Raw genomic sequence first — 288,358 nt, 5'->3', positions numbered from 1 at the left:
AAGAGACCTCAGGAGGTCATCTAGTCCAACACCCTGCTCAAAGCAGGACCAACACCAACTAAATCATCCCAGCGAGGGCTTTGTCAAGCTGGGCCTTAAAAACCTCTAAGGATGGAGATTCCACCACTTCCCTAGGTAACCATTCCAGTGCTTCATAAGGTGAACAGATGTCCCGATTTTATAGGGACATTGCCGATTTTTGGTCTTTTTCTTATATAGGCTCCTATTACCCCCCACCCCCGTCTCGATTTTTCACAGATGCTGTCTGGTCACCTTAGTGCTTCACCACCCACCTTTATCCCTTCTGGCTGGTTTTTCTTGAGACACTCACTTCCACTCCTTGGGGGTGTAAATTATACCAGCTTACACTCCCCCATGCTAACTTACTGATGCAATACGTAACTTAGTGCCAGCCTAATGTCAATGGTGGTGTATGTCTGCCTTTCCTCAAGCAATGGTTGGAAAATCCAGAAATAGATTTTTGAAATTTTTATTTTGTGATATTTGAAACAGTACCAATATTGAAAACTTCTCTTTTCCAAAACCTCAGCAATACTTAGTGCCTCTAGCCCTGGGGAATTTCCATTTAGTTCTCATCCTAGCATCCATTTAGCTTCTCTCATTTCTTCTGAACATCTAAGGCAAACGTGTCAAAAATACAATTCTGCAAAAACAAAGGATTAGCATTGGGTTATGTTATTTAGCACAGGAGTAGAATTCAGAAGAATGAATCTCACCCTTTATCTTTGATCCATAATTATTTCATTGACATATACTTCTTTCCTCAATATAACTGTTTAACTAAACCATTAAAATTATGATATTTCTCTTATAATGAAAACTTAACAATTCATGTTATAGAATATAAAGGTCTGCGATTTAATAGCCTAGAAAATATGAATTATGTTTTCTTTCATAGAACTGATACTGTAGCCAAAATGTTGAAACTTGTATGCCTAAATTCAGCTTCCATATTTAGACACAAATATAAGTGACTTGATTTGAGAAATGCTAAGAACCCCTTCTCCTATAGCAATCAATTGAAGCAAAAGATGCTCAGCAGATTTGAAGATCAGACCACTTATATTTAAGTGCCTAAATATTCCAGCTGGATGAATTTTTTCTGACTGACCAGTTTTCGATTGGAAAACATTGATTTGTTGAAGTCGAAACCTTGTGTGAAAGTGTCAATTTTGTCAAAATTTGATGGGTTATTGTTGAAATGTTTCTTTTTGCTTTACTGTTTAGACTTTAATACCCTATAATAAAAATGGAAAAATAAAAATGAAATGTTTGATATGTTTATTTTGATGTTTTCAAAATAAAATATTTCAGAAATTACATTTTTGGTAAATTTCGAAATTTCCACATTTTGTTCTAATTCAGGACAAAAGTAATTTGAAATGTCAATATTTTCCACAGAACAGACAGACATTCTATTTTCTGACCAGCTCTACTAAATATGGATGGAGGAACCCAAATTTAGACACCCAAATTTAAATGTTTAGGCCATTCTTTTTATCCCTAAACCATATAGAGCAAATGTATGGAATAAGTTCTTTGCTTGGGAACAGTGCTAACTAATATGAGACATTCCCTATAATTTTTCAGAATGCAAAAATCATCAACATCCCAAGCAAAAGAGGCAAAGCACTGGGATATCTCATGAACAAACACTAACACTGCATTTTTGGCAAGGAACGAATCTTGAAGACAGGAAGTGAGAAAAACCGCTAGAAATATAAATGGTTGGTCATATTTTGAGCTCTTTGCAAGAGTTTTTGCTTTACACAAGTCATTAGTTACACATACAGAGTTTATTTGGTAAACAAGTTGCATACAATTGAATGCCTAATTTGTGAATACAATGTTGTGGCTGCATGCAGAAATCAGGTAATTGTGCATGTAAATAACCACAATTAACTGCCTGCACAACCAGTTTCTTAATGTAAATTAAAAATTGGGTCATCTGTAATTGTACAGTTTTCTTCCCAACTTGACGAAAAATTAGGTAAACAGAATTTCCTTTTACTTATGAAAACTTTTGCATTGACCTTTTGGGCAGATTTATTGTATTATGTCAGATTCTATTGCATATTAATGTACCAAACACTAATAGACTACAAAACATTAAATTACTTTGCAGATTGTTTACTTGAAATAAAGCTGCCTCAGTGTACTATATCGAGGATAACTAATCTCTCCAAACTTCTCGTGTCTGTTTTGACCTTCATGGCTAAGTGGGTTGAAAGATATTATATAAGAACAATCAAAACCCTAACATTTTCTAAGTGGCAGCTGAATCAGGTTGTACTCTAGTAATGCTGATCCATTTTAAATTTCAATATTTTTTACGAACAGGTATCTCAAGAACATGAAACAACTGGCCAAATTCTCCTCTCACACTGGTTTTGTGCTGGTGTAACTCCTGTCTTCACTTGTGTTACTCCTTATTACCTTGACAAAAATGACCTCAACTGGATGCCAGATGGCCAAGTTGCTTCCAGTGTCTAGTAGACAAATATCTCTATTCCACAATCTGATCTCGACCACCGTACTATCTCCAATTCCACATCTCCTTACAGCATTTAAACTATCATATAAATATTATGATTTCCAAATCCATCTCCATGAGTTTCATTGTGTATCTTCTCCTGACCTGCTTTTACGCAGCCATTGTTTTTCACTACTGTCTTTTTACCCTCGTAAATATTAAAAGCCAGTTATATCAGGATTGCTAGCACCTATATCATCTTATTCAGACCTGGTTCATTCCCTAAATAATCTGTAATGCTTTATATTACTCAACAGTAGCTGCGTAAGAACATAGTTCCATGGCATCTCCAATAACACATCTTTCTTTAGTCATTCTGTAATTCTTTTTTCCAGTCAGTGTCAGGCTAACTGATGTCTCCCAAGATCATTGTTCAAACCTTTTTACAAGTCTCTTTTATCAGTCTGATCTTTCTTTTCATCCTGCCCTGAAGATCGCTAACAATTTACAATTTAATCTCAGTTCAAACAGTCAGTCAATCTGTGTGAGCCATTTAGATTTCAGAATATATTTCTTTCATCACTATTTTCTGACATAGTCCATCTTATCCTGTGGAGCCTATTCTTCCGGTGGTCTTTAAATTCTGGAAACTTGATATCCAGATCAGTTGTCCCGATGCAGCCAAGTTTCAGTAACATTAATTACATCATATTTCTTTTTAATATGTTTCCTTTAGATTACACTACCCCATTGCCTATGTGCCAATTTTATTTTATACAGAAGAGCCAGAACTCTGTTTCCATTTACTTTATTTTCAGTATGATACCTTTAGCTTAGTTCTTAATTTCTGATTTAAAGAATGTGTTTGCCAGCTGTTTCCTTTGCCATTCTCATTTATATCTCTCTATAGTTTAAAAATACTTACTATTGGGACCAAATTTCTCCCTCAGATTTGTGCAGTGGGAAGTCACAGACGTATCCAAGGACTGGAATTGGCTCTTAATATTCACCCACAGCCTGTCTGATCCCTGCTCTGTTTGGAATACATCACCTCTATTTTTCTTACGTAATTTATCTGACAGCTCAAACATTTATCTTGAATCCTTTCGCTAAGTTACCATTTAATGCATACACAACTAATAGAGTCTTTATCCAACTTAAATGTAACCATTTATGGTGTTCTAAAGTTCAGCTTTGAGGAAAACAAATCACTGCTAGATTCCCTCCCCATACATTTTTTTTGGGGTGGGGGGGGAGTTTGTCAACAACTGGGTTGAAACAGGGCCTGATTCTGCTCTAATAGGAGTGTAACTGAAGGTAATTTTAGCGACATGAATAACATTGTTGTTAATGAGAAGGGAAACAGTCCGATAGTCTTCAAGAATAACATCAGTAATAAGGACTTTCAACATTTGCACCATAGAAATTCACTTTAGACATCACTATATCACTAGATCTCTCCTCTTTCTAGCTTTCTTGGCTTTCCCACTACCTCAAAACTGGCATAGAGGGATTATAGTCCAGTATAATTTGGATAAAATTATTTGCCTATAACTTTAGTAAGGTTTGTCAGCCATTATTTGGAAAAGTACTATATTAAAATATTTTCGATAACATGCCTGTTTACAATGGCAAAGGGAACAAGCTAAGAAGTTTGTTTAAAATCAGTTTTTAGCACCATCAGCTTATTGTATTTATTACCCTTCATGTTACAGACAGGCAGTAACTTATTCAGAAAAAAGAGGGAGGGCCCACTAATTTGTATTTCACCATACTGAACCATTTTTACTAGACTGAGAGCCAAAAGAAAAACTAGGATTTGAGTTCTGATCTGCATGTGACTAATTAAATTAAATCAAATTAAAAACCTGAAATCAGTCAAGTAGATATAGCCATAGGATTTGCCATAGTTTCTCAAATTATTCCATCAAGTTAGGTCCACTGCTTCTGGCACTGGCTAGCACCTGATCTGCTTACCTTTCTAAAACCCATCTTCACATTGTTAGCCATAAAGCTTCCAAATACTTCATAACACTAACACGTTGCCATTGTACTCTGTTATATCACTGAGTGTTTTAATAAAGGTGGGATGCAACCATCTGGTATGGAAGGTGTGCATTTTATAATTAATTGTCCTTTGTTTCTGCTGCTATTCTGAAAGTATTGCAGTAGTTCTTAAGTGGCATGTTCACAAAAACTCTGGGGATTTGTATTCCTACACACTATGAACTCTTTAATTCCCCATGCCTTCTATTTCATCTTAAAGAAAGCACAATACAATAGTTCTTTATTGGCCTGGAAACATCAGCACATTTAGCTACAAGGTATTGATCCCCAGGATTACAAACACAGTGGCAAACCCCAAAAGCAGATATATTTTTCTCTATTGGGTCTTACTTCTCTGTTTTTTCTAATTATTCAGAAAGTTTCAACCATCACATTGTGAACTACTTCAAAAGAACATCCAAAAGCACACTAGCTTGACTCTTAAGATCAAGGGGAAGTAGTGTAGACCCAAAGGAAACTGCACAGTGTGTATTATCTTTTATGAAGAGTTCTGTCATGAGATTTTATAAAGCCAATGCTACAGTAGTAAGCCATTCCATTGACCAGGACAAATAGCTACAAAATTAGCTTGTTAATAATTAAGTGCACAATGAAAGATAAATGAGGACATATTACACATGGTACATACAAAGTGTAACATTACTTTAAAGATTTATAAAAAGTCTAAATTAGGGTCAGTCAAAAATCTTTTATCAAAACTGTTTTTGATGGAAAATGGGGTTTAAATTAAACTTTTTTTTTCAGAAAAAAGTCTGCTTTCGACAGCAAATTTTGTCTTTGTCAAAAAAAAAAACAAAACAAAAAAAAAAAAAACCCCAGACCCCAAAACATTTTTGGCTGAAAACCAGAAAAAATAATTGATTCAGAAATACCACCATGGTGCCATGTAGTACAGGTGCCTCTTGCTTGTATTCTCCTCTATGGGCTGATTTTCTTAGCCAGACTACATCTCCCATGGTACACTGGTGATGCAGCAAAGGGGGATTCTGATATAGGAGAATGGAGACATGAGGCTTCCAAACGACCACTTCCACAAGCCACCATGGTGGCATTTCAGAATAGAAATTTTTGGTTTTCATCAAAAAGAAAAAAAAATCAAAACCAGATTATTTTTCTTAGGGAAACTTTTGACACAAATTAATAATTATTAATTATTATTATGTTTTCCCTCAACAATTTCCTCAGGGGAAAAAAAAACAATTTCCCTACAAACTCTAGTTTAGATTATTAGGAATTGTCCCAGTCCTGGATTAAGGAAGGATTTGTGAAATTGGGAAGGATTGCTCTTCGACATTCGGATCCAAACTGTACATCCTGCATATGACACATGACACTGGCGTATACCCCCTTATAACAGGTGAGCTTAAAGTTCTACTGGTGTGAAATATTCTGCCTGTTGCAGAGATATTTGCTATTTTTAAAACATGGGATTCAATGAGACCCAGTGGAATTATTCAAGATGTTGGAATTTTTATAGGGTACTCATTGTAACTTTATTATAGTGTCTCAGACAGTGAGAAGGCCACATGAGGTTTCACATAAGAAAAAGCCTACTCGCAACATACACAGACCATTTGGGGAGACATGTTAAACTGACACCTGGTCTACACTACGAGTTTAGGTCGAATTTAACAGAGTTAGATCGATTTAACCCTGCACCCGTCCACACGACGAAGCCATTTTTGTCGACTTAAAGAGCTCTTAAAATCGATTTCTGTACTCCTCCCCGACGAGGGGATTAGCGCTGAAATCGACCCTGCTGGGTCGAATTTGGGGTAGTGTGGACGCAATTTGACGGTATTGGCCTCCGGAAGCTATCCCAGAGTGCTCCATTGTGACTGCTCTGGACAGCACTCTCAACTCAGATGCACTGGCCAGGTAGACAGGAAAAGCCCCGCGAACTTTTGAATTTCATTTCCTGTTTGGCCAGCGTAGTGAGCTGATCAGCGCAGGTGATCATGCAGAGCTCATCAGCACAGGTGACCATGGAGTCCCAGAATCGCAAAAGAGCTCCAGCATGGACTGAACGGGAGGTACTGCATCTGATCTCTGTATGGGGAGACGAATCCATGGTAGCCAAAATCCGTTCCAAAAGATGAAATGCCGGAATATTTGAAAAAAATCTCCAAGGGCATGAAGGACAGAAGTTAAAACAGGGACCCACAGCAGTGCCACATGAAGCCTACCAAAGAACCAGAGAGGCAAAAATGACTTTATTGCCTCTGCGAGCGGAGATCAAATGGGGGAGGGGAGGGCGTTGGCTTACAGGGAAGTAGAGTGAACCCAGGGGGCGGGTTTTCATCAAGGAGAAACAAACACAACTATCACACCATAGCCTGGCCAGTCATGAAACTGGTTTTCAAAGCTTCTCTGATGCACAGTGTGCCCTGCTGTGCTCTTCTAACCACCCTGGTGTCTGGCTGTGCGTAATCAGCGGCCAGGCAATTTGTCTCAATCTCCCACCCCGCCATAAACGTCTTCCCCTTACTCTCACAGATATTGTGGAGCACACAGCAAGCAGTAATAACGATGGGAATATTCGTTTCGCTGAGGTCTAACCGAGTCAGTAAACTGCACCAGTGAGCTTTTAAACGTCCAAAGGCACATTCTACCACCATTATGCACTTGCTCAGCCTATAGTTGAACTGCTCCTTACTACTGTCCAGGCTTCATGAGCCATGGGAGCAAGGGGCAGGCTGGGGTAGGTGCGACCGCGTGGTGCTGCCGACTGGGAGAGCAGCCTGAGGCAGATGCTTCCAGCTGGTATGATATTCCAGGCAGGACTTAATCTCCATTAGACGAAACTTAAAGAAGAGAATGACCTGGAGTTATTCCCATTTTTGTACAGATGGCCCCGACCAACCTCACCGAGGCCGGCCAGGAGCAGCCATGTTTGCCCAGGCATCCCCGACCAACCTAACCGAGATCAGCCAGAAGCACCCACGGGATGACGATGACGGTTAGCAGTCGTATTGCACCGTCTGCCGTCCACAAGGCAAGGCAAGGGGATGCTGCTGTGTAGCACTGCAGTACCGCGTCTGCCAGCAGCACCCAGGAGACATACGGTGACAATGAGCTGAGCGGGCTCCATGCTTGCCGTGGTATGTCGTCTGCATGGCTAACCCAGGAAAAAAGGCAAGAAACAATTTTTTGCCATTGCTTTCACGGAGGGAGGGAGGGAGGGGAGCCTGACAACATGTATCCAGAACCACCCACGACAATGTTTTTGCCCCATCAGGTATTGGGAGCGCAACCCAGAATTCCAATGGGCGGCGGAGACTGTGGGAACTGTGGGATAGCTACCACAGTGCAACGCTCCGAAAGTCGACACTAACCTCGGTACTGTGGATGCACACCGCCGACTTAATGCGCTTAGTGGGGACACACACAATCGACTGTATCAAATCGATTTCTAAAAAATTGACTTCTATTAAATTGACCTAATTTTGTAGTGTAGACATACCCTGAGAGTCCTGCTTAAGTCACATCCCATTTCTATTCCAATGAGAAGACCATATGTGCCTAGAAGCCTCTTCTAATCAAGTAGCAATTCTAAGATCAATCAGGAAGGGGCTCTGGATGAGGAAGTACCCCTATAAGGAGATAGCCATTCTGAGAATTTCTTTACAAGTGACTGGTAAGTTTAATGTGTCTTTTCCAGTTATGAAGATTACTTGTAGCTGTTTATAGCTAAAATCCAAGCTGTGCTATTCCATAACAGCTCATGGCTAAGGGACACAATTATCAAAGAAGGATAGGAAAAAGTGGCCTATATTAAATTTAAAAGGCATCTAATCAATAACACTCAAGAATAAAGTTACCTTATATTTAAGTTTACCTTATGAGAAAACACATACACAAATGAAGGCTTGTTAAAAAGTAAAAAAATAAATATTTGAGTTCTTCTAGGCTTGTGCATTTACCTCGTTTTAGAAGCTGGATCTAGTGACAAAATCCCTTCCCTCCCCCTCAGGGCCACATTAAGACATAGGGTAAAATTTTCAAAAGTGATTTTTGTACTGCTTTTAAGTCTCATTGACTTTACCTCAGTCACTTTTACCTAAGGACCAGATTTACAGAGTTGTTCAGCTACCTAAAGGTGCAGATAGGAGCCTAGTAATATTTACAAAAATGCTCAGAACAGATTAGGTGTGAAATCAACAAGAGCTAGGCAGCCAGCCTGCTAATGTGATTATATCAAAATCTAAATCTATGCTGTTGTTTAAAAAAAAAAAAAAAGCAGTAAATTTCTAGCCCTCATGGTTGGGTTACTTATCCAGCCTTCAGGTGCTAGCCCTAGAGTTTGTGAGGGTGGTTTATGGAATCCCATCTATCACTGCATGATTCATGTGTATAAGGAGTCACATTCTGCCCCAGTTACAACTATGCAACCCTAGGATTACACAGATGCAGCCCAATTACTCTAGCATTACGCAAATTCTGTGAAATTTGGCAACAGGGTTTTATATGAAATAAAAACAGATAAATAAATGCATCTGAATGTTTTTTTTCCTAATGCCAGTAATACAACAGTACATGACTAAGTATTAAAACATTTGTTAAGTATGAAACTCTCAAAAGATTTTCACTTTTAGCTTAATTTACCCTGAAGATTTTATGAGTAGATTTATTAATCTAAATATGAACCCAAAGATAAATTGTACACAGGAGAATAGATGTTAACTGGAAACATTTTTTCCTCTCAGTCATCAAGCAAACAGTGTTGGAAGCTATTTTTTAAAAAAGCAGTAAATAACCAAGAGTAACAGGACATCTTTTGGATATCTGCGCTGTTTAAATTTGCAGCTAAGTCTTATCAGATTTTCACTGAGTCTCTGTGGAGCCACAGGAACTTGCAATTAACCTGAATGTAAAGACTATTGACCTACTCCTATTTAAATCAATTGCAGAACTTCTGTTGGTTTTAGTGGGAGCAACGTACCTCCAGAATTTTATTTCTTAAACCAGATCACTTTGAATCTTGTTTTAATACTTACTTTGTCAGTGATTTTAGAACTCAAGACATTTTAATAGCTGATAAATTTGATTCATTGTTTTAAACTTGGTCAATTTGCACCCAGTCCTGCCAGGAGCTCTGCACAGTCAGACCCCTGCATTTGTGTGGAGCTCCTCCTATGCTCATTGTCAACCCATGGCTCATAACAGATAATGAAAAGCAAATAACCCCTCCCTCTGTGAAGGCATTGTCACAGCATGGCTGGGCCCTCTCAGTGATATAGGTCCAGTGCCCCTGTGCCAGCCCAGGTGCTCCCATTTGGCCAATTAAGGGGGTGGGGCAGCACCAGGGGGTTGTATAGTATCAGGGAGAGACCCAGGGAGAGGGAGTGCTAGTGAGTTAGAGCAGACTAGTTCAGTCAGGAAGGGTAGGTGCTAGAGATCAGGGGAGCAGAGGTGTCCTGAAGGAAGCAGAAGATGATTCCTAGCAGAAGGTTGAAGTTAGGAGAGCAGAAAGAGGGGTTTGCTGGCTGGTGCCCATGCCAGAGACCCAGGGCTGAAGGCAGTTAGGCAGTAGAGGGAGTTGCCTGCTGGCTCCATGCTGCAGCTGGGGGCTGAAAGCAGGGAAGCAGTGAAGGAGGATACTAGCTGACATCTCCTGGTCTGGAGAACTGGACCTCAAGGAACTGTGAGAGGGCCTGGGGGAAGTGAGGGATGTTCCCCTGGCAGCTGAAAGGACTGGGATGGATGTCCTGGTACAAGAGCAAGGGAAGATTGGCAGAATCTAGGTGTGGTCAAAGGTATTGATGTGTGGTATGTGGAGCACTGAGAGACAAGATGTTCTGATGACTGCTTACACTGAATTACTCAATATGATATAATATGCAAAGGTTTTTCTAAGACAGTGAGAAATATGCTTTTCAAAATTAAAAATACACAGAAGCTTAATCCATTTCCACATAAATGGCCAAGTTCATGTCAAATGTAATTCCATTTACTTCAGTAGAGTTATATCCAACAAGAATTTGGCCACAAAGCTTTGTTTGGTTGCATCTTTAAATGTTCTCATTTGGAGTTTTGGATAACTGCCACCCAACCCATAAAAGTTCATCTGAGTTATTTGAACACATACCCAATTCAAATTTGCCACAGATTTTCAAATCCTGTTTCAACGATTTGTCTTATAACATCAAAATAATTATGGGGCTAAGACTTCAAAAACAAAAAAAACCCAAAAGGAGATGCTGCATTTGCATTACTCAGAAAAAGATTTTTGGTGAGATTCTTGTATGTCATCAGGGTACTGAACATTATAGATTCACCAAATTCCTCCTTGACTGACTTGAGACTATTGATCAACAATGTTCTACAGCAAAAGTGCTTGTCTGTACTAGAAATTATTTTCTGACTATTTCCATAAACTGCTAGTAAAGCAACTTTGGCACTGATAAACTACACTTTAGAGTGTTTCTACAAATTGAAAGTCATCTAGAAATAGACAACCACAATCTAACGAAAGGGTTCATATTTGGATGCAAGTTAAGAAGCTTATTTTTTCGCCATGGTGGTCTCAATGATTAAGTGTTGCATACCACCAGCAAACAGTAACAAAATAAATGATCACACTATCACACACAATCCAAGAATATACTGTGCTTTTGAATAAGAGGATCTTGGCTAAAGTTCTAACATTACTGTAAGATTTGTCCATTGTTCTTAAAGCTTTCAAGACCATTTGAACAAAAGCAATACAAATCTGTCAATTTTGTTATTTTAAAATTAGTTATGGCAGATGTTATGATTGTCCTTGATGGGAATGAAAGAAAAATGTAATAAATTAATAGGAATACACTTTGGACCAGATCCTTAGCTGGTGTAAATTAATATGGCCCCATTGACTTTGATAGTTACACCAGATTATACTAGCTGAAGATCTGACCCCTTCTTTAGTTTTAATAGAAAACTGAAGTGTTAAGGGTAAATTGTAGCTCCCTCTAAATGAATGGGGCTTGGACAAAGGGAGCTCTTCCCCCTTCATTAGCAGTAGGTGACTACATTGTATCTGCAAGTGCACTGAAACTCAAGAAATAGGCCTCTAGCAGGCCCATCTGTGCTTAATGCCATGTGTGGCTAGGGACCTGCAGCCTACGCCCATATCTCCTGCTACCACTAGCAAGGCAGGACTAGAGGGAATACAGGTTATGCCTGTTTTCAACACACTTCTTCTTACATCTCCCCACCCATTCCTACCCAATACCTGTGGAGGCATAGTGCTTGATTCTCATCTCACGCATGCCATTGATGTCAATGGAGATAGACTGCTCAGGAGGGAGAATCACAACCATAATGGTTTACACAAGGCATCGTGTCTTTGCCAAATATACTTAGCCTACTGAGCAGAGGTAACCTTTGTAATCACTCTACATTTACCTATTGAATGTAGAACTTTAACTTAAATTAGGATATAGCATACTGCTCCTGCTAGATGAACTGCATAAACTCAAGTGGAGTTTCAGGGGATTTTTAATAGCATTTAGCAGGGTCGCAATGGGCTCTAATGAATTTAAAAATATGCTCTACGCTTTATTGCAGAGACAGTTCAACCTCCACTATTTCTGAGATAACATCTCCTAGGGACGTTATGTTCCTAACTGACAAATAAAATATTTTAATTACAGCTAATACGAATCAGATTTTGCTTTTGAGTTCCATAATGTCAAATCTGGCATCCTGCACTAAGGAATCTGTACAGAGAGCACAATAGACTTTCCTATAACTCATTCACCCTGTTTTGTTCATGTCAGTTTGACCCTGTAAAGAACTTCTTGTCCTTACAGATTCTAAAAATCACAGTCTAATCAAAAGTGTTGGCCTAGAAAAACTTTTTCTTCAGTTTTAACCGGTATAATCTGTTACATTATGGGATTAAGAGAGGCAATAATATGTATTTTTATATTTCTGCTGTCCTGGTAAGTTTAAAATACACTTGTTCGAAATTGTAAAGCTCCATATTCACCAGCATTACCACATTTACAGTACCACCATCAAAATTTGGGATAGCAAGACTTGTAAACATCATCATTTTGCAGTAAAGGGAGATTATATTGCGATAAGAATATTAAGGGACTGATCTTGCAAATAGTCATACATCCAAGGATTGCATTTGCTTCTTAGCTACAGTGTCACATTAGGAGCTCATGTTCAACAACATGACTGCTAAGTCCTTTTCAGAATCACTGCTTTCTACCATGTTATAACTATGACCTGTATTCTTCAGATTTTAAAAGGCACAGCATTTAGGTGCCTAAAAGATGCAGATAGATGTTTTTGAAAATTTAAAAATTAAAAAAGGTGCTTAATTAATGCCAATTGATTTCAACTCAGCCAATTCTTTTCATAATGTTGGGTGCAAGATATGCTGTTTAACAACCTCTTTAGATATTGATGGAATTGAAAACATTTCATTATCTCTGTAAAATATGAATACTTCTGCCTTCTCTACATCATGATTTTTAATCTTACCATCCTTGTCTATGCTATTACTAGGATTTCATTTATTCCCAATACAGTTAAGAATTCCTTATTGTTTGTAACCTTACTGGCTGTAGATTTTTCATTGATACCTTTAGTTTCCCTTATCAACTGTCCTGCCTATCCTAAATGATGATTTGTACTCACTGCTATCAACTTCCTCATTTTTCTATGCTATATATACATGTGTGTGTGCTTTATTTTTATTCCTGCCTTCACCTTCACTCTTCACCAGGATTATTTTTTAACCAAGAAAGCTTTCTTTCATAAGCATGGATTTGTTGATTTCTTGTGCATCTACTTCTATGATGAGCATAGAATATAGGTTTAAGTTAGACTGCAAGTCTACTAACCACTCCAGATTTGCCAGCAATATAGCACAAAGAAGTCCAGTGCAAGGAGACTACTTTGTGCCATGTTGCTGGAATCTGTCCCTAAAGTGATGAACCTGGGCCTTGAGTGGATGAAGGATACTCTAGTACTAGAGCACCGGGATAAGGTTCCTATGCCAGCCCTCTTCCCTACTGCTGGTGTAGAGGTCATGGCCAAAGATTGCTATGCTGTGCTGGTACCCAACTGCAGTTTTGACTCCTTATGATTAAGAGGTTGGGAAAGTGTTTTCCCTCTACAAAACAAAAAACAACAACAACAAAAACCCTGGCAACAAAATTGAGAGATTTTGTTTTGGTTGAAATTCTTCAAAGTTTCAGGTTTTCCTCAAAAATTACATTTTTAGGTTGTCAAAAAAGGGGAAAAAAATAGCAACCCCCAAAATGTCATTTTTGAGGAAAATGTGTAAATTTGACAATTAGATATTTTACACCAAAAATAGTCTGGTTTGGCAAAAAAAAAAAAAAAAAAAAAAAAAAAAAAAAAGCCATTTTCCATCTAACTACTGGGATGGAAAATTTTCAGCCAGGTCTACTTAGAGCTGTTAACAACTGGCATAAGCTAAACTAGCCCTAAGGCCGATGAAATGTGTCCCTGGAGACCAGCCTTGCACACAGCAGCTGTAACACAATTCTAGTTTAATTGAGCCAAATCCTCCCCTTTTCTGCATGAAGATTGGGGGATGGGGGCGTACCCAGAGACTTTGAGTCTGTGAGAAGAAAGCTGATGATTCTTAACCCCATTAGCTCCACTTTCTGCTTCTCCTTCTTCTTGGACTTATTGCACAAGAGATCACCAGTTGCTCCCGTGGAACTCATCGGTTGACAGAGAATGCCGCACTCCTGGGTGAGCTCTCCAGATGCTCTAGCACACAGTAGACACCTATTGGTTCCACACAACCAGGGATCTCTGTGTCTATTGAGGAGGGAGCAGTAGCTGGGCTCATAATACTTAACATACTGTAGTGGGTCAACAAACAGCCATTGCTGGAATGACACTGAACTCTCAATTTTTTATGTTTTTTTTGGGGGGGAGGGGGCAGTTAGGGGTGGCAGACAATATAAGTTGTATGGAACCAGCTGTTTGGGACCTCAAACAACCTTCATTATTTTTTTTTTAAAAAGCAGACAGGCTTACTGAGACCCATTGAGGATGTGTCAAGACTAACAAAGCTGTTAGGTACATTTGCTGCATGCTCCAGCTATCTTAACTCCTAACACTCATTTAGGCATGTCCTCTCATTGCCTTTTGTACAGCTTTAACACAGTCTCATAATCAAGATTTATGGCCTCCCAAGCAGTTTTTGTGTCTGATCTTTCAAGGCTGAGACAATATGAGATCAAGATGTCGGGCAGCTAGGTTCACACAGCAAGACTCTCATTAAAAGTCTGGATGAATTAATTACCAGCATTAACAATTAGAGCTATGCACACTGTGAAGATTATATGTTTAATAAAACCCATGCCTCAGGCCACAGAGCTTTGGCAAAGAATTTTTTCCACACATGCCCTGCATTTCATAATTGAATGTATCATGGAGGATTTGGGCCTTCTGCTGAAGATCAGTCACTGCAAACACAGGATTGTGAAATATATGGAACAAAGGTCTGCTCCCACAGCAGGTGTCTAGGTGGGACTGAGACAGAGGTTCAATACTATGTGTTTCTGGCTGCTCATGTGTGGCTAATACTCAGACCCTAAAAAGTACTCAGGCAACCAGTTCCCACTGAAATCTGGTCAAAATCTGTATGCATCAATAGCACGTGAGATCTCACATCACCGGTCTTTGATTTTAATCATCTCCTGTTCTAGTCCCAGTTGTTCCTGATAAAGATGCATAAGCATAATCCACTTAATTTCCATGTTTGTAACAATAGCAACTTGGGTTTATTAGGAGAATTGTAGTTATTGTATATCAGATTTACACTATCATCCTGTTGTTTGTTTCATTTTGCTTCTCTATTGCAGTTTTTCAGTTTGGCTTCATATGTGTGCCTCCTATTATATTGTTTACTGATACATAGTGACAAAATGTAGTAACATCAAGACATCATTTAGAAACCCTGACACCTATTACATGCTATAGGGCTGAAGGGCCAAATTCATCCATATGCTCCAATTGCTTTGTGCCATTCTGATACAAATCGGCCAGGAACTGATTTAGCTGACCAGATAAACCAAATGTACAGCTGGTTTGCATCTCTAGCGTGGTACAAAGCAGTCAGAGCCTATTGGTGAGTCTAGGCCTAAATGTACATAGTGGACATATGAGAACAGCTGAAGGGCCACTCTTCCCTCATGGATATTTTCTTCCCTAGTTGGCTTGGCTGCCTCCTAGGCTTGTTCAGTATTTCTTTCCCATACGTTCTTTAGGATGAAATCTGAACCCCTTGTAGGTTCCATTTCCTTGTCCCTCTCCCCAGGGAAGCTCACAGGCCAGTCCCTAATCCCAGGCCTGGAGACCTTAACCAGTCCATGACTGTCCTTCTCCAGGATTCTGAAGTTGTCCCTCTATAGGAGTCTCTCTAAGCATCTCTTTGGCCCTTTTCCAGGATCCCTTCCACAGGACTCACTGCAGAGGTTGCTTATGCACTTCCCACTCTCACTGGGTATCCCTCACACTGAGGGAAAGGGAACCTTATATATTCCTGCTGTCCTCTGGCATTTACAGTTTGAAATTTGGGCATCTAGAAGGTGTCTCAAGTTGCAAGCTGGACACTAATACCCAATATCACTAGTCACTTTTAAACTCTTGGCTCTGTTTTATTTTTTTTAAATAAGTGACAAACTTGGCAGCTCTTCAAATTTTAATTGGATATAAAAGATTCTACAGGTTCTCAAATGTTCCTTGTCTTTAAAATGGTAAATTCCATTAGACCCAACAGAATATATTTAACCAATGAAACTTCTCAAGGGTGGATATAGTTTAATGAAATAGGATGGTATTGTTCATTTGATAATTAACTGAAGTCAAATTAGAGATGTTAGTAATATAATTTAAAAATAAACTTCATCTTATTTAGCTGTTTCAGAACACCAGGTGTAAAAAATATAAACATGAATAAATATAGACCTATACATGGGCATAATTATGGATTATATACTGTACTTGTCTGGGTTTGTACAGGAAAACTTGCCTATGTGTGAAAAGCATGCATACAACCAGGGCATGTCTTAGGAGCTGCGTTGATTCACTAAGCAAAGAAGCATCTTAGCAGCCCTGTGATATTTTCATGCCTTTTACCTAGTTCAACAGCTACTTCATTCCAAATGTGCCATCCTTTCAGGGGCAATTTAGTGAGCATTTGTACAATTTAAATACAAATCTCTGATCTACCCTTATGTATAAAACACCCTGGGTGAAAGCCTGGTTCTACTGCAGTCAATAGCTGCACTTCAATAGGGCCAGGAATTCAGCTCCTATTCTTACATTATCTCAAACAACAGGTATTGACCACGTAGATTTCCAGACTGAATAACTCTTAGTCTAAATCAAAGGCATCAGTGGCCTTTGACTTGTTGCAGAAAGGTGATCCACAGAAGGGTAAGAGATTAGTTATTTTCTGACACCTGCTGAAGTCTCATATGCATTGGTCAGATCATCTTGTAAGTATCTGATGATCCACCTCCGGCACTGAATAGTGAGTTATGGCAACACTGTTCTCCACCAGATCATCCCTCTCATTTTCCTGACAGAAATAAAAAGATGTGCTCCATATGAGAACACTTTGAAATGAGGGTGACCATCATGCTAGCCACAATGAAAGAGAGCACTTGTAAAAAGTACACTATGGGATTACAGAAAAACACTCTTGCTCCTTTTTTATGTCTCTAGTTCAAATAGACCAAGCCAGCCTCTCTCCCATGGGGCAAGGCTGACTTAGACCACAACAGACAGATTGTCACAGCTCAAGTTGGCCAAGAATGTGCCAAAGAAGGAACAAAATATAACTCTGAAAGAAGTAGGTAGAACATAAAGTGAAATAAATCAACCCTTTATCAGCATCTCCTTCATCTTTGACCTTTCATAATATTCAGAAACAGTTAATTAAAGGGGGGACCAACAAAAACCTCTTTTGTTACTAAATACTACAACTGGGTTTATGAAAATTATAGCTAGGGCCACTGGAAAATTGCTAGGGTGATAAAACTGTATGTATTATAAGCACCATTTTCATTCTGCTCTGTGGCTTTAGAAACTCATCTCACTCTGTAGTGTTTGTCTTGTCTGAAAAATGTTGCTACATGATCCTCAGTGGTTAAGACTGTGGCCGAATTACTCTGCCCTGCCACAGCTGACCATCGCTTTAGAAAGCCGGCTAACATGGCAGCATTTAAAGATGGATTGGAGCTGCTTTGCCTTTGATATGGCTAGCCCATGAAAGGAGAATTTGTATGTCAGCAGCTTGAAATCATGGAAGAAGTCCTTTAAAAATTAGGAACTAGAGGAAGAAATGCATGTTGGAGACACTCTTTCCTAAACACAAGAAGAGTGAGGGAAAAGTGGTTCACTACCTTTTCCATGCTGTGATCCCATGTCTGACAGGAAAAGGTTTTGGGACATGCACCCCATCTATTCATTAAGTAAGGTCTCAATCTTGGAGTTCTGACCTATAAGATCAGCAGAGTAATGGCCTGCAAGTGCAGAATATAGCAGAAAACAAAGATAAAGAAAGCAGGAGGAAGAAAGGTAACAAAAGGACAGGGTAGAGAAAGGAAAGATGTGCAAAGGAGAGGAGAAAAATGGGATTCCTCCAAGAAGTCTCACTGAAATCAAGATTTCCTTTCCCTCTCTTTCTGCGTCTGTTAACAATTGTGCTTTCCCCTTCCCCTCATGCAAAATTGCAGACCCTGGATTCTCTGAAACCACCATGCTCCCTTCATCACTTCACTTCTTATAGATGAATAAATTCTAAATATCACGGATACTGCAAATACATCTCGGAGCATTTGTCAGCTTTCACTACATACTGCTATGTGCTTATTAAGGCCTTGATCTGCAGTTTGTCTTCTCTGATGCAGGATTACGCCCAGTCCAACCCCCAAAAAGCTTTTAAAAGTCATGTAAGGTGTTAAACTTTGTCTTTTCCCTCTCTATGCAGCATCTGTCTCACTAACTGTTCAGCATCTGTTCGTTTACCATGAGTTGTTTCAGCAGATGCTGACTAGTTAGTGATGCACTGTTTGGGAAAATGAAACAGCTATGTCAAGAATAAATGTTTATTAAAATAATCCTATGATCAAACTTTTTCCTTGATTCTCACATACACATAGTAGGAGTAGCCCACTTTTGAAATGAAAGTTTAAAAGAGCATAACAGAACAAACAGTCAACACAAAAAAACCAACAGACTATGCTTTACTACTGTTCTGAAAAATATAATATCACTTGTAGCATACTTAACAAGGCCCCCAGGAGGACATATTTAAAGGATGCATTTTACTCTGTGCATTCTATATAACTATGGGGCTTGATTCTTTTCTCAAGCCAGTTTTCTTTCCACTGATTTAAATTTAGTTACCCCCAATTTACACTAGGGTTAGAGGACAATCAGACCCAATGCATGTAAAAAGAAAGAGAGCCAACCTGTACTAATTACCAGCTTACTATAATTGTGGGGCCAGAGCCTATGTTGTATTAGGGGATCTTTGTCATGTTCCCCTGCTGCAAAGCTGCTCTAAGGCAAGTAGATCTAGCCCTGGGAGGACACCCCCTTTAAAAGGGAATTCCCAGGTGCTGTAGTGAATGTGGTCAAGGGAAAGGGGCAATGGCCTGTGCTGCAGTAAGCCCCTGTGATCCCATGCTGATGGAATGATTCCTGAGGGTTAGAGGCCACCACAGCACAATTAAGAGCAAATTAGCTCTGGACCATCATCCCCATGATCAGAATGGTGCAAAAGTGACATACAAGCATCTTGTCTGCATGCCTCCAACTGAGCTGTGTGAGGGACAGAAAGCACTGACTCAAGTATCTGGCCCATAATGTTGACAAAGCTTTAAAATTCTGTCATCTCTGAATACACAATCACATCTTGATCAGTAGACACCGCTAAGGAACATATTGATAAAATGGTGACTGGAATATACAGTAGCAATCTATTACAAAGTCAACATCTGTCAACTGTTACCAACCATTTACCACAGGTATCTCCCTTTCTAAGTACAGGGGGAAACTGTGGTAATGTTAGACACTGCTTCGTGGCTAACCTAGGCAGGTACCATATATTGCACCAACAAGTTTTGAAGTGCTTTCGTGATATATTTCCCATGGTCCCTAATTAAAATGTATTCATCAAACCAAAACGATTTGTTGGCAAAGCAGATAGATAAATGATAACCCCAATTAAATGAATCACAAATTGTTAAAATTTCATATAGCTGAAATTTGGATATGCTTTCCATAACCAGAATTCCTACAGAAACAAATTTCATTCAGATTAACCAAACATTTTTGTTGTTGCCCAAGATGTTTGCATAATCAGAATTTACATATATATTGTGGACTATAGACGTATGCTCTGAGAGGAGAACAGAGTGTAACAACAGTAATAAAGTTAGTATAGGGTTATATAATTTAAAGATTATATGATAATGAAAATTCAAAGAGCTCATTTAAAGCTGAGCATGGAACCTTGATTGTCATTTCCTGACTTTTGAGTGCATAATCATGCAGATGTACATTCTCCTAGTGTAATGATTTTTTTTTTTAAATAAGATGAGAGGTCTCTAAACTTTGAAGAGTAATCACAATTTTTCATAAGTAGTACTTGCACCAGTTAAAGTTCATTGACAAATACTTACTCCTGAGTATTTTGCTTATGTAAGTTTTTTCCCAAATCTAAAGTCAAAATACTTTCTAAAATTTGTATTAAAGTATAAAAACAACCCCCCCCCCCCACTTATTTATTTTAGGAAAAGAAGGTTCTACAGTAGGAGGAGTACACATTGAAGAGGTAGCTTAAAGTAGCAAAAGACACTTATTCAGTAAAAGAAAAGTACACCAGAAGAAAGGAGTATTCTTGAAGGAAGTGAACATGTTTACCTTCCAAAGCTAGCCATGGTTTCTCTGCAGTGGTTTATATTTGAGCTTCATGTCACGTTAGCCATGTGGCATACAAGTATATAAAAATCTGATTTTCAGATAACTACAAAACAGGAGAAGCTAATGTTATTGTAGATATATTATTTTAGACCCAGAAAAAGATTACTTCAGAGGAAAGAATTATAGAATCTTTTCCTGACATGATACTAGTATAATACTGATAGGTAACTAACCCCTCAAATGCTGAAATATGTGTATACTCCAGGACCAATCAGTTCTAAGGCAGTGAACATTATCTGGAAAGAACGCAAGCCATACATCAGTGGATCATACAAATGGGGCTTTGACTAAAGTGCACTAGACCTCTGTAGGGCATTAGAGGACTTTACATATGTTATTTTGAACTTGACCATCAGTTCATATCTGGCCCAATATTTTGTCTTTATATAAATGAGCTTATTCAAACACTAAGGTCAATAGAAATAATCCAACCATATTTTATTTAAAAAGAGAAATGGAAACAGTGGAACTAGTCTTCAGGTCAGGCTGAGCTATGTTTGACACAAGACCCATCAGGAACAGTGGGGGAAAAGGGTGGCTTTAAGCCACCTTTACTCCTCCAAATGCTTAGGTCAGCCAGGGGTTGATTCAGTCTCTGAAGCAAGTTAGAGCAGCCCCAGGGTTGTTATAATTTATGCTGCCTGGTAATAACTTCTTAGGGGGCATTCCGGTAGCTAGAGATGGTCAGAACGCAACAGTGCACTGGCCATACTTTCACCTGCTTCCATATTAGAAGTGGGAACACCTAGGGTAGTGCAGAGGTAGCTATATTGGCACTACACCACCGAGAGAGTCTCCCATTCTGGGGAAATCCTCAGCTGCCCTGTTAGAGCAGTTTTATGGTTGCTTTTCACAGCGCAGGTGCTGTGTTGGAGCTGGGGATGTGGGTCAGTATTATTAACAAATAAAGTGTTTACCCCCCATGTTTGCAATCCCAGACTTTGCAGTATTGTCCTGCTATATGAGAACTTGAAAGTGAAAGTGATCAGAAAGAGGAGTCAGAACTACCCTGTTTTCATTACTCAACCCAACATGCAAAAAGCTATCAAACAGCACACATAATACATGGCAGGTTTTTAAATATTCACTTTTAATAATCCCAAATGTTGTTTTTAATAAAGCTAAGGAAATTTGTTTAAAATATGTCGGGCCTGATTCTGATCTCATTTACACCACTTTCACATTGATGTAACTCCATTGATATTCCTGGTTACACTTTTGTAATTGAGTTACTTCTGCAGTGGCTGAAATCAATGGACTTTGAGGAAGCTCAGCATCTCTCAGGATGTGCTCAGCACCTTTACAGGATCATATTCTGAGTGAGACCAAAATTGAGCTTATGATTTTTAACTTTAAAGTCTAGCTACTTTAGGTAACAGTATGGTTCCCAATTACAGTATTATTTAAGTGTCTCTTTAATACGTAGAAGTAAACCATCACCACAGTTTTTTAAAGAAAAAGGTCACAATATTATACAGTAGCTCAGAAAAAGTTACTTCATTGCAAATTGAAGGCAACACTGCCAAATATTAGGAGGGATCTCAAAGATATATGGAGTTGAAAGATGGAATCTTTACATTATTGGAACAGAGAAAGAAGCATCACTAAGCTAAGCTAAATCTTTTTCACCTAGTTTATTTAATTTACAGTGTGTTTGCTGAAGGTTAAGAACCATTTATTTATGATGTTTCCACTGTGTGTCTTCATTCCAGAAGATGGAACCGTTAATACATTAATTATTGTGAGTTTATTTAAGGGTAACTGGATCCTGTTTTGTGAACATTGGTTGTACAAATGTAAGATAAACTTGTAAAGAGGCACTTCTTACAGCATATTTTTTGAACTAGTAATGGAGAAAGCATTCTGAGTGCATATTTTTGGTGTATAGTTGAAGTCTAATATCACATTAACCAGAGAAGATTTAGAAAAATAACAGTGGCTTTCAATAAAAGCTTTATAATTCAGCTACATGAGCAAGATGAACGCTCTGTCTTATTCCAGAATATCACTTACAAAAGTTTCCCTTCTAGATATAAAGTGACAACACATTTAACCAATGAAATACAAGACAGAAGCATAACGTCATCAGAACAAGACCTCACAGGCTGATCATTGTCTTGGGAAGAACATGTCACCAGAAACTTTCAGAAGATGATAGCTGTCCAACAAAACAGCAGTTTGATCAATCTCAAACCTGCGGAAGTTCAGCAACTTTGGCTCTTAAGGGTAAATTACATTATTTTTGTAATAAAAAAGAATGAGTTTAATGGGGCTGTTAGGCCATAAACTACTGCTGAGTGGCCACTGTGTTTCTGGAAGCTCCATGATGCATCCAAGATGTGCAGCAATTACCTAGAACATAAGAACGGCCATACTAAATTGGACCAATGGTCCATCTAGCCCAGTATCCTGTCTTCCAACAGTGGCTAGTGCCAGATGTTTTAGAGGGAATGAATAGAACACAATAATTTAGCAAGTGATCCATCCACTGTTGTCCAGTCAGCTTCTCGCATTCAGAGGTTTAGGGCATGGAGTTGCGTCCTTGACCACGCTGGCTAATAGCCATTGATGGACCTATTCTCCTAACCTACTTATGTCACGTTGACTAATGTCAGTCTACACCTCAGCATGGCTTGTTGTTGCTTATGCTTGAACAATAGATCTAACATCCTCATCCCTAAATCACCTGCTTGCTAAACTGGAAACTACCATAAGCACACAGATTTTTGATTAATAATCCCAAGGATGTCAGTTGTCCCCGCTTAATCAGTCCCTAGATGCCATATATTGGTACATAACTCTGAGCTACATTGTCCCTGGCTGCACTTGCACCTAAAAAGTATATCTGAGATCCACTTCGTACACATACTACTCTCTGTGTCTATTTCAGTGATAGTTTTGCACAGCCACTGGTTGCCCAATTCTTAATGGATGAACAGCTCATTCAGCATGAGTCATTGACCTATTAGCCATATCCTCTTGGATGTTGGGTTTCTATAGATGCAGCAAAGAGCGCACCTTACATTTCAGTAGCAACATACTCAGAGTTTCCTCACTGTAAGTAAATAGGAATGTAGCTCATTTCTTCCATAATTTCCCTGGTTCTCTTCTCAAGGCTTTCATGCCCTGTTTAAAGTTTCACAAACCTTTCCATAAACTTGTTTTTGGCTGGATAGTTGGGGGCCAATGGCATTTCAGAAAAAATTGTGGAAAAGCCCTAGAGACAAGCTGGGGCTCATTGGTACTGACTAGCTCATTGCTGAGCTTGTACCTTGCTTAAGTAGCTCAAAAGGCGGTCAGCAATTTGTGTAATTGTGGATGTGGAAACGCCAATCATATCTGGCCACTGAGTACGCAATCAATATCACCAAGAACATGTGTCTGAGCAATAAGCACATAATCAATGGGTAATGGACTGTTCCCATGAACTGAGCAGAGCATTTGGGAGCACATTCTAGGTGTGCATGCAAACATAATTCCTCATTTCTTGTTCAAAGAAAGGTATGTTTAACAATGTTAGCAAAGTTGCCAAAACTTGTTGGAAACCAATTAAAATTGACAAGTGGATTGACAATAAATCAGTGGACTTGAGTCACATTACCCTGCAGGTGTCCTTGGAACTGCATGTTCTGTAGAACCCAAACCTCCAACATAGTCCTTATTCATCTGAGGGTAAATCCCTCACTGCAATCTCAGTCAGTTCCTCCCACGGAAGTTTGCTGTTATCAGAGTGTTCTACAGAACAGAGATGTTTGCATTGAGTTCAAATATTTTTCCATAAAAGGGAGGAAAAAAATGTGAAGATTTTGTTTCAGAGGGTCAGATTGTGCAACTTACACTCAAAATAGCATTTACTTAGGTATGTAGTCCCATTGTCTTTTATGGGAGTGCTCACATAAAGTAATTGCTACGTCAATGTCAATAAGGGTCGTAGAATCACTTCTCAAGTGAAAATTCTTCTTTATGGCTAAGCAAATAAAGAAAACAATTTCTCTGTAATAATTGATTGAAAAAAAATGCCATGAAACTCATATATATACAGATTGCAAATTATTAGAGTAAATGCATGTCAGCAAATAATGAAAATAGGGTTCAATATGTATTAAAATATTGTAAAAAGGGTGGAATAAATTGTACAACTAATATTGTTCAACCTGTACTAATAACTGCAATTGCAATTTGCACTGGAGTGCAGTCAAGTGATTTGGGCTTTCATTCTACTTTAATAAAAGTGGAGTTTCATCACATCTAAGTTTACCACAAGCAGGCTTGACTGTATTTGATTCCCCCTCTCCCCCCCCCCCCCCCCCCCCCCCGCATTTAGCAGAATGTTCCTCTAATAGATATAAAGTAATTGGAGAGGTAGACATTTCCATTTTGAGTAGTTACCAGTATTGGCTACCATTATTATCCTCATATTATGTGGCTACTGCATAGTTTGTCTTTTTATGATTCTCCATTTAATAATAATTTTAATCTTTCAATCTGTAACCATTTTCAGTGCTGATGTAAAACACATTTAGTATAAAAATATTGTTCTGATTTATAGCCCTGGGCTACTTCCGCATAATTCAATAACTTTAGGGAGGAAAGGAATCCATATATTACATTTAACTTCAATACATTGTTTAAGCACCGGGAATGTTTTAACATTTTTTCCTCTATCAGATTATATACATATTTCTGTACAGCCAGACTGCTTTAGTTTAAGTTCATAGAAATCTTGGCATTTTGTTCCATTGTGTAAGAACCCATGAAATGTATTTGTATTGATTAAAGTTTGCAGAGGAAACACATTTATTTTGATTGATTCTTGAACTTGGTCATAGTAATGGAATACAGTATTGGTTATTTCTGTATTACATCATGAAAATCCACTAGAGGACACTGAAAGAGCTATTATGCACTGGTTAATGAGGTTTCCACACCTCATTCTTAAATAGCTAGGAGCCCTAACAAAGAGGGAGAAAATATTACATGGCCAAGATGAGCCACACCTTGGTTTGAAACTGATTGTAACTTGATTTGCAGTATGTGAATTTAGCATCTTAAGAACTCAGTTCTGGTCATTCAGTGAATGTGATTTTACTGTAGGTTCAGTACGATGTCTGGATTTTACATTAGTGTAGCCTGAGTAAGCTTGAATAAACTTACATCACATTGGGTGGGGGGGGGGGAGGAACTCCCTGTGTTTACAACAGTTCCAAGTCAATCCTTGCTCCTTATAACCAGAGCTGAAACAAGCTGTTTGTCAGATTTTAGAACTCTGGCACCAGAGCACACACTAGGCATCTCTTAAATATTATAGGTTCTATCCTCCATTTACAAGTAGAGTCATGTATGGGGGAGAGGCAGGATGAGAATTAATGAGTCCAAGATTAGGATAGAAAAAAAAAATCCCATGTGAGGAGCTCAGTGAGCAAAAAAGGGAAAGTTTCTCATTGTGGACATGGTCATTCCTCACTGCAGAGAAACGGGCACAGGGCCACTGTGACTGAGGACTGAATGAGAGATGAATGTGAGGGAGGTATAGCTGAAGAGGAAAAATTACAATGAATAGGAGCAGAGAAGAGGTGAGAGAAAATAAATCTGTCAACAAATATTCAAAACTACTTCTACTGCTGAGGGCAGAATAGTGTCAGGACAAAAGCTGTTCCAAGCTGACCAGCTCCACAGAAAGCCACAGGCCATGAACAGTAATGCTTGAATATTTAAGGGCATATTGTTCCTTAGTAGAGCTGGTTAGGAAATGGAATTTCCATCCCACAGGAAATTCCAACATTTCAATATTTATTTCATCCTGAATCAGAATAAAAAGTCAAAATCAAACTATTTCTCGGAACAAAAATTCCAAAATATTTTGTTTCAGAAATCTCCCGATGACCTAATCGAAGCGTTTTGTATAAATAATATCAAAACAATGTACAAATTAATTAAAAGTTAAGAAATTTGATATGCCTGTCAATTCAAAACAATAACGTAGGAATGTAACAGACCAAGAAAGTCTAAGCAAACAAAATACTTTATATTTTAATTTAGAATTGTTTCAAAGTGTTTCCTCAAAAATGACATACATGTTCCCACAAAACCTTCCAATTGCGATGAAACATCATTTTCTGATGCAAAACTGTTCCATTGGAAATGTTTGGACCAGCTCTAGTCCTTGGCCGGTTTATTACTCCATAGAGGCCAGAATATCCTGACAGTGTGGATTCAGGCATTCCTCTGCAGTCACCTTTTGGGTGGAGGGTGGGGAGAAAGGGGGCATTTTCCCCATCCATCAAATCCCCAAATTGGCAATGAAGTTAGTGAGTGTTTGGTCTGGGTAAAAAGTATGACTTTCAGGAGCAGGCCCAATGAGAGCTTTGCCTGAGCATGAACTTCAGGATCTGGTTATATACTTATTTAAGTTTGTGTTGAAAGGACATTTCTAGGCAAGGTACCACAGCAGGGAGTATTAGAGTAGTGTCATTTTCAGCAGTCTATACATTGCTATATACATGTGCTGAACTTCTGTTGATCTCAGTGGAAGATGCATGTGGAATCTAAAGGACTTTACAAACAAAGGTCCTGACACTACAGAAGGGGCAGACTCCTGAGACCACCTGGAGTCCCCATGCGGTAAAAGGGCTCTGGGTGGGTACAAAGCTCAGGCTGTGTAGCTCTTTGCAGGATGTGTATAAGTGCTTTATTAGTTTGTACTTAGGCAAACTGCCAAAGAAGTCAACAGGAGTAAAAACAAAGTGAGGATTTGTTCCTATATACATTGTCTGCCACATGAGGTACCAACCACCAATTAGCACTTACATACCAAGATGGTAGGTATGTTATAAATCTTAGATTGATTAGAGAGAGGATTAGGCACTCACTGAATAACAAGGATTTGGGAAGAACAGAGGGTTTTCCCCCCTAAGATGGGGGACAAATATCTAATCTTATGAAAAGTTCTGTGGGATCTTCTTCAGTCTTCATGCAGAGGAGACAGAACTTTGTTGTTTAAAGGATAATATGAAAGACACACAGTAAATGGTATGGTACTTAGCTGATCTGCCTGATTGTAGTGAGTGACAGGTTGACGGATAGCCCTGCAAGGAATTGCATTTCTGGGCCCAGAGAATATGGTGTTTCAAAACAGGAGGTTTAGACCATTTTCATATCCTCTCCATTCTAAAACTCATACTATTGTGACAAAGTTCCTCCTCTATCTTGGTGGGTCCTGCGCTTATTGGCGGATTTTCTTGCCTCAGAGATTCACCATGTGGGTTGGGGAACAGCCCAGAGACCTTCCCCTCTGGAAGAACCCACAGTCCAGGTCAATTGGGAGGAACCTGGGCCCGCCCTCTACTCCGGGTTCCAGCCCAGGGCCCTGTGGACTGCAGCTGTCTATAGTGCCTCCTGTAACAGCTGCATGACAGCTACAACTCCCTGGGCTACTTCCCCATGGCCTCCTCCAAACACCTTCCTTATTCTCACAACAGGACCTTCCTCCTGGTGTCTGATAATGCTTGTGCTCCTCAGTCCTCCAGCCACTCACACTCTCACTCTCAGCTCCTTGCGCCTCTTGCTCCCAGCTCCTCACACTCGCACCACAAACTGAAGTGAGCTCCTTTTAAAACCCAGGTGCCCTGATTAGCCGGCCTTAATTGATTCTAGCAGCTGCTTCTTAATTGGCTCCAGGTGTCCTAATTAGCCTGCCTGCCTTAACTGGTTCTAGCAGGTTCCTGATTACTCTAGTGCAGCCCCCTGCTCTGGTCACTCAGGGAACAGAAAACTACTCATCCAGTGACCAGTATATTTGCCCTCTACCAGACTCCTGTACCCCACTGGTCTGGGTCTGTCACACTATGTTACACAAAATTCTTATAAAGTCAACATCAATTCTAATGCATAATATACAGTGGTCACAATTAACACACAAACAATTACCAGTGGTTACCACCCTGGTATCTGAGATACTATAGAAGTTCTCTGGAGTTTAGACCAGGAATTGACTGTGACCACCCAACTACACTTGCTGGGACATAATGGTTTTATGTATCACTCATTCTTGTCCAAATATGCTGTGTTTTGATTGGCCAGTGACTAAGCTGGGAAAACTAGTCAAGCTGTAATATAGGGAAGACTATTTAGCTAGCCAGTCAACATTTAGAATATGGAAATATAAAAAGCAGAACATTACACTATTACTGATGCTAGATTTTGGAGACTAACATGAATTCAGTCATTCTAACGAGCAAAGCTAAAATGAAAACAAATCAGCTGTAAGGTTTGATCTTGAACTTTCCCAACATTTGGGAGTGTTTGGATCAGGAGCTTAAGTTTTGACCCATCTCTAATTAGAACTGAAGTGCTGCATGTAATTTATACATTCTTATGGCAATAACCATAAGACTGAGAAAACATATAAACCCTTTACCATTATAATTTTCAGATGCCAATTTAGCAATTCACTTCAGATTTCATAACTAGGGCTGCTATATATTTACAACCCTTGCCAAGACCATTATATCCCTGAGGAATAGTATCTCTGCCATCTCATGTTTTTTTGATAAATGACTGGAGGGAAACTGTCTGGGGCAGTTCATGCCAGCTGGTAGCCTAAGCATATCCCTTAGAAAAAGCTCCTACCTGTACAAGCAGTCATAAGGGTCAGTGCCCTGGAGAGATAACAACTACTATAATAAGTATGTCCTTATCTGTAGCTTTCTAGTGGAAGGAAAAGACACAGAACTATAATCATGGTCTTGAATTTCTTGGGAAAATAAAGGAGTTTGAGTGTCTGCATCAGGCTATTCACTGTGGTGGGATCTAGAGGTGAGGCCTAGATCACAACTAAACTCTCCTGACTTTAGAACCTCTTGACCAACTGAAACCTAAATCCCCCAAAGACAAAATTCTGTGCTTTAGAATGAACCTCTAAATGCCCTATGGCTGCTTTGCTAAAGTAAATAAGACTATGCTCCTTGCAGTTGTGGTTTTATGGTAGGTTTGAGGTCAAAGAAAAAAAAATACAAAAACAAAACATGAGATGCCACAAGGCTTTGTGAAATGGAGACAAATTGAACTTCAAAATGTGCTGGTTAACCCCAGGGAGATCTAAGCACTTTGAAATATAGGCACACCAGTTAGTCATCTAGGTATTTCTGTTTGCTGTATCACTGTGCAGGTGACCAAGTGTCGTAGCTTTCCCCAGAAATATTGTTTTCAATAAATACGTCCTGAAAGGACACATTTAAGTTGAAGATTAAATTTTCCTATTTCTGCCAGACAACATGGATTTTATATATGGTGTAAGCTCTTTGGGGCAGGGACTCATTTCGTTGTTGTTATTGTGTATGTATCTAGTACAGTAGGGCGGGGACCTCTAGGCTTTACTGCAATACAAATAAGTACATAAATTATATTTATTGAGAGAGATTTTCATTATCTAAACATGCTCTTGGCAGAATTTACTATCTTCATAAAGAAATGTCACCATTTTCATTGTGAAAATAGTTCTTGGTAACTAAACAAAAAAATCCAACAACCCACAAATAATAAAAAAAACCCTATGTATTTACCAAATAAATGAATAAGGGCTAGATTCCAATATTCTTACTCATGATGAATAGTCCCTTACTCCAGTGGAACTATTCATGTGACTAACAATCACCAGGGTGATTAAAGACTCCTCTCTGGCCAATGGTCTAAGAAAATGCAGAGGAGGAGAAGAATAGATCTTGTCAGATCATGGTCTCTGTTAAATCAATGAGAGCAGGATGGGGACCACATATATTCTGCAAAACCTGTTTTTCCCCCCAGTTTTGCTGGTGGTAGTACACATCCACAGACAGTTCAGTAGCAGATTCTTTGGGGTGTCCTCTACCCACATATATTTGAGGTGATGATCTGGATGATGATAGCCTGAGCTGAGTTTGGTGTATGCCTGCATTAAATACATTTTCAGAAACGTTAAAAAATATCCTTGTGGAGCCTGAATGAAAAATAGTGTCATCTTATCTTTGTGACTAATGGAATAGTACAGCATGTACTGCTAAATATTATATTATGTTTTGAAGAAGTATGAAGAAAACAGCACTGTTTTAGATTTCATACAATAGAGATGAACTAAGGGAACCCAAATTTAAATGCCCTATTGACAATTTTTGGATTTATTCAAATCTGAACTAGGATTCCATTCCAAATTAAGCAAATGTCCTCTTTCTATATAATGGGCCAAAAACACAATTCTGCATTTAAAAGCCCTTTAAGCTTGAGGAGTCCTTGTGGCACCTTAGAGACAAACACATTTATTTGGGCATAATCTTTCGTAGGCTATAACCCATCTGATGAAGTGGGTTATAGCCCATGAAAGCTTATGCCCAAATAAATTTGTTAGTCTCTAAGATGCCACAAGGACTACTTGTTGTTTTTGCTGATACAAAAGACTAACACCGCTACCACTCTGAAACCTTTAAGTTTGAGGCATTTAATATCTGGATCCAAATTTTCTAGTGGTAGCTAATCTCAAAACAAACTTGACTTTGGCTAAGTAGGCCTCCACCCAGCAACACACTTTAAACACCTGAGTAATCCCACTGAAATCAATAGGATTATGAGCATAATTAAAATGAATCATGTGTTTAAGGAGTAGATTTCCCATAAAGCATATACCCAAAGTGCTGAGCTCTTGAAAATTAGGTCACTTATTATGGTGCTCAAATGGGTGCTAAGCTCTTTTGAAAATCTGGCGCTTAGTGCTCTGCACTACCAGGGACTGGTAAAACAATGTCATCATAGCCACAAGTAATTATTGGCTTAGTACCCAAAACCAGCACAATGTACTTTTAATCTAAAAGAAACATTTTAGCATTCCCATGGCTCCAATTATTAGCATTAATAGCTTGAGTATTGCTTTCCATATATAGTGTCCCTAAATGATGCTAGTGCTGATTGCTGGTATCATATCTATTAATGCCTCTCCATGTCAACTTTGCTTTTCTGTGGTACTTTATATTGTAAAAATGGGGGTTCAATTCTAGTCAGTCTTTTGGGACAATGATTGTTTAGATAAACTAGCATTTAATATAGTTTTCCCTAAAAAGTGAGCACATTACTTTTGTTTATCAATTCAATACTTTTGTTTATCAATTGTTTATTTGCCTTTTAATCCTATCCAGTAGCTGCAAGTTTCATATGGACTAAGTAAGAGTACAGCAAATACAAACCCCAGACTTTTCTGGGATATTAAATCCAGTTTCAACTTTTGTATTTGTTTGAAGAGCTCCAGGTCCTTTTCAGTACATCATGGGCTAGAGAAAATAAACTGAAATATAGCAGTTGAGGCATCTAAAGATAGAAAAAAAGATAATTCATCAACAACCCAGTAATACATCATATTACTGCTAAAATGAGTGCATTGTATACAGATTGATTAGAGTATAGCATGTTGAAAATTTTCGGATGGAACAGTTTTCTTGTTGGAAGATAGGATTTCCTGTTGGAAAATGCAGTTTTAATTAAAGCAAAATGTTTCATGTGAGAATACAGACTCTTGTTTTTTAATGGGAAATTGAAATGTTTAAACTTGTTATAATATACTCAACATTTGACTATATTATACATCAGAATATTAAAGTTAAAATGAAACATTTTGACCTTATTCAATCTTCTGACTCCTACAGTATTTTTGGAATATTTCATATTATGAAAAAAATTGAGATTTCATCTTTGTCTCATTTCAAGATTAAACCAAAGTTTCAAGGTCTCAGAATTTCCTGTGGGATAGAAATTCCATTTTTTGACCAGTTCTAATTAAAGAGATCTGGTAGCAAAATACTTTGAAGAAGCCACAGCCTGCATGTTAACTACACAGGTCAGGCTTTATCGAAGGGGGCAGCGTGAGAGGAAAATCAGGTGGTGCCACCTCTCAAGTGCTACTTCTTAATGGAGTCAAAATGAGATGCCATTTACAAAACCTTGTGATGATCTTCACACTTGGCCTGATCCAAAGTCTAGGAAAAAATCAAATGGGAAAGTTTACATTGATGTCTATTGGGCTGTTGAGCAAGACCATTAGAAACATCCTTCTTCTTCCTGACATGGTTTGATAGCAGTGAAACACTTAAATCATCACTGGGCACCTGAATTAATACCCTATTAAGATGAAGAGGGACAATTCATACTTCTCAGAGCTATTATTTCAGGATCTGTGCAAATTCAGGCAGACACCACTGAATAATTTAGAACTTGGTTCACAATTTGAAGTTTTCTTCATATCCGTAAAGGACTAGAGACTTGGCTGGATCCTCAGATGAAGCCTATAGAGCTTATACTGATTTACACCAGGTTCTCTTAGTGTTTGAGCTGCATATGACTTCAGCCTTAAAGTAGGAAGCACCTGCTCATTCAGCCATAATCCTTTCTGAGGCACAATGCATCTCAGAGCCCCTCAACATAAATCTAGTCAGTAATCTACGTCTCTACTCACAGAATAGGGTGCTATTCAACATGAGTAAGGAGGGACAGAGTTGGGCCTTGTTAAATATAGACAAGGCCGACAAAGATGACAAGCCAATATGTCACATAGCTGCTTAACTACCTTACCACAGCAGTTCTCAAACTTCATTGCACTGCGACCCCCATCTGACAATAAAAATTACTACACGACCCCAGGATGGGGAACCAAAGCTTGAGCCCGCCCAAGCCCCACCGCCCTGAGCAGGGAGGCCAAAGCCCAAGGGCTTCAGCCCTGGGCAGGGGGGCCTGTAACCTGAGCCCTACTCCCCAGGACTGAAACTGAAACCTGAGCCCCGCTGCTCAGGGCTGAAACCCTCCGGCTTCAGCTTTGGCCCTGGGCAGTGGGGCTCGGGCTTCAGCTCTGGGCCTACCAAGTCTAACACCAGCCTTGGCAACCCCACTAAAACAGGGTCATGACCCACTTTGGGGTCCCAACCCACAGTTTGAGAACCCCCTGCCTTACCAAATAGGGAATGGATGGATTATAGTATGCACTCTCTTAATAATACCTGTTTTTCTAATCCTCTCTGGCATTGGCATTAGAGCCAGTGGCATTTCATTTAAATTTTTTATTGTGCTGGGGGACTACTGGTGTCATTGTCTCACTCTTTTCTTGCAACATATCCTGCCAATTACCTTGATCTATAAAGGGGGTTAAAATATACGTTAGGAAGAGGAAATAAGCTTAAAAGTGATGTTTCAATCATGCAACTTTCTTGTTTAGCCCTTCCAAAAAAGGAAGACGATTTGGGAAGGGAAATGCCTAAATTTTGATCAACGAGGTGGTATGGAGCAGATGGAAATAGTTGAAGTTGGCTAAAATAAAAGAGGACTTTACTATAGAGCTCTTAAAACTCAACAACAGTATATTTCGTAGTTCCACTGCTCACCATTGGCACGTTTCTGCAACCCTCAGTCATGCTGGAGAGTCTTAGCCTCAATGAGTAATTACGTGAATAATGAGACTGTACCTGCATCAATGCCCAATGTCTCTCTCACTGTCATCACTGATCTTCAAACGTTTCCTCATGCATTTGGTGGTTATGTCAAGTACAACAGGAGACACAACACAATTCCCTTTTTAATGACTGGGAACAGGAGAATATCAGCTCTCTCTCTCTCCCTTCCCCACCCCCATTTCAAGGCTTCATAACATTTGGTTTTTAAAAGTTAAGTTTTCCCACTTTTCCCTTCCATAATGGATATGCTCTAAAATTAAAAAAAGTTTCCTAGGATAACTTTTCAAAACAATTTGAATTCCTCAGTCTCTGATTCAGTTTCATTACACTGTTGTACTCAGGATTCTATGGCCTTATTGCTCTCTTTGATTGAAGAATGCCTGAGATCTCAACTTCAGATGTTGAAATGTTTAGAGCATCCTCATATGAAATCTACAGGTGACTAAAATTCCCATTGAAATTCCTGGGAAAGGGTTGATTTATCAAGTGGGCGATTACAGCTATCAAGCACTCTGACTCCTAAAAGTCTCCAGTCTCACAGGTACGCTATAAGAACTGAGAAAGATGAAATATTTAAAGATTAAATGAAACCTCTACACATCAGATATTCACATGCATCTTCCACAAGCATCATAACCACATAGCCCGTGTGCTTCCTCCACATCATTGTAGAATTGAGTTCAAGGTCCTTTTAACTTTAAAAACTCTGTTCTCACTCCATATTATCAAATTGATCTTTTAATCTCCATATGCCAAACTGAATTCTTTCTTCTCAAACAGTGTATCTATCTGTAAAGCCTGTCTGGACTCTCAGGGACCGCTTACATTCTTTGTTGTGATTCCCACTGTAGTTCAAATAATTTACCCAGCTCACTCATGAATAGTCCAACCTTAATCATTTTAGGTTAGTGCTTGAAACAAACTTATTATGCTGGTGTTATTCCTTTATTCTGTTTTATACCTTAATTTTAATTATCTGATTCTTTTCAGAACAACATTTAATTGTTGTTATTCTTATATCATGTACTTTACATACCTCAAGATCTAGTTCTTCAGGAGTGCCATCATATTAGAGGGAACAAGGATCTTACAATACATGAAGACCTAACTAATATACTGAGATTCTGACTCAAATGCTGCAAGCCACAAAAGGTTTTCTGGATAAGAGATCCAAGATTCAGGGTCCCCCTGACTCCGAAGATTAGCAGTGCAATGTGGACGGATGCCACCACCCCAAATAAATACCTCATCAAGGACTCAACCAAAGAACTCATTCATCTTTCACTCCCATGAAAATATGGTCTACTTTGAATTGCATATATACATCATGTGGCAGATGTGCCTACCTTCCCCATAAATGACGACTGAGACACAATCTTTTTTGTGACTGAGGAAACAGACTTCAAACTATGGAACACCATGTCAGTGTCACACACAATCATGTCTCAGCTGTATTTCTGCTATCCATTCTGTGTCACCTGAAGCAATCAAGTGGATTGCCGACCTAAACTTGAACATTTAACATTTGTAGGTCTTCAAAATAGCAAAGATAGATCTAGTAGGCCTTGTGAGTAAGTTGCCCTCTGACCCTACTCCAGAACAGTCAGCACATGCTGTGTAAGTTCAAAACTAATTCCTCCTTGGAGTTTAGCTTTACTAACAAGTTATCAGAAAATAACCAACATTGCCGGTCACCCAAGACGATTCCTCAGAAGCTGACTGGGTTAGCTCTAGGCTTGGTTTCTTCCTTTAAGGCTACTCAGCCTCCACCCTAGAATCCTGTGAGCAGAGGGCCCACTCCCACTCTCCTTATATCCAGGATGGGTTAGTGAAGTGCACTTGTCACAGTGAGTCAGCAGGTTTCAACTGGCATCTCATTGCAGGGTTCCAACACCTGCTAACAGGGTGGGTCAACAATAGAGTTGCCATCTCTAAGGTGCAAAAAACCCCAAGACATCCGGTATGAGCCTGAGCGCATAACCCTGGAGAGCTAGCAGTGTGTACTGAGCACCCTTGCAGATTTCCTGGGCCAGCTACCTCAAAAGACGGATGGGAAAACCTAAACAGGTGGCAACCCTAAGTCAACAGAAGAACTTAGCCAAGCCTATTACGTTATGCTGCCCTCTCCATTTAACCCTGTGCTAGCAATCCAGACAGTTGGGTACTGAAACTACTGCTGATTATCCAAATGAGATATGTAAGATAGTCCTTGTTGCATATCAGGCTAGAGAGAAAATAGTTTTTACAGACATTTCTTTCTCAGTGCATCCCTCCTGCCCGGTGCTATTTGTCTTCCTGAAAAGGAGATTTCTACCCATCAGTGCCTTCCCTGTACATCACTTGTGATGGTTAAAATAGTCTATTCTATTTAGGCAGAGCCTAAGTTTCCATTATAGCCTTGCATAGTTTCCACATGTGGTACAGTATAAGTCCTTATTTAGTATGAGTGGAAAGGGATTAAGAATCAACCCTGTTGTTATTAACAAAGGAAAATAACTATCAGACTACTACCTTCAAGATTTCCTACTAGTTGCGCCTTAGGAATAGATGAGTTTGGCCTGAGACTAATCAAATGGGACTACTATATATTAGGAAATGCAATGAGACCATCAAATCATTCCAAAGAGGTTACTCAACATTCATCAGAAAGTGCCTGTAGCACTATTCTGGAATAATTCTCCAAGCACCTGAGCCATCCCGCCCCTTCCTCCCCCCGCTCAATAAACACTGTCTTAAATAAAAGATATCATATGGGTTCGTTCACTTTTAGAATAGCCATGCAGTATGTTCTGTTTCCACAACAGTGGGTTTTTACTTGTCATCCACTACACTCCATCTGCCTGCCACTTCCTCTTAGCCTCTTTCATGAGAAATTAAATGTGTCCAGAAGAATCCATTGGGAAAAAAAATCCTGCCAGTTGATTGAGTTTAACATTGCATTATTGTTTATTTTTGAGCTTTTGTTGAATATTTAAATCCAGGCATTTACAACATGAGTTTTCTCTAGTAGCTCTCATAAGCTCATACTGTTGTATCTACACAGAAAATATCAGTATTCCTGGATGCATCTCAGGTCTGCAAATTGTTCAAGTATTGGTGATGGGTGTATTTTTATTGTCACCCATCTCCTGAGGATTAACAGATTTCAGGGCCTTGCAATCAGTAACAAAATCTTGTTTGAGTTACACTATATACACACATACCAGTCCTTAAACAGAGGTCTGAGGTAATTCTTCTTTCAGAAATCTCAGCCAACACACCAATGCCTATTCTATAATCCTCATATCTGCATTAAGTGATGTGACTATCTGTGGTTTGTTCACTCTTCCATCCTCTCCCCAGTGGGCGAAACATGTGTGCAGTGGAGTGCTTCATTTTGGTAGGGGATTAAATCTAGAGCAAAGTGCACACTTATGTTAAAGAAGCCAAGTTCAAAGAAGTGCACCCTGCACTTACAATGGAAAGTGGTGAGGTTTTGATGTTCCTTAATTCCTAGGGAAGATGGGGCTGTTCCATCATTTCAGACGAAAGAAAGACGTCTCTTGCACATATTAACTTTACCTTTGTGATAAAAATTTCCATTGTGCCTCAGAGTTGTTTACCACAGTTTTCTTTTAGGGGCTTTAGGCTCCTTTTAGGTATGTTGGGCCTAGGTCATGGAACACCATGAAGATAAGGACTGAGACCTGGAACTTGACTTGATATTTTATCAAAAGCCAACATAGAGAGCAGATGACAAGTATGATGTATTTGCAGTAGCAAATGTTACTGAGGAGACTAGTTGGAATTTAAGGACCGATGTCTTCATGCCCAGGTATATATGGCTGGTTCTAAGAATCATCTCTACCTCAGGAATTCACTCTAGTTAAAGACAGAAGGCAATCTTACTTGCTGCTTGCCACGGGACCACTACAAAGAAACTACAACACAAGAGTAACAATACAGCATTTCTTCAGACTGTAAACTGCTCACATGCTAAAAATAAAGACTTGTAGACTAGGGCTATGTCTACACTTGGAGCGAGAGGTATGATTCCCAGCTCATATAAACATAGTCATGCTTGTGCTCATCTAAAACTAGTAGTGTATCTGCAGTGGCACAGGTTAGCTGCCCTGAGTACAAGCCCACCTGAATCCCATGGCTATGTACTTGGCGCAGCTAGTCCGTGCTGGCACTGCCTGTGCTACTGTGGCTACACAAGCTGTTTTACCATGCTAGCTTAGACGAGAGCTAGCATGAGTACATCCACACCGGCTGGGAATCACACCCCTAGCTCCAAGCATAGGCCTAGCCTAAGCGTTACATCTACGCTTGGAGCTGTAGGTGTGATTCCCAGCTTGAGAGCTAGCATAGTATAGAAATAGAAATAGTATAGCACAGCAATGGCATGGGCTCGTCGCTCCAATACAGATTTAGGGTGGTTAGACTGTCCCGCAGCTCGTGTGACCACAGCTAAATTCTATGTTTAGCGTCCTAGCATGATTCTGTCTTTTTGAGCTGGGAGTCACATCCACAGCTCAAAGTGTAGACAGACCTTATGGGCAATAGAGCCATCTGCTGACTCACACTTTAGCAATAGTATAAAACCTGTAGGAAGCTAGCAGTACTGACCTTTGAGCCAATTAGCATTCCCACAGCTAACTATTGCAGGCACAATCTAGCTCATGCTATTTCATTTTGCTTTTACATAGTTAGGTAATTCCCAAACGAGGTGTGTTACATATTCAAGTTTCCATATAACTACCATTTTCTTATACTCCACTTTAGAAATTTGGTTGCCTAAAGTTAGGCACCTACATACTCTCTTAGACACACAGTTAATATATTCACTATTAGAATTTGGCAAAATATCAGGATATATGGTCCAATGACTTATAGCCAGAATATCTACTGTTTTCCACATACCACACAACCACACTATTTAAAGAATGGCAATTTGCCTGGGTTGGAAAAAATGTGATATTTAGGAATCAGGAAAAGGAAAATAAGGCATTAGAAAAGAGGCAAATGCCACTGACTACAAAAAAACAGGAACGTTACAAAGAACGGGAGCCATTAAATTGAAAATTTATGAGGTATTAGAATTATAAAGTACACAACTCAATTAATATTCCAAAATACTGCCAAGGAACATACTAAAAAATTTACATATTGAAAACAAATTTGCAGCCTCTCTTTGTGGCAAAGAAAGAGTAAAAGACAGATTTAAATTAATCAAGTTATAACTGGTCCAAACAGAGGAGGGATGAAATTGTGAGGCTTAGGCTTGGTCTACACTTACCCCCCAAGTCGAAGTAAGGTACGCAAATTCAGCTACGTGAATAACGTAGCTGAATTCGACATACCTTACTTCGAACTTACCGCGGTTCAGACGCGGTCCACACGCGGCAGGCAGGCTCCCCCGTCGACTTCGCGGTACTCCTCTCGCTGAGCTGGAGTACCGCAGTCGACGGGGATCACTTCCTGGTTCGATTTATCGCGTCCACACCAGACGCGATAAATCGAACTCGGAACTTCGATCCGCAGCCGTCGAACTACCCGGTAAGTGTAGACTAGCCCTTAGATGGCATTTAATGTAACAGATATATTCTTTACATTTAGAAGATGGAACTTTAATGCTCTTGGAGAACATAGCATAAGGTATTACCTATGCCAGGGATTGTCCATTTCAATCAAGTAAAGATTATACACTCCATTAACTCACTTACAATCTATACATTGTAGCAAACACCCAGAGACAGGTATAAGGGGTAATTTCCTAAATGTTATTAAGCAATTCCAATAACTTGGTTAATATCTTGGTCTAAGCAGATACAAAATGAAATTATAAAGTTACCAGTTTTGTTTGATAAGAATCAACTTTGAAATGTTTTACATCTACATAAAAACAGGATAAAAAGATGAGCATTTGTGCATGAGACTAATAGATGCAAAAGGTTTTTGGGAAATAGCTCATGTCCCCAAATCAAGTACAGCTTAATGAGTTGTGGAATGATCAAGACACCTTCCTCACAAGGCTTGGAGGTCACTGTAGGCGAGGGCTGCTGTAGCAAATAAAGATGGTAATAGTTACAGTATTGTTATAGCCATGTACTAAACACACATGCAATCCACATCAGGGAACATCCTATTCCTAGCATAGAGCCCAAGTGAGCAGGCCATGTGGAGGGGGGCCTCCTTCCTAGTACATGGAGAGAGAGTACAGCTACTCCACTTCCATGGCTGCTGTCCACTGTGCCATATAGTCAGGAATTCACTGGACTCATTGTAAACCTGCCCTGCTGTAACAATCCCCCCACCATAATTATGACTTATTTTGCAGCAGGACTGATCAGTTCTACTGTAGGCAGACATGTTGGTGGTTGAAGACGAGCGAGCAGGGTTTACTCTTAATGCATAGTGATACAAACCCTGCTATGCAGGCAGGCTTTGTTCTTGTGTTTTCTAGAAGCAGAAATTGGTGGGATGCAATTAAGGAGTAAGAGGAGACTCAGAAGATCTCTGTAATGCAGGGATTGGCAACCTTTGCCATGCGGCTCGCCAGGGTAAGCCCCCTGGCAGGCCGGGCCAATTTGTTTACCTGCCGCGTCCGCAGGTTTGGCCGATTATGGCTCCCACTAGGCGCGGTTTGCCACTCCAGGCCAATGGGGGCTGTGGGAAACGGCGGCCAGCACATCCCTTGGCCCGCGCCGCTTCCTGCAGCCCCCATTGGCCTGGAGCGGTGGACTACGGCCAGTGGGAGCCGCGGTCAGCCGAACCTGCGGATGTGGCAGCTAAACAAACCGGCCCGGCCCGCCAGGGGGCTTACCCTGGCGAGCCGCGTGCCAAAGATTGCCGATCCCTGCTGTAATGGGTGCACTCATCTCTTTTTTTTTTTTTTTTGAATGCCTCCTACAGGCTGGGTGTGGTACTGCTGTCCTTTTTTCACACCGGAGTCCTCTTCAGGCTGCTGGCCACCCTGGGAAGACCACTGGGTCTTCAGCAGCTCAGCCCTCCAGCCTAGTCACAAAGTCCAAACGAACCCCTTCCGGGATAATAAAGAGTCCAATAACTAAAGTCTATTTCTCCTCACTAGGGACTTCAGCCCCAGCAGTGGACCATTTAAATTCAGCCTTTTGTTCAGGCTCCCAGATAAGGCTTCTTCTTACCTGGCCCCTTTTACCTTCACCCTAAGCTCAGGTCCTCTTTCTGCTGGTAAATCCAGCTTCAGCAAGTCCAGCCAGTTATCATTCAAGCTCCTTTAGCCAGAACAGCACACCCTTCCTTTCCCCTCTGGTCCCAGCTAGGAACTGACCTGTTAATGCCCTGCAGCTCCTTTTAGCTGAGCATGCTGGACTCTGATTGGCTACTTCCATGAGGCCTCTCTAGGCAGGTCTGGAGGACCCACCTTCCCTGCTCATTTTGTCACTTTGCTGCTGTTTCCCGGGGGAGGGTGTGGTAGGACTGCAGGGTTTCCTGTAGAGCACTGGAAAGGTGAGGTGCACCCAGTCATAATCTCCAGCTGAAATAATTGGGTTTGTTGTCTGGGCACCATCACTAATAGGCAAAGATTGGTTTCTAATTGAGGTACAGACGATTGAGGTCTTCAGTCTCACCAAAGAAAAATGGGACTTTGAGCTACATATTTAAGAAGTGAGAAATTACAAGGAAAAAATGAGCACAATAAAACCAGCATAGGTTGGCAGAAGTCCTAGGATGAATGGAAATACTGGAGCCTGGTCTCCCATGGTGGTAAGCTTGCTGTTGCCCTAGGAGGGCATCTAAGCTACTTATTATGGTGTAACAAATCATACCACTGATGAGAAAAAGTGGAATAAGATTTTTTTTTTTAAATCACATTAGGACTCTCTTGTGGCTTTGTTTGCCACCGATGCGAAGATGGGAAGGAAGATGAGCACTGTACCACGGTTAGTCCTGCAGAGGACAAAGGTAGTTAAACCTTCCAGGGAGACTGGGAAAGTGCATACCAGCCACTACAGTACACTTAAAAGGGATGCTGCACACACTCCTCCAGCACCAGCTCTGGAGTGCCAGTAGAGCAGGGCAATGGACAACCCTTCACTTTCTCCAGCCCTCTCTCCTTTGGGATGTCTAGCATAGATAGCACTACGACTCCGCAAGATATTTATATGGCCTTCATTACCCTAGTATATGAGCCCTACATAACACAACTGTGAAGCAGGCAATACTATAATTCCCAATTCACACATTGGCAACTGAGGCACAGAAGAGACTAAGTGGCAGATCAGGGAATTGAACCCAGGTCTTCTGAGTTCTGGGACTCTACTTCTCCCTGAACCTGTGCTCTGGAAGGATAAGAGCCAGGACTCCAGCTATTTCCGTTGAAGGAGTAAGAAAGGCTCTCTACACAATGTATCCACCTCCTTGAGCACCTGCACAAGAACAGCCAGAATCTGGTCCTTAACACTTTTTTAGAATAGATAGAAAGACACCTTGCACCAAATCCCCCAGACCACTTTTGCACTGAAATGCTGGCAGATTCTGGCCATCAATCTGCCATAACCAGCCCCAGGATGCTCACCCTAGTACACTGAAGAGCCTCAAAAAATGTGCAGACTTCTAAGTGACTTTCTTCCTGCCATCTATGTAGAAGCAAGGGAGCATGGCTAGCTAGTGTATATATTGCACCCGTTGCTAGCTGTCATTTCAGACCCTTGGGGCCATTAACTAGAGTAGACTAAAGGTGGCTGTTTACACTAAGGTGCTATCCCTGCATCTAGTGCATGTTCCAGTGAATGCAAAGGGAAGCTTTATACCCCTTGGACTGAGGTATGCTTTCACTGATGTAGTCAAAGATCTGGCTCCTTATATTTGGTTATTGCGATCGCTGGAGAATGGACAGCTGGGTTCCCTCCCCCTGAAACATTTTCTACATATTTTCCAATTGAGACTCTATCATTCCCATGTGTTTGGGACTGAGCACCTGGATTCCTACATCTCTAGTATTTACTCAAACTAAATTGGACAAAATTTGCACAACTCTGCTGAACCTGACGTGAACTCCAGATGGAGTTTGAATGTACACCAGGCTCTCTCAGCATTAGGCAAGTGAAGTTTGCTATCATAAGTTCAGATAGCAGGGCTCTGGCTCAGCAGACCTATGGGATTCATTCAGAATGACAACACTTCCCAGGACCATTTTGAGTGTCACATTCACTATGCCTTTATGATCCAAGAGATTTTAGGATTACTTTGCAAGCCGTCCTTAGCAAGCTGCACAGACACCTTTATGAGAATGTGATGGGCGAGGAAGAGAGCTGAATGAGAATAAAGTCTCTTAGGATGAGGATAATAATTTCTTTCAATGGTACCAATTATATTTTATGAATTCTTAATTTCCCCTTTCGGCCCTTACTCTATAGATTCCATATGAATATTATAACTGCTGAATTAGCATGTCTTTGCATTTTGCTATGTGATCTAGCTTGTGTGCGCGCTTGCTGAAGGTGGGGCAGATTAGGAAGATATTTTGCAGATTTATGATCTTGTCAGTATCACACGTCATTATTGGATTAAAGACCCACCAGAGGGCAGCATAAGAGCAGAGCAGAACAACTAGCATGTATAATTGAAAAAAAAATTACAAATAATAATAAAAAAAATAAAAGACTGTCCTGTCTTGTAACAAACGTTGACAGAGACTTTTGTTGAGCTGGTGTTCTGAAGAACTATTAAAATGGGTGCTGGCAACCTGTAAATTGTACAACTTGTAAGCATTCTCAGGGTATTTAATGTGCTTCACTAGTAATGCTTTTAAATATCAGGCTCATTCCAACCAGTGCTTGAGTCAGAGATGTTACAATTAATTAGTACCTGGGAAATCTGAGCAACTTTTGCATGACACATTTGTTGAAGACTAATGTGTGCCTTACAAGTGAAGCTTCATTCTAAAGTGTAGAGTTTGGTATTGCTGATAGTACCATTTTAATGTTTTGCTGTCAAAGGCATTTTTGTAATATACCAAAGTATTCAGAACTGATCCATAATAATCCCATGAAGAAAAAATTGGGTTCCCAATGATCGTTTATTTAAGTGGAAAGCCACAAATCCTGTCCCCGTGAAACTCTATAGGCACAGAGAGTTGCAGATATAGTGCAGTACTGGAGCAGATTTGGGGTAGCCCATGCAAGGGTGGAAAACAACAAGCATAATAGCAAGCTGATGGTCTTTACAGAACCCCACACTGTACAACACATCAAATCAGGATGTTTCCTTGCAGATTTACCTACTGATCACTGGGTGGCTGGCTCTTGTGGAGAGTATTCAGTGTTCTAATCACCAGGATCCAATCTTTTGTTTGAACCCAGTTTTCCAACCTTTGAATGCTTAAGAAAAAAAAAATCACTGTTATATATAATTATGGGTTAAAATATTTAGCTTTGTTCTATAGTTAGAGAGTTTTTAAAGTTTTACTTGTTTTAAATAAGTTATTTTTCATGGCTTTGATTTTCTAGAGAATGCCATCTATGTTCAGTTTTAATTACACTTTCAATATACCTGTTATTAACCTCAGACTGGTACAGATTGTGGCTGAAGCATTAATGTAAATTTAGTGTCAGTAAAACCCAGAATCATCTAGTAACTTTCTTAGTCTTTTAGTTTCCTAATTACCGTATATACTCATTCATAAGCCAATTTTTTTTAGTAAAAAAGGGAAGCACCAGAGAAGGGGGTCGGCTTATGAATGGGTGTAGGGAGGGAGAGGTGGGACACAGCCCCTCCCCCCAACAGAGGGAGCAAGGAGAGGCAGCACAGCCAGCAGAGCCAGAAGGGAAGAGGCGGGGCCAGAGTCTCTCCGCTTCTGGTCACTCTGCTCTGCCCACAGCCTCCGAAGCAGCTGCAGCTCCGGGGCTGGCAGGCTGCAGTCGTGCCGCTCGGCCCCGCCCCCCAGAGCAGGCTGTGGCCGCACCGCCCGGCCTGCCGGAGCTCGCTGCGGCCATGCCACTTGGCCCAGCCCGCTGGAACATGCTGCGGCCACACCGCCTGGTCTGGCCCGCTGGAGCAGGCTGTGGCCACGCTGCCCAGCCTGCCGGAGCAGCTCCAGCCAGGACAGAGACATCCTCCCCTGGCCCTCCCCAGATAAGGTGGGAAGGGATGGGATGGGGAGAGTGTGGGGATCCCGGACTAGGGTCATGTGGGGGTGGTCACAGGGGCAGGGCCGGCTCCAGCATTTCTGCCGCCCCAAGCAAAAAAAAAAAAAAAAAAAGCCGCGATCGCGATCAGCGGCGAGAATTGGAAAAAAAAAAGCCGCGATCGGCAGCGGCAGTTCAGCGGCAGGTCCCTCGCTCCTAGAGGGAGTGAGGGACCTGCCGCCCCCGAATTGCCGCAGGTGCCGCCCCTCTCCCTTGGCCGCCCCAAGCACCTGCTTGTTAAGCTGGTACCTGGAGCCAGCCCTGCACAGGGGTTACTCCCCTGACTCCCAGCTTCTCCCCCCAAAAAATTTCCCCGCCAGTTGCTGTCCCGGCCCATCAGGGTAAGCAGCTGGCTTGTCGGGACACTTCGTTTACTTAGGTTTACCTCCATGCCTGTGGACACTCGAAGTAAACAAACCATCTCGGCCCACCAGTGGCTTATCCTGATGGCCCGGGAGCCAAAGTTTGCTGACCCCGGAATTATAGGGTCGGCTTATGAACGGGTTATAAAAAATTTCCATTTTTACTTATCCATCGGGGGGGGGGGGGGTTGGCTTATAAACGAACCGGCTTATGATCGAGCATATACGGTACCTAGAATCCAGATAATTTGATTCTTGTTCAAAAGTTTTAACAAGTTAGCACATCATGAATTTAGTTTGCAAGCTGCTGGCACAGTAATATTTAACCATTCTAAAAGGCAGTGTAACAGCTCTCTTTAAACATGTGGGCCCTCTATAAACTATTCTTAAGAGAAACAAGAAAATTTCTGTTGTATGTCAGTGATTAGAATTATTATTTAACTAACAAGCAGTTCTGAATTTTTACCAAAATCTTTAAACTATATTCTGTCTCTGTTTTTGTACTATGTTGCAGTTGCTTCAAGGACAGTTGCCGGGATAAGAGGTGTGATGTAAACAAAACTATGTGACTAGCCCTATTTAGATAAATCTCTGAATAACGTTCACGTAGCTCAGAACATAGTTCTGATGGACTTTAATATACAGCCCAGTTGAAAGAAGTTCCACTAAGACACCCATTCTTACCATTCAGATATGCTATATTGCTTTTCCTTCAGTTCAGAAAGCTGGCAACCTGTCCTTAGTGAGAATAACCTGCAGTGCTCATGCACATGACTCTGCTTATCCTTTTGCTGGCTAAACCACACCATGGCTTGTTTTTTTTACCACCTGGCTACTTTTTACATCAACCACCTGATCCTGTGAGATGCTGAACACCCCACACTCCCCATGGAGTCAACTGGAGTTGAGGGTGCTTGTGAGAATGTGCCATCTCTTCAGAAGTAAGAGAAGGAATATAGGAGAGTAGTTACCAAGTGGACAGAGAAAGATTCCACAGGTCTCTTTACGGATGCACCTGCTTGCCTCTGCCAGGCCCAGAAAGGCATGCTGTGAAAAAGATCATACAAGATAGAAGCTGTACACTAAAAGTAGCTAACAGGGGACAGGGTTAGCTGGGCCCAGGAGATCTCCAATAAAGGAGTGCCCCTAAGGAATGGCCTGCTTTTGTGTTGTGTATATTGCAGTACTGCTGACCCCTCTCCGTTTTATCCAAAGTCTCATGGTGTTTGGTATTATTGTGGTCTTAGCTCCTAAAGTCATGAGAATCTCAGCTTTCATTACAAAAAGTTTCCAGCCTTCATGGTTGCAGAGAATCTTGAAAATACAACCTGACGTGAGTGTAGCCTAACAGTGGTGCTGGAACAATTTGTAGTGGGGATGCTGAGAGCCATTGAAGCAAACTGTAAACCCTGTATATGATGGAAACCACTTCAAGCCAGGGGGTGCTGCCATACCCTTAGCACCCCTAGTTCCAGCACCTAAAGCCCTAAAGGCTCAGAAACCTGAAGCCAAATACAAGAACTCTCAGTTTCTTTAATTTCAAGATTCTAAAGCCAATCATGATTTTTTGGGGGGACAGGGGGACCCCTGACTCAGGATTTTTGCCATTTGGGATTGGCAATACTGATATCACCTCTATATCACAGAGCTCAGTTCCTTTAAACATCAGGTGCTGCTCCCTTGTGTATGGAGTTCACAAGTGCAAATTATGACAGGCTTCTCCAGCTTGTGGCTTCATCTTTTAATTGGGTGCCTACTTTCTCATTGGCCAACTTCCTGCCCACTGCTCTCCTCTTGCTGCTATGTAACATAATCAATGAGAGCTATCACAAGTATAAATAGCAATGTAGGTGTGGTAGCACAGGCAGCCTCAGCAGCGGTGGCACAGTTGACCCATGCCAAGTAAGTACTGTGACAAAGTTCCTCCTCTGCCTTGGTGGGTCCTGTGCTTACTGGTGGATTTGCTCACCTAAGAGACTCTCAGCAGCTCTCAGTTTGGCCACTTTTGCTAGTGGCTCAAACCTGATGTTCACTCAGCTAACCTCATCACTGGCCAGCATGGGGAAAGGGAGGAGAACAATCCCCACAGTCTCTGCTGACCCACCTAGTGGGTCAGGGGGACAGGCCAGGGACCTTCCCCTCTGGTGGGACCCACAGAACAGGTCAACTCCTCTTGTATCAAATAGGGAGTTGGGGAGGGGACGGGGGAACTTGGGCCCACCCTCTACTCCGGGTTTCAGCCCAGGGCCGTGTGGATCACAGCTGTCTACAGCATTTCCTGTAACAGCTGCATGACAGCTACAACTCCCTGGGCTACTTCCCCATGGCCTCCTTCCAACACCTTCTTTATCCTCACCGCAGGACCTTCCTTCTGATGACACTTGTGCTCCTCAGCCCTCCAGCAGTACACCTTCTCACTCTCAGCTCCTTGCACACCTCACTAACTGAAGTGAGGACCTTTTTAAACCAGGTGCCCTGATTAGCTTGCCTGTCCTAATTGATTCTAGTAGCTTCTTAATTGGCTCCAGGTGTCCTAATTAGCCTGCCTGCCATAATTGGTTCCAGTAACTTCCTGATTATTCTGGAACAGCCCATTATCTTAGGCCTGGTCTACACTACGTGTTTAGGTCGACTTTAGCAGCGTTAAATCAAATTAAGCCTGGACACGTTCACACGACGAAGCCCTTTCTTTCGACTTAAAGGGCCCTTTAAACCGGTTTCTTTACTCCACCTCCGACGAGGGGATTAGCGATAAAATCGGCCTTAGGGGGTCGGAATTGGGGTAGTGTGGACGGAATTCGACGTTATTGGCCTCCGGGAGCTATCCCACAGTGCTTCATTGTGACCGCTCTGGACAGCATTCTCAACTCAGATGCACTGGCCAGGTAGACAGGAAAAGCCCCGCGAACGTTTGAATTTCATTTCCTGTTTGCTCAGCGTGGAGAGCACAGGTGACCACGCAGAGCTCATCAGCACAGGTAACCGTGATGGAGTCCCAGGATCGCAAAAGAGCTCCAGCATGGACAGAACGGGAGGTACGGGATCTGCTCACCATATGGGGAGATGAATCAGTGCTAGCTGAACTCCGTAGCAGTAAACGAAATGGCAAAATATTAGAAAAGGTCTCCAAGGCCATGAAGGACAGAGGCCATAACAGGGATGCACAGCAGTGCCGCGTGAAAATTAAGGAGCTAAGGCAAGCCTACCACAAAGCCAGAGAAGCAAACGGAAGGTCTGGGGCAGAGCCGCAAACATACCGCTTCTACACGGAGCTGCATGCCATTCTAGGGGGTGCAGCCACCACTACCCCAACCGTGTGCTGACTCCCTCACTGGAGAAACACACAGGGAAGCGGGTTCAGGGTACGAGGAAGATGAGGATGGAGATAATGTAGATAGCTCACAGCAGCAAGGAAGCGGAGAAACCTGTTTCCCCAACAGCCAGGATATATTTATCACCCTGGACCTGGAACCAGTAACCCCCGAACTCACCCAAGGCGTGCTCCCAGACCCTGAGGGCACACAGGGGACCTCTCGTGAGTGTACCTTTGTAAATATTACACATGGTTTAAAAGCAAGCGTGTTTAATGATTAATGATTAATTTGCCCTGGCAATCGCGGCCAGTACAGCTACTGGAAAAGTCTGTTAACGTGTATGGGGATGGAGCGGAAATCCTCCAGGGACATCTCCAGAAAACTCTCCTGGATGTACTCCCAAAGCCTTTGCAAAAGGTTTCTGGGGAGGGCTGCCTTATCCCGTCTGCCATGGTAGGACACTTTACCACGCCAGGCCAGTAGCACGTAGTCTGGAATCATTGCATAACAAAGCATGGCAGCGTATGGTCCCGGTGTTTGCTGGCATGCAGACAACATCCATTCCTTATCGCTCTTTGTTATCCTCAGGAGAGTGATATCATTCACGGTCACGTGGTTGAAATGGGGCGATTTTATTAAGGGGATATTCAGAGGTGCCCGTTCCTGCTCTGCTGAACAGAAATATTCCCCGCTGTTAGCCACGCGGTGGGGGGGAGGGGTGAAGTGATCATCCCAGAGAATTGGGTATGGGGGGGAGGGGAGTTAGTTGGGTTTGTGCTGCATGTTAACCCTGAAACCGCAGCCCCTCCTTTTACATTGCAAACCCATTTTAAATGGCCAACCCAATGGGTGCTTGGTATGGGAAATGAGAGCACTACTGTTTGAAACCATTCCCACATGTTAAGAAGGTTAAAAAAGCCAAAAGACTGTGTCTTACCATGGCTGCCTGCAAGCCGAAATCTGTGTCCTGGCACTGCGTGAGTGATCTTTCACACCAAACCGGCAGGCCCTCAATATAAGAGGAAAAATGCGACCTTGTAACGAAAGCACATGTGCTGTGTAATGTGAACAGCAAAATTTAACGTGAAAGAGTGTACCCATTGTTCTCTAAAATGTGTCTTTTTTAACCACCTCTCCCTTCTCCTCCACCAGCTGGAAATGTTTCTCCTTCACAGAGGCTAGTGAAGATTAGAAAGAGAAAACAGAGGACGCCGGATGACATGTTCACAGAGCTCCAGATGTCCTCCCACGCTGACAGAGCACAGCAGAATGCGTGGAGGCAGTGAATGACTGATTACAGAAAAGCACAATATGAACGAGAGGAGAGGTGGCGTGCTGAATCGCGGGATGAACAGAGCAAGTTGCGGGCTGAAGATAATAGGTGGCGTCAGCTTGCAGACAGAAGGCAAGAGTCGATGCTCCAGCTGCTGGAGCATCAAACTGATATTCTCCAGCGTATGGTTGAGCTGCAGGAAAGGCAGCAGGAGCAGAGACCGCCGCTACAGCCCCTGTGTAACCAACAGCCCGCCTCCCCAAGTTCCATAGCCTCCTCACCCAGACGCCCAAGAACACGGTGGGGGGCCTCCGGCCACCCAGTCACTCCACCCCAGATGATTGCCCTAGCATCAGAAGGCTGGCCTTCAATAAGAGTTAAAGTTTTAAACTGCAGTGTGTCCTTTTCCTTCCCTCCTCCCCCACCCATCCCGGGCTACCTTTGCAATTATCCCCCTAGTTGTGTGATGAATTAATAAAGAATGCATGAATGTGAAGTAACAATGACTTTATTGCCTCTGCAAGCGGTGCTCGAAGGGGGGCGGGGAGGGTGGGGTGGTTGGCTTACAGGGAAGTAGAGTGAACCGGGTGGGGAGGGGGCAGAGGGTTCATCAAGGAGAAACAAACAGAAGTTTCACACCGTAGCCTGGCCAGTCACAAAACTCGTTTTCAAAGCTTCTCTGATGCGCACCACGCCCTGCTGTGCTCCTCTAACCGCCCTGGTGTCTGGCTGCGCGTAATCAGCGACCAGGCGATTTGCCTCAACCTCCCACCCCGCCATAAGTGTCTCCCCCTTACTCTCACAGATATTGTGGAGCGCACAGCAAGCAGCAATAACAATGGGGATATTCTTTTCGCTAAGGTCTGAGCGAGTCAGTAAGCTGCGCCAGCGCGCTTTTAAACGTCCAAATGCACATTCCACCACCATTCGGCACTTGCTCAGCCTGTAGTTGAACAGGTCCTGACTCCTGTCCAGGCTGCCTGTGTACGGCTGTGACGTTATTGATATAATCTGGGACCATATAGATCATTGTTGCAACCAAGGTCCTGTAGTGGCACCCAAATCTTGTATAAAGGGGGTCAAATGGGGTGTCTAAGACAAGGTTATGGATTACTGGTTATAATTATGCTGTCTATATGTGTGTATCAGTGTTATAGTTGAAGTTATGAATATTGGCTCTATACTGTCTGTATTGCAAACTTTATGCAATCTGGGACCATATAGATCATTGTTGCAACCAAGGTCCTGTAGTGGCACCCAAATCTTGTATAAAGGGGGTCAAATGGGGTGTCTAAGACAAGGTTATGGATTACTGGTTATAATTATGCTGTCTATATGTGTGTATCAGTGTTATAGTTGAAGTTATGAATATTGGCTCTATACTGTCTGTATTGCAAACTTTATGCTATGCTTCTGGGTGACATCCCAGACAAGCTGGTGTTAGCTCTGCCTAGCCTGCTTGATGGCCCATTAAGAACCATCAGCTATACAATGGACTCATTGAGAAAAGGCAAATATGCCTTGAGACTCAGCAAAGTATGCAGGGACTGGCCCATGTGACTCCAGACTCCATTTTGCTGTAATTTTCCACAGTAAGAACAAAGAGGTGTTCTTACACCTGGAAAAGACTATATAAGGCTGATGCCTCATCTCCATTTTGTCTTCAATCCTGCTTCTTACCTCTGGAGGAACTTTGCTACAAGCTGAAGCTTTGAACAAAGGACTGAGGACCCATCCCAGCGGGGGATGTATTCCAGAGACTTGATTTGAAACTGAAGTTTATTCTATCGCTGCTGCAAGCCTGAACCAAGAACTTTGCCATTACTGTATGTAATTGATTCCATTTAACCAATTCTAACTCTCATCTCTATCTTTTTCCTTTTATGAATAAACCTTTAGATTTTAGATTCTAAAGGATTGGCAACAGCGTGATTTGTGGGTAAGATCTGATTTGTATATTGACCTGGGTCTGGGGCTTGGTCCTTTGGGATCAGGAGAACCTTTTTCTTTTACTGGGGTCTTGGTTTTCATAACCATTTGTCCCCATAACGAGTGGCATTGGTGGTAATACTGGGAAACTGGAGTGTCTAAGGAGATTGCTTGTGAGACTTGCGGTTAGCCAGTGGGGTGAGACCGAAGTCCTCTTAGTCTGGCTGGTTTGGTTTGCCTTAGAGGTGGAAAAAACCCCAGCCTTGGGCTGTAACTGCCCTGTTTGAGCAATTTGTCCTGAGTTGGCACTCTCAGTTGGGTTCCGCCAGAACCGCATCGTCACAACGGCTTCATGAGCCATGGCATTAAGGGGTAGGCTGGGTCCCCAAGGATCACGATAGGCATTTCAACATCCCCAACGGTTATTTTCTGGTCTGGGAAGAAAGTCCCTTCCTCCAGCTTTCGAAACAGAGCAGAGTGCCTGAAGACGCGAGCATCATGTACCTTTCCCGGCCATCCCACGTTGATGTTGGTGAAACTTCCCTTGTGATCCACCAGGGCTTGCAGCAGCATTGAAAAGTACCCCTTGCGGTTTATGTACTCGGTGGCTTGGTGCTCCGGTGACAAGATAGGGATATGGGTTCCGTCTATCGCCCCACCACAGTTTGGGAATCCCATTGCAGCAAAGCCATCCACTGTGGCCTGCACGTTTCCCAGAGTCACTACCCTTGATATCACCAGGTCTTTCATTGCCCTGGCAACTTGGATCACAGCAGCCCCCACAGTAGATTTGCCCACTCCAAATTGATTCCCGACTGACCGGTAGCTGTCTGGCGTTGCAAGCTTCCACAGGGCTATCGCCACTCGCTTCTCAACTGTGAGGGCTGCTCTCATCCTGGTATTCTGGCGCTTCAGGGCAGGGGAAAGCAAGTCACAAAGTTCCATGAAAGTGCCCTTACGCATGCGAAAGTTTCGCAGCCACTGGGAATCGTCCCACACCTGCAGCACGATGCGGTCCCACCAGTCTGTGCTTGTTTCCCGGGCCCAGAATCGGCGTTCCACGGCATGAACCTGCCCCAGTAACACCATGATTTCCACATTGCTGGGGCCTGTGCCTTGTGAGAGGTCTATGTCCATGTCAATTTCCTCATCACTCTCGTCGCCGCGCTGCAATCGCCTCCTTGGCTGGTCCTGGTTTTGCTTTGGCATGTCCTGGCTCTGCATATACTCCAGGACAATGCGAGTGGTGTTCATAGTGCTCATAATTGCTGTGGTGATCTGAGCGGGCTCCATGATCCCAGTGCTAGCTATGGCGCCTGGTCTGAAAAAAGGCGCGAAACTAGTATCTGACGGACCAGGGGAAGGAAGGAGGGACAGAGGGAGGGGCGAGTGACGACATGGCGTACAGGTACAGGGAATTAAAATCAACAAAGGTGGCTGTGCATCAGGGAGAAACACAAACAACTGTCACACAGAATGGCCCCCCCAAAGATTGAACTCAAAACCCTGGGTTTAGCAGGCCGTTGATTTCACGGAGGGAGGGGGAAGCTAATGAATACAGAACAAATCTATTTTTTACATCTTAAGCTGGCAGCCGACAGTGCAGCATGACTGATAGCCACTGCAGTATGATGACGACGGATACCAGTCGTAATATACTATCTTCTACCAAAAGGCAAGGGGCTGCTGCTGTGTAGCAATGCAGCCCCACATCTGCCAGCCCCACGTCTGCCAGCACCCAGATCGCCCTCGGCCTCTTCTGGGTGCTTAGCAGAAAATACTGGGCGCTTGGCAGAAAATAGCATACTACGACTGGTAGCCATCATCATCAAGACAGTTCAATAGGACTGAGCATGTCTGCCCAGGTGCCTCTGATCGAACCGCAATATGACGACGATGGATACCAGTCATAATATACCATCTATGCCAAAAGGCAAAAGGCAAGGGGCTGGTGCAATGCAGCCCTACGACTGCCAGCCCCACAGCTATCAGTCATGCTGCACCGTCTACCGCCAAAAGGCAGTTAGCTGCTGCTGCTGTGTAGCAATGCAGTCCCACGTCTGCCGGCACCCAGATGACATATGGTGATGGTGAGCTGAGCTGAGCGGGCTCCATGCTTGCCGTGGTATGTTGTCTGCACAGGTAACCCAGGTAAAAAGGCGCGAATATATTGTCTGCCGTTGCTCTGACGGAGGGGGAGGGGCCTGAAGACAGGTACCCAGAACCCCCCGCGACACTGTTTTGCATCATTCAGGCATTGGGATCTCAACCCAGAATTCCAATGGGCGGCGGAGACTGCGGGAACTGTGGGATAGCTACCCATAGTGCAATGCTCCGGAAGTCGACGCTAGCCTCGGTACTGTGGACGCGGTCCGCCGACTAGAGCACTTAGAGCATTTTATGTGGGGACACACACAATCGGCTGTATACAACCGATTTCTATAAAACCGGCTTCTATAAATTCGACCTAATTTCGTAGTGTAGACATACCCTTACTCAGGGAAAAGGGACCTGCTTAATCTGGGGCTCATGTATCTACCTTCGATCACTCTCCTGTAGCCATCTGGCCTGACCCTGTCACAGTATGCACAGGGTTCAGACGGGTTTGTACTCAGCACAGCTAAGCCAGGCCACCACTGCCTTTGCTACCACAGCAACACTACTATTTATACTCACACTAGCGCTCAGCAAGCTAGCATAAGTATATCTACGCAAACCGGGAATCACCTCTAGCTTGTAGTGTGGATGCAGCCTAAGTCATTGCTGTATGACATCCTGGCATCACGCGCCAGAGGGGGTAGAGATTGCCTTTTTGTGTTTTGTGTGTACAGTGCTTAGCACAATGGGGTTCTGATCATTAACTAGGGCTCCTAGGTGTTGTGGCAATACAAATTAATAATCATCATCAACTAGTAACCCAGCATGTTACTTCTAACAGCACAGATCTGCTTTACGGGTACAAGTCCGCTTTTAAACTTGATCCTCAGTAGCTTCTGAGTCTTAAAGTCATCTGAGAACATACTCAGTTAGCAGTGCTATCACCCCTGCAAGGAATACTATTGATTCAGTATTGATTTTTCACACTTAGATATATGCCTGTTCAAAGCAGCTATGAATGCTTCTGTCCTTGAAAACAGACTGCGTATTTTTAAGAAAATTCTTTGCTTCAGTAAGTATGGCAGAAAAATAAAAATCATCTGAAATAATACCTCCATAGTTAAGTGCTATCTTCTTCTCTCCCAAGACTTCCCTTTGATTTAATAATCACTGTCTGGGCTATCAAGACGGGAATAAATATATTTTTTTTATTATTATATTCTAAAATGATAGATGTTAATTTCATTAGTGATGCCTATAAGATTTCACTTCCTACAGTAGCAGATTCAGATGGTTTCCACGGTTCTTGTGTGGACCACACAGATGTGGTAGCTCCTCTCATTCTCACACGGCTCAGGATCTAGAGAGTGGGGCAAGGTTTGGATACTTTCTGCAGCAGTGTGCACAGAGTACCCCCACCTATATATTTATTTTACTGATCGAGGAAGAGTTTAGGAGATAGCAGCCAGAGGGGGCGCTCCTGCCAGAATGGCTCCATTGGAGCTGTGCAGCCACGGAGACCTGGAAAGGCCAGGATGATGGTCAGGCACAGTAGCAGGGGCACATGGCCTCAATTTTGATGGCCCTTGCCATTGGAGGGTTCTCTCATTGTCCATGTGGATCTCAGGGGGATGCATGGGTTGGGGATGGAGAGAGGATTGAATTCATTTTTCATTCCACCCCCTAAGGAACAATCTAGTGGAAACTATGCAAATGGGAACCTCCCAGAGATTCCTGCCCCCTATGTGTGTTTTTCCCCATTGATGAGATGATCTGGCCTGATTTCCTAGAATACTGTAAATCAGTCTCATTAAGCAGCTAAATATCTTCACAATTCTCATAGGGAAGCTAAAATGAAATATTGTGTGGAACATTAGATAGTGGCCAAAGTTCAGCATTGATATATATATATATATATATATATATATATATATATATATATATATATATATTACTTATTATAGCAACCTTTGGCTAATATGTATGCTTGTATGTATAAATAAAATAAGTAATCTCAGATGTCCTATAAAACCTGACTCTGTTATCCAACTATATATACCAAAGCTCCAGTAGTTACATAAGCCCTATGTTTTGAGATTTGTCTCACTGATGGAGTGAACAACCTTTACTTAGGAAAACTTTTACCTAGCAAATACATACATTGCAGAAGACATCTGTACCTTCTCCAGGGTATTCAGGGCTTTATCTTTCACTGACATGAATATGATTTTTTCTACTATTACTCCTGAATCTGCTTCCAGTGGAATCAGACTCCTTGGGCACCCACAATGTCCACTGATGGCAGTGTGAATTTTAGATGTGCAAGAATGTAGGATCTGCCCCTAAGAGGACAGTCAAAAAGCTCCCAATTGAGACTGTCTGACAAGAAGAACAACTATTTCTCAGATCTACATTATATAGGAATTTGATTGTTTTCCACGATGGTACACTCCCATGGGGTAGATTTAGCTGTTTATACTGTCACAGTCCAAAATACTAATTAGCTCTAATGATCTATTTTGGACTAAAATTTAGCTGGTCAAAATAAAAAAAAATCACAGTCATATCCTGTTTTTCAAACAGTCTTATTAGCACATTCTGAAAAATGTGCATAATGTTGCTTTGATACTTAGGGTGGATATTTTTATAGTTTTCTCCCCAAGGAAAAAAAAGTAACAAACATACGTCAATGAAAGTGCCACTAAATATTTTTCTAAATCCTAAATTTATGATTGATAAGTTTACCCACGTGTTCTCAGGCCACAATATCACTATCTGGTTATAAGTCATGAAAAGGGTTATTATGGGAGATTAGTGGGTCAATCTGATGACCAGCTTGCCTAGTGGTCAGGCAGTGGCCTTATAGTTTCTGCTGGTCTAGTCATCCTGATGGGTGCCCTGGCCAAGGTTGCATGCAGCAGGCCTCAATCCTCCCTGAATGCTCCTACCATTCCTGATGGGGTTCTGCCACTATAGAAGAGCAGGGGGCAAGGCAGGGGGACCCAAGCCCACCCATTCCACCAGCTCCCAACCCAGGGCCCTAAGGCAGTGGTTCCCAAACTTGTTCCGCTGCTTGAGCAGGGAAAGCCCCTGGCGGGCCGGGCCGGTTTGTTTACCTGCCGCATCCGCAGGTTCAGCTGATCGCGGCTCCCAGTGGCTGTGGTTCGCTGCTCCAGGCCAATGGGAGCTGCTGGAAGTGGCAGCCTGTACGTCCCTCGGCCCACGCTGCTTCCAGCAGCTCCCATTGACCTGGAGCAGCGAACCGCAGCCACTGGGAGCCGCAATCGGCCGAACCTGCGGACACGGCAGGTAAACAAACTGGCCCGGCCCGCCAGGGGCTTTCCCTGCACAAGCGGCAGAACAAGTTTGGGAACCACAGCCCTAAGGGATTTGTCAAAGTGCCCAGACCAGTTATTGATCCACCTCAAGTTTTAAGTTCTCACTTTCCTACCAGACAGGAGCTCCTCTGGTTTAGAATACTCCACTTGGTATGTTAATGTCCTGTTCAAAGCAGTCTGTTTTAGGGCTTTCAACGCTCCAAAGGAGAGCAGGGAGGGGTAATTCAGATCCCCACTGCTGCAGCAGCTTTACTGTAAACACTCCTACCACAGCTCCTAGTATCAATCTTGCTTCCTGGTGCAGCCTGAACCTCTTCTCTCCCATTCCTTTCCTGGGCTACCATTATCCTTTTAAATTATTCCTCCACCAGGAGCGTGCTCTGGACCTGTTGAGAAGTGGGAGTCTCCCTAGCCGAGTATTGCTCTACTCCTCACCCTGGTTCAATGTGAGGTCTGGAGAAAAATCAATCATGTTATATTAAATGTTCAGCCATAAAAGAACAATCCAAGCTTGAAAAGATCAGAAACAATATGTCTCAATAAGCATTTAATTGTTGATAACAAGGCAGCAAGTAGATAAACTGATAGGAAAGCATATTTAAAGCATTAATTGTACACACTTGTGCTTAATGCCACCCAAAAGGGTTTTTTTAAAGACTCCTGTACGTTAAAGTTCCATAGTTCACTGCAGAATTGCCTCAATCCACTGGAGACAGCAGGTGATAAATGTCACAACAAACTAATTTCTTTTACATTAATAAAATTACATTTTTTGAAATTACTGTCAGTCAGACTCTGCTCACACTTGGTGACCTTGCCCTCCTGAGCAGGCCCAATGATGGTAATGTACAGTCATTCATGCGCATATGGGTTTGCAGGATTGGGTCCAGAGAGACATAAGTAACTTTACACAGGTAGGATCAGGACCTCTAAATGGTGTAGCATAATACATAGAATGAGACTGCTGTTTAGTATATTATGCCTTTACCTCCCTCAATGTGAAATCACCCACCCCTCTGGAGAGTTGGCATTTCAGTACTCACTGTCCATCAGACAGCTTTGGGTACCCACAACTTCCATTGTCTTGAACAGCTTCTGATTAGAAGGGTGCTACTTTCACTCTGCCATACCCATACTGTACTTCCATCTTTGTGGTCTTGCATTTACTATTAGTTCATTAGTGTATCACAAGCCCATGACAGTGTTTTTCTCAAACTTTGAACAAACTCTGTAAAGCCTGTAGTGCAAACTTCACCTCTTGCTGCCTCATCAATACCTTCAAAAACCTATAAGGGCCAGATTTTAAAAGGTATTTAGGAACCTAGAACTGCCTATACCAGGGAAGCCCACTCCTCATTGCCCCCTTGTGGCTAGCAAGGCTCTGGACCCTCTTCTGGGTCCCTTAGAGCCCCCCACCATCTCTCTCATGGCTATCAGGTCTGGGGTTGGTTAAATAATAGAAACACTTTAAAACATGCCTCAAAATAAAGCCCATCACCACAGCCCAGAAGTTCATACTCAGCTCTGGCTCTTCTACTACACATGGAGCTCTTCTTCTATTCTAATCTGCTCTTCATCAAGCCACTACTCCTAGCCCATCCAAGCAGGAGCCCAGCCTTCTGACTCTGGCTTCCTTCTGCCAGCATCTTCCCTGTTCTGGCAGAGAAGAAAGTTTATATATACTGCCCTCCTTTCCCACACTCCTCCTGACTGGCTGGGAGAGAAGGGAGCCCCATCCGATCCTATACTACAGGGCTCCTGGTCTCAGGTCCTTACAGGAACAGTGTCCTGGATCCCATCCCCATTCAACTACTAATTCCCAAGGACCACATTCTCTCTTCTGGCTTCCACCATTTCCTGAGCCTTTGTTTGTTCCTGGAACAGGGTTTTCTATCCCCTCTAGGCTTAAAGGGCTAGCATACTGCTTCACAGTGTTTTGCTAACTCTCATTGAAATCAATTACAGTTAGGTACCTAGTGGGATTTTCAAAAGCGCCTACCTACATATTTAGGCATGTTAGCACCTTTACACATCTGGCCCTAGGTCCCTCCATACCAGCTCAGTCCTGGGCCTCTATGTAGAAACTCCTTATTTTTCTATATGAGGGCCCAACTGTGCAAGCTTTATGTTGGGGAGCACTTATCTGCGTAAATAGTCACTAGTGCTACTCACATGAGTAAGGGTTGGATGTCAGGCGGGTCCTTACTGGTCCTTCTCCTCAAGAGCTTAAAAGCCAAATAAAGAATAGATTTGGGCTCACTGTGGCAGAGATCACCAGATTAATTTTACCTATGTTTCCCTACCTTGGTCCAGCAGGCTATAGCCACAAAGGTACACAACCTCCCTAATTAAATAAATATGTATGTGTCGCGTCCTCTCTCTTAAGGCCGCTGCTTCTTTCTTCATTTTGTAGGTGTGCAGCAAAGTTACAAGCTGATGCCCCATTTCACATGAACAGCTTTCAAAAATATTGAACAAAGTAGCTGAATAACAATTATCCACAATGTAGTTAAAGGATCCAGCAAGTGGAAAGTTGAGGTAAGGAAATATTGGAGGCTGAGACCTATGACATTTCACATTTCATTTTTCTGTAAAATATGGGACACACAATGCTATTGAACCCTCATTAAAGCCTTGATTTACGTCTGACAATTTGAGTCAGCCGATGCAGGCCCATCCAGAGATAAATCAAATCTGTATAAAATATTCTCTGTCTAGAGTAAATCCAAAAGGGTGTTCTTCAAAGATAGCATAGCAGTAAATGCACCATTAATTATTCTTCCCTGTTGTATTATCTAGTGATCTTAACTTGAGATATTTGATGGACAGAGGACACCTTGTTAAAAGTAAAAATTCAAAGTCAGCAGTCTGATTTATTTTTAGCGTATCATGGAAACACTATGAAACTTTTCTAAGACACACCTTGAACAAAGAGAATATATACATTAGCTCTAATAAGATAGTCCATGACACCAGAAAATAATTAGCCTCTCTTTAAAGGACAATAATATATGCTTATAGTAAAGAAAGTTAGTATAAAATGTATACATATTCTTTCTTTCTTTCTCTCTCTCCTAGATAGGTAGATAGCTAGATGCTGAACACAGTTTACATAGCCAATTACTAGTCTTTTTGAAAAGGCACTATGAAAGAACTCACTAGTAAGAAATGACATTATCACAGCCAAAGCCTGGAGCTAGTATTTCATGTTCCTGAAGGTGATCATGCTCAAAATAGGATTGCGGTTTGAGATGTCAGAAATCAAATGCTTCAGAGGAAATACCTTGATACCATCACATAGCCATAGATGGTACAAGTCATTGGAGTCATTCTCAATTTTTAGACAATCACAGAATGAATTCAGGTTTGTTACTTGACCTCTGTGCACCTCTCTGCATCCACTGTCATCTCCACAAATATTGCATCAAAGATGAGCTTCCCAGGAGAACTAAATTGCCACATACATATAAATAATAACTTGTCTCAATAGGTTCATGACCCAGCCTGTACTGAAGGTCCAGTTTATTACCCACTTCAGTAATTATGGTCAAGCTACAGTGCACAGTAATTATCACAATGTAATGGTTGTCCCCTCAACATAGCCCCAAAAGTGAGCCAACGCAGCCCAAAAAGTGGGTTTTGCTGGCCAAAATGGCCTCCTCTAGCAGGACGCAAACTGTAACATAACATTCCCCACCACTAAACTGAAAATCCAGAGGTAGGGCATTGGCAATCCCAATGGCTGCTTTTCCTAGCTGACTCCTCCATGAGATGCAGGAGACCAGAGAAGTGTAATTTACCCCTTCATGTGTCAGCTTCAATGGATCTGGACCTTCAACTAAAATGTGTACCACTATGTGTTTTCTCTCTGGATTACTGCAATGCACTTTGCACAGAGCTATCCTCTCAAACCAGTCAGAAATGTTAGCTAATGCAGAATGCAGCTGAAGACAGGCAGTCTTGCAGAGAGCATGCTATACCACCTGGGATCTAGGATCTGCATTGGCAAGTTCTGGGTGAAGCTTAAAGTGTTGGTTTTGATCTTTAATATCTTAGGTGATTTGGATCGCAGCTATTTGAAAGACTGTCTCTCTTCATGGCAGTTCAGATCATCCCAGGTGTGTGAGCAGGTGGCCCCATCTGAGTATAATAGGAACTAGGCTGCAGGCAGAATGTTCTCAGAGAGGGGTCCTAGGCTTCTCCTACTTTTCCACCAGAGCCTAGATTTGAGGGCCTTCAGGACATGCTGCCAGATGTACCTTTATTCCCAGGCTTTTCCAGGATAAGAGGAGAGATGATTGGGGGAATGGACTAGGATGGGAGGGAAGAATTGTTTGACAGGCTGGGTTAAGAAGAGTTGGGCAGAGGTCAGGGGAGGTTAAGCACCATGACATTTTATATGGTCATAACAAGTTGCGGGAGTAACCTACTTGTGGCACTCTTGACCTTTTGAGTTGGTTTTTAGTTTTTGTACAGTGCCTACAGGATGGGAGGGTGCTTTAGAAATGTACATTAACTATATAAGTATATCCAAAATATTCCTCTGCTCTGCCCTGCTGAAGCCTTTTCCCTTCTCAGTAAACAATATGCTGTTATTACTCGAGTATGTTTAGGCAAGAGCCCTTGTATATTTGTGCTGTTCTGAAACCTCTTGACCTTAATGCCAATCTAGAATAGCAGCTGCACTTCTATACTTTTCCTCTAATAATTCAACATTTATCAGAGGAAGGCACAGTCTTGTGCAAAAGCGACATTACAGCCTGTTCATTAATCAGCTGGGACAAGGGTCTGAATGGACCTATGATAATGACACCCTTTCACAAATACATCATCTTTGCTAGTGGCTGCATGCTTCCATTTGTTCCAGGTTACTAGATCTATGTCTGGATGGACACAGTGGTAAATGAGTGCTGCTGTCCTTGCTGGTGCTCAGTGCTGTATCATTGAACAAGCGGATAGTGTTTAGTCAGTCGCATAGATTCAGCAGAGAATAATTCATCCAATAAACCTCTTATCCTGTATATACAGGGTGTCAGAGCACCATTAAGCTTCTGATGAGTTGGAAAAGAGAGACAGGGAGAAAACATTAACCTCCTTATGTAAATAATTGCAGCTCACACTGGCAGGAAGTGCCATGTTTTTGTTTCACAGAAATTGGGTGACAAAATTCAGCATATTGTGAGGGAGTCTAGAAAATTGGTTAGGTCCTGGAGACCTGGACTCTTTAAATACACACCATAGGTGCAAAGAGTTGTGTTTGAAATAATGGCACTAAAAACGTGGATGAGTTAGAAAAACAAATGCTTTTTGGGAAGAACTAAATTCCACTGAGCTTAATTGAAACTACAGAAACAAGCAGGAGAAGAAGACAGCAGGTTTGATTCTTCACTGCCTTGTACCCTGTATGATCATTTACACTCTTTCAAAATAGATGTAAAAATGCTACCAAATCATAATGGCAGCATGTAACACCCACTTTGCGGAGACAGTAATGGCTCTATAAGGTATAAGGCAATAGAGAATCTGGACCAGAGAAACCCAGATAAGAACTGTTAGTGAAAAACTGCAGACACACAAGTCTGTTAGTAGGATATTGATTGACAAAAAAGTATACCAATGAAACACCAGGCAGACTATTTGTCTGTTATTTATGTCAATGGATGGTCAGGGTTCCTAAAGTCAGGTCACTGATACCTAGCAATTTTTCCAGAGTAGATTAACCCTATGATGGCACACATAGTTTACAGCTATGCCCTGATGGAGGCTTTGCTGCTGTCTACTGACTAATAATTCAGTTGTGTCATGCTCTAGAAGTGATATCATGGTAACCCAAGGCCTAGATATCCAACCTTGCATTAATTGAAAGTTTGCCTCATTGTCTATGCTCACACATGCACTTTACAGAGGCTGCTTCAACGAGTCATAGTAAAGTTTGTGTTCAACACAAACTCTTGTTTAGAACTATTTCTGAACAATTTAATCTTCAACGGTTGAAGTTTTGGTGACATTCCCCACCCCTGACAAAGACCTGGCTACAAGGCCAAGACCACAGTATTATAAATTAGGAGTAAATGAGCTGTTCTTCCAAACCTCCAAGCCAAGAGCAGTCAGGCAAACCTACCTTTGTGTCCCCTTACTGGCCAAATTTGGGAAACAAGCTGTTATTTGGAGACTTGGTAAATAAAAGAACTTTACAACTAAACTAGAGCTGTGAGCGAAGAGTGAATCAAGAGTCCCAGTGAGACACAGGCAATATATCTAGAAAGCTAAACCAATGCCTAATAGTTCCAGACTAGCACAGCATGCTGCTAGGCGAAGAGAAACGCCCCTTAGGATTTTAAAGTTGGTTTAAAAACAAATAACTACAAGCATTTACTGCACCATTGCTTAAGAAATATTTCTTCAGTGGCTTCCTTTTATTAGTCCCTAAAATTTACCATTTACCTTCTAGATCACCTGATTCATTAGATGAAACTTAACAAAAATCACTTCTTATTTTCAGTCCTTTGCCAATAATCCTCCCACAAAAAGGGCACTTCACATATTCCATTAATGTCTTTAAAATAAAGAAAAGGCCCAGCATGCAGCAGTAACCAGTGGAGTGAATGGATACTGAGTTGTGTCATGACAGGAGTTATTTTAACCTGAGGCAGGTCAGTAAGCTAGGCTCAGGAAACAGGGTTCAGTCTCTTTGCAAGGACTGCTGTGTGTTACGTCTCTATCACAAGGTGTGGGCCTTGCTCCTCCCCCTCCCCCTTCTTGACAGAGGAGCAATGTTCTGCCATAAAACAGTTGGCCCATCTGACTGTGAGGCTCTCCCAGGAAAAGTCTAGTTCACAAAGATTTAACCCTGTGGATACATGATTAATTTATCTCTTCCCTTTGAATGTATTGATCCATTTGTCACAGGGTTTAAAAGTATATTTGGGGAAAGGAGAATTAAAATAAAATAAAAAATAAAAAAACTTAACTAAAAAGGCTGAGCCAGCTCCAATAGGGAGGATTCTCATTACCCAATCCTTTCATTGTTGTTATCAATTATTTGTATTATAGAGCCTTCAAATTCCATCCAAGACCAGGGCCTCCTGGCGCTAGGCACTTACAGACACGTAGTATGAGGTATGAAAAGAGGTTGCAATCTAAACAGACAATACACATAAGGAGTAGAAGAAATGAGATATTAGTGTCGAATTTTATAGCTGGGGAACTGAGATGCAAAGAAAGGGAGGTCCTAGTCCTGCAAAGACTAACTCACATGGTTAACTATAAGAATGTAAGAAGTGTCATTGTCTTCAAACTTAGGGTATATCGATTCTTCTATCTGGAGGTGTAATTTTTGCAGCTCAGGGAGATAGCCAAGTTATCTCTGAAAGAGCTCGTGCACTAAAAAGACATTGTAGCCATGGTGATCCAAGTGGTGGGAAGGGCTAGCTGCTCTTCGTACATAACCATCCGAGATCCTAGGTATATAGGGCGGCTAGCCCTTCCCTCCTCTTGTGTTGCCATGGCTACACTCTGTCTTTTTTAGGAGACACATTATAATCATTATTAATTTTTGTATCATATTTATTGGTGTAAAACTTAGTCAAATACGTTGCAGGATTTCGGTCAGTCTATCAAAGGGCCAACCAAGCTAATCCAAACATGAATCCCCATGTTGTTGATTCTAAATCCAGGGTCAGAGAAGTGTGGGAACAGTTTTCTTACCTTGATTTTCCTGCACATAGGCTGCCCCCTGCCACCTCCCATAAAGATGTATTGTGAAATCAGTGTAGAGCTGAGTTCACTGTTCCTGTGTCTTCTCCATGTGCTTTCAGATGGCAGCATGCACAGATAGCAGCAGGGAGTATACAGAGCATGGAAATGCAGAGCCCTGACTTTTAACTGGAGATAAGGGAATGGTTTAGAAAAAAGAGGATCTTCATCCAAACAAAACGTCTCAGAATTTTTGTTTAAAAAAATCAGACCTTTTGAAACCCTTTTAACATTATTATATGTCTCTGCATTATCTGGTTCAGGCTAGGACTGGAAAGAGAAATATCTGCATCCCAGGAGTGAGAATGAATTCATGGAAGTCTCAAGAGAAACATACTATCCTGCTGCAATTTGCAGACCAGTTTTGAGATTCTGAGAAGGTAATTGGACTGGGAGTCAAGAAATTTGGGCACTGCTCCCAGCTCTGCCATTGATGTACTGTGACCTGAGGCAAGTCAATTAAATTGTACCTGAATTTTCCCATCTATAAATGGATATAATTATAGTTAACTTATGTTATAAAGTACTTCAGAGTCTGTGCAAGAAACATACTTTATAAATGCTAAGTATAGTGTCGCTAAATATTATCATAGAAAAACAAACCTGTTGACAGTCCACCACTATTCCTGATTTCTGTGCACATCTTCACGTGGAAAGATAGCCTAGGAGCAGGAGAGGAAGTGGTGAAGGGAAAAAAGAAAAAATAAATGGGAGAGGAAGGGGATAGGGCAGAGAGAAATTGAGGGGGGAATAACAATTGTAATACACCTCTACCCCGATATAACGCGACCCGATATAACACAAATTTGGATATAACGTGGTAAAGCAGGGCTCCAGGGGGTGGGGCTGTGCACTCCGGTGGATCAAAGCAAGTTCAATATAACGCGGTTTCACCTATAACGCGGTAAGATTTTTTGGCTCCCGAGGACAGCGTTATATTGAGGTAGAGGTGTATATGAAATATACAGTGCAAATTTGGTCCCAAAGCACATTGGAAAAAAGAAAAGGAATCAGACAGAAAAGTAAATAGAGAAAGGGACAGGGAAATAAAAAAAAAATGCTCCACAAATGAAGAGAAGAATAAAACAACCAGTTGTCACAGAGAGAAAAATCTCAATTTAAATATGACAGGTATGTAAATTTGTTTTAAAAGGAAAGCTAGCCCATAAAAGAGATGTTTTTAGGTTTAAAAAGTAATTGCCAAATGTTTTCATCAGTGCCTTTGAGCAGTGTTTCTTTTCAGTTCTCTTTAGTTTTTGTAAATTTTATTTAGCTTCATGCTGTTTCATTGCCAACACTCTGTCAGCTATCACTGTAGTACTGAGTAATGTTGGCCCATCACTGCTTTATTGGCTATTCAATTTTTTGCCTTGCTGCGGGCAGGTTACTTATTATTAAGCAAGACAGACCATGTATGTCTGACTATGTGGCCACTTCGGTGACAGGATAAACTAACCCAGACTGATTTGCAACAGAGAGGTGGGCAGTTCTCTACCCAAGGTTATAGAGATCATTTTTAAAATGCAAAAGCTATGTAGCCACACAGGCAGCACCAAAGAGAACATCTTGTAGCATTTAAACAAACTTAAAATTCAACGTAGAAGTCCAGCCACTGCTTTTACTGGTCTAGTTTCCAGTTAATTTATTTTCAACCTCATTAGGTGAAAACAATGGCATACAAAAAAGAGTGCTTCTCTGAACTAGGAAAAGGGACACATATAAGTATATTCTACTGAGTAAAAAAAAGAAAGATAAGATTACTCAGGTGAGAAAAAATAAGGTACGCTGTTGCATTTTGGGTTAAATATTGCTCTTACCAGTTCTGTCCCTGACACAGGTGCCGAGGTCTCTAAATTAAGTAGAACAGGTGCAATTATGATGCAAAGGTTGGGGCAGGCTAGGAGAATTCCCACTCCCTTTATGGAAAAGTCCTATAGAACTGAATAGTAGATAGACATTATGAACCATCCTAAGGAAAGGAACAGAGAATGATTTCTTCTCTGTAGGATGATTCTAAAAACATATAGATTATCTTTTAAATTCTATACATTTTTAGAGTAATCTCTGTAGAAACCTATTGGTTTAATCTATGTTCAGTTCTGTAGGGCTTTTCGGCTAGGGCCCATGCAAGTACTATGCACCCTCTGCTGGGCGCAGTGGAGCTTAGGTCCAGAGGGGCTCACTGAACATCACTGTACAGAGGACACAGGGGTTACTTTGAGGTGGGCGAGAGCGGATATACTCCACTATATGGGCTCAGGTCATTGAGTCCACCCCCAAGAGCTGGGGTAGAGGGGATGGGGATGGGAGCAGAAAGGATAGAGTCCCACCATGGAATGAGCAGTTCCCAAATCCCGCAGAACCCCTGAGATCTCACTATTGCCAAACCCAAACATTCAAAAATCATGAATCAGGCTCACCAGGTATCATGAGATTGGCTTAAAAATTAAAAGAGTTTTAAAAATAATAAAAGTTGAATTATTTTTATTTGTTTACTGGTTTGGGAGCCTTTAGGTTCATGTTTTCAAGCTTTTCTTTGCAACCATGAGGTCTAGAACTCTTTTTTTTTTTTTTAATGCAATGGGAGATACAGTCAATCACAGAAGTGCAGGATCTGGAGCTTTAACAAAATATGGCAAGAATTGGCAATACTGGAAGACCAGGGTCATTCACACAGAGGCCATGTAGTTCTGGCCATGTAGTTCATGTAGACAAAGCCCTGGCTGGGATGATTTAGTTGGGAATTGGTCCTGCTTTGAGCAGGGGGTTGGACTAGATGACCTCTTGAGGTCCCTTCCAACCCTGATATTCTATGATTCTATGATTCTATGATTCTGTACCAGCTTTGGAGCACACAGGGCCTGCCATTCCCAACATCTTCATGGCATGGCTAACCTGCCCACTACAGTCACTGTGGAATTCCCCTGCAGAGGCTCTGTTTCACATTCAATAGAGCCTGAAGTTGACAACAGGCTGGGATCACTTGGGACTGCATTGACTTGTAAGCAGATTCCTTACACTGTTGATCGGAGCATGATGCATACTCGCCCTGCCTCACTTGTGGATTCTGCAGACCGTGGTAGTGCCATCAAGGTGACACTCCTCCTTCCACCCAGAAAGGGGGAGATCAGGAGATGAGGAATCTTTCCACTTGCAGATTCATAGGGTAAGTTCTGGCCCTTGGCTTGGAAGAATATAATGATCCCTCAAGTTGAGAATGAAACTAATGGCATTCATGCAACCAGGCTTAACCAGAGAGTATTAAAATGATCAAGTTATTGCTCCCTAATAAAACATGCAATAAAAAATTGCATCAGAATAAATATAAAAGCCCATGATTTCACTTTTCCTCAAGAGAGTGTTTAATGCAAATCCCTAATAAACAAGCAGTTTTAAAGTAGATACCAACAAACAGAAATAAAAGGCAGGATATTTTAAACTATTGCTTTTATTATAATTCCACTGGAGCACAAATAAATAAGCACTAAATTATTGTAAAATATTGTCAATGCACTAAAGAAAGCAGAATCTCCAAACAACATCTTATTACTTCAGAAGTATCAAAGTACAGTTAATTACATCTTACTTAAAAAAATCAAGTACAAAAATGAAAAGAAAATTATTATGTATTTATACTGTGTATATAGAAATGGTTAATAATATATGATTACACTTATCCTCTAGCTACTCCTTACTCCTACACAATTTCAGGCACATACCTGACATTTCTAACGAAATATGGAAAAAAAAGCAATATGACATTCAGTTTTAAGATATCGGTAAACATATTACATTGGAATGAACACAGAATGGTTTCTCCTTATTTAAAAACCCTGTAATTTAAAAACATAATGCCATCGTCCACTAAAGAAAAAATATCATTTTATACCATTTGCTTTAATTTGTTAAAAAGAGCGATAAAAGTAAGCATACATTTGCTAATATACGTAAACACATTTTTAGTGCAAGAATAACAAGACCTGTGACTTTACTGTGCTTTCTTGAAATCACAGTGCACTTTACACAAATTGCTACACTATAATGTTTAACTTTAGGAATTTAAAGCAAAGTAAGTGCATACCAAACAATTTCATATATACAGTCTTCATAAGTGTGTGTATATATGTGGCCTGTATGTATATACAGATTGCATATTTATATAACTGCAGCTTTAATGAGCGCATGTTGCCAAACACGATCATTCACCCTGTGATATAGAAACTGCTGAGACAATAGGGAATGTAGAAAATGTTTAGACAGCATTTTGATGGTATGTTCTCTGCAGTGAAGATGCACCTTTTACTCTTAGGCTGTGCACTCTGCCAAATGGTAGCGTTGCCAAATGGTCAGAGCACAAGACAGGCACCTACTCCTAGCTCTGGCTTTGATTGGCTTTGACAAGTCACTCAACATCTCTGCTCAGTCTCACCTTCTATAAAATAAAATGTATCCTTCCTCACATAGGCATGCAGTTTAATTCACGTTTTTAAAGTGCTTTGAAGATAAGTGCTAAGTTATATTTTAATTTTTCATGTGGCATCAAACAATAATAAATATAAGCTATTGTCTACATGGCATACAATGGTGGTCTGCAAGCATTTGGCTAATTAAGGGATGATGGCTATTGTGCTGAATTATATAAGCAAAACAATACGTGTTTTTTGTGGTAGTTTAAATGGTCACGCAAATCTGTTTACAACCAGAATGCTTCGGTACCATCATAATTATTCCTATATGTCAATATGAAAAGGATACTGTACAAACCTTGAACGGTTGTATATACAATTGTTTATACTTCCCCAAAGGTTTTGTAATTTTGCCTCTTTTGAAGGTTTTTCAAGATGTTCCCATTGGAGGCATGAATGTCAGTGATAAACAACTGCTCTTGGGGAATGTTTCGAAAAGGAATATTAACATTTTTTAAATGACTAATTGCTTAAGGAAGAGGCCAGTGTATACAAGAAGTATCATGATTGAACACATACATATGTATTGTCAATAGAGAGATTTCGTGCAGTTTGTGAAAGGGACCAAGTAAAAAAAAATTCTCACATTGATGATATGAAAGTCTTTTCTTGGCATATAATTACCTATAACAAGGAAGATAATGCATTTCACCATTCTAAACATTTTCTGAGTAATGAACCTGTTACTTCAACATATTCCGCACGACCAGCAAGTCATTCTCTTTCCAGCAGATTCTGGAACATTGCAAGATCTCTTGAGTTTTTCTTCTGCCATTTTCTTTCTTTTTTGAAAAAAATGAGTAGGCCGAATATACAATTGGTGCCTTTTGGGTACAACATTTATTTAAAGATTCCTTCACAATTTGTGGTTTTTATGTTTTCTATCATTTGGGTTGTGGGGGCTTCTTTAAATTTTCATCTACATTTTGTACCCATTTCAGCCACTGTATATCCAACAACACACACACATTTCATATATACAGCATATATATAAATGAGTGTGTCTATGTTTGCATATATGCACCTATACATATACACACACATATAGCATAATGCTAATATACATACAAACATATAAACACACACTTCTTTGTTTATCTTATACAGAAATCCTCAATTTGGACATCAAAATATACATTAGTTATAAAATATTTAAAAACTTTATTATTATTTCAGAGGCTGGAAAGAAACTACTACTGATAAAGCATTACTCAAACTTTAGTAATATAGGTTACAAAAAAACCTACTAAAATTGGTTATTTTTGGTTTTTTTGATCAGCAGTGATGCCCAGGGCATTGCTGCAATATAATTTCAAAAAAAAGCCAATATGACAATAAGTTCAAACAACACATTTTTTCTTCTCAGAGAATATAATTTTTAAAGGACTATTAAAGAGGAATTTTCATGCTGCCAAATTTCAGAAGCATAGATAGAACTTTACATATACAAAATATATGTGATAGCATTATTTTATCACTCCATGGCAATACGGATATTGTTCACCCTAAAGTGTTTCTTTTGGAAGCTATTTTAATGCACAGCTCTCATCCTCATATGTAGTATAAGCCATCTCTTTCTCCTGTTAAAACCAAGAGGTCATAATTCTTTGGTCATGACATAGCATTCTCTTAGGATGGGTGTGATGTCACAGAGGACTATGACCCAATTATCTGATCAGCCAGGAACAGGAAATGGGTTACTTGAGAGAAAGGTGCTTTGTGGGTCTGATCCAAAGCCAAGTGAAGCCAATGGGAGTCTTTCCATTGATGTCAATGGAGTTTGGGTCAGGCCTTTTTTAATAATGCTTTCCAATTTGATACAGACCCAACTAGGGATGTTTGGGGTACTTAAAAATAATGTAAACATATTTTGTTACCTTTACTTTCTGGACCAAAGACAAATGTGGACAGGAATCATGGGTGCATTGCCACTGTTTTAACCAGATAAACAATGGGTTAATTCATTATCATGTGATGTACAATTCTTAGTCACAGTGAACCATGGTCTCCTCTAGTCAGCTGAATAAAAGAAGGAAGAGCATCTATTTTAGACCTTTCTGCAGTGAATTTTGTTTACTTGGTTAGCCAAATGTAGCCTAGGAACTATCACTGGAGACTTTAATAACTGATTGACATAAAAAGAAGGGCAATTTATAATAGTAAATTTACCAAAAATCTGATGCAGAACAACTCTTTTTTAATGCAATTTGGACATCCAAATTAAGCATTTTTATTTGCATTGTTTACAGTTTTTACTACTTCCTGCCAAAACCTTTCCCAGAAGAACAAAAGCAACGGATGTCACTAATGAATATGACTCTAGTGAACTTCTACAGCCCTAGCACCAGGTTCATTTGTACATTGTACTTGTTAAAAAAAGTACAACCACATGCTTTTGTACAGAGGCCAAATTTAGGCAGGTAAGATCATTAAAAATGACAACAACAAAAAAAGAGCATTAGGATACCACATATAAAATAGTTAATAAAACAATATAACAGTTATATTATATAGTAAAATTCTTCATAAATTTTTGAATTATATATTTTAAACAGTGTATTAGTTCAGGTGTTTTCAACAGATTGGCAAAATATTTACATTTCAATATCTTCTGGATCCAAAAAAATCCTTAATAAATATACATGTCTTAATCAGCTGGAAATTTAGATTTTTCTTTAGATTGACAGGTGAGCACCACATTGGTATGTTTTTCACTAGGTAGTTCGTCACCTGCAGATTAAGTTTTATGTCACAGGCATTGCCTTATTAAGAAAGGAGGCTACTTGTGCATCTTGCAACATTGTAGTGATGGCATCAGCAACAGTCTGGTCATATCGCTGTGTCCCAGAAAACAGTTTGTTGTTTGGAATAAGGAGGGGGGCTGTATTTCTTGTTCCCAGTGTTCTTCTTCCAACTCGGCAAAATGGGCATGCTGTCCTGTTTGCAAAGTCCTTTCTCTGATTTCTGTCGAGCCTTTATTTCTTTGCACAAACAACGCTTTTTCTCAATCATTTCCAGCATTGTATGGTCCCCATGCAACCACTGCATACATGTCACCTATCAAAAAAATAACGCATACAAATAACTGCTTAGCCATAGATTACATTTAGAGTGTTGGCTCCTTGTGGTTACCATGATGTTTGTGAAACATTATCAATGGTTTTATGAACACAAAATCCTTATGCACTAAAAGGAATAAACACAAAAATCCACTTATATATACTAGACAAAGACATAAAAGAAAAAGAAAAATAATCCTTGTTAACATTGCAAGCCTAATGCAAGCTAATAAGGTAAATATTTTTGCCAAACAACAACTATTTATTTCTGGATTTTAAATAATATAGTAGATCTTTAAAAGGCACATAGATCTTACCAATATCCTGCAATGTTGAAGGTAAAAATTCTATCCACTCAAAACCATGTTTTATAATGCCTGCCAAATTCAATTTGTCATATTAGAACTGTGATGTTAACACTTCCAAATATAAAGCTAAATATGTTTGGGATTTTTTGTATGATTTAATTAATCCTATTCCAGTCAGATGGTTTAACCTATCCTGTTCTCTGAAGTGTTTCATTAACACAAAAGCAGAAAGTTGTTTTAAAACTGAACATCTTCATTCATTCACTCTATTGCAAACTATGGTCCTGATCCAGCAAAGCAGTTAAGCATTTGCTTAATTAAAAGCATATGGGGCATCCTGCTGACAGGGCCGGCTCTGGCTTTTTTGCCGCCCCAGGCAAAAAAGCCTCCGGCAGCCCCCCCTCCCCCCCCCGCACCGGGGGGGAGGGCGGCCGGAGCCCTGGGAGGAGGGCGGAGAGCCCAGTCGGGGCTCCGCTCTCCCCCCGGCGGCCGGAGCCGGAGCTCCGCGCCGCCCCCCTCCAGGTGCCGCCCCCAAGCACAAGCTTGGTGGGCTGGTGCCTGGAGCCGGCCCTGCCTGCTGAAGTCAGAGGAAATAGCTTCTTTTCAGTTCAGCGGGCCGACTCATATGATTAAACTTAAATATTGTGTGAAGTGCATCACTGGATTGGGGCCGAAACAGCTAACTTTCAAATGTGTCAGTAAATAGGTCAATGGATTTTGAGCATATCCTTGCTGTACATCTGTCTGTGTGCACAGATCAGGTAACTCTGCTCCTAGCAAACTTGATGTGCATGTAAAAGTGCTGGTTTGTGTGTCAAGACATGTATTTTGCCTGTGCCTTTAACCACACAGTAAACCTTGTATAACTGTGAGGCTAAATTTGGAGGCACAGTTTTTGTGGCTCTTCTGAACTTGTAGTGAAAATGTATATACTGTACACTAATATGGAGAATACATTTTAAGTTTCACAAAAAATGTTTGTTTACAATTAACTTTATACAGGTAACATAATCTATGGGCATTCTTTCACCTCCAGGTATGGCAAACAACAGTTTAGAAAAGCACTAAGGGCCTGGTCATCGTTGAAGTAAATGGAGAACCTTCCATTCAAATCAATGGGCAATTGTCAATTTGAAATCTACTCAGTAAAAAAAAGAGAGAGAGAGAGAGAGAGAGAAAGAATAAAAAAAACTCAGGTACTGCACCTGCCCCTGAGTTCACAAAACGGGGAAATGAGTAACCAAGCAGGCACACCTAGCAGAAATATTAATTATGCATACAGTGATCTCAGTCGCACAAAATAAACAAATTGAAAAAACAGAAACCCATATATTTTGCTTACAAATGACTTTCCATAAGAGTATTGTTACTTGCAATGCTGGTTTTCAGACAAAAGCATGTTCCTTTAAACTGACACAACAAATTCTTCACCTTGACTTTTGTCTAGGATAGGATTTTGTGCAGTACTGTTTTTGGAAGACCTGATGATAATGTAATCCTAAACCAGATTAGAGATGAGATGTGGTATTGAACATTTTTGCTAACCTAGAATAATGCAGGTAACATATGTACAGCATACCTTTCCTGAACTGACTGAAGTTAAAAGTCAACTAGGAGCCTGATCTGCTTTGCAATTTCTATTTGAGTGTTTGGCTCTCACTTTAGGTGTGTTGCATAATTTACGGCAGACTCTGTATGGCAGATGTCATGGTGAGTCAGCAGAGTTATTAGACTTGTTATGAGTGCTTTGAGCCTGGTCTAAAGCTTGTTGAAGTCAGTGGAGAGATTCCCATTGGCTTCAATGGACTTTGGATCAGAACCTGTGTGATTAAGAAGTTTCCTTGCCATTATGTCCAAGGGCAATATTTTATTACTTACACATCTGTGTCTTCTTTTTTGTTGAATCCCTCTATGTGGCAGGCCAGGCGCATAGTCTGCACACAATTCATCAAACAGAATATCCAAAATACATGACTGCATACCAGCATCTGGGCAGAGTTTGACCAAACAGACACTTGAGAGTGGATTTCACTTACAGGCATGCGGAAATACCCTTTTTTTACCCACCCAGTAAAGGAACAGTGCAAGTTTGAATATGAAATGTATGCCTTATACTGTACTCATCAGCTGTAGTGCACTGGAAAGCCATCATCTGCACATACTGTTGCTATCAAGAATAAATTGCATTCATGATTTCATCCGCACACTCTCCCCATTGTGCTGTATTCGAGTTTGCCTGGTTCTATATCTTCTATTGGATAAAGACTTTCACATGCTTCGAAGGAATTGAAGCTGAATCTTTACATCCTAAAAAGTAAAACACCAATTGCAAATCCCTAAAGGTGGAAGTGGTATTCCAGAATTTGTCTGCATATTAGCAGCTACAAAACAGCTCTGGAATTCCCTATATCACTGGAGCTAAAATAAACTCAAGTATAGAGAATGCAACATTCTTTTGTATTGGTTAGAGCTAGATGAATAGTTCATAAAGAGCAATTTACTTCAGGTCCAATCTGTGAGATATCTGAGTGCCCTTAACTCCCTGAGAGGAAATGTTCAGCTTTTCTGATGTTTAGCATGTGAAGGTTTCTTCTCCAGGATAAATGATATGTGTGTGGATGCCAAGAAAGAAAAGTTAGTGTCCTCTGTAATCAGCCATACATCATTATTTGACAAAAGAAACCTGCCTGCAATATAAGCTTTTCTAAAACAAATCTAAATCATACCGGTATCCTTTATTTAAGCAAGATCATTTACCACAAGTTGTATCATCCCTTAACCAACACATATTTGCATTCACAGCTTTTGTAAAGAAACACATTGTACAACTTGCATTACACAACCAAAAATAGATTACCAGTAATAAAATAATCATAATAATAATGTGTTTTTATATATACACACACACACATGTCGGAACATATATATTTTATATAAAAATATTATTTATATTTAAAATAAGTCACACAGATCTGAAACAACTGGGCGGGCATGGCATTTCAGTTTAGCTTGATTTAGGACCAAGTTGTCAAAATGAGGCCTCTAATTTTGTGCACGTAATCATTTCTATGAGGGCCTCCATTCATGGTAATTTGCATGCACACAATATTTGAGCATGCAAATGATATGAAATGATGCCTGAGTATGTGAATAGTAAAATGTATGGGAGAAATCATGTGCACAAATGATTGTCTGAACAACATTGTCAGAGCAAAATTGGAAAATACGGCCTTAGATGTAAACATTAGATTTTAAAAAGGTCAATCCATTTTTGAGGGCCTGATCCTGCACACATGGAAGTCAATGGGAATTTTGCCATTAATTTATACAGGAGTACGTTCAGCTCCTTAATATGACCATATGCCTTTTAGAATGCCCTGAAATAGTGAATTAAAAAAACCACATATGAAGCTTTTCGAAAACGGGAGAATGAGGATCACAGCTTGGGCACTTCAACTCCAAATACTTTTTCTGAAGGGAGCAAACTATCACGAAAGTTTTGAAAAATAAATCAGTCTAGTGGTTAAAAGGAAAGGCCTGAGAGCCAAGAGATGTGGGTTCTATTTTAGCTGTGTTATCAGATTTCTGGATGATCTTGGAAAATCAAGTAACCTTAGTGCCTCAGTTTCCCCATCTGTAAAAAATGTATTGGTATTTACCTCCCAAAGCTGTTGAGACTAATTTCATTAATGTTTGCAAAATGCTATAACAGGGAAATAATAATATATTTTTTTTCAGCTCGGAGAAAACATACTTCCCAATTTTAAACTCTAAATATATTCTTTTGTGGAATTAAATTATAAAACTACTGAGTTACATTAAAAGAAAAACTATTATTCATCAGAGAAGTTTAATGAAGAGAGGATTTATCCCTGTCTTACAAACGTCTTCCCTTCTTTCTTTTCCTGACAGAAACTAGCAATGTGGCAAAATTCTGCCTCACTGATATGGAATGCAGAGGAGACAATAATTCATTAATCTTCATAAAGAACTGCAGTAAACTGTCATAAAGTTTGGTTAATAAGCCCTGCAAAGCTTTGGGTGACATCCAGACTCCATTTAAGTCAATGGCAAAACTCCCATTAACTTCAATGAAGCCAGGATTTCTCCCTTTGTCACTAGGCAGGTTCTTCCTTATGAATCTGAATGCATTTGTTAAGGATATTGGGCCTGATCCAATGCTTTTGAAGTCAATGGGATGCTTTCCGCTGAGTCTAGTGTACTTTGGATCAGGCCCATGATGAAGAATGAGATTTAAAAATCCATGTTAATGCAGAAATCACATGTGGGAAAGCCAAACTCTATGCTGATACAGGAGGCAACTTTCAGGGTGCCTGGGGATCTCATTTTGAACAGAAATTTTATTGTTGTTTTATTTGGTGTCTGTATCTTAGTAGTGAGCTAAGGAGGTGATTACATCAAAGAGATTGAACTGGGGGAGGAAGTAAGAGAGGGAGAGATGTGGCTTCCCAAAACAACAGTACAGAAGGGATTTTTACTCCTCAAATACATCAGACAGTTGTAATTCAGAGACCCCTAAATAATTAGGCTTTATGTGGCCATTCTGGGTGGGGTGTGAAGAGGATTGGCTCCACCTCCCAAGCAAGGGAGAGGCCACAGGCCCAATACCGCATTCAGATTCATAATGAAGACCTGCGTAGTGACAAAGGAAGAAATCCTGGCTTCATTGAAGCCAATGGGAGTTTTGCCATTGAATTAAATGAAGCCTGTACAGTACTCAGCAGCTGCTACACCAGCTTATGGAAAGGAATAGCAGTCATAGCTCCTTTACATCTTCCTCTAGTATATGGGAATTCCTGGCCTCTACACCTAATATCATAGATCCTGCCCACCTAGATTTCAGGTTGGGTTATTGACTAGAAATAGCAGTGGTAGGACTGATGGATATCTTGCTATTAATGCATATAGGACAGATATTTATACTCTTGGACCTCTTTGCAGAGAATATTGCTATCCTACCTGTGAAAGGTAACAGTGTTCTAGGGGAGCATTGGGAAATGGCTTGAATCTTTCCTCAATGCTGTATCCAAAGGTCAGTGATGGGCAACTGTACCTCTGCCACCATTCTTTACCTGTGGAGCACCATTCTATTCTGTAGAACTCCTGCCTTATTCAGTATTCACGTGAAGCTATTAGGAGAAATTATGAGGCTTTCTTTGCGACTACATGTCAACAATATGGCAATGACACAACTCTGCTGTTCACGCCCCATGATAACACCACTGTACCCAGCCATCTCAGTGTTTAGCTAGAGTAGCACATGGAGGAGGAAGAGCTGGCAGAAATTTAATCCTATTGAGATGAAAGTAATGCTGACGAGGAGAAGAAACACTTCAACCAGCTTGCTAACACAGTGCTGCATCAGCAAGTGAAAGATGTGTGCCCACAAGGCCTCAACACAGACCAAAATTTGGGTTTTTTTCCCCAACTTCTCACTGCCATAGCTAATATTGGAGATGCCTACTTCTGGGAGAAATGCATACTACCCCCTTCAAGTGGTTAGGAGACTGCAGCTCAACCTTACTGTTGATACCTAGCTTTGATCATGCATGCTTCTGTTACCTCTTTGGATTATTGCAATGCAAGTTTTTAGCCATGAAAGCATCAGCCCTGAAAAAACTCTAACTGGTGCAGAATACATGTCCTCAGAATCATGGCATACTGAGAGCACATTTCCTTTGCACTCCACTGCTTCCCTTTAGATTGAATATCACATCAGAGAGTCTCATTCCTTATTTTAAAGGTTCTAAATGGTCAGGGGCTCAAGATGCCTAAAAGCTTGACTCACTATCCTGGACTTTGACCACTCTTGGCAATCCATTCCTCATAACAAAGCTGTTTCCATTAGGACAAACTCTAATGAGCAGGAGACAGGCCTTTCTAGAAGGTGGGTTTAAAACTGTGGAATTCACTCCCACAGGATCTAAGGATGACACAAACATCAACACTTTCCATTACAAATGCAAAACTCATAGTTTGACCTTGCTTTCTTGCAAAGCTACAAATCACATATATGTTTTTTTTTAATATAGTCTATTGAAAGAAAAAGGAAGGAAGGGAAGCAAAATGCTAACTGTTTATTCTTAACTCAAGGAAGTGCTCAGATAGCTGAGTGATGGGCATGGTATAAGAATCTAAGCAGAATAGAATTTTAAAGGAAAACATGGGGAATGTTCTCCTAGAAGCTTCTACTGCAGCAGATATAAACTTTGAATACTTACAGTCATGAGTCAGAAGGCAAAGCTACAAGGTCAGGAAAGAATTATGAGAATATTACCATGGCACTACAGACGCACTTAGAAATCATGAATTTCTTGACAGGGAGATGACTGAATTTAAGTACTTGGAGCAGAATTTCAGCCACCATAAATGGGCATAGCTCCATTGAGTCCTAAGGGGCTGCTTACACCCACATCAACTAAGGATCAGGGCCCTACAATCCAGATAGATAGACAAATGAGATAGATGGATAAGAAAGGCAGGTAAGGGTGTGTATGACATTAATTATAACAACAACAAAAAGATTTTTAAAGCAAGAAAAATAAGTACAATGAATGCAACAATTATTTTCCTTTGTTAAACTAAGCATGTTAATTTTGTTTTGATAGAGGGAGTAATAATTATGCATGGAATAAGGTCAGAAGAAAATATTTTTGACATTCCGGCTAGTAATATTAAGTAGTTACTGCTAGATACAGCCCTCATCACCCATTAGCTATAGCCATTAGGAACAGTTATTCCCCCATATCTTTTGTCAGTAAATGATACAAAGTCTTGTATTTTAATCTGAGATGCTTCTCTACTGACTTTCAAAAGTCTGGATACTCAACATCTAACACAAGACATAAATTGTGTTAACACACTAAACAAACACTTCTTCAGTAGTTAGTAAATATATACACATAACTGAAAAAATATGGAAACACCTTCAAGTTACGTACACACCAAGCCATATCCAACAAAAGCAAAAGCAAAAGCATGAAGGAAAGAGAGGGAGAGAGAGAGAGAAAGGAAGGTGGGACTGAACATATAAAATGAAAAACTCTCAGTATCAGGTCTGTAAACCTGTTTCTCTATTAGGTGTAGTAACTTTGCTCATGTAATATCTATTGGTGAATTTCACCCCTATAGGGAAGGCCTATGTGCCTCCTAAATCCTACATGAGTGCTGTTTCGGTGGATTAAATGATGCGTAAGGTAGGCTCATGCTAGTTCTCTGCACAGGGGCTAGCTTCATCCTACATATCATATTTTCAGAGCTGGTTGAAAAATGGGATATAATTTGCACAAAAAAGTTCATGAAAGTCTGGTTTAATTTTTGTTGTTGAACATTCATGAAAAAAATATTGAAATTTTACAACCAGCTCTACAGTGGGTCACAAACCAGGCCAAAAATGTTGACATTATTTTCATTATTTAAAATTTTGATGAAAAATTGCAAACATTGGTATATTTCATACTTTGGACCCTTTTTTTATCATGTGTGAACTTTTTCCATGATCCAAATAGAGCATCTCTTACTAATGCTCATATCAAGGCATTGTGAAGAACAGATTAGATTATGTAATGTTCCATTTTCTTATTTTCTCAACAGGGATGTCTTTGCTGGTGGGAGGCTTGCTTGTTTGTTTTTAATATGGTTGGATTATTAGGTGGTATTTGAAGCTCTAGCTAATAAGGCATGCCCATACTTCAACGGGTGTTTCCATAATTTTTTCCCCAGTACTGTATAATCACACTTACTTTGCTGTAACTGTACAGGTTATTAGGCTGAGGAAGAGGCTGTTCTCTTCTGGTCCTTGAGGTTTTCTTCCCTCTCCTATTGGATGGGCAGTGGGGCTGACTCTTCATTTACGGAAGTATGGGGAAAACCAAATAATGCTTATGTGATCATGAATGTCATGCACAGATATGCCCTTTTTCTTCATGATTACCATATACCATAGTAAAAATGACAGTCCAACATTTAATGTAAGGATATACAAAGCGATCTTAGAATGAGAGAAATTAAAAACCAGCCACAACATTGTTTTGAAGTGATTAGAAATGGCTTCAGCATCTGAAAACAAAGCAACAACGCTATGTAAAATGGTCTGTGAACCGTGCAACAAATGATTTCAATACAACGAAGCATGCTACTTGTTTCCATCAGGCTAATGATAGGTGAAAAAGAAAGGCTTACTGAAAGCCACTTACCATCCTCTATGAGGAAGTGAGAATGGGCTCAGCACTGCTCCCTCCCCACTTGCCTGTTCTGACATGGCAGTCTCCACACTCTCTTTCCCACTGAGAAGCTAGGTGGCACTTTCTCTCGTTTTCCAGCCATCTTGTCAACTGACGTATTTCCACTTGGAAGGGTGTGGAATCACATGACCTCTGATGTTGTCTGGGTCCCACTGGTGCATGTGGGATATGGCTATGCTATGGAGCAGTAATGTCACATTCTCTGAGCTGACACACTTGGCTTGACATAACACAGATTCCCTGACCTTATATTCACAGGCAGGATTCACTCACTGCAGTAACTCAGCAGCCATCCTGTTCAGAAAGACATAAGGTGACATCCTGATCCTTCTGGAGTCAATGAGAGTTTGGCCATTGACTTCAACTGGGCCAGAGTGTCACCCATGGTTTGCTAAAACAAATATTAATAAAAGCAAATGTTTCAGCAAAGTCTCTTGAAGACATTTTTGAACATTTATATTATGTTGTAAAGGTCTCATTTGGCTAGTCTACTAGAACCACTGCAGTGCACCTGTATCGGGTTACTTCCACTGGTTGTAAAGCCAGGACAGGGAGGATCAGATTCTACTCACACTTCTGCAGGTATAAAGCCAGAGTAGTACCATTGCCGTTGATGGAGTTACTCTGGATTTACACCGACATAAATGAGAGCAGAATTTGGGCCAGCATATGCACTCATCTACTTAGCTTTGCATTGGCTAATCAGTTATTCCACAGTTGTTAGATTCAAACATTCATTGGTTATTAGTACAATGTTACTCAATAGTGACAATATATGATATGCAGGGATGCACAAAGCATACCAAGTGAACAGGGAAAGCAGGTGCACTCCACACAATGGCTAGTGCATGTGATAAATTTCCCCCAGGAGCTGAAGGCACCTCTATTTGATCTTTTCTAGAAAGCATTCTGAGCGAGCCCTTGCTTACATCAGTGTTCATGCTACAGTGTTATCTATGCATTCACATGCTTATATAGCAGTCACAAATACAAAGGATTCAATATGCATAACCAGAGAAAAGTTTTTGGCTCCAGTATTCACAAATGCTCCCTTTCCATAAGCACAATGAATAACCTCTCCATTGATGTTTGACTTGTGTAGTCCAAACATGGAGGGATGTGGGGCCATAATAGCTGAAAAAGAGATGATGCCTGCTAAAAAGAACCAAATAAAGCTATAGGAATAGACTATATTAAGCAGTTGTTATATAGATTTTGATAGCAGCATATGTCTGATTAACATATGTGAATAATTACACATTGGAAGTTTAAAAAACATTTATTCTCCTTTTCTTAATGCTTTTATTCTTTGCTGTCTGTGTTTCCCATGGGATACAAGCCAGCATGACTCTACTTGGTGTTTTTGTTTATGAACCAAAATCTTTAATGTTGCTAGTGCAGATCTGCAAATAAAAATTTGCTAGTTAACCTGAGCTCCTTCTGCTATGGCAATGAAGCACAAACCTATGACAATGGTGTCTATTTGTTTCTAGTACCTAGGTAATAGACGGTATATATTTTTAAGCAGATTTGTACATTCTGGTACATTCTGGAGGTGATTCCTCCAGGCCACCAGCCATAATTTTAACATCATGATGGAAAAAATATTGTGAAGTTTTATTCCCCCCCCCCACACACACACTACAAAAAGTATGTATGTATGGCAAAGTTTATGCTACAGGGATATTTTACAGTAAAATTAAATGAATCATTCTTCAGGGCTTGTTCAGATCACGATGTGGGCCCTAATTCAGCAAGATACTTAAGCACATGTGTAACATTAAGCACATAAGTAATGTTATCAACTTCAGTGGGAATAATTATGTGATTAAAGTTATGAAATAAATATTAAATATTAAATAAAGCTTAAATATCTTGAATCAGGGCCATCATGATTAAAGGAATTTTAGCCAAAGTACAGCTTTGCACAACTGGCCATGTGCTTTGTTGTTCGCCTTCCTCTGAAGTATCAGGTTGCGGTCATTGATACAGGCAGGTAGTAAACAGACCAACAGTCTTTTCTGTTATAGTAAATCCTGTGGTCCTAAAACTCTGCAAACTGGTTTTTAATATAAATGATATTACCAGAAAAGATGTGCAATGTCCCTATAACAACTGCGGTAGCATTTGCTGCAAATCCTGACTTATAATTTGATAAACATGCTTTTTATAACATAAAAAGGAACCTTTTGATGTACTGTATTTTACCAAAAATATGGGTCTTACCAAAAATAGAGAAGGAGTAAGTTACATAGTCTTGTCTTTAAATGCTGGGTTAACACCAAGAGCAGACAAAAGTCCTTGGAACTTCAGGAATTCCAGTGGATTTGTCAGATACAAATAAACTTTATTCTCAAATTGAATTAACCAATGGTTAAACCATTTAGCATTTCTGATCTCAATCTTCCAGTTTCATGATTCAGATTTCCAATTACTAACCATCACAGTTACTTCATACTGAGCAAACATAGCACGTAATCCTCAACTAGCTCTCCTTTGGTCTTTAATGTCAAATTAACTAGTTACCCTCAGACTGTTACTGTATTTTTCAATAAAACAAACTTTTTGAATGATAAATTAACATTCCTTCATTTGATTCTCATGCTAATAAATATACTAAATACACTCTTGTGCCACAGATCTTTTTGACCTGGTATTAACTTATTTAGAAGCATGACTTTTCCTTATCAAAGCTAATCTTGCTACTAAACAAATGGCTTGAAATGTATTTAAAAATAAATAAAAAATAAAAAATATATATGGAGATATACTTATCTCATAGAGCTGGAAGGGACCTTGAAAGGTCATCAAGTCCAGTCCCCTGCCTTCATTAGCAGGACCAAATACTGTCCCTGACAGTTTTTTGTTGTTGTCCCAGATCCTTAAATGCCCCCCTCAAAGATTGAGCTCACAACTTTGGGTTTAGCACGCCAATGCTCAAACCACTGAGCTATCCTGACATATTGTTATTTAACCAGACTTTATTGAATTTGAATGAGATAGAGACTTTTTTATGCTCACACAGCATTTTACATTGTAGTGCCTAGAAACAAAACTATCTCAATATTTCAGATCTTGGAAGAGAAGCAGGATAGTATAAAGAAAACACATTTTTAATGTTTCTGAATCTAATTAATCTATTTCCTGGTAATTAAGAATAAGAAGTGCCTGAGCCTTTAGCTTTTACTCACGTGGGCAATCCTTACTCATGTATCTAGTCCCATTTGAATTAGTAGATTACATGTGTCAGTAAGGGTTGCCTAAGGCAGGATCCTTACATTCTTAGGACCCACCCCTCTGTGTTTAGGGAAAGCTCTGACATAGCAACGAGTCACTCAGCAAAAGGCAGCCTGACACATTCACTTAGTGAGGGACCCAGATCCCAATCTGCAGCATTGAAGTCAATGGGAGTTTTGTCATTGACTTACAAAGGAACAAGACCAAGCCATTGGGAGGAAGAAATGGATTGTGGTGCCCCTCGATCCTTCATGTCATGTTACCACATGACCCAACAGAAGGGAGAGAAGCTGGCAGTAGCTGAAAGTTCCAGAACTCTGATACAGGTGCTGTAAACTGTCCAGAGAAACTCCAGATTTTTAAGCAGGGGCCAAGTTTGTGGGTCTAGGCCCAGTTTAATCTTAACCCCTGAAAACCTTTAAGAGCCCCCACTCCTGCTCCTATTGATATCAGTGGCAAAATTTACATTGACTTCTGTGAGAGAAGGTTCAGTCCCAGGAGCAACAATTTTCTTTCTCAAGCACTGGAATTAGAACTGTAGTATGTCACTATCAAGCATGGGAATGAATTCATAATAATGATGCTCTTTATCACCAGCCTTTCTTAAAATGATGCATAACCTATTTGTGTTATTCCTTCAAACATACATGTGGATTTAGCTAATCTTGATTATTGCTCCAAATTGAGAGTAAAAGCCTCTTTTTCTTCTTTAAATGTTTATGTTTGTATAAAGTGTCCTCAACAAAATGGACACAAAAGACTTCCTCCTTGTCTAAAAACAAGCATTTAAAGATTGAAGATGAAAGTGAAAAAGTTAGCATATTTAGCCCATGGAGAAAATGCCTCCACAGATAAAGTCCTGGTAGTCAGAACTCCCTGGTAGTCTGCTCCTGTAGCATGATAAAGTCACAAACTCAATGGGACCATGCACCTGTACAAGTATTTGCAGGCCTGGGGTCTCACATTCTAAAGTTGTCTTACATATCTGCAATATAGCACTGTGTTCTGTTACATTTCTTCTTTTCTTATGGCCAAATCAAGTCAATGGCCATTTTTTAAAGTGAACATCATTTGTCAAGGGTGGTAACATTATACCCTGGGAAAAAACGAATGTAGGATAGTAAGGCATTTAAGTGAATCATTATGTGCAAGTGAAAGATAACATTGAGCTATTCAGAGATGGCAAAGTTTCAGCATGTGGGAATGAATATCATCCTTCTTTCTACATGCATAGAATTGTGCTTAAAAGGAAAAGGTATCCCATGTGTTATTAGTTACTAAGATATACTTTAATCATAAAAGTGCTAAATGGAAGATGTTACTATCCAACATTGCTATAGTATTTTTCATTCTGAAGGATCCCAAAGAACATTTCTAACTACAGCGTACAGGAGGCAGTTCACTGCCATCGTTAGCGTGGATTGTGGCTCAGGAAAATGTTATACAACCATTTACGTCAGGAACTGTTAAATAATGTAGTAGCCAAATACAATGCATGGGTGATTTATCTCAATCCATAAACACCAAGTACAGTTATGGAATGTGTCCTTTTTAAATGATTGGATTCTTTGTTGTTGAGAAAAAAACATTCCTTGATAGTCTCCTGAGACCCCTCAATTATAGCCTATGGGTGAAACGGGACTTTTGCTGTTGACTTCAAGGGGGTCAGGATGAACTTTAAAAATGAAAGATTTTCTTGCATTCATTTGGAATGAAGGCCTTTCACAATGATGCCTATGTCACTGCCAGTAAAACATTCTAAAAATTCCTCAGTATTTCCTCTATAAAGACTTGTCTTTTTTCTAACAGCTTTCTAAGTAGCTGCTGACACTATGCTGCAATAACTTATTATTCACTGAGGCCAATCCAGCTGGACAAAATCCCTGAAGAGAAATAATAAAACTAGCATTAAATGGAAACAAAGTTGCTACACTTAAAAATAAATATGGCTTATGTAAGCATATATAATTCTTCATAGAAGACTTTATCCCGTAAAGAACTTAAACACATGCTCCACTTTAAGTATGTTAGTACAGTGTTTCGCAAATGGTGGGTCCTGATCCACCAGTGGGTTGCGGGAAGCTTCTAGATGGGGCGCAGGCCCTAGGTAAACATATACTTCTCATGACTTGGTGTGGCAGGGAGGACCTGGTGTTGGTGGTGGGTGGGCGGGGTTGGAGAGTGAGCTCATCCCATACTCTCCCCACAGCAATGGTTTCTGGATTCCTCTCCCTGCTCTGAGCATTGTGATCTGGCAGATGGTTTGGAGCCAGGTCACAACGGTTTGAGTGACGCTGTGACCACATGCGCCGGATCATAACACCTGGAGGGGGGAGCCTATCCCAGCTCCGCAGGTCAGGAGCCACCACTATGGGTTGAGTGTGGGGTGGGCTCGCTCTCCACCCCCTCACCAGGCCCTCCCCTCTCCACTGGGCTAGGACTAGCAGTGCTGGGGCAGAGGGTGCATTTATGTAATAGTGCATCACAAAAAAAGACAGTTGTTTGGGTCGCCTTCGTAAAAAGTTTGGGAACCACTGGCTTATAACCATCTATAATACACTTTAGTCTGCAACATGCTTTTAACCTCTCATCAGCATTTATTAACCCTTTGTAAACTATTTATACATGTATTCTTACTGTAAAGTGTGACTGACATTTTCACCTGATCCTAAAACTCCATTGCACTGGAAAGGTGTTTCTTTCAAATGAAGAATACAAAATATTAATGAAAGCAATACCTTGTCACTTAGAAAAGCAGCGTAATTAACTGACCAAGGCCCTGATCCTATATACATTTATGCATGGGTGATTTATGCACATAAGTTGTTCTTTGAGTTCAATGGAACTCCTCACATGAGACAAGTTAGCATTTGCAGGATCGGCACCCAATTGTCTGAGAGCATTAGTTGAAACTGGAAACACTTGATGAACACAAGATGAAAAAAACCGAATGGACAAAATGCTGAATGTTTTCAAACACCTTTCAATCACAAATGACCATTGAAAGATGAGTCTAGGAGAAACGGAGTCAGCATTGCAAACTTAGGTTCAATAAAATACCTTTTAAAGAACAGTAACATGTAAAGCAATAGAAAAATAATCATTTTTAAAGTTCTCATTTAAAATACATGACATTTTTATTTTCATAGTTCAACAAGACAAAATGAGAGTAAAAGTAAGTTATCAAAAGAGGGTGCTGGCATTCATACTTCTTTGCAATCAACATACACTTAATGTATATGAATAGCCACATATTTCTAATGAAAGGACTATGAACAAACACACATACATATACATAGATATATAAACATACTATACATACATACATGGGTGAATATACATATTTATGTGCATACAGTATACAGACAAGATACTATACAACTACAGTAAGTGCAATATACTGTATAAGACTATACAAACATTGAGAGATTCTGATGAAATCATGACAACCATGAGAGCAAATTTGAGTGATTTATGATAGAAATTCCTGTCCTGTGGCGTGTTTTATGCATCACGCAATTAGAACAGAAAAACATGGTACAGAATATTCAGTTCATATACAAAAAGGCAAGACAACAGAGTGCATGAGGATAGCTGAAATGTGCATGATTAGACAAATAAGGTGGTTTTGTCTAGAATACAGGATCTTCATGTCCTTTACCGAGGGTGCCTATATATAAATCCATGCTTTCATGAATTCTCTTTTCATGCCATTGTTTGTAATTTCTATTTGTTTTCTTTATGAATACTATAAAATTCTTGCCCTGAGTTGAACATAAATACAGAAACGGAAAAAGGAAATTGCATGCTTTTTGTTTTGTTTTGTTTTTTGTTTAAAACCAAGGCACAGTGTCAATAGTGATCGAAACGGCATTTAAAATAAACACCACAATGGTTATTATCCTGGCACTCCTTCTTTTGTTAACATGATTAAAAAACTAATTGGTTGCATTCAAAAGTCTCAGAACAAGTTTTGGAATTAATTTATGGGGGTTTTAAGAGAGTAAGTAAATTATAAGAGGGTGCCTTAAAGAAATATTCCCTAAAGGAGTAAGGAGTTTTGCAAGATAAAATTCAATTATAGCTAATTTACTGATGTTTAGGCATAACATATTATTTTACTCTCTCATTAGCATAAATTACAGTATAATGAAATGAAATTTTGAATGTAAGTTACTTCCATTTTTAATAGAACCGCGTACAAAGCTCCAAGAGCAGTTAAATAGTAGATGAAGCACCTCTAGTTAAATTTTAATTTCTCTGTATGGCAGGACAGGAAAGTGATCTCATAAATACATTTCACAAGCCTCAAGAGGTTTAGCCTAACAATATCAGCCCAATGAAACAATAAAAATTTGAGGCTGCTTACCATCAATAATTGTATCTCATCCCATCTCAGCAATCTGGATGTCTCCTATTGGTGAGATTCTTTATTCTCACATTTGCTTTTATGTCCATTAAATTAACAAGGTGACTAAATAATCATAAACACAGTTATGTGAATGAATAAAAGTGAATCATGGATCTTTATATCATCTAAGATAGGTTGTGCATCTGAAAGCACAGGACCAGATCCTGAGCGGAGAAGCACTCAGAGGTGGGGCAGAGGTTGAGGGGTGTGCAAAGGTGGCTTTAAACCACCCCTGTGCTTCCCTGATCCTGGGTACGCCTTGCACTGGACTGGTCCCTCAAGCTATTCTGATTTGTGTTGGCTTTTATTGGCCCCAAGGGTCTTTGATGGAAGCCTGGAAAGAATACCTTGGCCTTGCCCCCTTTCTTCTGGTCACACTACTTACTTACCCATGACAGGGTGGCACATCAGGTGCTAGGGACATATTACACTATCTAAAGGATTCCCTGTGTAGGAAGATCTTCCTTCACTTGCATCCAGCAGTTCTGAGGCTGCTTTGCACAGCTGGAGCAGCATAAAACAGTCCCAATGCACCAACAGACTGTGACCACACTGTACGGAAGAGCTCAAAGAGCAAGCTGACCATACAGGGGGAGCAGGCTGCATTTTTTTAAAAGGCTCCCTGGACACTGGGCTGCTCAGAGAGGAATTGTGCCTCAATGAAGTATAATCTCTTCCAGAGCTTCCCAGGGCTGAAATTCCCACCTTTGCAAAGGACCCTGATCAGACTTATAGCTATCTATCTGCAGTAACCTGGGCCATAAGCACCTCAGTCTCTGAGCACCTCGCAATCTTTCAGGTAGTTATCCCAACAACAGTCAACGAGGTAGGGGAGTGCTATTATCCCCAGTCTACAGATTGGGAACTGAGAGGTTAAGTGACTTGCCCAAGGCCACACATGGAATCTGTGGTAAAGGCAGGACTTAAACCCAGGCCTCCCTGGTCCTAGGTTAGCACCCTGACCACTGGACCAGCCTTCCAGTTTGCTTTGGTGATTAAATGGGACTTCTGTTATACAGAGGTTTTGTGCTGGCCCTCTGCACTGGGGCCTCTTCCTACTCAAGTTATATGCTATAATGTGATTCTTTATACACTGTGATTTTCCGACAATCAACTGAAAATCCAGCCACTGGTATGTAGCATGCACAAAAACCCTACATAATAAACACAGCTGGAGAGCCCTTGGTATAGATCACTACTGCCACGTGCCACCTGGTGGCCGAACTCCTTACCTCCTGCTCGCCGCCTCCCCATCCCCCACACTTCTGCTGTTGTTTTAGCTCCCACCCAGCTCTTTCCTGATGGACACTAAGAGCATCACATGTGACTGCAATCAACAGAAGAGGCTGATTTGCTTATCAGATATTTCTGGTGAGGTCCTTGCCCATGCTTCTTGCAATGATGCTTTAATGTGGGCTGTGTGCTAGGAACTGGATTTGCCTGCCCTTTTGGTTGGAAATAAACCTAATTGGTAGATTTTGATTTGTCCTCTGATTTTTTAATCACTTCAGATTGGCTGTAGTGTCCTTGCCAGTTGTGGCACAACAGGCCAAACAGTGCTGCATCAGTGCTGACCGCACCTATCGTTGGTTAACCTCTACAAGGACCGATGCAGTCACACAGCTTTCTCTAGCTGTCAACTTTAGACTATTTTACCTGGGTCTCCCATGTATTGCAAAACACATCCCTGTCCCTATCAAAGAGAAATACAAGCTGCCTAAACCCTCATAGTCTGTGACAATTAATGAAATCCCACAGTTGGGTAATGCTACAGCAACCACCTCCTGGAGATCACTGAAAGACCTGCCCCTTCCCTTGTGAAAATACAATGGCTTATCCCCAGGCTTCATCACACAACTAGTAGAGCTGGTCGAAAGCAGGGATACATTTTTCATAAAAAAACTGCGAAAATGTGTCCCTTTCTTTGTCAAAATATAGTTACATTTGAAAAGTTTTAAGCAGCTCTACTCCTAGGGAACATTAATCCTGAAGGTAGCATGGCAGTGCTTGCTTTCAAGTTCTCAAACCTCAACTGAAAAACACAAGTGAGAATCTTAACAGAATAGATCAACCTTCCCCCGCCCCATCTTAATTCCCAAATATCCATTTTTCTTGACTGGCCAGTAGCCATGTTGAGCCTTGAGGGGGGTGGAGGGGGAGGAGAGGTGCCTCACATGGTCACTGAGGGATGCTAGGCAAAGGGACTGAGGAGCTCAAGATTTTATCTTTCTGTCCCCTTAACTAATTCCCTTTCCTAGAGCAATACCTTCTTAAAGCCTGCTTGGATGTTCAGTTCTCCCTTTCCACAGGCATCACCTGTTCCAAAACCTGTCCCAGAGACTTTGGGCCATATTTTCAAAGGCATCTCAATGTGATTCAGTCATTTGCACACACAAATAATAAAATATGCACAGAGAAATCAGGTAGTTGAATGTGAAAACACTCTATTTGTGCAAGCAAGGGTAAGGCCAGCTTTGAAAACATGTCCCTTTGTCTCTATAGACAGTAAACCGCTCACTCAAAATCCAAAAAAATAACAGGAGTACTTGTGGCACCTTAGAGACTAACAAATTTATTAGAGCATAAGCTTTCGTGGGCTACAACCCACTTAAATCCAAAGGTTATCATCTGGTATAGGCCTACTTCTCCACTCTGTTACACCAGGTTTATGCCTGAGATGGCATAAATAGACCCATAATCTATACACTTTGCTGTAGTGGCCCTGGAACCTACTTAGTCTGTATAGTACACCCAGAGCTTCCATAGGCCTGTGGTCTGATTTTGCATCTACTGAAAACAGTGGCAAGACTCACATTCACATCAATAACAGCGAGGGCCTCACAGAGCATGTGATCTCATGCTTTTAACCAGAGTCCTAGTAATGCAAAACACAGTGATGCAGCAACCTGCTTCTGCTTCATGACCGTAACCGTAGAACACTGAAGGAAAAATATTGGGACAGCAACAGCGGGGCTGTGTGCCAGCAGGAGATGACTTCTGCACTTTTGACAATGACTTCAGCCCATGAGGGGAAGGATGCTGGACTCTGGAGAGATTCGGTGATTGGATCTATTTCAATTTTTTAATAAATCCACTATGTTTACATTTGTGGGGGAGTTGTTTTTTGTAACGATTTGTATCATTTTGGACTAATTCTCTGATACGTAAGGCTGTATTTCAAGCTGAAACTCAGCATAATGCAATGTGGTGCCTTTCCTAGGGAAGGAAAATTTTCTCATTGTGCGCTTCCAAAATGTTGACAGCATATTTAGTTGGATTGCCCACTGTAGAATTTTTCCTTAGTGTGTGCAAAACAGTTGTCCTTGGGAAAAAAAGATTTTAAAATAGTCCAATTGCTCCCTCTTGTGATCAGAGCAAAGAAAGACAACCTAGATACAGAGAACATTGCACATCTCTAGAGCTCTGCACAACTCAGGCTATGGATCCCAAGATTTCATTAGAAATTCAAAGCTCATCCCAGATTTGTGAACCTTTGATTAGGAATGGGTCCAAGCCATTGCTCACATTTTGAGTGGAGACAGCTGATGTGCGGACTTGGGTCTGAATGCTGTTATTAGGGTCTGTCTACACTCGGCCAGACTGGAATCCCAATCCACACACTCCCCAAATTTAGAGGCTGCCTTAAAATCTGAATCCTGTGGCCCTGGTTGAGCTCTACTTTTGAGCATACACAGGCCCATCTCCTTCTCCCATATACCGCCAGCATATCCCCCTGTGCCCCCATCCTTCTTCCATGTTCCACCAGCAGCTCTCACTATGCCCCATCCTTCTCCCATACACCAGCACCGAACAAACCCAGTTTTCCAGCAGTCAGATCTTGTAGGTGAAGTTTAGGCTGGAAATCCTGTACACATTGGCTTGGATTCCCTCTGGGCTGGCTGCTTCAGTGGATCACTCTTCTCTCACTGACAGGATTCCATACCAGGCTCACTCCACTGGCTTCAGTGGGTTGTTTGCGACTCATTCCAGTGACAGTGAGAAGAGGCTTAGGCTCACTACCCTGACTACAGCTTAAATGGCAGCCTCCCAAAAGCATCGCCAGGCAAAAACAGCTCCAAGGAACCACTGCTGGTTTGTGAATGCAGCTCAAATGGCAAGACCGTTTGCATCTCATGCTCCTTTGCTCTGTATCCCTTCCAGGAGAACCTGGCAAGGACTCAGTCAGAACAACGTGACTTTCAAATGGGGCTCTAGCCTTTTTGGGCAAGGACTGTGTTTGTACAGTTTCTGGCACAATAGGGTCCTAGTCTATGACTGGAGCGCCTAAGTGCTACAGCAAACAAACTAATGATAATAGCTTCCCCCTCCCAAGATTTAGTTAAAATGGCTTTTATCCCTTTTTTATCTCAATTTCACTTGAGCTGGCAGTTAAAGTACAAGAAGTTAAAGTACCATGGCATTGCCTGTCGGAAGCAGCATTGCAGAGTGGAAAGTTCTCATGACACTGCACTGAGCAAACTCTCTGAAGATGCAGCCATCTGCTACTTAACCCACCCACACTGAATACTTCACATGAATTCTGAGGCTAGACAAATTCATTGAGAAATCCCTGGTTGCTAAGGACCAAACCCTACTCGGTAGGAGTTTTGACACTGACTTAAATTCACAATTGCTGTAGGCACCTCTGAAAGAGAGCAATCAAAATCTCCCCTTGTCTCTGGGTTATTTTGGGTTACATTTTTACTTGAGCTGTTTAGGGGTATGAGAGGAAATAAGAAACCCTTTTGGTAATCCTTGCATCCAAGTACATAGGAGTATGTGGGTGCTGTGTGTCATTTATCTATCTATCCTAGGTACTTGTATGTCCCCCCCCCCACTAGTTTCTGAGAACCTCACAAAACCCTTGTGAGATGGGGCAGTGCTATTAATCCCATTGTAAATATGGGGAACTGAGGCACAGAGAGCCCCAAAGTCACAGAGAAAAATCTGTGACAGTGCCAGGACTTGAAGCCAGCTCTCAAGTACTACACTACTGCCCTAACCACCGGACCAGCTTTCTCCTTCTAAGCCCCACAGTTCTGCCTGTGGAGCAGGTGGGCCAAGGAGGGGTCAGCAGAGGAAAATGGGCATAGCCAAGGCTTCCCAGTGCATCAGACCGCACAACCGCCAGCATGAGGGGTATTGACCAGCAGCAAATTATTAACATCCCTGGAGCAAAGGGGAAGCAGGAAAGGGATCTAGCCGTTCAGTTCATTCCCTAAACCACCCCAGACACAGGTCTTGAGGGAAAAGCCACAGACTTCTCCTCAAGATACATCCTGAAGAATTTCTTACTGTAGTAGTCCCCAGTGATTGTACAATCAGCCGTTTTAGTCTCAATTACATGCAAAAAGAAACTCCTGCCAAACCAAAGAAACTCACAATTAATCTACATTGTTTGTTCTCTTCTCCATAAATATTGAAGATGTCTCCGAACACTGAGCACAACAAGGACAGTTAAGGAATGACCCATAATACATAACAACATGCTTAGAGCACAGTACATGTGGGTTTGCATTTTCAGATATTTAGAACTTACAAAACTACAAAATATTTGCGTGTGATTGTGTTAGCAGAGTATAAAATATAATTGAAAAAAGTGGACAAGATGGAGGGTTAGCCTGCCCTCTGAATTTCTTTGTGTGTATTGTTTTAGGGCAGGATGTATAATACATCAAAGCTTTCACAGGGCCTGTGGCCTTGCAATCCTTACCCATCAAATCCCCTCTGTATCCACCTGTTGTCTCTTGTCTTGTACTTAAATTGTGAGGCCTTTGGGATTTTTGTTCTGTGTTTGTACAGCACCTAGCAGAATGGGGTCTTGGCCCACGAGTGGGGCTCCCAGGCACTAAGGTAATACAAATAATAAATAACATTATGTTGGAAGGTGTTAATGGTTGCCATTAAGTGGTCTTTGATGTAGACAGCCACAGATCTGATTAAAGCTGATGGCTGCGCTAATCATGCTTCTTTAAATTTAGGCTAAATGCAAGGAGCAATTAAGACTCTTTATGGAGTAAGATAGCTGGAAACAACAGAAGCCACTGCTAAAGTCAATAGGTGCATGGCAAAGCCTGATCAGAAGCTAAGCTGTGAGGGTTGAGCAGTTCCCTGTTTGCAGACACAGGGACTTTGGGTTTGTCTGGCAGCTGTGTGTGTATGTTAGAGAAAGAAAACAAGCAGACTCAACAGAAGCAGTCGCAAGCATGGCCCTGCAAGGGATCAGAGACTGGGCACTCTTTGGGGCACAGGACTGATTGGCAGAACAGACTTGAAACTAGTGAGCACGGAAACTGCCTGCTGTTGTTTGTTCCTACTGTGATCACGGCAACAGAACTTTGTGTACAGGATTGTACCAAAGAATACCCTGGACTTGTATCATCCATTTTTCCTCCTAACAGAAAGAAGCCTGGAAGGCCCCAAACATTGCCTAACTGCTTGGCCCAAAGGGGTAACAATAATAAATACCCCACTCCTCTGAAGTTTATGGACAAGCTTGACTTCAGTGGTGCAACTTGTGTGTAATTGATCACAAACATGAGAAAAGGGAGAGGTCACAGTCCAAAGTAGCTACCTGAGGAGTTAGATACTACTCAGCATGAGTAAGGATGGAGGAACCTGGCCCTTTTATTGTAGCCCCTTCACCCTGGTAGCACCCTGATAGCAACATGCTGATGTCAGTTTCTTCCGGATATCCTTCAGGAACCGTCTCCAGCTTGGATTTATGATATTGAATTATCAAAATGGCTTTTACTATGAAGTCTATATCAATTCTGTTATGAGCATCAGTTTTTACAGTTACCATTTCCCTCGTATTCAAGCAGGATGACAGAATTCTTCAGTTCAGAAGGTTCTCCGTCTATCTCTAACTACTCTATTTCTTTTATATTATGGAAGTTTAATAGGGCTGGTGTGATCTGTTATGGATCCTTGTGGTTCTTGTTTGATTTGTGTTCATTTTTCAACAACAGAATTCATTAAGTGTGAAAGTCAGGAAACCAGTCCCTCTGAAGAAGTCTGACAACTGTGGGTTATTTACTGACTCCTCTGGCACTTTCGTACAGTATTGCTGTGGGAATATAGAAGCTTTGGCCTGACAGAAATGTAAGCAAAAAAGCACTACTGCCCTGTTTATGTTCCAGGGGGCACAGGGAGCACATACTAACACTGCAAGCACAGATCCCAAATAAAGCATAGACATTTTAATTCATTAGAGAAATATTTGTCTAGGTGCTTTTAAAAAAATAATTATAACAACAATAATAATTTGTTCTTCTAAAGGAAATCAAAGCACATTGAAGAAAGTCATTAATTATAGTATAAGCACAACACTCCGAGGCATGTAAGTATTACTGTACCCATTTTACACATGGTTAAACTGAGGCACAAGGTCTAGACTTGTGGCTGAGGCAATATGGAAATACTCATGGGCTTAAAGTTAGGCACATGTTTAAATACCTTGTTGCACTGGGGCAGAGTGCTCAGGTGTCTCTGCATGATGCCGTCGCCCCACCCAGAGCGCTGGCTCCACAACTCCCATTGGCTGGGAACCGCGGCCAATGGGAGCTGCAGGGGTGGCGCCTGTGGGCGGAGGCAGAACGCAAAGCTGCTTAGCCACACCTCCGCCTAGGAGCAGCAGGGACAGGTCACCACTTGCAGGGAGCTGCCTCAGGTGAGCGCTGCCTGGATCTGGCACCCCAAAACCCCTTCTGGGCACCAACCCCCTGCCCCAAGCCCCCTCATGCACACAGAGCCCGTGCCCTGCACCCCTCCCATGCCCCAACCCCCTACCCTGCATCCACTCCTGCACTCTGAACCCATCGTGGCCGTTCCTCCACCTAGAACAGCAGGGACATGTTGCCGCTTCCAGGGAGCCACGCAGAGCCAGGTAGGAAGCCTACCGGCTCCATGCCAACTGGACTATAAACTGGACTTTCTATGAAGATTAGAAATGCTGGTTTGTAGAGCTTTCCAGTTGGTACAGGGCTGGATAACACAGCTTTTACTGTATACAGCATACCCAAATATACACCCAAAAATAGACAGCTAGAAGACACAGCAACTTCTATAGCTGCCACTAGGTGGAGCCATCAGTCCACCTGCAATTTTAAAGGCACCTAAATCTTTTCATTATTATGTAGAGCAGTGACTCTCAACCTTTCCATACTACTGTACCCCTTTCAAGAGTCTTGTGTACCCCCAAGTTTCACCTCACTTTAAAACTTACAAAATCGGACATAAAAATACAAAAGTGTCACAGCACACTATTACTGAACCAGTGCTTACTTTCTCATTGTTATCATATAATTATAAAATAAAACAATTGTAATATAGATAGGAGAAGTGCTAGGCAGAGAGGGGCTCCACCTAACGAAGAGAAGGAAGAGGATCTTCGCAAGCAGGCTGACTAACCTAGTGAGGAGGGCTTTAAACTAGGTTCACCGAGGGAAGGAGACCAAAGCCCTGAGGTAAGTGGGGAAGTGGGATACTGGGAGGAAGCACGAGCAGGAGAGCGCAAGAGTGGAGGACTGCTGCCTTATACTGAGAAAGCAGGACGATCAGCGAGTTATCTTAAGTGCCTATACACAAATGCAAGAAGCCTGGGAACAAGCAGGGAGAACTGGAAGTCCTGGCACAGTCAAGGAATTATGATGTGATTGGAATAACAGAGACTTGGTGGGATAACTCACGTGACATGGATGGATATAAACTGTTCAGGAAGGACAGGCCGGGCAGAAAAGGTGAGTTGCATTTTATGTAAGAGAGCAGTATGACTGCTCAGAGCTCCGGTATGAAACTGCAGAAAAACCTGAGAGTCTCCGGATTAAGTTTAGAAGTGTGAGCAACAAGAGGGATGTCATGGTGGGAGTCTGCTATAGACCACCAGACCAGGGGGATGAGGTGGACGAGGCTTTCTTCCAGCAACTAACAGAAGTTACTAGGTCACAGGCCCTGGTTCTCATGGGAGACTTCAATCACCCCGATATCTGCTGGGAGAGCAATACAGCGGTGCACAGACAATTCAGGAAGTTTTTGGAAAGTGTAGGGGACAATTTCCTGGTGCAAGTGCTAGAGGAACCAACTAGGGGCAGAGCTCTTCTTGACTTGCTGCTCACAAACAGGGAAGAATTAGTAGGGGAAGCAAAAGTGGATGGGTACCTGGGAGGCAGTGACCATGAGATGGTCAAGTTCAGGATCCTAACACAAGGAAGAAAGAAGAGCAGCAGAATACGGACCTTGGACTTCAGAAAAGCAGACTTTGACTTCCTCAGGGAACTGATGGGCAGGATCCTCTGGGAGAATAACATGAGGGGGAAAGGAGTCCAGGAGAGCTGGCTGTATTTTAAAGAATCCTTATTGCGGTTGCAGGAACAAACCATCCCGATGTGTAGAAAGAATAGTAAATATGGCAGACGACCAGCTTGGCTTAACAGTGAAATCCTTGCTGATCTTAAAAACAAAATAGAAGCTTACAAGAAGTGGAAGATTGGACAAATGACCAGGGAGGAGTATAGAAATATTGATCAGGCATGCAGGAGTGAAATCAGGAAGGCCAAATCACACTTGGAGTTGCAGCTAGCAAGAGATGTTAAGAGTAACAAGAAGGGTTTCTTCAGGTATGTTAGCAACAAGAAGAAAGTCAAGGAAAGCCTTAGCCCCTTACTGAATGAGGGAGGCAACCTAGTGACAGAAGATGTGGAAAAAGCTAATGTACTCAATGCTTTTTTTGCCTCTGTCTTCACGAACAAGGTCAGCTCCTTGACTGCTGCACTGGGCAGCACAGCATGGGGAGAAGGTGGCCAGCCCTCTGTGGAGAAAGAAGTGGTTCAGGACTATTTAGAAAAGCTGGATGAGCACAAGTCCATGGGGCCGGAGGCACTGCATCCGAGGGTGCTAAAGGAGTTGGCGGATGTGATTGCAGAGCCATTGGCCATTATCTTCGAAAACTCATGGTAATCGGGGGAGGTCCCGGATGACTGGAAAAAAGGCTAATGTAGTGCCCATCTTTAAAAAAGGAAAGAAGGAGGATCCGGGGAACTACAGTCAGCCTCACCTCAGTCCCTGGAAAAATCATGGAGCAGGTCCTCAAGGAATCGATTCTGAAGCACTTAGAGGAAAGGAAAGTGATCAGAAATAGTCAGCATGGATTCACCAAGGGCAAGTCATGCCTGACTAACCTAATTGCCTTCTATGACGAGATAACTGGCTCTGTGGATGAAGAGAAAACAGTGGACGTGTTATTCCTTGACTTTAGCAAAGCTTTTGATACGGTCTCCTACAGTATTCTTGCCAGCAAGTTAAAGAAGTATGGGCTGGATGGATGGACTATTAGGTGGATAGAAAGCTGGCTAGATCGTCGGGCTCAATGGGTAGTGATCAATGGCTCCATGTCTAGTTGGCAGCCGGTATCAAGCGGAGTGCCCCAAGGGTTGGTCCTGGGGCCGGTTTTGTTCCATATCTTCATTAATGATCTGGAGGATGGCGTGGACTGCACCCTCAGCAAGTTTGCAGATGACACTAAACTGGGAGAAGTGGTAGATACGCTGGAGGGTAGGGATAGGATGCAGAGGGACCTAGACAAATTAGAGGATTGGGCCAAAAGAAATTTGATGAGGTTCAACAAGGACAAGTGCAGAGTCCTGCACTTAGGACGGAAGAATCCCATGCACTCCTACAGACTAGGGACCGAGTGGCTAGGCAGCAGTTCTGCAGAAAAGGACCTAGGAGTTACAGTGGATGAGAGGCTAGATATGAGTCAATAATGTGCTCTTGTTGCCAAGAAGGTTAACGGCATTTTGGGCTGTATAAGTAGGGGCATTGCCAGCAGATCGAGGGACAGGATCATTCCCCTCTATTTGACATTGGTGAGGCCTCATCTGGAGTACTGTGTCCAGTTTTGGGCCCCACACTACAAGAAGGATGTGGAAAAATTGGAAAGAGTCCAGTGGAGGGCAACAAAAATGATTAGGGGGCTGGAGCACATGACTTATGAGGAGAGGCTGAGGGAACTGGGATTGTTTAGTCTGCAGAAGAGAAGAACGAGGGGGGATTTGATAGCTGCTTTCAACTACCTGAAAGGGGGTTCCAAAGAGGATGGATCTAGTCTTTTCTCAGTGGTAGCAGATGCCAGAACAAGGAGTAATGGTCTCAAGTTGCAGTGGGGGAGGTTTAGGTTGGATATTAGAAAAAACGTTTTCACTAGGAGGGTGGTGAAGCACTGGAATGGGTTACCTAGAGAGGTGGTGGAATCTCCTTCCTTAGAGGTTTTTAAGGTCAGGCTTGACAAGGCCCTCGCTGGGATGATTTAGTCGGGGATTGGTCCTGCTTTGAGCAGGGGGTTGGACTAGATGACCTCCTGAGGTCCCTTACAACCCCGATATTCTATGATTCTATGATAGTGTACTTACATTTCAGTGTATAGTATACAAAACAGTATAAACAAATAATTTGTCTGTATGAAATTTTAGTTTGCACTGATTTCGCTAGTGCTTTTTATGTAACCTGTTGTAAAATTAGGCAAATATCTAGACGAGTTCATGTACCCCCTGGAAGAACTCTGCGTACCCCCAGGGGTTAAATGTACCCCTGGTTGAGAACCACTGATGTAGAGAGACAAGATGGGTGAGGTAATATGTTTTATTGGACCAACTTCTGTTAGTGAAAGAGGCAAGCTTTGGAGCTACACAGAGCTCTTCTTCAGGTTGTTTTTATCATGTATCAGGGCTTTCTGCTCCTTTGATTAGTACCATTCACAGGGGTGGTATAGTAAGATTTGGAGTTGACAGTTATGGGGAGGAATTTTTGGCTTTTGGTTTTCAAATACAGTTCAAAGATACATTTGGGGGGAAATATTTTCAGCTCAACCATACCTCCATTTCTGCAGCTGTAACTTTGCAAGGGCAAATAACCCTGGGACTAGAATGGAGGCGAGGATTTGAAAATCTGGCCCTATGATGTATAATTCATCATAAAGCTTCCATATATTATAATGCAAATAAAGTTATGTAAATAAATTAGCACCACTAACTTGGACTAGATTATGCAGTAAAAACCTGATTTGTGACATTCTGAAGTCAAAGGTGGATTATGCAGCCAATTCCTTCACTGTGGGATTGCATAGTACAGGGAGCAAGATTTTCACAAACAGGAGCCAAAAGGGTAGGCTCCTAAGTAAATATTTAGGCACCTAAATAAGTAACCTGATTTTCCAAAGAGTTCCAATTTACTTCAAGAGGAGCTACAGGATGCCTGCCACTTTTGAAAATGAGGTCACTCAGGAGCCTAACCCTGGTTTTGAAAAATTTGGCCATGAGCCCTAGGAAAAGCTATATTACAGGTGAAGTGTACATTGTATTTTCTTACCAGACACCCTAGCGAGAGAACAGACTCCATGGAAACATCTTCCCCAAAATGTCTTTGGATCAGGAAGGGCCCCTACAACCTTCAGATAATCTAATGTTCTTCCAGCTCATTAGCCCTATCCATTCAGTCTGGGTAGACTGGATCTGAGTAGGAAAAAAAATTATGCAACCAAAGAATGAGGACATGAAGGTCTGTTCTCTTTAGCTGTAAACCCCAGAGCCTATCTTTTCTACACAGAGTGTAGCATGCTCAGCAGTTCTGGAAACCAGATCACTTATTTAGGGAAACTCTTCCCCTGCATGGGATATTGGGAGGTTGGGGTTATTCTCTCACCCAGGACTCTGAGATATATGAACTCTGCATTGTGCGCTGTTGGGAGAAGCCATAAGGGCCACATGATGGGAGCTTTAAGCGGAAGATGTCTAGATTCGTAGGCCACATAACCGGGGGCCCATGGCCTGACCACTTTTTATTCAGAAGCTACTCAAGACAATCTGACACCCTAGGCAAAACCTCCTCATATGCCAACCGTGACGAGGGGCATCCAGGCCATACGGGAGTGAGAGGCTTTGTGACCTGCCTCATGGGTCCATTGCGATGGGGCAGCTGGGCCAAATCTGTCTTGTGAGGCAGCTGCCCAGAAATCTGCTGCCCTAAGCAGCTGCCTACTTTGCCTATAGCTAGAGCATGCCCTGCTTTTATGGTGGAAGTAGAGATACGAAGGTGAGCAGTGCCCAGATCAGCAGCAGGATGAGCATGCTGGATCCACAGCATGGCCAGCCCTGCCACAGTGAGTGTACTGTATGGAGTACCCCCTCCCCACCGCTTCAAATGGTGCTCTACAGCCCCTCTCTACGGTGCAATCAGAGACATGACCACAGCACATGTAGACATACTCGAGCTTGAGTAACAAAGTAGTGAAGCTGTGGCAGCATAAGATAGCTGCTCAAGTACATCACCAGGGTCCCACTCAGGGTTGCACAGTTTGTGCTGCCACCTGTGCCACTCTGGCTTCACTGTTATTGTTATTCGAGTTACCTAGATCAAAGCTAGCTCTGGTATGTCTACATGTGCTGCAGTCACACCTCTGATTGCAGTGTAGACAGACCCCAAGATATCTAAATATGGATTTAGGCACCAGTTTCAAAACTTTAAGGCACCGATTTTAAAATTCTTGTCCATAGAAATCTGATTTTACTTTGGGGGAGTATGGTGTGTATATCTTTACAGTTCTGGTCTCCCATGTTTAAGAAGGATGAATTCAAACTGGAACAGGTACAGAGAAGGGCTACTAGGATGATCTGAGGAATGGAAAACCTGTCTTATGAAAGGAGACTCAAAGAGCTTGGCTTGTTTAGCCTAACCAAAAGAAGGCTGAGGAGAGATATGATTGCTCTCTATAAATATATCAGAGGGATAAATACCAGGGAGGGAGAAGAATTATTTAAGCTCAGTACCAATGTGGACACAAGAACAAATGAATATAAACTGGCCATCAAGAAGTTTAGACTTGAAATTAGATGAAGGTTTCTAACCATCAGAGGAGTGAAGTTCTGGAACAGCCTTCCAAGGGGAGCAGTGGGGGCAAAAGATATGTCTGGCTTCAAGACTAAGCTTGATAAGTTTATAGAGGGGATGGTATGATGGGATAGCCTAATTTTGGCAATTAATTGATCTTTGACTATTAGCGGTAAATATGCCCAATGGCCTGTGATGGGATGTTAGATGGGGTGGGATCTGAGTTACTACAGAGAATTCTTTCCTGGGTGTCTGGCTGGTGGGTCTTGCCCACGTGCTCAGGGTTTAGCTGATTGCCATATTTGGGGTCGGGAAGGAATTTTCCTCCAGGGCAGATTGGCAGAGGCCCTGGGGGGTTTTCGCCTTCCTCTGCAGCGTGGGGCACGGGTCACTTGCTGGAGGATTCTCTGCACCTTGAAGTCTTTAAACCATGATTTGAGGACTTCAATAGCTCAGACATAGGCTAGGGGTTTGATACAGGAGTGGGTGGGTGAGATTCTGTGGCCTGCGTTGTGCAGGAGGTCAGACTAGACGATCATAATGGTCCCTTCTGACCTTAAAGTCTATGATTCTATGATTCATTATGGGAGCTTTAAGCAGAAGAAAACAAGGGATTATCTGAAGGTCACTCAACCTGTTGTAGCAACTAGCAACCTGTTGTAGACATCATCTTCATGGCAGGAAGACTGCTTATTTGCACCACAGCCACTATATCTGCTTAACTATTTACCATGTTTACTAAGCTGAGCTGAGAGAAGAGCCATTAAAAGTTCAGAGCAAGACTGCTTCCTGCAGCACTGTATAATTTTCTAGTGCTTTTTCCATTCTCATTTTAAATGAAAGTTGAGGCTCCTGTAGACAAAGCTGTCCTGTGCCTCTTGTGGATGAGTTATTATTCCTAATCCTGGCACTGCTTTTGAATTCTACTATGATCAATACTGGAAAGTTTAAACCTTCTTACTTCACTTACATTGAATATACCTGTCACCAACCCCATTCATGGAGGGACCAGAATTTAGAAGGTCTATGCACCAACCAGAGATTGGAGACAATAGTATGGGAGCTACACTGCTGTCTTCCAACTGAAGAAAAAAACCAAAACAAAACAAACAGCTAACTGGCAGCATGAAGGATGCCTACATGTTTGCAGATAAGGTACAAGGTTCACAAAAATAGGCCTGCAACAAGGCTCTGCATTGCAAAAGCGATGAAATACAGGCATCAGAACTACAAAAAGATTTTTTCCTCAATGGTTTCTGTTCCTTCAGACAATGGGCTTTCTTTATTAATTTGTGCTAACAGAACTGCCATAATCATGCAACTCAGTACAAGGAATTTTGTTGTAATAGTCCTAATCTAACAACACAAGAACAACACTAACAAAAATCCGTTTGCAAAATCCATTTGCAGCAACAAATTGGCAATAGATGCATTTGCTATTTTTTAAACTGGTATCTGAAATTCTTTCCTAGGCTAGGTCTACACTACCCGCCTGAATCGGCGGGTAGAAATTGATCTCTTGGGGATCGACTTATCGCGTCTCGTCAGGACGCGACAATCGATCCCCGAATCGACGCGCTTACTCCACCAGCGGAGGTGGGAGTAAGCGCCGTCGACTGGGAGCCGCGGCAGTCGATTTTGCCGCCGTCCTCACAACAGGGTAAGTCGGATCTGATACGTCGAATTCAGCTACGCTATTCGCGTAGCTGAATTTGCGTATCTTAAATCGACCCCCCCCGTAGTGTAGATGTAGCCCTAGTTAACAAACAAGACTGCACACATTAATTTTTTAACTAAACTGTGTCTATAACGACCTAGAGGTGATGTTTTATCTAAATTTAAAATACGATTTGAAAAAAAATCCCTTCATACACAGCAATCTAACATCTGCAATGCAGTTAACTTTAAGTTCATGCTTTTGTACCTAAAATAACACATTATGTGTGTATGTGTATGACACATAAGATGGGTATTGTGAAGCCATTCATCCTTCACTATCCTGAGACAAACGTGAGACATGGGTTTTTATATTCCCTTAAAATGAGGACGAGTGAGATGAGGCTGGGGAGCATCATTACACTGAAACCCCCCTCATCTAATTTTTTCCCTTTAAATCTGAATCCTGCTGGCTATACACATACTAGGAGCCCCATTCATTTACAGTGGGTCTACTGACACCAGCAGAATTTGGCCAAGAACTTGAGAAAAAGATTTGAGAGGCAGTGAAGTGGAAGAGGTAGTACACTCGATAGGGAGTCAGGACACGTGGGTTCTATTCCCAGCAATACCACTGACCTGCCACTAAGGATTTGTGCTCCATGGCACTTTTGAAAACCCCACCCTCTGTCTATTGGAAGCTTGACTTCTCTGGTAAGACTGTCAGCTGGTACCAATGTGGTGGTGATGCACTTTGTGATGTAGACAAGGAACTGAAGCCACTAACAGTCAACATAGTAGGCCACACACTACATGTTGATTTGACTACTTCCAATCTGGACTGGATTTCAAATGGCAACTTAATGGTGAAAGATTCAGAATCCCTTGAACTACCCAGCTACTCACCAGCATCTATCTTTCTTTATTGCATTTATAATTATAAAATGATCAAGGGCACACCTGGTTTACCTATCTGAGAGCTAGGGCTTGCCTTTACATGTCTCTTGCTTTGGGTCTTTCTCTTTGAGAATTCTGGCCACTGGCCTTCCATCCCCTATTCCAACCCCCTGCTTCTTTAACTGCTGTTCCCTACTGCACTAGATAATTTATATATGTTCTCCATCGGAGGCCAGTCTCTTACTTTGTCTCTGCCTGTTGAAGAAATATTTTTGTTTTATTCATACAGTGAGATCACAATAGTGCTTAGCGCCTTATATAGCACTTTCAATCTTCAAAGTGCTTGACACACATTGACTAGTCAATCATCACAACACCCCTCTGAAATATGTTAACAACCATTATTACCCCCAGTATACAGATGAGGAAAGTGAGGCAGACGGTTTAGGAGCTCAAGATTACACGAATAGTCAATATCTGAGCTGGATTAGAATTTAAGAGTTCCTAGTTTTCCATCCTATGCTCTAGCCACTACACCTGTCCTCCCCACCTTGTGTAAAAAAGACCATCTTATAATGTAGGTAGGGTTTTGTGAAATGTTCAACTGCAAACGTGAACCTACCTGAAATCAGTTAATGGGTTTAGGATCTATTCCTACTCAAGAGCATCACCCAAGACCATGAACATATGGGATAATTGGGCTAATGCAGTAATCTGTCCCTTTTCCATTCTTCTTTCTTGGGGCCTTGTCTGCAAAGAGCACTGGGTGGTGTTATCCCCACCTCACACATTTAGGGGTGGATACCATGCAAAGCTCCTTGCTTCTTAATCCTGAATGATCTTTGGGAAAGCCTGTTGCTGCCAATGTTATGGTGCAGTTAAGAAAAATCAGTCTCAGTACTCTAAGACGACCATAGCATAGGACTATAATACCCTCTAGCCCACAACTGATCTGACTCCTGTGGGCTGACAGCCCCTAGCCTTCTTCACATACATTTCACCTGACCCAGGGTGTCGCATACCATGGTAATATGGGAATATGACTCTAGATATGGATTGAGTTGTGCCAGGGTTTACACAAAAAATCGTAGTGATGTCTGTCTACATCTTATAACTACTATCCTTCATCCTCTCCTCCTGCTTCTCACTGGAGAAGCACAGTGTGATTTTCCCCCCACCCCCACTTAGGGCCTGATTCTACACCATTCATGTCAGTGAGAATTTGGCTATTGGCTTCCCTGGGAACTCAATTAGGCTAAGGCTCCTCATATCTCCACTACTTTCTTTTGGCTTGGCTTTTAATTTAATTCATGCAGTGGCAAGGTATTTCAATGCTGATGAGACAACACTAACCAGTGATTTTGGAGTTCTGTTTGGGTATTTGTCAAACACAACTTTTTAAGTTACCATGCCAATAAGGTTACTCACCCTCTAGGGCTACCATGTTCGCTGTTCTCACAGGTACCCAAACAAACACACCCATACCTGACCATCTTCCCATACAGCATTACAAACTAGCAGTGTTCAGCATGATTTTCTACTGCCCCAGGGCCCTGCTTTATCCTACATCTTCTTACACCCTCCTGTCAATTGCACTTCCTGATGCAATCCTGCCTTCCTACTCCATCAATGTATAAGGTATACTAGTTAACAGCAGCTGATGCCTGCTTACACTCTTTCCTCCCACTGTTTGTCTCCTCTGAATTTGGCTCATAGTCTCTAAAATCTCCCTCTAATTACAAGATATTTTTACTATGTCATTTTTAAAAAAAGGTTGACTGAAGTTTCTAACATATAAAGAGTTTCATATGGAACACACCAACGGACCGAAAAGAGATGGACTATAACTCTATAAGGCCTGATCCAAAAACCAACAGAACTGAATGGAATAATACTTTAACAAGCTTTGTATCAGAGCCACAGAAAGCAATGGAACCATCTAACACTTTCCCTTTCATAAGTGAGGGAATGCTTGGTAATATCAGATGACAATATCTGCAACAAAGTTGCAAAGTTCATTTCCCCACTTGCGGGGTGTGATGCACTATGCAGTTAACTGCTCTTAGGAACTCTGGGCCTGATCCTGTTCCCCTTGATGTCCATGGGAGTTTTGCCATTCAATGAGAGCAGGACCCAGCCCTCTCATTTATAATTATACCATCATAATAGAGTATTGTGGCACACCAGTGCTTCTCCCCCCACCCCCCCGCCCCCTGCCAAATGGTCAGTTTAAAGGGAAGATTAATATGGAGTGAAGGCTATTACTAGGGTAGCGAGGGGGGGGGGAGGTTCGGGGAGAGCCATAATACACACTATATACTACACTGTTAGCAAAAACTTCTTCTTTTAGTTACTTGAAATTTTTTCCTGTCATCTTTATTCCTTTCGTCTCTCTAGAGTGAAGTGAATCCTTTCTCCACAGTTCTGATCAACCCTGGCTGCAGCTTCTGGAAGTCTCCTTATCTCTATCATCACACCACACACACTGCTTTCAGGGCTTATTGTTTTTTTTAATCCGAACTGAGATACTAAAAATCCTTTATAACATTCAAGGTGCCTTTGTGACTGAGTAACCAGCAACATGTCTCATTGGCTTTGCACCCTGATCAATCATAAATCATGTATTACATGTACATCGGGCCATGCAAAAATATTCAAAAGTGCAATTGCTCTGATTTTTTCCCATAGAAGAAAGAACTCTCAACATGCTATTTAATTAGCTTGTCATTGTGAATCAACGTTAAGGGTTTAAATTGCTTATCTAAAATACCTTTTGGTAATGTGTACGATTTTTTTAGGCATCATGTCCAACAGGACACAAAAGTATAGTAGAACCTCAGAGTTACAAACATGTTGGGAATGGAGGTTGTTTGTAACTTTGAAATGTTTGTAACAAAACATTATGGTTGTTCTTTCAAAAGTTTACAACTAAACATTGATGTAATACAGCTTGAAACTTTACTATGCAGAAGAAAAATGCTGCTTTTAACCATCTGAATTTAAATGATACAAGCACAGAAAGTTTCCTTACCTTGTCAAATCTTTTTTTTTTTAATTTTCCTTTCTATTTTAACAGTTGACATTTAACACAGTACTGCACTGTAATTGCTTTGTTTTTTGTTTTTGTTTTGTTGTCTCTGCTGCTGCCTGATTGCAGACTTCCGGTTCCAAATGATGTGTGTGGTTGACCGGTCAATCCATAACTCTGGGGTTCGTAACTCTGAGGTTCTACTGTAATAGAACAGCTCTTGCTTCATTTAAGCAAAGTTAGAGAAGTTCAACCAATATGGACTCAGTTGTCCAAATAGAATGTTACTGGAAAATAGGTTGAGTAAATTGGCATTGCTCCATTAGCTGTGCCAATTTACACCAGCGTTACAGGCGTTAGAGCAGAGCTTCTTGCAGAAACTCATGAAGCTGCAATGCAATTAAGTATGGGAATAGCAAAGGGGCCCTAAAGGGAGTTAGGCCCCTAAATCTCATTGAAATTCGATGAGATTTAGGGGCCTTATTCCTTTCTGATCATTTGAAAAATCACAACTAAGTAAACAGAAATAAAATATATAAGTATAAAAGAAAACCATTCAGTACCAAAATGCTTCATGTTTGATGGAAGTCATAAATACAATATTTAAATGTAGTCATTGCCCCTATTACTAATATTTGTAGTTAGTTCTGAAAATTAGTAAAACACCACATCACTTGTGTGCACCGAAGTGAACAGGATCTCCACATTAGCAGACAAAACAAAGTTGTATGTGAATTTGGCCATGTCTTTATTTCTCATCTCTTTTCTCCAGGTGCTAATATAGGTCTTATTTGCTGTGTTCAGACACTTAGATTTCTTTGTCAAGTGTCCGTTGGGTATTTTTGGTATTGTTGAGAAAAGTAGCTCCATTTAAAGCAAGCAGGGTTTTTTCTTAGTTTGGTTTTGAATTTTTTGCATTTTTTTTTTATAATTTACAATAAACATAACTACAGCAGACTATTTAATAGTCTCATTAGCACTATATGGCCTTAGGTTGAAGAGAGGCTGGCTGCCATATTTAAACAAAATAACTCGCCGTGTGAGCAATTTTAAGGACAATGATAATTCACAGTGTAATACAATCATGCACCAAGCTCAAAACAAATGTAAGACTGGCACAAATATTACAGTACAACAAGGCAGAAGTTAAAAGGTATGTACAAGTCTTTTGACAAACATTGGTGCAAGTGCTTTAGACGAGACATTTAAAAGAAACACACTAAAACAACACAGATTAAATTTATCAAATTTTGATAAATTTTAGACAGTAAAAAGTACACAAAACATGGGGAAAAAAAACCCAACCAATACATATATAGTTTTACTACATCTATATTACAGAATGAAGGAAATCAGAGACAAAAAAGATTTAAGAATTCACAGCAAAGAAAGTTCTACCAGCCTTGAAAGATAGAATTTCATTGCCAGTGAGAGACACACACACGCACGCACACGCACAAAAGTAAAAACAAACACAAAAAATCATTTACTGTAACAAATGACAGACACAGAGGTGAGAAACATTTGGCATGTTGCATCACATGAAGTCATTCACGATTGGCTAACGATGGTACCTGGCTGGGTTGGAGATCGCTGGCTTGCCTGAGAGGAGTAACTGATGGAGGAGGCACACCTGATGTGGATGCAGATCGACCTAATCTACAGCTTGCTTTAGGCTCTAGGAAGGGAAAGAAAAGAAGACATATGCCCAATTAATGGGATTGTGGATGTTGGTGCAGTAAATTGAAACTTGAGGTGACATAGAAAACAATAGGTCCTGTAAGTGCCATTTGACCTGCCTGCCAACCTCCCCAGGACTTTCCCACAGTATGGAATCCAGGCACACATTCCTGGACAATGTCTTGGGCAGTTGGCTGAGTCATAAATAAAAGTTATCTTCTAGGCACTAGCCACCAGTATGGCAAGAGAGAGGCCTGGAACTGACTTCTCCCCGCACCTTGCTATCTTAACCTCTTTAATTTCCAGTAGCATTTCTGAGGCTGAAGAGCGGAGCAATGAGCAGCAGAGATAGGAAACATGTCCAATTTTCCTTCTGCCCTCCACCCACACACTGTGGCAGTCTCAGTGCCCAACTCTCTCACCTGCATAATGTGGCAGTGATTGGTGAGGGGCGACTGAGAGCGGTAACTTGTGGCCCAATACCCTCATTCAGCGGCTGAGTGGGATAGATAGTGGAAGAGGACAAAAAGGTGGTGGGGCTGAGAGAAGCTGAGGGAAATCACAAAGAAGACATGGTTCTTGGGGAAGTGGACAAAAGTGGGAGAGAGTGATGGGGTAGGTTGGGAAAACAGGAAGTTAGAGATTTTCCAGAATCATGACATCACGATTTGTGATGTCATGAAGGCCACAGTGAAATCTGAAAGTAGCTGACAGTGAGTCAAGGTTAGCCGCAAAACACAGAGTAGAGGGAAGAAACTTCAAGTTTTAATAGCATGACACAGGCCTCAGCAATGGAGTCTGTGAAGTTGGTTGCATTGTGTTATCTCCAGTTTGTGTGTTCCCCAAGTAGGAGTGATTAACAGAAGTGTAAGATACCATGAAATGGGATAGAGATCTCAGGCGCCTGAAAAGAATTTTGATGCAGAAGTATTTGATTTCCCTATCCTGGTTTTACCCAGCGACATTTCCTCGAAGATTTCCCACTGAGTTACAATGCAATTTACTGTAATGATCCCAGGATAAATGACCAAGCTAGGAGAAATGTACTACCTAATGGCACTAGTCTGTCCACAGTTGGTTTAGAAGAACATATTTTCCTGGGAATCTGGTCTGCTCATCTCTGGTTGAGAGAAATGTTGCTCCCTGAAAGAACTGCAGTGCCCATGTCTTCTCCAGGCATTGGTCTGCCTTCGTCTAGCTCAGAGGAATATGTTTATTCTGCTCGTATGTTATATCCCTTTCAACAACCCTTTATCTGTCTTGTCTATTTAAACTGTAAACACCTCAAGGCAGTGACTGTCTCTTACTCTGTGTTTGTACAGTGCACAGCACAATGGTGCCGTGATTTTATTTGGGATCCCTATGCTCTGCTGTAATACAAACAATAATAATGAGTCTCCTTACATCTGGCTGAAAATAAGTGTCTTCTCACAGCTTATATCTGCCCAAGTTTAGCTGAAGGCACACAGCTCCTCATGATGATGGTCTATCATGTCTAGCTTTGATGTATATCTTCTCACATATCTTATCTGCCTATGTCTGTCTAAGAGAAATGTGTCTTTTCATGTCTGGGTAATAACATCTTCCCCCAGTGCCATTCTATGTATGCCTGGATGACAAGAGCACACCTCTCCATAGCATTGGCCTTTAGGGATATGCAGTGGTTGCTGGTTGGGTTGCTTTCTCCATTTCATTTTTTGAGCAGGTCAGCAGGCCACCCTCCTTCCATTGCCACCACCCACTTTTACCCACACAACTCCTTCTGGAGTCTCCAGGAGAGCTGGCAGCCTGCACCAGTACATAATCTGATGTTTTGCCTTTCTGGATGAGGACAGTACACTGTTTCGTTGATTAGATCTGTTCTGAAATTATTTGTTGTTATTGATTTCCATGGGAGAAAAATCGGGGCTTATTTTTGTTTTGTTTATCTGTTAAGGACAGATGCTACACTGTCTCTATGCTAAGCAAAATCAGATTCCCATCCAGCATTATCTTGGTTAGCATTGTTGATGTCAAAAACTCCAAGGTATTGTCTGCCATTGCTTCTGAATTGTTTTCTTTGCTTTGAGAAAACTGTCACAATTTCCAATTTGGATATACGTGCTGCAATGAGAGCCCATTGTTTCCTTGACATAGACAATCCTTTCATCTGGCATCAAAGAAATAAAATCCATCCAACTCAGATGAAATATTAATTTCTTCTTTTATCTCCCTGGCAATATATTCAAGTGTCAGAAACTATTGCAAATTCCAGCATGGTTCTTACTATGGGAAGTTTCCAATCAATGCCTATCTAGTTTTTTCACATCCAGAAGTTTAGGTGAATTTCTTTTTTAAGGGGCAGTTCCATTGATATCACTGGGATTATTTTTACACTGAATGAATTGGGAACATTCCACAGAAATTTTTGCTATGACTAACCTCTTCATGCTGTGGCATAGAATGCAATTTCCCCCCCTAAATGATCTGTCAGATATGGTCTGTACAGCTGACAACACCATATCCAGTGCTATGTCTTGTTTGTCCCTTGTGCACTCCTTATTCCCTGTACTCAGCTAACCAGACTTTGAGTACAATGAACATTTTTCTTGAGTAAGAAGTTCTGAATAGGGTCCCCTAACAGCTGCAGAAGGGCTCTGTGTATAATGATGTCCAGCAGCCTTTCCCCTTCAGTGAATTCAGTTTCTGAGTTGTGTGTTTCAAATGACAAATTTGAACTTGTCTACAGTGCTCTGTGGCTTCATGCAGATTCTGATTCTGGGAGCAAACAGGCAGAGTTAGTTTGAAAACTCCCTGCTGCTGTCCCCAAGGGGGTCCCAAACTGTTTGTCAGCAAAGCAGAGGGCTGGCTTCCAGGGAAAGCAGGCGAACCTGAAGTGGATACAGACCAATGTCAAGTGCTAACATAACCTTGCTGAGCCCCAGGTGTGCCCCTAATGCATTAGGCAACAAAGCAGGAGTCAGTTTTGGCCATGACTAGAGCAATGTGTGCTTTGACATAGCTCACGGGGGTGGTAAGAACTTGGGGGACTCTCTGGTTCTAAACAATTCTGTCTCAAAGACCGCGCCCCATTCCAAATGCAAAATTCCTTTCAGAGCACAGAGGCAGTGGCCATGCGACATTGCTGCTAGCCACTCAACTGCTGACAGTTGATCCTGAGGATCCTGAGGATCTCCTGCTATGCTAGGGAAGTCCCAAGCATACGGGTAAGTGCTTTGCTGGATTGGAGCCGAATAAGATGCCTGTTGTAATCAATGGGCATCACGTGACTTGAACTCAGCAGGTCATGTTGAAAATCTAGTGGGTTGTTTTCAAGACTTTATTTATATCAAAGACAAATATTTAAAAAAGATTTAGTTGCTATATTTACTGATGAAATGTTTGTTTTGATAGTTTTCTCAGCTTCAAAAGCCAGTTCTTTCACATTGTGTCATGTGAAATGAAGCACACACGAAGGGCCAGACTCATTCTCAGTGAAGTCAGCAGAAAGACTCTCATATTTCAATGGTGTTAATCAGGCCCTGATCCTGTAATGGGATCCATACACACAGACACTTAAGTTTGAGCAGGGTCCCAGTGGAACTCCACATGGACATAAGGGATCATGTTGTGGGATCAGTGTCTAAGAAGCAAACACTGATTTCCCATAAAAATATAGGGCATAAATTTACAAATGTGGGCACCTAAAATTAGGCACCTAAATCTACATTTATGCTCATGTATAAGTGGCCTGATCTTCAAAGATGCTAAGCACCTGCATAGCCCATTGTCCTCCAGTAAGGGTGTATTTTTTGCTAACATAGCAGACATCTCTGTGCTAAGGCCAGAATTTTCTGAAATAATTTAGATTTGTTTTATAACAAGAGATGATTTCCTGCATTCATTCGTTACATAACTGTTCTGCAGGATGTTTATTTCTGGGTTTGATCAGAAGAGATCTCTTTTATGCATCCCAAGGAATCATCATTCTGCCTATCCTAATCTTAATTTAAAAAAAATTCTCTGGCTGTCACTTACACTAGAGACGCTTCCTATCCTGCCACAGTCTCTCCTTTGCACATGAAAATAGAAGTTGCTTATGCATTATTGCTGCCAAGAAGCACATCTTGAATTAAACAATAAGACATGACGGGATGTATATCCTATGCAAAAAAATTGAACATGCACATTTTAAAATGAATTGCATCTATTATTGTTATACTGACGTAACCTCACTGGTTTCCTAATGAATATAAATTATCTGTAATATAACTGGAAATGACCTAATACTGTAGAGGAAGAAATCATTCGATATGTTTCTTTCTTAAAAATATTTGACATGAGACTGCCGTCAGGAGACATTCAGTGTTGAAACTAAGAGCAGTGCATTTAAAAAGAAATGTTTGTACTCCATACATGATAAACCTCTGGAACTCAGTGTTACTCGATAGCACTGAGGGCAATATCTTAGTAGAATTCAGAAACAGGATTAGACATTTCTACAGAGCTAAAAAGAACACCCGCAGTTACATAGATTTTTTTTTTTAATTAGATGGGGGTATAAACCCTCACATTTTGGGGCATATACCAACCACTAACTGCTGGGGACTAGGAAGAAACATCCCATATTGGCAGGTTATTCTATAATAGTCCACTACAGGTTTCTTGCAGCCTCCTGTGAAGCAGCGGCACTGGCCAAAGTCAGATACTGGACTAGATGGATGATTAGTCTGATATGATTTGGCAATTCCTATGTTCTGAATATGCATATATGCCATAAAACGGTGAAGTGTTTATGTGTAAAGGGTCACAGTCTGAAGATTTTTTCATATGCACGTATTTTCTACACAGCTTACTGGATGCACTGTCTCCTTTATATTCTATCCAAAAATATACTTTCTTCTATAGGGGTAAGCAGGGGCGTATACACTGTCATGTAGGAAGGAGTGATAGAACTGTGTATTATGAACACAGATTTGTTTGCACAAGCAAACTTTTATTTTCAACTGCATATGCATCTCCGCATCCCTGGGTGATCTTTCAGCAGGAGTCTAATGGAGCACAGACCGCCAGTTTAAAGCTGCCCTCACTTGGAGAATCCCTGGGATAGCTGGCAGTGCAATGCTACTGCCTGCCATTCCCTTGGGGGTGAATCTCCCTTGGATGAAGCAGGCATAGGTTGGGGCAGTTTGCCTCCCACGCCATGATAGCAGGGGTGAATTGGGCCCTATATCTCTTAGGCCTCCCAAGGGACCTTTTTTTTTTTTTGGTCAATGTTTCTCCCATAGCGCTTGAGGTTAACAGTTTGAAATCCTACTTTGACAAACTCTGATTAAGTACAGTATACTCATTCCTTTCCCGATCATCTGCAGAGTATTCAGCCTGAATGCTAAATGTGTTGGTTGAGTGTCTAATAGATGGCGATTATAAAACAATGCCCCTCCGCCCAACAACCAGTTCTATAAACTATTTAAAATGCAATGCAGTGCTTCTCTCTCGCAGCAGGTGGCAATGCAAAATGCTACCTAGTAGCAATAAGAGAGCAACATTCCAGAAAATGCTCTTTAAAGCTCCTGGAGTTAAATTATATGTGCCTCCCATTTTGTAAACCTCCTGTGGTTCTGCACTGAAATCGCAAGGACATGTTTTGAATGCTGGTGTGCATAAAAGATCATTGACAGTTCTTTCCAAATGGAGCTCTCTGATAGAAACAGTATCATGCAGATAGGGTGCAAATGTCCCTGCAAAATTATCTGATAGATGAGAGAATGATCCAGTGCTGTGAAAATTGTTACTCAGGTGGAATTAGTGACCTAAGGTCATTTAAACTTTGTGTGCCCACCAAAAGGGTCCATGATCTTTTCTGGAGAGGCCTGAGCTCTGATTCCAACCTTACTAGCACCAGTGTAGATCAGGAGTAACCCACCAAAATAGTCAGTGGTGTTACGCTGTGTAAACTTGTTATAAACAAGATTGGAATCAGGCCCCAGAACCTAGTTAATCTGTGTCCCAGATTCCCAGCACAGTTCTAACGGGACATACAATAAATCACATTGACTTAAGAAACGTACCTGTACCTATCCAGATACATCTAAACCATCATTTTTGTTTTTCATTGCAGTGTAATTCTAGTTTGTTTGCAACCGTTACAATCCACAAGAACAGTACGCAGCACTGGGAATGAAATGCCACAATGAGGAAAAGTTAATTATTTATTGGTGCAAGAGCTATGGATCCCATCCAGGGAAAAATGTACATGGCTGGCCGGGGTGTGCAACTCAAAGGAATTGTAGTAAATAATACATTTGAAAAAACACAAAGATTCTCTTTGGGGGGAAGAAAGAGGCTTAATTCAGCCAATAAAATATGTGTATAATACTAACAATTGCACTTGCCATCTGATGCTTTGATGGTCTTTGTAGTAAAAGACAAGACACAGCCACAGATAACGACTCTAAGGCCTGGTCTGACACCCATTGAAGTCTTGAGAGCTATGCTGATTTAGGACTGGGGCCAGTGAGTGTTTTGCATGATTTAACTGTGAGATGAATGAAGTCCCTACACAGCAGCCTCTGCATAAGGGCTGGATGGAAGTGAAATATTTTGTTTATGCTTTATTCATATTGAGGGATGGACAGAGACTGGGTCCCTCTGTTTAATTTTCCCTTTTCTTTGTTCTGATCAATATTATTGTCTAGCATGACTAGTTTGGTATGTACCTTGGGTTTGAGTCTGTGCTGTCCTGGCATTCTGATCTGGTAGCATTTTGCACTGGTGAAAATGATACCATAATGTGCAGGACAAAGTCCCTTGAGTTTATCTAAAACATTCACAGGTTCTAGCCCTATACAGGTAAACCTTTCTCTTACCTACCCCTAAGGTATAATCCTGCAAACCCTTACTCACCAGAGTACTGGATAGGTACATTTTAAAAAATCCTAATAAATTTTAAAAAATAGCTACAAACTTTGCGAAGTATTTACACTGACGAGGGGTATGCAGGATTGGATCTATAAAGAAGACATTTTTTTCCCCACCAGAAGAAATATTCTGCAGAATGTAGTGCAGAGTAACTACAGAAATCTATAATGGAAAAAGTGGGTAAAAGATTGCTGCAAACCTTTTGTCATCTTGGCAAAGTTTGTTACAGTTCTACACTGAGTTCTTGTTGTCAGAGCAACAAGCAAGACTTCTCTTCTCTGGGAAGTAAGACTTCTCTTATCACACGTTGAAGTAGTGGTTTAAGTGAGAAGAGATATCATACTTCTATTGTTATGACAGTATGTAGACACCAATGTCTGCTACCATTCACTCAAAAATATCTCTTCTGCAGAAATGGCTTATTGTTTTATCAGTTTCGGTATGAGACACCATCCACAGTCTTTACTCTCGTAGAAGATTGTTACTGAGATTACTGAACTATTGATGTCAATTGTTATGAAAGTGGATATTTTTGGCAAACAGGCCACGAAACTTCTTTTTTAGTGATCTGTCAAATTTTTAAAAAGTAACACTGCATTGATTATTCATAGTGTTATACATGTGCCAGCTATATTCAGCTTAGATAGACATTTTACAAAATATAGGCTGTTTTTTTTTATTTCAATGGATTACTAGTGAAAGTCACTATTTTATATATATATATATATATATATATATATATATATATATATATATATATATATATATATATAAATAAAAGATTTCAGAAGTCAATATTAATATTCATCAATGTTATTAATTACATTAACTATTATATATATATATATATAATAGTTAATGTAATTAATAACATTGATGAATATTAATATTGACTTCTGAAATCTTTAGTGAGTTTTGGACTAATTTACATGTATGCAGAAAACAAGAGGTCCACTGTTTTAATCTGTTGTGTATATCAATATGGCAGTTTTGTTTACGCTGCAGCATGTTGTACTCATTATCTTATGTGACATTTGAATTTATTACGGTCCCTCTATGAAGTGAAATCTGGGGGATTATTAGCCAGAGTGACCCTCAGAATTATGTGTAATTTACAATTTTTGTTCAAATATTTGAATGGTACAATTTTATTCTTGATCATTAGCTACTAAGGACCTAATCCTGCCTAAATAGAGAAAACAGCTATAAGGAATATAAAGCCTGAAACTGCAAGGTGATAATGGACAGATTTTTAAAGATTTTTGGGTGCCTAAAGATGCAGATAAGTGCCTAATGGGATTTCCCAAAGCATCTAGGTACCTAATTCCCATTTATTTCAATAACAGTTCGGCACAATAGATGATGTCAGTGGAAGTTAGGCACCTATATGCATCTTTTGGCAACTAAATACCTTTAAAAAGCTGATGCTAAGTGCCCTCAACTTCCAATTTCTTTAGCTCAGCTCCTTGCAGGATTGGGCCCTATATTAGTAATGGTATCATGAGATTTCTTTCTTTGCTCTGCTTGTGAAACAAACTCCCACATACCTGAGCTGTTGTTTCCTGCCAACATCGTTGGACTAACAGAGGATCTTCCCAGTCTGCTGGACACAACTGGTGGTCCTGGCGTTCCATCCCATTCCTGAGCTTTTATTGACTCCCTGGAGGAAGCTGTCCCATGGTGACCTCCTCTCTCTTTGTTTTCCAACTTTGGTAGTGGTTCAGTACTGTGGCTCCTGATCTTCAACTCGTCTAATGGTTCTACAAAATATACAAAGTTCACATTCCATTATCTAGTGCAGTTTAATTAAATTCATACCATGGTATTCTCTCCCAGACAGTATTCCATTTTCACTAATCATCCAGTACTGTAAATATATATAAACAACAGAGTAACATAAAGCAGGATTTTAGACTTAACAGACTAGTATAAAAAGCGATCATCCTTAATTATCCCTCTGGTTGAGTGATGACCACCACAATAAGAGAGATGGGTAAAAATGGCAGTTTTTAATTCACTTGTTTTCGTTGAACTACAATATTTTATGAAAATACGTATTGTGCAAAAAATATGCCCCAATCAAAGCTCTTTAAATTATATTTTAAAAATTAACATTTAGGAAATGACCTGAATTCTTTATGGCTGTCTCATCCCTGCTAACTGGTCCTTCTAGAACTTTCTCTTTCTATGCAAGTTATTTCCTAAGGTTTATATTGTTCAGTAGATGGGCTTGTGATTCCCAAGAGCATTAATGGAAGCTACACACAATCTACCGTGCCTGACTAATTTAAGTATTTCTAGTATGCCCAGTAGTATAATCTATGGGCTAAATTCTGCTTATTCAACTCACTTGAATAATCCCTCTGACGTCAAATGAGTGGCTGCTCTATTTGCAACCACAAGAGCTGGTGCGGAGTGGAGAAGGCAGACAAATGGGAGAGCAGGTTTCCCTTGTGATGCCAGGGTTTTAGCAGCTTTTTCCATCCCTGGTGACTATCTATTCTGTCCAGAGCCCCTTCTTGCTCCTCCCCCATCTCTTCTATGACAGGCCCATCAACAGGGCATTGTATTTCAAAACTAACTCACCTCCAATGGAATTAACAGATCGTTTCCATTTCTATTTTCTATGGTCTATGAATGAAATGTATCAAAAACATGCACAGGGGAAGCATTTAAAAGACACTTAAAATCACAACAGTTAATTACTATTCTGTTCACTTATTCAAAACCTGCTGATCTATTTTTTTCTTATTTGATAAAAATTCCCTCTGGAATTTTATGCTTCAGATTTATGCCCAAAGGTATTCTTATGTCATATTCCTGATTTATAAACATTCGGGATTATAATAGAAATGCTGGCCTTCTGAACTTAAGCATCGCTGTGTGGAGCACTATAAGGTAAATACAGGTTTAACTAGCTATATAATTTGGAGGAGAAGAGAGAGAGAGATTTACACTATGTCTACACACAATGGTACACAAAATTGTTTATTGTACCTTGAACAAAGATACCCAGTTAGATTTTGTGTCCCTTAATATTTTAGTCTGTTGATTAACTTGTTTATGAGAAAAATAACATTTTCTTTGTAAAATCCCTCAAGAAAACATTAATGAGAAGACAAATTTATCATTTCTAATGAGCAGGTATGCTGTACCTTATGGAATCATTAAGATACTGTATGAATTACTGTCAGTTTACAAGATTGCTACTGAAAAGAGAAGGGAGTATAAGGATTTTAACAATGTTTCTGACAGGGACATTTTTTCATCCCCAAGCTTTAAGATTTTCTCAGGTCACAGTAAAAAAAAAGTAATAGAATATCACAAAACAATTCCAGGCTGACGATTCACATAAAGAATATTTAGAGTAATCTCAAAAGCACCATAATCTCAAAATCTAACAACTATTTACTGCCCTTCCTTGAATTTTTAGACTGCCTACTTTAATAGAGAAATATCATAAGGGGGAAGGCCCCTGCTTTGTAACCCAAAAGGCTACATAGGGAGAGCACTGAAGAATAGTTTGCATCCATATTACATGACACAGGCTTTTCAGGGACTTTCAGCATGGAATGTCTGCCACCAAGACTCGTTTATGCATTCTTAGAGAGGCAGGGTAATGCAAGGAGCTATGTAGAGAAATATAATGACACGGGGCTTTATTAATTTAACATTGACACATAATTATAGCAGAAATATATCTCTAAACTGATAACATGTGCTTCCTGTAAATGCCATGTTACTGAGAAAGTGGAAGAGGAGAACAAATATCAGAAATTCGATGGAAATATAAACCAAAGACACTGAATAAGGGTCCAGTCCTGGGAGGAGCTAACCACCTTCTTCAAAATTCTGAGTGTCTATTTTCCAATAAAACCAATAGAAATTGAGAGGGGCACATGTAATCTCATAGATTCAGGTCCTAACTAATAGAAAATGTGCACATTGAAGTTATGGAAAGAACGTATGTAACTTTACCAAAACTCCATCATCTTATTGCAGCATTCAAAAGAACTAATTCACCATATCTTTCAGTTGCTACTGTAAATGCTTTGATTATTTTAGTGAGAGCCTTTTATATTTGTGACTTCTTATTGCTGATTGAATACAACCACTTGAAATTTCACACACTGACAAAGTCATCCCTTAGTTACAGAAGAAGCACTCCAGTTGCATGTGGAACATAGGGGATCAAAAACACTTCAGTTCACTTTACAGAGCAGCATTTGTACTTATTACTTAATGCAAATGATTCTTCTGAATGTCACCTCTTATTTCTATTATCAGCTGAATCAAATGGCAGCAATTTTCTGCAAACAAACTGAGCTGTGGAAATACTCAACGGCAATTTAAAACAGATTGATTAAGCAATGAGACCCAACAGGCAATCAATTTTGCATGATGTTATAAGGTAATCTGACAAAAGAGTGAAAAGAGGTGCAATGCAATGCTCTGATCCTGCAAACTTGCTACTGTGCATAATACTAATTACCATGAACAGCCTTAGTGAAATCACTTGCTTCAGTGGCCCCACCTCTGGTCATAAACATTATAGATAGCAGTGTTTTCAGAGTCAGGCTCTTCCTGTTAATTTGGAGAGACAGCGTAAACTGTCATTCACTTCAGTAGAAGCTATAGTAGTTTACACCAGCTAAAATCTGCCCTGGAATGTCTTAGGGCTGAGCAGCCCTAAAGTTGATCTGCATTAGTTAGTCTTTGTTGGTCAGCACTACAGAAAAGTGTTTTATATACAGTATTTGGAATACTACAAGTAGAAAAATAGAACCGTATCCTCAGCCGGTATTAATCAGTGTAGCTGCTGTGGAATTGGTGGAGCTATGTCAATTTACCCCAGTTGAAGATCTGGTCTCAGTTTATTTCTTAAGATTTTGTAGAAAATCAGTTTTCACTTGTCAGCCTAGATTTCATATATTTCCACTCCCCTATCCTTTCCTGGGGAGCTTCAGCTCGGAGGTTATCTAAAAACTAATAAATCCTAAAAATGAAAAGCAGAGTGGATCAGACTATAATCTCATGCAGCCCATTATAGGGCCCAAAACATTGTTATTGGATGATACTTATCAGTAACACTGACGCACTGTCAGAAAAACAATATGCTGATATTTTCCATGGCCTTCTGGAATATTTGATTTCACCTGATTTTGTAATATGTCAAGAACCATAAAGTATATGGCAAAATTAATCTTCAGTCACCTCATCTTGAAGATGGTCCTACTTTACTTAAATGACAAGAGGGGATAATTTCAGCTTCAAAATTTTACTAATATATTATTAATATATATATTTACTTCAAATTCAAGACCAAAGGCATTCTTATGTCATATTCTGATTTATAAACATACAGGATTATAATGGATATATATATTATTCCCTGAAATCCCATGTTTTTGTAAATTCACCATAATACTTCCTGTTGCATCTGAAGAATAACTTATTTTCGCTGGCCCAATGAAGACTTGAGAGGGGCAGAATGCTCCCCTCCCAGGCCATAGAACATAACTGGAACCATTCTGTGGTCACTATGACAAGCTCTACAGTTATCTGGGCTGTCTCATGCCATCTACCATTCTACACTACTCTAAGCTACTGCAAATGGAACTCCATGGACCACAGCTCAGTGGCCCTTACACTAGTTAAAAACGTTTTATATAAATGCCTCAGGCACTGATCCTGCAATGTATACTGTGTGAGCAGAAAGCTGCACGCATGTGGAGTCATGGTGCACCCATATTGAGATCACCTTATTATTTTATCTAAGGCGAAACACATGTTTTTATGGGTGTTTGATAATTGTAGTTGGGACATGCCAAGACTTAAAGAAATAGTTGTGTAATCCTGCACAAAAGCTGTGGAAGGATTTCAGTGCTTGATAGTAGGTAACGTAGTAGAGGGCTCATCACCTATTATTTAAAAGACACAATAATGCAAATTGGATTTAAGATATACTATGCTGTTATTATCTCATTCAGATGGCTGGAGTTAGCAAGAGCCATAAAAGCTCTGTGTTAATGAGTTCTTTGAATCACATATGTCTGAAGCTAAATCTTTTCACAGTCAAACGCTGAATTTTGAAAACTGAACATCATTATGGAAAATGTCTTTATTGGTCTATAATTTTTAACCCAAAATAGCACATAAAATGTAAATGTCAAGAAATCATTTGTTGCTTTAAGAGTCCCATAAAGGAGTTCAAATGCTTGAAGCACTTTCACATATCACTGTATTTCAGTATTAAGAGAGGTGCACTTTCCACATTTATTTCACCTAAATCCCAGGCCTTCTCATTTGATGAGAAAGATGGCAGCTAAAATCTCTTAGGCAGTACACACTTTCTAAATAATTGACATGTATGGTTTGAACATTATAAAAGATCTCTTAATGGGTGCATGGTTTTGATGTGATTTGTGGTTCTGAAGGACTTGTAAGCTCTAAACAACCTGAGAAACCCAGCTAATCAGCCATAGTTTAGACCAAACTAATTTGACAATCGGAGCTAGGGAAAACGTTTTGCAACAAATATACTCTATGTGGCCAGCCTGCCACAAGCTGCTTAAGCACATATTAATTCTAGGTCATGATGGCTTCTTATTGTAATGCTAACTGACAAACAGCAGAATCATTTTTAAGGAGGCAAACAAGCAATAGTGTGAAGGAACTGCAAATGAGGGCTTCTCTGCTAACCTTCTCTCTGTAATCTGTAATGTATAAAGTAATAATCCATGTTTTATTCATTCTTTTTTCTGTCTTTTATAAATCTAAAATTTAAAAAAATCATTTAAAGCATAGAATTCTGTTAATCTGGGGAATAAATTTTTCTACTCACGGTACCTAAAGAAACATATGTGCATAAGTCTTTGCAAGATTGGGATGTTGATGTGGAAACCTGGTAAATCACTTGGAGATTAATTTTAAAAGCACTTAACATTGGCTTTACTTTCCTCCCACTGAAGTCAAGGGGAGCTTTACTACTGACTCCAGAGCAAGTAGCGTTAGGCCAATGTCAAGCCCTTTTGAAAATCCTACCTCTAACCTTTGTGCCTCAATTTATTTATCTGTAAATTGGGGATAAAATTTTACTCATCTTTATAAGGTACTTTAAAATCTTGGAATGAATGCTTCTTCATAATGTCAAAGTATTATACATACTTCTTGATGCGCACTTATTTGTCTGATCTTTGCAGACCATCGTGTACAAATATGTATTCAAAAACACCGCAAAGAAAATAAACAGGGTATAAATACTGCAAAAGGAAAGATTCAATGCTTTAAAAAATTATATTTATAACAAACAATTATGAATATATTACACTGCCAATGAAAGCCTTTTTTCTGATCTTTATTAAGCTTGTGGCTTGTCTAGTCTGTCTTTATCTGGTTGCTAATTAAGCAGAAGTTTGCTTTTCATATCAATTTTTAATACTCATTTCTTACAGTTAAGTGAGAATTGGAGCAGCTCAATTCAAAGCAGTTCTGACCTAGTTCCATGCAAAATCAATAGAGTGCCTGAAAAAGAGTCTCAGAAACAAGGAGACAAGACTGAAATGCATCTAAATATTAATTCAACACATGCGTCCATGGAATGGAGCGTAGCAGAGCTAATAGGGAGGCACCCCCCACCGTCACCCCAGCAGCCTTTAGGTGTATGTATGGTGCTTTTTTAAGCCAATAAATATAACTGACGGTGGTACCACCTGTGACCCATGGACACCCCTGACTCTGCCACTGTTCAAATTCTGGCTCCGCTTCTGGAATGTGAGTTTTTACTCACATCTAAATACAGTGGATATGTACTCTGCCTGCTAGCAAATGGAATAGGGAAGGGGCAGAGAGACCTTGGAAGCTTAGAATTGGAGGCTACCTGTTGTTTGGCTGATTTTCTGTAGCTAGGTCTCAAGGCCACAAGTGGGGAATTCTGGGGGGGATGTAGGAGAGTAAAGGAGGGCACTGGGGTGGGGTGAGTCGTTCAGAGCTCCAGGCAGGGGCGAATTTATACAAATCAAAATCAGAAGGTAATTCAAAAATAGAAATTAGGGAAGAATTAAAGCTGAAACATAAAAATAGAAAACAGAGAAGGACAATAATAGAAATAGTCAGAAAATAGATAGGTAACATTTTTCAAAAGTAGAAAAATAGATACACCTCTACCCCAATATAACGCGACCCGATGTAACACAAATTCTGATATAACGCGGTAAAGCAGTGCTCGGGGGGGGGGGGGGGGCTGCGCACTCCGGCGGATCAAAGCAAGTTAGATATAATGCTGTTTCACCTATAACGCGGTAAGTTTTTTGGGCTCCCGAGAACAGCATTATATCGGGGTAGAGGTGTACATTTAAAAAAATAGGTAATGGCTTTCAAAATAGAAAAATAGGGCCAGATTCTGACAGCTTGGCTCCTATTGGGTAAGCACCTTATTTCATAACTGCAATAACTTCAAAGTAGTGCCAATGACTTTAGTGGGACTATTTGTGGAGTAAGATACACTTCGGTGGAAATAAGTGTATCAGATCTGGCCCACAGAAATTTAAAAAGACATGAGTTACAATAAATAATAGCAGAGACAAGGTTTAAAATTTAACATAAACTAAAACTAGCAAATGTAAAGACCTAACAAGTAAGACATGCAGCTAACCTCATTAAACATTTTTCTTGTTTATTGTCTGTCTATTTTTATCATCATTTCTCTGGCTTATCTTTTTTGGATCCCATCCTGCATGTGTTAAACTTTGCTAGCATGAATAGTCCTACTGAAATCAAGTTGAGCACATGTGTCTTTTCAGGACTGGGGTGTTAGCATGTAAACACTTTGGGGCAGGTACAGTGTCTTCTTCTGTCTATAGATGATCTGGTCGTCTCTTCTGGCCTTAAACGGTACGACTCTTATAGTAACCTAGCATAAGAAAGTAGAGATTGGTCTCTTGACACTGTAACAATATAAATAATAAGAGTTGTGAACTCAACAATGGGTGGTGCTGTTGGGGCTAAACATAATGCATATTCTACTGTGAGAAAGAACTGCTGGAAATTACTGTGAATATATTGTGGTTTATACTGTTCTGAAAATGAATGATTGGTTGTGAGATGTTACCATAGATACATATATTATTCTGAGGCTCAGAGAATGTTTTGCCACTTAGGAATATCAAACCACATACTTCAGGACTTAAGTCAGCCTCTAACTATTTGAGACCTAATGTGGAGGGCAGATGATTCTTCCACTGCCTATTGCAAGGTTTCCTTCCTCTGAAGCATCTCGTAATGGCCCCAGTCATAGAGAGGATACTGGACCACAGGTACAATCCAGTCTGGTAATAACTGTTTTCCTACATCCTCAGAGTGGAGGATTTCTTCCATCAACTTGCTGTTTGAATGAACAATTGGTATTAACATTCACTTTGAATAAAAGAACTTGGTTAGTGTCTACACTAATTCAACTATTCCTTTTGCTCCAAACACTGTTCATCACCGTTGGACTGATTCCTGGTAAGCACAGGGTCCATTCCAATCAATGAAATAATAAGTCTTGAACAAACATTTTCTACGTTAATTTTAAAAAAATCTCCCCTCAAAAACAGCTGAAAATGTTTTGACTGATGGAGTGAAAAAGCAGGACGTTTCAGATATCCTGGGACACTGGGACAGCACAAGAGAAAGTGGTGCTGACTTGGTCAAGATGAATTATAGGGTCACTTTAACAAAAAGGTGAGTGCACAGACTTCATGGGTACAAGTTTATAGCCTCACTTGCAAATGTAGTCTCTTTCAATGGAAAGTAATGGAGCTGTTGAACATTTTTAGTTGAATAGTTTTTCAACAAAATAGAACTTTTTGAACTATACCAACATTTTACATGAATATTTTACTGTTGAAATTTTCCTTTTTTTTGTCAAAACAACATTTTTATTTTCATTTAGTTATTAATTAAACATTTTGTGTATGCTGAAATTGAAACAAACTCATGTTTCTGTATATTTTTTCCCTTTTTTCTCTTTCTTTTCCCTCCTCTTCCCCCACTTTACTGGTGGAAAGAGAAGAGGTGAATAAATATCAAATATATGAAAAAAAGAAATTTTAAATTTTGATTTCAATCAAATAAAATCTGAACACTTTTTAAAAATTTCATTTAGATGATCAATGAAAAAGTCTATGAAAATTTTCAACCGAAACTAACATTGTTTGATTTTATTCAAAATTTTTCCCGGAAAATAATTGCCATTTTTCTAACAGCTCTGAGTATAACATGTTTATTAATGCTAATTTTTGTTTGATGGTTTAATTTTTCAACAAATGAGAGTGCCTCCTTTTCATTACTAACAGAAATATTCTGTTTGTATTTTGTTCCTTATACCACAGTTCAGTGGTTGAAGCACATGACTAAGGAGTAAGGAAATCTGGGACTTATTCTTGACTCTGCCATCAATTTGCGTCCTGATTCTTCCAGGCCAAACATATGTGCTTAATTTTAGGCAATGTGTAAATGTTTGTGGGGTCATGTCCAAGTCAATTGCAGACCAAAGAATAACACCCATATTTACTGACTCCCGGTCACAAACTAACACCTACACCATGCTGCCTTTCTTATGTCCCTTTATCTTGGGTTAATACATTTCAGTGCTACAGTAGATTCACATTTCCAAAACAAGTTGTTTTTTTAAAATTATGGATGTAAATCACACATCAGAATAAGGTTTACCCATGTCTGTCTCATTCAAACAATGAGGCTTTTTTTTCTTTTAGCTGAGGTTAGATGATCAATAACTCTCCTATTCCCACTTAATGCATGATTAGATGTTAATTGCATATTAATTTTTGTACCAAATAATTATTACGGATGGATGAATCCACTCATTACTAAAAGAAACTTGGCCCTTTGTACAAAATTAAAGCCCAGTTGAACTCGACCCTTTCTTGTTTATTATAGTAATAATAATTATTATTATTTCTGTGTGTTCCTGTATTTCTATTTCCAGCCTCAGCTGAACCCAGGAAGTTCTGGAAATCCCACAAGTTTTCCAGCTCAATATCCAGATCAAGGTGAGCTGGATAAACCAAATAAAATATCTCTGAACATTTGAGGTTTGCCCATCCATGATTGGCCCATGTCATTGGTTGTGTTGAGATAAGATGTTCCTGGCAGGTTTTTTTATGGAGAGATTGTGGGTAGGTAAGGGAACACAATGGGCCAAAAGTTATGTGGAATGTTCCAGCTAGTCACATTTACTAATTCTCCCTATCCCCCATATTAGTATCTATAGTCTGAGTATACAAGTATGCTGAGTCAGAGAGGCTTTTTGTATGGAACAAATGTTTCACACAAGAAGTAAAGCCCTTTTACTCCATTGCCAAAATGTAGGCCTAATCCAAAACCCACTGAAGTGGGAGTCTTTCCTCTGACTTCACTGGCCTTTGGCGCAATCCTTTAATGACTGCACTTAAGGACTGAGCTCACCCTGCTGGGACTCAAACCAGAAGTTCTAGAAAGTCAAGATACTTCAAAGCTGATGTATAAGCAACTTAGTCAACCCAAGAAATTGGTATTCTTTATTTTGTAAATCAGTATGGAAAAGACATTTTAAGAAATATTAAGAAGGGAAATAGTAGCTACAAGTGTTGCAAGGATTTCAGAACTTAAGGAAGGAACTTATTCTTTTCTTTGTTCTTTTCACTGCCATACACAGCTCCCACCATCTTCTCTCATACAATAACACAGATTCTACAGCTAACTTGTTTTACTGTAAGAAGTCCAGATAATGCATTTAATTAACCTCTGTCTCTTGTCAAGAAGCAGTGACAGTGGCTCAGGAGATCCTGGGAGTAGCATTCAGATCATGAGCAAGGGTTGGAAAGGTCTTCTTTTAACGATAACCTTCTGCAGCTCTGATGTACACATTCTAATTTTGAAAATGGAAAGCAGACTTTTGCTAGCAAAATTAATTTTTGCTTATGGTAAAATTGGGGAAATTGTTTCAGCTCGGTTGCCTTTGGAAATACAAAAATGATCATTCTACTTTCTATAATGTACAATTGCTACATTTTTTGACCTCTCTTCACTACAATTTGTTTTAAACAAGCTAATTTTGAGTGTATTCTGAATACACACACACACACACACACACACACACACACACATATATACTAGTCCCTACAATGGATTGTATCAGATCTGTGAAAATCTGTGTTATAAACATACTGGTCCTAAAGAACATTTTCTATTATATAGAAAATACGGAGGGTCTGTACTTTGAATTTTTGGGGTCTTGAAACCACAGAAGCACTTGAGTTCTATCCCAGCTTACAAGTATGAAACTCAAAGTACCCACAGTTTTGTGTACAGGCACAGTTGTGAAGTCCTAAAAGAAACACATTACTCTCAGAGGGGAAGATTCCCTGATTAGCTGATGGCTGCCAGAGGAACTGCCCGTACTGTCACATACCCAGAGGAAGGTACAAAGGAAGGTCAGACTCTGAAAGAGACAGGCTGCATCTACACTATGAGCTAGGGGCATGATTCTCCTGCTCTAGTACCCATACTCACGCTGAGAACTGGCATGAGTATAAATAGTAGCATAGCCGTGGTAGCACAGGGAGTGACAGAAGAGGCACCGCTGAGCTGTGCCAAATACAAACCCTCCTCAAAATGGTGGGTATGGACTGAGCATGGCTCATCTGTGCCTCTGCCGTCACAACCCTGTTATCATGGCTACACTACTACTTATACTTGTACTAACTTGATGAGAGCTAGCGTGCACATGTGTATGTAAGCATGGTCTGAATGAGCTCTCCCTTGACATCTAATCATGCACTGGGGGAAAAGACTTCAGGAGCAGACCCTATTTGCATAGACACACCTACTCTGCCTAGGTGTTCAGCAGACAGACCTGCTTTGCCAAAGTGATCAATTTTGGCTAGTTTTGGTTAGTTTTGGTTTAAAATGCTAGTTATTACTTCATTATTATTTTCACTGACGAATATATGGGTACCATACATTTATATCTCCTGTCTAAAGGACTCACAGATAAATTTCAACAGATTGTATTTATGCAATTTGACTGAAAGTAATGCATGTTTGGATTTCTGGAAAACAGCACAAGGTTAAATGTTTTTACTTCTATTTTGATTATTTCTAGGCGCACACCAATCTGTTGTGCATTCTGCAGTTTATATATTTAGAAAAGGCAGCAATAAACTCTCAATTTATAATGTATTGCCAGTTTTGCTAGATGACTGTACAATTTTGAATATGGGCTTTTGTAATTACAAATGTCAGATTTGTGTCTAATAGCCAGATGCACAGCTGGTGTAAATTGACACTGCTCCCTTGATTTCAACTGAGATATGCTAGATTACAATTGAGGATTTGGCCCTAGAGGTCTAATTTTCACAGACATAATTTTTTGTGGCTTAGAAAGTTCTGTGCTGATAAATGAGTGGCACTCAAAACTTGGAGCAAATAATTAAACTTCAGGTCTTCAAATGAAGCAAGTGTTGATTTGCTTATCAGTGGCATCTATTGAATACAGGGCAGAATAGGTGCCTGTAATTTAGTTTATTTTTAAAAGATCTATTTCTTTAAACTTGTTTAACATGGCCAAGAAAACCCATATCCTACCTGTACATGTAATAAACAAAAAATAAAGCCTATTTCAACCTTGTGAAACCTCGGCCGAAAAATTGAAGACAGACTTTATTCAATTTCTTTTTTAACTATAGATTTTTAAGTTGGGTTTTTTATTCCTAAAAAGAAATGTTGATAGAGTTGCTAACCAGAAACTGTACTTAGAGATCAAGCAGCTGAGGAACAAACAAATGGAATAAATAAATCCATACAGAAGCAGCAGCTGTTTAAAAAAAAATCTGAGTAATTATTTATGAAATTACATCTTCTTCAATGATTCTATATACTGTAGCAGTCCCAAGAGAATCTGATTTTTTCATGAGCCTAAATTGCTGAATTAGAAGAGGAGACAATGTCATGGTCTCAATTAACAAAACTATCATGTCATTTCAAAATATGTGTTTTCTATTTTAACTCTCTGTGTAACAAAGATATTCTTTCATTTAAATAATAAACCAGTAATTTTTCTGCTCCTCTCAAGCTCCACTGAAGGCCTCCCTTCTTGGCCCATTCTCCTGCCTGTTCTCCTCCATATTTATTTATAAATATATAAGCAGCTGAAATACAAGCTTTCCTCTTTTTTTTCTTTCCCGTCCTGCCATTTGGTTATTTTTCCTTCCATTTAATTCCTTTCATGGAAGTGAATGGAGTTACATTAGTGCAAAACGGAGGTAATTCAGTGGTAGTACTAAGAAGTCTATCACCACAGGGCCAGATTTTCAAAAGAGTCCAGCTTCCATCTAGGCCCCAGCCAGAGTTTCAAAAGTGCTCAGCACCCAGCAACTCCCACTGTGACACTGATGGCCAGATTTTGGGGAAAGTTCAGTACCCAACATACTGAAGCTGTTCTGAAAAGCTGGCCATGTGATTCTGGTGCCTAACTGTTAGCTGGAGACTTTTGAAAATCTGGGTCTGATGGCAGGTGCTGTGCTCTTTCGAAAGTGTGTCCTTTGCTTACCAACAGACAAGGCGGCAAAGGCATGTCTAAGGAATTGAATACAAGGGTGGGGAGAAAAGAGCAAATGAAAATAAACATAAGCATTAAGGAAAGTGGGGTAGGGAGAATTAAGTACTCAGACTCAAAGTTTAGTAATTAACCTTGCCAGTTCTGATAACTTGCTAAGGTTACCTAAAAATTGGCAGCATCCCTATAATATATAATATATTGTTACCATCAGGAATTAGAGGGAAGTGCTGCAAAAAGCAGCAACATTATTTGGTTATCCTGGGTTACTCAGTTATCTAATGCAATTGGCAAGAATTTAAGCATGACCACTGTATCCAGTTATGTTGACTGAGTCACTCAGTTTGGCCAGAGCATATGCACTATCTGTCTTATCCACATCCTTAATGCAGACTGAATTAGAGAAATGAACAGCCTTCAGATTTTCTCATGCTGTTTTCTCATGTAGATATGTAGCCAACCATGATGATAACGTAGAACCAAAGTGAGACGCACACGCACACACTCTAGTTAAAACCACAATACAGTTGTATCTATCCTGTTCTTTTCCAACTCATTCATTTCAGCTCATTTGATTTAGCTGGGTGAAATGCTACTGAAAGCCACAATGAGGGTCAGCAATTTCTATTTGCATATTATTTATTTCCATTTATTAATGGTCTTCTTTCCTACTGTAAATTTATAAGAGCTTCCTGTTTATATGCATGTTTTTAAGTTAATGGGAACTTTGTTGTAGTTTATAGTAGTGACTGCTAAAAAGACTCGTGTGTTTGTGAATTTCTGCACATATTGTAAGATTCTTGTATGCAATGAACAATAGTTGTAATGCCACCCTCTCCACAAAGTCTTGCAGAGTCTGTGGCTGCTGCCCTATGGAATATTTCACTGTACAGTTGTGACAGGCAGGGAGGAAATGTGTGATGTACTATTTTCAGAAGGTTTAGTTAAGCATCTGAAAATTTAGATAATTATTCAAATTTTCTGATCCTTCTTGGTGTCTACTGAATTGTGGATTATAATTTCATTGTAATCTTTCAAATAACGTATATGGAGGGGGGTGGGAAATGGCTAACCACATTAAAAATGAACTTATTCAGATTCCAAGCTGCAGTCATCCACCCACGAAGATTTCAAATCTGCTATATGCCAAGGAATTAGTTCACAAAGTGATAGAGAGAAAGCTGAAATTTTCATCCTAGCACTTTCCAAGGAACTAGCCTATGGATTTGGATCCCTGTCGGACAGAAGAGCATATGGGAAAAGGAAGTTTACAGAAATTAATCAGACCAAGCTACATGCAAAATTCTCTTGTTAGATCCGTATGGCAGTCCGAGCTAAGTGTGGTAAACTCCTACCATAGTCATTAGAGTCCCCATAGGTAGAAAGGGCAGGATATCAGAGTTTGTATGTCTGGTGGATCAAGGTGAGAATTTTGCCCTAATGAATGTGGGTTTGTACTCCATTCAAATCTGCACTTGTCCAGATCGCTCACTTTCCCAAAACATGGTTAAGTTCCAATTCACAGGCCTTCTGAATTTGGAGTTTTAGCCTGAAAGGGGAGTTTTAGCAGACTTTCTATTGCTATTATACTTCTTCAGATGTATAATTGAGGTCCGTTTCAGGCACAGAGATTTGGGAACATAAAGTATTTTTCACCTTAGGTTAACATAATTCCTACAGTTTTCTTATATGGGTAGATATAAGAAAATAAGATAAACCAACCTGATTCTGCAGCCCTTCCAGATACATGGATTGAATGGAGTGTTATGCATGCAGGATGACTGCAGAATTCAGTCCAAGCAAATAGCAGATACATACAGGCCAAAATATTCAAACCTAGGTGCCTACACTTAGACTCCCTGTTGAGGTATATAAATAAAAACTCTAAAATGATTTTAAAAGGTGCTGAACAACTGGAGCTCCAGTTGGTTTCAGTGGAATATTTGAGTGCTCAGCAGTTTTCAAATTCATCACACCTAATGAGGTGCCTAATTATAGCTTTAGAACCCTCTCTTTAGGTACCCAAGTTTGAAAATTTTGGCCACACTGTAGCTACTAACATAAAAATCTCAATGAATGGCCCAATCTATTCCTGCTATAAGCAGACAACTCCACTGGGTTATGTTTTGCTCTTAAAATTAATCGAAACTAAGCATCCAAATCTCTTTAGAAATTTTGAAAATCCCACCCATAATTTAAAAAGTTACCCTTTAGCTAACTAAATTTATCCCTTACGTAACTTATTTCTAAATCTTTAACTAAATCAAGGGTATCTTAAATTGCTATAAATACCTGAGGGGTGTGTACAGTTTAATTTTAAATATATAAATATTAGATTATATACAAATATATTTCTCATAAAATAAGGAATAAAAATTATAATCTCAAATCAGAGATTTTACAGTAATTTAAACTGAAGACCTGAATAAAATGTGAAGGCTTTAGCAGTTAGATTTAAAGGTGGCCAAAGAAGCTATTCAAAGATTTCATTTATCTTTTAAAAAAAATTAAAGTACTACAGTTTTAGAAAAGATTTATATAATACACATACTATAGATTTTCTGTAGTAAAATCCACCATTTATGCAGACTTCTCTATTTCTCAAACTAGTTTTGACACTATTTTGAAACCATTTTGAATCATATTGCTAAATATATTTTTCTTATTCCTGCCAAGATTTTCATGATTTTTAAATGTTTTTATACATGCACACACAGATACACACACGTGCACACACAAACACAAACACACACACACACACGTGGTACTTTTGACGTTTGGGTTTTTTCAGGGATGGAGGTGGATGTGTATGGTAATAAAGGGATGAACACCTTTCACTGAGGTGAGAAATGCTAAGCTACACTCTTAGGGTGTGTACCCACTGCACTGTAAACTCAGGGTTCAAACTCAGGCTCAAGTCTACCCCCCCTCCCATACAAATTGCGCTAACCCAGGGCTCAGATGCAGGGTCCCAGGACTCCATGGGGGTGGATGGTCCAAGCCTGAGTCTAGCTGGGACCCAGGATTCAAGCCCTATTGTTTTGCAGTGTAGCTGCAGCCCCACTGGACGCATGCTCTGCGAGTCTGTCAGAAGTACCCCACAGTCCCTTGGGCTGACTTTCTTTGTCCTCTGGACAGGCAGCTTTGGTGGACAGTCAAGTTTTCCCACACTGCACCATGAACAAAGTGCTAGAGCGGCCACATTTTGGAAGTGCGCTAGAAAGTCCAGAATATGGATGTTTGAACTTGGGCCTGCATAATGCAATGTAGATGCTGGAGCCCCAGGTTTGGACCCAGTGTTCAACAATTCCTCACCTGGGGTTACAAATGAGTGTGGACGCTCAAGCCCTAGGTTAACAAACCCAGGGTCTGCTAACTCTAGTTCTACTAGCTCTGGGCTTGGACATACCCTAAGAGACCTGGGAGGCTAATGAGAGTAGGAGCTCATCAGCACTGCAGTGACCACTGCAGCCAACTACAGGACCACTCAGCCAACTTTCTGTGAGCACTTTTATGCCTACCAAGGAGGTTCCTTCGTCCTCTAAAGCTAAAATAAAACCCAGCAATTCATCAAGATCGCCTCTGCACATTTCCTCTGCAGAGGCAACACTACCATGATGCACAGCAGCCTCTCCTTTGGCTGAACTGCTGCAGTGGATCATGGAGATGCAGTTCAGCTGGGGAGTCCAGAGCATAGAGCAAAAAGAACCTGAGGCATCTAAACTACAGCCCTGTAGCTCTTCAGGCAGATGCAGCTTAATGTTGAGCCTACTTGAAATGAAATGAAACGTTTCGACATTTCCTAATTGAAATTTCTGTTCATCCAATTTGGGATGAAAAGAAATGTCAAAATATCAGAATTTCCCACAGGACAGAAATTCCAATTTTTGACCATCTGTACCTATTTCTTATCTTACCCAGAAAAATAATTATTATTATGGATATAAAATGAAACTTGAGGTAAACCTATGGCAAAGGGATCTAAATGGGTGCAAATACACATTCTTCCCTGAGCCAGCAACTTTCCTGAAATTGTCTTTCATGGGAGTTCTATTTGTGAAAAGACTGCATGGTCAAATTGTAACTAATGAGAATAATGCTGAGAGCTAGTAGTGCACAGCAAGATAGTGTGTAAATCTACACTGCTCTAGCATGCTGAACGCTAACTGCTTGTGTTGCCCCTACTACCAGATATGAAAAGCTCTGAGGTACACTTTGACCTACTGGTCCATTATGGTCCTTTTCTTGCACAATAGCAGCATCCACATAGCTAGTTAATGTGCAGCACATGACAGCATTCTAGATTTACACCCCATCTTTCTGTGCGCTAACTCTCTATAGAGTTAGTACAGAGAGTTACTCCAGAGATACTCTGAACTACAAAAAAACACGGAAAAAGCCCACTGAATAGATTCTGCCTTTGGCTATGTGTGCACAATTCCCACAGAAGTCAGCTGGAGTGGCAACCATGTAACTGAGTCGACTTTGCTCCATAATTGCTACAGTACATTCCTACTACACTCACTTTGAATCCAAAATCCTATATCATGCAATTTTTAAAACTTACATTTAGCAATGAGTACTTCAAACAAGTCAGAGAGGGCCAAATTGCATAGGCTTCAATCAGAATCTTGCCTGAGATGTGCCCAGAATAAATATATATATTTTTTCAAACTACACATTCATTAGTTTCTGAGCTCTTATTTCATAAGATGGACACAGCTTTCTCTTTTTTTCTTTCTTCCATCAGGTTTCCAGAAATTTGTTCAGACTAAATTACATTAAACTGGCAAAAAGAAAAAAGGGCCCGTGCTGGTTTGCCATATATTGCATTTGCTCTTCTGTTGTTCAAATAAATGTAGAGTATTATATCCTGATTCAAAATAGTGTGACAGCCTCAGGCTTTCTGCATGATTTGTAGGAGTAAAATTTCTTAAATACATCTGAAGAGAAGTTTAGTCTACATTGTCTTCCACTGTGTGTTATTATACACCACAAAATGTGACAAGCTTGGTCATATTATACGTTCAAACTCCACAATTTACTCTAATTGTGTTATTGTGAATCTCTTTTTTTTTTTTTTTTTTTTTTTGTAGAATTACACGAGAGATAATGCTCATCTCATACTTGGTTACAAGTCATCCTACAGTGATTTCTATTGCTATAATATTTGAACACAAACCCTATTCTTGTTTATTGTGGTAATCCCAGGAGATTAAATCATACTGTAAATACCAGATGAAGTAAAGCAGGATTAGACTGACAGTCTGTTTACTTCCTCTACACAGCAGCACTCCAGAGTCTTTTGCTGTTAGCTTCACTACATAACATGGATGGTTTGTCCTTAAAGGAACCAAATTTGGCTTCTCTAATTCCTCTTCTCTCTCACTGCTAATGGCCAATAATAAGCACTTTTTCTCCCCTTGGAAGGGCAAACAAAATGCTCCTAGGGCAGCCAATAAGAAAGCTGCTTCTTGTGGAGATCTTGAGGGCAAGATCTGCTTTAAATTCATATCTGAAATGCCCCTTGATAGTCTACAGTCAATTTCAGTCAAGTGGAATATAGAGAACTTCTTTTGGGGGTCATCCAGGGGTGCTGGAACAATTTGTATAGTGGGAGTGTTGAGAGCCATCGAACCAAACTGTAAACCCTGTACGTAATGGAAACCACTTCAAACTAGGGAGTGCTGCAGCACCTCTGCCCACCCCCCCCACCCGCACCCCTAGTTCCAGCACCTATGGTGTCCTCGGTGAAATGGCAGCATAAAGAGATCCTGAAATTTCAGCATCTGGAACTGACACATTCACTGTGGGACTTTCTCAGGGTTCTAAGGTCAGCTCTCTTATGCACACTGACAAAGAAAGAACCTCAGAATTTATTCATTCTCTGGATGGTGCTGGATTTTTGTTTGCTTATTAACAAGCAATAATGTTTATTGCCAGTTTTACTCCTCCACTGTTTCTCTACCACTTCACTTTAATTATTCCTAAATGTTGTAACATACTTCACATTTGTCCCTTATTACAAGAACCTTCTCATTCTAGACCCAAATTTGCTTCCATCCCACACACAAATCTGGTGTTATTGTATTTTTATTACTGTAATTATTTGTGGCAAAACTACTGAATCATGGAACTAAGCTTTCATACAATGCATTTATGTCTGCAGGCTGACAAACTATCGTAGGTGGATCAAGCTAATTTTTGCACTGACTTATACTCTGTGTATCCTACTGAGCCTAATTCCCTTCTCACTGCCTCACTCCATAGGCTTCAAAGGAGTTACTCCTGATATACACTAATATACATGAGAAGAGAATTGGTCCCAAGGGGAGGTGTAAAACTGCTGTAAGTGACAGGAGAATCAAGTGCTGACTTCAGGGGGATACAGAGATTATAAATCAGTTCAGAAAATGCCCAATCTCTCTATAAAACTTTGGTAGCCTGAAGACATCCTAACTACCATCACTTACCAGGATGAAAGCCAGCACAGAATTTGGCACTTTTTTTGTTACATCTCTGCCAAAAAGGTATAATATATTATTAGTACAAACATACAATAGAGTGCTACAAAATCAGTTATTCTCAAATAAAAGCATTTGAGCTATTCGGGCTTCAAGATATCAAAGTCATAAACTGAGAAATCATATCAAGCTCACTGACTTTGCTCATCTATAAAAGCTTAGGGTCAAACACTGTCTTTGGTTTCACTGACTTTGAAGGATTTGGGGACATACTAATATCTGTGCCAAGTTTACCCTTATGGATGTTCATCTCTTGCTAACTTCAGTTAGAGTTACACCTTGTGTAGTTTCAAGGTCAGAATGCTGCAAGATGCGGAGTATTCTCAAAGGTAATGGGAGCTATGTGTGAGACTGTTAGCCAGGAAACAAAGGTGTGGGATTCTTTTGTTAAAAACAACTAGGATATTTATCATGTTCTAACATTATTTAAGTATTTATCGGCCTGAGACCATGAGGTATGAATTCCATGTGAGTTCAGGGCACTTCAATGGCACTGGACAGAACTCAGCATCACAACAGAGACCTTTAAGACCTTGTAGGGATTGGGCCTTAAATCTCTTACAGTTCTCTTTTGTGAGCCTTCATAATACAGTACAAATAGCTCTGAAACCTTGATATATAAAATAAAAACATGAAATATAGAAGCAATTTTCATCAGTAATCAACTTTCCTCTGGAAAGGAATAGACATATATAATTCATGTTGCTGAGTTATGTGGTTATTTGCACAGTTCTGATTTAATAAAATATGACAAGAGTTATAATGACGTAGATGAGACAGTTAAACAGTGTATTGAAAACTTACTCTCTGCAGGCTCTTTAGATCTTCTGCCACTGGACGACTTCCTCAGTAAACTTCGTCCTGAGGTAAAGAGGCTGGTTAGTTCCTCTAAAGGACTGGTAGGTGTTCTAGAACGTGAACCACTCTGTGATGATGACCCGTAGGTATTGGCCGAGGCATTTACCATCTTTCCCCCTTCTTGCAACGTGTTTCTGGCTGTAGAATGAGGCACTGATGGAGAACTTCTTGAGAGACTTCCTGAATGTACAGAGTCATAAGGTGGAGGTCTTTTGAGGCTTAAGGGGGTAAGAGACCTACCCATACTGACAGGAGAGGGTGAGGCAGAGTGACTTTTAGGGTAGCCATGCGGAGACTGGGTTCTGTATAAGGTAGAAGGATGAGGAGGTGAGGAGGAGTGCCCAGGAGTAGTAGTTCCATGAGATACTGTCTGGTCTTTCTCCAGTTTTTGATGGCCCGGTGTATGAGGTGGCAGTGAAGATGGAGAAGCTCCAGCTTGTTGTTTGATGTAAGACACATTTTCTAATACAGGAAGCTTTGTGACTTCCAGTGGAGTTAAAGGAGACTCATCAGAATTTGGGGAACACTGCACTGGTGCTGGCGGGAACACCAGTAGTGGAGGTCTATGAGAAAGTAGATTTGGAAATGGTGGGGGGATATCACAAAGCAAGCCCTTGGGAGTAGATGGCACTGAGGACTTGGTGAATTCTAGGTCAGGCACTGTGGGAGTAGCACACTGAGAAGAACAACTGTGATGGTCATATTCACATGAACACTTTGAATCTTGGCCTACATCATCAAATATAGGGTATTTCATCTCCTCATAGACTGCTTCACTTTGGTCATCCTCATCTTTCTTGAAGTCTCTTAGTATATTCCCAACCATTTCAATATAAACAGGCTCTTCTTCTTCTGTGTCTGGGGCAGGACTGCTGACTTGCGATAAAGAGGCATCCCTAGTGAGTGTTGTCTTCATGGGGCCGTGCTTTTTGATGTACGTTTCATCAAAAGATGTGCTTAGCTGAGTGTTTGGATTTCGTTTAGGCTTAGGAGGAGGGATCTTCTTGGTATATTCATCACTGTGAGGTCTTGGTTTGGCCGACGCTGAAAACAGAATGTAATATAAATTCATCAAAAATATTTAAACTTCTTTGGACACAGAATTTCTTACAATGTTATAAATCTAGAATGTATTTCTGGAGCCTGATTCACTTAGAAATACTCCAGTTACTCTAGTGCAGGGGTAGGCAACCTATGGCACGCGTGCCGAAAGTGGCACACGAGCCGATTTTCAGTGGCACTCACCCTGCGGGTTATGCATTTTAATTTAATTTTAAATGAAGCTTCTTAAACATTTTAAAAACCTTATTTACTTTACATACAATAATAGTTTAGTTATATATTATAGACTTAGAGAAAGAGACCTTCTAAAAACGTTAAAATGTATTACTGGCACGCGAAACCTTAAATTACAGTGAATAAATGAAGACTCGGCACACCACTTCTGAAAGGTTGCTGAGCCCTGCTTGAGTGCAACCCAATTGAAAATAATGACCCATTCAAAACACGCCCTTCCCTTTCCCAACTCTGCTAGGGTACGCCACAATTATATTCTTAGTGAGCACTTCTTCCTCTCACAAGGGCTGCCCTCTCTCAGGCACTTTGGACAGGGAACTTTTCACATTTAAATATTACTCTGCTGGAATATCACTATGGTTTATGAAAACCCTGGAGAGACAACAGTTGTACCTAGGAATGAACTTCTTACGAACATGAAAGAACCTTTAAGACCCCAGACAATCACACCGGAGTGACAGAGGCATAACACTAGAGTAACACGGTGATGAATCAAGACTCCTATATTTACAAGACCATTCTGTAGAGAGTATTCCAATTGTATGTTTACTCCTACTGATGAAGTATATTTGTACTTACTGCGATGCAAGTACTGTAATACTGATCTTCAAAATAATTCTAATGAATCATTTCGATTCCATGTTGTGAGATGCCAAGACTTCAATGGAAGCTGAAGGGACTCAGCACCTCAAATGATTTGAACCTTTTGAATAGTTTAAATCTGGAAACAATTTATAAATCTGTTTTTGAAATTACAAGTTGAAACATTAAGATGAAATTCATTTGATATGAGAGGTCAAGGATTTCATGGAAACTATCCTCTACAGATACAACAAGAAACACACACATGAAAATTACATGTAGGTCTCTCTATATAAATATCTCATTAAAGGTTGGGGTTAAGTCAGTTTATCCTCTTAAATGGACTTAGCCAACTCACTTGCAAGAAAAATCAGCAAGGATCCTAGCCCTTACCTCTATTCTTGTAGAATAAATATCTCCCCTATGTTGAAAACCCTGATACCTTATTGATATATCCCACAGCTCTAAATGTCCTAAATCATAGCTCAGTTTAACATGCCAATCTTCCAGAATGTTACTTGTACTGTATTTCTCTGTGATGCCAACCCTACACTTAGAGAATTTTCCAAGTACCTTCTGCTGACCCATCAGAAAACATCTAGTGAGTTTCTAACGTTAAACCAACCAGGCAGCACTTGTGGACTTAAAGGACCCCTTCTAGAAGCTCAGCCTCAAATGCACTACTAAAGTCAGCAATAGTACATTGTTCTGCCAGCTGGAAGACCATATTTTGACAGTCTACTTATGATCCCAGCTCTGGGGTAGGAGAGGCTAGCATTATGGCCTGTGTTTGAACTGTTTTGTTTATGGGGGAAGGATTCTAGCATACTATTATAGCTATTTTGTCATACTTGTGCTTTGATACATAAGATATCATTACTGCTCACTGCTAAGACCGTGCCCCATCAACTACACAGAAGCTGTGATAATAAAGGTTGAGGTTAAATAGACTGCTAGTTCTGTTTAAGAATAAGTACTCTTGGGTTTATATTGAGTGTTGAGACCACATTCATGCCAATAGTATCTGCATAAATATAATGGGTAAAAAGGATTTCTTCTGAGAGGGAGGGAGGAAATAGGAACTTAACCAGATTTTTAAAACTGTAAAAGTTGTATTACAATATATTCAAATGTGTCAGGGGTAAAATTTACAGAAGGGCCTACATGAGTCATGCCTGGTCTACACTTAAAATTTAGGTCAACATAGCTACATTGGTCAGGGGTGTGAAAAATCCACATTGCTGACCAATGTCGCTATACCAACCTAAACCCCAGTGTCAACACAGCTAGATCAATGCAAGAATGCTTCGTTGACGTAGCTACCATGATACAGGGAGGTAGTATCCCTTTCTGTTTCTATAGGCTGCGTCTACGCTGTGGGTTTATGCTAGCATAGCTACAGGGCCATCGCTATGCCAGGATAGTTCCCATAGTGTAGGCATATACTTAGAAGGCTAACTCCCATTTCCAAAAGTCTCTTAGGGCAAGTCTCCACAGGGACACTTAAGAAAGTTATGCTGAATTCACTAAAGGTGTGAATTTAAAGTGCATTGTTAAAGTGCATTAGCCCTTGTGGATGCTCTCATTCAGAAAAAAGTGTCATTAGTTCAGTTTATCTTACTCACTAGAAGGGGCTAAGCTGGGGGGCACACAGAGCCCCTGGCATGAAGAAGGGCATGGAGATGTGTAGGGAGCCCCTGAATAGAAGGCAATGGGAGGGTGGCAAATGGGGAGTGTGAGTGGAGAGAATGGAGGAATGAAAAGAATCCCTGGTGGGTGCAGTGCACTTGGCCTACACAAGCAGCAAGAACAACAAGGAGTCTGGTGGCACCTTAAAGACTAACAGATTTATTTGGGCTCCTTGTTGTTTTTGTGGATACAGACTAACACGGCTACCCCCTGATACTTGACAAGAAGCAAGATGTATGACCTCTAGTTAGCATAGAGGAGAATACAGACACTGGACAACATTTTCAGAGGTGACTTAGGTTTGGTCTACATTTCAAACTTATTCAGGCACACCTATATCAATCGGGGTGTGAAAAACCACACCCCTGATGGAATGCTTCAGTCGGCATAGTTACTGTCATTCAGGGAGGTGGTGTAGGCTGCATCTACACCAGGGGGCTGGCTGACAGATACATAAGCTCCATAGTGTAGTAGCCAGAGGCCAGATCTGCACTGAAAAGTTAGGTCGACTTAGCTATGTTGCTCAGGGGTGTGAAAAATCCACACCCCAAGCAATGTAGTGAAGCCAACCTAACCCCTGATGTAGACAGCACTAGGTTGATGGAAGAATTCTTCCATTGACCTAGCTACCAGCTCTCGGGGAGGTAGATTTAACTACAGTGATGGGAGAAGCCCTCCTGCCACTATAGTGAGTGTCTACACTGAAGCACTACAGTGGTGCAGCCAAAGCTTTAGGAACTTGGAGCCTGACTCTGTAAGGGTATGTTTACACTACCCACCAGATTGGCGGGCAGCAATCGATCCAGTGGGGGTCGATTTATCACGTCCAGACTAGACGCGATAAATCGACCCCCGAGCACTCTCCGTTCGACTCCTGTACTCCACCGTCGCGAGAGGCGCAGACAGAGTCGACGGGGGAGCGGCAGCGGTTGAGTCACCGCAGTGAAGACACCACAGTGAGTAGGTCTAAGTATGTCAACTTCAGCTACGTTATTCACGTAGCTGAAGTTGCATAACTTAGATCGATCTCCACCCCCCAGTGTAGACCAGGCCTAAGACTCCTAAAGGCATGTCTACACAGGGACACTCAGGAAGGTTACGCTAAATTAACTCAAGATGTGAATTTAAAGTACATTATTTAGAGCAGTGGTTCGCAAAGCCAGTCCGCTGCTTGTTCAGGAAAAGCCCCTGGCAGGCCGGGCCAGTTTATTTACCTGCCGCGTCAGCAGGTTCGGCTGATCGCGGCTCCCACTGGCCGCGGTTTGCCGCTCCAGACCAATGGGGGCTGCGGGAAGTGGCGCGGGCCGAGGGATGTGCTGGCTGCCCTTCCCGCAGCCCCCATTGGCCTGGAGCAGCGAACCGCGGCCAGTGGGAGCCGCGATCGGCCGAACCTGTGGACGCGGCAGGTAAACAAACCAGCCCGGCCCGCCAGGGTCTTTCCCTGAACAAGTGGCAGACCGGCTTTGAGAACCACTGATTTAGAGTACATTATACTCATGTGCTAATGCTCTCATTCAGCAGTAAAGTGGCCTCAGTTAGTTTTAACTTAATTCACTTGTGTTCCCTCCCTCTCCTATTATCCCCCATGCCACTATCTGTCTACACCCCCCACTCACACACATATTCTTCTCCCTCATACCACTGTCCCCAGTCTCCCCATCCCTCCTTTCCCCCATTTCCCTCTTCCTCACCATGGCAGGAGCTTTGTGTACCCCCACATTCCCTCTTCTGCCACATGCCTGGGGCTATTTGTGCCCCATATTGTCCTTCTCCCCATACCTGTGTCCCCTATTCTCTCTGCCAGAGGTGCTGTGTGGTCCCCCACAGATGGGAGGCTGGGCAGAGCTGAGATGGAATGCCAAAAGTTGCTAATGCAACCCATTTTAGACAATTGCAAAGGTGCTTAAAGCTCCTGGATCTGCTAACTAGTTGCAAGGGACTCTGTGTGTCCCCCATTTCCCTCCTATCATTTTTTCCAATTTTCACCAAAATCATTGGGTTCTTTCTGTCATTGATGCATAGAACTTTCCCTGCAATTTTGGAATTGATCCGATGTGGCATACAAAAGTTTTCACATTACAGACAAATAGACTGAGCTGGCCAGAAAACAAAATTTCAGTTCTGTGAAAATGTTTGAATTTTTGGAACTTTATGACCTAAATTGGGACAAAGAGCTGAAATGTCAGTTTTTTCAATATTTTGAAATCCTGCAATATTTTGTTTTGGAAACACTGAAACATGTTTTTTCTGAAATGAAATATGTCCCCTGGAATTTTCATGGGGCGTCAGCTGGACCAGGAGTCTGGATGGAAAGGCTGCCCCAGAGCCATGGACCCTGAAAGCCCCCAGCACTCACCAGGCAGGCTGCCAGGAAGGTGGGCAGGGAAGGAGTCTCGAAACCAGGCAGGATTCTGATGGAACCCTCCCTGTGTTCAGTAGACAGTTTATCAAAATCTAACCATTTCCACAAAACTTTTCTATTTGACAAAACCTGTAAATTGTGACCAAACAATGTTTTGTTTAATGTTCCAACCAGCTCTAAGACAGAAAAACAGGAATTCCATTGAGTTGTGGGGAAGGCCTTGCTTCTCTCCGAGACTCACTCTCTCTCTCTCTCTCTCTCTGTCTCTCTCACACACACACACACGAAACTAAAGTGACATGCAGTCTTTTTGCAACTGGCACATGATGCCCTTATCAACAGAAAGGTTAACTGACCCAACCCTGCTGTATAGGTGGAAGATAAATACCTATGGGGTGATTTTTTCCCCCACGGTTATTTTATTTTTTCTCTACCATAGTTTAAATGAGTTAAGCAGGGGGGGGGGGGGTTGTAGTAGAATAGCAACACATAATTTAGATGTCTTCCCCCACCCCCAGCAATATGTAGGTCTTTAAATATTTTATAATTTTTTTCTTAATTTAGAAACTTACTATATATTACTTTTACCAGGAATATGTGGTACTATAAGACACAAGAGAAACTAGCCAAATACACTGGTGTGTGTGTGCGGGGGTGGTGGTGGGGAGAGAACAGCTGAGGCCTCTGGGTAAGAAAGGGAGCTACACACCTATATGGGGTGCAGTGTACTTTCATTCAATTGCAATGAAGTCAGACAGGTGTCAAACTGAATTAACACCACAATGATTCAGGCTTATCATTATTATTAATTATTGCTAGTATTATTTTGTAAAGGCTTAGATTCTGGAGCACACTTCTGTAGCAAGAGATGAACTTTGTGGCAAAACCCACGGCTGCAGAATAATGAAATACCTATTTATAGACTACCGCTCAAAGAATTTTAGACGAAACACAAGAATGCTGCAATTAAGAAAACTGTGCAACTGTAATGAAAGGCGCAGACAATGTGTCTGCAAATTTATGTATAACCAACATTTGACAGGGATAGCTGTACACGAGGAGCTCTGCCAAGGTCCCATAGTTAATGAAAGCAGATTATTTGGCAATCCCTGTGAGCGGAACAGGCAGCATTGCCTTAGTACTTGACATTTATCGGGCCGGGAAAGCATTCAGTGTGCCTACTGGGAACACAATCTCCCATGAAAAGCAACCATGGCTGACACATTGGTGATACACACACACTGCAGTGTTGTCTGCTATACGCATGGAATAATTAAATGCTTTTCAACATGGATTACTATGCCACTGGTCACTTGTTCTTACTAACCTGCCGTCACTACCTTGCTACTATTATATTACTTCTAAGCACTAAACACCTGATCTAAAGCTCACTGACAGCAATTAAAAGACTCTCATGGACTTCAGTGGGCTTTGGATCAGGTCCTCATATCATGCTGTTAGGAGTCTTATTGTGACAGGTGCTGAGCACGCACGAATCTCACTGAAGTCAATGGGAGTGGTGGCTGCTCAGCACCTCAGCCTGTTGGGACCGTCTCTAAACATTCCAGCATTTGCTCATCTTCACATCATCTACTGTGACAAAGTGGGAATTTTCTGTAATATTTTTATGAGTCATAAGCATGCCTCAGTTTCCATCTGTACATGGCATTGCTAACCAGTGAGTGTAAAAGGACTAACGCTGCTCCTGGAATAGCTCAGGAGACAGGAGGTGTGTGTCACCTTGTTGTCTGGGTGGGGAATGAAAAGGATTGTTAAAGAACTGGCTGAAGTTGGCTCAGATCTACAGAGGGTCCAGCATAGGGTGACCATACATCCCGTTTTGGCCGGGACAGTCCTTTTTTAAGCTCTGTCCCGGCCGTCCTGACTTTTTTGGCAAAACCGGGCATTTTTCCCATTTGCTCTTGCCAACTGATCATCAGTTGGCAAGAGCAAACAGGACAAATGCCCAGTTTTGAAAAAAAAAGTGGGGTCGGGGCATGGAGGAACATGCAGGGGGAGGGGGCAAATGGCAACACCAGCTGTGTGTGGGAGAGAGAGCTTGGGATAGTGGCTCGGGCTGAGCCAGCCACACACAGGTGGGTGGCAGGGGGTCATGAGTCATCCCTGCGTGCAGGCGATAGTGGGGGGCCTCAGGCCAGCCCTGCGTGGATAGGGGGCGGGGGGAGCTTCATGCCAGCCCCATGCGGTGTCCCGTTTTCACTCCAGCAAGACAAAGAGATGCCGCAACAACTGAACAATCAACACCCAACTGCAGGAAACCCCAGCTGGAAGGACTTGGGAACTGAGCTGAAAAACAAGGTGTCAGGTGAGTGGAAGAAGGAGGCTTTTTGGAGGGACTCAGGAGCTGGAGGAGACAGAGAGAGTTAGCCAGAGATGGAGTCCCTCACAGCTTGGCTGGCCTATCAGGGCACTGTTTGACCAAGATGGACTATGTGGCTTAAGAGAGGGATTGCTGGTGCCGACTGCCCAGTCTTGGAGGCCTGCCCTGTGGAACTGTGTGGGCAGGAGCACTGCCAGCTTTTTTGTCGCCCTAGGCGGCGGAAGGTCCCACCCCCAAAGTGCCGCCCCCAACAGAGGCGGCAGAAGGTCCCGCCCCCGAAATGCCGCCCCTGACAGAGGCGGCTGAAGATCCGGCCGCTGCAGTCGCCGACCCCCAAATGTTAGCGCCCTAGGCGACCGCCTAGGTCGCCTAATGGGTTGTGCCGGCCCAGTGTGTGGGTCCTTGGGGCCTGGCACACTAGAGGGGTCACTCCCAGGAGACTGGTGACAGGCTGGGGCATGGACCAGACCCCGTGATTCCATGACAGTCTCATCCTGTGTTCCTCTGATTTTTTCATAGATAGCTAGAATTTAAAGACCTTCTAGTGTGACATCCTATATATCACAGGCCCTTACATTTTGCCTAGTTACCACTGGATTGAGCCCAATAACTTGTTTTTAGCTAAAATATATCTTTCAGAAAAGCATCCAGTCTTGATCTGAAGACATCAAAAGATGGAGACTCCACCTCTTCCCTTGGCGGCAGTTTATTATAATGGCTAATCACCCTCAGTGTTAAAAATCTGTGCCTTATTTCCAATTTGAATTTGTCTGGCTTTAGCTTTCAGCCATTGGTTCTTGTTATGCCTGTCTATACTAGCTTCCAGTAAATTACAAAGCCCTTTAGTACCCAGGATTCTCCCCATGAAGATATTTATATGTAAGCAGAGTCAGGATGAGCTCTACCCTGACATCTGGTGGTGAATTATGGCGAGTGTGGAAAAGAATTCCAGGGGCAGATCTTGTTTGCATAGGCACACCCACCCGCCTGGCATGAGACAACAGCAACTGATAGTGGTTACTTTGGATGGGGTGGGATCCCCAGTTTCTCTGTTATTGGGGCAGGAGGAATAAAGTGTTGTTACCCTGATTATGTGAATCAAGGGCCTGGTCTACACTATGAGTTTAATTCGAATTTAGCAGCGTTAAATCGAATTAACCCTGCACCCGTCCACACAACAAAGCCATTTATTTTGAAATAAAGGGGTCTTAAAATCGATTTCTGTATTCCTCCCCGACGAGCGGAGTAGCGCCAAAATCGATATTGTCATTTAGAATTAGGGTTAGTGTGGCCGCAATTCGATGGTATTGGCCTCCAGGAGCTATCCCACAGTTCACCATTGTGACTGCTCTGGACAGCAATCTGAACTTGGATGCACTGGCCAGGTAGACAGGAAAAGCCCCGCAAACATTTGAATTTTACTTCCTGTTTGCCCAGCGTGGAGAGCACAGGTGACCACAGATAGCACATCAGCACAGATAACCATGCAGGCCAATAATCGAAAAAGAGCACCAGCATGGACCGAACGGGAGGTACTGGATCTGATCGCTATATGGGGAGAGGATTCAGTGCTAGCAGAACTTCGTTCGAAAAGACGAAATGCCAAAACTTTTGAAAAAATCTCCAAGGGCATGATGGAGAGAAGCCACAATAGGGACTCAGATCAGTGCCGCGTGGAAGTCAAGGAGCTCAGACAAGCCTATCAAAAAACAAATGAGGCAAACGGTCGCTCCGGGTCAGAGCCGCGGACCTGCCGCTTCTACGCCGAGCTGCATGCAATTCTAGGGGGGGCCGCCACCACTACCCCACCTCTGACCGTGGATTCTGAGGCGGGGATAATCTCATCAGCCACACCTGAGGATTCTGCGGATGGGAAAGAGGAGGAGGAGAAGGAGGAGGAGGACGAGCTTGCGGAGAGCACACAGCACTCCGTTCTCCCCAACAGCCAGGATCTTTTTTCTCAGCCTGACTGAAGTACCCTCCCAAGCCAGTATCCAAACCGTGACCCAATGGAAGGGACCTCAGGTGAGTTTACCTTTTAAAATATAAAACTTGTTTTAAAAGCAAGTGTTTTTTAATGATTACTTTGCCCTGAGGACTTGGGATGCATTCGCGGCCAGTACAGCTACTGGAAAAGTCTGTTAACGTGTCTGGGGATGGAGCAGAAATCCTCCAGGGACATCTCCATTAAGCTCTCCTGGAGGTACTCCAAAAGCCTTTCCACAAGGTTTCTGGGCAGTGCAGCCTTATTCCGTCCTCCATGGTAGGACACTTGACCACGCCATGCTAGTAGCAAGTAATCTGGTATCATTGCATGACAAAGCCTGGCAGCGTATGGTCCCGGTGTTTGCTGGCATTCAAGCAACATCCGTTCTTTATCTTGCTGTGTAATCCTCAGGAGAGTGATATCGCTCATGGTAACCTGGTTGAAATACGGGAATTTAATTAAGGGGACAGAGGTGGCCGTTCCTATTGAGCTGTTTGCCTGTGGCTGAAAAGAAATCCTTCCCTGCAGTTAGCCAAGCGCGGGGGGGAATTGGCCCTGAGCTTTTCGCGTTTGGCTAGCAGGGATCTTCCCTGTTACCAGCCACGCGGTGGGGGGAGGGGTACAGCGATCATCCCAGATAATTCATGGCGGGAAGGGGGGCGGGGGGATTAGTTTGGTTTCTGCAGGGATCTTCCCTGGTACCTGCCACGCGGTGGGGGGAGGGATAAAGCGATCATCCCAGAGAATTGGATGGGGGGGGGTAGTTTGTTTTCTGCTGCTGAAGGTTAACAGGAAAACCGCAGCAGTCAACGGGCTTTGCTTGGTATGTGGGAAAGGAGGGCGCAGAAGCCGAAAGACAATGGCTTACCATGGCCGCATGCAAGCCGAATTCTGTTGCCCGGACCTGCGTCTGTAATCTCTAGCAGCAAAGCCACAGGCACTCAATATTAAGAGGCAAAATACGACCTTGCACAGAAATCACATGTGCTATGTAATGTGAATAGTGTTGGTCACCATGAAAGAGTATAAGCATTGTTCTGTAAAGTGTATCTTTTTAAAAAATTCTCTCCTTTTTTCCCTCCCTCCAGCAGCTGCAAATTTTTCAAGCCTCCCTCCTCCGTCCTGAAGGCTATCTCAGATAAGGCGTCGGAAAAAGAGGACGCGAGATGAGATGTTCGCGGAAATAATGGAATCCACCCGCAGTGAAAGAGCTCATCTGAATGAGTGGAAGGACACGGTTTCAAAGTATAGGAAAGATGCCAGTGAACGTGAGGACAGGAGGGACCAACGTGAGGACATGAGGGACCAACGTGAGGACATGAGGGACCAACGTGAGGAGAGGAGAGACGCTCGAGATGAGAGGTGGCGGCAGGAAGATCAGAGGAGGCAGGATGCAACCCTGGGGCTGCTGCGTGAGCAAACAGACATGCTCCGGCGTCTGGTGGAGCTTCAGGAACGGCAGCAGGATAACAGAGTGCCGCTACAGCCCCTGTATAGCCCCCCTCCCCCCTCCCCATGTTCCATAGCCTCCTCACCCAGACGTGTAAGAACGCGGGGGGGGGGAGGGCTCTGTGCACCCTCCCATTCCACCCCAGTGGACAGCCCAAGCAAAAGGCTGTCATTTTTTTAACCTTTTTTTAGTGGCCTTTTCCTTCCCGCCGATCCTCCTCCCAAACCCCACCCGGGTTCTCTACCTCTTTTTATAATCAATTAATAAAGAATAAATGATTTTTAAATGATAGTGACTTTATTTCCTTTGAAAGCAAGCTGTGATCGAAGGGGGAGGGTGGGTTCCTTACAGAGAATGAGTCAATAAAGGGGGCGGGTTTTCATCAAGGAGAAACAAACAGAAATTTCACACTGTAGCCTGGCCAGTCATGAAACTGGTTTTCAAAGCTTCTCTGATGCGCAGCGCTTCCTTGTGTGCTCTTCTAATCGCCCTGGTGTCTGGCTGCACGTAATCAGCAGCCAGGCAATTTGCCTCAGCCTCCCACCCCGCCATAAAGGTCTCCCCCTTACTTTCACAGAGATTGTGGAGCACACAGCAAGCAGCAATAACAATGGGGATATTGGTTTGGCTGAGGTCTGAGCGAGTCAGTAACGATCGCCAGCGACCTTTTAAACATCCAAATGCACATTCTACCACCATTTTGCACTTGCTCAGCCTGTAGTTGAACAGCTCCTGACTCCTGTCCAGGCTGCCTGTGTATGGCTTCATGAGCCATGGCATTAAGGGGTAGGCTGGGTCTCCAAGAATAACTATTGGCATTTCAACATCCCCAACGGTTATTTTCTGGTCCGGGAAGTAAGTCCCTTGCTGCAGCCATTTAAACAGAGTAGTGTTCCTGAAGACGCGAGCATCATGAACCCTTCCCGGCCAGCCCACATTGATGTTGGTGAAACGTCCCTTGTGATCCACCAGTGCTTGCAGCACCATTGAAAAGTACCCCTTGCGGTTTATGTACTGGGTACCCTGGTGCTCCCGTGCCAAGATAGGGATATGGGTTCCATCTATCGCCCCACCACAGTTAGGGAATCCCATTGCAGCAAAGCCATCCACTATGACCTGCACATTTCCCAGAGTCACTACCTTTCGTAGCAGCAGCTCAGTGATTGCTTTGGCTACTTGCATCACAACAGCCCCCACAGTAGATTTGCCCACTCCAAATTGATTCCCGACTGACCGGTAGCTGTCTGGCATTGCAAGCTTCCACAGGGCTATCGCCACTCGTTTCTCAACTGTGAGGGCTGCTCTCATCTTGGTATTCTGGCGCTTCAGGGCAGGGGACAGCAAGTCACAAAGTTCCATGAAAGTGCCCTTACGCATGCGAAAGTTTCGCAGCCACTGGGAATCGTCCCACACCTGCAACACTATGCGGTCCCACCAGTCTGTGCTTGTTTCCCGGGCCCAGAATTGGCGTTCTACGGATAGAACCTGCCCCATTAACAACATGATCTCCAAAGCACCGGGGCCTGCGGTTTGAGAGAATTCTGTGTCCATGTCCATGTCCTCATCACTCTTGTCACTGCGCTGCCGTCGCCGCCTCCTCCTCTCCTCGTTTTTCTGGTCCTGGTTCAGCATAAACTGCACGAGAATTCGCGAGGTGTTTACAATGTTCATGACTGCTGTCTTGAGCTGAGCGGGCTCCATTCTTGCCGTGGTATGGAGTCTGCAGTGTTCACGCAGGAAAAAAGGCGCGAAATGGTTGTCTGCCATTGCTTTCATGGAGGGAGGGGTGAGGCTGTACCCAGAACCACCTGCGACAATGTTTTTTGCCCCATCAGGCACTGGGATCTCAACCCAGAATTCCAATGGGCGGGGGAGACTGCGGGAACTATGGGATAGCTATGGGATAACTACCCACAGTGCAACGCTCTGGAAATCGAAGCTAGCCCCGGTACATGGACGCACACCACTGAATTAATGTGCTTAGTGTGGCCTCATACATTCAACTTTATACAATCTGTTTCCAAAATTCGAATTCTGTAAATTCGGATTAATCCCATAGTGTAGACTTACCCAAGGACAATGAAACTGTTTTATGACAGAGGATCTCACCATCACCTAAGTAGCACTCGCTAGACAAGGGACATGGGTTCCACAACCCAGTGAATTGAGAGAGGATGGGGACAGGTATTTGTACTTGATGGTATGGGCCCCTTTTGAGGGCCTGAAACACCAGTTGCACCACCTCCTCTCTCCACTGTTGAATGTCAGAGCTAACTTTGATTCCATTAGGAGTCTAGTTACAGGCTGCTGAGCTGAATTCACTTTGGGCCAATGGTGCACCAGCACTGGGGCTCCGCTACTATGAGCTGAAATCACTAAGAGCTGAAATCACAAAAGAGCTAAAGTTACTAAGAGCTGAGATCACTGAGTGCTGTGTTAACTAGTGGGAGAGCCTGAAGCTATATTGCTAAGCGGCTGGTGGAGCAGTTTGCGGAGACGGCTGGAGGAGGAGGAGCAGCGAGCGGCGCGGAGCCTTGCGGGGACGGTTGGAGTGGTCCAAGGAACGGCAAGCGGAGCTGTTTGCGGGGACGGCTGGAGTGGCTCACAGGACGGTGAGCGGAGCGGAGCCATTTGCGGGGACGTCTGGAGCGGCTCACAGGTCGGTGAGCGGAGCAGAGCAGCTCGTAGAGCAGAGCAGTTTGTGGGACGGCAGGAAGTGGACTGGCTCATGGTGAAGGCTGCGGCGGAACCCCACGGAGAGACGGCCGGTCGGCCTCAGATCACGTAAGGTGCCCCTTAAAACCCTGTGTGCCCCCTTTTACTTTGGTGCTGCTCTGACCAGGGACAGAGACTTTGGGGGTTGTTGGACTTTTGGGACTTTGGGTGGTTGCTGGACCCAAGAGACTTTGGGGGTGTTGGACTTTGGGGACTCTGGGTGATCTTTGGTTTGCTGGATTCAAGAACCAAAGGGAAAGGACACGGCCCAATTTGCTGGGGTGGGTCTTTTGCTCATGGTTTGTGTTAGGAATCCTGTTTGTGGTGTTTTTTCCAATTTAATGCTGATGTCGTTTACCTCATGTTATTAAACATTTTCTGCTACACTCAGACTCCGTGCTTGCGAGAGGGGAAGTATTGCCTCTTAGAGGCACCCAGGGGGTGGTATGTAATTGTCCCAGGTCACTGGGTGGGGGCTCGAGCCGGTTTTGCATCGCGTTATTGAAACGGAACCCCTAGATACAGAACCCGGCCCTTGTTGCTGCCAACTTAGATGGGCAGAAGGGTTACATATACACTAATTATTTATTTATACACTTATTTTTGATAAGCTAAACAGATTGCGATCTTTATGTTTTGCCCTCTCCAGCCCTTGAATTATTTTTGTGGCTCTTTTCTGCACCCACTCCAATTTTTCCATCATCATTTTTTAAAATGTGGACACCAGAAATAGATGCAGTATTCTAGTACTGGTCTCACCACTGCCATATAGTAAAAATCACTTCCCTACTCCCACTCACTACTTCCCTGTTTAAACTTCCAAGGATTTCATGAGTCCTTTTTACCATAGCACCACACTGGGAGCTCATGTTGAGTTGCTTGTCTACTATGACCCCTAGATCTTTTTCAGAGTCCCTGCTTTCCAGGATACTGTCACACCAACTTGTAAGCATGGCCTGCACACCTTGTTCCTGGATGGATGATTTGTATTGGATGTACTAAAATGCAATTTTGATATATTAAGGTTTAGAAAAAAATATTTACTAGGACTTTGTGGAGAACAGAAATTCTGTGTCATGAAGGATTCTGAGATTTCAAAATTTGTTTTCATTCCAATTAGAAACAAACCACCAAGCTTTGGAAATTCTCTGTGAAAGAACATTCAGGGGGAAAATTCTTTCAGGTCAATAAAAATATTTTGTTTTGACAAAAATCAAAACATTTCATTTTGATTTTGACTTTTTTATATTATTACAAAATTTAAAAAATCAAGATGAAGTCATCTTGAAAGAAAAAAACAAAGTTTTTAACTTCTGAAAAATGTTAAAATGGAGCATTTCAACATGGTTGGAACTTTTCCCCCTTTTGTTCTCTGAAATAAAATTTTGGCAACATTGATATAATTTTATGAAGCATTTTGATTTTGATGTAATTGCATTTTCCATCAGAAAATGATTCTAAGATTTTTTTCTGACCGATTGTATTGCTTACAGTTAAAAATACTTGAGAAACTCTGCAAAAATAGAACAATTTTAGACTATTTGAAGCTACTGTTCCTGGTTATAACAGGATTACGAGAAACAATTTTCAGATGGAAGACTGAGTATTAAGTGTCTGGACTGTGTACTGTGACTGGTTTGTAATACTCTTTCACAAGCATCACACTAGCATTTGCATGGCTAGTTGAAAAGAAAATACAACTTTGGTACATTGCTACCAAATCCTCCCCCGATCCCAGCATCAGAAAGCCTCAAATGCAGCAGAATCAGCATGATCCAACTGTCTTTGATATCAGCCATGGGGATTTTTTTGCAGTCTTCTGCCTGCCATGGGTCCAATCTCCACAGGGGCTTGCATGACAGAAGGCAGAGGGCATGGTCAGTGAGAGTGTGAATTGCATAGATCCATTGGCAGGGCCGGTGCTACCCTTAAGGCAAACTAGGTGGTTTCCTAAGGTGCCAAGATTTGGGGGCGCCAAAAAGCGGTGCCCCCAATTTTTTTTTACAGCGTTCCTGGGCTGGGCTGCTGGCGGCGCACTGACACGTGCAGCTCAGACTCCCTCTCCCAGTGCAGCAGCCGCTCCACTTCTCCCGCCTCCCAGGCTTGCGGCACCAATCGGCTGTTTGGCGCCGCAAGCCTGGGAGGGGAGGAGAATTAGAGCGGGGGCGGCGTGCTCGGGGAGGAGGTGGAGCAGAGGTGAGCTGGGGTGGGGAGCTGCCGCACGGCTCCCAGGAGGGGGGAGCTGCCGCTGGGGGGGGGGGCGCCTCAGGGCAAGGGGGGGAGCTGCTGCGGGGCGGGCACCTCAGGGCGGATGGGGGGGGCAGGGAGCTGCCGCAGGGCTGGAGGGGGGGCGCAAGGTGAAAGTTTCGCCTAGGGCGCAAAACTTCCTTGCACCGGCCCTGTCCATTGGCCCACAAAGTCACATGAGGGGATTTGTACCGCACAACTGGTTTTCCTGCTCAGACCCTGTGGTCTGACATGGAGCAGTTCCAACCCCAGCAAGAGCAGGCTGGGACTAAGGATTCCATCCCTCTGTGCAAGGCACACATTACCTTAGCGAGCAATGTAAAATTGTGCCTCCTTTCACCATAATGATTAATTTGTCCGTGTTATCTTTAGAGGGAGAGATGAATCTATATGGTCACCATGCTCACGCCTAGGTTTTGCCTGTAAGAATTAGCTGTGTATTGGGTTAGTGCAGAGCTGCACTGCCATCCCAGGGGAAGCTCGGGAAGGAATTGTACCTTAGGTGGTCCATATAGATCAAATGGATACAGTGCTGGTAGGCAGCCTTTGAAAGCCTAGCAGGAACTCTGAACTTGGCTGGGTGAGGGATGGTTTAGGACAGGCCTGCACAACATACATGTGCAGCTCACTCTCAAGCCTGGGAGGAAGGGGGAGCAGCGGCGCGCGAATCAGCTGTTTCGCGCGCCGCGGCCGCTCGGAGTCTCCCCCTCCCTCCCAGGCTCTCAAACCCGGGAGGGAGGGGGAGAACCCGAGCGGCCGCGTCGCGCGAAACAGCTGTTTCGCGCGCCGCTGCTCCCCCTCCCTCAGAGCCTGGGAGGGAGGGAGAGAAGCGGCGCCCGCGCCGCGGCCACTCGGAGTCTCCCCCTCCCTCCCAGGCTCTCAAACCTGGGAGGGAGGGGGGGGAGATCCCGAGCGGCCGCGGCGCTGCCGCCCCCCCCCCGCCCCAAGCGGGACACGGGGATGGAGCCCTCGCGCGCTGCCGCGCCTCCACCTCCCGCCCCAAGCGGGACACAGAGCCCGCGCGCGGCGCCGCACCCCCCAGGCCTCAAGCAGGACACGGAGCCCTCGCGCGCCACTGCCCCAAGCGGGACGCGGGCACGGTGCCCTCGCCCCCCCCCCCCAGCAGGGACACGGAGCTCAGCCACCGCCCCCGTCCTGAGCGCTTTTTGCCCCCCCCCCGGGACCCCTGCCCCATCCACCCCCTTCCCTGTCCCCTGACTGCCCTCCGCCGCCCCATCCAACTCCTCTCCTGATTCCCTATCCAACCACCCCTTCTCCCTGTCCCCTGACCACCCTTGGAACCCCTGCCCCTGACTGCCTCCCACCGCCCCATCCAACCTCTGCTCCTTCCTGACTGCCCCCCGGGAGCCTTGCCCCCATTCAATCCCCCTGTTCCCTGCCATCTGACCGCCCCGACCCCTATCCGCCCCCCCACCACCCCCCTGAACTCCCCTGCCCTCTATCCAACACCCCCTCCCTGCTCCCTTACCGCGCTGCCTGGAGGTGGCTGGCGGCGCTACAGCCACGCCGCTCGGCTGGAGCCGGGCCACACCGCCACCGTGCAGTGCCTGGAGCACCGGGTCAGGCTGAGCTTGCAGCCCCCCTGCTTCCCGCAAATCAGCTGTTCACGCAGGAAGCCTGGGAGGGCTGAGAAGCAAGCGGCGGCTTCGCGCTCAGGCCCAGGGAGGCGGAGCAGAGGTGAGCTGGGGCGGGGAGCGGTTCCCCTCCACGCCCCTCCCCCCGGGTTACCTGCTGTGGCGCGGGCGGCTCCCCCCCACCCCAGCTCACCTCCGCTCCGTCTCCGCCTCCCTGGGCTTGAGCGCGAAGCCACCGCTTGCTTCTCTGCCCTCCCAGGCTTCCCGCGCGAACAGCTGATTCGCGGGAAGCGGGGGGGGGGGATGGGGAGAAGCGGGGCAGAGTGTGCGGAGGCGGAGCGGAGGTGAGCTGGGGTCGGGGAGCGGGGCGGAGAGCTGAAGCACCCATGGGGTCGGCTCCTAAGGCGCCACTTTTGGATAATGTGCTCCGGGGGAGCAGCCGCTCCCTCTGCTCCCCCCCAGCTACGGTCCTGGTCACTTCAACTTACCGGTTGTTAAATTTAGAAGCCCTTTTAGAACCGGTTGTCCCGCGCAAGACAACTGGTTCTAAAAGGGCTTCTAAATTTAACAACTGGTTCCCGCGAACCGGTGCGAACCGGCTCCTCTCACCACTGGAGACTCCCCTTGCCGCTCTCACCCTAGGAGCCAGAGACCTCCCAGCAGGACTGGTGAGTGCGGCCAGGGAAGGGGGAAGGGTGTGGTGGAGTGAGTGTCTGGGAGATGTGCGGGGGGTGCTGGGCTGTGAGGGTGTGGAGGGCGCTGGGCAGTGGGGGAGGTTTGTGTGTTTTGGGGTGCTAGGCAGTGGGGGCCTGTTGGGAGGTGCTGGGCAGTGAGGGAGATCTGTGTGTGTCAGGGCACTGGGGGTCTGTGTGGGGCATTGTTTAGTTGTGGTGGTGGGGCTGTGGGGAAGGGCACTGGGAGGGAGGGAGGAGAAATCTGTGTGTATTGGGAAACTAGCGAGTGGGGGGGTTCTATGTTGGGTGCTGATGTGTATTAAGAGTTACCAGCTGGATTGAGGACTGATAGATCTGGACAGAGTTTATATTGAATGGGCAAATGAAAAAGATCGCAGGGAAAAACAGTAAGGTTAGTTTAGCCGTCTTTGACATTTCGACCAATAAGGAAATTAAAATGCATTTGTAATTACATATCTTATTCTTGGCTGATAATCATTTATTGATATTTTTTAGGAAAATTTTCAATTTAAAACACAAACTTTTGTTTTTCTTTTTTTACTTATGATGTCTATCTGAAAACCCATATAAATTGACACAAATTGCAAATTAAAACTTTTAAAATGTATAAGCATTTTACTCACTTGGGCGCATTTGCCTCATGGCACACAAATTTGAACTCTGCTTCAAAAATTTGCACAGAAGAAATTTTTCTTTTACCTTAATTATACTATCTTAGGAGCCCGCTATAACATAGTACCAAGGTTCAATACAAAGTCATATAAAAGTTATACAAAAATGCATAATGCAGAGATTTATCTACAACTGCATTGATTGACTGCTGTGTGCAGTAATATAGTGACCCCTGGACCTACAGGCTTCCACACACCGTCAGTGCCTTGCTAGTGTGCCATGCGCCGTGAGATATCTCTTCTCTTTGTGTGTGACTGTGAGTGTTTCCCTTGTGTGTGAATTTATTCAACAAAATCTTGAGCTTCATAATGGATACCATGAGTGAAAAGAAAAAGAGAAAAATAGAATCAGAGCACAGAGTTTTCAACACTGAATGGACGAATAAATACTTATATACTATTTCCAAAGACAAAATACTGTGCCTCGTGTGTCGCGAAACGTTAGCCGTTCCGAAAGAATACAACCTTCGGTGGCACTTTGAAACTAAGCATCCCAATCTCGCCAAATTGAGCCCAAATGAAAAAATAATTAAAGCAGCCAGTTTAGCGAAAAACCTTAGTAGAGAACAGCAAATTTTCAAGAAAGTGAGCACTGAGAACGATACAGTTACTAAAGTAAGCTTTAAAATTTCTAAGGAAATTGCTGCTGCTGGGAAATGCTTGACAGAAGGCGAGTTATTAAAAAGTGTATGTTGATTGCTGTATCTGAGTTATGTCCAGAAAAGAGGGGAATATTTGAGAATGTCAGTCTATCACGCATGACTGTACGGAGAAGAATAGCTGACATTTCTACCAATTTAAGTGATCAGTTAAAGCAGAGAGTCAGTGAATTCTGCTTTTACTCCCTAGCTATGGATGAAAGCACCGATTTAAAAGACACCGCCCAACTTCTTATTTTTATTAGAGGTATTGATAAAAACTTTGAAATTACTGAAGAACTTGCTGGCATGTGCTCCATGACGGGTCGCACAACCGGAAAAGAAATCTCCAGTGAAGTGATAAAGTGCACGAATGATAAGTCGGGATTAGATTTCATAAACTTGGTGGCCATTTGTACTGATGGTGCTCCAGCTATGTGCCAAAAAAATGTTGGAGCAGTTACTCTTCTTGAAGAATTTATCGGGAGAGAAATAACCAAACATCACTTCATTATGCATCAGCAGGTTTTGTGTAGCAAAGTCTTAAAATTTGAGCATGTAATGTCAGTGGTAGTTTCCATTGTAAACTACATCCGTTCTAGAGGACTAAAACATAGGACATTTCGAGCCTTTCTTGAAGGGGTAGACACCGAGTGCAATGACTTAATCTACCATACAGAAGTGAGGTGGTTGAGTTGAGGAAGAGTGCTCCAGCGTTTTGTTGCTTTGAAAGAGGAGGTAGCAAAATTCCTAGAAAATGGGCCAATAAAATTCCCAGAGCTTGAAAATGAGTCCTGGAATCAAGATCTCTTTTTCTTTTGTGATATTACAGCACACCTGAATGATCTCAACATTCAACTTCAGGGAAAAAATCAACTTATATTTCAAATGTATGCAGCAGTGAAAGCTTTCAAAATGAAATTGAAACTTTTCAGAAGTCAGCTGTCAAAAGGTGAAATGTGTCACTTTCCCACTTGTGCACAGCGTATCCCTCAGCACAAACATGCCGAGTTAGGAGAAAAATATGCAAAGCACATCATTCTTTTGATTGAAGAATTTGACAGAAGACTTACTTTGTCTAAAGAAGAAGACGTCCAGTTGAAGCTGATTGAAGATCCCTTTTCTGTGGATCCAGAGGAAGTGCCACTAGATTTGCAGTTGGAGGTTATTGAACTTCAGTGTTCAGCAGTTTACCGAAATAAGCACAGAGAAAGCAGCTTGCGGGACTTCTACAAAAGTCTGGACAATGAAGTTGCACTGAAAACGTTCAGCATTTTTGGACGCACTTACATATGTGAACAAACATTTTCCATCATGAACATGAATAAAAACAAGCAACGTTCTTCTCTGACTGACGACCATTTGGAAGACATTATGAAAATATCCACTTCAAATATGACCCCCAAATGCGACAAGCTTGTTGCCGAAAAGAGATGTAATATTTCTCATTAAATTTGCAAGGTAATTATGAAAAGTACAAATGTTTTCTTTCAACGGAACAGATGTTTTTAATTTTTCCATGATTAATAAAAAAATTTAAAATAATTTAAAAAATTGTTTGATTTAATTGAAAAATTCTTAATAAAGTTTCACACACCCTCCCCCCCAAACCTTAGCTGTTTCGGCGGGGCGGTGCTGGGGAAGGAGGGTTTGTTTCCGCGGGGCTGGGCGGTGCTGGAGGGGGGGGGGGTGTTTCCGCGGGGCCGGGAGGTTTCGGCCCTCAGCTGTTTTCTTTGGAGTAATATGGCCCTCGCCGCTTTACGAGTTGTGCAGGCCTGGTTTAGGAGTTGCTATGGTGGCTCTACTACATCATCTGTGGAGTTCCAATTGCTCAGAGGATCCTACAAGATCTGGATCTCCTAGCTTTAGTGCTGCTTTGTACTGTTGAATCAGCCCAAACCAGCCACAGCTGAGGATAGGAGCCACTGTGATCAGCTGCTAAACTTTAGAAATCAGCTAGAACTTTAGTGAATCTAAAACTACATTGATATCAAATCTCCATATTGAATAGAATTCTACCACCATTATTAATACCTCTAATGACTGAATGAAGAAATATGTCTAATAAACCAAGCTATAGAGAAAGTTGTGCTTCAGAAACAAGGAGCTTAAAATAGCCTACTGGCAGCCCTCCTGAATAAGCAGAGTCTGACATTTTTGAAATGAGATATTTGCAGCACAAAGGTTATGCATAGCTTTCAGACATGCCTAAATGATCTGCCTTTCACAGTTAATTTTGGAAATTCAGCCTGCTTCTTGTCATCCTATCCTTTGGAAGTCTTTTTCCTCTTTAAGCAGAGACTGAACTATGAAATCATGTTGTGGCATTTCTTTTCATTATTTGCTCAGTGTATGGAAAAAAGGACAATGTTTTAAATAAAATGAGTTTGTCATTTTCTATTGTGCCTTCGCTGTTTACCAGATTTTGAGACCCACACATAGTCAATGTACTGTGCAGTTCAGCCCACTGCACGAAGAAAATTGAGTACATGAAACAATTAAACTCCTACCTTTCAATGTTTAAAAGGTGCCACATCAAATGTAATTTTAAAGCTGAATTTCCTTCTAAACAAAAGATTTCCAGCTGCTTAAACTACAAATTTAAAAATTTTCTTCTTAAAATATTATATTTTCTTAGCAATAGGAACTGCTCAGGCTATATTTATATTATATCTAAGGTCCCTTAGAAAGGGCCCACAGAACAAAAGGCTATAGTATTCCTTTCATTAAAACCCTGAAATTACTGGATATCAAACTGTAGATCACAGATTACTTTCTTCTGCTATATACACCATTTAATCAAAGGAAATATGGCCCCAAAGCAGCAAATCAATTATACACATATGTAAGTTTAAGCATTTGAGTAGCCCTATTGATTTAAATGGCATGACTCCTGGTTAAAGTTACATGTGACGTTAAGTGCATTGCTGGATCAGGATCTATGTGTCTCTAATTTCATTTGTACTGTAGATGAATTTGGCACGTAGAATTGAGAACGCAGCATGCTCCAATGGATAGTGCACTGGACCGGCGCTCAGGAGACCTGGTTTAAATTTCCAGTTCTGTCACTGACCTGCTGTATGACGTTGGGCAAGTCATTTCATTTCTCCATGCCTCTGTTTCCCTTACCACTCTTTGTCTATTTATACTGCAAGCCCTTTGGAGCAGGGACTGTTCCTTATTTTGTGTTTATACCATGCCTAGCACAATGGGCCCAAAATTTATTACTGTAATACAAATAGTAAAACATAAAGAGGCTCGGACAACATGTATTGAACTCTCGTTATGTTGAACATCTGTCTTTTTCTCTCTGAGGAACTTGCTATAGCAAATGTTCTTGATCTGTTAACATCAATAAAACATATAAAGCTGTCTCTCAGCAGATGACCTGACCATTTAAACATCGTCTCTGGTTTGGCTTTAACACTAGGGAGCATATTTTTGTCACCAAACAAAGCTGGCTCTCAGAGTATTATTGTCCATGAGGTTTTTTTTACACAGACCAGCTTTCAGTTTTCTAAAAACAAGCTAATAAGAAAAAGTACAGAGAGGAAGGGACAACAGATTAAAGAGCACTCAGTGTAAAGGTCCTTCTAGCAGTAGTTAGCTTTGACAGAAATGTAATGTTGCTACATATATATTCCCCCCACCCCACCACCAAATAATCTATGTCCCTTCCTTACTAGACCATGTGTGAGTGGTTAAAGAATGACTCAAACAGTCAAGTCAGGGGACTGAAAGACCGCTTCATGAAATACCACTCTGATGTCAATTAAGGTATGTTTACACAGCTTGTGGCAGCAAGCTCGCAAGCCTGGGTCAACAGATTCAGGTTCGTGCTGTAGCACTTAAAATAGCTGTGTAGATGTTGTGGCTCGGGTAGGAGCTAGAGCTCTGAAGCATGGTGATGGGTTTCAGAGCCCAAGCCCCGACCTGAGCTGCAACTTCAAAGCATTGTCCACAGCTATTCTTAGCATGATAATGTGAGCCCCATAAGCCCAAGTCTGTTGATCTTGGCTCGGAGGCTTACTGCCAGGCTGCCACACTGGAGAAACACCCTCAGTGGCCTCAGGTGCTTTCAGGCTACATTTAAGGAAGCTTCTTCAAGAATATTTACATCCCAGATTTTGGTCATAATTCCTTTCACCTCTTTAAAGCCAAATACACTCATTTACACTAGTGTAAACCAATTGACTCAAAAGGAGATGATAATCCAGAATTAACAGCAGTATAAAAGAGAGCAGAATTTGACCCTTGATAGTAAATTTGAGTCTGAATTTAATCCAACAATTCCTTCAATGTTGCATCAACATATCAAAGAATAGATAAACACCATGGCCTGAAGATATGCTACTGCCAGGTTGGGCCTTAGAGCTTTCTGTGCTGGAGGGGACACTCCTCCTATACTCAAGGCCTAGGAGTATCAGACTTTCAGGCTGTCTTCTCCTTTCAACCATACTAGACCTCTGCTTCTCTGTGCATTTCTCTGGCATACTGAGCTGCATTAATTAACCTTTCTCACAATGAAGAATGTACAAAAGACTCCCAGAATATTATAAAATAACTGATTCCCCTCTCAACTACAGACCTTGTTTCTCTGAATTTGAATTGCATATCCTAGATCCCTTCAAGGCTGAGTAATTGATCAACCTTAATTGTCCAGAAAACTGAGATGACAGTGAGCAAGCAAATGACAAATAAAAAGTCAATATTTGGTGAACAAATGGAACATTTCTGCCATCAAGCCTTTCTGTACTATTTCATGGTGTGGGGAGCTCTTGTTTTCAGGCAACGTAATGCCATCAAAAGTGGGGGAAAAACTTCTTTTGGTTAAAAACAATTGTCAGTTTGAAGTGGCCTCCTTTTCCAGAAAGGAAATGATGGACCAGGCTCAACTGCTGGCAAATAAAGAAGTGGATGTTTAAGAGTCCCTCTATGGGCAGACATTGCTGGGTAATGATTTAGGGAAAAAAACTCTTTGAATATTGCTTGAACAATTCCAGTGTAATGAGTGGAATTATTCCTGATTTATGCCAGTGTAATCAAGAGCAGAGTCCACTCCAGTGACTTCAGAAGATGGTACATCCATAAACTACATCATTCTACAGAATATGCATTAACCTGAGTAGGACTAAAGTGATCGGGTATGAAAATACTGCAACTGTACTATAATCTGGAGGACCTCTAGCTATAGCTTATATAACCTGTATATGAAATGATCAATAACAAGTATTACTAGATGAATTACATGAAGCATGTACAAATGAAACTACTGAACCATGCTCAGAAAGAAATGAATTTACAAAACATATGTGCTTGTTTGTTGTTGGTTTTACTAACTTGTCTGCTATTGTATTTTAGCAGTGTCTGCCTAAGGCTCATGTACAGTAGCTTAACTGGTTGGAGCGCTGAATGAAAAAATGCCCTCTCATCACATCCACTATGAGAGTATGGAAAAGCATCTACAGAGTAACAAAAGAGTAAAGCAGTTAAATTTGAAATCAGCATGTATTTTCACTGTCGCCAGGGAGATGAAACTAAGGGCATTTGCTATTCTACTATAAATTAACTGATATCACTATATTCTCATAGTTACCAGCAAACTGACTGCAATTCATATTGAGAATTAAGAATTTGCAAGAGGCTAACTAAAAACAGCCTTTTCCCCCCACAGCAACTGAGCTGTGCTATTGTCATGATAGCCCAGCTCTAGGACAAATGTCCTCCCTATGCTATCTATCTATCTATCTATCTATCTATCTATCTATCTATCTATCTATCTATCTATCTCAAGTTCATCATATTTGCTGAATGCCTTACAAAAATGTGTGTTCTGTGCCGTAGTACTTCCATTTACCATATTGTCTGCAGCTTTCTATAGGCTTTGCAGTTTGCTAAGGCAAGCTTGGCAAGCTTGGCAGAAAGTCTACTGCCTCAACAAGAGAAAGGATCCCTTTTCACTCGGCTGAGCATTTTCAAAAGCATCTAAATGACTTAGGCACCTTGATCCCATTGAAAGTCACACTGAGACTGAGTGAACTAGGTCACTTAGACACTTTTGAAAATGGCAGACTGCTTTTGAACCTTGGTCTCGGACACAGTAATGCACACAATGTACACATGCAACTCTTCTGACTGCCCATTTACACAAAGACTCAACTTGGCCCACTAAGTCTAGCCATTGCAAAGAGGATTTTGCAATGTAGAGAAACTGCAACACTGGGTCTTACTGTACTCTCATATAGAACAACCAGTGGACAGCCTCAGCAGTGGGCAAAGATGACAGGCCACTCTTGCGTGCAGCTACTGGAGTGAGAGAAAAATACAGGATATACAAAGAGTAAATTCCATCTGAAGGACAGTAAATTTAATTCAATTATTTGACTTGGCCAGGAAAATGCTCCCTTTCAGCTCACCCGGCAGTTGGCCAAGGACTCAATGGTGATCATGTGCAAGGGGACACAGGCGTGGAGAATTCATCCACCAGATGGGGACTCTACCAGTTGTTTATATCCACTCATCTTCCATCTGCTGATACCATGGCTGATGTCAAATCTACCATTCATTTATACTGTTCATGATGTGCTTGCCAAGCTTCCAAAATAATTTCAGCCCATCAAAGGAGGATACCAGATTGGCAGATTATGGATTGTAAATTGCAATAAATCACTTCTGGCTATTGCATGGGTATGGCAGTCCTTAGAAATGTTTCTGCACTTCCTAAATGCTTTCAACTGGTGTCAAAGAACAAGCAGCTTCCAGTAACCCCCAGACAGAAGTTCTGTGCCCTTTGTACAATCCTTTCTCTTGAGGCCTTTGTTAAAAAAAACCACATTGCTGAGGATGAATGACACCTCTGGCAGGCTTCTGTGTTGACACTTAGACTTCAGAAAGGCAGGATCACAATGAGAAGAGCACAATGCCAATCAAAAGGGCCAGCTGAGTTGCAACAGCAGAAGCATCAGGAAGGAGAATTATACCTACTGACCAAGAGTTCATTTAAAGGAGCTCTCCCGTCTCCGTCAAAAGGACACAGGATAACCCCACAGCAACAGATTCTGCAGGTTGTCATTGAGCATTTTCTGGGGTGATTATAATGGTAGTTGAAGTGAACAAAGCATTGTTAGAACAGTTCAGCTGCACTTCCCAGGGATATGCAGCCTGCAGATATAACATCTCTGCGGTCAGAGGCTGAGCAGTTCTCAAATGCTCAGTGTAATCAGTTTTAAGAAAAGAGCCTCAAAGCAATTTCACATTTCAGTTCCATCTCCATAGTGGTGGCTCCACCTTCCTCCTCCTTCCCATGACAGAATAAATCATCGCCATGAATTAAGAGTGGCCAAGTGTGAGTTTTTCTCAGATAAACTTAATTATCTCTGATGCTGGCACTCACCATTCTGTAAGTAATTGCTTTCCTTCACTTTAAGGTTCAACTACTACTAAGGTTCAACCCAACTACTATAGATAGCAACGGCCTGATTTGGACCTCACTGATGATACATTAGTGTAAATCGGGGTTCTTTAGCTGGTGGTACACCAGTGGGTCTCAAACTTTTGTACTGGTGACCCCTTTCACATAGCAAGCCTCTGAGTGTGACCCCCTCTTATAAATTAAAAACACATTTTTATATATTTAACATCATTATAAATGCTGGAGGCAAAGCAGGGTTTGGGGTAGAGGCTGACAGCTCACGACCCCTCATGTAATATCCTTGGGGCCCCCTGAAGGGTCCCGACCCCCAGTTTGAAAACCCCTCTGGTACACTTTTAGACAGTGCTCAACTGGAAGAGGGACAGAGCCCCACTGAGGGAAAGTTCCCTATCTTTATCTCCACAACAGGTGGAGGAAGGGAGAAGAAAGTAGCCTGCAACTGAAAAGAATATGTTGAAAGTGACTTTCATTTGGGTACAAGGTTCCTCCTCCTTTCCCCTCCCTGTGGCTGCTCCACAGTGGTTACTGCATCCCCAACCTTACAGTAAAATGCAGCCCCCAGATAAAGGAAACAGAGGCTCAGGACGTAGAAGTGAAAGGTCTCCCTCTGTTCCCCCTTACAGGAATGCATAACTGCATATCATGTAGTTTTTTCCTTTCAGTTTGAATTCATAGCAAGACAAAATGCCTGGTTTAAAAGCATGCTGGGGAGAGGTTCCACAAAAAAATTTGAGCCTTCATAAGTTTTTGTCCTGAACTGTGTCTAAAAGCCAAAAACTCAAATGTTTCCACAGAACTGAAATTCTTCAATATTTCATTTCAGAAACACCAAAACTTTCCAACGGCAAGAATGTTTTGGTGTTTCTGAAGTTAAATATATTCCCCAATCTCTGCTCTGGCACTGTAGTGACACCATAGAGGGGGCATAAATTACATTCACACTCATTCTAAGGCCCCTGTGTATTGCCGAATGGTATACAGGCGCTCTAATGTACATGAGACTCAGGACTAGGGTGACCAGATGTCCCGTTTTTAAAGGGACAGTCCCATTTTTTGGGACTTTTTCTTATATAGGCGCCTATTACTCCCCACCCCCTGTCCTGTTTTTTTCACAGTTGCTATCTGGTAACCCTACTCAGGACCATAGTATTGTCATTTAAAGCTGTTCTTTGCACCAAAATGGTGAGAGCAGGGCTTTTTATTAAAGTCTGAGCCTCTTTCATATGAACTGCTCAGAATCTGAGATGATCACAGTCAAAGGAGAGAGCAAAACACTGTCAACTGACTTCTCTGAATTACTGCCAGGCAACCCCACTGATTTCAGTTTATTTGATTGAAGTCAGTGGGGTAGCCTGGATATAAGTGAAAGCAGAATTTGACCCCAAGTGCTTATTACAGAAACAAAGTTCTTTGTTATTTTCCCCCTTATCCTTCAACTATCATTGCTGTTGGCACATCCTTCTTGAAATTGGTTGCACAGCACAAATTCATTTAGAAAGGAACTAGATGTTTTTTCTCCGTACCTACGTAAAACCCATTAAAAATTCAAACTTCAGATGCGAACATTATTCACTTAGAACAGACATGAAGGAAACAATGTGGAGAAAAAGTGGAAAATAGATAGAGTTGGTGTGTTTCACATAACTGCTCACACTGAAGCCATTGGCATGGCCTTGAATAGGAACAACCCTGCATATGACATCTGGGACAGATCCACCGAAGACAATGGAGCTATGACAATTTACATTATCTGAAGATGTGTCTCCTGGTGCTTCAGGTCATAATAATGCCTTGCCCCCACTTCAGGGATCCCACATATGGTGCATTAGCAGATACCAAATATGCAGGCTTTGCAATGACAGCTACAGCAATGATCCAGCTTCTCTTCTGACAAGCAAGATTCCACAGATTAAGAAGCTTTGCCCTATAAGGTGCTGAGCACTTCCTGCGAAGCACCAAGTGCCCTCAGCTCCCACTGAATTCAATCAGCCCAATTCAGGAACTGCTTCACGCCATTTGAGTCCTAAGGCTGTGAGAGGAAAGAGGAAACTAGCTATTGCACAGTATTTATAACCTGGCTCGTTCTGCTGCTGCTGAAAAATGAAGCTCTTATTTAATACGAACTCCACTATGCCATTTAGGCATAGCCCATAGTGAAGGTTGGTACAGAGCAGCACCACCGCTGAGGGAAACTCAGGTCTCCTAGCACCTCCTATGATTGATTTCACTGTGAGTTAATGGTGCTCAACCCCTTGCTTGAGATGCCAAGTATCTTGCAGGATCAGGCTGATTGCGGGCCAGACTTTGCCACCTTCCTTGCATTGGGTAGCATCACTGACATCAACAGGAATATTGGTAAGGAGATCTTGAGCAATTTTTGAAACAATCTCCCTCTTTTGTTATGTTACTATAGCCTTCTGTTTCCATAGTAATTGAGAGAGTTTTTAAAAACAAATCAAAACCAAAAAAACCCCAAAGCCTTCCTTATAGTACATTATTGCCAGCAGTGAGAGACTCCAAATATTGGGGAAATCCAGTAGGTTTTCTGTGCCCTTCTTTTTCTTTTCAGAATGTCTTTCTTCATCTATTTATCGCTGCCGTTCCAGAGGTCACTATACTGCCTGTCACCAGTGCGTTAGCTAGCACCTGATCCTGCACAGCTTTGATCTGGTGATTACTCCTAATTTACATGAGTAATATATAACAATAACACTTATCTCCTTATGTAGCACTTTTCATTAGTAGATGTTAAACTGCTTTACAAAGGAGGGCAGTATCGTTATCCCCATTTTACAGATAGGGAAAATGAGGCATAGAAAGGGGACATTATTTGACCAAGATCAACCAGTGGCGGAGCCAGAAATAGAACCCGGGTCTCCTAAGTCCTACTCTAGTGCTCTAACCACTAGGCCATTAACTACAATGGGACTAATTACTTGCATGGAGTAAGGGTTTGAATGTAAATAGCATCCTATAATTGCTGTCAAGATCACTCATCTCAGCTTTGAAGACAAACTAATAAATAATTCAGAGCAATGGATCAATATTTGGGGCTTCTGTGTTTTTGTTTTTAAAAGCCCACATATAAGAACATAAACTAGTTCCATCGGGGTGCTCAGGCTTGGGGTATTGTCATTACTGGCAGCTTTAGAGTAAACTTCATTGTTGTTTCAGTGTTTTCTTAGGGCCTGTGATTACCTGACTGAGGGGTGTTTTGTTGCTGCTGTTGTAGTGTTTATTCACCCTAAGTAATAAAACCCAAACATTTAAAAATATCCATTGTTATAAACACAAATCTAATTCAGTCAAAACTGTCCCTATGGAGGAGACAGTTAATCAGATGTGGGCTTTCTGCACGTGGGGCAGAATTAAATTCAGCAAAAGGCAGGACTGATATACAGGCCCAGCTACTGTATTCTCAGGGAAGTGACAGTGGGCCAAGTCCTTCCATGGGTGTGGCAGGAAAGAGGATGCTAGGAGACTTCTTCTTCTTGCAAGGCCCACCTTAGGACAGGAGAGAAAGGACTATCTTGCAGTTAAGGCACTCGACTGAGTCATTTAAGCCCAGATCCACAAAGGTTCCTAACTTCTGTGGAAGTTAGAACCTAAATACCTTTGTGGCTCTGGGCCTTAGTCTCTCTGCAAGCTGCCGCTTAACCTGTAAAGCAGTGATGGCTATTTCCTTTCTCTTCTGCTTTGTCTGCCCTGTCTATTTAGATGATAATCTCTCCAAGGCAGGGACTGTGTCTTTTGCTATACAGTGCTTAATATAATGGAGCCCTGGTCTCAGCTCGGGCCTCTAGATGCTATTGGAAAACAAATAATAATATATAAATAAATAATGATAAAGGGCCAGGTTCATCTGCATTCAAAGGCTGCATCTACACTGTGAGCTGGGGTGGGATTCCCCGGCTCGTGTACACATACTCACACTGGCACAAGTATAGATAGCACTGTAGTTGGAGTAGCACAGGTAGTAGAAGCAGAGGCATTGCTGAGCCAAGCAGAGTACAGACCGAGACGTTTCAGGCGGGTTTGTACTCAGCATGGCTCAGCCATGCTTATGCTCCTGCTACCTGTGCTACTGTGGCTAAATGGCTATTTATACTCATGCTGGCTCAATGAGTATGCAAGTGCAAGTATGTGCACATGAGCAGGGATATCATGCCTAGTATAGCCATAGCCAAAGAAGCACAGGGACTGTTCCCTCCCTACTCCCTTGGTGTGTGTGTGGGTGTGTGTTGGGGGGGAGGGTGAGTAAGTCTGGGGAGTGGTCTTGCTCCCCACTCTGCACTAGCACACAAAGTGGAACTGGCTTGGTACTGGTGTGGGGTGCCAGCTGCACCTGGTGTTCCACCTGTACCCTTTGGAGAGCTGGAGGGATTCTACATAGCAGAATTCCTCTCTGAGCTCCACCAAGTCTCCCTCTCCTCCCTCCCACACACACCCTGAACATAGAGCCATACATTAGTGGCACACTTAAGCCTAGTGTTAGCTGCATGCAGTTTTGTTTTTATTTTTCTATTAATCATCTGAAAAGCTGGAATTACTCAAGTGTAATTTACATGCTAACCAGTTCAGTAATATTTACTGAAAAAATATTATTCTTGATCATCTCCGAAAGGTGTTAAAAATAAAGCTGTGACAAGAATTATAACATTGCATCAAGGAGTGGACACAAAATTATGGTCTTTAGTTCTTTTGTTGACAACAAAGAGGTCAAATGTACTGTCAGCCACTCTTACAATCCTGTGCAAGCCCACTGAAACCAGTGTAACCCCACAGAATGTATACTGAGTTGGAATTTGAACTTGTGTATTCCAGCTGAGATGCCTGTAGTTCAAAGCAGTGACCATTACAATTGCCAAGGTACAAACGGTAACAAAGAACCACCACCGCATGAAGCTAATACAGACAATGATGGAGAACAGAAGATTCTTTGTGAACTTTTGTGGCAAATGGTGACAACAGAAGAATGGCCTCCCACAAAGTAGTGTCTCAACACCTGCATTATTCAACATCTACACAAATGACCAGCCAAGCTGCTCTGGCACAAAATGATTTATTTATCTACACAAGGAATGTGGCATAGTAGTGAGTAGGTGAATGTACTTAACGGCTTATATAAGTACCCTGCAGCAAACCATCAGTGCATTCCATCTCAAAAACCAAGAGGCCAAATGTTAACTCAACATCAGATGGCTTGGAACGAAACTTACTCATTCCATAACTTCTATATACCTTGGTGTTACTCTTGAACACACACTGTCCTTTATAACCCACATCGAGAAAACGAAAGCCAAAGTTAGCATACAAAACAATATTCTCAGCAAGAGCAGCAAAGTGGGGTGCAGACCTGTCCACTGTGCGATCAACAGGCACATTGATACTCCTTTGGTGAACACACCCATGCAGCATGGGCACAATCCCCTCACGCAAAGAAGCTAGACCCTGCACATAATACTGCCTGCTGCTATATTACAGGATGCTGTAAGCCTACTCATATCAACAGCCTCTACATTCTCACAAGTATTGCTCCTCCAGATGTACTCCAGGAAGTTACAGTAGAGTTGAGCACACAAAGCTAATATGCAGATCTAAGATATCCACTATATGACACTGGCTCCAAGTCAACTGAAGTCACAACAAAGTTGTCTTGCCATTGTTAAACCCCTAACATTGTCACCCAAACAGACAAGTGTTCAGTTATGGCAAACAAAAGTGGAGAACGACCTTGTAAGCCTCTTTGCTCCAGCTCCCAGCAGTCGAGCACCTACCTGGTGCAGATCAGCCCTGGATTACATGCCCCTAATCAATGCCATAGTGGAGTTGGCTGGTCTAGAGATGCACTAATCAAGTGTGGCTACATCACTGGTCCCCGGATCTGTGACTGCAGCAGAAACTTGAAGCATTTCCTGCAATAACAGTTGCTTGAGCATGAATGCTCTTCCAGTGACCTGGCAGAGTGCAACGATCGGGCAATCACATGTGCACAGACATGGTCGGAAGCAGTTTGAGGACATAACAAGAAGAAGAATCAGTAAAACAAACACCAAATTATTTTTGGTTTTGCCCCTGCATTTTTTAAAGTCCCATTCTGGCCCACTGTGACCTCGTGAAGAGGAGGATGTGTTCTGTTTAGCTGTCCATAGTGTGCATGTTATCCTAACATAGCACTGTTTGCTGTATTTACAGCGCTTATAAACTGAAAAGCATGAAGTGCCAAACACAGTTGCAGCATGTCAGGCATATGTTGCTTGATGTCACCCAGCATTAATCTATGTGGATGATATGAAAGTGGCAACTTTGTGTACCGACCAAGAGGATTATATTCAAACAGTGATTGGATACAAATTAGTGACAAACTGGAGAATGGTCAATAGGTTTACTAGGAACCAGGCACAAAATCTCTTAGGGCTCATTTTGGCTGAGCTCCCTCAACTCCCACTGAAGTCAATGTGAGTTGAGGGTGCTCAGCACTTTGCCTGAACAAGTTCTTAGGAAGGAAATGCTTTTAAGTTCCTGCTCCATTCAACTCAATGAGAGTTTTGCCATTAGCTTTAATGGGAGTAGAATCAGAGCGTAATTGAACAAGAAGGTAAGGGAAAAGGTACAAGGATAGAAATCTAATTTATTTTCTATGGAATAATGAGTTCAGCTGTGTTCTGTTCTCTTTCCTGTAGCTCCACATGAGTTTTACAGGACATAGGTATTACAATGGATAAGCGCTAAGGATATGTGTGGGATTTAATATTCGGACCTGATCCTGCAAACCCTTACTCGAGTAGTGCCATTGCCTTCAACATTTTCAGGTCAGCTCTAGCAATGCGGCAATGGAAACCCAAGCTTTGTTTTTCCAGTGACTTTTAATGCTTTAGGGAGACATCCAGTAGACTAAAATAATCCAAGATCTGGTCTTCTCACAGAACTTCAGCTCCTGGCTAGTAGAAATACCATGAGAAGGTCCATTATTATGTCTCCCAAAGGTGCAAACAACACAATGAAAAGGTATCAGCTGTGTGTACCTATACACTAGGTTAAACATAATGTAACTTAAGTGTAATAAATACATTTATAGATATTGCAGGCAGGCTGTATTTCTCATCTTGTGCTCTTTTTGCATGTGGAATGTCACCCCAAGTAAATGATCAATGTCCACACACAAAATAGAAATGTGAAATGTATAAAGTGACTTCATAAAATTTAAAAAAGCCATTAAGCACACAAATCCTAGTGCAGGCTCATATGTCATAGCTACAGTACTAACAATCAGTTCCCCAGCACAGAATAATTCCCAAGCTGGTAACTAGATTGTCCTGTCTTTTAATACTGCATGGTCTATTCTCCATTCAGTGCTTGTAACTTCCATTAACATCAATGAGTATGCATATGTGCCTCGAGTGGTAGAAGATACTTCTGTATGGATTCGAAACTTATTTACAAATTCCTCAGAAAAATCACATTGTGCTCATTGTTCTTGGCAGAAAGCTATTACAGCTGCATTGGAACCTCTGCTTTTGTTCCACTTTTTTCTGATCGGAGGGACCAGAAAATACACCAGAACAGATAGAAGGTGGCGTGGAACGCAGAGAAAAATAATTCAGCTGTGGGAGTCTGCCAGCGGAAAGGGGGGTTGCAGCAGAAAGGTGGTTATTGAAACTGCAGATCCAAACCTGCAATGGCAACCTCAGCTAAAAATAAGCAAAGGAGACAACCATCAGTGACTGCATATCTTAGAGCTAACAGAGTGGCTAGACAGCTCTTTGCTGTTAGTTCCTGTTAGAATCCAGGCGACTGGGAACAAGCAACTGTTGCAGCTTAAGGGCCAAACTGTGACTGCCTTCTGCATGGGCAAGTACACTCATAGTTACAGGGAGATGTTCCTTGTCCCCACCAGCAAAATCAGGCAAGACCTGATCCTGCTGATTGCAATCCCTGAATGAAAGGGATTGCTTTCTGGCCTGAAGGCTGGAGCCAGGGGGAAATGCATGCTGCATTTTGTTTTTGTTTTTTAAAGCGATAACTGCATTTTTCTAGCACCACTGAAGGCACTGTGTCTACCTCTGCCCTATTTAGGCATATTGGGGAAGATTTTCAATGGCACAGATGTTAGTTAGGGAATCAACTCCCATTAATTTTCAGCGGGAGTTGGGCACCTAACTGCCATCTGGAACATCTCCTCCTTTGTCTCCGGTCACTCCCACTTAGGTGCTACACCTTCACAACCCCACAGCACAGCTGTTGCTTGGGAAGAGCTGTTATTTAGCTATAAGTTGTTTAAGGGTAGTTCAGCTTAGTAGCAGGGTGAGGATCCTGGCAAAATAATATCAGAAAAAGCTACCTACGTATATGGAGTGAATACTTATTGAGGGCCAAATGCTGCCCTGATTCATATCCATACAACAAGACTCTATAGGGTTACTCAAGGAGTAGTCAGGGAAGAACACTGCCCTTGAAATATGAAGCAATAGCCAGGGAATGGGAAAAATGTATTGCATAATAAGGATCTTCTGACATATTTCTTCCATTAACAGGCACACAGGTAGGATGGAAAAAGCTGGTTATAAGCCAGGAAACATCATTCTTTAAATAAATTATTAGACAATGTAGGAAACAAAATGAATTGAGAACTGCATAAAGCTACTGAAAGCTCTAAATCCATTTCAGTCCAACTCCTGTTTAGCTCATGTGGCAACAGTTCAAGCTCACAGCAGGTGGTTAGCAGCTTGGGTGGGTAGGTAACTGGGAATTTATGAGAGGCACTGCCTTTTGAACAACTCCGATTATAGTATTAGTAATTGCCTTTCTCCAAAGCTAAATATCCTCCACAAGTTGACTACTTGTAGAGGTTACTTAGCAGAAGAAATGCTCAGACAGAATTACAGAGCAGCGGGGTAGATGCCTCACATTCAGGTAAAACACACACACACACATACACACTTAAATGGACACCATAAGTGAGGATTTTCAAGAGTGACCTGACTCTGCATCCATTAAAGTCAATGGTAAAACTCCCCTTGACTTCAGCAGGGACAGAGTTAGACCAAAGCTCAGCATTTTTTAAAATCACATCTTCTGAGATGAAAAAAAAAAGTCTCTTGTGCATTCCTCACCCTTTTTACTAACAACACTTCAAAGGATTAAAACAAAATCAACTTTTAAAATCTAATTTGCTTTTTACTGGTTTTTATTATTTAATTATTTATATTGCAGCAGTGCCAAGGACCCCCAGCCATAGACAAACACAGAAAAAAGAGAGGGTTCCTGTCCCTAAGAGCTTACACAGTCACTCTTTATTCTGTTCTGTTCCCTTCTGTATTTCTTTAAGCCTGGACAGTGAAAATACATCAGTCAGTTCCGCTCCTCTTTATATTTGTTATGTGCCATACAAGACAAAGAGCAAGATAATGTCCCCACCCTGAAGGAGCTTACTTTCTAAAATATCTCTGTCAGGTTGCCAAGCACTAGGGCAATGATATGATACGGGTTGCAAAACAACTGTTTCTATTGGAAGTTTAAATCGCCAGGGAAAGACAGCCTTGGATTCTGTAAAAACTCAGTTTTATAAATCCAAACATGTGGAACAAATGTCAGCTGATGAAGGCCCTTTAATTAGTAAGGGGCAAGGGAGGGGCGGAGAGAAGAAAGAATAATATAGCCTGATAGTGTACACAGAGATATAGAAACATACCGATCAAATTACAGAGAGGTCACAGGGCATTTCTCTGTCTTAGAAATTGCTCCTTAAATCACAGGCAACCTGAATATGCTGTGATAAAACACACACTGGAGCATTATCACATTGCTGTATAATGAAGTTGGGCTAATGTGTGTCAGCACAAGTTAAAAAGATTTTCACACTATAGCAAATTTGGAAACAAGAACCCTTATACCAAAAGCAATTTAAGGAGCCACTACCTTTCTGTTTCTTATGCTATTCTTATGTTTATTCTTATGTTTTAAACAAGGAAGGACTTGCTAACTCCCAGTCAAGTTTCTCCTATCTACTGTCAGAGTCATATTTAAAACATCTATTGCTATGGAATTATTGTGATGTGACAGATTCAATATTTTGACTTCACCAGCATCAGGAAGAGGAAGAGAAAGTGGGTCACAAGACAAAAGCCCTATCATTTTTTCCAAAATGGATCATTATAGAATAGAATAAAAAGAAAACACACATTATATTAAATATTATGTTGACAAATCTCTCTTGCCTGGGAAGTTAAATTAATTTTCTTCCAAATTAGCCAGTGGACCAGATTATAGACACCAGAGTTGGAATTATCGCGAGTTGCCATTAAAGTATACCTGTAACATTTTTGTGCAAACATCTTTGCAAAAAATCCTATATTTGTTTATAGAAAACAACAGCTTTGTTTCATAATTTTCCATAGTTGAATCTCCCCAATCCAATAGCACAAAAAGCCGAAAGGTCACTTGATATCAGACCTGTCAGTGATACAAAGCTGACTATTGTCTCTTTTGGGCCTTGGGCCAGTGAAATATTGTGGGGATAAATTCTGGAGGAAATGAAGGAAAATTATGGCAAACAGCTTAGTTTTTTAAATGGCAGCAGTTTAAAGCTTGGGTTTGGAGTGTTAGAAGTTGGATCTGGATCTGTGGGCAGAGTGACACAATGAAATATGCATGATAAATTCCATTTTCAGATTGTTTTACCCACCAACATATGTGAGATATAAATCTATGATCTAATTCAATCTCTGTCTATAAATAGCCAGTTGAGGTAGGAGTTTTGAGATTTTTTTATTGCCTTTTAAAAATCTGATTGGTTAAAAAAGGGTTATAGTACGAACAAAGCCAACAAGTATTTCTGACCACAACCCAGCACCCATGGACACACACATGGAGAGCAGTCACATGACACTCATCAGTTATGACACATCAAGTGTCATAACTGATATGTAATGTTAGATGCCTGCAAGTCACCAGGGCCTGATGAAATGCATCCTAGAATACTCAAGGAGCTAATAGAGGAGGTATCTGAGCCTCTAGCTATTATCTTTGGAAAATCATGGGAGACGGGAGAGATTCCAGAAGACTGGAAAAGGGCAAATATAGTGCCCATCTATAAAAAGGGAAATAAAAACAACCCAGGAAACTACAGACCAGTTAGTTTAACTTCTGTGCCAGGGAAGATAATGGAGCAAGTAATTAAGGAAATCATCTGCAAACACTTGGAAGGTGGTAAGGTGATAGGGAACAGCCAGCATGGATTTGTAAAGAACAAATCATGTCAAACCAATCTGATAGCTTTCTTTGATAGGATAACGAGTCTTGTGGATAAGGGAGAAGCTGTGGATGTGGTATACCTAGACTTTAGTAAGGCATTTGATACGGTCTCGCATGATATTCTTATCGACAAACTAGGCAAATACAATTTAGATGGGGCTACTATAAGGTGGGTGCATAACTGGCTGGATAACCGTACTCAGAGAGTTGTTATTAATGGTTCCCAATCCTGCTGGAAAGGCATAACGAGTGGGGTTCCCCAGGGGTCTGTTTTGGGACCGGCTCTGTTCAATATCTTCATTAACGACTTAGATATTGGCATAGAAAGTACGCTTATTAAGTTTGCGGATGATACCAAACTGGGAGGGATTGCAACTGCTTTGGAGGACAGGGTCATAATTCAAAATGATCTGGACAAATTGGAGAAATGGTCTGAGTTAAACAGGATGAAGTTTAACAAAGACAAATGCAAAGTGCTCCACTTAGGAAGAAAAAATCAGTTTCACACATACAGAATGGGAAGAGACTGTCTAGGAAGGAGTACGGCAGAAAGGGATCTAGGGGTTATAGTGGACCACAAGCTAAATATGAGTCAACAGTGTGATGCTGTTGCAAAAAAAGCAAACATGATTCTGGGATGTATTAACAGGTGTGTTGTGAGCAAGACACGAGAAGTCATTCTTCCGCTCTACTCTGCTCTGGTTAGGCCTCAGCTGGAGTATTGTGTCCAGTTCTGGGCACCGCATTTCAAGAAAGATGTGGAGAAATTGGAAAGGGTCCAGAGAAGAGCAACAAGAATGATTAAAGGTCTTGAGAACATGACCTATGAAGGAAGGCTGAAAGAATTGGGTTTGTTTAGTTTGGAAAAGAGAAGACTGAGAGGGGACATGATAGCAGTTTTCAGGTATCTAAAAGGGTGTCATAAGGAGGAGGGAGAAAACTTGTTCACCTTAGCCTCTGAGGATAGAACACGAAGCAATGGGCTTAAACTGCAGCAAGGGAGGACTAGGTTGGACATTAGGAAAAAGTTCCTAACTGTCAGGGTGGTTAAACACTGGAATAAATTGCCTAGGGAGGTTGTGGAATCTCCATCTCTGGAGATATTTAAGAGTAGGTTAGATAAATGTCTATCAGGGATGGTCTAGACAGTATTTGGTCCTGCCATGCGGGCAGGGGACTGGACTTGATGACCTCTCGAGGTCCCTTCCAGTCCTAGAATCTATGAATCTATGAATCTATGAATGTGGGGAATGAGAGTAGACCAGCACTGACCAAAAATAATCGGAGTCATTCTGATGCTAAGGACTCCCTTTTACATCTCACACTAGGAAGCAGAACTAGCTTGATGTCTCTCAGTAGGGAGCAAAGCTAGTCCTCCTGCTCCACTAAAGACAATTCTAGCATGGAGGGGAGGAAGGAAAGATCCTAATAAGTTGTCCCCTCCTAAACAGTTTGTGGTGGAGAAGGAAGGACTTCGTACCCTGCCTCCTTTTCACTGTTTCTGCTGAGGGGTTGGGGTGGAAAGAGAGGGCACAAGTTTTGCCCTAAACTGGGAAGATCAGGAGAAAGGCAAGAATCCTTCTAGGTTGATTCATCTAATAATGGTTGTTTTAGCATTCCTTACAAAAGCCAATATTGCCTCTGGGCAATATACACCACCTCTGCAACTATTTTTACCTTTGGGCAATATTTTACTGCTATAGCTCTGAGAGAGAGACTTTACTTTTGTAAGTACTCTTGTAATGTATCTTTGTGTAGGAAAACAGTACTGGCATGGTTACATAAACTACAGGTAATATGTTTGCAGTGTTTCAGGAAAACATTATGAATAGGTTGACCTTAACATTGGGTCTCTCTAACACCATGTTTCAAATAATTGTATTGTTTACCTTCAGTCTTGTCCGGTAGTTTCCCACTCTTACTTGTTCCAGAGTTGACCGTTTCAGATGAGGTGCTCAGTTTGGTGTTGGGATCTCGTTTAGGTTTTGGTGGAGGTTGTTTACGAGAGCAGCTACTGCTTTCATCATCGGTACCCCCAACCGAATGAAGAGACTGGGATCTCACGGTAAAGCCACTAGAGCAAGGATGCGGCAGTCTGTCCTGAGGAGCAGGCATTGTCATAAATCCCATGCGGAAATGTTTGCCCACATAGCTTCCTTCATTTCCTCTCGCGACTTCTCCACCTATGCTGTAAGAGAAAAGACATACACATACAGGTAAGGGATCTACCTGCGTTTGAACAGCACCTAAAAATGGGGCCTCTGGACATTAATATTTAATAATCAACATCATCATAAAAGCTTTTATATAAAAAAGTTTTGGTGATATAAATTTCAATGGAATGGGAGTGTATGGATATTTTTTAGTCTTTTTTTTTTTTAAATCTGTGCACTTAGCTAACTTAATCAGAGACAATGAAAATAAAAACAGATTGTGAGGTCAGTTACAACGGTGTAAATCCACAGTAAGTCCAAAGAGGTACTCTGATCTAAAATAATATAACTGAGATATGGATCTAGCCTTAGGAATTAAAGGGTAGAGATTTGAGATGGTCAACGAAAGGGGATAAATATTAAGAATTTTAATTTTTTCCTTCTTTTTTAATTTGAAACATTTTAACCAGCTCTGTAAATAGTTCATTGTGTGCATGAGAAGGAAATTTTGCCAAAAATGTCAATACTTTTTCTTATTTATTTTTCAAAATTTTGAAACATTTTTTTCTTACATTCTAAAAATACTGACCAGTTCTAAGAGAAATGGGCCTAAACTGTCAGTGACAAGATGGAGAAAGCCCATGTTCTTAACTTGCAAAACCTCTTTTAGATAGTATACAGGTCCTTCACTTTCACAATTCCTTCTTGTGTTCCAGACTTGTTGGTGTGTCATGGCTGATTTGGGCCAGATCTTCTTTTCCCCTCAGGGACCTACCTACCCACTGGCTTTATTTTACAGTCCTGCTTTAATGAGCCCATATATCCTACATCAGTGTGGAGTATCACAAGCTATTTAAAACTTTTTAATTTCCCTTCTAGCTCTTCAGCAATATATACATTTTTTCTCTTCAGCAAGGCTAAAAATCAAACCAGGCAAAACCATTCTGTAGCTATTATAAGCCAACACAGAAAAGACTTCAGAAGTGAATGTCGGGTAAAATTTTCAACTCATCACAGCATAAAAACTTCTCTTCTGATTTTTACCAAACTTTTCAGGTAATAGCCACCTCTGGGATAAGATGCGGTAGGCAAATGTTCAGGAAGAATCTCTCTTTCTCTCTCTGAAGTAGTTGGAAGGTGAGGTTTAAAAATCAGTAATAATAGGAAATCAGTTTCAGTTTTAACTATGAAATAGCTACTGCAATTCTACAAATACTGCTTTTATATTGTTATCAAACAGTTGAAACCCTCTAAAATAACACTACTTTAAGTAGTTAATTTGACTTTTTTATTTTAAATATATTTTTCTGTTTCCCACTCTGACTTTTCTTTTTAAATGGTTTCCTACATGGCTTTTTTCACTCTTATCTCTGGTTTATAAAATTTCATAGGGATGTTCACCGAAATCATTGTCAAGTCAAAAATCAAGTTACAATGTAAAATCTATATTTACTGCCATATCCCAAGCACTTTCTATTACTGACACCACATGAAAATCTGAAGACTCTACAAAATTGTAAGCTCTTTGAACCAGGGATCATCTTTTTGTTCTGGGTTTGTACACCTCCAAGCACAGTGGGGTCCTGGTCTGTGTCCAGGGCTCCCTAGGTGCTACCATAGTACAAATAATAAACAACAATAAAATAATAAAACATTAAAAAATGCCCATCCCATGTTATTTTAGGGTAGCAAACAGTTTACTTCTAAATTTTGTATGTAGTGAGAACAACATCTGGCGAGATATAATTAGTGCATTTTATCAGTCTGTGTCTATATCTAGTATTTGATATATTCTATGCTTGAAACTTTAAAAGTAGTACTTAGACTCAGCTCAGATTTTGTAGCAGTGTGACAAGTACCTGCCCACAGGACAAATCCCAAACATCAAAAGTTAAAGCTGAATCTTTTGGAAGAAGAGAGAAAATTGGTCTTGCAAAAAAGAGTATTAGAAATGTAGCACCATGGATTGATCTGTACTTCCAGGTACTCATCTATGACTGTAGACATACACGCATCTCAGGAAATAAAAATCATGGGGTCTAATCAATCCCTTTGGAATAAAAAGAATGCAAGGGAAAAATGCTCCAAAAATAACTCCCATACAGGGGAAATGTAAACTCCCCCTTAGTATCCCATCAAATCCACATGAATCTGCAATGTGAGCAGCAACAAGGTAGTGAGGTACAAGTGTGGAACATGAATGGATAATGGGAATGCAGTTCAGATTCTCAGGAGACAAAATAACCTGGAACAATTTAAGTAAATCATAGGTATATGAGAAGGGAAACTCAGCTGACTTGGATCTGAATGTATAGAGACAGGTACCAAAATATACTGGGGATGACAGTTCTGCACAAAGCATTGTTCCTGCGGTACTTATCAGTTCTGGAATGCTGTGCTTATTGATGCTTATATTTCTGGAATGCAAACACAAAGTGTGTTTCAGTTAAAAGCCTTCAGCAACACAGTAAAATGAATGGGGATTATATCTGTGACAGATATCCAAACCATTCAGACAGCTAGTTACATACATACTCAGTTACGTATACCTGAACCACATGGCTTTTATCACAATACATACAACTTCCACTCAATACTTATTGTCAGTGGGTAAAATGTTTAACTTGCTCCCATTTTAATACCCTGTTTGAAGTGACCCTTCATTGGGATAATACTGAGTAAGGGATCTGGCAATAAATATACCTCTGTTTCCAAAAGCTAAGGCCATTTTTCTACAGCTCACTTGAGCAAGAGCAAGCCCTGTGGATCACATTATGCTGCCCGCCCTCCCTTTGATTTCTGGGGAATCATAAGAACCCATCTTTTTTGGTTTAATTACATACTTCTTGATATGATAAGCTACAGCTTATATCAAATACACACTGTGTACCAGATGAGATAATAGCACATATGCTCCAAAAGCAGCTCTCTATCACATGACCTCAGGGAGAATCTCTATTGGTTCACAATCCTATTTCCATGTATGTGCTCTTTTCTAACTTCCAGCCAGTAGAAAGCAAGTCTGTTACAAAAGGCTAGATATTGAACATGTCTGACATATTCCATCCATTAGAGGCAGTGGTGCACTTATATATAAATTAGTACATGTTTACAACCAACTTATTATTGAATCATAACGGGCGTCGATAGCAGAGGGATTTTCAAGCAAAAAAAATCAAAGGTAGAACTCGAAGTTTTCCTCCATAATTTGAATATTAATAATTAAAAACTACCAACCAATCAACCAACCAACCGGTGGCTGATTTAAACGATCAACTATGTCTCTGCTAATCTTTCCATAAATTGTTCTGATAGTATAATCCTCTGATTCTCCACAACAAAAAATGCCTGTCACATCATTTAAAGAGGATTACCATTTAAACATATTGAAGGAAGCAGGTAAGAGATCCACTTTAATCCTTAATTCTACTGTATTTATATATATATATATATATATATATATATATATATATAGGCACATTTGTATGTATACAATGCTGTGAATAGAATACACTAATCAGAAGTAATGATTTCACTTCCATATAGAGATGTTTAGATTGTATACCATAGGCCAAATTCTGTCCTCAGAAATTCATGTACACAACTTTCACTGTGGTGGTGGTTTTCCCCTTTGTCTAAGAAAATGTAGGACCAGGAAAAATGCATGTGGATTTTATCATCCCTTCGAATGATCTTACACTCCCCAATAAAAATTCTGTTTCCTCTAGATTTGCAAATCTTTATGTTATATACCAAATTTACTTCTAAATTATCCACAAGTCATCATAGGCTAACATTCCAAAAGATTTTGATTTGTCTTGGGCTTTTTCCCATCTTTAAAAGCTGTGGTACTCCTATAGTATAGTAAATCATGGGAAGTCTCCTATTTGACAGAGAAGTGGGCATTTGGAGGTCACTTTGAAATGTCTAGCAATCAGCGCCTACTCTTGAAAGAGATGCTTACTACTACTCCCGCACACACACACACGGCTAAGAGTATGCCAGTGCCATAAATTACACTGACATATTAAACTACCCACACACCTGCCAGGGAATGGTGGTGCTTTCAATTGGCTCAAAGTGCACCAATACAATAAATTGCATGCCAGTTAAATAGTAAACTTCACACCTCTACTATATTTGCCCTCCGACAGTTTTCATGATACTAACTACTGAAGATTTCCTGAGACCTGCCCCTCCAGGAGGTGTGCAGTGTCTGCACCTATAACCAGAGGCGTAGCGAGCGCCCTCCGTACCCTCCGACCGGAGGGGGCCCTGCAAGGAAGGGGGCCCCTAAAAGTGGCAAAATAAATACCGCATTCCAGTTTCTGCATTGTAAGGGGCCCCGCCCGGACATATGTTCGGAGGGGGCCACCATTCGGGGGGGGCCACGTTCTTTGTTGCTACGGCCCTGCCTATAACAAGACAGAAGTATGAACACAAATAGCCAGAACAAACCTGCTGTGCTCCAAGCAAGTATCCAAAGGACATTTTTTTCATTTTGTGTCTAATTCTTACACATGTACACTAGTAACCACCACAATGGCCTTTATTAGTAGGGCAGACACACAAAGCCGACTTCATCCCTGAAGTTCCCCAAAGGACAAAATAAGCCACAGCTTCTTCTAAAGCTACCACCTGTATCAAAGATGTGACACAAATGCTAGTAAAAGATTAGCCTACTGTTCCTGGTCCCCATTACATGACATGGTTACAAAAGGTTAATACCCGTCTCACGCTATTGATGCAATTGTTAGTTGCACAGCAGTGGGTGCTCTTTAGAAGCATGTTTGGCACTTTTCTCCCATTCATTAGAGGCAGTGAGCCAAATCTTGATCTCAGGTACACAAGCTAAAATCCAGAATAACTCAGTCCAAGTGAACAGAGTCACTCCAGACTTATACCAGTATAAATGAAATCAAAATGATCTGGACCTGCCATTTACCTTTGTCTTCTCCCCAAACAAACAAACTCACTGAAGTTGTTTCTCCAACATTACAATGCCTTGATCTACTGAGAGAATTAAAGGATTTATTTATGTACTCCTCCAACTTGTAAGTAGGAGCTGGCTGGAGCTAGAATGTCCTGCTACAGCATAGCAGACTGAGAAAGATTTATATATACTTTGCTGCATAGAGGACTATTGAGACCAGCTACTAGAAATAATTGTGTAGATGATCTCACTCCATTACTTTTGACAGGAAAGAGCCTGTGCTCTCCTTTGTACTGGTAACAGGTTCTCTCTCATTTCAAATGTGTATTATATGAGTTGCTGAAAATGTTACAGTTTATTAATATATATGGAAATGCAGATTTGGATTATTCCCTTGGGAAATTTCAGTTTGAACTGGTTAGGTTCAACAGCTTCTATGACATAGAAAAAAATGTGCCCAAGTAACGTTAAAAAACAAAACAAAAATAAAACTGGACATTTGTCAGCAAAAAATAAGATAAGGGGTGAATTTCACAGTGATAACATTTAATCTTGTAAAGCATCCATGTTATGGACAGAGTAAAGTGATGGCTCTTGGAGCTGGAGATGCCCTGTGGGACATTGATATGACATATAGTGGCTAAGTATGTAATGTGCGCTTCATACAGCTCACCTGGTCATGCCCCTTTTGGGCCACTGAACATTGCCAGAACACTAGCTACCTCCTTCTTTGATGAATTAGGGGTCAACAGAGCTTCCTGCCTCCTCTTACTCCCCTAGAGACAGCTACAATTTGACACTTAGGGTCCAATTCCAACACTCATGTAAGACAGGATTTACCTTAAATTAAGAGGAAAACTGCAGTATCTAAAACATGCACAGTCATTATTCTTCAAGCTAGGTTTTTGTCTTTTTTAAATACATAGGCTATAATCCTTTCCCCACTGAAGTCAATGCTAGGATCAGCTGGGTATATCTCACTAAATAAATTCCCTACCATTGCAAGGGCCTCAGGTGTTGGTGTACCTCAGTCCTTTCTGTTGTCTCTTTGTGGCACATAATAGTTTAGTCTCCTGATGGCAAAAACACTTTGGTCTAATACTGGTTGTTGGGCTTGATGCAGTATTGGTTTGGTGATGCGATCCACAGGAGGTCAAATTAGTTGATCTGATGATTCCTTCTGGCCTTAAATGCTATGATATCGGAGCTTTACAATTGACTTTGATGGGGCCAGGATTTCATCAGGATTGAGGAACAATAGATGATGAACAAAGCTGATCTGACAACAGGGAAAGGAGGGAATCCCAGTTCACAAGAATTCTGAACACAACTGAACTCAGAACCTGATGGGCCAAGTTGTGGCCTCAGATTCGGGGTTGCCATCTCAAGTGAGTCCTTTTTGAGGTCAGAATTGGGCAAGGCAGGGTTAGAATTCACTAACCTAAAAAACATACTAAATTTGTAGAAAATGCTATTAATAACAATAGTTTGCCCTTCTCTAGGTTGATAGCTCTGGTGTCCTGCCCAAATAACTACTCAGCCTATTTAAATTCTACCCCTGTATTATAGTGCAGTGGTTCTCAACCAGGGGTACACATACCACTGGGGGGATGCAGAGGTCCTCCAGGGGGTACATCAACTCATCTAGTTATTTGCCTAGTTTTACAACAGGCTACATAAAAAAACATTAATGAAGTCAGTACAAACTAAAATTTCATACGACTTGTTTATACTGCTCTATATACTATACACTGAAATGTAAGTACAATATTTATATTCCAATTGATTTATTTTATAATTATATGGTAAAAATGAGAAGTTAAGCAATTATTCAGTAATAGCATGCTGTGACGTTTGCATTTTATGTCTGATTTTGTAAGCAAGTAGTTTTTAAGTGGGGTGAAACTTGGGGGTATGCAAGACAAATCAGACTCCTGAAAAGGGTACAGTAGTTTGGAAAGGTTGAGTGTCAGTGTTATACTGGCAACTGAATATGGCAGCCTTCACTTTCTGACTCAAACTATGATATAGAGTTGTTGAAAAGGTGCCACATTCTACCCTAGAAGAAGCTGCATTTCCTTGGTGGGTGAAATGATCTTTCTCTCTCTCTGAGTCTAATGTAGTTAATGTTTAGGTGCTTGGATAGATGAAAGGGGCAACTGAAGGGCTTTGATATGATTATTATGACTTATTTTATTACAAACAACAATAAAGAAAAGATTATATAAAGGGGTCAACATCCTGAACAAATAATAAAAACCTACAGAGTACTGGTTATTTTTTTAATTCCATTTTGCTTTACTAGTCAGTCATAATAAAAAGCTTCTTAACTCTGAAGTTGGATACTGAAGGCAGAGAATGTACATTAATTAAGAAATACTGGCCAAACAGAAATGGTGGCATTTGCTTAATATTTGGAGATTGCTTGTCAGACAGTGGAGTCTTTCTACCTCACTTTTTCCCCCCCTAATGTGTGTTACAAAATAATGGGTTGAAAGTTATTCTGTTACTTTGCTCTATGGAAATTACTTCACTAGTTACTTGCAGAAATGTAATTAAAATGCTGTACAGCAAACTAACACAATTATATGATTTATATATTTATTTTAGAAACTGCAAATACCTTATAATATCACAGTTCTGAGTAAAGCTGGAGGGATTCAGAATTATTGTGGTTGCTTAAATCCCATGATGTTCAAATACTGTAGAGTCACATCTTCCCTGAGCCCTTCTTACCAGCTCAGACCTATAATCTATTGGTTTCATGCCTCAGGCGCAAGCGTTCATTTTAGGTACTTCATATCCACTGCAAGATATCTATTTTTCTCCTTCTGTGCTCCTGTATATGATATTGTAACACTACTTTTGAGGTTCGTAGCTAGAAGATGCCATGGAATTGCAAGGTATGATATTATTCGCACAGAACCTATGCATGTACCTTTGTCATTCACAAGCCATACAGAGCTGTGCTCTGCCTCTATAAAAAGAGGCTTCTTGTTCTGGCTATGGGAACCCAAAGGAAGTTATAGTAGTGACTGCTCCTTATTCTGAGCAAGGAGAGACACTTGATAACAGTTGCTGGCCTGATTCATCTCTTGGGTTAGCTGGCAAAATCCAGGCTGTGGGCCTCCAGCAATGGTAAAACCCACAGGAGTGTGTATCTGTGCGTAGTGTACCACAAATCATTGCAAAGCCTGCTACCATAGGAAGCCTATAGACCCAGCTGGTATAACTTCCATAGTAGGTCAGTCTAGTCCAACGGGATACATTAATTCAGAGGCAGGGGAAAAAATAAGATATTACAGAAATGAACTATGCTGAAAGACAATAAAATGACCTATTGTATATACAGTGCTAATATCTGACTCAAGAACTGTGTGTGTTCTGGCTACAGGCAGTCTCTTCACTGAATAAATAGCAATTTATTACTCAAAGCAATTAGTATTGTCACAGTTAAACAAACAGTAACTTATTTTAGGATATTTTAACCCCTTGTTTACTCTTATGCCAATTAATATGCACATTCTCTGTTCACTTCAAATGTTCTGAAGATAAAGGACTGAAGTGGCTTTGAAATGTCTATTCCGCATTGGAATAAATTACGTATGTATATATTAGGATGACACATTTAACTTTGTATTAGAAAAGCTCTTTCAAGATTAGCATAAAATTATATTTGTAAATTGGAACTAGTATCTTCAGTTTTTAGGCATCCACAATTTTTATCCTCAAACATGATTTCATGAGTCCATGAGATATAATAGGTTTCAGAGTAGCAGCCGTGTTAGTCTGTATCCGCAAAAAGAACAGGAGTACTTGTGGCACCTTAGAGACTAACAGTGATAGATGTGAGGGGGCAGGAAAGGTAGGATCACAACCATGGATTCTGGGAACTGCACACATGAACAGCAGGAGCTTTCAAAATTAAAAGGATTCTGCTTGTATTTTTTCCCATCCTCTCCCAAGCATAGAATTTCTGCACTGTGCTACAGCCCAATCAAACCAAAGATCCTAATGGCTCATGATGATCCCACATCAGCATCTTACCAGGATCCGGAAGATAATAAAACCTGTAACATTGAAACAAGGGCCTGAAGTGCAAGTAAAGAGCCACAAAGATCAACCACAATGTCCCTTGCTGTACTGGCCAGCAGGAGCAGCTGATGCAGTGAACAACCAACACATACTTCCATGCAGATGAAATATTTTATTTCTGCCATATGCCTCCTCTTTAGTGACAAGAGATGAGATGTTGCTCGAGAAATCAGGTCTCTTATGACGCAGCACTCAGTACTGCTGTGAACTGCTAGGCTTGGCTCCTTTTTTACCGAAGTCAAGTCTATAAACATAGGGTTTGATCCTGTAAACATTACACATGCAAGTTATCTCCCTTACCCACATGTGTAGTCCTGCTGAAATCACTGAGATGATTCACAGGAGTTTCCTTTGGTTTGTGCTATTATCTATACCATTTGCAAGAGAAGATTCATGTAGCCTGGAGCTCTTTCTGATACTATATTATACATCCAGCAAAATCATTTCCCAGCAGACTAGCATGTAATTCTACTAGCTGTTTCCCCATTAACATATAAAACATCTGAAAATTAAGAGATGGGTCTGAGCTCAGAACATTTGGATCCAGAGCCAGAAATTGATTTTGAATCAGGGGTTATGGCTCTTCCCTTTACAGAGATGGGGCAGCCACTCAATTCAGAGGAGTTTTGCTTCGAGTCATAGCAATATCTATACCAGATCGGATCCCTCATTGTCAGAACCTCTCATTAGGCAGATGTGGGATAATCTGGTTTCCACACTAGGTCTCACCCTGACCTGTAATAGTTAGAGATAAGCTAAAGCCCTGTAGGGCTTAAATTCAGCCAGAGCTGTCTGGAGTGGAGCTCCGGTAAATATTTTAGCCCCATGGAGCTAAAGCCCCAAGCCCCCCCCCCCTCCCTCTCCCCTCCCCCCCCCTGCAGCTAAAGCCCTGAGCTCTGGTGCACACCCATCCCCCATGGGTCAGAAGTCCTGATCCCCGGAACCCCCCTCCCCCACCATGGAGAATTGCAGTGGGGGCATAGTGGGCTCCCCCACTGTCCCTATGTTCCTGCCAGCTCCCCCGACTAGCCCTTAGCGCCCTCCCAGGGCCTCCCACTCCCGAACCAGACATTCACCATCCTGGCCACCACTGGGGATTGAATTGGGAACTTTGGCACTAGCTGTGCTAGCCTATTCAGCTTGACCTAAAGGCCATGCCCTGGAACTGCGTGTTGAAATAGACTCACTGGGCATGAAGGGAGATACATAACACACACACTGGGCGATAGGTTACAAAAGCAGAAATGTTTAGGCTACTAATCGAGACTGTTCACAGCAGGGTTGAATAAAGGGTCTAATATTTTATCTCAAAAGAAAGGCTTACCATGCCCCTACTGATATCTATTTTCATAATAAAAGCACTGGAAACCTACCAATAATTGGAATTTAGAGAAGGTATTTTAAAAAGAGTCTTAAAATAGAACTATGGTATATTATGTTTACAGCAAATCTGATATGAATAAAGGGATCGTATAAAGATATGCAGCTCTCCTAGGCAGAATTGCTCACCAACTACTCCTCAGGAAAGGGACGGAAAGAGACAGAGTAGGTGGAGCCATGGATTGCCATGGCTTGCTGGCAACACAAGTGAATACTATCCTGCTCCCCTTACAGGGGTGTAGCATTGTGTAAAATCTTGCTGAGGTGGAGTATCTCCAGTGCTCTGCCCTCAGGGCTGGACGATGATGCTTCAGTGTCACAATCTAGAGACAGATAAAAAAACAGCCTAAAAACATTCCTAGTTTTTGAACATATGGGAAGCTTAATGAACATCAGTGAAGCGGGTTCTGATTGGCTACGTTTTAAAATTTTTGCATGGGAGATGCGCAGCTAAAAGCCAAGAAATGAGAGCTCATACGCTTCCTCAGAGTGACTTCAGATTAGAAACCTGTCATATGCAATATTTAAACTGAGTGCAAATTTGTGTTCACTTGAATGGAATGCATGTTTGCACCTTATCAGAAATGGGTGGAGATACGACAAAGTTGTACACTTGTCACTTTCAATGGAAAATCATGTGGGGGCAGCATCCAGGATGCCCGGGTGAATGTGGATGAATGAGTAAGTAATTATTGAAATGAAATATGTAAATTAATTAACATATGAAAGCCTCTAGTTGTGAATTTTAGCTGCTACAATGCTTTTATGGCTTGGATCAGTAGACAGAGGATTCTTAGATAGATAAGACAATTTCTCATGGGAGGAAATTTATAGAAAGGAATAAAGACTTCCTTTTTGACTCAGATACTGGAAATAGTTTAGACTTGGCACAAACAAATGAAACATGTTGGAGCTCTCGGAAGTGGGATTTGGAAGTCAAGCACACAGGAGCTGTGCTTTGCTTGCCAAAGTATTACCTTGTCTCTAGCCTTTCCAGCAGTAGGCTTATTTCCAACAATGATTTACAGACACTTTTCTAAGGCAATCTAATCAATATGAGTCTACTTTGCTTTTAAATATACAGCTCAAGTAGCAAGCGCAAAAGGAAACATTAAGGGTTTTAAATAGCATGTCAGTTCCCACAGCAGAAGGTGTAGGGTGAGATTTTCAGAAGGCCAACAAAGCTGGGCCCATGCAGCCTCATCCTGGTCTGTAAAGCAGGGGAAACACCACTGAAGTCAACACAGTTGAATCAGTGTGAAACCCATGCTCTGACTTACTACAGCTGCTAACTGTCCCCAGCATAGACGCCTCCTGGCTGCACCCTGGCCACATCCCATCCACTGTTAGGAGGAAAATATAGTGTCTCTACATTACTAGAGAATCCCCTTTCCACTGGAATATTCCTCCTGGAGCCCGTTATCTTGGCTTTATAGCCAGAATATGTCAACAGCATGGTGCAAAGTGGCGGCACCATCCACAATCTAGCCCATTATATTTTGGAAGCAAAATACCCACTCATTCCTTGATAGCCAGCATATGAAATAATATCTCAGCACTACCAGCTTCTTGTACCTTGCAAAATTACTGCAACCTCTGAAAATTAAGCACATTTTTCAGACGTGTGACTGTATATGGACATTATACAGAATGCAATGCACAATGTGCAATGCATCTCATATGGTTTTGAAAATAGAGTCTGTTCTCTCACTCTCCCCCCCCGACTGGTCTCAGGCTGATAAAACAACCGAATCAAATACTGTACATCAATATTGGCAGCTTTCAGAGTCGCTTTGCATCCAAGCCTAAAGGGCTGCAGGGCCTTGTTCACTAACATTCAAATTTCCCAATGAACAGCTCTCTGTGGCTCTCTTCATGGCATATCTATTCATAACAAAATGGTAGTTATCACCACAAGAGAATATTACATACTTTATGCCTACATTTGAAAATAAAAAGAAATCTTTCCCTGCCTTGATGGATGCCAATTACTAAGCCAGTTTTATCAGATGGATGGTTATAATAAACTAAGCACCTATACTGAGAGAAAATGGGGAAAAACAGAAATTATATTTTTATAAACAAAGTTGATTTAAAATTGCATGGCACAATGTGAGAATATGGTTAAGACTCATTGATTTAAATTAGCTCACTGAAAGAAACTACCCAGCAAAGGACTGCATGTCATTTACATGTACTTACCATAATGCTCCAGCATAAAATTCATATTAAGAAGCAAATTCTGCCTGCTGACATGTACATGCATCTCCCACTGAAATCAGTGAGAGTTGTGCATGTGCAAAGTCAACATTTGATTTTAAATTTTCTTCTCCTATGTATTCACAAAGGGTCTGAAAAGGGGATGCTTATTCTCTTAAGTATTAGAAGCATGAACTAAAGTCCACTGAAGTAAATCCTGTGGGGCCTTAAACACAGAGTTTCATGGTCAGGAATGAAATACCAGCTATGGTTATAATAATTGCAGGTGAGCAGATTACCTTGAAAAAAATCAGTATGTGTTGAATTTCTATCACTCAGAAATTGCCCCTGAAAATGGAAAGAAAATGGAGCTACTGTAGCTGATTGGCATCCTTCTTATATAACCCAAAGGATTTTCAGTACAGCTTGCGAAGCTGCAGTAGTGAAATGAAATCCATGCCCAATTCAACAAAAAGTGTTGTCTTCCATGCTGTGAAAGTCTGTGTGAGGCTCTGGCTTTTTCAAGTATTCCAGAAAAAAAACCACCCCTCTGTAAGGGGAGGTAAGCCATGGCATTAGTTGAATTATACCTATGTATGCTCCACATTTGAACTTTCCAAAAGAATGTTTGCTGTGTGTTGCGGTGGTGTGACATTGTTCCAGAACAGAGTGGGATGCTGTAGTTAAATGAAGTCTGAGCCTCATTTTACAAAAAAGGTGTAAAAGAGCACAACATTGTTTTGTTCTTTTTGTTGGGTTAAGGATTATTTTTATTACTAATTTTGCAAGATTGCTGGCAAAACTTTCAGGGATTTAGGCCTTTTTGAAAATTTTACTCTACAGCAATATGTTCTATTCAATGATGTCTTAATCCAGGCCAGAATTTAAGGAGGCCCTGTGTGAATACACTAGATATCACAGGCCAGGTCAGTCAGTCTGGGAACTAGGAAGTATTAAAGGATAGCTGTACATCCAGTAGCTTCAACATAGACTCAGCTTTGCATTCGTTACAGCGGAGTCCTATAGCTTCTCTGTTTAGAGGAAGACCACTAAACACTTCTTCCCACCCCCTCCACAGTGCACAGATAGACAATAATTACTGTAATACTGCACACCTACTACTGTGCTCTTTCTTGCACTGGCAGCAGAACATTTACTTGTTGGTAGGATGACCCAAAAGCAAATCATTTTAAGAGTTAGATAGAAATTTCTTAGGCTGGAGAGGCCTATGCATATACACGTCCTGTTCCTTCCATGGTTGCTCTGTTCATATTCTGTGTACATGGAGGCTAAAAACAGCTTCCAAGCAAATATATATTTAGTCCAGTTTTACACATGAACTTTGCATAATAATCAAATATAATAAATAAAAGATTAATGAGTTCTGGACAATACATGGGCTAAACTGGAGTCCATGTGAGTAGCTGTACTCCTGGGAATACTGGAGAATCAAAATATTAGTAATTTCCTAGTCTACACACTAGTGCTGGACCTGTATGCATCTGTAGAATAGTGTGTGTTATCTCCTGAACTGAAGAGATCTGAAGATAGTGAGGTTATACATAGAAACCTGTTACAGTAACTTTCTGTATGTGGCTAGTCTAGTGTATTGTTCTGTAGAGAGGATTTTCCTTGGATTTTCCTTTCTATTGTTTACTAAATAAAGGCTAGCCATTTTGTTAAATAAAAGCAAGTGGATACTTTATTGCTTAATGCATAATGAATGCTTTGTTTGGCAGGAGCAGGAAGATCAGAGGTACAGGGAAGAGGGACCACTAAAGTATTGCCAGTCCCAAACATTTAATAATCCTGTGTTACGTCTCAAAACGAAACAACAAAATCAATCATGAGATTGGCTTAAAATCATATTTTTTTAAAATAATAAATTATAAGTGCTTTTAGCCTTCCAGTTTTTGAGCTTCCCTCCCTGCCACCTAGGCCATTATTCAGTCAGGTCCATCCTATGCTGGGAGGCAAACCAAAGGGACCTACCAGCAAGCCATAGGAAGCCATAACCAAAATCTGAACTTGCCCTGAATTCAGAACCCAAGTGTTCCTTCAGGGAAGAAGAGGAAACTCAAAGAAAAGGTTTGCTTGCAAATCTTGTTGAAACCAAACCCACAACGTTTTGGACTTGTATTACAGCTGTAGGTACACACAGCTACCAGTGTGGATGGGTAGTTTACTATCACTGTACCTATCAATTTCTTCAAAACACTTTTGATTTAAACCCAAAATTAACTGAAGCAATAGGACCCCTATTTCATGAAAACACAATATGCTGGAAAATATCACCAGGGAAATAGCATTCTGCATTGTTAGGGTGAGAAACTGGGTGGTCTAATGAGCCTTTTCCATGTCTACATCTATGATTCCCGAGTTGCTGATAAAAATAAATATGAATTATAATTTTTATAGCATTTATGAGTCCTTTAGGCTTATGTTCATTAGTGTGTGTTTATTCCCCTTCAAGCTGAGTGGAAGAACAATTAGATTCTTTTTTAGCAGCGGTATTATGGAACACACACATACATAATTTTGATTTACAGAATGTGACAGGCAATCAATATGTGTCAGAGAAGACCCACATCAACAAAAAATTTGTGATAGCTGTATTTGAGTATTTTTTTTCAGACCTGAACAGGGTGTTTTCTTCATTCAGGAATACACTAGGAATATCAGACCACCTGAAATCTGTGCTAGGAGCAGATATACTACCTTAAAAAGTAGTAAAAGTGAATAGCACTGGCTTTAATGATTAACTCCAGGAGAAAAACATGGCAATGTCTTCATGGAATCATGCAGTGCACAACAGAGAAAAAAGGGAAGCAGACAGATGCTAGAGCCCGTTATTAGAATTTCCCACTTATATACTGCAAATAGTACAAAGTGACAGCTAGAAATACACTTGTGTGTCAGAAATACACAGCATATGACAGAGATACAATACAATTGTTTTGGGCCTCAAAAATGATGAACTGAAGCAGAAGTCAAAAAAAGAAAAAAAATAGTCTATGAATACTTTTTACTTTTATTCAAAGTAGAAAATACTGGAGAGAAATTAAAGACCAAAGTCCCCGTTTATTAATGATGGGACATGGTTATGACAGCAGTTAAAGATACTTTTTAAAAATCCATAGACATGACTTTCATATAAGGTTTAAGTCAGTCATTACAGCTTTAACAAAGACAATTCAGATAGGCAGTGTTAGAACGTAATATCAGAGGCTATGGAAGAGATAGACATTTGTTTCCCATGTGTCAAAGTGGATAAAGTCACTAGCATTTTGCTTTTGGAACCAGAGGTCAAGTCCAGCTTAATGCCCTAAACTTGTATAATTCATCATCACATTCACATTTGTCCTTTTTGTGATGCGCTCAGTCCCCACTGACTGCACCGTCTATAGACATCCCTATTTGATCCCCTGTCCCAACAAAGCTTGGAACTCCTACTTCCCAGAAAAACCCTAGTTCAGTTCTAATAACTGTGTTTATTTCCATCCAGGGTCACATAATTAGAGTTGTGTGGGAACCGGAATTTCCATTTCTGGATCAGAATGGAAAAAAAAGAATGATTTTGCACTATATGAACTTTTTAAAACAATGTCATTTCAGGTCAAATCAACACATTTTCAACAAAACGTTTAATTTGAATTGACTTTTTTTTAAATGTAAAATATGTTTCAAAAAGTTTTGATATGAAAAACTGAACTGTTCGTTATGAGATTTTTAGAACACAACACTTCTATCTTAAATAGATGCTTTTACTTTTCAAACCTTTCCCTATATGAAATTTTGTTGAAATGAACAAGTTCTCACAGAACATTTCAGTTTCAATGAAACACCATTTTACAAAAGGAATCTGTTCCATCAGAAAAGTTTCAGCTAGCTCTACCCACCCTTTCTAGATACAGTGGAACCTCAGAGTATGAACACATTGGAAATGGAGGTTGTTCATAACTCTGAAATGTTCATAACTCTGAATAAAACGTTATGGTTGTTCATTCAAAAGTTTACAACTGAACATTGACTTAATACAGCTTTGAAACTTTACTGTGCAGAAGAAAAATGCTGCTTTTAACCATCCTAATTGAAATGAAACAAGCACAGAAACAGTTTCCTTACCTTGTCAATTTTTTTAAAACTTTCTCTTTTTTAGTAGTTTACATTTAATGCAGTACTGTACTGTACAGTGTTTGCTTGTTTTTTTCCCCTCTGCTGCCTGATTGCATACTTCTGTTTCCAAATGAGGTGTGTGGTTGACCAGTCAGTTCGTAATTCTGGTGTTTGTAACTCTGAGGTTCTACTGTATTAAGACTGTTCATCCTCCTGCATTTGCTACATTTTCTACTTTTAGGCTAGCTCAGGGGTCGGCAACCTTCAGCACATGGCCCATCAAGGTATCCACTGGCGGGCCACGAGACATTTGTTTATGTTGACCGTCTGCAGGCACAGCCCCCCGCAGTTCCCAGTGGCCGTGGTTCACCGTTCCCAGCCAATTCAACCTTGGATTTTTCCAGGACCAGGCCCTTACTACATAATTTTGAAGTTCCTGTTTCAGTGTAGCTGGGACTATTAAAAATAAATAAGTATAAGCAAGGCACAAGCAGGTATGAGACAGGACTTTTATCATCAATCAGTTATGCCCCAAAACTATTCAAGTCTGACCTTGTTTCTTGTCTTTGCATAATTTATTCATATTAATAAAACATTTTAAAATTCTTTATGTATCATTTAATCTTTATACAAATGCTCTGGGAGCTAAAATAAACCATGGCTAACGAGTTTACATCATGCACATTTTATCTGTTTATTGCTAATGCAATCAGTAATGAAGAGTGAGTCCTGCAAAAGCATACAGCAAAGGGAAAGACGCTGAACTCAGTCACAGAAGAAACAGGTTAGATATAAAGCAGTGTCTTGTCTGTCGTTTCAACCCATCAATTTATAGCAAGTACGTTTTAGGTTTTAAAATAGAAAGAGCTACTGTGGGAAATACATCAGAAAATAAGCACTCAGCCTGTAATGGAAAACTTTGGATGGAGGCCATTATAGAAGTGCAAAGATCTCCAAAAGCTTTGTAAATAGACTTGAAAGATTTTAAATTGGTAAATGTTGATTTCACTGTACACACACAAACCTATGAAAAAATGTTTTCATCGATAATCAAAATTTACAGATCGGCAAAGAAAGAAAAATGCACTTTAAGAATTTAGAGTAAAAGTCCAGTGGTTCAGACTAATGAATTAGGCTGGTTACAAAGGAACTAGTGAAAGGATATTTACTTTGTACATTTTGACATGTGATGTTGACAATTTGTGTTTTAATGGCTTATAAAACTTTAAAGACCGTATATGCTGAGATTTAAAGTTAAACAATTGTCTGACCCCCCCATAATTTCCTGCAATTGTGAACATTTAAATTGATAAAACTTCAAAAAAGTGTTTTCAAATAAACACTGATATTATCTGTCAAAAATATAAAAAATAAAAATCAAATTCTGCCAAGCCTATTTATACATTTTAATGACTTTTGCCTTGTGACTAATCTTATGAAGTAGGTTAGTAACTATTAATCACATTTTCAAGATACAGAAGCAGCATAGAGAAGCTACACTACATTCTTAGAAGTATCCACTCATTTTGCGTGCCAAACTTGAGACCAACAGGAAAAGGCAGTGTTGTCTATTGGATACAGCACTGGATTGGGAATTGGAAGAACTGGACTCTGCCACTGACTCGCTCTGTGACCACACGAGCTAGCCACTTTAGCTTTTCCTCCACCCACTCTTTGTCTGCCTTGTCTACTTAGATTGCAAGTGCTTAGAGCAGGGGTGGACCAACTATGGCCCGTGGGCCGGATCCAGCCTGTCAGGGCTTTGGATCCAGCCCACGGGATTGCCACCCCTGTGGCACGACAGGCGGCTCCCAGAAGTGGCCGGCACCACATCCCTGTGGCCCCTGGGGGAGAGGGGACAGAGGGCTCCATGCGCTGCCCTGTCCCGCAGGCAACGCCACCCGCAGCTCCCATTGTCCGGGAACGGGGAACCCGCAGGCGAGGACAGTGCGTGGAGCCCTCTGCCCCCACCCCCAGGGGCCACAGGGACATGGTGCCGGCCGGGAGTGGCTCGGTGCAGGGCCAGGGCAGGTGCCTGGCCCCGGTGCACGCCGCTGCCAACCCGGAGCCGCTCCAGGTAAGTGGCGCCGGGCTGGAGCCCACACCCCGAACCTCTCCTGCACCCTGCACCCCAACCTCCCACCCTGAGCCCCCTCCCACACTCTGCACCCTTCCCTGCACCCCAGCCCTTTGCCCTGAGCCCCCTGCCACACCCCGCACCCCTCCTACACCCCCCCAACCCCCTGTCCACCTGATGCACCACACACTGCTCCTGAACCCCAACCCCCTGCCCTGAGCCCTCTGCTGCACCCCTCCTGCACCCCAACCCCCTGCCCTGAGCGCCTCCCACACTCCTCCCTGCACCCCTGCCCTAAGCCCCCTCCCACACTCCGCACCCACTCCTGCACCCCAATGCCCTGCCCTGAGCCCCCTCCCACACTCTGCACCTCCTCCTGCACCCCAACCCCCTTCCCTGAGCCCCTTCGTTTACCCCGCACCCCTCCTCTGCCCCAACCCCTTGCCCTGAGCCCCTTCCTGCACACTGCACCCGCTCCCACATCCCACATTCCCTCCTGCACCCCAACCCCCTGCCCCAGCCCTACAATTTCCCCACCCAAATGTGGTCCTCGGGCCAAAAAGTCTGTGTGTACATTGTGAAGTATAATCAGAACTTAGTGGCTGGGTCTGCTAGGCCCCACTGTCATTAAAACTAATAATAATTACTAATAAGTGTCTTGCCCTGTTGTCAAGTCTGGGACAGAGTTGTGGAACAGAACCAAGCTTTTCTGCCTCGCAGTCCTGGGCTTTAGCCAGAAAACCAGCCTACCTCACACCCCAAGAACACTAAAACTAGGTGTTTGGGTAAAAAGCCTCCGATTACAGTGAGGGAGAAATTCAACTGGCAATTACTGTATTTTATAACTACATGCCTAGCCAATTTTCAAGAATGTACTGCAGCAATTTGTTTGGCTTAGGAAAATATCAAGTCATCATCTGTTCAGTATATTAATGAAATGTTTGCATGCAGCAGGAGGCTTAAATATCACAGGGACGTCCCAGAGAGAATAGTCCGCTGCTCTTTTTTGTTTCTAGCTTTGATTTTATTCTCATCTCTTCTGTTGTCCTTTTTCCCCCTCCCCTCTGTTCTTTTCAAATAGTTTTTCATATTTGTTCACCTGAGTTTATCACTTTAGGAAGAAGGGATGCGAAAGAGGCACCTCAGGGGAAGTAGAGGGAATCGCTGGGCCTAGAGGGAGATGCAGCTAGGGCACTGACTGTACTTGGTTGAATGTCCTGGACTTGGGTCCAAGGAATCAGAGGATGGATCAGTTTGGGGAAAGAAAGGAATGGAGAAAAGGGGATGGAGCAGAAAAGATTCATGGTGAAATCCTGGCCCCACTGAGGTCTATCTAAAGCAATGGTTCTTCACCTTTCCCAACTACTGTACCCCTTTCAGGAGTATGAAGCTGAGCCCACTACCCGGGCCCCACAAGCCTGAGCCCCACCACTCTGGGTGGAAGCCCGAACCGGTCACCTGGGGCTGAAGCATGTAACTTAGTTTCATGGGGCCCCTTGTGGCATGAGTGCCCTGCTTGCCACTCCCTAATGCCGGCCCTGCACTTGCGACCCCCCTAAATCCATCCTGTGACCTTGAGAAACACTAATCTAGATGAGTTGATGTACCCCTGGAAGATCTTTGTTTACCCCCAGGGGTACATGTACCTCTGGTTGGGAGCCACTGATCTAAGGTATTTCTATAGCCCACATGACCATAGTATCAGAACACTTCCCACACTAATATATTTATCCTCACAACAACCCTGTGAAGAAGGGAAGTGCTATTATACCCATTTTACAGAATGGGACCTGAGGCACTGAGAAGCTAAGTGACCTAAGTCACACAGGAAGTCTACAGCAGAGCAGGGGTTGGACTCAGGTTTCCCAACAACTAGGGTATCACCCTACCAATAGGGTCAGCCTTCCTCTCTGGCAAAGTTCCTGTTGAATTCAGCTAGGCCAGGATTTCACCCTTACAATTCAGCTATGTATCTGAACACTTGCCTCTCAAGCCATGATGAGTCACTTTAATTTAGCAGAATGCTGTTGACATTACAAAGCCAAAATAGAATTCACTACCATTTGACACAATTGACAATGGCAGTTTCTCAGGAAAGGCCAAGCCTAAGAGCATAAAGGGGGCCTGCAATGAGGTCTCACATTGAAGTGCAAGGGCAGAATGTGCTTTTGGCTTATCTGCAGCTATCTAGTCATCCCATCCCTTTTCATCTTCTCCAGCACATGCCAGATCAGGCAGAAAGAGGGCAGTGAGACACATACTCTAATGATAAACATACACACGTATACACCCCTCAAAGTGACATAGCCCAAGCACAGTAAAATCTAGTATGTAATGACAATGTTGGAGTGTTTGGTACTTCTGTCGTGACGAGAGAAATGTATGGTAAAGGATGGACAAGTACACTGTGACTGAACTGGTACACTTTTCATCATAATTACACAAATATGTGCCAAAATTGGGAGAGGGGCTGTTAAGGGTTTGGGGAGGAGGGAACCAAAGCAGGAGGCTTACTTTGTTTTGCAGAGTCGGGGATGGGGAATATGGTAAGCATGCTAAGGTGCTGCCCGGATAGAACCATACTTGTGCACTGCAGATGAACTGAAACAGAGGAACCTGCACACACTAATACTACTAAATATTTACACGCAGCTTGAAACTGGTCCAAAAAAGCAATTATGGAGTATTGTGTTGGCTGAAAATGTGACCCTATTAAAATTGGATCATTGACACAATATAGTTTGTCAGTGCACAGTTAATGATAGTATCGACAGTACATTTTAATGCAGACAGTTTGATGTTCTGTATTACAGCAATGCATAACAGTCTTGGTTTTGGTGTTATGACTATCTTGCGATAAGACTCTTTCATTGAAATTACATTGGATTGAAAGCAGTGACTATTATTTCAATGAGCCCATTACATTTCAGTAGAGAAGAGTTCACCTGTTAATTTACAGAGAGAGAAGGGGGGCTCTTGGTATGAAACTTTGGGCCTAATATCAGTCTAACATTAGTATCACCATCATTCATGGATTCAGAGTAGTAGCCGTGTTAGTCTGTATCCGCAAAAAGAACAGGAGTACTTGTGGCACCTTAGAGACTAAGTGACTCTAAGGTGCCACAAGTACTCCTGTTCTTTTATCATTCATGGAGGAATTAGAAAGTGGGGAAGAATGAACTGATTTTTCATAAAGTATCAATCTCTGAAAACTCCAACTAAGCCCCTTCTGAAGTTTGAGAAATTTAGGATAATTCCCTATTTATCTTAAGTACTTTTATGGCCTCCTTTACCATAGTATCTGAGTGCCTCAAAATCTTGAAATATTTATCCTCAAACCAGGGAACTGAAAAAGGGTCTCTCAGGTTGGCACCTTAACTGTTGATCATCCTTTCCTCTGCCCCCATCACTTTTTATTTGTACTCACCTCTGCACTTACTGGTTCTAACAAAGTCTGGAAATGGAAATGAGGGTTAGACACTTATAAAAAAAGCTATATTTACAATAATGCATTTCTGACTAATTATTGTTTATGCTTCTGGTTTAATCTTAGACACGCCCTACCCACAATAAAGAAAAACTGTTACTGTATTGTGAGCTTTTTTCAGCCTAGTTTGGGTATAACTGAATGAAAAACTTGACTAAATACACTTATTGTGTGCTGTGGAAGCTGATTTTCAAACATTAAATATGTTAAAAGGCTTCATTCCACACTGAGGACTAAGGGCCAGATTCTCTACTGAGACCTGGCCCCTTTACATCACAAATGGGCCTAAATCTATCCATAAGCAGTCAGCAAGAAATTCCCTTAGTATGGGGGAATTCTGTGCTGACAGAGGCAGTACCTGTCCCAGCTGCCCACCTCTAGCTGTAGAAGCATGTGCCTATCCTCCACTGGCATAGAGTCCATTGCAATGCCCTGGGTTTGTAGAACTCAAGTTAGCCAGACCCTGGGTCTGTTAATCTAGGGTTTGAGCATCTACACTCATTTGTAATCTTAGGTTAGGAATTGTTGAACCCTGGGTCCCAACCTTGAGCTCTGGTGTCTACACTGCATTATGTGGGCCTGAGTCCAACCATTCATATCCCAGCCTTCCTAGTGGCCTCTCAAAATGTGGCTGCTGTAGCCCTTTGTTCATCATGCAATGTTGGAAAACTTGACTGTCCACCAATCTTGACTGTCCAGGGGACAAAGAAAGTTATTCCATGGGATTGTGGGATACTTTTGGCAAACTCCAAGAGCACGAGTCCAGTGGGGCTACATCTTCACTGCAAAGCAATACAGCTTGAATCCTGGGTCCCAGCTTGGAACCACTCCCAGGGGGTCCTGGGACCCTTGGTCTGAACTCTGGATTAGCATTATTTGTGGGTAGATGGAAGGGGGATTAGGCTTGAGCCTGAGTTTGAACCCTGGGTTTACACTGCAGTGTAGACATACTCATAGAAACCCTATGCCAGCGTGCAAATTAGATCAGTCCCTTAATTGCTCTAAGTCTTATTGAGACTGGTACATGGGCTGATGAAGACCTTTTGTCAAGATCAGGGAGCTGGAAGCAGCTCTCTCATGTCCCCCATCTCCCCTGTAGAGCTTGGCTGCAACAGAGAACAGGGTCCTAAGGGTTCAATCCTATGGTCCTTTCAAAGGCAAAGCTCACATTGACATAAATAAGAGTGTTACCTATGAAAAGACTGTAAGAAAGAGCTCTAAGCCCCTGAAGCACAGTGACCTTGGAATTAAACTCATGCAACCAGGAGGAGTAAAAATGTTACAAAAATCACCACCATAAAGCTTGTTTTTAAAACTGTGTGTTCTAAAAAAGCAGCTTAAGTGAATTGTGGAGGAAATGGGATGCAATCTGATGACAGAGTTGCTAAAGGAAATGGGTGTTCAGTGCAAATGGGTGTTTTGAGACCATGAATACTTTGCTATGACTATGCGACTATGTTAAAGACCTGGGAATAAAAAGCTATTTTCCAACGCCATCTGCTCTTCTCTGCTTGTACCCCCCACTATGCTATTATGCAGTTCTACTGTTAAGCCAGTGCTTCTGGGAATGTTGTTACAGCCTGGCAAGAGAAATGGTATTTTCTAAGGCCTGGATCCAAACCCTATTGGAGTCAATGGGACTCTTTCCATCAGACTACAAATTAGCAACAGTGCAGGCAGGAAAATGTTTACCCTCCCTGTGGACTTGATGGCAATCTCAGTGTTTAGAGGGACCAGAACCTTCTCCAGCTTTGATATGTATATAAATACCAAACTACCTATGCTTGCTTCTCTGTATGAGTACCCAGAATACTGAAATGAGTATACATTTTTGTAGGACAGGATTGCTATAGTGACTAGATGTAGGAAACAGCCACAAAGTTCTGGTTAGGATACATTAGAATCTGGGATTTTGGTTAGGCACGTTACAGAGATAGCGGCCAGCATGCAGTTTGATCCACACCTGGATCAAAGCTGTCCTAGAGTTCACATAGGCATGTATCCTGTGTTTTGGTGATGCAGGTCCATCTCCATTAATGATCTGATAAATACATAAAAACTCACATGAACTAAAGTGGAGTTAGATTTAGAACAAGATCTGCCAAAATGGCTGTGATTCAAAAGAGTTGGCTCTTATCAACTGATAGGATGCCATGATATCTGAGATACTGTATATAACAACCCTTTGCTTAGAACAGGGAAATAATGGTAGTATGACAGATACCATGAAGTGGTAACCGTTGACTTTTAAGTGGCACACTTCAGTCCTCCATATTACTCTCATGCACCGTAGGTGGCTTTGAAAAGCAGAAACCTCCCCCTCCACTATTTTAATGTACTGAGCTGATCTGGTGATTTGAGTCCAACACATGTAAACGAGAACAATGCCTGCTTTCGAATATTTCAATTATTGTTATTTCCCCAGATTCCAATTTGCAGCTCTTATTTATTTTTGAGACAAAGCCTGAGAACTTGTATCCCTGCTCAGATCAAATTGCAGGTGGTTATTGTGGGCAACCACACACTGTAAATGTTATTGTACATATAAATCAATAAAGAAGTGTTTTATGTATTTCTCTGCTGGATTCCTGTGCACTATGATGTTTACAAGATGGTCAAAGTCAGATAAATTATTACTATCTAGGGCAGGAGTAAATATCTGATCATTAAGTTGGAAGGCTGTGTTTTTTCCTCAGAACATGTGGGGGGCATGTTATGTTAATAGCATTGCTAAGGACAAATATAAATTGAGAGGGGCATCAACACCTCTAGTATATTCCCCAATGTGAGTTCATTCATATAAACAATGTCATAGGAAGTCCTGGATGAAGATTATAGTTGACATTTACCTTTGTCTTATGTTCTTCTTATAAGTGTATTTAATTATAAAAAAAAAAATTCCCCAAACTTTGCTTTCATCAGTTTTAAATCTTTGTAAAAGAAACTAACGATGAAGGGGCTGGTCCTGCAAGTGCTTATGCACTTGAGCAAAGTGTTTTCACAATTGGGCCCTTCCCATGATTGTGTGCGCTCATACATCTCAAAGTGAATAAGATATTTAGAGAAGTCAATCTGACAAGCAATTGGGTTTGAATATACATTTAGCATTTTGAGGGGGAAAGTTTGAGAACATAAAAGAGCCATATTTAAACACTACTATTTTCTTAACAAAAACGTTACGAATATGAGCTATTGCTGCTGCCTGTACTGAGGGCAAAGTTACTTCCTTAATGCAGCATGTAAAATGTTACTTAGCTGCTTATGCTTTCAGAGGACCATGTATCTTATAGGTTTAACAAGGCCCTCGGCTGTTTACCATAACAATATCACATGGCAGTGAGTTCCACAGATTAACTAGATACTATTTTTAATATATCTTTTTTTAAATATGCTGGTTTGTACTATACAGAAGGGCAAACAGGACAACCCAGAAAGCTTCCTGTATCCTATTAATCAAATTTGCTTGGAAAGGAGAAGAGTCTCAGGGAATATGATCGTTCGTCTATTATATTTCCTTTTACTCTTCTTTCCAAACTAAATAGTCCTTGTCATTTTAGTTTCCCCATACATGGCTGTCAACAAGTTGTCTTAACTATTCTTCCAATGAACTGCATAGCACTTTCTAAATGTCTGCTTACAGAAATAGATTGAGGCACAATAAGCCATTTTGACATCTCGGATGAATAATAAATGGTTTTAAAACTACCTAAATATTGATTTAATGTCTAGAAAAAATAGCTCTTTTGGGTAGTTCAATAAGTGATTTAAAATACTTACTAAATATGTCTTTACTCTATAGATCAAACTGCAAAGAATCCATTCCAGTCTCTTAAGTAACACATATTTTGCACATTTTATAACTTAAAAATCTTCCCTGGAAAGTCAAAAAAAATATTCAGTAATTTGTTACATATTTATTACTAAACAATGCCAACCTTGCAAACCTGTAAATTCAGGCTGAGGCTCCTTTCCAAAACTTGTACTATGAAACTCACTTTCCTTTTCCTCCCTGAGGTAAACGCTCCCTGACTGAAATCCTGGCACCACTGAAGTCAATGGGAGCTTTACTGGATGGGTTTTTGCACTTGATCTCTTCGGAAAAGTGCTGAATGTGCTCTTTGCTTATATAGATGCTTTTAGTAACAACAACAAAATAAATGAACAAACAGAGGGCATGCCACTATGAATTTGTGTGCTTCTTGAATAAGCCTCTTCAAATTGTGCTAATGAGTAGGCAATACTGAAGGGTAATGTGACTAGACTTATATCCCCCAAATCCAGAAGAATCAAGATGGTAAAAGAGACAACAATAGGTGAATAGTGTTTAGACATTCACTCTAGACCCAGATGGAAAGGAAAGCACATATATGTCCAGGATGGTCATCTTGTTAAAGTTCCCAGTCAAGAGTAAGGAGTTTCGTGTTACACTGCTGCTCTACGAGAGTCTTCCTGTGTGACTTTGGGCAAGTCACAAGGCCAAATCTCAAACTGCAGCTCGTTGGTACTCAGTGTATTGGGGGGACAGCAATCACAAAAGGGTGCTCTTTGCATGCACACTTACCTTGATTCTGGGGCTGGTTCTGGTACAAATTCAAGCAGCTTTAGGGTGGAATATTAGAGAATATTTATGGACAGCAAATGAACTCCTAAATAGGGATATTTACACTGGAAACCTAGCACCAAGAGTCATGCTCATCCAGGCAAGGAGAAAACAGATCAACCATGTAACCTGATTCCAGTCACAATTATTATTAAATAATTTCTATTGTAATAACACTTACGGACCCCAAACAGGGATCAGGGACTCATTGTACTAGGCTCTGTCAAACAAATAATACCTACAATTCCAGTCTCCAAGAGCTCACAGTCTACAAAGACTGAAATCTTGACTATAAAATATTCAAAACAAATTGCTCACAAACTGCTTAACAGACCAAACATTATTTGTAGAATTTATCCAACAAATAATTTATATAATGAATAAACGTATAATGAATACATTTGTAAGTTGCTGTCAGGCAATTCACAGCAAGGAAAAAAAGCAAAATTTGTCAGTTATGATTTGCTATGAATTATTTTCTCAGCTCAATATTATGGGGATGCGGAGAAAGGTAGATTTGGAATAAACCAAAAATGTCCAGTTTTGTTCTTGCAGTTGAATTTAGCTCTTAATAAAATCAGTTGCTATTTTTCTAATTCTGATTTACTGCAGAACAATAAAAAGCAACATTGTTGCATTCCAATGGTCCCCTACACAAGTGTTAAATAATGAGTCCCTAATCCTGCCATTGACTACAGAATTGGGAGCATTAGTTGGGAGCTAGATGGCCTGTCTAGAAGTGGAGAGAGTTTGGGCTAGAGGAGAAGTTGAGGGACACTGAGGACATGTTCAGGGTCAGGAAGAGAAGGTTTTAGAGTTTGGAATGAAAGACACAGGGACAGATGATTGATTGATTTTGAAGGCAGGAATGAGAAGAAATGGAGAAAGAAAACATGGAAGGAAAAGAGAGACTCAAAGGGTTTGGATAACTTCATACTGGACATTGTGAAGATCTGGAATCTAGAAGGCATTTGCCATGTACATCAACAATAATTTTATTGGACTTACAAATTTCTGAATATTACATATTTTATGACCACTTTTTATATTGTCTACATACACACTGTTTTTTGTATATAAGTCCCAAAACAGATGTGAATTTTTCTTAGCAAATCCAGATCCACTACTTGAATTAGATAGCTGCTAAAATTTACATGCTTTAGATATACAGTGTGAAATAAATGAACTGAAGATGTTAGCAGAAAAATAAAACAGTTTAAACTCAATCTATGGAGCTAGCTCCAAATTGCAGCCAGAGATACAAGGCATGATTCTCTTCTCATTTACACTGCTTCAATTCCTGTGACTTCATTGGAGTTACTCCAGATTTACAATGTAACTGAGAGGAGAGTCAGGCTAACAACATATCAACACCAATACATTCCTAATTAGGATCAAGTGTCTTTGAAATTTTTATTTCCAGCTAATTAGTGTTGATATTCTATTACTAGGTTATAATTGCTTTTGGATTCCACAATAAAGAATGATTCATATCTTGAGTCAAATAAATTATTCAACAAAAAAGATACACAAATGAGAGATGCTTTTTCTTATTTACAATGCTGCCAAAACCTAACATTAAAAAAAAAAAATCATCAGACATTCTTACAGTTTGGGCCTAGAGTAAGTGCTCTTCACAGCCAGTCAGAGGAACTATACTAGAGTACCAAAATGATTAGCCATTTGGGCAGTTTTCTTAGCAACTAAGGCTTAGGGGCTAATTTCTGCCCTCAGATGTAAAGACACATTTCCCTTTGTAGTGTGGCAACTATGGTTCTCTGTATACAAAGTGGGGAATCATACTGATAGCTAAAATAATGCCACTAAATGGTATCTAAGGGTGAAATCTCTTTCACAGTGCTCACGTGGAACAACCAGGCACTGTGCTGGGGAATTGCATGGGGCCCAAGGTGGGGAGAAGGGAAGGAATCCTTCCCCAACACATGCTGAAGAGTCTATTTATCATGCTCAACATCACTATAGCATCTATGGGTCCAAGAGTGGCAGTTGGGCTCCAGGACTAATAGGCCTGGGGCTTTTGTCAACCTCTTCTACAGGGCAAATGGTCAGCAGAAAATTATGTGCCAGAAATATGCACGTGTGTGTAACCAAATCTGCATCCACAAAAATCGACTTTTGATCATCAAGTTGGATAACGACATGTATATATGGGCTTTCTCATGTACAACATGTGATGTCTATATTGCAATTGCTTAGGCCCTGATCCTGCTTCTGATCCACACAGGTACTTAACTCTGCCAGGTCATAGTGTGGGATCCAAGCCACACATTTGATAGAATGTAGCCCTCCGGAGAAGATGTATTTGGAAAGTATTTTAGCCACTTGGAAGAAAGTCATAGGGTATTTTACAGGTACAAACTGAAATGCATTGGCAGGGGTATATGGAGAAGCTTTCAGAACCCCTGTTCCTTCTCTTTTATAGGCAATAATGTCACCCACAAAGTGATTTAAGAATTTAAAAAGCCTTACCTGCAGGTACAATCAGAAATGGTCAAAAATTAGGAAACATCGGACAAGGTGTCCAGAGGATTGTCATAGCAAATTGCAGAGATACAGTACATTGAAAATGTCATTCATTTAGTGGGTTAATAAAACCAGTTTAATGCAGGGTACAGAAAATTAGCAGCAGCAGCAACAACAACAAAAATCCTTTTAATCTAAATGATAAACCTTTATCAATTTGTATATAAATGTCCAAATGAATATAATATTTTTAGAGTTGTATCCGGCTGCCATAGAACTAAACAGCAAAGATCCCATGGACTTCAATGAGAGCATGGGCATCCCATTAGTATCTGTCGGGCATTACTGAGTATATTGTCAGAGATGCCTCTCTTCCCCCATCTTATCCCTTCTCACCTGGTGAAAATCACCCTAGCTCCACTGAAGTCAAGAGAACTATGCCAGTTTACACCAGCTGAGGATCTGGCCTGTATCTCTTGTAATGTGTGTGTGGGGGGCGGGGGGGAGGAGGGTACAAAGGAGGAAAGTAGTTTAACTACTTTCAAAGGCAAATTACAATTTTATGAGAAATGAAAATCTTCAGCAGTTTATCAGTTATTTACAAGGAGCAGTAAAAGTTATGAAATAAAATCGTGACTATTTCCCCTCAAATAAATAACAGGAAAAACACTTTAAAAATAAATAAATCAGTAAATGGATCAGGATGGTTTGGAGTCAAATAATTGTATTTTCCATTTGTTGAAACATCATATCTTTATCATCATAACTTTAATGACCCTTTGTTTAGTCATTCAGTTTCCTGTTACCATGGATCATTTTTATTTTACTCTTCTGGGTATGAGCCTGGGGTGAAATGGGACTGTCAGAAAAGTCTAATCAATCAATTGATGAAATCCTTTATTTTTATTAAAGGGGATAATGAATTGTAAACCAAAAATAAAGATTAAACCCTATTAATGAATTCCTTAATAATGAGCTACAGTAACAAACTGTAATAATAAATTCCATTGTAACTAGTAAGTAAAAAGCTAGTGTGATGTACCAGCAGTGGGATCTTTCTTTTATCTCATCTGGTAGGCCTGCTGTCTATGAGCAACAAGGGTCCTGCTGGAAGTCTCAGCCATGGCACATGTCAGAGTAACATACAGTGAATCCTGCTGTTGAATGAAAGTTTTCAGCTAATTGTTCGCTCCCTGGTGCCACCACAGTCTGATTTCACATCGGTTTTACACAGCAATGACAAATAGCATAACTCCATTTAATTCAGTGAAGCTATACCTTGGTTTACAACCTCGTGTAAGTGAGAAGAGAATCAGGCTGAGAGCATAAGCGTAGGATCTAGGAGTGCGGGGGGTGCTGCAGAACCCCCAGGTTTTGCGTGGGGTCCCAGCTGTTGGCCGGGGTCCCGGCTGTCGGCCCCATGCCCAGGGGCTACACTGCTGGCCCCCGGTCCTGGCTGCTGGCCTGGGGTCCCGGCTGCCGGCCCCACACCCGGGGTCCAGGCTGCCAGCTCCACGGCCGGGGCTCCACTCCCGGCCCTGGCCTGCTGCTCCGCACCCACCCCCAGCTGTGGCCCCAGCCTCAGCCTCTTTACTCCATCCACCTCCCTGCCTCCTGAAGCCATGGCCCTGCTCCCAGCCCCAGCTCTAGGGGGCAGTGAGGGGAGTGGACAGGAGTAAGGGGGGGTGCTGCCCAGCACCCCCACTCTAAAAATTGTTTCAGCACCACTGGCTGAGAGCTATTCAGAAAGCTAGGTAGTTATTGTTTGAATATACACATGTACATGCCTCACACATACACACTCCTCCATAGAAATAATCACGTAAGTCTCTTCACCTAGAAGAAGTGATCAAACAGAAAAGGAAAGAGCTTTTGCCATTCTGCTAGGAATCAGATTTGGAACCATGGTATAAGAAGACCTTCACTCTGTCTGGTGTAGGGAAGGTGCCAGTGGCACTCATTGCCTCAGGAGGCGTGAGGTGGAGGTGGAGATGGAACCACTGCCTGGAGCAAGCTGGACATATCAGTGGGGTTGGAGGGAGAAGCAGGCCACACTACCCGAAAGGTGCAATCCCTTCCTGAAGCACAATCCTTCCATGTGCCTTCATGGCACAATCTAATTCATAATGGCAAGAATGAGAGGTTATTTCCAGTTATGAAATGGGCATATCTGACACATTCTCCTCGTACAAAATATTAAGTTAGTTTTCATAAGAGCCACTAAGTCAGCCAATCATTAAAATCAAATTGGCCTGAATTCCAGATTGTGCTTGCTTGCAGTTTTCCAAGGCTGCCATGCCAGCACCCTCATCTATTTCCCCATGAAAATGTTAACAATTATGGGTTCTGCAGACATGAAATGCAGGAATTTTGCCTAATTAAAGCTGAAAAGATTTAAAGACATTTTCCTTAGAGAAAACCCATCTAAGATCATTAGTTTATTCATTTCCTTGGACAGGTTCTTTGTGTGAAAAGAGATTTTTACATTTTGGGATGCCTGTGACCTATATGGAGGGCACAGGGATCAAGAGCAGAGGGCAGGATTTAACTTAGAAAATGGCACTGATATCCATGTGCATGTCATTCTGACATTTAACCAACCCATGGAGACAGTTTGTAGGAGTTGGGCTGGGCCACATTAAAATATATTGTTGGTCTACACCTAATAATAATAATATCCAGACTATATGAAATGCTTTTCATTCCAATTCAATGCTTTACCTATAACTCAGCAACATTAACAGTGTAGCAAGATATTCTATACAGTGAATGACGTCTCTAACATAAAAAAAAAAGAAGAAACTTGTTTTTAGATGCTATCTTATAAGTTCAAAACTAAACAAAATGCTACATACAAAAATCTCTTTTAGGGTTTGATTTGACATTCTATGGCCCTATATAAGAATCAGTCTATTGTAGCTTACATAACATATGCTATTTCATACACAGTCTATTCTTCTCTAGACCCTAGCCTTTATGCTGATGGTATCTTACCAGGTGATCATGCCCCTCCACTCTCACATTGGGCAATCCCACTGAAGTCAAAGGGCCAGATCCTCAGGTGATATAAATCAGCATAGCTCAAATGAAGTCTATGGGACTATGTCAATTTAAACCAGCTGGGGATCTGGCTCAATGGCTCTACTTCTGGAGTAAGGATCTACTCACTGTAGCAAAATCTGGCCCTAAATAGCAATTTGCTTTTAAAAAAAAAAAAAAAATCACATCCTATCGTAAGGAAAATAGACCCTTCTAGAATAGACCCCATGTGGAAACATTACAAGTCTCTTTAAAGGAAGATTAACTTCACTTCTCCCACCATGAAGCTGGAATATTTAAATTCATATGATATCTAAAAATAACATGCTGAATCTGTTTGTTTAAGCTGGCAAACTCAGGTGGTGGTGGTTTTCATTTCATGCAGCTATACCTAATTTGCTACAGCTAAAACCTATTTGAAACATGCTGAGCAAGAGGGACAAGCAAGGTGTCCCCTTGTCTGCAACTTAAAACACCACACTACATCTTGCCACTCATTGCACACATCTTCTGTCCTATATTTAAAGGTCACATCTGGCCAAGTAATTGTTAATCAAACATCCACACAATTTAATCAATTGGAATGCAGATTATATTAGTGCCCTTCTGTAGCTGCATGTAAATTTTCCTGTCGTAGCTGTGGCTCTCTTTTCATACCAAACTGATCCAATTTTCAGCAAAATGGCAAAAAGGTAATGCTCCTCTTTTAGATGAGATGAATATAGAATGTGCCTTTTTTGTTTTGTTTTCATACTTAAAGATCAAGGAGAACCTACATCAATACATTTTTGTTTAATTATACAGTAACTAAGGGGATATGACTCAGTCTCTTTGAAGTGCTTTAACTTCTCTGCTACTTTCTCAAGTGAAATTACACACGAAAGGGAAGGTACTCATCACTTTGAATACAATCACCTTAGATCTGTGTATAGAAAGGAAGTCGGATATATTTTCCGATTGATTAATAAAATGTAAACACATCCTTAGATTAAATAGTGGGTCAGTTTCCTGAAAGATGGGTTGTCAATAATGGCTAAGGTATTTACATTTAATTTGAAAATGCTGAAAACAACTTTGGGGCCTGATGCTGGCCCCAGTTGAACCCAAGGGAGTTTTGCCATCAACTTCAATTGCAACAGTAAGAGGGCCCTGGACAGGCTTTACAGTAATTATTCATTCTTTGTTTCAGGGTCACTTTCTTCTTCATTGGCTTCATTCAGTTTATGCATAAAAATATTTAGCTTCCACCATGTGATGATTTCTCTGTCCTCATTGGTAGCTTGATCCATCTCCCATTTAAGTCAATGAGAAAACTCCCATTGACTTGAATGGTGCAGGATCAAGCCCTGGAAGAAGTCAGTGTTTCTACGGAATTCCTCACATCAACAAGGGTTTTAAGCATTGTACATGTGTCCCTTTTATGAAATTCATAGTAAGATTTTCTTAGCACCAATATTAGAAGTTGGGAACAGCTAGTCTTAGGGTCTATCTATCACCACCACTATGGTGTCTTTATTTGCCTGATTGTAAAATAACAAAAACATATTTTTCCACTTGCAAAATGTATTGAAATATTTTTCTGCCACTTAAATACCTTTATACATGCATTTTAAGCATGCAACCTACAAACTCTACAATGTGCTTAAGACCAGAAAAGAAAACCTGAAGCAAGAACATCAACAAGAGATGAACTAAGCTCTGCGGTCTCAGATTTTTATTGAATAATGGAGACCTCTCATCTTAGAATCCCCAGCTGTGAGGTTCCCCAACCCCCAGCCCATATATTTTTCAGACATCAGGATGGCAACATTTACTAAAAGATATTGAGTGATAGCTTTAGCAATGAAAGCGTTGCCAATTCAATTACACAGATGATTAGTACCCAGTAAAGCAGGAGAAGAAGGGAAAGATTATCATTTAAGCACAGTATGTCAAAGGACAAACACTGATACTTCTTCTGGGATTTCCACATTTGATAAAATAAACTAAACTATTATTCATGGAATGTTGATCCTTTGCTGCATATATTTATATTTATATATATATATATATGTAATTTAGAACAACAAAAAGGCCTATGTGCTGTTTTGATAGAATGTTGCTTAATGAAGGAAAAGGGTTTTTTTTAAGTGTATTATTTATACCTGCCATATGACACACATGGCTTGATCATGAGAGCAATAAATCACATTTATCTCTGGGTACTTACAAACACTCCCTGGAGACCAATAAAAAGGCATATGGCATAATGGAGTCATCTGTTCAATTGTAATCATTATTGTGGTACATATTAAATGTACTGTACTGAAGGTGAACTGAGGGCCTGTAAAACTGCTATGTCTTGTTAGTTTAGACTTTTTTTTTTTTTAGTTTTATATTTTGTTTTACCTGAATTTAGTACTCATGAAAGGTGGCAGATTGGCAACACTGATATGCCTACACTGTAATCATGGGGTGTAGACGTACTCGAGCTAGTTTTAATCCACTGGAACCAACAGTAAAGCTGCAGCAGCGCGTGCTTCAGTACTGTTGTACAAGCCGACCAGGAACCATGGGTAATAACTCACGCCCTGCTGCAGCTTCGCTGCTAGATTAAAGCTAGCTTGGTATGTCAACAATCATACCCCATGATGGCAGCGTAGACATACACTGAGAATGAAACCTTCTATCCACACCACATGGACAGAACAAGCAGAAGTTTTTCCTAATTAAATACCCTGCAGAAGAATGATTTGTAGGTGTGAGAAAGTATTCTCCACATCCGTTCAATCCTGCTCTTCCAGAACTATTGGTCGGATTTCATTTGAAGAGCATAACTTTGTTTCTGTGGCTCAGTAACTGGCATTGCCAATGAGGGTGTCAAGAAGGTTATGAAATTTAAATCCAAAGTTAGTTCCTCAGATGAGTTTTCCCAGAGTTTGGGGCTGTATGAATTTGGAAGAGTTTTGGTTCAGGCCAAAACCAAAAGTTCAGTTTCCAATCCACCATTTTAGGGGATGAAGATCTAGTTCAGGGCTATCACTAATACTGAGTAATGACAGTGGACTTTTTTCCATGAGGAACTGTACCAATTAAGTCAATTAATTTCACATCGGCCTTGAAACTGTCATATCAAGCTGAGCCAGTGTATTAGAGGAGAAAATCTCTAACTCTCATCACAATTCCTCTGAGCCATCCAGTCATTCATCTCATTCCTCAGTGAAAATATATGGATGCATTGATAGATATTTGGTGGGAATACTATTTGGAAATATTTCTCATTACACTTCTAAATTCACTGTTCTTAAAATTTTCATTAGATGTCAGAATTCTGCAGTCTAAAATTCTGAAATCTCAATTCACAGTAAGGTTTATTCTGGCAAGCTGCAGCTTACCCTGAATAACTATCTATTTTTTCCACAAAATGCACTTTGAAACTGAATTTGTCAGTTATACAGATCAGCTAGAAAATGGTCTAACCTTAAAATTTACATCTCAACAACAGTTGTAAACGAAGACTTTATCTGCTCTTTTTGAAAACTCCATAATGAAGAGAAAACCTGAGAAATTGTTTTCAATTTTTTATTACAGACTGCTGGAATTACACTGGGACAGAACTCTAGGTGTTCAAAGGAAGAATCCCATTATTACTTCTTATTGCAGTATGATAATAGTCCCTAGCAGCCTATAATGAGGTATACTGGCCCTTTAAGGCTGGGAGGGGTGGGGGGAAACTTGGAGACCAGGTTACCCCACTGCAGGAGTTCTGCTCCACACAGAGACCCAGGGAACAGAAGCAGCTGTTGAGAGAAAGGAGGTAGTGCAGGGGTAGCAGTCGATGTCCAGAAAGACCCCAAGCTATTGGGTTGTTCAAGGCTTGGACTAGGAGACTTCATATGGCACTGGGCAGGGTTCCCCTCTCTCTCAGAGAATGAAGGCAGGTTCCAGGAAGGAAATTAGCATAGAACCTGCCTCTTCCTTCATAGAGGGAGCGTTGCTGTTTGGCACAGGTCTGGCTGCTAGCCTCTACCAGGACTCTACCATCTTCAAAGACCCACACACATACATACGAGACTATACAACTCCATCAGATGCATATGATGGAGCAGGGAGAATGAGACTAGGCTGTTTGGACTGTATCTTCAGAATGTGAAAGGAGAGATGAACAAAACTCACCCCAGAAGGGATGGGTGGAGAAGAACGAATCCTCCAGCCCGGGATGCAGCAAGGTGAAGCTGATTTAAGGACTTGCTAGGTGCGACCACCTCTGATCCACAGCCTACTACACACCTCAACCATTGTGCTAGGCACTGTACAATCATTGTGAGATACAGCCCCTGCTGCAGCGAGCTAACAGTCTAAGTAGGCAAGGCAGGCAATGGTGGGAGGGGAAACAAAGGCAAAGTGCCTTTCCCGAGGTCACAGAGCAGGTAAGTGGCAGAGTCAGGAACAGAATGCAGGTCTCCTGATTCCTACTTCAATACCCTGTCCACCACTTTAGGAGATCAGCTTAAAGGAAAGTTCCCCAAAATTCTAGTTCTGGCAGTTGAAATCCAACAGTGACTACAGACACGATCTCATGTATTGTACTACCTACATAGTTACTGTGACACCTATTCAGTATTTGTGTCGAAGACTCATGCAAAATATACATTATTTTCAAAAGCCTTTCATGTATGAGTTATTTTTGATTTCTGTATTTTACTGCTTTCCCTCTTTGAATAAGAGATGGATCATATTTTCAAAAAGCTGCCTCTGACTGAGCATGCCAAAAATTGCACTTGCGTCAATCCGGATGGAAAAAGGCAGGGACGTGTCATGAGCAGGATTATGGGGTGTGAAATTAAAGCCAAGGTTGATAAAACCGAATGGTTAGTGGCCTGTGACTCAAACACAGATTGTCATATATTGTAAGAAGTGTTCATGGATTTTTGCTCAAAATTCTGAACAGCTATTTGGTTCTGCCATATTAATTGCCCTTTTTAGTCGCTGTTCATGAATGAGCTTTTAATGCACTAATGATTGGCAAATGGCAGTATGAATCTTCTTAGCTTCATATGAGCAAGACTATTCACTATTCTTTTACGTTTATTCAATGTTATCTGTTAATCTATTTAAAAGTTTCAGTCATCCAATCAGGAGCAGCACCAATACATGTGACTTAGGTGACTGGTCACATACTAGGAACAACAAAGAGAAAACAAACAACTCACTGGTACCCTAGAGGCTGAAATTTACTTGTATAAGCTATTCTGTGAATCCGTATGAATAAACAAATACATTTGTAGACATCAGGATCAATGAACAGAAAAATAGACTGAATTTGTCAAATACCTTATTCTCCACAAATAATTTCAACCATCTCTACCTTAAATGAAACAAACGAGCTTTCAAATAGCCATACATGCAAAATATGATCTCTTCTTTCTGCGACATGAGATGAGCTATTTTTCCCCCAAATACTAGAGTAAGTCCTTCTATGGGATTGTCTGTCAAAGCTGTGCACAGAAAAGCAAGTTATTAACTCCTTCCAGAACCAATTCGAATACCACAAAGTAGGCTAAATTACCAAAGGCTATAACTTGACAGTTTGGGACTCACTCTACCAACTCTGACCCTGAAGAGTGAATATGGATAAAGCTGATCTGTCAGCGAATCCTTCATAGACTGGAAATAGCCCTGACAGTCTTAGAGATTAAAGGAAATGATTTAAAAGTGAGTTGGCCAGGAAAGAGAGAGAGACTATGAGTGAGCACTGCCAGTAACTTTAAAGCTCTTCTTTAAGTTGCAACAGAAAGTCACTTGAAAATGTTTATTAAGTGGATTCTATCTATGGATTAATAATTTAGTTATGCACTTATACTGTAACTGCATTTTTAGAGGATTTCATTCTGTGGCCAGTTTAGCCAAGTAATCTGAATATAATTAATCAATCAGTCAATAGAAGGGATGTATCCAGCCACATGCTGGTTTTTCTGGTAGGCTTGGCAGACCGTGTAGTATACAGAAACATAGGAATTGCTGTAATGGATCAGACCTGAGGCCCATCCACTCTGCTATTCTGTTTCTGACAGTGACCAGTGCCAAATGCTTCAGGGGAATGTGTAAGAACCCCATTGTAGGCAGATGTCAGGCAGGAATAAACTGCCCCCCACATTGTTTAGAAATAGGCTTAATCCCTGAAGCACGAGGCCTAATATCCCTTGTACACATTTTATTAATTATAACCATGGATATTCTTGATATCCATATACACATCCAATCCCTTTTTGAATCTTGTTAAGTTCTTGGCCTCAACAACTTCCAGTGACAGTGAGTTCCACAGTTTAATTACACTTTGTGTGAAAAAAGGAGGTCTTTTTCTCAATTTTGAATGTCCCACCTTTTAGTTTCATGGAATGGCCCCTTGTTTTTGTGTTATGAGACGGGGGCACATACATTCTCCCTCTACCTTCTCTCATTATTTTATATACTTTTATCATGTCTCCTCATATTACTTTTCTTTCGAAGATAAGCAATCCCAATCTTTTCAGGAAAGGTGGAGTTCCTGTATTCCTCCAAACTGCAGGTACTACTGTCTACCCCTTTCATGATGGTCATGACGGGAGAAAGGACTCTTTGGCTTGGTCTGCACTACAGACTTATGTCGGCATAATGACATTGCTCAGGGGTGTAGACGCAGTTATACCGACTGCACTCCTCCTAGATAGCACTATGTCAACAGGAGGTGGAGTACCTACACTGACAGGAGAAGCTCTCCCATAGGCGTAGGTAGTGGCTTCACTAAGCACTACAGTGGCGCAGCTGCTTCAGTGCAGCTGCCGCGCTTTATGTGTAGACAAACCCTCCATGTTGCCCTCATTCCCTGAGCTTCCCCACTGGGCTCTGACACAATCCAGCCTGTGTGGAGTACCAAACCTGCTGTTCAAAAAAATACTCTGCTCACGAGAGGTCCCTCTATGGTATATTCATGTACAAATGGCAGCTGATTGAGCACAGGATTACTGTCACATGGCGTGTGCTGCACACCACCTTAATTTGACGTTCGTGATTTCCTGACTGAACATAAGAATGCATAAAACATGCTGGCCATTGCACGCAATGTGAGCAGTCACTTCAGTCACTCCACACCTTGAGGGAGAAGAGATGCATGACAGCTGGTACTTGCATCAGATAAAGCAGGAGGTATTCTCCAGATGGAATTTCACCTTCCCTGTGGTTGAACGACTCTGTACAATGAAAAACCATTAATAATTTTGCAATGCAAAATATAGGTGCTGAGAAAGGGAGTTTGGTTTGCATGGTATATTTGTTACTTGTTTATGAAGTCCTAAGGAAAGCTAAAGTATTGTTATGAGATATGTGCTGCCTGTGACATTTTTGTCTCACTTGTTGTAAGTCCTGCTATTGGCAGCAATGTGATAGCATGTAGGTTCTTGGTTAGCCATTAGCTAGTCAAATACTATTCAAATGGAGCTCAGATTAATGGAAGTTTGCATGAGTAAGGACTGAATAGGGATCTCTGGTACTTTTATTACAACAGCACCCTAGTACGATGGGCAATTTGTAAACAAACCAGACCAGGAAATGAAAAATAGTTGTTTGTTTTCTTACAGATAACATACAGGACCAAATTTATCCCTGGTGTAACCCCATTAAGTAAATAAAGTTGCACCAGGGCTGATGACAGCCCTAAATATTTCAGGGCAAACTGTGATTTTGTAGTAACATTTCTTGTAAAGTTGTGGGATCAACTTATGGCTTGTCATCTGTGCAACAGCAATAAAATCAAAGTAGATCCAGAGTTGCTCCGTCACATATAGATGCCCCACTCTGTTGAAGAAGATGTGTTTCTCTAACTGTTATATGAATTGCTTAACATTGTATTTATGTCACTGCACAAATCTTAGACTACATCAGCTTTAGCTGAGGGTTAGTGCTTAGGGACACTTGAGAATCACATTTTTCTCCGAAGATTTTGTTCCTACTGTAGTAACACCTAAGGTCACTATGACTGGAGGATCAGAGAAAAGATTCTGATTGGTTTACTTTGCACATTTGACAACACTTTGCATATTAGTCAGTTACCTTTCCTGTCTTATGTTCTTATTGAGAACCTCCCTCTGATGCACTGCTCTGGGTGGGAAATTTTACATGCACTCTTACCCCCCAGGCTCCAGAAGAGAAACAGCAGCAGCAAAGCAGAAAATGAAAAAGCAGCAGTTAGAATATATGCACCAATATATTTGATATCATTCTTGGGCCTACCCAAAAGACCCCTGAAGGAGAACAGAAAATCCCCAAGGAATATTTTTATGAACAAAAATTAAATCAGCAATCCAGTTAAAATTATTAGCTAGTTTTCAAAAGAAGCAACTCAACAATGCCCATTTAATATGGGGAGAAGTTTCTTGATGTGTGCTAGCTTCCTTAGTCCAAGATCTTTTTCAATGTGTTTGATTAAAGGTTTGGTACAGTACTCAGTCTTAGAAATGTAGGGCTGAAGGACCACAGGAGGTCCTCTAGTCCATCCCCCGACACTGATGCAAGATTAAGGGTTAAGTACACCCAAACCATCCCCCCACAGATGTCTGTCTAACCCAGGCAAGGGCAAACTACGGCCTGCGGGTCGGATCCAGCCCATCAGGTCTTTCAGTCTGACCCGTGGGATTGCCAGCTCCGTGGTGCAGAGGGGCTAAGGCAGGCTCCCTGCCTGCTCTGGCCCCATGTCCCTCCCGGAAGCGGCCGGCACAACATCCCTGCGGTCCCTGGGGTGGGGGGGGCAGAGGGCTCCGTGCACTGCCCTCACCTGCAGGCACCACCCCCCGCAGCTCTCATTGGCCAGGAATGGGGAACCGTGGCCACTGGGAGCTTCGGGGGTGGTACTCACAGGCCAGGGCAGCGCGCAATGTAGCCACCTGCCCCATCCCTCCCCCAGGAGCTACTGCTGGACATGCTGGCCACTTCTGGGAGCGGCGCGCGGCCAGGGCAGGCAGGGAGCCTGCCTTAGCACCATTGTGCGCCACTGCCACCCCGGAGCCACTCGAGATAAGCAGCGCCAGGCTGGAGCCTGCAACCCAACCCCTCCTGCACCCCGCACCCCAACCCCCTGCCCTGAGCCCCCTGCTGCACCCCAACCCCCTGCCCTGAGCCTCCTCCCACACTTCACACCCCGTCCAGCACCCCAACCCCCTGCCCTGAGCCGCCTCCTGCAACCTGCACCCGTCCTGCACCCAACCCATGCCCTGAACCCCTTCCTGCACACTGCACCCCCTCCCACACTCCACACTCCCTCCCTCCCACACCCCAACCCCCTGCCCCAGCCCTACATTCATGGCCCTGCATACAATTTCCCCACCCAGATGTGGCCCTCAGGCCAAAAAGTTTGCCCACCCCTGGTCTAACCTGTTCTGAAAAGCCACCAATGATAGGGATTCCATAATCTCCCTTGGTAACCTGTTCCAGGGTTAAATACCCTTATAGTTAGAACATTTTTGCTAATATCTAACTTGAATTTCCCTTGCTGCAGATTAAGCCAGTTACCTTTTGTCAGTAGACATGGAGAGCAATTCATCATTGTCCTGTTTGCAACAGCCCTTATCCAGTAAGGCCTCAGGCTTCTTTTCTCCAGACTAAACATACCCAGACATTTTAACCTTTTCTAATAGGTCAGATTTTCTAAACTTTTAACATAGTTGTTGCTCTCCTCTGGACTCTCTCCAATTTGTCCACCTCTATCTTAAAGCATGGTGCCCCAAACTAGTCACAATACTCCAGCTGAGGCCTCACAGTGCCAAGTGAAATAGGTTACAGAGTACAGCAAAGTACTACATTCCAGTCAATAGTATAGTTAATCAATTTTTCCACTCTGAACCCCATCCCCATCACCGCACACGAACCAGACTTTTGAAATCCATCTGGCCAGTGGCTGTGTATTAGGGTTAACACCACTCTGCCATAACAACAATTCAGGCAGCCAGCTCTAGTTATTGTATTAGGATCGTGATTTAAGTCCAGTAGAGTTTTCTTCAAATCCCAGCAGGCCATACGGAGGAGATAATACAAATTGCTCTCAAGCTACGGTATTTCTATTCAGTATTTGGCTACTTAATCCCCTCAAAAATTTAACTTTGGGGCATTCTCACCACATGTGAGAAAAGCTGTTCATTATATCACAACCTCTGCAGTCCTAGTCTGATAGCAAGTTTCCCATTCCATTCAATCTGTTCAGGGTAAGGTTAGTTCTCCAGGAGAACCTAACACTGAATTATAAAACAGGATGTGCAAACTCTTGCTAGTATGTCTGAATTCAGCGAGCCAGAATTTTGTTGTGGTTTTAAAACTGCGTAGAATTGAGGTTTCATAGGCTTCAATAAGTTTAATACTTTTGGAGAATGCAGTGAATGTGTTAATAGCGCCATGTTTTTGTGATAAATTCTTTATCATCAGTGAAGTTATTAAATACTTGTTCAGTCTCATATCATGGCTTCAAATAAAAACGTTCATCAAGGGTAAAAAAAAATCTGTGTCTCATAGAGACTGGTGAAGAGAGAGCTCCAGTTTTATACCTGGCTTTAATTTGTTCAAATGCCATATCTACTTCCCATGTGTTATATGCACTCTCTCTTACCAAAATATATTATGTAGCATCTCATCCTTTTTTGGAATGCATCAGATGAAGCTATGGGTTGAAAGAAGGAATTGCTATGTAAGGTGCTATTTTTATCATCAAAACAACTGTCTACAGCTGGTGCTAACAGGGTTGATTCCTACCTCTGTGAATAAAGAGTGTTAGGAAAACATTTCAACCTAGGTATATATCAGAGTTCACACACGGCTCTCCAACAAGACTATGATATGGTGTGTGTGTGGGGGGAGGGGGGGGGGAGGGGCTCCTGACCATGCACAGGCATAGCTCTCCAACATGGTTATAACATGATTTGGCCATAACTATGTTACACAACCATGTTGAAAAATGATATTGTAGCATAGATAGGGCCTAACAGTAGGACGATGGGATGGTATTTCACAATTTTAACTACTTTTCTCCATGTAGTAGACATATAGGCTGGGTTTCTCCAATGTCCATTGAAGTCAGCGGAAAGCATCCCATTGACTTTAGCGGCCTTTGAATTGAACCCACCATATGTGCCACAAATTGATTATCCAAAGGCCTGGGAAGGTTTTGTCTGGATAAGAAGCGAATACTGTGTCCCTAAAACCCTCAGGGCCAACTGGTCAGGGAGTTACAAGAATATCCTGATCCTGCTATGTACATGCTGGTTTACCACAGATTGTCATGTAAGATATTAAATGAAAGCCAGGATCATGCTAGTCATTGATATAATTGTGAAATATATATATATTATGCAAGGAGTTATGTGTGTATACTGAAAATGTGTTCCTAAAATCTGTATCAAGGAAGGGCTGACAAACAGGTTTCTGCCAGACAACGGATGTATATTCACCTGTCTCTCTGGGTCAGCAATGCAAATTAAGCATTGGAAGCCAACACAATGCAAGTTCATTTACAAACAAAATCAACAAGGGAGATGACAGGACATCACTGAATAAACCACAAGGGTTGTCCTGTGGCTGGGAAAAGACAAAAGAACTTTGGGGATTATAAGAAGGCAGCAAAAAATATCCTTTTATGCTGCACCTAGGAAGTAATCGTGCAGCACAATTAACATTCATGAAAATGGGATCACAACCAGCCTTGGCTGAGATGCTGCAAAGGACATTTGGGGTGAGAAACTTCTTTAGACCAAAAGTTAGCCTGTTAAGCTTAGTCTATAGAAAGCACTATACTTTTAATTTGTTTGTAACCTGTTTACTCACAATCTCATAAATCTTAATAATATACTTACAATCATATTTCAGTGCTGCGGTATTAAGTTAAGTGCTGCTTCTGAATTGAACTAACTAAGCTGATGTGTGCACTGTTCCCCCGAGGGCAGCAGTTCTGGGAATGATGAGTGTTCAGTGAGAAGGGGCTGGACACTACAGGGGAATGCTTCGAAGGGGCTTGAGGACCGGGTACACCTATTGTTAGCCCTCAAGGCAAAGTAAGTGCTGACATAGCCCAGAGGAGAGTACTTGGGCAGTAACAGACTGGAGGTGTTAGGGAACTGACACACAGTTAAGCACAAACAATCCTTTCTACTGCTGGAGGCAAGGTGGCTCTCAGGACCTGTGACCTGTGAGCCATCAGAGATATATTTTATTGTTTTAAAGAAAAAGGTAATGGCAAGAACCTGGGAAGAGGATGTAAGTTAATTATAACAGGCAGGAAGGTGAAGGACAAGCATACTGTGCAGTGACAGTGAATCTTTAAGTAGTCCGGTCACACAGTATTAATCAGAGTCATTAGCTGAAGCGTTTTGCCTCTGCTTGCCAAACGATTTGTTCATCAAATCTATTCTTCTGGTATTTGACTGGCTGTAATAAATATGAAGACAGAGGAGTAACCCAACTTTGAATAGCAAATTTCAAGAAAATAGGATTATACGCCTTGATACTCAGTGTTTAGGTGCGAACGTGAAGAGCACTATACAAAACAATAGCAAGATGGTGCTTGTGAATGGCAGGGGCCATTGAGGACATACAGAATTACAGCCTGACCAAGGTAACCCATAGGCAGTCTTTCTTGGCAGGCATGAAAGGTGTCAGGCAACAGCTGCCCCAAACTGATCTGATCCATACTCAAATACTAAGCCTCCTAACTGTCCAAAACATAACTGGCCCATTTAAACCCGAAGGCATCCAAGCCCTGTGTGCCCTTGCAAGTTCCTACACCAAGTAACCTAGAAGTGTGCAGTGCGACTTCAAGCATTCCTGCAGCTCTCAACCCGTTCGGCACAGTAGGTCAATCAACGCCCAGGTCTCAGGACAGGGCATTTACTCTCTCCCTCAGCTTCTGTAGGTATGAAAGACCCAATCATTCAAACCCTACCAAAGGAAAACTAGCCCCTGCCTCCAGGACAAACTGCCTAACTTTAGGATCTTGTGGGGAAAAAAGTACCATAAATGAACATAACCTCAGCACCTGCACTCACGCATTGTGGCATCCAGGCCCATGCAACACAGAGAGCACCGCTGCTTTAAAGTCCCAAATGTGCATGTGTCCCAAAGCCTTGCAGTTACCCAAAGTGCAACCCTCATCCCTGTGTCAAGAAAAGCAAAAGTGTAACCATTAACCTACAAGGGAGGCAAGGCAGGAAATTTGCAGCAGTAGTTGAGAAACAGGAACAGCCTGCTTCTACCGTACCTCTATGGGAGGTGCCCTGCCAGCCAATCCCAGCATCTCTTGGAATTACTGGGGCTGGCCAATAGCAGCCCCTCTACCTAGGGAAGGATACCTTGGCCATTTGGCATTGCAGTAATCTCCAAATGTGTGGACCATCGTCCCTGCCTTGCCCTTTGATCTAGTATGGCTTATGGCCAGTACTTCCACCCCCTATGTGAAAACAAATTGGGTAGCATAATCCTTAAATGCTCAGAGAAAGCATAAAGAGCTACCTCCCACCCAAAGTAGGAGAACTGCTCTCAGGCCCAAAATGAAAGAAGGCAATGCATGAAAAGAAAAATGCTTAAATGAAACAAATCCTCAATTCATTCTTTCTATGAATTTTTAAACAGTGGCCTTCCTTGACTTCATGGAAGTTTCTTCTCCTTTTCTCCTATTATTCTAACACCAGCAGTTGGCTGAAGGAAGATTGTATTGCAATAATATCACTAAGTTAATGTTTAAACATTAATTTTTTCTGACCTCAGATCTCCATTTTCCTTCCTTTGATGACAGTCCATGCAGGGATTACTGGTAGCTCAGAGGTGGTGAGAAGAAATAGCTTCCAGTCACCACACCAAGAAATTTGATGGGCACACAGCAGGCTAAGAAGCTGCAGATGCTATAGAATTACATCTGACCTCTGCTTCTTTCACTTTCATAGAAGAGACTTTATGAGTTTTGATTCTTGCATTTGCTAGCTAGTCCTTTTCCGGCTATTCCTTCTTTTCTTATTCTCTGGTATTTTTGTTTCCTCTCCAAAAGGACAACAACAAGAAACAAAGATAGACGACTGTTACAGTGGTTTTCAAACTGGGATCTATTGATCGTGGATGATCCACGTAGTACGTCAAGGTGGCCTATGGAGCTATTTCTGGCAGTCTTCAAACAATTGTTCTTACTGCTAGTTGTAGGACAATTCAGGCCTCTTTTAGAATTCTTAGAGATTTTTAGGACCAGCTAAACTAAACAAACCAAATGCCTTTAGTCATTGCTGCTTCGTGTCTTTGGTCAAAACTCAGCCATGATCAAAATTTTCTTGTTGTCACCAACTCAGGAAGCATAACAAAACACACAAGGCAGATCAAAACATCAAAGTGTCCTGGAGTGATTACAGCAGTTGGGGGCTAATAAATGTAAAGCTCTTCATCCAGGAAGAAGAAATCAAAAGGACAGAATGGTGGATTGTACAAAGCTGCATAAATATCATGATTACTTCCACAATGCTTCCTTAATTACTGTCCTAATATTAATACTAGAGCTGGTAGAAGAAAAGTGTTCCATCAGAAAATTTTACAAAACTTTGTGGGAACATATCAACTCTGATTGTTTTGATTGAAATACTCCATATCTTCATGTTAGAATGGAATGTTATCCCCCATTTGTCACAGCCTCCTGCTGCTCTTTGTAGGTCAATCACCCTGATATCTCTCAGGTGTGGCTCATTCTGTAATCAGGGTTCACTAGCTCCAGCCCTTAAGGGGCAAGCCACCCTGTTATGCCTCACCATTGTGAACAGAAAAGTCTGATGATCATATTTGTAGCTTTCAGGCTAAGCCCAAGTCATGCAGTGAGCTGTATTCCAATCTCCTGGCTGTTAGCCCCACCATCACTCAGATTAGAATTAGATTGCTTGAGGTAGTGAAAAGCAGTGAAAGCAGTTCTTTGCTAGCTGAGAAGAAACAAGCCTCTGCCTGATGCTTTTCACAAAACTGGCAAAAATCGCCCCTGGGCCATTTTTATGCCTGATAAACAAATAGCAAAGTCCATTTTTATGCCTGATATACAAATAGCAAAAATGCTGACATGGCCAGATTTCACTGTAGATATTTTTCAGACAAAACAAGGAAATGAGAGTGACAAATTAAATGGATGTCTTAGTTGTAGGCTCTTTCTCCTCCCTTGTCCTAACCGTTAGAGGAATGGTAACATTAGTATTTGTAGGTGTGCCTTGCAGTATATACTGTTTTCTGCAGTGTGGGCTGTAGAATTCTATTGTTTTGAAAGTAAAAAGAGAAAACGTCATTCTGTTTACAACCATTAAAAAGTTAATATTTATCAACCACATTTTTGGCATATATTTTCCTTTTTTAAACAACTCTGGCATCTCATACTACCAGGTGATAACTTGGTCAACCTTCACAATAGTGAACACTTAATAATAAAGAAGGTGTCAGTCAAAGGGATATACATAAATAATAATTACTTCTCTCAATCACATGTATAATTCCATTCATGATGACAGGCGATCCACGCATGGATTAATGGCAGCCCCATACATGGCTCATAAAGTGCCTGTTTAATTCTTGCCCCTGCTTATGTGTAAACAATCTGTTTAGCATATGCAGTGTAGGATATGCCACTTTCCTAATGAATATAAAAATATTTGTATATTGTATTACACATAATTAGTGTGTGTAGCTTGTGTATGCATGCACGCTAGACCAGGAGTGCAAATATTCTCTACTCAGGCCACCTCTGAAATCACCCACAGTTTCTTGCGCTGCTCTGATCCCCAAGTCTGTTGCAGCTGAAAAGGATTGTGGGATTGGAGTCATGGCAGGAAACTGTGGCTTGTTTCAGAGGGGGCCTGGAGGGGTATGCTCTGCTACTACTCAAGTAGATCAGATAGTTTACTACCTTGCTTAATGTGTTACTTCTGGAAAGTGTCAGTTTTTAAATGGCATTACAATCAGGAGTGACATCACACCACTAAACATAAAACTATCCAGATATTGTAAAGTCAATTAAGCAGGTCAGATACCGTAAAGTCAATGCCAGAAGGATTGTTTCCAGAAATAATAGTTTCAGAGAGAAGGGGTGGGGGAAATATGACTCCAAGTAGCGAAACAGAAAGACAATCCATTTCCTCCAGGTCTCCAGTTACCCCAGTGTATTTGGAGAAACCAAAATTTCAAAACCAAAAGATTAATCTATTTTTCAAAAGTCTGCAGCAATATCACTTTTGACTTCAAATTCTAGTCAGTCTTATTCGAGCAAGCAGCACAGGTATTGGTAAGGGGCCACTGGTTGCAGCGTTCCAGTAGGTGGAGATTAGAGATATTTACCTGCCCTCACATTCTTGTGCTCTGCTTTCTGTTGTTCCTTCAAGCATAAAATGAGTAGAATTTTAATGAGTTGCAACCTTTTGCTTGAGGTAGTATTTTGGCAAGTTCTCATGCTGCAGCCAGGGCTGGATTTTTCTTCTTTTTGCACAAGAGCTGGTTTCTCCAATGCTTTAATGGGCTATCAAATATACTACAATATCTCTGCTATGACACAAGAAGTCACTGATGTAATGCAAAAACTATGGTAAGCAACATGCATGTTTATTAGACACCATTCTAAACTGCTGCAGAGCTATGTATTATTCCATACCAAAAAAGTCAATTCTTGTAACAGATATTGTTTGTTTGATTAAGACCCTTGTGGGCCCAACTGATATCAGGACCCCATTGTACTAGGTGATTTAAATACACATTAGAATTAAGCCCCATCCCCAAGAGTTCACATTCTAAATAATATAGCCATTTAGAATAGATTCCACTGCTGTAGAGCCTACTGCCCTGTAAACAAGTGGCCTCCTCCCAAACACCCCCTTGTGACGGCCTTGCAAGTGGTCCCTCACTTCAGTTTCCCTTTTGAGTCCCCAGAAACTCCATTGAAGCTAATCTTCTATTCGTACATAGTTTATTAATAAAACATAGTGTAAAAGTCCCAAAGCATAATCCATATCACCCCAGCACAAGTAGTCTTTGTCCATTGACATAAGACATACCATATTGTGGTGTCTTCTGCCACACCCAGACTCTTTATCAGTCCTCCTCTGTCTCTCTGGCAGGACAGCCACTCCAGCCTTCCTTCTGCAGTGAATCCCACACTTCCCAGCAAGAACCCCCACAGCCTTTGCTGGGAGCATCCCTCACTCCCCCTGGCCCTTTCATTGTTCCCCAGGGTCCAATTCTCCAGCAAGCAGACATCAGCAGGTAAACCCATCCACTGTTCCCCCTCTCTGGCCTTTGGCTCCAGGTCAGAGCCAGCAGGCATCTCCCTCTGCTACTTCTCCTACTTTCCGCTCCTGGCTCTCTGGCTTGAAGATGCCAGCCAGCAAACCCCTCTTGTTGCTCTCCTGTCTTTAACATTTCCCAGGGACCACTTTCTCTAGCAGCTCTCATCTCCTGCCCTTTTTCACTGAACCAGTCCCCACTCTAACTCCCTCACTTGTTTTCTCACCAGGCCTCTTATAGCCCCCAGATGCTGCCTGCCCTCTTCATTGGCCCAATTGGAAGCATGTGGACTAGAACAGGAGTGCTGAGCCCCGTTTCATTTAATGGGCAGGCTACCCTGTTACAAGGCCTACATTATTTGATATTAGCTTTTTGTAATGATGCTATGTGTAGTTGCAAATGTACTATATATGAAATATGATACATTGCATTTTTGTGCAAATAAATGAAATATAATTCTCTTTTGGCTAAAGGCGTGCAGGTTCTTTACTACTCCCAAAAATGCCTCCAGTGACTTACAGGGACAAAATGATGTTTTATTGCTACTGGGGTTTCTCTGTTATACTACTGCTGCTGGATGTACTGTCATTAGCACCATGCCTCTAGAAGGGAAGCAGGGAGTTATTTCTATCATTATCAGTCTGTCTCTAGAGGGCAAGTATGGAGTTATTTCTGGTTTGCATCCAAAGGAAGAATCTTTTGCAAGGAATCAAAGGAAATGCCTTCCTGTCTTTTCTCCCCTCTGAAAGAAATACAAGATAAAAAGATTATGTCTGAAATCATTCCTGCATTGATGCCTGGCAAAAGAATGGAGTGCAGGCAGCTTGCACATCCCTGGTCCTTGAGCTGCCAGGGGCTAGTCTGGCAGCAGCACTGGTTAGGCCAGCCCTATCATGCACTGGCTGCCATATTCCTATGGGGTTTGCAGCAGCTGGGGAATAACTGAAGTGTAAAATTGGCCTGGCCATGCCTCCTTTTACTTATAGCATGCATCCTAAGGGAGATCACAGAGCCAGCCATATATGCTGGCATAAAATAGCCATAATACCAGGGTGATTTCAACCCCAAGTTTTCCTACAGAGAGTTAGCCGCTGTTATGCAGCACCCCTGAATTTAGGGCTGCAATAATTAATTTACATAAGGATCTAAGAATGAGAGTCAGATATAGTAAAAATAAGGGCTCAAACTCCAGAAAGCTTGTCTACTTGTCACGTGGAATATGAGCATAATACTAAGAAATGTGTAACCTACGTTAATGCAGTTCCATTCAGCGCAGCAGAAATGACAACGTACCAAAAACAACAACAAAAAATTAACTGTATGTTTAAAAGCATCAGGTACAGTAGTATTGATTCCTAGTAATAGATTTCACCTGGCAATTGAAGTAAAAGCGTCTTATTCTGTCTAAGTGCAACGGATTATGATCTAACCACTTGTGTAAAAGGATGAAAGTGGTTTAAAAAAGGTGTAGAAAACTAAGGCCTGGTCTACACTAGGAGTTTATGTCGAATTTAGCACCGTTACATCGAATTAACCCTGCACCCGTCCACACCACGAAGCTATTTAGTTCGACATAGAGCTCTCTTAAATTCGACTTCTGTACTCCTCCAAAACGAGAGGAGTAGCGCTAAATTCGAAATGGCAATATCGAATTAGGCTAGGTGTGGATGGAAATCGACGGTAATAGCTCCGGGAGCTATCCCACAGTGCACCACTCTGTTGACGCTCTGGACAGCAGTTCGAGCTCGGATGCTCTGACCAGCCACACAGGAAAAGCCCCGGGAAAATTTGAATTCCTTTTCCTGTCTGGGCAGTTTGAATCTCATTTCCTGTTTGGACAGCGTGGCGAGCTCAGCAGCACTGGCAACGATGCAGAGCTCTCCAGCAGAGATGGCCGTGCAGTCTAATAGAAAGAGGGCCCCAGCATGGACTGATCGGGAAGTCTTGGATCTCATCGCTGTGCGGGGCGATGAGTCCGTGCTTTCAGAGCTGTGCTCCAAAAGAAGGAATGCAAAGATCTACGAGAAGATCTCTAAAGCCATGGCAGAGAGAGGATACAGCCGGGATGCAACGCAGTGCCGCGTGAAAATCAAGGAGCTGAGACAAGGCTACCAAAAAACCAAAGAGGCAAACGGACGCTCCGGATCCCAGCCCCACACATCCCGTTTCTACGAGGCACTGCATTCCATCCTAGGTGCGGCCGCCACCACTACCCCACCACTGACCGTGGACTCTGAGGATGGGATATTGTCCACGGCCGGTTCCTCGTCGGAAATGTTAGCGGACGGGGAAGATGAGGAAGGAGATGAGGAGGACGAGGCAGTCGACAGCGCTTGCACCGCTGATTTCCCCAACAGCCAGGAGCTCTTCATCACCCTTACCGAGATCCCCTACCAACCGTCCCCATCCGTTACCCCAGACACCGAATCAGGGGAAGGATCAAGCAGTAAGTGCTTTCAACATCTAAACATTTATTTTTAACAGAACTGTAATATTTATATTGTTAGCAATGGGGTTTTCATTCACTCATTTAAACATATAAACTTTTATTTATAACACAACAGGAATATTAATAATATCAACAATTGGGTGTTCATGATTTCTTTGCCTTAGGCAACTATTTAGTCCCAACTATGTAAAAAAAATCAAATAATGTCCGGATTTTCATGATTAGGCAACCACAGGACGCTCCACTCTGTAGTCCCTTCCACTACAGCTACACCAAAATACGGTCTATATGTCCGGGAATTGACACAAAGTCCTCATGGGAGAGCTCAGCATAGCTCTCCTGGAGGTACTGCTCAAGCCTGTGCATCAGGTTCCTTGGCAGGGTGATCTTGTTAGGTCCACCGTGGTACGACACGTTCCCACGCCATGACTCTATCAAGTAGTCTGGGATCATAGCACGGCAGAGCATGGCGGCATACGGCCCTGGTTTCTGCATGCTCTCCCGAAGCATCCGTCCCCTGTCACTCTCCGAGATCCTCATCAGCGTGATGTCGCACATGACGCCCTGCTTTGAATTAGGGAGGGGAATGTTAGTATTGGGACTGCTTTACAGCCACGCGGTGGAGGCGGCAGAGGGGCAGCATACAGGGATCTTTCCCTGGGACAGCCGCGAGGTGGTGGGACAGGGGCAGAGCTCATGCTTCCCTGATTGCTGCCAGCAGAGAGTGGCATTGCTTTCAATGCGAAAGGAGCCCAGTGCTACTATTAAAGTTTTAAGGTGCCACAAGTCTACGGCTTACCATGTTTTCCTGCTACAAAATTTGAGGTGTCCTGCCCCGCTTCTCGGATCGCAACTGCAAGACCCCAGGCACTGAAGGCGAGGGCCGAAAATTCGACCTTGTCCTGAGTGCGCATGTGAAAGGTGCAGTGCATGGTGTTGTTCACAGAGAAAGACTATGTTCTTTGTTCACAACTTCATTTATCTGTCTCAGGAATTCACTCCCTTTTTCCCATTCCCACAGACACATCTGCGACTGTCTCCCAACCCAGCCTGGCATCACACTCCCAGAGGCTAGCGCAGATTAGGAGGAGGAAGAAGAAGACGCGTGAGGACATGTTCTATGAACTAATGGACTGCTCACGAGCCCAGGCAGCCCAGCAGACACAGTGGAGGGAGAACTTGTCAGAAATGCACCGAGCAGTCATGGAACGGGAGGAGAGGTGGCGTCAGGAAGACCAGCAAGCTACTCAAACCCTGCTTGAACTAATGAGGGAGTAAACGGACACGCTCCGGCGCCTTGTGGATGTTCTGCAAGACCGGAGGCAGGAGGACAGAGCCCCGCTGCAGTCTATCTCTAACCGCCCTCCCCCGCCACAAAGTCCCACACCCCCCTCACCCAAAGTCCAAAGAAGGAGGGGCGGCAAGGGCCGTTAAAACTTTCAGTCAACCCCTGCAGACTGCTGTAGCACTAGAAGGCTCTCGTTCCCCAAAGTTTGAAAAGTCCTTTCCTACCCATCTCACACAAGCCCCCGTCCAAGTTTCCCCCCACCCCTTTTCATGTGCGGTTCATAATAAAATATTTGTTTCTGTTAAGTACTGTTTCCAAGATTTTCTTTTAGAGGAGATTCTGTCTGAAGGGGGGGAAGGGGGTTGGTAATTGGACAGGACAGTCACCTTTAGCAGGCTACAGAGGCGGGGGCAGGTCCAGCATCAGGACACATACACAGTGCAGTCACCAGTTACCCTGGTCAGTCTGGGAGGTGGTTTTCATGTTCTGGGGGGCGGGGGGGTTCATCTGTGACTTTGTGGCGGGGGAGGGCAGTTAGAGATCTTATGCCGCGGTCCTTATCCTGGATCACAGAGCCATGCAGCAGGGGGTCTGTAACCCTCCGCCCCCTGCCAGAAAGTCACTTGGCCGACACATACACGCAGTCCCGCCCAGGACTGCTGGCAGGCTCCGTTGAAACAACCAATCCACCACTGCGGAGCCTGTCATTCCCGGAGTGTAGAAGCATCATTTGCATCAGAACACTAAACCCGCCCCCCGCCACAGTCTGCGTCCCCGGTTTAAAACATTCCCGCGAAAACAGTAATAAAGACAACGTTGTTCATTAACAAAACGGAACAGATTTTATTTGTTGGGAAGGTGGTGAAGGGGGTATGTAACTTGGAAGGATAGTGAACAGTAACTGGGTAAAGAAACGGGGGCAGGTTCAGCATCTGTGTCCACAAACTAAACAGTCACTGGATACCCTGCTCAGTCAGGAACCTAGCTTTCAAAGCCTCCCTGATGCACAGCGCGTCCCGCTGGGATCTTCTAATCGCCCGGCGGTCTGGCTGGGCGTAATCAGCAGCCAGGCTATTTGCCTCAACCTCCCACCCCTCCATAAAGGTCTCCCCCTTGCTCTCACACAGATTGTGGAGCACACAGCAAGCAGCTATCACAATGGGGATATTGGTTTCGCTGAGATCACAGCGAGTGAGTAAGCTTCTCCATGTCCCCTTGAGACGGCCAAAGGCACACTCCACCACCATTCTGCACTTGCTCAAACGGTAGTTGAAAAGTTCTTTTTCTGAGTCCAGGGCGCCAGTATAGGGCTTCATGAGCCAGGGCCTTAGCGGGTATGCAGGGTCCCCGAGGATCACTGTAGGCATCTCCACATCCCCAAGACTTATTTTGTGCTCCGGGAAGTAAAGACCTTCCTGCAGCCGTCTAAACAGACCAGAGTTCCTGAACACGCGAGCGTCATGAACCTTGCCCGGCCATCCGACGTTGATGTTTGTAAAACGTCCCCTGTGGTCCACCAGTGCTTGCAGCACCATTGAAAAGTAGCCCTTTCTGTTAATGTACTGGCTGGCCTGGTGGTCCGGTCCCAGGATAGGGATGTGGGTCCCATCTATAGCCCCACTGCAGTTTGGGAATCCCATCGCGGCAAAGCCATCTATGATGAGCTCCACGTTTCCCAGGGTCACTACCTTTGATAGCAGTACCTTGGCGATTGCCTTGGCTACTTGCATGACAACAACCCCCACGGTAGACTTGCCCACACCAAAGTGGTTCGCGACTGACCGGTAGCTGTCTGGCGTTGCAAGCTTCCAGAGGGCTATGGCCACTCGCTTCTGGACAGTCAGGGCTGCTCGCATCCGGGTGTCCTGGCGCTTCAGGGCAGGGGACAGCAACTCACAAAGTTCGAGGAAAGTCCCCTTCCGCATGCGAAAGTTTCGCAGCCACTGGGATTCATCCCAGACCTGCAGCACTATGCGGTCCCACCAGTCCGTGCTTGTTTCCAGGGCCCAGAATCGCCGTTCCACAATATCCACAAGACCCATTGCCACCGTGATGTCCTGGGCGCAGGGTCTCGTGGTTTCTGAGAGCTCTGAGCTACTCTCCGACTTCAGGCCCTCACGGTGGTGCCGTAGCCTCCTCTCCTGATTTCTCTGCATCTGCCTCTGGTAAAGGTGGATGAGAAGCTGCGAGGCATTGAGAACGGCCACAACTGCAGCGATGGTCGCAGCGGGATCCATGCTCGCACTGCTGTGGCGTCCGCGCTGTCACTGATCAGAAAAGTGCGCGAACTGATTTCCCGCCGGCGCTTTCAGGGAAGGAGGGAGGGCGGGAGTGACGGACGGATGACGACAGCACCCTCGACACATTTTTTTACCCAGAAGGCATTTGGGGCTCGACCCAGAATTCCAATGGGCAGCGGGGACTGCGGGAACTGTGGGATAGCTGCCCACAGTGCACCGCTTCCAATGTCGACGCTTGCCCCGTTAGTGTGGACTCACAAAGTCTCACAAAGTCGAATTACTGTCCTTAGTGTGGACACACACGTTCGACTTTGTAATATCGATTCCACATATTCGATTTAAGTGAAATCGAACTACTCTTGTAGTGTAGACATACCCTTAGTGTATGAATTGTTATTTCAAACCATAAAAAGGTTTATTCTATGGTGTTTAAATGTGGAATCCATGATGCAGTCAGAGGCTTACAGTGTGGACAAAGAAGAAAAACAGAGTGTAGATAACATTAGGGGACACATCATAAGAAAATGCTATTCAAGTTGTGCAAGATCTAACTAAATAGCCTATTGCAGCAAACCTGTATGCTCAGCACACTGCTAATTCCCTGTGTGTGTGTATGGAATGGTGATTTAGCCTCTTTGAATTCAATAAAAACATAAACAGCCTCCTGGAGCCACAGATCCCATCAAAGTTTATTGGTTCTCTGTTGCAGATAAACACCATGTAAAACGGCTGGACCTCATAATAAACAATGGGAGACAGAAATATCCCAAACATCTCAAAACAGAGAATATGTGCAAAAGGAAAGACAAACTTTGAATCACTCATTGTTACGTCATCATCTGGATTTTGTTTGTGTTCTTTTTATGTTATATACTGTGGGAAAGCGGCTGGTGGTTATACAGTAAGAATTGTCTTGGAAGTACTGCATGCTGAAAGAACTGTAATTTTACATATATACACAACATTTGCTTGTACAGTATATAGCATCTACAAAATCGATATTCAGTGTGTACATTTTTCTTTAACAAAGGAGTTTATATGTTTGGTGTCTAAAACGATAGGTGTGCTTTTGATGCATTTGTCAGTAGAGCTATCTGAGAAGTGCTTTTTTCCACCACCCCACATGAACAGCTGATGATAATGAAAAACAAAAATTCTTGTTCAACAACATTTTTTCATTAAAAAATAGAAAACCCCAAAATGCTTTTTTATCCGTTTTCAGCAATGAGCAAATCTTGAGAAACAACTGATTTTCAAGTTTCTGACTTTTCAACAACTCCCTTCACTCCCCCCCCCCCCCAATTAATTGAAAATGGACATTTCCCATGGAAATTCTGTGAAATAAGCATTTTGCATTGCAAATACTCTTCAAGAGCCAAATGTGAGCTGAATGGATTGCTAGAACTGTAGAGACATGCACAAAACGAAAATGATTTTATCAAACGAGTCAGTAGAAGCAGGATAGGCTCATGGCTGTTCAAATTTAGAGTTCAGTTCCAAGCAGGTTCCTATTGCTTTTGAATAACTGCACATCTCTAGTTCAAAGCAGGGAAGGGGATATGATTTCCCCGAAGCTGTGAGTTTTTCCTGACAGTGTAGTGAGAAGGAACGTAATAGTTTACAGCACAGGTAAACTACAATGAAAAAAACCCATGAAGAAAATAACTGTGTAAAATTCAGTCTCCCTAGTTTCACCTCTTTTTGTGTTCAAACACAACATGTGTGTTTTTCAAAGCAATCAAACTTGCCACTTTTCCCCTAGCCTTCATTAGCTGACATTCTCCTTCCTTTACTGCAGCAGGCAGCTTTGTCTGTGGGCTAGCTCACACATAGGAGCAAGTGAAAACAGTCCCAAAAGAGAAAGTAACCAGCCACCAGGAAGTCCCCTTTGAGCTCCTGTGATCTAGGAGACAGTTTGCCACAAGACGCTTGGTGGATATCATTCCTTATACGACTACTGGGACTTAATCCTTTGGCTATTTATGCTGAGCGCTGCCTTGGGGCTGCTATCAGTGTAAGTTTAAAAGATGATTACATGTGAAATGGACCATTGTGGCTGCAGCTTTCTCGTTTGCGATGCAGATTTCAAAAGATGGATTTAATTAGAATTTAACCTAGCTGCCTCCTGCAGCAAAAGAATCAGAAAACAAGTTTGATATTGAAGGGAGATGAGGATGACACCTCCAAGGGAGCAGGGAGGGCAGATGTTACTTGGATACACATTGGATCATCCTAAAAGCAGAGCAGATTGGCTTTCACAAAGGAGCTGTCCTAAGTGGCTTGGAAATAGAAAAGCTGGCTGAAAAATATCTAAATTTGAAAATTTTCAATGAAAACCAAGGACAAGTTTTTCATGAAAATGTTTTCCGTTTTCTGGCCTGCTCTAGACAATACATTGGATCAACAGGTGGAAAGTAAAGGCTAACAGAGAATATATTTTGTCCTCAGTAGATTCTTTCTATGGCAAAATCAAAGATACTGGGCAATATGCTACTGTTACACAGCACTCTGTCGTCACTGAGTGCTTTCCATGACCCTTACAAAGATTCTGGAATGATGTACTGCATGGTCACTGACAGATGCTTGCCACAACAATTCCAAAACTACTAAGGGAATATGAATATTAGTTTCAAGATAGGGTGACCATATTTTCCCAAAGTTGAAAACGGAACACCGCCCAGGGCTGGACCAAGCCCCCCTCCATCTGCCCCCCGACCCCCAGCCCTTGTCTCCCTCCACCCCATGGGGGCCGGCCCAAGGTCTCCCCTCTCCCCCTTGCAGTTGGGGCTGGCCTGAGTCCCATCCCCCTCCCCGCATGGGCCCAGCTCGAAGTCCCCAGCCACCCGAGCCCCCCCCACTTGCCTGCGTGGGGCTGGCCTGAGGCTCCACTCTAACTCCTGCACTTGGGGCTGGCCCAAGACCCCTGCCACCTGCCAACACAGGGCTGGCCAGGCCCCAGCAACTCTCCCAAGCCCTCCCTCCCATGCAGGGTTGACGTTGCTGCTCATCCATCCCCTCCCTCCCCCCCTGCATGTTTCTCTGTGCCCCGCCAGGGTCGCCCCCTACTTTTTTTGGCAAAACAGGGCATTTGTCCCATTTGCTCTTGCCAACTAGGACAGGGCTTAAAAAAGGGACTGTCCCAGCCAAAACGTGACATATGGTTACCCGATTTCAAGACATTATTAGGTTGGCCAGAGCTGCTTTTTCCTTTAATAATCTGATGAACGCCTCAATCCTGTGCATTTGATGTTTTTTAAAGATGCATCTTATTTTATCTCCACAAAAGAAAAAAGAATGGAAAATGTTAAAAGAAGTTTCAAAAAGAAACAAAAAAGTTACCTCTTTTACAAAACTCATGCACTTAAATCCAAGAAGATGAATAGTTTAGGATAGCATAAATCTTACACTACCTAAATAATAACCACAGGCACATTTTTCTTACTGAGCAATGCATATTTCATTACAATACAACCTTAACTCTGTCTCAGAATAAATATCAGTGGTAGTCTCAAAATATGAACTCAACACAACATCCTTTGGAGAAAGAAACAGACGTTATATATGCACACACAGCAATGACTCATGGTGATCAGGCTTAAATGCAAGTCTGCAGACATCAGTAATATTTTCATAACACAAGAATATTACACACTATTACTCAAACTAAGAATATGTTATTCTGAGGAAAGAGCAACTATAAGTACTTTACCAAAACATTCCACAATCCATCAATGGCATTAAATTATATTTACCAGAGTACATCTCTGATGGGGTATATAAACCCCATAGTGCAATAGAAGGGGTTAAGGAGCAGTTCTGGGTGCAGCTGATGGAAGAGCCTAAAAGAGAGCCAGACTGGTCAGAAAGGAGCAGATATGATAAGAGGAGAGAGCTACATTGGGATCTCTTGAATAAGGGCACACCTGAAGCACTGGCTGCAGGGAAGAAGTCTGTATAGCAGCATTAGCAACTACCCCAGGGACTAACTCTCCCCTTGTCATAGTGAACCCTTCACTCCATCATCTGGTGGATTATTTGTGACTCCTGAGGCTTTCTGACCATGTCCTGGACTGGATGGGTCAGTGGTAGGAATTAAGCATGTGTGTGTGTTTGATATCACTGCCTCTTGTAGGGCCCTGGGCCAGAGCCTGATGGAGAAAGAGGACCTGGGCTTCATAAGAAGAAGACATAAACCCTTTCCCACCTGGAGATGTGGGTGCGTGGGTGATAGAGGCGTAGTGAGACATGAGGCAAGGGGTCACAGCCCATAGGGGACTATAGGCATGGGCTGAAGATTCTCTTCTTTTGTAAGGTATGTTGGATTTACATATGTGGTTGGATTCTGTTATGGCGAAATGGGATGGACTCAATTGGTAACCTGGCTGGAGGGCTGAGTACTATTTACTAGAAAGGAGACTGCCACACTGGCGTGACCACTGGTTGTGTGATACTAGAGACTGGGGAGTGTTGTGACTCAGGTACCTCACCACTAGGCATACTACCAATAAAGTTATCCCATCACAACAGCTAAAAGAAATATGTAGATCGCTGAATCAAGATAAACAAAGTCGGGGGTATTGGGGGGAATATCTCTTCACCGTGCTAATTCAGCTAATAATACGACTATTCAACTTCAGTGGTGTCTTTATTGATAGAATTGGCTTGTCCAAAATCTTTGCTGAATTTCTGCTAATGACAATCTGGGCAGTGAATGACTCTTGGCTTTATATAATGCCTCAAATCAAGAAATGATCCTGCAAACTATCTCCCTACAAGGTTGATATTAACAAGGAAACACCTGAAGGAGACAAAAAATAAAGACATAGTCACCACATGGTATTATGAAAGCAGCATTCTAAAGTATATACTCAATAACAAGGCACTATCTTATTCTGGTGTATCTTAAAAATGTCTCCTTAGTGAAATGTAGGTTTTGCTTCTGAGCCCTAGCAAAAATGTGTGTGTCAGTGTCAGGATATTCAAGTTTTCCATGATAATGAATACAACATTTGCTTTCCCTTTAAGTGACCGTGCTAATGTACAAGTACACTTGCAAATTAATTCCCAGACTAAGCTAATGCTATTGCATTGTGGATCACTTTCAAAATGATTACCGAAAAACAAAAATGGAAACCAGGGTTTAGGCAGCTTCTTATGCACTGACGTTAACTAAAAACATTTCCACATAAATGTGACTGCTTGGGAAATAAAGATGAAAGTGTGATTGACTTGAATTGAAAATCGAAAACAGGCTTTCCTCAAGTTCAAAAGCTACACTACAAATCACCGGAATCATTAATTTCAGCATACAGGGACTTGAAAGGTGTCTTCTTTGTAAAATGGGTTGCCTTTATATAACTGGAGCTAAATGATAGCTGCATAGCTGAAGCAAAAGGCCAAATAATTGATTTTTTTATTAATTAAACTAACACTCTTTATACCTTCTTGTCACTCTGCCAAATTTCCTCCCTCATTTTGTTGATGCAGCACATTGCTCCACATAACTCCTCCACTGTAACTATGGGGTCATGTGTAGTGACTGTAACTTTAATCAAAAAGGACAATCATAAACTCTATTGTTTTGTTTATAATGCACTAAATTGATAAAACCAAAAGCAGGCAACTGTTTTGCTTTTACTCGTATTTTGCTGTTTAATAATAAACTGCTTCATGTGCATATGCATGTCTGATCTAAGTCCCACTTCTCCATTTTAGTCAAGTGTACACACTTTGAGATATATTTTTATTCTAACAAAGTGTTGGCCAAGCAAATTAAGGTCCTCATTAAACCGGGAATAAAAAATGCACACTATTTCAGTCAGATCTCATTCTCTTCACTGACTTTTTCCCCACGTAGATTGTATAGGCAGTACAGAAAAAAATCTGTGTCAAATTGGGGGCAGGTTTTAAGTGGCCATAAATACCAATTATAGGCCATGTGCTCCCTTCCACTATGCAACGTGTAGAATGACAAATGCGGCAGTAAAGACTCTGTCCCTGCGGAGGCAGGAGACTAGCAGCTCAACAGTATACCACCTGCTGGCCTTTTACACATCACAAAGGCCCTCACGTGTACATGCTCAGGGCCGTTAGGGGAGCAGAGACAGTGCCGAAGAGCAGACTGTCTTCGCAGTATGCTCCCTTCATAAGTTACCAGGGCTCAGACCAGCAGTAACTCCTCCTCTGAATCTTCCAGCCTGCTCTTTCTGATGGGTAACCATAGCTGCAGATGGGGAAGTGGAAGTAAACAATAGCAGCAGAACTTCTAAAGAAGGGCAAGGACAGGAGCACCATGGAGGTTCAAATGCTCCAAAAGGATGGCTTGGGACTTGCGAGGTCACTCTTTGCTGTCCTCCCAGATACTTTAAGGGAAGTATGCAGATGCTCTGAGCATAAGCCTGTGGGGAGTTCTGCAGTTTGTCCTGGCAGGTTAGCACATGACCTGGCATTGATAATGACTGCTTAATGTTTCTAAAGTGCTCTTAAGTAAAGGCCCAAGTTCTGACCTCATTTATACTCTTGAAATCTATAGGGTTTTACATGTGAAACTGAAGGCAGAAAATTGGCCTGAAAGGTGTTGTGCAATATAAGTGCCTGTGATGGGTTAATGTGGGCCCAAGAGGCCAATTAACATACCTGAGAGCACCTTCCAAAGAGAGAAAGCCAGGCTTCATTGATAATGAAGCCCAGCTGGGGAGGGACTGGTGGTAGATAGTTGAGAGCAGAAGGGACTGGCAGGGGAGAGAGTCTGCAGTCACTCTCTGCGAATACAGAGGTGGAGAAGAAGAAACCCACAGGGAAAGAATAAGCCCATGGATTCTAGCTGGAGTAGAGAAGGCTGGCAAGCAGTTGGGGAGGCATAAAGCAGCTACTGGGATGGAGCAGGCTCTGGCGACACACCTTGAAAGAAGGACAGGATTTGAACTGCCAGACAGAGAGAACCTTAGGAGGAGTTCTGTGGAGGAACAGAGTAAGGGGAACTTAAGAAACTTGAAAGGGCAAGCCTGAGGAGGGCTGACGTTTTTTTTTTTTATATATATATATACTTTTATACTGGGATTTTGTTATGGGATTCGAGGGGAGGGCCCTGAAAGAAGGGTCAACCTAGAAAAGTTGGAGGGAAGAAGGCCTGAGAAAGGCTTTATAGGAACGACTCCAGGGAAACAGCAGCAAGGAGTGGGACTGCACAGGCTTGGGCTGCTGGTTATAGGGTCCCTGGGCTGGAACCTACTGTAGTGGGAGGGCTTGTGTTCCCCTACCAACCATTGGCAAGGTGGCTTGACTCTGGAGGAGGGGACAAGGGTATGAGGACCAAGGACCTGGAGTTGAGGTCAAAGACCCTCTTTTGTGAGGATATTAGACTATTTTATGTTGGGATTTCTGTTACATTGGATCATGACCTGGCCAAAGGGCTGAGTTATGGGAAGAGAAACAATCAGCAGGGGGCGCCACACTGAAAGACAGCTGCTATACCAGGCCTGGCCGTAAGGGGTGCTCCTGTGGTGATTGAAGCCCTTCGCAGTGCCATTAATGCCCTATTGAAATCAAAGGGCCTTTCTACTTAAAAAGCAATGGCACAATATTGCTTATTTTATGGAATCTATAAACCTTTGTATGGTCAGTGTTTTATCCTATTGAATAAACATTGCTGAAATACCACTGTATTAGTGAAATGGAAATGAAGAAAATGCCAAAAGAGGGGTCTCCATCTATCTCTCTATCCTCCTGATTTTAATTTAAGAAATAAAGTGGAGTGTGTGGGGTGGGGGGTGGGGGGGGGGGGGGGGAGTGAACTGGACAAAATGTTGCTTTACTGAGATCTCCAAGTAAAAAAGCATGAAATAAAAGCAAAACCCTGGTGGTCTGTCAGTTTACTGACATTTTTCCCGTTTAAAAAATCTGCCAAGTGTAGCAAAGGTCACATGACAAAAAGGCATCTGTGTGTTTGTTTAAGAAGCTACTCTGTTCTTTGGCTCTGAACTAGCATGTGTATCATGTGATGCAAGGGTTGCCATGGTAAGTACATATGCAATTTTCTGATCTGCTCCATCACAGATGCCTCAGAATTCAAATTAACATTGCAAGGATATTATTGTATGAAAAAGCATTTCTAGGCCGGGCTTAAGTTTGGATATGAATCTGATGGAATTTTAAGTAAAATATCTGTTCAGTAGTAATCAGTGTAATACAGATAAAGCCAGTTTTTAATCTCCAAAAGAAGCCATTTAAATTACAGGTTACCAGTTTTATCAAAAATAATGTAATTTTGACACATACACATTACAATACATGAATATCAATGTGTTTTCCCATTTCAAGTGCACACTAAAATATAATATTCTAGCTACCAAAATATGGTTCTAATTAGTACTGGGAGAAAATGCATTTTTTTCACTACTATAACAAGACGAAAACATATCTAAAAATTAGAGTTCAACAGGAGCTTTTTTAACCATTGTAATCCATAGATTGCCTGTCAGCTTTGAGAAACTTGTGTGAAATGTAGCTGAGACATCATGGAATTTCATTAATATCTGATGCTAAAGTTAGGAGACTGGCTAACTTGGTTGGTTGATAATGGACTACATAGCCTTTCACTTCTAGCTGACTGGTTGAACATGGCCTAAATCATTAGTAACAGAGGGCCAGATTTACAAAGGTACTTAGGCACCTAAAGATGCAAATAGAAACTTCATCACTTCTGAAAATTCTGAGTTACATGCTTAACTCATGTTGAACTGAACTTTCAATAGGAGTTAGGTGCCTATTTTTATCTATATGCACCTATATACCTCTGTAAATCTGGCCCCAAAAACGTTACCATCTAATTTATGTTCAGCTGTTTGTGCAAAATGAGTTGGCGGTCTTAGTCCAGCTCCAAGTGGAGAGATTCATAGATTCCAAGGCTAAAAGGGACCATTGTGATTATCTAATCTGACCTCCTGTGAAACGCAGACCATAGAACTTCCCCCAAATAATTCCTGAAGCAGATCTTTTAGAAAAACATCCAGTCTTGATTTAAAAATTCTCAGTGATGGAGAATCGACCATGACTCCAGTAAATTGTTCCAATGGTTAATAACCCTCACTTTTTAAAAAACAAACATATACCTTATTTCCAGTCTAAATTTGTCTAGCTTCTATTTCAAGCCATTAGATCATATTATATATCCTTCTCGGATAGATTAAAGAGCTCATTATCAAATATGTTCCCCATGAAGGTACTTATTGACTGTACTAAAGTCACCCCATAACCTTTTCTTTGTTAGACTCAAGGAGTTCAAGCCATATTTTCTAATCCTAATTCATTCTCATGGCTCTTCTCTGAACCCTCCAATTTATCCATATCCTTCTTGAACGGTGGATACTACAACTGGACCTAGTATTTCAGCAACAGGAGTGGGGTCTCCTCACTGTACCAGATATAGGAGCCCAAAACACTCTGTCTCAGATCCATTAAGGGATGCTTTCCTTCAAATCCTTTTCTAATTTATTTTATCCAGTGATCATAATGAGTACCTGCACTGGACATCTACCAGGAGGTTTATGTACTAAGTTGCTTAATTATAACTTAACCCCCTGTCCCATCCTACCAGGTCCTAGACCTGCTGTCAGGAATGCAAAACAAAATATAAACCCATCACCCTGCTTCAGCCATTCTGGTAATGAGGGAAAAATTCCTTTCTACTCACCCCCCCAAGGAAAAAATGGTGCAGGGGAGTGCACAAGAGGGGACAAGCAGGGGCACAGACCCCTCCAATAATTGGCAGCGGCACAGAACTCCTCCGGCCCTGGGGCCAGGATGGGAGCTGACAGCTCCTTCGGTTGCAGGAGGAGAATGAGCCCTTCCGGTCATGGGAGGGGGAGCAGGCCGCTCCAAAAATGGTAAAATGTTTGTTCCTGAGCAGACCTCTGTAAGGGTGATTAGCATAATGTTCTCAGCAGGTCCTGAGGAAACCTGGTCCTTTTGCAAATTTCATAAGTGTATGGGTGGATGCTGCCAGTCCAATCCAGGTGAAGAAGGGCTCCTCCAAGCCTGCATGGGGATAGAAATACCCCTACTGCTGGTCAGCAGGAAGGGCACAATCCCCATCCTATCTGGCCAGCTACTTCCTGCCCTTCACTCTGTCCCTGTAAACTGTCCCCACTTGTCCTCCTCTAACACTTGTTGTAAGGGGAGCCCTTAAAGAGGCAACAACTCTTTTCTTCTGGCCAGCTGCACAAGAACTCACTGCATTGAACTGAGGTGAGCACATTACTGACTCAATGAGACAAAAGAAAGAGCAGAGGCCTCCCCAACACAGTAAGGGAATGAGAGGCTGCTACTGTTTTTTCCCCCTTTTATTAGAGATACTTTGAGAGTTTGGGTACTTCTTGCCCCCTTCCTTTTTCTCAATTAGTGTTAAAAAAGGATAAATTATGCTCTTACTACCATTCATATTTTCTGTTTCCTTTCCATTGCATGCTATCTACTTTCTCTCCCATAGCAATAAAAGGGAAAATAATCATTACATTCAGTGTCCTGATTTTAAAGGATCACAATACTAAAATGCAGCACACTATAGATACACAATATAGCATTCTATTCACAGTGAATTTTAGAGTCTTCTGGTTTTTTTGCTTTGTTTGTTTTTTAAAAATCTGATGTCCACCCAACTGACACCACCCTCCCTTTTCTAATCTAGATGACTCTGTGATCATGAAACTAAGAGCTGATTGTGTGGATTTCAGCTGAAACGAAGATAAACTTCAGACCATATAGTATTTAGACCTTGATATTCATCTTCATCTCTAAAGTACAGAGAAAAGTTTCTGGAAGCAAATAGCAAATTTTCCTCTGCAAAACAGTAACTTTTAGCTTATTACAAAATTGCTGACACTTCCCTCTGGTTTATTTCACTTCCAAAAGTTGGGAAAATTAAATCGCTAGTTAATTTGCACTAATGTGATTTTGGTATCAGCAGATGAATTTAAATTAGTCTCTTTGTTTACTGATTTTTCTGATTTACATAATCTGGGACTGCTGCGATATTGTCCCTGCTGGTGTTATAATGCTGAGTGTGAGAAAAATAACTTCTGATGTATACCAACACCTCAGTTTCAGCCCTGAGCTTTTTGTGTACAGCAGGAATTTTCTGTCCCTCAACAGCATGCAGAGAAGCACAATAATCTTTACGTTTAATATAGAAGATTGTCCTCTTGATGAACTACATTTTAAAACGATCCTACTCCAATAGTAAGAGACACTGCACCTTCATTTCCTTTTGTCTTTAAAAATTCAATTAAAAGCATGTTTCAGAAATTAAATTATAGTATAAAATTAGCCAAAGTATGAAATACTGCATTTGCTCTAGCGTTCAGGGAAAGGCTGTACCAAGCAATTCACTTAATAGCACACGTGATCTAAACTTAATAACTGAAGTGCCCTCAGTTAGCAGAGAATCTACTGGTGAGATATGTCCTGTATAATCCACCAGAAGAGGGAATGGATTAAATGTAGGTAAATTTTATTAATTAGTAGCAAGCCATACAATTGTTCATATTTTCAATCTTTTAAAATTATGATTGCCTAATGTAACTCATTTCCAGCCAAGAATAGTGGTATTGGTATTAGATAGTTATAGCTCTTTCACTATGGACACATTCTAGACATGCCTATTAACTCTTTTTATTAAGATTTCAAGCTATTCAAACAATAGCTGTTAGATGGAACTTCTCAGTATATCCCATCAACTAGGGAACTGTTTTAACTTATCCAATGCTGCATTACAATACAACTGGAAATGAGCAGTCGTTTAACCCCTAAATCATAAGGTTTTTTTACCTGTTGTGTATTGTCTAAATGTTAAATTGTGAGCGGTCTCTGGCCAGGACTGTCTTTGCATTATAAATTTATACAGTGCCTAGTATAATGGGCCCCTAATTCCTATTTGGGGTCTTTAGGCACTGCTGCAATAGAAATAAATAGCAACAACTCTCTACTTTTGACTGGACTTCTGCTATGGAAGCTGAAGTTCTTTTATTTATTCATTTCACAGTCTATGCAGCACCCTTGGTAGGGAGTTGCAGTGTTAGCTCTCCTACAACAGTCCACCAGCACTCTCAACCCTGTACTGAACCTCTCTGACTCTGCGGAGGTGAGAGGTCATCCTGTTTTCATGTTAGCTAAGTTGTGGCCTCTCTAGAGAGGAGACTGTCATTGGCACTAAATTATGAATGAAGGTTTTGTGCCAAGGACAATTTTCAACAGGGAATTTTGTTGACACCTTTAAACTGAGTTTACTTAGGACTTCAAGCCAAATTGGAATGGAAAACCTTAGAGGAAGAAAAGGTTAGCTACTAAGGCATGCAGTCCCGTCCCCCCCTCCAAAATCTGCTTCTGCTTTAATCTCTCATTTCTCAAATTTTAATCCAATCACATACAAATCTAATCTGCACAACAAAAAATAAACCGTCCCCTACATTAATGTTTTCATATAATTTCAGTCCTCCACCTAGCACACAGCACACAAGTAATACCCATCAACATATGTTGGCTTTTGTTGCAGAGCAGGCATGTGCTACAATAATTTCTTTTCTGATGCATATCCAAACAGGGTTCCCTTCTCCTTGTCACAAGTAAATGAACACACTGATTAGATTATCAAGGCACCATAGTGTGTGCTCAAGCCAATTCCTCTTAAAAATAAATTGTAATAAAAATATTTTTTACCTGAAATAGCTGAAGGGGTTCTAATGTCTAGAGAAAGGGGAGAGCACAGTTATCAGCCAGTTGGGTGGAATGTGACATAATCCCCTCTATTATTAATGAGTGCAAAGTACAGCTGGAATTTACAGCCCTGGAAAAGGGAATGACCTGAAATGACTTTCAAAAACAATTTGCCTGCTTCAGTTTTGTTCAGCCTTATATCTAGGTGTTTATAAATGATGGATTTTCATAAGGCATAAAAAAAATCCACTCATATTATCCTTATCATCATATATCTTTGGTTCTGTTTCTTCCCCCCACCCTGTGTTGAGCGGCACTTTCCCAGTTGTACGTACGAGCAACCGGTTTGTCAGCAGCTCATAAGTGTGTGTTTGTGTGTTTCACTACTGACTGCATTTTACTGCTTATGAATTCAGAGAGTTCTTTTTGGCTTCTCTTCCGCAACTATTACTTCCTTGGGCAGCGTCATCCTTTCCCGTAACCATTATAGTTCAAACCACATGGAATGACTCTGTTTGTCAGGAGTCAGTGGAACTTGAGCATAGAATATATTACTGAAATTGTGATTTTTTTTGAATGGGAGCAGATCAACACTTAAAGCAATTTTTTCCAGCTGAATTGGACTAATTGCTAATATATGTGATTCTGCTGTTTTACTGAAGGTATTTCTTTATTAATGAGATCCATTCTGAATTCACTAAAAAGGCTATAAGTGGGCAGCCTTGAAAATACGCTCTCCTTCTTTTCCTGCCCAGTCTCTATTTGATAACATTAAATCCCCTTCTGGAAAAGTCCTATGGAATTTAGTAGATAATGATAACCTTTCTACCCTATTTTTGACCCATATAATTTCTTCACTTTATAATCTCCCTTCTGTATAATTCTGTACAATGGTTAAAAATTCATTAATTTTCTAATAAATTCTGCACGTGTTTAGAATAATTTTTATACAACCCTATAACATTTCTATTGCTCTATAGTGGTTTCATTTCTATTAAGTTCTATAGCCCTCTCCATAAGGGACACTCTCACTTGTTTAAAACATTTCCCCATTTTCTGCATTAGATTAGAAATACCCTGGCTATATTTTTTTTAAAATGTAAGCAAGAGATAGCAAGGAAATGTAGAAAGAAAGAGAGGAGCAGAAGAACAAGGGATTAAAAGTGGCAGTGAATAATTCTTGAGACACTCGCCAATATGCCTTAGTTATGATGTGTAGGGTACCACAAAGAGTGATGGAGCCAGGCAGTCTCCATGATAATTCAGTCTGCCAAGAGTGCTAGCCAGGCTGTAAGTTATAATGTGAACATCTAGCCACTAGAAACTGGAATGAGGCCAGCAGTCCATTTCACATCAGTTAGTACACAGCAAACAGGTAGCAATAACTTTCAACCACTATTGACTTGGGCTGTATTTTAACTGGTGACTTCAAGGGGAAGGGCTCTGTATCCCATTACCAGTCCTCTGAGCCACCTATGTCCATTCCTCTGCCCTATTGTCCTTTTAAATCTGGCTAATGGAAGCCAAGTCAAAACGACTTAGCTAGGCTTTGTGGGGTGATGAGCGCTGGGGGAGCTCACCTTTTCACATTACAAATTAAATATCACTGGAAAGAGACACTCAAAACTGTGTAAGATTTACTTGAAATGAACTTCATGATTTTTATACCAATCTCATGATTATTTTTCTCTGTTTTCTGATTTTGATCACTTGGGGTTGGCAGTACTGTCACAGTACCGGACAACAAGTAGTTGTTTGCCTCAGCTGGTAAATATTGACTTGTTTTGCAAGACTGCCCTAAAGTAATATTTCCAGACATGACAATAGTAATACATTTGCTTTGGGGTTTGTTTATTTTGTATTGCACTAATATGGGTAGCCATATGGGTCTGAGCATTTGGGAAGGAGGATTTGTCAGCTGGATCATCTTGTCTATTTACTTATAAATGTAAGAAAATACATGCGGAGGTCAACAGGGTAACTATTTTACTTGCTATGGATAGAAAAGAGGTTGCTACACTAACGGAACTATATGTGATGTTTTGAGAGTTTCACAAAATAAAGATTTTAAACTCCTGTGTTAAACTGAAACCTTTAACAGAACCTTAACTACAATGTTGTGACCAGCTCCACCATAATATGACTTGTATCCCAGTATACATTCCAAAGAGTTACTATAATCATGTAATGGAGAATCATGAAAAAATCAGAACTTTTACTGGTGCCATCATTAAGTTCCTCAACAGCACATTCCTCTTGATTAAAACATCAGGTTATGTCAAAAAATCTCCTTGTCACTGAATGGTAAACCTTGTATTGTAAAGCAATAAACTGATGAGTTCATAATTAACAACCTCTCAACAAAACCCCATATCTGCACTTGCAGATGTTTTCACTGAGCCTATCACCCACAGTGGCTGCATTTATTCCACTTTTGTGTTTTTCCTTGAGATCTGGCTGCAAACATTATCTGCTGAGCATGAATATTCTACCATGTATTTTGAAATGTGTAGTTGACTGAGCACACTTTCAACTACTGGCAAATATTTTTACCATTTAAAAAAAAACGAGTGTATGCATTCTTTTGCCTAAAGTATTTTCTTGATATCAACATATTATTGAAATTAAGTTCATTGTGCACTGTAAGTTGGTAATGAAAAGACTTTCCTTAGGCTATTTTTATTCTGATATAAACATTTTGGTAGAAGCACTTTAACATGTCCATGCACACTATTTTGTTACTCTAAGATCACACACTTTCTCTGCTAAATAGAGCTTTTAGCAGTAAATAAAGCCATGGACCAAAAAAAATTTCATCCTTGTTTGCTGTTGCATACATTTAGAAATGCCTAGCTTTTAGCTGAAGGATGTCCTATTTAGAAAGGAACCTAAGGACATAACCATTGAAAACTACAGACAGTGCCTCTACTCAATTGCCTCCAAACCCGTTAAAATACATATTTAGAGATAGAGAGAAAAAATATTATCTTACATTTTGCCGATGGGTTACTCTTCAATATGTGATCTGCCATGGGGAGGAGAGGTTAGGATGACAGCTGTTCATTACAATTCCTTCTTTATTAGAAGAGCTTAATTCTGCTTTTGGCTGGCTGGCCCATATCTGCTAGCTCTACCACAGAACAGCACTACTAAAAGCTCCTCCTTCATGTCGGCATCTGTCTATTTACTCTCAATAACAAGCAAAAACAAAGCTTTCCACAATGCCATTTCACAGTGCTAAAAATGGGCTGCGAGCAAGGTTAACGGCTTGAAACAGGAAGAAATACTCTTACAGCTATGTCCAAATCTCAATAGGTGGAGATTCATGGTCACTCACACCATCAAATTAGCATGAGGGGAGTTACATTTTTACATGTGCATCAAAATAAAAATATTCTCTATAGAATTGGCAGCCGAGGAGTGGAAGACTGTAGGACAAAACTGTTGAATGTACAGGCACCATTTTTACACTAATGTATATGCCATGCAACTCCAGTGACTTCATATGGCTGATGTGACTGTTATTTCAGTTTTCACATGAGAATTTGAATTCATGCATTTAAAAAAAAATGCTTTCCAGTTGAGTTTTATATAGGGCAAGATAGCATAGAAAAGTGTAAGGAAGTTTAATAGGCTTAAAGCCTTTTGAATGTATGTTTCAACTATGGATGAGCTAGCAGGCAAATGCCTGTTATCATGGGTGCCTGAGGATAAACCCAAAATACTCAACCTTCCCCTGGGCACCATGAATTGATGAGGCAACCAGGCGTTTTATTCCCAGAAGTGCTGCCTCCAGAATGTGGTGCACTGTTTTCTATTAAGAGTGGCTAACACGCATCTTCCAGCATTGCAACTAGATTCCTAATGAAAGCTATAATGCTTCTTAACTTTGTATTTGTAACACATAAACTCTGTAGGCAATATGGCAATGTTCTGATAATAGTTTCCTGTCACGCTGGACAGACCAGCCTTCAAACTTATAGAACAGCTCAGTGTAAGCTCGAAAGCTTGTCTCTCTCACCAACAGAAGTTGGTCCAATAAATGATATTACCTCTTCCATGTTGCCTCTACGATAAAATAGTAAGACCAGAAAAATAAGATACAAAAGTATGTCCAGAAATTAAGTGCTAACTATGTATGAAAACATATTTACTATTTAATCTCAGCCCTTTCTCAGAACATTATCCTTGTTTTCTTTACATAATCGCTAAATACTGGGCTAAAATTAGGTCAAAAATTCCGATCAGATCATCTGACTCGGTCCAGCAAGATGAGAGAGAGACAAAATTTTTGCTCAGTCCAATATGAGGCATGTTTTATTTCTTGTAACTTATAAATGATCCATACAATATTTCTTCCATAATTAACCTATCAACATGTGTTGAATTAACAATCATACCAAAAGGTACATCAATGCCACTGTTAGTGCACCAATACAATGCGATGTAGCACTCCCAACCCTTTCTCAAGAAAAATGTATAATGCAAGGGCATTTTAATTTTTGTAGGTCATTTTTCACATTGTATTTACAGAACACTGGCACCATCTAATGCATTTCACTGAATTATTTTATCTATCTTAAAAGTTTCTACCCATGTAACTGAGAAAATAAATAAATTACTCCATGCTATTTTGTTAAAAACCGTGATCAACCTTCTTCTAAAAAGAATCATTTTATACTCAAAATGAATGGCTCCCAAAAATGGTATTATTAATGCCAGGGAATGTTTTGGAAATTGTATCCTCAGTCAGGAACACTTCTAACCCAAACAACAATATTTGTTTTGAGTTTTTTACCTCAGCACACTTCATCATGTGGTCTCTGCTCTTTTCATGATTTTATGCCTGCATGTGTTCCCTAGCAACTACTGTCTCTCTCTAGATCACATGTGCAGGAACCAAAAGTAATCTAAAAGACCAAAGTTAATAGTGCAAATACTTAAGGATAGTTGCATGAAACAAAGAGGGGAAGTAATAATCCTATGCCATATTTTATGCCTGCCACTTGTCAACAGGGAACATGGCATTGGATAAATCTCTTGAGGTCTCCACAGGGAGCAGACTTGCTTGCAATCAACTTAAGTGGTTTTTGATGTCATTGCTCTTTTAGACAAGTCAGATTTCTTCCAGGTTATCAGAGTTTTCAGTTCTCTTAATAAAAGGGGAGAATAGCCCCTCCCCCTTTCCCACCCCAGACTGTGTGCAGGGGAACCTGTGGGAGGGAGCTAAAGGGAAGAAAAACTTGTTTCCCAGTCCATGGAACATTCAGCAAGAGGCCAGGGCCATTTTCAAAGAGTTTTTGTGCCTCTATGCAGCCGTGGTGCCCTTCAGACATACCAACTCCCTGGCTGTGTCTCCCCACTGCAAGCGCTTCTGCGGCCAGCAACAGCCCCCAGGAGGATCCCTGCTATCAAGGGAGGCTCTATCAGAATGGTAATGTGGCCTCAGGTTTTATTATCCTTCCTGAAAGGCCACTGGGTGGCATGATGCAAATCCATCCCCAGATCTACTTCCAGCCAGCACACCCCTGACTCCTTTCTTCCTGAGAAAGGAGAGATTACCACCCCACCGACCCCTGCCGGGCACACAAATCTGGGAAGCATGGCCTGGCTGTGGGTGGTTGGCCTGTTTCCTCAGCCCAGGATGGACTCATTTTCACACCCACATCTCTTTCTGGGCACAGTTTGATTGTTTGGTGTCTGAATTGAAAAATAATAATAAACCCCCCCCCCACACACACACACACAATTGGTTTATTTTGACTCCAGTGATTTTTTTTTTTAGTTTTTTATCACCGAAACAAAGTGTCCAAATGGTTTGAATGACTTTGACATTAAAAAAAAAAAACTTTTTTTCCCCAGCTGAAACAATTTGCCAAATGCTCTATTTGCCATCCACTAACTAAAAACAAAACCAAAGACATTAACACCTTGTTTCCTTGTCTATACCAGGGAAGTTTATCAACAAATTTCCCCTATTGCTAGAATCAGTTTAGCTCCACTTGGGGCATCTTATTCTAGACAGCCTGCCTGCTGCCATGGCATGTAGGTGACAGTGAATAGTGGTGCTAGTAACTAATAACTCATCTACACTAGAGCCAGCATTAGCAGCAACAGGCCATTTTTGGCAATATTCCTCTAGGGCAGATGTGACTTCTGTGTCTTTTCTTCCTTCCCAAGTGTGAGGTCTGCGGAACTGTCCGTGTTAGTGTGTTGTACAGACATTTACCTGTTAAAATCCAACAGTGGGTAAGTTGTGTGTGTGTGTACAAGAGAGGGAAAGAACAAATATATACATTATATAGCTAGTTTGCTTACATAGAGAAAACAGAAAGGAAACAAAGATGGCACAGATTAAACAAAAGCACAACCAGCATAAACCAAAACAGAAAACTAACCTGTTTTCCTTATGGCCAGTTAATGTAACCTTATCACTTCATATGTATTACAAATGAACCACCAAAAAAACCTACATTCTCCACTCCCAAACATTCTGAAGCACTCTAAATATAGTATGTCCCACAAATCCCTAAGAAGATTCCAAAATGCACGTTTGATTACTTATTGCTGTTCCCCTACCATGTCACACTGTCTTTTCCCCCTTCCCCAAACATAAAAGTAGCATTCAAACAGAAAATCCAAAAACATCAGGAAACATGGCAGTCACAATTTCAGCTTTTGTTGCTTTTCCACCCAGAGCGCCAGATCTACTTCTACTGCTCTATTAACATTCCATCAGAATTAATGGGCTATTAAGGTATCCCTGGAATATTCAGCAGCACAGCAGGTCTGTTTTACCTGTACAGTACATGGTACATTTTGCAACATTTAATCACTTATATTACTATGCTGAAGATTCACACTGGGGGAAATATTCAAAGAGCCTCCTATCTCTGTGTGTTCAAATCTTTCATTTGCATATGCAAGTTTGGTACTTAGATGGGTGGTTACCTGGTTTGTATTATACAATTTGTCCTTTCCCTCAAAGCAATGTAAGATTTGAATATGTAAATATGTCTTTTGCTCATCCTTTTCTCCTGTCCATGAAAGTGCACAGTTCTCATTGACATCCCTGGGAATTTGAGGCTAGATCGAGTAAGCACTCTTTCTTAAGCTGCTCATTAAAATCTATGGGAGTTCTGTAGTTAGAACATTTACAGAATCCGACCTTTTGTGCATTTATGGGATCTATTCCATTTCCATTTAAATGAATGATAACGTTTCTGATGGCTTCAGAGAGAGCAGGATGATGAAGAGATCCCATAAATAGCAAGTAAGTACTGTGAGTTCTCTGATATTATTAAAGTAATTTTTTGTATAAAAGCATCAAATCGAGAATAATCTATTTTGATCCACAAGGAATATTCCCTAATGTCTGAATCATGCAAACACATAGGAATGTATTTAACTTTACACATGAGATGTTCCATTGGAGGGATTACTCAGATGTACAAGTTACACATTTGAAAGTGTTTGCAGGATCAGTTCTCCAAGAAATTCAATTTAATTCACACCAACCTAACTTTTATTTAGAAATCACACTGATGAGGGCCCCAAACTCATACATTTGGTTAGAGATATATTCTGTTAGTTAAGAATATCGTCTTTCTCACATTTCTGAGGACAGAGCCACTCTGTCATTCATGCATAGTGTAAAACATATGACATGAACAGCTCAGTGTGGGGGCAGATCCTCAGCTGGTGTAAATCAGCATTAGCTACAAAGATGTTACTAGAGCTATGCTGATTTGTACCAGCTGAAGGTCTGGCCCTTTACTTTTCAATCAGTTTTACAGACCATACATCTGAAGCCAATAGTCAATGGGATTATTTTCTCATGGCCACTTCCTTGCAAACAATGTTCTTTTTATTGATATATTTACCGTTTTATTGCTTCTTCTTGTTTACGGCGTTTTTCATTCTTTTCTTTCAAGTAAGCCAGGTTTGTTTCATTCCTCATGCGATCATTCTCTCGAGCAATGTCTGATGCATTCTGTATAACCAAGCCATCATAGGCCTTCATCCCCATATCTTCAATATACTGGAGAAAAGTGCCCAACGTGACCTCCTCCTGATTAGAATTCATCATTTTGCAGGAGATAATGGACGAAGGAAAGCAACACTTCCTGCAGGTTGAAAGACACATGATACCTTAATCAGTGAGCAAAAAGCTTGCAGTTTATTACAGATAATATGTTGTCAGTAGCAATTTGCAGTGCTTGGCAGGAAATATTTTTGAGGCCAGCCTCCTACTTAAATTTATAGCAAACAAGGCAAAACAAAACAACCCCCTTTTCATGTAAGTTGCCCAGAACCACCAGGTTATGGACATTGTAAGCTTGTGTTATCATGTGATCTTAATACTGTTTCTCTGCTCTCCTTTCCCTCCTCCCCTTCCAATTGTTTATTACATTCACTAAATTGCATCTTGTCCTTGAGTTGATTGTAAACTCTTCAAGGCAAGGACCCTGGGTCCCTTTGTGTTTGTACAGTGCTCAGCACAGTGGAGTCAGGATCCTACCTCAGGTCCTAGGTTCATATTATTTACTAATGTTTTTAAATCACACTTTGAAGTGCCATTTATAAAGAGTTAATAAATGATTGTAACATTAATAATAAGTCGTATGCATTATATATTGCTGTCAACATTGGGGTTATACATGGTTGTAAGCCATAGTTTCAAGCAATTTATTGGACTCTATAACAATTGGTAATTTATTAATATATTTTAACCATTTGTCAATCCTTTATAAATAGAATCTTCATATAAAGTGTGAATATTTTTTCTGTCTTAGGTTCTTATATGGTCTCCATCACCTCACAGTCTTTTAATGTAGCTATCCTCACAACGCCCCTATGAAAGAAGTACTATTATCCCCATTTCACAGAGGGAGATTTGAGGCACAGAGAGACTAAAGTAACTTGTCCAAAGTCATGCAGGGTCTGGGTAGAATGAGGAGGAAGGATGGTATCATTTCTCGGACAAGTACTGAGTCTATGTAACCATAATATAGCATAAGAACAATGCCAGGACAGTGAGAATACCTTAACTGATTTTACTGAGCAGGCAATGGGAGTTCTGTCTGCATGTGGACTGTAGCGTAGGAGCAACTGTTGAACTAGCATCAAAATATTTCCTCTCTTTGTTATATAGTGGCATGTTTCCAGGCCCATTTCAGCATTCTTTCATGCTGCTGGATAAGTAAAATTCTGATGTGGACAGTTATTAGTTTTAAACACAAAATTAAAATCTCTAATAGATTCCAATAATCACTGTGCACCTGTGGGCACAGCCCACACCATGAGACCACAGTGCTTTTAAATTCACAAAGGAAACTGAACTGGGAAAGGCAGAGGTCCTCCCCTCCCCACCGACCAAAAAAAAATCTTCTTTTTTGTTTAGTAATTTTAGCTGTTACTGGTAGCAAAAGTAAGTCAGGTTTCAGACAGAAATATTTTTGGTGTCCCATTAAATACAGACAATTTCATTGCCTTTACTTCCCTTTTTTTTACAAAACAAAAAATATAAATGTAAAAATGACTTTAGAGTAACATTAAAGTTGAGCAGTTAAAATCTTAAAAGTCAGAAAGGACTAAGGCCCCAATCATGCAACCTATTCCCTCCAGGCAAGCCCTCTGCACCCATGCAGAAGTCGCCCTTTTAAATCCACTGGGGCTCTGTGTGGGCACAGGAGTCTCTCTGCACAGAACAATATGCAGGATCAGCACCTATCTTAAGGATCTCAGAGCAGAGTCAACCTGGCAGCCTTGTTCTTTGTGTAATTTCACTGGCATTTCAACAGAAGTGAATTTGGACCAACGTGGCTACCTTTATAATAGTTATGGAACTATAGGGCCTGAGATGGCAGCCCTTACTCGGACAAACCTCCTTTTGCCTTCAATTTAAATTCTGTCTGATTATGGAACACAGGACTAGATTCAGAATTGTTCTGTCTCCAGAGTTTGTTTTCTTTTAACTAGAGATTTAGAATCTAGTCCCTTCCCTTATTTTAAGGTCGTTTACATTTAGACTTAAACACTTTCTGGGTATGTCCACACGGCATTTTGGAACAAGCGGGAGCGAGCCTCCCAACCTGGGTCAACAGACTTGGGGTAGCAGAGCTCATGCTAGTGCTCCAACTATAGCTGTATAGAGAGTGCTTTGAAGCTGCGTTTCAAGTTCTGAAGCCTAGGAAGGGGGATAGACTACAGAGCCCAAACTCCAGCCCAGACTGCAACTTCGAAGTGCTGTCTATACAGCTATTCTTAGAGCTCTAACACAAGCCCCCCTAGCCTGAGTCTGTTGACCTGGGCTGGAAGGCTTGCTCCCATTCATCCAAAATGCTGCATACATGTACCCTTTCAGTGTACGTAAAACAGTAACACATGTGATAGTGACAGAGTTCCTTTAAGGTAAGGTACATTCAACCATGAAATCCTGGCTCCATTAAGTTAAAGGAAATTTTGCCATTGGTGTCACTGGGGACAGAATTTCACCCTTGAAGAATATATTTAGTGTATGTTGATGAGGCTTTGGGGCCTATCCAAAGTTCATTGGTCAATAGAAAGACTCCCAATGACTTCAATGGACTTTGGATCAGGTCCTAAAGAATTATTAAATGGAGAATTATTCTGATCTTTTTCACTGAGGCATACAGAACTTTGTTTATTACATGTCCTCCACATGACTTGGTTACTGCATTTTATTCTGTGTTCTCTTTTTCTGAGGCCTAAAATATACAGGCATATATAACAATATGAAAGAGCTGCTTAGCTAAGGCTCATGTTACAAAGAATTTTATTTTTTATTGAAGTATATTAATCCCTAGGTCAAAGCAATATGGAGAAGGCAAACATACATGTGCTCAATAGAGATGAGTCTCTGTTTTGCTGTATGCCCTGGCCAGATATTTTATTATATTGTGTTATTGTATTAGTTACTATTTATTACTGACCATGTAGCTAGCACTGTACATTTCTTTGGGGTTTTAGAAACACAGACTAAGACACATTCCCTGACACAAATAGTTTACAATTTAAGGATGCACTTTTGCAAACACTACTGATCACAGTTCTAACTACTGTCATAGTCCCATTGAAGCCATTCCTGCAATCACTTTATACCAAGCATATCACTGTCTGCTTAGTCCCGTAGGATTCAGTGTGTTGTATTGACATCAGTGGCACTACATATTAAAATAAGTAGTGAGATCAGTAGCAAGTGTTTGCTGGATCAGATCCTAAATATCTGATATAATTTTTGAATTTTGCAATCTCATGGCATTTGTCAGTATTTGAAACTTGTATCTGCCATGCTTAAATAGGGCATAAACTTCAAACAGCTGGGACTAGTCAAAGCTTAGAGTACTTATTACTGTAAACATTGTTACTTTATTAATCTATCCTGTGTAATATGACAGACTGGTTTTTGTTAATACACAATGGTGTTGCTTCAGACATTTTATTACTTGAATATCCAGACTGGTGAGAATGTGTAACCAATACATGTGCCCTTTGAGTCGTAATATGCATTATCTGACACTCTCTCTTAGTAATGTAGGTTGTGGACAACACTGATCAACTGCTGACCAAAGGTTTTAATTTCTGGTAAACTCAGACAACAAACCATTTCCAGTCATCTATCAGAGGAGATAAAAGTCAAGCAAGTATTCTGTTTGAGTACATTTACATTTGATTACACATCTGTAAGTCACTAAATATGTAATGTAAGCCTGAGGTGAGGCAACATTTTGTCACCCCTGTTGTGCATATAGTGCTCCTGAAGTTTTAATTAGCTGGTGATGAGAGGAAGAGAATCATAGGGCCACTTGCATCTTGCATAATCAACTTGTTTTCAGTTTGTTTGATTTTTGAAACTGGAAAATACTGGCTAATTGTTATATGGAGGTTGCTTAATTTGAAAAATTCTCTTGTACCACTTTCCACCCCTCTCTGTGTGGATATATATACATGGGATGGGGCCTGTTTCAAAAACACCTAATGTCAGCCTAATTCTGCTCCCAGTGAAGTCAATGGTATGGAATAGTAATGATAAGTCAATGCCACTGATTTCATTGAGCACTTTTGACAATCGATCCTACAGTGAGGATATAGCTAAAAAGGTATCCAAGGCATACACTTCATTTAAAAAAAAATTACATGAAAGGTACATGTGTCAATTACATGAGTAATCTCATCCTGAGAAAAGCTAGGGCTCTTATTGTTCTCTGTTCACTGTGTGTCTAGGTGGTTTTAGAAAACACCTCAGTCCATATGTTTGTCTTCATTTTCTCAACTACTCTATGGATGCTTTTATGACTACAATAAATCTGGGCATTTTCTCAAGTGTAACTGTATATGCTGGATGACCTGGCAAGCCTATAAAGACTGGTCCTATATTTATCCCCATAAATGTGCTATGCTACTGTGAATACCATTATATTTATTAATGTATACAATAGAATGCAAAAATGTTATATATTGATGTTCCATAATATCAATGAGTAAGCATTCTGGGGAGGGTCTTGGAAGTTAATCGCTGTACATTAGCAGGACAGTTTTTTGCAGGTCAGGCAGGACAACCCCTTCTTCAAAAAACATCAAGTTATGAAAGTCTCATCCCCTTCTCCTCTCCGCCAAGTCAAAGTTGAGAGACATTATCAGGGCAACTTGGAGCTGCTTACAGTGCCACTGCCCATGCAATCAGCTGACCACATGAAAGAAATTAAACTAAATTTTTGCCAACTCTTCTACAAATGCATACAGTTTACTGGCACGGGCAAGCAGTTCCCTGACTGATTTTTGCCTATTAACAGGACTGAATATAAGACACTTGTAATACTTCAGATGTGATTTCTGAAAATGTGGGTAAATAATGCATGGTGTTTCACAAAGGTGCTATGACATACTCTAGTATATCTTTTTACATTTGAAATATAATTTTCTATTTGATCTGATGCATAATGTACAGAATCCTAATATTAAAAAACTAACACCCGTCCACAAAATGCACAGTCCATGTGCAAGGAATGCTAAAGTCAGACTACTAAGTGCAGTGATTGCATGTAATATTATGCTGTTGCTATGTTGTAAAATTCAGAGAAGTGGCTCCACCTTTATTCATGGTTAGGCCACCCCAAAAATCTTCACAGTTGCTTTTCCTCCTGCTTGATAGCCTCAAAATGCAGCTGTGCTACATTAAAAACTGGCAATGTTGACATTAAACTGAAGGAGCTTGTTCAAATAGTGACAAAGGCACTGATTGCTTTCTTCTCAAATCAATGGGAGGCATTTTGTTTTTTAAACATAGGAGGATTAAGGCTGACACAACTCAACAGTGGTGTAGTACATGTCATGAATCCAACCCTGGATTCGTGGGGGATATGTATTCCACTTCATTCCTGCTTTCCTCCCTGCATACTCACACTCCTCAATTTTTAACCCCATTCACTTTAGCATTACTTGTTGGCTATCTCAGCAAAACTCAACATTTCAAAAGCATTTTGCACAGATCAAGAATGTTAAATTGCCATCCTGCCCTTTGAGTTTGTGCTGTAGTGTTCCAGTTGCTTGCAAGGCAATAAGTGCAAAGTTGACAGACCACATCCGACTTTCACAAACTGATGACTACAGCCCCACTAATAAGGGCCTCGTGGTACTGGGGAGTTGACAGTATACTTTTCCCTCTCCAAAAGAAGCGACTGCAAATATATCAGCAAATGGAATGAGATGCTGCCTTCCATGAAATCGCTTCTATACCTCTCATAATATTTCTACCCCTGTGCCAGGCAAACTTCCATATGTTAAATATTTGATTTGATTAATTGTTAAAAGGAGAAGCATGAACAAGCAGTGCATCAATAAAAGGCAAATAACGAGCAGGCATGTTGTTTGTCTAAGTAGTACTACACTAGATACTAATGTCAAACAGAGAGCAAAGTCTCTATGAATTAGGCACTCAAGCTTTCCTAAGTCATACCATGTAGTTTGGTCTTTTTTTTTTATTAAATAGAGGCTAATTGAATCTTAAATGCAAATAATTTTTTACAAGTTATCTTTGCTAAGATTACATACTATCCATCTTATACTCATTACACTGCACAATATGAGCACCAGCACCTGAGTGAAAGCCACAGAAGCTAAGTGATGCTAAAACCTTCACTTAAAGAGGTTAAAATTGGCTCTTTGGGAAGAATAAAAAAAACTGCTATGTATATTTAAGAAAATAGCCTGTGGCTATAAATTTTCACCTTTCAAGTGTAAAGGTAATTCAAATCAAGAGTTTAAATAACTAAAAAAATACTCCCCAATCCTTGGAATTTGGGTCACTTCATGCTGCATTTTGGGCAGCAGAAAGATCATTGCCTACAAAGTCTCCTGTCTGCTTTAGAATTTAGAGAGCTGTTGTTGTTTACTTTGCAATAAGACACTTTGATCAAGGTGCCTTTTCAAAAAGCTTGAATATGTTTCATCCGAAATACATGATGTCTTAAAATGTAACAAATCTGCATTCCTAACAGCAAGCACTTAGTGTAATTATGAGATTTAGATTATCCAGATACTACTGGGGAGAATTAGAAAAACATTATGGGCAAACAGAGATGTGTATTTGAACTCAGAAGAAAGAAAGAAAGAATCAGCTTCTTGTGTACGTGATTTTTTCCCCTCCCTTAAGAAAATGAAATGGAGATTTTACTACTAAGAGTAATGTATTCAGATGTTGTAAAATATTAATAGTGTGGCATGTCTGATAAGTAACTAACACAGATGTTATGAATCATATCAATTAATACATCAGAATATAGCAAATAATGTTTTTAATAATTTAGCACTGCTTTTTACAAATGAAAAATCCAGCTCAAATGTTGCTATTATAAACACAGCTAATGTGTGTAGGTACATAAAATAGTCTGAGATACATTTACAGCATTGTTTAGTTAAGAAATAGCTTGATTAATCTGCCAAAAACAGATAAGCAAACTTTGGCATTAGACATCCCTGACTACAAATTATTCCAGTTTTGTAAGTATAATTTTTCCTCATCCTTCTCTAATTAGCACTGTATTCTATTAACATGCTCAGAGAATTTTTAAAAACCATGTACATACCAAAATTTAAGTCCACGGGGACTGCTAAGTGCAATAATCAAAGGTGACTTTTGTCTGTAAAAGCCCTTTCCTGTGGTTATCTCAGTGCAGTCTGAAGGAATATTTCAGCACCATAAGAAACAGATTTGCAATTAGGCTCAGTTTTTCTTCAGTTAAAGTGCATTAAATCTTGTTGGCAAAGATGCCCAGATTGTAGAATTCTGCATCACTAGAAGTCAGTGGGTTATGTTAAAGATCTTCTTGGTATAGGATTAAAATGGCCTTTAAAGTTTGGCTTTTAAAATGCAGTGGCAAGAGAAGACAGGTGCTTGCTTCTTTAAATCCACATTCAGAGAACAGAGGGCATAGAAAATAGGAGGGTACAAACAGCACCCTGCTTTGAGGTCCAGCTGAGAAGAAACTGGATGATGTTTACCCACTTTACAACGTAGAAGATTACACCACCGTCATATGCAACAACACAGAGATTGCTAAGGTGCCTCATTTGAATGTATTCTGTGGAGACAAAAATAAATGAAAACAAGGAATAGAAAACATCCTATCCAAATGGCTTCTTGCAGCAGAAAAGATGCTCTCTCTCTCATTGCCACTTAGATATAGAAGGTTTGAAGCAGTCTAGCTTGTGGCATCGTCTCTCTCCCCCGTGACTTACAGGCAGGCTTGCTCTCTCCAGCTGCCTTAGTCTGTTGATGCTGCTGTTGATTAATCAGGGATTCTCAAACAAAGAGCAAGCCTACCTTCTGATATAAGCAGTAATCTGGTTCTCCTCTCTTTCTGCAATCCGCTTGTATTCAGCAGCCAAGCAGCCAGCATTCTAGTACCTTGGATAGTTCCTGCTCACTAGGCCCATTGGAAAACGGATGAGAAGAAGCAAGTGAAGAAATGACAAGAGACCGGAAAACAGCATCATTCTACTTCAGATTTCAGCTCCCAGGGGTTCAGTTGCTCATTAAAGCCTCCTATCTAGGCAACAGATTCTCTCTTTTATCTCCACTGTACTGTAGTCTGATTAGCAAATAATCCAGTGGGAAAAAAATCTGCATTAACAACACCGTACATCATATTTAGCCTCTGTAGGTAGTAAAGAATATGAAACACACACACCTTAAAAGAAAAAGAAAGAAAAAACTGTTCTTCCTCGGAGAATGTGTAAGTTAACCTTTAGCCCATGTTATGGCTCAAGGAAATGAGCAGCCACTTAAACGGAACATCTAGGTCTCAGTTTGATACCTCATATTGATATATCTTTTGCACTCACCCTCACTGTAAAGCAGTGCAAGGCACACAATTACTGCTGACGCAGATTAAGCTGCTGCTTGGGGAAAGATGGGAGGAGCTATTTAACCTCATCAAAACAACCTTCCACCACCTGCTCCCATTGCATGAGAACAAAACTATCCTACTTGGACAGAATAAGCATGATCTGTATGCTGCTTGCCTTTTTTTTTTCCATGAGAGATGCACTCAAGAATCCAGCATGCTGCATTATCAATATCCAGAATGTAACTATGCAATTTTATAGCTCCCTAAATTTGCAAACTCATTTTCTCAAGGAAGACTTATTTCTGTTTCTTAATTTTTCACTATATAATTGTATTTGCTCATATTCTATTTGCTCTTCCTGGAATTAATGCAGCTCGTCTTTGTCACCCAAAGCTGCTAGATCAGACACAAAGCAAAGGCGCTCAGTGCTAAACCGTGAAGCCAGTGAAAATGGAGATGTCAAAATGTACACAAGAAGGTAACTTACACCATTGTCTAACATCAATTCCTTCCCCTTTCCCCCCACCGCCCCTGCACACTGAATCACAGTCACTTCTTTACCTTGCATGAATTTTAAGTCTAATATTATACTAATGTTTGAGTGATTTTAGAAAAAATAAGAAGTGAGGCTCACTGGATAAATTCCCATCAAATTGGTGCATATACACTGCAAAGGCAGTATTACTATGAACATGAATACTAGTAGTAAGCAGCCCCTTAGACAGGACACACACATACCTTTCTGATAGGAATAATTTGGGCAGATTCATTATGTCTATGCTGGAACATTGGAGTATGCTCTGTTTAGGCACTTCTTATATCCACCCAGAAGCTTTAACAGGAGCAAAACTTAACTGCAAGCTTCCTGAATAGTGGAATAACTTGGTATCTGAGCTCCAGCCTGAGAAGCACATGATACTAAAAATTGTTTAAACAGTAATAATAAATAATTCAGTTACAATGTACTTTGTGAAGGTGGCTGTGCCAGAACACTCAGCCTTGGGGTGCACACCCATATCCCACTGCACCTGTTACGGCTTATGGATCCTTTAAAACTGGGAGTTACAGTTTGTAGGTCATGTGCTTGCTCCTTACTCATGTGCCCAACAGGAAATTTTATATAATGCAGTCAAGCAAGGGAGCAGGCTGGAGGGACCCTGGGGCAGAGGAGGTCCTGGAAGAGGCCCTGCACATGTCAGGTGGAAGGCCTGGGAAGGACACAGCTGCAGGAAGCAAGAGCCAGCTGGAGAGGGCTGTAAGGGCCATGAGCATCTAGAGAAAGGTACTAGGACAAGAACCTGAGGGGCAGCGAGGGTTTGGGTTGCTGGGTTTTTGCTTCTAACTTCATAAAGAAACTCCGTGAGACGAGGAACTGGGACTGCGCTGTTTGGAGCATTATTTCCTCTTCCTCTGATGGTGGATCAGCCCACAAGCTTAAAGTGGAGTTAAGATTGCTGCCAGATCATAGTGCCTTGTGCTCTGCATGTTCTTCCAGAATTGCAGGGCCCCCAAACTCTGCACTAGAGAATTAGGATATGCTAACTTAAGATCCTTCCATGTATCTCTAAGAGAAACTCACTGTAAACTTATTAAAACCTGAGAAAACCAGGGACTGCACAGCCAAAGGAATGCTTACAACCCAGCATCTCAATCAACTTAAATCTGTCCCCAAAGGCAGCTCCCTCCTTGAATCAACTTCTGCCCACGTCCAAGCGTGAGCTTCAACTGGGAGAGCAGTGTTGTGATGGAGATCCTTCCCTCCATTGGAATGGAATGGCTAGGGGAAAGGGAATACCTTCCCCAAGGCTGGAGGAAGGGCATAACTGAGGGACTGTCAGGGAGGTCCTGTGTTTATGTGTGGGTGTGGGGAGTGTGGCAGTGAGAGGAGTATGCTGCCAGGGGTAGAGGGACGCCTCTATCCCTGCATCTCTGCCACTTCCATCCACAACACCTGTGACAGAGAGCTAGGAGCCTAGAGCTGACCCAGCACTCTGGTACTAACTTTCCTCCCCCTTCCTCCCCCCCCCCCCCCACCCCGGAGTAGACATAAGTGGGAGATGCGTGGTCAGTGGCTAAATTAGGCAAGGGGCTAACAAGCTAATGAGAGCAATCAACCTATCAGATGGGAACAGTTAAAAGTCAGAAGGAAGTGCAAGGGGGAAGCTGGCCGGGGCCAGGAGATACAGGATCTCAGGATGATGAGATATTTCTTCTCCCTCCCTGGAGTGTTGGCTAACGGGGAAGTTTATGTCCACTTGTATGTTGCTGCACAAGGTTGTACATTTTTGAACTGTTGGAGGGGAACTAGTAAATAACACACTGCTGCTTATAAACCTGAAAAGCATCCAGCCTGTTTGTGTTGGTCCAAAGGGTGGAGAAGGGAGCCTGTTTAGCCCCTCTCGCCCCCTTTTCAGGAAATACTCCCCCAGCTCTCGAGGATGTGGTCTGGCTTCAAGAACCAAGTCCCAGTCTGGTGAACCATCTGTGGTTGGCTAGCTGGGGACTGCTGCTGGTGGAGTTGAGCATTAGCTGTCCTCCTGATAAAGCTTCTGCTCCAGCTTCCTCAATCTGAGTATAACAGGGACCGTGGAAGGGGCAGAGACAGGGGGAGCTGGTGCTGAAACTGTCAGGACCTCAGCTAACAACTCAGCTATAGACTCCGAGCTGTAGAGGCTGCCCATGTTCCATAGAGAGGGCAGTAGCATGGAGTACAAAAAAATGAGTCACTACATGTTTAATATTCCAAGTTGTGCACCTTTCTTGGTGTATGCCCTTGTTCCCACCATGGAGAAACTAGGGATATATTTTTTTTCTCTCCTGCTCACTATTTTTAACTGAGATGTAGGCAAAAATATGTGAGAAGACTTCTGAAATGTTAACAACTCAGTTTTAGGGTGACCTGTCTCAAGAATCCCTACTTCAAATGACACCCCCTCCCCAAAATTCTACCCTGGCTTCACACCTGACCTAAAATATGTCAGGCCCATCTGACTTCTTTTGTGTGTTTCTCTCACAGAGAGGTACAATAATCAGCTTTAAAAAGAAACTGAATTGCAACCTGGATCGTGCAGTGGTGAGCTGTCACTCCTTAGTGATGACAGGGACTATGGTCAAGCCTTGAGCATACACACAACCATATTTGCTCAACATTTCAATGGCCAGATCTGCTGCTGAAAACTGCATGCATATGGGCCACACTTCAGAACTGACTGATGTGGAATACTCCCCTCATGATGTCCCCACCTCCCTTGCTGTGTGCCAAATTTCTGGTGGTCACTTATTGTACAGCATCTTGTCTGAATCTGGCACTTTACAATTAATTTGATCTATATGCACTGAGCTTCCACCTACCAAAAGCCCACAGCCTCCATTATACAGCATTCTGAAGATAATTTGTGTTAGACTAAGGACATACCACCAGGTGTGAAAATCCCACACTAGGCCAGGGCAAGAAGGGGTTAATAATCTGCCACGGAAACAGGATTGAGCTCAGATCCCCTTTGCAATATCTGCCAGACACTGCAAGCCCAGAGGAAGAGCTGCAGTGAATAATGAAGGTCTCAGAGCATAAAGGGGACTGGCCTCAGCAGCGGGCTGCTCTGCCAAAGGACAGACATTCCTTCCAGACTCCAAGGGTAGCCTGACGTCTGCAGCCAGCAGATCAAACCAAGGGCTTCCCTGGGGAAGGGAAGGCTCCTTTTACAGGCTATTTGACCACTAAGGCTTTGTCTTCACTACCCGCCGATCCGGCGGGTAGCAATCGGTTTTTCGGGGATCGACTTACCGCGTCTAGTCAAGACGCGGTAAAATCGATCCCTGATCGCTCTGCCGTCGACTCCGGAAATCCACCTCGGCAGGAGGCGGCAGCGGAGTCGGCGGCAGCGGTCGACTTTCCCGCGTCCTCACCGCTAGGTAAGCCGACCTAAAATACGCAACTTCAGCTACGGTATTCACGTAGCTGAAGTTGCGTATCTTAGGTCGGAACCCCGCTGCAGTGTAGACCTAGCCTCAGAGTGGGGCAGACTGTCCAGCTCTCCCTGATATAAGGGGAAAGCTGAGGACAAACTTCTTATGGGTTTTTGTGGTTCTGACTCACTCTCCAAACTTGGCTAAGCTAGACACATTTGAAAAACGGTCATCTGCACATGCTCAGTAAAAACTTCCAAGGTTTTAACAGCAAAAAACTCAGAAGGTTCCATCCTCAGTTAGCATACTTAAGCCTCTCTCAGCTCCTAGAGCTGACCAGGCTGCCTGTGTGCACCCCTACAGAGCAATTGAGCATGCTTCATCCCCTCACAGCTCCTAACTGAGACAGAACTGCACACATCCAATCCCTACAGAGTGACTGAGCATGCTCTAGCCCAGGGAAACAGGCACAAAGCTAGACTTCACCTGTAATGGCTGTTCCCAGCTACTTGGGACCAGGCACTGGAAATAAGACCAATGAGCCTGTCTCTACTGTGCTCTTGGCAGCATGGAGGAGAAAGCCATCTAAGTCTAATGTGAGAGGTCAAAAAACAGACCAGCAGGGAGGGAAAGGAGTAGATTGGAGAAAGACTTTTAAACTGGGACTGGAGAGAGAAAGAGAGAAACTCTCTGGAACACACTGGGCAAGGAGATTGGGAACAGGAGCCAGTGAGGGAAATGGGGGTGAGAGGTGGGAAACCACTGAGGTCGGACAAGGAACTGGAGGGACAAGGAATCTGGGATTGGTGAGACAAGGAGACTGGAACTAGAACCAGTGGAGAGGGCAGGGAGGGAAGACAGATACAACAAGGAGCTGGGGTGCAAGGGCAGAACTGGGGCTGGCTGGGCAAAGAGACTGTGGCAAGCAGCCTAGGAGGAGGGAGACTAGGGCAAGGAGCCAGGAAAGGATTGGGGAAGGGAGACTGAAGTGGCTGATGAGTCCAGGGAAGGTGATGAGGACTGGAAGCCAGTTGTGGGGAGGGGGAAGAGAGAGATCAGACAAGGCACCAGGAGAATGAAAACTGGAACTGGTTGGGCAAGGAGACTGGGACTGGGATGAGAAAAGCCTGGAGACTGGGTAGTCAAGGAGAATGGAACTTTGACAAGGAGACAGAGGCAGAGAAGAGACAGGTTGGAGAGGATGGAGCCGATTGGGCAGAAGAGTCTGTGTTCACTAGGACACACTCCCCTCCAGCGTCTGGAATGGAACCCAAGATTCCTCCTAAGTCTGACCTTTCCTTTGCTGCCAGCAATCTCATCTGCAATCACCAATTCAACTACCTTCTCTGGATGGACAATTCACAGATCTACCTCCCTTCTGTTCAAACTAAAATCTCAGCCTGTCTTTCTGACATCTCAGCATCAGCTCAAAGTCAACATGGCCAAACCAGCTCTTAATTTCCCCCTGAAAACCCTCCCACAACCTACTTTCTCTGTGGACAACACCACCATCTTGCAACTTAGAAACCATCCATAAAATATTTTTTTCACAATGAACTTATCAGAACAACGTGTTGAATTAACAATCATACCAAAAAGGTATGTCAGGGTCATTGTTAGTGTAAAAATAGAATTCAATGTATCATTCCCAACCCTTTCTCAAACAAAATGCATAATACAAGGGCAATTGCAATGTGAAAAATGTTCTACAAAAAATGAATTTGTAGAATATTGGCACCATCTAATCAACAAAACTAGCTCATCCTCCTTCAAATCCTTCCAACTCTCCTTTGCCATAATACTTACAAAAAACTTAACAATGGTTAGACTGCTGGTGTGTTGAGGCCAAAGCTTATCATGCTGATCAATAAGGTCTCATTGTTTCCTTGTATTCCCCCTTCAGTCTGTTTCTATGTTTTGTCTTATGCTTCAATTGTAAGCTCTTTGGGGCAGGAATTGTCTTTTGGTTCTGTGTAAGTACAACACCTAGCACAATGGGGCCTGGTCCATGTCTGGGGCTCCTAGCAGCTACGACGTTATAAATAATAATGCATCACCATTCCTCTGCTGTCAGCAAATGTCATCTTCAGATGTAGGATAAAGATTTGCATCTCCACACAGCCCCTGCGATACAAAAAGCTGCAGATTGTTTCTACTGAAGAAGGCTGTTATACTTTATTTAAGCTCAAACTGAGTTAATAAGTATTTAAGAACACCAGTAGGCTAATTAGAGCGGAAAGTATAGGAAACAAATGAAAGCTTCAGTCTATATTATGGGCCTTTCCGTTCTGTTACATCACCTTTCTTTAGTTAATCACAGTAAGGCTGTCTGAGGTTTTTAGGTGGGAAAATGAAGCTAAGCTGCAGGGTTAAGGAAGAGGACAAAATCCCAAAAGGGCCTTTACTCAGTGAAAAGAGAAATATAATTACTGATTGTCAGGCATTTCTAAATCTTAATTTGCATAATCACTTATTTAAAAAACCTGCAACAACTATTATGAACATACATCCACAAAAGACAGTGATAGCTGCACCAGCCTGTCTGAACGTAAATTATGCTGTGAGTTTTGGTTTTGTATTGGGCAGTTGGTACCAGTCTCTGACCATGCTAAGCAAATGATATAGTTCAGTGAAAACCTAAACTCCATTCTGCACTGAATTTTACCACACAATGTACCAAAAACGTAAGAGGAAACCTGACATCAACACTGTAATCATGCTTACACTGTGAGGTAAGATTGAAGGAAAATATTATCATTTGTAAACGCTACATACTACAGTATATAGATATTAAACATTTTAGTGTCAAAGTAGTCCCAGCATATCCATTCCTACCCTCCTCTTTGCTCTGATGAGCTGATAAAAAAGCTCACTGAGACATTGGCTTTCAAACTATATTACTAGAGGGTCACACAGTGTTGCTTCTGTATACTGAGCTGTACACCCAGAGAAAGCAGCATGTGAAGCTGCTGCTTGTGATGTGTACGCAGCAGCAGGGGGCGCCAGAGAAATTCCTCTGCCTGCAACACTAGGAATTACAGAATTATCCGATGCAATGTTCGAACTTTGTATGTAGATATGTACAGCAATAAACAAACACGAAGAGTGTGTATTTATTATATGCTTCTAATTGCATTTTATTAAATACAATTAGAATGGAAGATAAGCTTTTATGGCGGTAGAGGATCCAATTCTAGAAACTTTAATTCACTTGAATAGTCATTACTTATGGCAGTAGGCCATATGAAGTCAGTTGGAACTACTCTTGTAAGAGTTTGCAGGCTCATGTCCAAGTACAAATTAAAAACCAGTTTCTTTCTACCTTTCAATGAGAAAACCTGCAGTAAATGTGAATAAGGTCATCTTACCTGGACCCTGTGTTGCTCCTATTGAAGGCAATGGCAAACTTTCCATTGTGTGGGAGCAGAACTGCACCTCTTCTGACTTTTTGCTATTTGGAAAATTAAACTAGCCCTGGCTACATGTCAGCCCTGTCCCTGCAAGAGGCTGACTATCCTCAACACCCAATGAGTCAATAGGAGTTTAGGCTGTGCAGGATATCACACTGTTATCACATCCCAGCAAGATCCTATTCAGTGCACTGGGAGTAGTTTTCAAAGACCCAAATAGTAGTTAGGCACCTAATTCACCTAGGAAGTCAATGAGAGTTAGGCACCTAACTGCCATTTGTGCCTTGAAAATCTCTCCCATTGTCCCTCAGTGATCAAGTTCTCCATGTTGGTTTGATCTTGCTCTTAGTGCTTAGGCAAACCTTCCATTAAAATCCATGGGGAGCTTTGCCTGATTAAGGAGCGAAGAACAAGGCCCTACATGTATTTGCATACACCACAAAGATCGTGTCCTGATGAAGACAGTTTATTCTACATGACATCTGGGGCAACGGGGCTGTTTGTAAACTGAACTGTGATGTCAAATATTTCATTGTATTGATCATTTTAATTTCTTTTAATGGATTTCAATGACAATGGATTTCTTTCTTAAACTAGATTAGATTCAAGGTTGCTATCCAAATCCTTTAATTATTGGGCAGTGTATGTTCAGTGCTTTAAGTAGCACTTACAGACCCTGTGAGCTCCTGCAAAAAAAATCTATTAAAGCTGATAAAGACACATTTCTATATAGGATCCTGAAACGTGTTTCAAAAAAGTAAATTTTAACACAGGGTTTGAATTAGGCCAGCTCGCCACCACGGTGCGCCAGAATCTGTTTTTGTTTTAAAAAAGCATAAAGTCCTAATCCTACAGACACTTTCACTCATGCTTAACTTTATGTTTATGAGTAATTCTGTTGACCAAATTACTTGTATGCTTAAATGATTGAATGATCAGACTAAGCCGCCAGTGCTTATGGTTGCAAATAAAGCCTTGAAAATGTCAAGTCTGCCTGAGTTTTCAGAGAGCCCTGAACAATAGCTCTGAGAAATATGATCTACCACATTCCTCTCTGTTAGTTATTAACGTGGATAAAAGATGGTAATTTAATTGTCAACACTGTTAACCAGTTCCCTGATGATCAAAGCATGTAAGGAAGGAGAGGTGTGTGTGATCATATTATGAAAATCTGCACAATCTATTTCGGCACCACAGGTTCACTGGTGCTTGTGAGAGGACAACCCTGTCTATTTTCCTCAGTCTGGAACATGCAGCTACTGAACCACAGAGAAGGAGGGGAGCCAAGGTGAGCAACTGAGACTTTCTCTTCACCTACACTGGCGTAGCTATGTTAGCTAGGAGCATGTGGGGGGGAAACAAAACATACATCCCTGGCTTATAGATATTCTGATAAAAAACCTAGTGAAGATGCAGCTATGCCATCAGAAGAGTGTTTCTGTCAGCATAGCTAATATCATTGGGAGAGGTGGCAGAAAAACTTCTTGTTTGTGTTAGCTGCTTCTACTCTAGGGTGCTGTACCAGCATGCTATACCAACACAGGCTCCATAGCGTACACATAGCCAGCTCCTAGCATACACAAAGCTCTCAAAAAGCAACAGAGGGTCCTGTGGCACCTTTAAGACTAACAGAAGTATTGGGAGCATAAGCTTTCGTGGGTAAGAACCTCACTTCTTCAGATGCAAGTAATGGAAATCTCCAGAGGCAGGTATAAATCAGTATGGAGATAACAAGGTTAGTTCAATCAGGGAGGGTGATCACCTCACCCTCCCTGATTGAACTAACCTCGTTATCTCCATACTGATTTATACCTGCCTCTGGAGATTTCCATTACTTGCATCTGAAGAAGTGAGGTTCTTACCCACGAAAGCTTAGGCCTGGTCTACACTAACCCCCAACTTCAAACTAAGGTACGCAACTTCAGCTACGTGAATAACGTAGCTGAAGTCGACATACCTTAGTTCGAACTTACCGCGGTTCAGACGCGGTCCACACGCGGCAGGCAGGCTCCCTGTCGACTCCGCGGTACTCCTCTCGCCGAGCTGGAGTACTGCAGTCGACGGCGAGCGCTTCCGGGATCGATTTATCACGTCCAGACCAGACGCGATAAATCGAACCCGGAACTTCGATTCCCAGCCGCCGAACTAGCGGCTGGGTGTAGACAAGGCCTTATGCTCCCAATACTTCTGTTAGTCTTAAAGGTGCCACAGGACCCTCTGTTGCTTTTTACAGATTCAGACTAACACGGCTACCCCTCTGATACTTGAAAGCTCTCAAAGGAGAGCCAATCATCCAGAGTGCATCGAGGCACCCAAGCCCCAGGGAGAAATAGCCACATTCTGAACCCCAGAGGGAAAGGCAAATCTGAGAAACCCACCAGATCACACAATCATATTTTGAACACCCACATAGTCTACTGTGAATGAAATCCCATTTTGATGTCTCACATTGGTGAAGATGAATTTGTGGGTGGAGTTTAGAAGAATACCACTTTCTTTCTTCTCGTTTGATCCCTGAATCTGCCTTCATAAACTTGTATTCAAACTTGAAATCTTATGATCTTATGATATTAATACAATCTACAAATATTTTGTGCAGCTCTGTAGACAACTAAGTCCTGTCTAGCTAGGGGTTTTGTCCAGTATCCAGCATCCATTGCAACTTCAATGGGATTTGTGGTTGCTCGGTACCTCAAAGTATCAGGCTGTTAGATAAACACAAACATGATAGGATTATAAGGGAATGAAAGAGCTCAAGGAAGAGACAGCATCTTGTACTAATGTTCTCTAGACACAGACAAAAATAAGAGATGCATTGACTAAGTAAATAATTGATCAATTTTGCTACATTTTTAAGAAGATATTTAAAAGTAAATTGTTGCTTCTGGCTAAACTCCACTTTTCATTTATTTTTTAATATGCACTTAGCTTTATAATAAAATTAAAACAGAGGCTATTTATTAGACTTTGTTCAATCTAATTTACCTTACCTTTTAAAAAAGCTAGAGCATATATTGGTTTTCAGAAGTATACAATAAAATGAGTATAAGATATTTGTTGCTACAAACCTGTTTATGTTGGTGCGATCCAAGCTCTTGAAAGCTGAACCCCACTCCTGGAAAATGAAACTAGTTGAATCTCAGCTGCAACCTCACCATGTATTGTTAAAGGACTACCCATCTTAGTTATGTGCTAGTGTAAATCTTCATAATATATGTCCCCGCTTCTCATGTATGGCCTCTCCTCTCTTCCAGACTGATGAGAAATGGCATAGTTAACCATGCTGACAATTAAATGATCATAATTGGAAGTTAGACTCCATTGAAATGAATAGAAAAGTTCAAATCCTGGAGCTATTGTTTCAGGCTCTCTGCAAATTCAGGCAGACAGCTCAGAATCAGTTAACCTCACTTCACATTTTCAGGGCTTTCTTCACAAACCATGACAGTGAAAGACTTGCTTTAATTTAAAAATGAAAGCTGAAACACTAGAGAACAATTTAGAAGACGGTTCACACACCTCTCACCCACCAGCTAGTCCTTTATGCTGTCCCTGCAAGAGGGGAACTCTACACTTCGCGAAACACTGGTTAACATGGAAAAGGAAGGTTCATTGATGCTGTAGAGCACAGGCATTGAATGTTTCATGTATGAGCACAAGGGGAAAAGTGATGAGCAGTCATCAAGTTACTTCGTCCTAGTAGCAGGCCTGAAGCCAAAGAGAGAAACACATAACTAAGCACCTGACTTGCATGCGGTGAGCCATCACATTTAAGCTTATGTCCTCTCAGACACATTCTCCCTGAACCCTTGAGAATAAGAGGGCAAGAGCACTAGGAACTTGAGACTCATTTTCATTCATTATAGAGGACAAGGCACAATACTTAATTTTACTTGATCCCATGCCTAGCATCCAGTCACACTTTTGCTGGGCACAGCAGTTTTGTGATCTCTTTGGAACTCCATGCATGTTTTATACTTAGAGCCATCTTGTAGGGTCAGCTCTGGACATCCCAGAATCACCAATGAGACTTGTAGGCAGATATCCAAAGTTCTTTAAACATCATGGAATTTTTAGTTAGTAGGAAATAACCCAAAATGAAATGGGTCAGAGCTAGACAGGGAGGAAAGAGATGGGAAACAGAAGAAGGGAAAGATGGGAGATACCTGAGAAAAGAGAATACAAAACGCAATGGGGATTAGAGAAAAAGAGTCAGGAAACCCACAAGAAGAAACATGAGAATGGAATGGAGCTGAAAGAAAAGGAGGAAAGTGGGAGATAAGAGACAAAGAGAAGGCTTTCAAGACAGGAAGACACACATGGCATTACAATTAGCATCATTTATTTTTGGACCTATATTTTTTGATGAGGGAAGGATGTTAGGAGTCCAGAGAGCTAGATTTGGAGAGAAAGGAGTGTTCTAAGCAGTGGATTTGAGGAGGCAGTGGAGGATGGTCTACTTGGCACAGTGAGGCAGCAAATTAAAAGATTTTGCACCCATCAGATTTTGCTATTATGTAAAATAAGAAACTATCTAATTTTGCATAGAAATTTGTACAAACTTAATAGCCCCTCTTGTTCTTTAAACTTGTCCTTTCCCACATGAGAAAAGGCTATTTTTCACTATAAAAGGGAGCTCCTTTTTAGCAACAACACACAAATTATGGAACCCATTTTGGCAAAATTGAACTTGAAAATGGCTCTGAGTAAAATGTAAAAAACTCGCATTTCACTTTTTTTTGTGAACCACCAAGGAAACAGTCATTCCCTGGTCAGCCTCTAGATAAACAATTAAGAAAGTCATAGCTCCATGACCATAGACAGCTAATAATTGGATAATGACAGTTTAACATATTCCTGCAGCCCCCCCCCTCCTTATTTCATGAAAATAGTGTGATCCTTTGTACTCTCTTGGTATAATAGCTACTCCTATCAATGGAAGTGCTGAAATTTCCCCCATGAAGGAATTAAAGAATGCAAATGTGGAATACCAATTAACCTCTTTACAATTAAAAATATCCCTATCTATTATAGCACCCATTAGCGATACTCTAGTTAATGGTCTGTCAACATTTCCATTAGACCTTTTCCCCCTACACCCATACAGAGCTAAATCCTGGCTAATCACCTTGAAAACTTAGCCATGGATTTACATGGCACCACATACATGGTTCAAATGAGGTAAAATATGGATACACATTACTTTGAGCCATTACATTCTAAGTACGTACACATCTGCTAATGTACATTAAAACATACTGCGTAATTTTGCAAGATATTTTTCTCTCTCAATATTAGTACAGTTATTTCATGTACAAAAAACAAAACAAAACAAAAATCCCTAAATAATTGTAGAGGTCTCTCTCAAACTAATATGGTGAAAGTTGCAGTTTGAAGCTTTGTCCAAAACAGACTCCTTTCAACCAACATGTTTTAGATGATAGAATCATCTTTTCAGGAGATTTGGGACAGTGGGTTATGTTTTGTGCTATGTGCTATAATTCCTAGACACTGCAGGGTGAATTAAGGACAAGGGTTCAGCCTTAATAGTTCAGAATCCCCTGACAGCTTTATGGTTAAGCCACACTCTCCTCATTATTGTAATGCAGATTTTGGTATGTCAAATTCATTAAAAATTTAACATGTTCATATATTTTGCATTTGTCAGTCCTTGAAACATTAAAACCATGTTTAAACATTTTATAGAGTACTAGGGAAAAGAAAAACACAAAGCACTGGTTATACAGACAGGAAAAAAGCCATATGAGGTAGATCCTAATCTACAATTTAACTCTTGGTTTCACCATTATATTTCTCAGTATGTTCACAGTGGTATTGACTGGTGCTTGTAAAAATGCATTGGCAACATTCTAAGTATTTAACTTAACTTTATTCTTACTTGGAGGCGATGTAGCTTTGATGTGAACTAAGTAAATCCAGGACATGTAAATGGACTACCACTCAGCAACAAAAAGCTGTAATATGCTCACTGGTTTAAAAGAGTTTTAATGTGTTGAATAAAGAACGATTGACTTTTGGAGAGGCTAGAGTTTTTTTATCAGATGTATTTAGATAAACTGAAAATCCCAACACATCTTATGTACATTATGCATATTGAAATATCAATTAAAACAACTAAGTTGTATTTTGATGCTCAGTTTGTGTGCACAAAATCCACAAACTTTAGAAGCAGAAAATACAGCCTTCTAGGGGTTCTGATCAGGGCCGGCTCCAGGCACCAGCCTTCCAAGCAGGTGCTTGGGGCGGCAATCTGCAAGGGGCGGCAGTCCGTGTGTTTTTGCCCCCAAGCAGCGCGCTGAATTGCCACCGCGGATGGCGGGGGCAGTCCGTGTGCCGTTAGGGCTGCCCGCACGTTTCCGCGGCGGCGGCAATTCGGCGGCAGCTTCTATGTTCAGCTGCCCGCAGTGGCAATTCGGCGGCAGCTTCTGTCTGTTTCCGCGGCGGCAATTCGGCGCGCTGCTTGGGGCGGCAAAAACAGTAGAGCCGGCCCTGGTTCTGATCCTGCATAGATGTCCTTAACTTTGCGCCCTGGGAGTAATTCCATTGAATTCAATGGGACTACTCCCTTTCATAAAGTTAAGAACATGTCCCAATCTTGCAAAAACTGTGTCTTTGTATGATTACATGACACCAAATATGCTGAGCCTAATTTCTAGTTCATCATTTGTGCTGTACCTGCTTTCTAACACTGACAAGATTTTCTTTATCATGGGGCTATAACAGGCACGTGTATGCCTTGAATAGGTTACACTGAATGCATAGTAAAAACAAATCCAAAAAATCCCCAAAACTTCTTACAGGAAATAATGAATGTATGGTGGTGATAGAGTGAAAATACAGGCACTCCAGTCCAGAATCCTGTAAACTGGTGTTATGGGGTGGGTTAAACCTTGTTGAAACCAGTGGGTGTAACAGCTGCCCTTCATTTGGGATAAATGTAAGAAGCAGTTAAGCTCCTTTATGGAATCAGATAGCTGAAACAATAGCAGCTGCCACCCAAAACATAGGCACATGCAAGGCACATGTAGGCAGAGGGATTTCTTTTGGGTATTATTTTATGAAGGTTTTTGTGTCTGAGATAGAGGCATGAAGATCAGAGAAAAAGCGAGAAGGCAACAAGGAAGCCTGAAAAAGAACTGGGAATGTGGTCCTGAGAAAAAGCTAAGAGAGCTTGTGGGACTGAGTGCTAGCTAGAAAGGGGTTTGGAGCTGTCAGCAAAGAAATTATCTCCTGCTGTTTGATTCTTGTTGTGTTTAGAGAAATAGGACTTCGTACATGCTTTGAAAATAAACAGGATTGCATCAGAGAAATATCTGGTTCCATCATCAACTTCTCCTTCAAACTGAAAAACTGCAAGACTTAGGTCAAAAAGTGTTAACCAATAGAATGTACCTGAAGCAGTTAAAGATTTCACATACCCCATTCCAGGCCTGAAAGGAATTACATTATTCAACTAGTATTGCTATCCATGTAACCTTTTTTAAAAAAAAAAAAAAAAAAAAAAAAAAGTAAATTCTCAACATGTCAACTGCTTTAATTTATGTAATACCAAACCATGTCTGTCTATAGAACTAACAACGTGAAAAAATCATGTAGCTCTTGCTGGACCCATTGCTGATTCAAGCAGGTGAATGGCCAAACATCTAGCACAGAGGATAAAGCGACCTACTAGTGGGGCACAGAAGATCCTCCAGCAACGGCACCCGTGGTTTTTGTCCACCCTTTATTAACTTTAATAGATTAAGGTCCAGAAGGCCAATGGTCAGTATTTGCTGCTCAAGTAGAGTTGTCCATAATTATTTATCATTATAAATGATATAACAACACTGGTGTGAATGGCATTTAGAGACACATGAAGACAAAACCGCTGCCTAGAAGAGTCTAAGCAACTGAACTCCACTAGCAAGAGTGCACATGATGACTGTGCATACACTGCTGCAATAACTGTGCATCTAAACTGCTTACAAACATAATAATTCAGTTGACTTCTGTTGTTCTAAGAGGATATAGGGGAAGGAGGTGCAATAGACCAGCCTATAATGTGCTTCTTGCTTGCCTGGAGTTTGTATATCCAACATCAGTTACCTTTTTGTTGTTTGTAGGATTCTGCTTTTAATAATTATTTCCAACATGTAAACCATGTGATACAGAAGAAGAAAAGAAATGATTTTGGATACCACAGGGCACAGACAGCCAATGATAAATTCAGTAGCCTGTTTCTGACCTGCTACTTCATAAACCATTGACATTCAGTTATTTATCCAAGATAATACCGAAGACTTTGAATCAATTGGAGAAAGTCAAACAGTAGCACAGATACAATCATATCTTCAAGCAACCTTAAATTTAGGTATTTTAAACTGTTCACAGATTTAATCAATCTGAAGACCTAAAATGAATATCACAGGCCTAGAAAAGAAAATTATGCTTATTCCTGTTTATTATTTAGATTACAGTCATCTCCAAAATGTGCTAGCTGAGAGGGAGACATGTTCCCTTCCTGAAAGAGCATACAATCTGAAAGACCAAAGCAGACAACAGGTAGGGGGGAAAGGGTATAATTAGAGTTAGCTGGAACGTTTTCAGTTAAATAAAATTCCATCAAAGCTGAAACATTTTGCCAAGACATATCGGTTTTGATGAAGTTTTTGGTTGGGGAGGATTTTTTCCCCCAGAGCTCTCTGATCAGAAGTTATGAGAGAGAGAGAGAGATTGAAAACCTGAGCTTTTTGATTTAAAAAATTGATGTTTTGACAATTATATTTTGTGACAATGTTCAAAAGGTTTTGTTTTCATTGCACTGAGGATCGAAAAGACAACAGGTACACCTACATTTTCCTTAGCTTGGTTTTATCCCATCACTCCAGGTTACAACTCCCTGGAACACTCTACATAATTTCTCACTTCCTTGGTGTTTATGCCCATCAAATATCTGAAGTACTTTTAATTTACTGAAATACTCCCCTCCCCACAATCTCAGCAATTGTCTAGCCAAGCTACTCACCTTTAGTCTCTATAATCTTATCTCTAGATCTTTCTCTCCAGACACTCATTCTGTACTCTTCTGAAATCCTCGATTTGTTGACATCTTTCTGATGTTGAGAAGCCCAGTGTTTTTATTTCTTCCTGAAGGTCCTTTTGCATTATTCCTGTGTCCTCACTGGTACTTGCAAAACCTCCCACTTTAGCATCCAGTGCACATTTATTTAATGGGCTCATTATCCATGCTTCCAGGTAATTAAGAACGATGCTAAATAAATGTTATGATATTAATATCAAAATCTGTTCTCATATACCTAGAGGGTAAATTCTGAAGCCTCCCCAACATGCCCAACAGTGACAAGTGCCTTGGACATAGGGCAGTAATGTTTTAGTCCCACAAAAGGGGAGCAGAATTTGGGGAGATCTTATAGGGTCCTGCACTACTAAATAATATACAGGTGAGTCGCATCATATGTGCATTTAACTTACGCGAATTCAACTATACACACTCAGCAAAAAAGAGAACAACAACAAGATACCTGTAAATAGTGCAGGCGATTCCACCCACCATTCCACTCAATAAGCGTATGCCCCGGAGTGAGCGTGAGATGGGAGACGTGAATCTGCTGTTCCCTCAGTCGGTCTCAGTTCCCACGTGCCTCTCATAGTGTGAGCATCTCGCCACGCTGCGTGTGATTCTAGTGTTTAAAGATACGTATTTTTTCGTACAACATGGCCCCTAAATGCAAGCCAACTACTTCATCTGGTGCTCAACTGAAGAAACAGTGATCTGTTTCAACGCTGGAGGAAAAACTGGCTGTGTTGGACTTATTGACAGACGGTATGTTGGTCTCCAACGTGGCGCGTAAATACGGCCGCAACGAATCTAGCATCCGTGCCATCAAGCAGGGCCGGCTCTGGCTTTTTTGCCGCCCTAGGCAAAAAAGCCACCGGCCGCCCCCCCCACTGCGGCAGGGGAGGGCGCCGAGCCCGGCCGCGGGCCCTCAATCCCCGACCGGCCGGAGCGCTGGGGGGAGGGCGGCGAGCCCGGCCGGGGCCCCGCTCTCCCCGACCGGCCAGAGCGCTGGGGGGAGGGCGGCGAGCCCAGTCGCGGCCCCACTCTCGGGCCGGCACGCCCCGCCGCGCCGCCCCCCTCCAGGCGCCGCCCCAAGCACATGCTTGGTGGGCTGGTGCCTGGAGCCGGCCCTGCCATCAAGATTCGAGAGAGAGAAATTCGTCAAGTGCTCCAATGACTGCTAAGGTGACGAGCCAGGTGCGTGATAAGACTTTAGTGAAGACTGAAAAGGCATTAAACTTATGGCTGGAAGACATGAACCGCAAACGTGTGCCTATCGATGGCAACACAAGAGGGCTCTTAGCCTCTACACGCTGTTCAAACCTCCTGCCGAAGGAATTTAAAGCCAGCCAAGGTTGGCTTAACAGTTTTAGGAACCGCTTCAACCTCAAAAACGTGCAGACTACTGGTGAAGCTGCATCTGCCTGGAACAATTAAAGAAAATCATAGAAGAAAAGGGCTATCTTCCGGAACAAGTTTTTAATGCTGAGGAGACTGGGCTCTTCTGGAAAAAAATGCCCAACCGCACTTACATTTCGAAATCAGAAAGACAAGCAGCTAAAGACCGTGTGACTGTGTTGTTTTGTGGCAATGCGGCTGGGCATTTAATAAAGCCAGGCTTGCTCTACAGGGCTGCAAATCCCTGTGCCCTAAAAGGCAAGAACAAAAATCTCCTGCCTGTGTTCTTGCAATCAAATAAAAAGGCTTGGGTGATGGCAGCATTATTTCTGGATTGGTTCCACAAGTGTTTCATTCTGGAGATCAAGTGGTACCTCGAAGAGAAAGGACTTGACTTTAAAGTGTTGCTGATTGTAGACAATACTCCTGGCCACCCTGCAGCACTCCAGTTTGCACATAACGACGTTGAAGTCGTCTTTCTCCCCCCCAATACCACCTCCATCCTCCAACCTCTCGACTAAGGCGTGATTCACTGTTTCAAGGCCACATACACGAGGCTTACGTTCTCACAGATAAGTAGCGCTATGGATGCTGATCCCAATTTTAATGTGATGGAGTGTTGGAAGTTCTTCAACATTGCCGATTGCATCACTTATATTAAACAGGCAATGGATGCAATCAAGCCTGAAACAGTCAATGCATGTTGGCGAAACCTATGTAAAGAATGTGTGAATGATTTTAAGGGTTTCCCGACAATTGACAAAGAAGTGAAATGCATTGTTCAGGTGGCCAGGCAAGTGGGTGGTGATGGCTTCATCGACATCCTTGAGGAAGAAATTGAAGAATTAATTGAGAGCCATAGAGAAACATTGACTAACGAAGAGTTAGAGGAACTGATAAAATCGTCTACAGAAGACGAAGACGATGACAACGAACAGGAAGAGCCAGCAAGTTGGAATCTTCATAAATTTGCTGAAGTGTTCCAAGCAGCGAAACACTTGAATGATTTAATTTCTGAATACAATCCCTCTATGGAATGAAGCCTCAAAATCACATAGTATTACGGACGATTTGAGACCGTATCAAGAAATGTTTGAGCAGCTCAAGAGACAACAGCGACAGTTGCCGATCACCATGTTTTTCAAGGAAAAACAACCAGCAGCAGATGAGCCTACGCAATCAACTTCTCGAGTTGAACCAGAGCCAACCACTTCGTCTGCGACTCGCTCTCCGTCACCCAAGCTCTCCGTCACCTTCGTCTCCTGGATCGACATCAAGCCCTGACAAACCCCTGTAATTAAAAATACAGTACTGTAAAATTATATTTTGCATATGTACTCTTTATTATATACTGTACATTACTGTATACATTATACATTTATACATATTACTGTACAGGGTTGTATACTGCACACAAAACCATGTACAGTATACTGTACTTTATGGGCGATTTAAGGGATTTTCAAGGGTAATTTTGACTATACGCGATTTTCGCCTTACGCGCTGACTTTAGAACTTAACCCCCGCATAAGATGTGACTCCACTGTAGCATTTGAGTGACGTCTCACACTAGGATAAATTAAGAGTAACTTCACTGAAGTCAGTGGACTGAGGCCATTGTAAAATTGGTGTGAGAGGGGAATCTGGTTCACAAAGACTTATAGATCCAACAAGTGTTTCTCATGTAGAGAAGTGTGTGGCCCAAGGAAGCGATCTTGGAAACCCTTCTCAACATATGTTCTCCCCCTCTTCAATGTTCTTTGTTCAACAATCATAGTTTCTACATTTACCACACGCACATACTCAAACACCCCCAACCCTTATCCATCAGCCAAATGGTATCTGAGGCCAGCACTTGAATAAATGAAAAAGAAACAGTCTCTGATGTTGTTCCAGCTACATAGATTTACTCCTAAAAATGAACAAATCCAAGAAAGATACATAAAGTTCTCTTTTTTGTCCATTATCCATGCTATTTTCCCCCCTAAGTTTAATTCCACAGAACACACACAAGTACTCCCTAATCTTCAGCAAAGCAGGCCTTGAAGTTTAACATTTCCATAATTTAAACAGAAATCTAAGAACCAATATTCTTTTTGCGGGGCTTTTCTTTTTAATCATGGCAATGATTCAGAGAGAGGATATGAAATAGTAAAGGTGACCTGAACTTTTTGTGAGCATACATCAACTCCAGAATGAAAGGGGCATTATTACTTCTTATCTGTTGCTTCTCATTATTCATCTGTTTCATTCCACTTCATTGCCAAGATAGTTTAACATTCCTGATGTCAGATATTTTACTAGTTTAATTACAAATATCTGCAAGGGATTAAAGAAGAGACAACAATGCAAAACACAGACTGCGGAATTTGTATTTAATTTTGAAATAGCAAAATGTTGTTACTACACAATTTTAAATTAATTAACTCAAAAGGTACTTAATAAGGGTCTGACACTCAGGAGTGCTGAGAACAAACTTAACTTTATTTCTTGGTCCCCGTCACCTGACCTAGGTCATGGTTACAAAGAGTAATATAACTGGCATACAATACCAAAGTTCCACTGACTCCACTTGGTTTCTCTTACAAGGACTACAATCCCAAATTAGAATGGATGTGTGCTTTGAAATAAACTGATTTTCATAGATTAAAATGAGCACTGGTTTACACACGAGTCATCTTAGTGGAGTAAGGGGACTAGGGCTTAGCCCCAATCACAGGGGCTGACTTTTGTTTTTGCCAGTGAGTGCTCCTCTCTGCACCCTCCCCCTGTGCGAGTGGGGCCTCAGTGGGAAGAGGCTGAACAGGGGTAGGGCCTCTGGGCTGAGCAAAAGGCGGAGCGGGGCCACAGTTTGGGCGCTGGGGCCCACAAAAGATTAATCCAGACCTGCAGGTGCTGAGCATCCCCTATTTTTTTTTTTTTTTGGTGGGTGCTTGATCCACGGAGCACCCAGAGAGTTGGCACCTATGGCCCCAATTTAAAACATATTTTGAGCACTCCCTACTCTGCCAAATACACTGGCCCTGTGTACATGAGAGAGCAGTGTTGTCCTCTAGAGGTTGGTACATCCAGGGAATAAGGGTTCTGCTACCACCATACCACCAGCTTCTTCTTTAGTTCAAGGGATAGAGTTTTAGCAACAGCATTCTTGCCCCCGCTCTCCACATACATATCATTTGTATAATTGTCACAGATTTCTTACACACCCATTTTTCCTATCAGAAACCATGGGTAATTCATGCAGTGACACTGACAGCAGCCTTAGAAAGAACCTTTCCTCCTCTTCTCCTGGCTGATATAATGTATGACAATACCAGCTACCAGTTGTTTGCAAGAGGTTGTAAGTGAGTAAAAGACTATGAACAGGTGTCTCACATTTGATGCGCAGAACTCATTGCACTCTTGAGACAGTCTCACATGATTGGCACTAATCAAAGTGTATAAACCATGACAGCATGACCCACTTGGAAGAGTACAGGAATCCTTTCCCTGATATAGATTTTCCACTAACTTTCTCTGAACAGTAACCTAAGATGTTAGCATCCTTTATGACTTCTTTAACCCCTTTGCTGCACCAGTAATACAAGCATGTCAGCAACTGTCTTGCATGCATCCAAAGAAATGTATGTTTCTGTACACACTGTCTACAAGGAGGGAACACATTTTCTAAGATGAAACTATATACTGTAGTTACCTAGTGTATATTCAAAACTATCAATTGCATACAAGTACCTCTAACACCTGTTACAATGACCAGTTATGAATGACTAGTACAAGTCACAAATATACTGTTGACTTCAATGGGAGCTGCTAATGTAGCTGCCTAAATATGAATTTAGTAACCTCGTTTTGTGCATCCATTTTTTAAAATCTTGGCCACCATACCTTGCTCTTAACTGGTCATGGTCAAAACCTGTAGTTAATTATGCCTTCTCACCTTTATAAATGGCAGTGAGACTTCTACAAGAAAAGCATAGCCACCAATTATGGTAATTTCAGAGAGCCATGAAACTAAGAATTTCCATACGCAAAAATGCAAGCAAATCTCCTGCCTCAGCAAACTCCTTCAAAAACCAAAGAAACACCTTAGGAGGCCCTAGGCACCCTATGTCTGAAAGCTAACAGAAGTACTGGGGAAAATACTTCCATAGTATGAGCATCCAACTCACCTCTGAGTGTAATTTTGGGGCAATATGGCCAGGGCAATACCCCACTATATACATGAGCAATTACATTCCCTTCTCATGACAGTTAACTGACAGTTGAGTGTTGTCCGGCTATACCGAAAGAAGGACAGGAGACACTTGATATGGATTTAATCAGGCTGCAACTTTATTATTAGATGTCTAGGACTACCTGGCAGATAAAAAAAATGTACAGTGTTTATTCTGTAATTACCTGGGGGGCTTCCACCAGCTCCCCCTCTTTTTCCATCCAGGTCCCTCCAGCACATCCATTGCTGGGACCTTACTATCCACCCCTCCTCGTTGGAGGGTTAAGGTGAGCTATAAGAAAGGGGGGTTGTCTCCCTTCCATTCCAACATAGGAGCCCCCAACCCCCCACCATTCCATTCCTTTAACCAGCACCTCCATTTTAAGTCCTTTATCAGGCCATTTATCTGGTCACTGGATGCCTTCCCTAAGCAGTACCTGCACTGGGTGTCCACCCCCCAACTTACAAAATAAGTTGCATCATCTAGCCTACCACCTTTTGTGCTCACCAGAAGTCTTCCCTGACACCCACTGTGGGGAAGGCGAAAAAACCCCACTCCACCAAAGCCAATATGGTGGTGAGGAAAAAATTCCTTCCCAGCCCACTAAAAAGGAGAAACTAGTGCCAAGGGTGCTGGAACAATTTTTATAGTGGGGGTGCTAAGAGCCATTGAACCAAACTGTAAACCTTGTATATAACGGAAACCACTTTCAAGCTGGGGGTGTGGCAGCACCCCCAGCACCTGTAGTTCCAGCACTTATGACTAGCGCAATGCCCACAGCAGGTTCAAATCCCACCTGATAATCACACCTCAAGGGGGGGGAAGGGAGGGTGGGTGGTTCCCCTCCTTGTCTGCTGTGAGGAGAAGGGATTTCCAACACCAGGGCTTGCACCTTTAAAGCCTTCCCCCTTACATTCCCAGGGGGTGGGTCAGTGCTGCAAAGCTGACCACCACCCACCTTTTTGAAGTAGTTTCTGACCTTGTCCCTCTCCCGCCACCATAGAGCACTACTGCCTTCCTCTGGCAAGCCTGGACAATGTCTTACACTGACACCCCTCCCCCCCCCCCCCCCCCGCTTTAGGTGTGGTGCAGTCATTTTGGAATGCTGACTCCACTCTATCGTACATTTCTGGTCTCCTCCTGAACATCTTTCTAGTTTCCTTTACTTGGATCCCCAGCTGACACCCAGTGACAGAAACTGGAGGGAAACTAGAAGGTCACTGCTAGCTACTTCCAATTTCCTGTGAAATTGCCTCTACTGTCAAGGGAGGAGTAAAGAGTAACAGATCTGAGGAAAGAAGGTCTGTGATTTGGGAAAAGAGAGCTTCTTCATCTGATTCCTACCTTTGGCCATTTTCTTTCAGGCCACTCTGTCTTGAAAGAATTGTTCTACCAGGGGTCTCTCCATGACGATCTTGCTCCAAAGAGGCAGCAAAGGAGGGGATGTTGGTGTCATGGCCCCACAATCTCACTATATTAATGAAGGTAACATGATCACTGCTAATACTATGGCTACAGAAA

The 288,358-nt window shown here is 41.5% G+C and overlaps 1 protein-coding gene across 1 annotated transcript; it reads right to left on the bottom strand.

The window, feature by feature from the left end:
• Positions 1-72,512: 72,512 nt before the first annotated feature.
• NYAP2 (neuronal tyrosine-phosphorylated phosphoinositide-3-kinase adaptor 2) lies at positions 72,513-256,558 on the bottom strand. Its single transcript, XM_065411227.1, has 6 exons — positions 256,344-256,558; positions 179,828-180,126; positions 138,932-140,029; positions 118,552-118,764; positions 109,999-110,102; positions 72,513-72,740 (listed from the first exon to the last, which is right to left on the bottom strand). Exons 1-6 carry the CDS (start codon positions 256,547-256,549, stop codon positions 72,513-72,515), a joined length of 2,148 nt encoding a protein of 715 aa, XP_065267299.1. The 5' UTR covers positions 256,550-256,558.
• Positions 256,559-288,358: the final 31,800 nt, after the last annotated feature.

This window comes from Emys orbicularis, chromosome 9 (assembly GCF_028017835.1).
Source record: "Emys orbicularis isolate rEmyOrb1 chromosome 9, rEmyOrb1.hap1, whole genome shotgun sequence".
NCBI classification, from domain to species: domain Eukaryota; kingdom Metazoa; phylum Chordata; order Testudines; family Emydidae; genus Emys; species Emys orbicularis.
The sequence above is the reverse complement of the archived record's forward strand: the minus strand, read 5'-3'. Positions and strand labels throughout refer to the sequence as shown.

Excerpts from the sequence above, each read along its gene's own strand:
- NYAP2 (XM_065411227.1), bottom strand. The coding sequence starts at position 256,549 with ATGATGAATTCTAATCAGGAGGAGGTCACGTTGGGCACTTTTCTCCAG. Across the intron at positions 118,765-138,931 it reads ATCTAAAGAGCCTGCAGAGA|AACCATTAGACGAGTTGAAG; the intron begins GTAAGTTTTCAA and ends TATATTTTGTAG. Across the intron at positions 110,103-118,551 it reads GGCAGGAAACAACAGCTCAG|AGCCTAAAGCAAGCTGTAGA; the intron begins GTATGTGGGAGT and ends TTCCCTTCCTAG.